This window comes from Lissotriton vulgaris, chromosome 2_1 (genome assembly GCF_964263255.1).
Source record: "Lissotriton vulgaris chromosome 2_1, aLisVul1.2, whole genome shotgun sequence".
Lineage (NCBI taxonomy): Eukaryota > Metazoa > Chordata > Amphibia > Caudata > Salamandridae > Lissotriton > Lissotriton vulgaris.
In genome coordinates, this window is record NC_141687.1 from 779,168,463 (window position 1) to 779,456,820 (window position 288,358).

Consider the following 288,358-nt stretch of genomic DNA (forward strand, 5'->3'; position numbering starts at 1 on the left):
TCGAGTGCTGCTGCGTCGGTATCCGGATTGGACCCAACAAGACTTGGCAACAGCAACCCACGCAAGATGACAAGATTGGCTTTGGAGCAGACCAGCAAGGTCTGAGGGACTCACCCTTTGGAAGGGAGTCAGGGCAAGTATAAAGCAACCAGGGAAGCCCAAGAAACAAAGGATTAACCTTTGTGGGGACCCACCAGTCAACGGACTAGGGATTGCGATGGAGCCTCGAGCGAAGATTTTGAAAGCGGGCCCACGGAACACTCGTGGAGTGTAGGCCCACAATCTTCGATGCAAAAGGTGCTCTGGGTTTGGACTACAAGTAGCCCAATGCACAACTTCGGGAAAGCTTGGGAAGTTGATGCACTAGCAAATGTGCAGGATGTCTAGGAGTTCAGGTCCCACGTCTCTTGTGATAGCTACAGGTCTCGGCTTTGCTGGGGACTCGTGTCAGCCTCGGAGATGTCTGGAAGTCCATTTCCTGTGTTGCAGATTCTTCGGGATCAGGCTGGAGCCTCGAAAATGCAGACCCGCAAGATGCTTCTTTAGTGCCTGTTTAAACAGGAGAGTCACTCCTTGACCCCAAGGGAGATTTCTTCCGTCTTCCAGTCGATATGGAATGTCGAAGGTCCAAGATTTGTTTCAGAGTTTCATCCAGGGTAATCTAAAGTCCTAGGGACTGAGTTCCTATACTTATACTAAGTTTAGGGGTTGGACTAACTCTAGGGTCCCACCTATGGGAGGACCTGGGGAGGCGGTGGTTACACCCCTTCCCCTTTGTCCAGTTTCGCGTCAGAGCTGGGGCTGAGTGCCCCAGCAGTTGGTTTGAACTGGGAAATGCATGGGGACACCTTGTGTGCCCCAGGCGCTGTCTGGAAAGCATTCATTGAATGCAACCCACCCTGCCCCAATACACTAATGCTAGCACCTCCCTGGGCAGGAAACCTATTGTCTTCTCCCTCTAGAAGGGTGGAATTCTACCCCCGCCGCCAGAAGTGGCGGGAGGGGTAGGATTCCAAAGTGTTTGACACCAAACACGACATGTTTTGATGCCGCCATTCCAAAGTTAGTATTTACTGCAAGGTTATAATGCACTTAAGAGTATATGGTATGGCTGTATCATTGAACAGCTATAAGGAAGGGATTCTGAAAGCTGCAGAGGGTCCAGCTCCTGCTTGGGCACCCTCTCACACAAAACCAAGCACTCTGCTATCAGGATTGTCAAGGCCTGCCATAGGAGTAACTTATAGGTTTATATGTGTCTATATATATATAGGTAGATATAGGTATACTATATATAAGTAAGTGGTACAAGTACCACCTAACCCAGGTTGCAGTAGCAGACCTGTGGTGCCATTTTGGAAGGCTTCCCAGGGGTGGCATATACTAGGAACTCACAAGGGTAACCCAGTAACCAATTTGGAGTGTACCTAATGTACATGCAATCAATTTAGAGAGAGAAACAGATAGGCTGGTACCCTGTATAGCAGAATCTAAGCCAAACTAAGTCAAAAACCATCAAAACACCAGGCAAAAAGTGGGGGTAACCATGCAATCGGATTCCACCTTCCTACAAACACTTCTCCAGCTGCTCTTGAAATGGTGCACCGGGTGACACCCGCCAATGGGCGCACAGATGTAGTCACTGACATCCTGACTAGTGTACATTTCTTCACAGAGAAAGAAGCAATATTACGAGCATCTAGAGACAAAGCTGAACTCCAGTTATGAGGACATGTGGTACAACTTTACCAGAATCTCTCCCCCATAACCTTGAGAAAGCTGCGTGGTTTCAAGCCTGTCACAGACCAGCTACGTGCCCTGGAGATACGCTATCAATGGGGACACCCCTTTGCCCTTCTGTTCACACGGGAAGGTAAACGTCACTCACTAATTGTCCTTAATGGAAGCAAAGCATTTGTTTGGACTCACAGATGACTCTCTGAAGAATGATGTCTCCCCATCCCAAATGGACCATGTTGAAACCACAACGGCCCGATAAACGACTTGCAGAGGCGTCCTCACAAGAGGCTAAGCATGATAGTATCCATCACCTTTGCAGCATTGGCGGGGGTGACTTCCCTGCTCGACCACAGGCTACCTTTGAGCAGATGCATAGGTTGACTTTGCGTGGCCCCTTCCCCTTCCTGCTGCTTGTGGTGCTGAGCCTCGGGCCTAGGATCACCCTACTGTCAGGATAGGAAGGCTTTTGATCAGTTAGAAACGGGTGCACAGCCCGTATGTACGCACATCAGTGTAGAATTATTGGCTATTCAGGTGCAAGACGGCGAGTGGAAAAACCTTGAACCACTCAATTGAGTAGAAAAAAGAACTACCCCTATATGAACAGAATAGGTTGCCGTTGCACTCAAGACAGTGTGTATAATGTTAAGTAACACAATAAACCAAGCATATGACAAAATGACAGAATTATCAAAACAAAAGAACTCTCAATAAGTAGATCTTGGAGTCTTTAATGTTGTAAACAGCCAGCCGACACGTGTTTCATCGCACTCGCGATTCCTCAGGGCTGAAATGAACAAAGGTTGACAATGGAGCATGTCTCTCACAAAGATACATTATACCATAAGACCTGGTTACATGGTCTTGCATGCACAGTAGTTGCTACTACCAGTGTACAGCAATGCATCTGCTATTCCTGAGTGCCACCCCAACACATCCGTGTCGTAAGTGTAAGGTTTATCACTATTATCTCTAACCGTGCAGTTTAATAGTGATTTTGTGAAAACACACGTGGGTGTGACAGAAATACTCTTATTTGGAGACAGAGTTTTTGATTCAGAAGTGAACTATTTGTGGGCGATACAGTCATACTGCATGCTATAGTGAATATGTGAGTAGTCTCAAAACTCTGAACCTCAGAATGTATCTGTCACATACCTAAATGGCTGTAATCCAGTCAGAAGGTCTATATATCAGCACAAAAGAAAACATGACAACAGGAAAAATCTCATCACTACTTGTCAAAAATCCATTGTACAGGCAAGAAGAATACAGTAATGAGAATGTGAGGTAAATAAGTATATAGACGCTCACCGCTCAGCTGGTGATATTTCCAACCCAGCTGGGCCCTTGACCATAGATACTCCGGTCGAGTATCCGATATGAGAACAGTTCTGCAATCAGATTAGTAGTCTGAATTACTAAACATGCGTCTGCATTTCATTAGTTTAAGAATGCAGTCAAATAGAAGACATGTAGTATATAACAGTCTGTGATTGTGAGTACGAAATCACCGACTCGATATCAGAAAAGACAGCGCACCCTGGCCTGCCACATAAATGATGTGGAAAATAAACAAAACATCAGGTACACCCATGACCTCCCCTTGGCTGAAGGTTATTTTAAAAACACTAGTTATTCAACGGTTCTATAGTAAGTAACTCCCAGTACACTTACATTATTCGATGTATGTCAGAGAGTATCCGCTTGACGATTCCAAAATTGTATGGTTTTCTATTTAGTTTGCCCACGGCGAGTAGGATAATACTCTGAAAAATATTTTGGGCAATATCGATAATTGGTTCTGTTAGAGACTGCAGACTTAAGTTATCTCTGTATGGCGCGTTATAGATAAAGTCTTACCCAATGGTATAAGGTATGCTTTAATGCCGTGGTGTCTATCGATGTGTCTTGCGCTCCCAGCTGTAAAGACACCAAAATACGGGGGGAGTTATGCTCCTGGAATAGTTCTACGTTTTTAGGTTTACTCGGCTAGAAGTTAGGGCTTTTGCCAACATGTTACCGGTAGCTTACCTCAGTCAAGCGGAGAAGCGGCTTGTAATGCGTCCGGATCCGACGGTCGTGTTCCTGTTTGGACACGTGACCGGCGTTCTGACTTCATTAAGTAGCGTCTCGGCATCGCGTGTCGAAAGACTAGACCGTATGCATCGTGTACTAGTCCTCCATGTTGGGTTATCATGGAAACCCTAAGACGCTACCCACCTCATGTGGATTGTTCTATGTAGATATTTATCCGAATTGTTATGAGTCATTGTTACCTCAGTATTAAAGGCACCATTTAACAAAAGGGGGGGTTTATACTTTTTATATTTGATTAATGCGGTCGGCCCGGCGCGAAGTACAGATTCATGTGAATAATTGACTGACGCACGTATTCCTGGTCGGTCAATGTGATTCTAAATTAGATATTTGGACAAGTGATGTATTCTGGTGAACTAAGGTTGTGAACACCGTGCTGGGAAATCTACAGACTGACGGTGCCCATTCCATTCACACGTGGGTATCTAAATATACATACCATTCGCAGTATATACACATTATACTATTGCATGTAAATTGATAGGATCATATTCAATATCATTTGTAAAACAAACATCATGTCAAGAGAAAGTACAGGGGAGTTATTGTGACATAAAGGAAATACACAATCATAGTGTCATCGTATGTTATAACAGTAATTGTTATGTATATAGACACGTAGCAGTATTATACACCCCTACCATATATCAGTTACCCAGGAAATATTGCATTTCATGGTCATAATTGAGTCCCTGTTCCACCGATCTCAGACGCATAATCCAAGTGGCCTCTGTGCGCCTCAATCGCAATTCCCGGTTGCCCCCCCTGACATCCTGGGGGACTGTGTCTATGCCAAAGAATTTGACCACTTTGTTGGTCCTGTCACTTTGGCAGGAGGCCACATGTAGGGCCACCGGATACTTAGGATCACCATTTAATATTGCCCTTACATGTTCCATTATTCTCTTTTTTAATTGTCTGATAGTGCTCGCTACGTAAAACTTTCCACAAACACATTCTATCACATAGATCACAAATTTAGTGGTACAGTTGATGTTATATTTTACCGTGTAGACAACACCATCCGGGCCCATGAATTCGGTAGTGCCATGTTTTGCCCATTTACATATACTACAAAAACCACATTTATAAAAGCCGAGACTGTGTTGTGTCATCCAAGTTGTTGTAGTAGTGTCTCTAGGTACAGTGGGACTCAATTTGTTTCTAAGAGTATTACCTCTTCTAAAAGTTATTTGAGGTCTATCTGAAATACAGTTGGTAAGAGCTCTTTCTGACTTTAATAGACCCCAATGTTTGGTAAGACTCTTGCGTAAGGCGTCATTATCATACTAGCGGTTGAAGCCCTCGTTTTCCCAGTCGCGATACTGATATGGTGAAAGGCATACCCTTTGGTGGCCAGACACACAAGATAAGCCTGTTTGCGATTATCTCCTCCTCACACTCTCCCAACCTGAGGTGTCTAAACAAGCATTGTGGCATTCTTGCAGGCCTATGATGCTTTCTCTGGCTTTAAGGTCATCTGTCCTTAATCTAACCATCCCTGCCCATTGCCTACTAGCTCTGCAGCTTCTAGCACATTTTCAATGGTCCCAGGACACCATCAAACACTTAGGCATCAATATCATACCCATGCTTACGTCCTGGTCTCAAGCCAACTGACCTCCTTCTTGTTGCTCCATCGTGGCAGATTTTCTGAGGTGGAAGCCCCAACATACCTCCTGATTGGGGTATGTAAATGTCATATAAATGAATGTACTCCCAAGGGTTCTCTACCTGTTTCAGACGCTGCCTACGGCGATCCGGCAGGATTATATCCTGCATGTGCAATGTGACATTTGACCATTGATATGGAATGGGAGACAACCCGAGTAGCCAATTTCTTGCTGAAGTTGCAGCGAGATAGGGGCAGCCAACCATATCCCAATCTCCTGGAGTACTAATGTGTGGCCCATCTGCGGTATGTTTCTGAGTGAGTGGTTCGGAAAAGCGAGAAGCACTGGGTCCATATGGACCATGCTGTGGCGTGTAGTCCCTTGTGGTAAATTATCTGGCTGCCCAAGCATGCTCAACTGTGCAGTGCATATATTGCCACCCCTATGACGACAGTGTTAAAGATCTGGAACAAGGTGGCCATTAAGGAGGACAAACTACTTTCCCTTCCCCCCCACACACCTATCACCCGCAACCCAGACTTTCTCCCGGGCCTTGCGCCCCTTGCCTTCCGCTGTTGGAGCAAAGGGGGCTGTCAGACGGTTCAAGGCCTCCTTACGGGGGATGCCATGAAGACTTTTGATGATTGTAGGGTGGGACTCCAACTCCCAGACCCTACATGACTCCAATATTATCAGCTATGACATTGGGCACTGCATCCTTTGGTATACCCGGTGATTATCCGTCCCTATACCTTTTTTGAAAAGCTAGTGCGGGCCTATGACTGTTCAAGAGGATCAATATCTAACACATATCATGTGCTGCAACACTCTATGCCGTACAAAAGGGGGTGGTGATGGACGGAGCATTTGACTCAATCAAACACTTACACCCAGTCAAAAGATCTGGGTTTAATCCATTACCGTTCTTCAGCCCACTCCGCCACCCCAGTTCAGACATGGCCACATGCAAATCAGTCTGACCCTGTGCCTCATGGGAACAGTCCAGCCCGAACTGCCAAGCCATGTCTTCCCCGGACCGGAAACAAGCCTCCGAGGACCGGTTTCTGGCATCCCAGCCGTCTCCAGCCCGGCCCGTCTGAATCCAGTGGCAAAGTGAGCAAGGGACTCACGTCTGAGCACACCCCGCCACACTCATGGCGGCCAAAAGCGGTACAAGGTCCAGGGAAGACATGGCGTGGCAGTTTGGGCTGGACTGTTCCCATGAGGCACAGGTTCAGACTGATTTGCATGTAGCCATGTCTGAACTGGGGTGGCAGAGTGGGCTAAAGAATGGTGATGGATTAAACCCAGATCTTTTGACTGGGTGTGAGCGTTTGATTGATTCAGATGCTCCGTCCATCACCACCCCCTTTTATACCGCAACACTCTATGCCAGCACACACTCATACATATCAATCCACATGGCATAACACTTAAACAATGGGAAACACTGTGGCGGGATATACCCAAAATCTACTGCAGTCTCTGCCTTCTAGAGGCCGCATATAAATGGATGTTCCAATGGTACTATACAGCAGCCCATCTTTCCCCCATCTATTTGGATGTTTCCCCTGTTGGTTGGCGTTGTGGCGAGGCTTTGGGGGACTTTTGCCATATTTGGTTGTCCTGTAGATTACCACATACTGGAAGGAAATACCAGGCCATATTAAAGACATCGTAGGTTATCTGTCTCCCTTCTCCTATCCTACGATTGTCGTAGGCATTCAACCCCACAATCTAGCCGAAATGACCCATGCAGACTGGATACTCATCAGTTACTTACCTTTAGCAGTGCAACAACTCATAGCAATCATGTGGAAACAGGTAGCACCACCCGCCATCACGCAATAGTTCACCCGCGTGTGGCAGCTTCTAGCAATGGAACATATATCCCCTAATGTAGCTAACATGGAGACCAAATTCAAGCATTTATGGACGCCCCATATCCACTACCTAATGTGTGTAGAGTTCACCTGCTTTAGCCCCACAAAACTCCAGACACTTTAGCTTTTTGAATGATGCAGCCTTCAATACCATGCGGTAATGTAGAGAAACCTGTTAGGTCGACAGAATCCCTACCCTCTTTCCTGCGAAGAGATGTTGCCGCCCCTACCCAGACCCGCCCTTCTACAGATTAAGACCTGTACTTGTTATGTTTGTTTTTGTTCCTTAGATTTCTATACAGCTGTCTTTCTCTGAATCTGTGTATCACGCCAAGAGAAGTCGTCAGGCAATAAGATTCATATGTCTTAGCCATAGTTATGTTGTTGTATCACTTTGATTTTGGATACTTACACCGCTGCTTTGATGTCTTGTCAGGACCCGCTCTTGTCTCTAAGTGTAATTGCTGACATTGTCATGTACATGTTTTGTCATTTTGAGGAAGAATAAAAATAATTTTTGTTAAAAAAAAAGTGTTTGACATTTAAAAGGAATTCGGTGTAATTAGCCCTTTGAAGTTAACAAAGGGTCTATTATAAATGCACTTAACTTGGGCAATTGTAATGTACAACACCATGCTATACAATTGTCTCACAGGTTCTATATAACTATTTTTGAGTTGACAAGGAGATCTTGGCATTTACTGCCCAATATGGAACTTTATGTTTTTCATGTGGGGAATTCTGTTCTTATTGAGGACAGATCAAAACCCCTTACTATTTGCATTTTCATCAAACTTGTGAGGAAGACACCGCTCCCTGATTTCCATACTGGTTACTGGAACTGGAAGAGTGCAATATCAAAATGAAATCTAGGTTAATTATAGAGAGATCTGAGCAGTTGGAAGACCATTTAGAAGAGGTAGTGCTCTCGAGTTATACAGAGGGGCTTAACAAGAAAGAATGGGATAGAAGCTTGGAACAAGATGCTGAACTGAAACTAGTTTAGGATGGATAAGAAAGGATTGGCCTAATAAATGCATTGGCTTATCTGAGAGTATTAGCAGTGTTTGGGAGGTGAGCAACACGTTGAGTTGGTTAAGGGCTAAGTGTTGAGAAATAGTAAAACTGTTCCACCTAGTACATTACAGGTTAGGATCATTGAACTGGTCCTTGAAGGCCACCTAGAAAGGAGTTTGACCAAGAGCAAGGTGCACTCCCACTACAGGTGACACAGGGGCGAATGCTGCATTGAACAGTTGGTCAGAGACTGCATGCCATGTGCTGCCAGATACAAAACTAAGCATGCTAGATATGCACCTTTGTCACCCGCAGAAGTACTGGATAGCCCCTGTTCTAGCTGGCGGGGAACACTATAGGCCCAGATTGAAGGGTAAGTACATTATTGTACTAATGACTATTAATGTAGGTGGATTGTGACAAAATGAGTCCATAGCAAAATGACAATCGAGACATCAAGACCCTGGAATTGGGACTTGAAATCTTATTTACTGACAACAGGGTGCAATTCATCCCTGAATGTATTAGAATGTTTCTCAGTGAACTGTCTATTGTTCTTCACAAAATTGCCCCAGAATGCCTAGCCTTGTATACAGGGTATACTCTTATGATTAAAGACTGCTTAGAAGCAGCAAGCATATCAGTAGTTCAGGTTGAAAGAGCCATCTAAGACAGTTTTACAGGTGTGGCACCTATTGAGTCTCTTAAGAGTAGATATCCAGGCCCTAAACTTCAGTCTGGCTTCTAAGAATGTGACAATATGTGATGTGGAATGTGAAACTATCCTTACCAAAGTTGCTATTGACCAGTAAAAGTACAGGAAACATTATGATTAATTGCATAGTATAAAAGCACAGAGCTGACCCGTGGGTGAATGTGTGCAAATTAAAAAACCTACTCTTGAGGGTTCTTCATTTGCCCAACCCTTCACAATTGTAGAAGTAAAACACAATGTGGTCAAGTTATGGATTGGGCAAATCTGGAGTATGGACTAATTGATCAAGGGTGCTACATCAGTACAACATCGAAATATTGTGACTGGAAATGCAACCATATCTGATTCCCCCACCATAAGCCAGAGACTCCTCTGATTCAAGTGTGCCCCTTAAAGGGTGAGGCCTACAGCAGCTGTTATTAGGAAAAGGAATACTTTGAAGGGGCACATATTCTTGTCTCTGTGCCTGATCTCTGTGATGTAGGATCATAAATAGAAGAGTGGAGCCTGCTCTCAACTCTATGTACTTCTGTGTGTGGACACTCCACATGGAAACTGTCCTGCTGGGCAGAGCATCCTTGCAGACTGAGGCCAGGCCAGGAGAAATGAAATGGGAACCAACGCAAACCGGTTCCAAAGAACCATACCTGGAATTCACATCCTCTGTCTACATCCCATTGAAGGGGGTACTACACAAAGTACTCTGGAATTACTATGCAGCCAAGGATTGGTGTTGATTTCATGGCCAACTCCCTAGAAGTGAGAGAACATCGCCTGGAGTCTGATCTGAATGAGGAATTACTAGACGGTCCTCGGTGCCAAGATATCCTGAAGGGAGGGTGGCACCGTTCCTGCAGAAGGAGCTACTCATGGAAGGGACAGCCATAATTGACCCTGGCTTAGAGGCCGTATGAAAGAGGCTCACTAAGACGTGTGCTGAAAGACTCATGGGAATGCCGGATTGGAAAGTGGAAACCTCTGCAGCTATCCCTACTGGAGGCACCAGACACCTGGAGTGGTGTGCTTGTGTAGTAAGCCCAAATAAGTTCCTGCAGGTGGCCTGTGTGCCCCACAAGTGGATGGCATGAATGCAGCACTGCCAATTGTGTCGTTGGATCGGTACGAGTACAGAAGATTAAGTGACCCTAGAGTTGCCTTAGGTCACCTCGTTAAGATTCAAGCTCATCGCCTCAAGGCATTGTTTGCCAAAAATAGCACCTGGCTTCCACTGGGCCAAAGTATCATCATCTATGAGCATGTGACCTTTGCTCTCAAAAATAAGCACCAAGTTCTCACTGGAGTATTGGAGTGAACTGCACCACGAATCAAGGACCCACCTGAGTACAGGAGTGTGCTACGACATGCAGCCCGCCACACTGGGGAGGGCCCCTGACAGAACCCTCCGATCCTGCTGCAGCACATTGAGTGATGCACTGCATGGCTGGCTGCAACTCAGCCCCTGGAAAGACTACCACATGCCCCCTGAGGGCTTCCTTCTGCTGGTAAGATCCAGCTGCCACCGGAGCACCGAAGGCAGTCCAGCACTGCTTCTGTGAACTTTGTGCTAAAAAAAACCATGGAGAGCATGAGCTGCATTCACATACCTACCTCAAGCTCTGCACCTGCAAAGGGAGAACCCAGTGGGAAGGGTGAGGGCCACTATAGACAGGTGAAGCCCTAGGAGGAAGAGGCTCCTAGAGCACAAAAACTCATACCTATGAACAGTGTATTCGTGCATTGAGTGTGTAGTGGAATTCTATGTTTTCTGTGTACTAAAGTACTTGTCTTTTCTTCAAAGAGAAGCACTGAGTTGTACATTGATCTTATTGTGCTACTGGTGGGATGAGATTGATTATTGAGCATGAGTAACCCCCACACTAACCTCCCTAAGAAGTCTGTGACTGCTCGCTCTCACTACTACTGAGAGTCAAGAGAGGTGTATTGTATATACTGGTTACCATACGATAAAGCAATCATGAGACACAGGTTAGGATGCAATGCTTCCTTTATTATTCTGTCGTGCAGCTCATTACAGGCATGTCGTCCTGCTTCCTGTCCTGGTCATCTGTGTGTCCTTCCTGTCCCTAACCGGATGTGGTGTCCAGTGACCTGGTCACTGCCCTCATGACCCTCAGGGTCCTAATGCCGTCCTGTCAGGTCGCCCTATCTGTCGTGTCACTACATCTCCCCCCTTGTTGCAAACAAATGTTCATGGTACATTTCCAATAGTTGTTGTCGCCCCCTCATTGACAGTACTTATTGATAGTTGGAGAAAGAGAGAGAGAGAGAGAGAGAGAGAGAGAGAGAGAGTGAGAGAGAGATCTTGTCACTCTACATCTCTTCAATTAGTCTTTGTGGTTTTCTGCATGTTCTTCTTGGTCTTTCGTCTCCGACAACTCTTGGTTCTTTATCTTCCACCTCCCATGGCAGCTCTGTTATTGCTGATTCTTCTTCCTTCTTTATCTCCTTGAAGTGAGAACTGTTCCTCGTTATTCTTTGTTGGTCAGAAACTGCTGTTATCATTGATCCTTTTACTTTTGTCACCATTAGTGGATCTTTGGAGAATGGGCTGTCCGACTTCCGTTGTTGTTTCTGTCTCACCACCACTAGGTCTCCTTCATTTAATTTCGATTCGGATGCGTGTCTCCCCTGATCCGCATACTCTTTCATTTTCCTTTTGGCTTCTTGATCCCTTTCCACAATGTCGCTCCGATCTGCGCTCATCTTTGCTTCCATTTGTGGCAGTCTCGTTTTGCTCGATCGTCCCAGTACTAGCTCAGCTGGGCATCGACCTGTGGAACTGTGAGGGGTGTTTCTGTAGTCCCTCAACACCTGGCACAGTGCCTGTCCAATCGATATTTGTGTCAGTTTTGCTCTCTGGATGGCTTTCTTTATAGTCCCCATAAATCGTTCTGCCATCCCATTAGCCTGCGGCCACAGCGGAGTTATTTTACGATGCTTTATCCCCAGGTAGTCCATGAAACGGCGGAATTCTTCTCCTGAGAATGGAGGGCCGTTGTCCGTTTTTAATGTTTGTGGAGAGCCCCATGCTGCGAAGATATCATCTAGCACAGGTAGCATGGCACTTGCTGATGTCGACGATATCTGCCTTACAATCAGGAACCTTGAGAATTTGTCAATGACAACCAACAGGTAATTTCCAGTCTCCAACGGTCCATAAAAATCTGCCGCTAGTTCTGTCCATACAGCTTTGGGCAGTTCTGACATTTGTAGCGGTGCTGGTTTTGATGGCGGTCCGTCACTTGACAGACATGGCAGCGTGTTACCGCTTCTTCCACCATGCCATCCGGTCCTGGGAACCACACCTGTTCCCTCAGCATTTTCTTTGTAGCGAAAATACCTCGATGAGACTCATGGGCCAGTTCAACTGTTCTCTTCCTCAGCCTGTATGGGATTACTATTCGTGATCCTCTCATTAGAATGCCGTTTTCCGTTTCTGACAGTTCTTCACTTATTTTCTTGAAGGCCAGCATTTCTTCTTTTATTACCCCTTCTTCCGTGGGGCTGTTATTATTGATGTGTCTCCATCTCTGTTGTCGCACCACTTTTCCGATGCCTGCATGGTGGGATCTCTCCTTGTTTCTTGCTCCAGTTCGGCAATTGTTATTGACGTCGGAGTGTTTTGCTTGAGGATGAAGTTTAGGTATTCTTCTGCCATGGTAGTGCCATCTTCTCTGTGGGGCAGCGGGTGTTGTGACATGTAGTCAGCGGGATTTTGTTCTTTCCCGGGTTTATTAACTATTTTGAAGTTGTAGTCTATCAACCTTATTCCCCATCGGTCTATCCTTGGTGGTATCTTAGCGTTTGGGTTGCCATAGATGGTTACTAATGCCTGGTGGTTTGTTACAATCGTGAAAGGCTTCCCATAAATGAACAGGTGGTAGTGCTCACATGCTCACACCACAGCCAGACTCTCTTTTTCGGGTTGAGAGTATGCTCTCGCAACGTCTGACAGACTTTTGCACCCATAAGCCATGACCCATCGTGGCGAGTCCTTTCCATGCTTGTGCTGTGCCAGTATTGCGCCCAGGCCCACTGGGCTGGCATCCACAGTGATTTCGGTGCATACGTTTGGATCGAAGTATTCCAGGTGGTCTACTGCCGTCACTGACGCCCTTATCTCTTCGAACGCTTTGCTGCATTCTGTTGTCCATTCAAACGTTTGTCCCTGCTTTGTTAGCTCTCGCAGTGGTGTGCTCACTGTCGCAAAGTCCTTGATATAACGGGCACAATAGCTGGCAAGACCGAGGAATGACCGTACTTCAGCTGTGTCTTTTGTTTGTTTTACCTTCTCTAGGGTGTCTACCTTGCTGCAATCCGGCCTCATTCCTTTTTCCGAGAAGATGTGCCCGAAAAACACCAGTTCTTCTCTTCCTAAATAACATTTCTTTTCATTTACTGTTAAACCAACTTCTTCTAGTTGTGAACATACTTCTCTCAGTGCTCTGTCATGTTCCTCATCTGACTTGCCGAACTATAGGATGTCGACTCGTCACTATAGTTGAGACTGTTCTTGATTGGTCTTATTATCTGTCTGATTGTTTCTTGGAAAATCTCAGCAGCTGATGAGATCCCAAAGCTCAACCTCTTGTAGCAAAACAGAACTAGATGTGTCGAGAACGTCGTTATGTGCCTCGATTGTTGGTCTATTTCTAATTGATGGTATCCCTTGCATAAGTCCAGTTTTGAAAATCGTCGCGCTCCTGTCAGACAGCTGATCATGTCATCCAGGTGCGGACCTGGATGTCTTTCTCTTTCGATGGTGGTGTTTGAGATTCTCATATCCACACATATTCTGATCTGTGCATTGTCCTTCTTTGGTACTGCTACTATGGGAGATACCCATGGTGTTGGTCCTTCAGCTGGCTCAATGATGTCCTGATCCAGCAGTGACTTTATCTCTTCTTCCACTTGCGGCTGTAGATGTATCGGTACGCGTCTGTGATGCTGAGCGACAGGCCAGACTGCTTCGTTGATGTGCAACGTGATCTGTCGCCCTTTTAGTTTTCCAAGCCCCTGTGTTAGCTTCGGTTACTCTCCTAGGATGCCTACTTTGGCAGACATGTGATAGGTCATTTTTAGCAGACCCATTACTTGCGCAGTGACGTTGCTTAATAAGCATGGTGCTGGAATGTCTCCTCTTAGTACATGAACCTCCTCTGTGACTGTTTTGTCTTTATATGCCAAGGTATCCGTGAACTTTCCCAAATTCGTTACGGGTCTCTTTGCACCCCAGGTGAATACTTGTACTCTTGACGGTTGTAGGTGCGGTTTTCTCTTCATTTTCTCATATTCTGTGGCGCACATGATGTTGCACGTGGCGCCACTGTCTAGTACAAATTTTGCTTGGTGAGGCCCTACGTCGATGGTCACCGATTCTGTTGTCTGTATTGACTGCTTGTCTACCAGTCTGATGCTTTCTTCACTGTGTCCTTCATCCGTGGACATGAGGTATAGGTGATCTACTTTTTCTTCTGCTTCTTGTTCTCCTCCTGACTCTAGCGAGGAGCTCCTTGTTGTCATTTCCATGTGTCGCACATGCCGGTTTGTCGTCATTCGTGGTCTCCCTGGTCTACCTCTTTCATTTTTTAATTGCATGCCTTGGCACATGGTGCAAAATGATTACTTCTATTGCACTTTCGGCATGTCTGACCAAAAGCTGGGCACGCACCTCGGTGTGGAAACTCCAAACCACATCTGTAGCACTGTGAGCCTTGTTGTTTCTTTGCTGGTTGTTCACCTGACCCTTTTTTCCAGAGACCCGATCTATTATTTTCCGTCATTCTGTGGGCTTGTTCAACTCGTCTGTCCATTGGTCTCGAATGAGCCATCGCTCTTGCTTCTGCTCTTGCCAGTTCCAAAATCTGTTCTAGGGTGGTTGGCTCCTTTAATATTCTCGTGCGGAAGTCAGTGTCTCGACATCCTTCTATTATTCTTAGGCGGATGGCCTGCTCATTGTCATACTTCTCGAATTCACAGTGGGACACTAGTTTTCTTAGCCTTGTTGCGAAATCATCTAGTGACTCGTCGGGTTGTTGAAATGCGATGTTAAAACTGTATCCTTCAAAATCAATATTTCTCTGAGTGTCAAATTTGCTTGTTAGACTCTTGATCAGTCCTGTGTACGTCTTTATCTCACTTGCTGGTAGAGTTACTAACATGTCATCTACCTCATCTCCTACTAGGTTTAGTTTTTTTGGCGTCTACCACGTCAGTGGCGTCCATGTATCTTTCAAATTTAGTTATCCACTTCTCCCATCTTATTCCCACTTGTGGCTCTTATACGCTAAATGGTAGTGGCCTACGATATTGTGCGCTTTGTTTGGTCTCAGCCATGTTTCTTTCCTTTATTTATTCTCTTTTATTTATTCCTTCCCTTTTTGAATCCTTTGTCCCTTTTATTTCTTCTTTTTCTTCCTCTGTTTGACTTTATTTAGCCTCTTCTGGGCTTTCTTAGTCCTTTTCCCCTTTATTCTGGTCCTTTTCCTTGTATTTTTACTTCTTTGCTTTCTTGCCTGGCCTTAATATGGCCGCCCTGTTGGTTCCTATGGTATTTCTTTGTTATGTCCTTTTCTCAAAATGGCCGGCGCTCTTCTCGCGAGATTTTGCGATCGAAATCTCGCTCGCCTGACTTAAAAATGGCCGCTTCCAAGATCTCGCTTCTGATTGTCCCAGACGCCTGACCTTAAACTGGCCGCCAAGACTCTCGCGAGAGCTTGCGCCTCTATTTCGAGAGCACGCTTCCCTTCGCGCTTACCGCAGTTTGCTGGCAATTCCTTCAGAAGCGGTCAGGTGGGCTCCAATTTCGCTCGTTTCTTCTTTTTCCTGCACATCCAGAGTGGGCACCTGGTTATTCCTGATGGCGCCATCGATCGATACGCGTCGATTTACGCGTCGGCTCGTTTCCCTTCGTCGCCAGTTGTAGTGTATACACTGGTTATCATGCGATACAGCAATCATGAGACACAGGTTAGGATGCAATGCTTCCTTAATTATTCTGTTGTGCAGCTCGTTACAGGCATGTCTGTCCTGCTTCCTGTCCTGGTCATCTGTGTGTCCTTCCTGTCCCTAACCGGATGTGGTGTCCAGTGACCTGGTCACTGCCCTCATGACCCACAGGGTCCTAATGCCGTCCTGTTGGGTCGCGCCATCTGTCGTGTCACTACAAGAGGGAAGTATTGTACATGGCCCAGTTTGCAGAGCCTTAGTAGGCTTGCCCTGGTACAGCAGTGATAAAAGGTCTCAACCCTCATTATTGTGGTCTAAGAACCCCTGAATGCCCTGTGGGTTCCTCAGCGGGGTCTGACAGACTCCTTCTCTTCCCTGGAAGATTCCTCTGTTTCCCTTTCCTCTTCTCGATTAGGGGTATCTTCCTCTTCAACACCTGGCACTTTTGGTTTGGAAATTGAGTGGGCTGTCATCTCAACAGAGGGCTACCTGATCATCTAGTAGTAGCAGTTCAGCAGTCCAGGTGTCCTACTCTGAAGGCTTATTCTAGACACTAGAAGAATTTTTAGGGATGGTACTCTGAGAGGGAGATTTATTCCGTAGAGTGTGATATTACTTTGCTCCTTCAATGCTTGTATAATGGGTTAAACAAAGGTTTGTAGAGCTAAATGAGCAGCTCTACAAGTTTTCTGCAACCTTGATATATGCTCCTGATAATAAAATTTAGGGTTTAGAATTCTTAGAAGTTTTTCTATTTTTAGACCAGCTCTCTGTCTTTTCTTTATTCCCTGGTGATTTACCTTTGGTTGTTAAAGCTGTAAAGGAGTTTGCATTTATAACAATTTCATCAGTGGTGTTGAAGTGGCTAATAGGGATAAAAGTTGTCTTTTACAGAGAAATTGCTTCAGCTAGATGAACTGGAGACTTAGGATCTTACTATGTAAACTCCCCCCCAACCCCACAATGGGAAATAGAGTTTATAATGCTGTTAAAGCAACGCAATGCTATTACAACGCGATCATTAAAACAACTGCGTTGTTACTAGGCAATACCTTTACATAGCAAGTCATTATAATGACTTTCTGTAGGGGGCGCTAAGGTATTGGATATGAAATCCAATCCCTTCCCTGCTGTTGCGCAAACTGAAGTAGGAATAGAAATAATACTATTCCCAAGTCCAGCACGCCCCCTACAGCAAGTCGATGTAATGACTTGCGATGTAAAAGTATTGCGTACTAACAACACGGTCGTTGTAAAAGTATGCAATGGAATAGCATGCGTTGTAACGTACTATATTAGTTTTGGATCATCAATTCAATGCTTGTTTTTCACTAGTAAACAACTGATACAAGCATAAAAGTGATGTTGTTTATATAATTTCTCCCGCCAGCAAAGCTTTGGTATTCCTCATATACAATGAATTGGATGTGAATGTAGGGCTTAGAGATAATGCAATGGTTAATCTTCATTATCCTTAATGTTAATCTCCATGAAAAGCCATTACGAGCTCAGGAAGGTCCTGAACACCTCCATCACCGCGGCCTGCTACCCCGAGGACTAGAAACATGCTGAAGTGCGGCCCCTTCTGAAGAAATCCTCAGCCAACCCAGATGAACTAATGAACTACTGGCCCATCTCCTTGCTCCCCTTTCCAGCTAAAGTCCTCAAGAAAGCGATAAACCAGCACCTTACCCAACACCTAGAAAATCACAACCTCCTGGAACCCTCTCAATCAGGATTCAGAGCTAACCACAGAGACAGCCCTGATCACAGCCACTGATGACATCAGAACCCTCCTGGACAGCAGGGAAACAGCAGCCCTCATCCTAATGGCCCTGTCTGCCGCATTTGACACCGTCTCTCACCACATCCTGATCAACAGACTCCATCACATCAGGATCCAAGGAAATACCCTCAGATGGATAACCTTGTACCTCATCGGCAGAACCCAAAGGATACACCTCCCATCGTTCACCTCAGAGCCCAATAGGATCATCTGCGGAGTCTCCCAAGGTTCATCCCTCAGCCCGACCCTCTTCAACACCTACATGTCGACCCTGGCACACACCATCAGATCACATGGATTCAGCATCATCTCCAATGCCGATGAGACACAGCTCATCCTTTAACTGCCTAAGGACCCCTACACCACAAAAGCCAACTTCCATAGCTGCATGATGGACGTTGCAGACTGGATGAAGGACAACTGTCTCAAGCTCAACACTGAGAAGACGGAAGTCCTCATCTTTGGGAACAACTAATCACCTTGGAATGCCACATGATGGCCAGCCGTACTCGGCACCCCCTGCCCTAACAGACCATGCGTGCAACTTCAACATCATCCTGGATATCAAGCTATCCATGGAGAAACAAGTCAACGCAGTATCATCTGCCTGCTTCCACACCCTCCGCATGCTCTGGAAAATCCCGACCAGCACCAGAAGGACCATCACTCAAGCCCTCTTCACCAGCAGACTGGACTACGGAAACACACTCTACATAGGAATCATGGCATGCCTCCTAAAAAGACTTTGCAGAACGCATCAGCACGACTCATACTCCACCTTCCCAAAAGGACCCACATCACACCCCATCTCAGGAACCTCCCAATTCAGAAGAGATACCAGTTCAAGTTGTTGACCCATGCTTACAAGGCCCTGCACAACGAAGGACCAGCATACATCAACAAACGCCTGACCTTCCAGCAACCGACTCAACACCTTCGATCAGCATCCCTTTCCCTCGCAGACACCCCATGTATCTGCCGAGCCAACAGCGAAGGACACTCCTTCTCACACCTGGAAGCCACGGCCTGGAACAACCTCCACCACCACCTTAGGACTGCTCCATCGCAGTAGCAATTCAGAAGAGAGCTAAAGACCTGGATGTTCGAATAATCGAACCCTCACGCAGTAACCATCATATCCAGTACCTCAAGCCCCTCACAGATGATTTGCTGCATTCTATAAATGTTTGATTGATTGATTGACTGATTACAGCCCATCCTCCTTCAAACTGATGCCTTCAGTATGGCTTGGTAGTTCAAGAAGGATTATGTGTGGACTATGACACTGGTTGCATGGGTCACTGCAACATCCACTGCTACTTCCTGTTTTTAGTCTTGTCATACACCTCCCACGTAGTGACTGAGACGAGGAGGTTAAGGACTAAGTATAATAAAGTTTACCAGTATCTAACAGGGGCAATATTGAATCTTCTGTTGCTAATTTTTTATACTTATCTGACCAAAGTGCTATATTCTAAATGCTGCTGATGCTATTTATGCATATTTTAACTATGATCAGTGGCAGCTCCTCTGCTAAGGCGGAGGAGTGTCGACACAATGCCTCAAAGCAGAAAAATAAAGGAAATATTAAAATGATAACTAGTGATATTATCATTTTATTATGTCCTCCTACTGCGGCAGCGTGCGTGAGGGGGTGATGGGGCTGATGAGCAGGGGAGAAGTACTGGGTACAACCCTCCTAAGTGCGCAATGACAGTTTGGTCAGCCTTCTCGGGGCACCGAAAACAGTCTTTCGCACTTTCCCTGTTCTCCATACAGGCTGCATTACAGCCTGTAGGGAGAACATGCCCACCCCTACAGCCCCTGGCTGAGCTCCGTGTCACGATGCTCAGACAAATCACAACGCTGTATTGCAGCATTGTGATTGGCTGCGGGGAGTGTGGGAGCCCTGGAGCTTTCTGTTGCTCACAAGAAAAGAACGCAGGAGAGCCCTGGGTTACACCTCTCTCGGTGGACTGCTGCCACACCCATGGCTCCTGGGCCCCCGTCGCCCCCTTGCCACCTGGAGGCCACCACTTTCCACCTGGATGAATGCGGTAATTTGGGCCCACAGTCATGTCCCTGGATGAAAAATGTTTCAATGTGTTTTGAAGCTCCTGGTACGGAGAACGGTAAGCTCTTAGATTCCGTATTAATGACGCATGCAGCACCTGGTATCAGGGACGTTTATTCTGAAGATTTGCAGGCCAAGGTCACAGCGATCGATCCTGGTTTAAAGAACTGTCTCATGACGTATCATACGCCCCCAAAATATGTGGACTGTGAGTGTTATAGTATACAGTGCAGGCATCAGCACCTGGGTGGGTGGGAACACTAAGAGACTCATCTCCTACCATGCGCCTGGAAGCGCCCACCAAGCAATGATCTTGACAAATACGATGCTGAGAAGCCGCTGAAATCTTGGGTCTTTACAGGACTTGACCTGTCGCAGGCCAGAACATGGAAAGGGCAAGGGCTGCACACAGCACTGGATATCCTTTAGGGGTCACTGCACCTCGTGGGGAGGGAAATGTGTAAGAAGCGCTGTGCTACATTCAAAACAAGGATGCCACTAGCGCCAAAAATCACAAACCACCGACTGCGGGTATCTAGTCACGCAGGATCAGGCAAAGTCACAAATTCAGGTCGATCACAATGGGGGGCGGGCTGGATTCAGGTACCCAGTTAGGCCCACGGAAGAGAGTACATGATATCCTGGTTTGCGGAGCTTTGCTAGGATCTGGGTCGAAGATGCATTCCACAGCCGAAGCAATGCGTTGGTTCCGAGATGCAAAGCGGCTGTGATGCAAGGGCCTGCATCATCCTCGAGGATTCTGTCAATAAGGTTTGCAGTGCAAAGCCCAGCATCAATGATGCTGTGCGCATTCGGGGCGATGCATCGGTTTCGAGGAGTTGAGAGGCTGTGAGGTGGAGTCTGTTGTCATCGTCAAGGCTTCCGTCGATGAAGAATGTGAGAGCCTGCGCCAGGGATGCATCATGCAGCGATGGAGTCAAAGGCATGCTGCGAAGGCAATGCGAGTGTTCGCGAAGAGTCCAAGCCACACAGCAGTGGAGATGCTTCGGTTCTGCTTGGGGTTGCACCGTGCAGCAGAGGAGATTCGTTAGTTCTGCTCCATCTAGGGAGGCTAGCAGAGCACCATAAGCCTACTTCCAAGGGTCCAGGTCTGGGGTGGTACCACTTGAGCAGGGTAGACCGTGACCCAGGCCCTCATCCCCAGCTGCCTCAACTACGGCTATGCACTCTATCCTGGAACCACCAAACATATACTCAGCCTCCTTCAGAAAATCCAGAAGTCCACTGCAAGACTCGTCCTAACCTACCCAGGAGAACCAGCACCTCTCCCCTCCTAAGAACCCTACACTGGTTCCCCGTACACAAACAATGCCTTTTCAAACTCCTTACCCTCACCTTCAAGGCCCTCCACAACATCGGCCCTGCATGCATCAACATCCGCCTGACGTTCCATCGTCCCACCAGAGAGCTCTGCTCTCACTCCCTTATCCTGACCCAGGCATCGCGCATCCGCTGAAGCCGCTGTGGTGGTCGTTCCTTCTCCTACATTGCCGCTATGCCCTGGAACGATCTCCACCGGTGCACCTGCCCGTCTCTCCCAGAGTGCAGAAAAAAACTCAAGACATAGTTTTTCGACCAAGGATGCCATAATCTAGCACCTGAAGACGCCCCAGAGTGATTTCTCATGCTCCATAAAAGACGCATGATTGATTGATTGACTCACATATGAGTCCAGGTGCAAAGGTTGTTGAAAGCCTGTTATGTCCCTGAGGCTTTAGATCAGGAGGCCAGTCAGCTAGCAACAAAAGATGTAGGCCCAGTCCTCCTTACCCAAGCAAGGGGGAGCAGGTCAGCGCAGCAGGGCAGCAATCCAGCAGTGTGGTAGTCCTTCTAGCAGCACAACAGTCCTTCCTGGAAGAGTATCCCCAGGCCCAGAAGTGTACTGAGGAGTTGGTGTCTGAGGTTCTGTATTTATACACAGTTGTGTTTTTCAAGAGGAAGAAGCTTCTAGATGCATACCTTTTTTGTGTTTAAAGAGCTTTATTGAATAAACAGAAAGGTATACAAGAAGAAATACCAGCTACAAAATAAATTATTGCAGTACAGCGATAACAAGAAATATGGCTAGTATAATAAAGGAAATAAAAGCTATTTTAAGGTTTTATGTATTAAGGAATAGGAAAAGGAGACGGGAAGGGAGAAAGGGGAGGGAAAAATTAGTAACACATTGGTATGAAAAAAAGAATGCATAATACATTGCAAAAACAATGAAATGTGAGCAAGCTACCAATCATGTAACAATGAATAACAGCATATACAGAATGATATGAAAAGAGAACAGAGAAAGGAAATTCAGGGAGATTTAAAAGTTTCGGAATTCAGGGAGGAATTGCGCTCAAATACAATTTAATCTAAATAAGTTGTTAGAGGTAACCAGATAAGTTCTCTATAAAGTATTGGTTTACAGGAGGAGGCGAAGGCAACGTCAAGTCTCTGAAAGTGGCAAAGACTATTCCACCAATGCTGTATAGAAAGGTTTTGGAGAGATTTCCAATTTAGACTGATGTGCTGAAAGGCAAGAAAAAGCATAAGGTCAAAAAGGCCATGATTGCAAGAGGATATAGATAAAGAGTCAGAGGCTTCCAGTAAATAAAAGGGGTATTGAATAAGAGAAAGGTAGGTGAATACGAGCAATATAAGACCAGACAGAACTTCAGAAGTTGGAGACTGAGGGACAGAGGAAAATAAGATGCATAAGGTTAGCATCAGTAGAACCGCAGGTCCAACAGTTAGAATTTGAGTCAGAAGAAAAGCAGGCAATAGAGGCGAGGGGGAAATATAGTCTATGATAGAGAAAAAAACATCGATTGAGTGAGTCACAGCGAGAAATTGTTAAGGATCTAGACCATAGTTTGTCCCAAAAGGAGATAGTCAATTCACTTCCCAGATCAGGCTCCCAAGAGAGTTCCAATTTAGATTTTGCACAATATGGATCGGGGGCTAAATAATATTTATATATAAGAAAGGCTTTGGGTAAGGAGAGGAGAAGTTTAAGAAGCGAATTCTGGGCAGGAGGAGAAGGTGGGAGGGAGAGAGTAATACACATCTGAAATAATTGCCATAAGAGTGGTAAACTTCAGCAGGAAAGAGCGAGGACAGTGAAATAAGGTTTGAAACTCTGGAAAAGAGCATGGCGAAAGGCCATTGAAAAGGTGTTTAACCTAAATGATGTTCTTTGCTATCCACGCCTTCCAGAAGATGGGACTGTTATTAAGAAGAATAAGAGAATTGTGCCAAATAGGAGAGTGCAAGAAATCATCACAAGAAAGGGGATTAGGTAAGACTATCGGTTTCAAAAGGGAATAGGTGTGTCTGAAGAGGGGGGAGGATGTATAATAAATTTTAGCGGAAAAGGCCATACTTCCTGGAGAGTGAATGGCAGTAATAAGGTTTGTTCAATGGACATACAATACAATAGGGAGCCAAGAGGGAAATAAGGGTACTTAAGGGACAGCCCTCCACTCACTAAGCATCAATACCAAAAAATCCCTGTACCCTGGACTAGGATTAGTGTTCATCTAATAAGGCATATCGTTATGCTGGAAGTTATACACTTTATTTCCTAAGCATCCGCCCACTAGAAGCATCAGTCTAGGCGTTTGTCTTCAAAAATGCCAGTCCATCCAAAACAAATCATTGTTTCTTTGAACATAAAAACTATGGGGCAGAATCCAGAAGTGTTTTTCAACTCAACATGACCACCAGTGACTGATCAACTGAGACAGTACGCAATCCACACTTATAGTGAAATAAACATAGAAAAAATGTGTGGTGAGGAGGAAGGCACCTCACTGGAGAACACCTTTGGGGCCTTTAGGTAGGTAAGTACCCAATTCTTGACCCTTTCTCATCATCGGTCACCTTACCTCCTCAAAGAAAAAGTGTTCAAAACCAAAACCATGCGTGTTGTGTGCATACAGACAGGTGCAAGACAAGACCATCCAAGGAATCACTCCTTGATATGAAACAGAAAAGGTGATTAAAATCATCAGACACACCAGAGTTACAGTTTTATTATTAGTTATGGTGTGTACCGGTGAATTAAAAAGGTTGGTAGCTTAACCTCGCATACCAATACCCACAGCCAACATGTTTCACTGCCCTACAAACTTATTGGCAGATTCATCAGGGCTCACCACTTGGTCACTGCACCAGCATTGGACATTCTCATAGTGGAAACTGTTGAGTTGAAAAACAAGGCCATAATTAAAAACCATCTCATGGGAGAACTCTCAAAATCTCAAATGTGTTTGCCACCAATACATCATCTGATTACCCTTGTCCAGCCAAATCCTCTCATACCAGCTGGAAGAGGACGGGACTTCTCTGTTGATTGTCACATCAATCTGTAAAACATATATATGTCCGTTGTTACCAGACATTAAAAACCCAAAAGACGAATGTGTCCCTGATTTTATCCAGCCTAGCCAGAAAAAACGAGATTCGTTCCATTTCATGCACAGCCATTAATGATATGTAAGATCGAGTCACAGCGATGTTGTACATGCACAGCCATCCATGATATGTAAGATCGAGTCACAGCGATGTTGTACACTTGGACCCAGCAATTAGCCATAACCACCTGAGGTTAGTCCCAATACATGCATGCAAAAAATGGGTTGATATCACAGCACTGCCTATTACCAAGCGTGTGGTATCGCGGTATTCAGGCATAGTAGAACTTCAACATCACTCATACAGGACTTCAGTCTAAAAATATATATGACTTCAGTCTAAAAATATATCCTGATCACCACCCCCGACTCCTCACCGTACACTCGGGCACCAGGACCGGAACTCATCCCAGGAACGCTGGGTAGTGCGTTCGGACAGTTTTTCAAGGAAGGATCACGCAGCACAATCCTGGTCACATGCTAATTCACGTGACCCAAAAGGGGAGAGGAGTGTGGGCGCCATCTTGTAATGGTATTTACAGGCTACTTATCCTTTGTATATTACCTAGTAGATATTTCCCATCTGGCCAAAGGATCCCGAGCCGTCTATATTCTAAATTATAGTGCAAGACTTACTAAGGTTCGTACCTTAATATTTTAACCTTATCTTTTGGCAAAAAATTCATTCGGGGATAGGCTACATTCTCCTAAATACCACCCCAGTTACTCACCATACACATGGGCAACGGGATCGGAAATGTTCCCGGGAACATTGCATAACCCATTCGAGCGATTTTTAATATAAGGATAATGCAACACCGTCCTGGTCACATGGTGGCTCGCGTGACCAAAGGGGAAGGAGAGAGAAATATGGGCGCCATCTTGTAATGGTGTTCTCGGGCCACTGATCCTTCATATCCTGCCTAATAAATGTTTCCCAATTAGCCAAATGTATTCTTAATTATTACGCTAGGGTTCTTCTGGGTAGCACCTCTTATTTACAGTGATTTCTCGGCCAGCCATCACAATTTAGTGTCTATATAATTCCCCTGAACGTATTAAGGGAAATCACACCACTTTATTTGCTTAGATGTCATCACTTTATTGAGAGCACCTTTATTGATGTCATAACTTCATTGTATATCGGGCCTAGGGTGTAGGGAAAAAGGATATCAGTCCCACACTTCCAAACGCTGTTATTTATATGTTCTCTATAGTAAGCCCAATATTAAACCATGGTCAATCACTCTCTTATAATAGCAGGCTTCATTCCTGAGTCCATTGAGTCACTACTAGTGGACATTAGGAGGTAAATCACAGAGAATCCGGGGCAGAGTTCTTGGTGTAAGTCATCTAACTCTGTTCCATTCAATAATTTCGTTCAGCCCCCGAGTGTCACTTCCTTCCCTGTAAATCCACCTCGCCTCTTTGGCCAACAACACTGCTTCAACATTACAGGGGCTGCCTTTAACTTTTTCAAGTACCGTCCACGTGAATCCATGCTTCTCCACAAAACAGTGTTGGACCAACTTAGTTGTGAGTTTACCTGCCTTTATCGTGCTCAGGTGTTCCTGAATACGGACCTTGATTTTTCGTGAGGTGAGGCCAATATATTGGAGCCCACAACTGCACAGTAGTCTGTAGACAACATTGGTAGTGTGGCAGTCATTGAAGTGGTTTAAAAACCACTCCTTGCCTGAAGCCAAAGTTACACTGTTACACTTCCTCGTGAGCGGACATACAGAGCACGACCCGCATGGGTAGTACCCATTAGGAACAGTTGTAAACTCATTTCTCAATGCTGTTCGTTCACGAGTATGGACCAACCTATCCTTAAGATTGCTAGATCGTTTAAAAGCAAATCTGGGTGGTGGCATAGAGAAGGTCGAGTTGGACAAAATGTTCCAATGTTTCCTGATGGATTGTCTGATTTTGGTTGCCATGGGGTCAAAAGTCATTACAACTGGTAAGCAGTCCTCTCTAGCTTTGCTAGTTTGTTCCAATAGAGCACTGCGCGGTGTATTGAGAGCTCTTTTCCAAGCACTTTTAACCACCTTGCGGGGATAATTTCGATGTTCGAGTTTCTCAGTTAGAGCCAATGACTGTTCAAGGAAGACATCAGTGGCAGAGCAGTTCCTTCGATACCTCAAAAATTGGCCCACCGGAAGATTGTCACGGAGGGCCCTAGGGTGGTATGAGTTGTATAGAAGTAACGAGTTCCTGTCAGTCAATTTTTGATGTACTCGGGTGCACAGGTCGCCACTGGATCCTGCAGAGATTTCCAGATCCATGTAGGTTGCTTTGGTATGGCTATATGTCCAGGTAAATTTAAGACATTGATCCTGCTGGTTCAACCAAGAAAGGAACTCAAGCAGGGAATCCTCCGACCCTGTCCAGATGCAGAGCACATCGTCAATATATCTCTTCCAGAGGTTGGTATTCCTCTGGAAGGGATTGATGTTAACCAGATAGACGACGTGCTCCTAAAATTGCCCCACATATATGCATGCCAGGCTGGGGGCCATAGTGGCCCCCATGGAAGTACCAGAGGTCTGCAAATAGAGCTGGTCCTTATAGCAGAAATAGTTTCTGGTCAAAGCCAATTCCACACACTCCATGACAAATGATTGTGGAGTGTCATAGAACCATTCGAGGTCCCCCAGGGCGCGCGCTGCTGCCACCAGCGCCGCGTCCTGGGGTATGCTCGTATACAAAGATTCGATATCAATTGTGACCAAAAGTTGTTTTTCTGGGTCAAAAGGGGTGGACTCCAATACATTTAACACATCGGTGGTGTCCTTCACAAAGGAGCGCTGATTCACCACAGATTCACGGAGAAAATAATCTGCATACTGGGAAAGGGGTTCAAGAACCGATTGGATCCCAGAAACGATAGGCCTACCAGGAGGTGGACAGGTAGGCTTATGAATCTTTGGCAAGATGTAAAAAGCAGGTGTCCTGGGGGTTTCATTGACCAAAAACTCTGCTTCTTTGATGGAAATCCATTTGTTCGTCTTCGCCCTACTCACCATCTCACGGATGGTTTGTAGGAGATCTTGCACGGGGTCCCTGCTCAGAGGTCTATAGTTGGTGCGTACATTCAGTAAATGCTGTACCTCTAGTGTGTTGAGAATCACCACCGCACCACCTTTGTCGGCCGGCTTGATGGTGAGAGACACATTCTCATCCAATCCTTTAATTGCATCCCAATCATCTCTAGTCATATTGGTATGCTGAAACTGTTCCTGGGACTTTTCAAAAGCTATGATGTCCTGGAGGACTTTCTACTCAAATACAGCCACCTCAGGGCCAACTGACATAGCTGGTGGACAAAAGGTGGTCGGCTTTTTCAGGTTAGTGCCACGGAAATTATCTGTATTCTCTTCCTTGTTGGCAAAGAAATTTTTAAGTTTGATCTTCCGCACTGTTTCGTGGAATTCAACACGACACTTGAAAGAGTCGTCTTTAGGCGTGGGGACAAACCCCAGGCTTTTGTTAAGGACTCTTTCCTCACTCAGTGTTAAGATGTGGTCGGACAGATTGACCACAATACTTTCCCTCAATTCGGTGTGCGTCCCCGACTGTGGGTCACCCTGGGCTAGTGGGTCTGCCATTGGGGTGGGGGGTTTTGGGGGTTGCCTCTCCCTCTGCCTCTTGTTGAAATCCCTCTTCCCCTGTTGTGGTTTGTTCTCTGACCCTGCCATAAAAAAGAGAGTAAAAGGGCAGCTAGATCTTCGTTCTGGTGGTCCTGCTGGTTGAACCTCACCCTATTGCCCTGTTGGGGTTCCTCCTCTTCCTCGCTTGATGTATTCTCAAACGTCCAATTCTTGGGTGTGCGCCTATTCTGTTGTCTACCACCCCTCCCTCTCTGACGTGATCCTGCCCCCTGTTGCTCTGGACCTTGTTGGTAGTACTCTTCTTTTACGTATGGAAACGCCCACTCTTGTGAGTACTTTTCCAAATTACGGGTCAGTCCCTTGATTTTTTGATTGACCATATAATTTTTATAATCTGTCAGGTCTTCCTGAATCCGCTGCAACTGGTCCTTGGTGTCCAACGGGGTCGTGTCCTTTGCTATACTCTCTTCCAATTCAAGGATCTCTTTTAGGAGGTCCTCACTCAAGCGTTGAGCTGTACTGATTATTAAGATTAACCAATCTCTGGTACATTTGTTAGCAATAAAGCTCCAGTCGAGTCTAAACTTGCTATCGTCGAGAAATATACGTGGTTCAATTCTAACAAGTAAGCTCGCTGGTGCCACACCTGCTGTGTAATATTCAGTCATCAATGCGCCGTGTAAGGCAACCCTCACTTGTTTCTTTTTCAATGTGGTTAATTTCTCCCATTCTTCCCTTGCAGTAGTGGTACCCCGTAAAGGGGCAGCAGGGAATAATGATGGACCTGACAATATTGCCGCTATTTGTTCATCTGTAAATGCAAGGCAATTCTTGTCCATTTGTAAAAAAAAATGTATATAATCTACCAAGAATCGGATAGTATTCAATATCGACCTACTTTAATTAAATAGGGAAATCATTCACACATACCATGGTCGAGCTATCAGTCTATATAGTGTAGAATTACTCACTATTAGAGAGTTCCCTTGGTTTTAGGCCTTCGATAAAACGGAGACTGCCAAATTTCTTAAAAAACAAGCTCTCACGGCTGAGCCGCCGTCCAACACATGCAATACAATAGGGAGCCAAGAGGGAAATAAGGGTACTTAAGGGACAGCCCTCCACTCACTAAGCATCAATACCAAAAAATCCCTGTACCCTGGACTAGGATTAGTGTTCATCTAATAAGGCATATCGTTATGCTGGAAGTTATAAACTTTCATTCCTAAGCATCCGCCCACTAGAAGCATCAGTCTAGGCGTTTGTATTCAAAAATGCCAGTCCATCCAAAACAAATCATTGTTTCTTTGAACATAAAAACTACGGGGGAGAATCCAGAAGTGTTTTTCAACTCAACATGACCACCAGTGACTGATCAACTGAGACAGTACGCAATCCACACTTATAGTGAAATAAACATAGAAAAAATGTGTGGTGAGGAGGAAGACACCTCACGGTAGAACACCTTCGGGGCCTTTAGGCAGGTAAGTACCCAATTCTTGCCCCTTTCTCATCATCGGTCGCCTTACCTCCTCAAAGAAAAAGTGTCTAAAACTAAAACCATACGTGTCGTGTGCATACAGACAGGTGCAAGACAAGACCATCCAAGGAATCACTCCTTGATATGAAACAGAAAAAGTGATTAAAATCATCAGACACACCAGAGTTACAGTTTTATTATTAGTTATGGTGTAAACCAGTGAATTAAAAAGGTTGGTAGCTTAACCTCGCATACCAATAACCCACAGCCAACATGTTTCACTGCCCTACAAACTTATTGGCAGATTCATCAGGGCTCACCACTTGGTCACTGCACCAGTATTGGACATTCTCATAGTGGAAACTGTTGAGTTGAAAAACAAGGCCATAATTAAAAAACATCTCATGGGAGAACTCTCAAAATCTCAAATGTGTTTGCCACCAATACATCATCTGATTACCCTTATCCAGCCAAATCCTCTCATACCAGCTGGAAGAGGACGGGACTTCTGTGTCGATTGTCACATCAATCTGTAAAACATATATATGTCCGTTGTTACCAGACATTAAAAACCCAAAAGACGAATGTGTCCCTGATTTTATCCAGCCTAGCCAGAAAAAACGAGATTTGTTCCATTTCATGCACAGCCATCAATGATATGTAAGATCGAGTCACAGCGATGTTGTACATGCACAGCCATCCATGATATGTAAGATCGAGTCACAGCGATGTTGTACACTTGGACCCAGCAATTAGCCATAACCACCTGCGGTTAGTCCCAATACATGCATGCAAAAAATGGGTTGATATCACAGCACTGCCTATTACCATGCGTGTGGTATCGCGGTATTCAGGCATAGTAGAACTTCAACATCACTCATACAGGACTTCAGTCTAAAAATATATATGACTTCAGTCTAAAAATATATCCTGATCACCACCCCGACTCCTCACCGTACACTCGGGCACCAGGACCAGAACTCATCCCAGGAACGCTGGGTAGTGCGTTCGGACAGTTTTTCAAGGAAGGATCACGCAGCACAATCCCGGTCACATGCTAATTCACATGACCCAAAAGGGGAGAGGAGTGTGGGCGCCATCTTGTAATGGTATTTACGGGCTACTTATCCTTCGTATATTCCCTAGTAGATATTTCCCATCTGGCCAAAGGATCCAGAGCAGTCTATATTCTAAATTATTGCGCAAGACTTACTAAGGTTCGTACCTTAATATTTTAACCTTATCTTATGGCAAAAAATGTATTCGGGGATAGGCTACAGTCTCCTAAATACCACCCCAGTTCCTCACCATACACATGGGCAACGGGATCGGAAATGTTCCCGGGAACGTTGCATAACCCATTCGAGCGATTTTTAATATAAGGATAATGCAACACCGTCCTGGTCACATGGTGGATCGCGTGACCAAAGGGGAAGGAGAGAGAAATATGGGCGCCATCTTGTAATGGTGTTCTCGGGCCACTGATCCTTCATATCTTGCCTAATAAATGTTTCCCAATTAGCCAAATGTATTCTTAATTATTACGCTAGGGATCTTCTGGGTAGCACCTCTCATTTACGGTGATTTCTCGGCCAGCCATCACAATTTAGTGTCTATATACTGCCCCTGAACGTATTAAGGGATATCACACCACTTTATTTGCTTAGATGTCATCACTTTATTGAGAACACCTTTATTGATGTCATAACTTCATTGTATATCGGGCCTAGGGTGTAGGGAAAAAGCATATCAGTCCCACACCTTCCAAACGCTGTTATTTATATGTTCTCTATGGTAAGCCCAATATTAAACCATGGTCAATCACTCTCTTATAAAAACAGGCTTCATTCCTGAGTCCATTGAGTCACTACTGATGGAGCTGGGATTCGCGTGCAAGCGCCCTACTCTCATGCAAAACCCTTGTCTAAATTGCATAATCGTATTAACACTGTTGTTCGTCATTTATAAAGTGTTTTTCCCAACACGCGGGTGTCCCCAGGATGCTTGCCTGTATGTCTTTTCTCATACTAACGAAGCTTGCACTAAAAGCGGCTGCTTCGCTGAAATTCAGTCTGCGCATGCGTCGGTCATACCCATGTGATGTGACGCACTCGCATTCTGGAGGGAGTTTTGTGCTCATGCGCACTGTTGCAAATATGGCTGCTTGACTCTCACCATGCTCTCCGCTTATTGCTGCTGCTTTTGCTTATCTGTCTTTTCGCACTAGACAATAACGCTATAGTCATTATAGAGTAAGGGTTGGTTAATATCTCATCATGGTATACAGTGTGATCATTTTGTATATGATTTTAATTTGTTCTCGCTTATTTTTCATGTACCGCGTCTTTGTGGGCTGGGGCATACGTGAGCAACGCCATCTTGAGGCTCCTCTGAACCCTGTCAGCTGACCAGGGAAAATCCTAACTGCGCAGAAGCTAAAACTAGCCAGCTGGCTCCTGAAGCTCGATGCGCCTGGGAACCCATCCCGAAGATGCAAGATTATACCTTGAACTGTCATACACTGTTGCTATATACTGAACTCGTGTATTGTATTCTGTATTCCTATGCCTGGGAACGTGAACCCGGGGGGCGGGTATGCAAACCTGAATATTAAATATGGGAAAGCTGAATTTTAGGAGGTGGTAATGATCGCACCACCTCTTTTGACCAATCATAATATGAGAAGCTGTCACTTGCAACATTAGTGGGTGGTCTGAGGGTCCCCAAAACTGTATAATTGCCCTAGTTTAGCTTAGGAAAATTGTCCGACTTGTCCGAGTAGCAGACCTGTCACTGACCCTACGAACTCTATAGGTGCTCAATCTGAAGTGCTGCGGAGCACTCTGTCCATACTTTCCACAAACTCCTAAGGGGTGGAAAATCCTAAGTGCTGGCGAAGCACTTTGCTGGGGAATTCGAAACCCAAATCGGGGTTATTGGCGGATTACTTGCAGAGAGGGGTAACGCAGGCGTTGCTGTCCGAAGCTGTGGGTGTTGGTCGTACCCTGGGAGGCCCAGTCCTTTTAACCCGAACCTGAGGGGTATCCTGTCCTGATCTGTCCGCGAGCTGTACCTGCTTGCATTCTGGCATTCCTTCCTGAGGGTCCTTGTCCCCGTCTTCCCATCCGACCCGTGGCCAGGGTTGGACTTCAATCTGAACTTAGGTAATTATTAGACCGAGGGTTTGCATCTCTCTCTCTTCTTTCTCTCTCTCTCCTTTTCTCTCTCTCAAGATTCTTTCAGTAAAGCATTACTTGCCAATGATATTACTCTATTCTCTTTTTGCGAACTATACGTGATTGTTTAATAGGTTTGTTCCATTTCTCTCCCCACCCTTAGAAAATTGTCAAATCCGTTTTTTCAATAGTATGTTCCCGTTTTTCCCTTACCTTTAGTTGGTTGCAGTGATTTTAGTAAGAATAGTTTGAGGATAAGTACATGTTTTAGGTCCCAACCTTAAACTCGTGTCCTAGTATAAAGTTACAGTGATTAGTTCTGTTCTAAAAATTCCTACCCCTAGTCTTCCCATATATTCTAATGGTTCTAATTCTAATACAAAGTTACATATTGGTGTTGATGTTGATGTTTGATATATTATTCTGCATATCGCTTATTGTCTTGGCATCTTCTCTTTGAATCTTTATATAAAGTTTAAAACTTCATCAGGTGTCTGTGGTCATTTTACAGAAATTGTGGATAAGTATGATACTAATGTTAGAGAGTATTTGATCTAGTCCTGTCTGCTCTTTTCCCTGCTAAGCTCCAGATCTGTCGTAGGAATTGTGCCTGTGGTAAGTCAGGTACATGGTAAGCAGAGGTGAAACCAACCTTAATTACTCATAAGAGCGTGTAGCAGAAGCCAAATCACCCAGTTCACCCCGAAAGTCAATGGTGTATTAAATCTATGTGCACGCCGTGGGCCCAGTGCGTGTAAGAAATAGGTGAACTCGGTGACCCGGGTGAACTGCGCGCTCTATCAGTAATTTTCTGGCAGCCAGAGGATGGTTTGGACTAGTTAGATTAGGTAGACAGGATAAGTCATAAACAAACAGTAAAAATAAAATGTGCTGCTGATTTGCTACTGTATTAGGTTCAAATATTTTTGAAATGTTTTAAGGATTTATATGTAAATGTACATGATTTTTTTTCATTGCTGCTATAAATGTTATATTAACCCGAAAATTGTTTGTGAATGTTCAGTGTAGTCCGAATCCCCGGGGAAGTATTTTAGCTAACGGTGAGCAGAATCCGGTTAGCTGTTGAAGTCACTAGGGTTTGAATCATTAGTGCAGGGTTAGGATAACTGGAAGCACTAATTAGGACCTTTGTTTTCTAGAGTGAATGATAGCTACGAGTCCTTTATAAAACTTTCATTGCGATATCACCTAGTAAGGGTCGCATACGGGAGGAGTAGTTGGGTCTCCGAGGCTTGTCTGGTAAGTAAGATAGTTCGCTGGTGAAATCCTGGCTCAGTACATATCCCCGACTGAGGTGGATGAGTCAGAAGAATAACGGGTTCTATGTTACTAGTGTGAAGGGACAGGCAAAGAAGTCTATCCAGAGTGAATGAGAAGTAGACAGAAGTGGTTTACTTGTACCGAGAGAAAGTTTTTCTATCTTTTTAGAACACTCAGACATAGTGGCAAACGTTGCGTGTTGGTAAATAAACTCTGTATTCGCACTTTAGGGAAAGTAAAAAGTTTCCGTTACCTTGTGAAGGAGGGAGTCAGTCGGAGAGCTGCTCTGACGTCACTCCGTGCCGCGCTGGTATTGGTCAAAACAGCGGGTGTGTAGCGGAGCTGAAATTGTGAAGGAGGGGTGAGTGCCGAAGAGTGAGACTCTGTCTTGCGAAAAGGCCGCGCACCCATTGGACAAGGGAATTTGTAATCACTGACCTGATTGGGTATTGTGAAATAAAAGTCGCGCTAGCATTGGAAGCACAAAGGTAAACAAAATTAATCAAGCCGAGTTAGAAGAGAGTCTGGAAAATTATATGTGGTATCCAGATTTTATACCGAATCCAAAGCACCTAGGATTTTACAAGGATCAGCTTATACGAGGTAGACCGCACATGATGTATGGAGTAAAGAGGAAATTGTCATTTACTGACAAAGTAAAGAATTTTTTCAAAACCGACAAGCCCATTAGGACGAGGGAAGGTGTGCTTATTCCCCCGCCGAATACCCCTGCTTCTTTTATGTTGTTTGATAAAGGGTATCACACTTGTGTCTGGTTAGAAAATTGGGCAAAGTATACTGTAGATGACGGAGTCCTAGCATTCCCTGTTGAAGGTACATTTAATGGTCGGATCCTGTTTAACCTAAGGACCCGCATGAATGAATTACACCCCAGACCTAGGCTGACCCAGTACGAAGCTCTGGAGGAATGGGAGATTGAGGCTGCAGAGCGAGATAAACCCAGGATGGATAAGGGAGTGAGTAAATGGTATCCCAGGCTTCCTACTCCAACTAAAGAGCAGAAAATGAAACAGTGGAGGCAATCTATGTTGACGGAAGGATTGTTTCCCATGATGGGGGTAGTAGAAGAAAAGGGAGGTAAATGTAAAGAAAAGACCCATCACCTAATGACTGTAGGGGACTCAGAAGATGAGCACCTGGAAGATTTGTTAATGAAAAATCCACCTCCCTATGTTGCAGAGTCAGAACCTGTGCATTCCCCAAATCCCTTTTCAAAGTATCCTAGATGTAGGAGGGATAGTGATACAGATGGAACGGGTACAGACAGTAAAACCAGTGACGGGGATGGATTTTGCAGACCTAAATCCACGGTCCCAAACTATCAGCCGTTCGGAGAAGGTCCACCTCGAGTGGTCACTCCGACTGCCCCGAGTATTTATCCGTCCTTAGTACCACAGGTATTGCATGACAATTCTGTCGAAAAAGCATTACGGGAAAAAGAGAAAGAAGCCCTGGCTAGACAGCGGGAAGATTTAGTTCGAACCATTGCCCAGATACATCCCCATCCTGATTCTCTGACTATTCCAGTAACTATTGGCCCAGCTATTCCACTGTATAGAAATGACCTGACTAGTCCCCATCCTCCTGTTGTTCCCCCCATACCGCCTACTCCATGTGTCCCTTCCTCGAAGAAAGAAGTATTCATAGATGAGGACCAGGAAAGTGAATGTGAGTCTGTGGTGCTGATGGATTTGCCCATTAGAGAACCTAGGACTAGTACAATAGGGACAAGAAGTCAGCCTAGAATAAGAGAAGTGTCGATTGAAGGCGCGACTGGGATTAGGAGTGCTACTGTAGTAACCCCAGAAGAATTAGACAGATGGTCAAAGGAGCTGGAGAAGGAGACTACCCCCCAACCCAAAGCATTAGAAATATATAAATTGAGAATAGAAATAGAAGAAATGATGGCTGGAAATGTAGGAGTTGAACGCCTAAGCTCGTACAATGAAGAAGAGTTACTGTTCATCAGCAAAAATCTTACCCGGAGTGCTAGATTGCTCCATGAAAGGATAATGGATACAGCCACAGAAATGGGAATTGATGTCAGTCGTTCCAAAATTCTTCAGAAACCCTTCAGAGTAGACTTTTCCGACAAGGATCTAGAAAGCCTGAATGTGATGGGGAAACAGATCCAAGTAAAAGAGTTGTTGAAGCTCCTGCAAAAGTGGGGAGAGGTGGGGAAATGGAGAACCCGGTGGGCAAAGAAAAGGGAAGACAGCAGGGCGAAGTCACAGGCTTCAGAATTTATGTTAAAAGAAGTAACACCAACAGAGAAATTGTGCCCCATGAGAGAGGTCCCGGGAGGGAAATATGTCCATGTCCCTTGGTCCCGACAGGATATTGTGTCATTTACAAATGACTTCCCGAAATTACGAGAAAAGCCAGTTGACTGGTACAGGCAGGTAGAACGCTTCATAAAGGTTCAGAAATGCCTCTTGAAAGACCTGGATGGGTTTTTCGATATTGTTGTCCCTGTAGACCTATGGACTGAATGTAAAATAGAAATTGATTGGCCTAATGATGAATATCCCAGAGATGAGAAAACGGGAGCCCCTTCACCTGATGTAATGAGGAAATATGACCAGGTCATACAGTACCTTAAGAAAAAAGTGCCAGCAAAGGAGACAGATTGGACCCGAATAGATAGAACCACACAGGAACGTGATGAAACGGTACATTCATTTTATGAAAGGCTGTTGCAGGTATTTAAAACTTACAGTGGTATTGATAACGTAGACATGAAAGACATGACTCACTTTAGCTACAGATTCGTGCTAGGATTGAGACCTGAAATCTCACAATGGATTCGAGATAACAAAATCAGTTGGCAGGGAAAGCCCATAGATGATGTCCTGAAATATGCTAAGTACTGCGAAGATGAAATCGAAAACAAAAAGAAGGCCCTCAAGGAAAAGGTCATGTGGGCACAGGTAAAATTAGCTGAACAACAAGAAAAACAGTTAAGTCAGTTGACCACTGGTAACAATGCTCAAAATGCCACTGCTGGGGGAGGAGGGAAACCCCGCACTAAAATGAGTAGGGAAGAGGCCATGAAGAAATTTCCGTGCCATGGGTGCGGCCAGATGGGGCATTGGCGAGACGAGTGTCCACACCTGCAGGCCGGTAATGCCCCTGTAAATGGTTTAAATCCACAGGTGCCGAAAGAGGGGACGAGAAAGAACCAGCAACAGGTAAAGCTACCTCCAGTACCTCGCGCTCCCAGACAGAATTTTAAGAATCAGGGTCAGCAGAATGAGAGGGCGGAAGTATGGGAAGTCGAGAGTGAAAGAAACGCAGTCATTCCACAGTATTTGTTAAATGATACCTTCCTCTGTGAAGATCAAGATTGACGGGGCCTGAGGGGGGAGGATGAGGAGTGCGTGCTTGGCGCCTCCTTACCGGTAGACCAGACTGGACCATACATTGAAGGAAAGGTTGAAGGAAAAGATGTCACCTTTCTGTTGGACACTGGCGCTACCAGATCTACTGTAAGAACAGTGGATGTTCCTAACCTACCCCTCTCGGGAGAAGAGATCCAAGTAGTGGGCGTCTCAAATCAGATAATAAGTACTCCAGTAACTGAACCAATGGAAATTTCTATAGGAAATTTCAAAGAAATGCACAGATTTGTGGTCTGTGATTCCAGTCCTGTAAACCTGTTAGGACGTGATTTGTTGTGCAAGATGCGTTGTACCATTTTCTGCACACCAAATGGCGTCGAAATTCAGACCCCTGATGAAGATGGCCTGTACAAACTGATGTTAGTCAGACAAGATTCTGATATTAAGCCTTTGACAATTGAGGATTTACCTGAAGAGCTCCAAGTAAGAGTAGTTCCAGAAGTATGGGATTTCACAGGAAAAGATGTAGGCTTAATGGCAAATGTGGACCCAGTTAAAATAGCAATAAAAGCAAATGCTATATACCCGAAAACCAGACAGTACAAAATGAGTGCAGAAGTAAAAGCTGGAGTGGCGACTGAAATCACCAGGCTACTCGAAGCAGAAATAATAGAGGAAGTGATGAGCAGTCCCTGTAATTCACCAATCATTGGGATCAAAAAGCCTAGTGGAAAGTACAGGGTAGTGCAAGATCTGCGCAAGGTGAACCAAATTGTTGTGCCTTGCTGTCCTGTTGTGCCCAACCCTGCAGTGATTCTATATCAGATTCCCTGGAATGCAGAATGGTTCACTGTCATCGACCTGTGCCATGCGTTCTTTTCCATCCCATTGCATCCAGAAAGCAAATTCCTTTTCAGTTTTGAATTTGACAGCCATGTCTATGTCTGGAATTGTGTCCCCCAGGGGTACACCGAAAGTCCATTGATTTTCAATCAGATACTAAAAAAGTGCCTTGAGTCCCTAGTGCTGCCAAGAGAGTCTGTCTTAGTGCAGTACATAGATGACCTGTTGGTGGCGTCTAAAACCCAGACTGACTGTGTCACTGACACAATTGGAAAACAAATAGAGAGAGCAAGGGATAATGTCACTTGGGAAGTGACAAGAGATATCTCCTATTCCCCTGGTAGGAATATTTATGCAAACAAAAAGAAGGAGTATCCCCAGCGTCAGGTTTTTTGAAGGAAAAAACTTTCGGAGGGTGAGTTGTTTGGCACAAGAAAAGGAAAAAGTCAACCTTTTTGATAGGAAACCCCTCACTCACCACCTAGTGGTGACTTGCTTCATCATCGGGGTCCACCCTGGTGACCTAGCGTCACCAGGATGTGCTTCGACACCTGGATTACAGTGGAGCAGGTGTGACTGTTTGTGCAAAAAGAGGTGTTAAAAATTGTCCTGGTAATCTTAAAAACAATCTTTATTACAAAGTAATCAGAACAATGTTTAAAAATTATTGGCGAGATGTACCTTGGTGAGTTACGGCCAAGGTATCTCTATATGTGTGTGGATGGCTTGGTCAACATGTTTCTACCTTTAGGGCAGTAGCCCGGTATTCTTCAGGACCAAAAACAGGTGGATGGGGGGTGTGTGCCCCCTAAAAGGCACACCCTCACCTATCCCCTGTGTACCAACTGGAAAAATTACCAGCGGTTGATGAGCTCTTTAGAATTAAGAGCAATATCTGGTTACAAAAAAGACCTGTGGGGGGAAGTAAAAAAGTACCGGATTCAGTAGAAATTCTATACTTTCCTGTTACGTCGTGCAGTGTCTCTTGTGTAATGGATAATCATGCCATGGGACGTGCCCTCCGAGTGATCAAGTATAGTGTTCAATACGGGTGGTTGGCAGGGAAGTATTATCCGAGTGTGCACTCTTATCATAAGGTGCCTAGGTTTGTCATGCAATACGTAATTAATGCCTTCATGGAAGTATATACAACCACGCATTTCATTTCAAATGCATACATACTTAATTTAACATTCGTCTCATTCAACCATCTATCGTGCCCAGTGAATTTCTATGGGCGTCTATAGGTGGGCGTGGCAGGTAGTGGCATGTCCTGGTGTATCCAATGATGCTAGGTAGTGCCCAGAATTATACTAGATTGTGCCACGATTTATATATTTATATACAGACAAGACACACAAACAAAAAACATGTAGGAGTGCTCATAGGTTTCATGGTTAGAACATGGGGCTTACTTGTTTTAAGTCCTTTGATTACTTCAACGGGCAGGGGGTAGGGTTTTATAATCACCGCACCTAGTTCTGAAAAGGCGCGAAAGGAATGAGTAACAAGAGCGCAGGGTCCGTTAGGGATCGCACTCTTTGTCGGTTTTGGGTTCCATCTCATTAAAGAGCTACGCGGTGCATTCTACTTACAGTTGGCGGGAAATAAAGCGGCCATTCACCTACTCCTCTCCTCCTCTGCTCGGCTAGTAATGCCGTGTGGAGGTCCTTCCGTTAAATGTGAAAATCTCTTCCTGGAAGGGCGTGGTGCCGTGCGCCGGAGGGGGAGGGGTTACAGGGCGATGCCTGATGACGCGGCGAACGCGTATGTTTGTAAACAAAGCGCGTCCCGAGTAATAACACTACAAAGGGAGGAGCGCGGATAATAGATATTTACAGATAACGGATGTTAGTATATATAATTAGATTACAGAATCTGGCAACGCGGAAGCACGCCGTTGTTAGTAAACATAAGGCGTGTTCCGCAGTGAAATAGTGGGAGTAGAATTAAGCGCATGCAGAGATCGCCCACAGTAGCAGTTGCAGCTAGAAGATGCTCATTAATATGAGTGTCATTACCTAAGTTTAATATCAGAATCTGATAACGTTGAAGCACGTAGATGTTAGTAGACATAACGCGTGTATCAGAGTAGGGTGTTTTGAAAAGCATTACGCGCATGGAAAAGGGACATTAGCAGTTGGTGCAGCTAGATAAGGAAGGTAGTAGTGCAGCTACCCATCGTGGGATATATGAGCTCATTTGAGCACACTGGCCCATGGGATATTGTCATTAAGTCCAACTTTGTGCGTGGAAAGTCTATAAATCCACCTCTGCTCTTTCTCATATAGGCGTGACTGTATGTTGGGACCCTGCTGTATTTGCTCAATGATAGTCCACCACATGTCGTTTGGGGTATGACCCATTGTTAAGAAGTGGTCCGTGAGTCTTGTGTTGTTTTTCTTGCACCTGATAGTGCTACGATGTTCAGATATCCGTTGTTTTGCTTTCCGAGTGGTCATTCCAATGTATGGTATATCACAGGAGCATTTGATCAGGTATACAACATTTTGGCTATTGCAATTTGTGTGTGCCCTCTGTTCCCAAGTTTTGCCTTCCTCAAGGTTCAGTGTTTTTGTGTTAGTGGTCAAATGGCAAACACTGCAATCCCCACATCTTGAATGTCCTGTGACACGTGGGAGCCCCCATATTTCTGTGATTGTTGGATTGGTAATGGCCAAGGTGGGTTTGGGTCTGGTGTTCACCAAAGTATCTTTTAGACTGCGTGCTTTTTTGTAAGAAAATAGTGGTTTTTCCCATTTGTAGTTTCCTGTATGGAGTATGGACCAATGTTTCTTTATGCTTTTGCTCACCTGATTGGATACAGCATTGTATGTCGTTACGCAGGCTAGTGGGACCTCTTCCTCGTTTTTAGTTGTGTCTTCCAATAGAGCTTGACGTGGCTGGTTACGAGCTCTTTTCTGACATTTGCTGGTAATGTTCTTGGGATAGCCACGTGAGTGAAGTTTTTTTGTTAGATCCTCTGCCTGGCTCTTGTAATCCGTCAGTTTGCTGCAATTCCTTCTGAGGCGAAGATACTGCCCATAGGGAAGGTTTTCCCGGAGGGGACGAGGATGGAAACTCTCGTATCTAAGCAGGTTGTTCTTCGCCGTCGGTTTAAAATGAGTTTTGGTTATTAGATTCTCATTTTCTCTTTGTATCTCAATGTCCAGAAAGACCATCTTGTTCCTGTCTATGCAGTGGGTGAATCGTAGATTCCTGTCACGGGTGTTCAGCCATGTTATGAATTCCATAAGGGTTTCTTCTGAGCCTTGCCATATGGAGAAGACGTCATCTATGTATCGTCGCCAAAATTTTATATGGCGGCCAAATGGATTATCCTCTGTCAGGATGTATTTCAGTTCGAAGTCATATACGTAGAGCCCCGCCACACTAGGGGCAAAAACACTGCCCATAGATGTACCCCCTACTTGTAGGTACAGGGTACCCTCATACTCAAAGTAGTTCCTTTTTAAGGCCAGGGTGGCACATTGTATGACGAACTGTTTTGGTGTGTGGTAGTTCCAGGTGGTGTTTTCCAGGGTTCTTTCCAGCACATTGATGGTAGCGTCTTGTGGGATGTTCGTGTAAAGGCTTTCGATGTCAAAGCTGAGGAGAATGAAGTCTTGTTCCATTTTGATGTCTTCCAACATTCTCAATAAGCTTTTGGTGTCACGTAAGTACGTGGATGTTCCCTGTACAATCGGTTTCAGAAAGAAGTCACTGAATCTTGATAATGGTTCAAGTAGTGAGCCGATCCCTGAGACAATGGGTCTGCCTGGTGGTGGGATCTTGCCCTTGTGCATTTTAGGCACTACATAGAAGTAGGGAATCTTATTGTCGGTTTTACACAGATAGTCTGCTTCTTGTTTTGAGATGTTGCCACGGGCTTCTGCTGTTTCCACCAAATTGGTGATCTCAATTCTCAGGTCTTCAGTTGGGTCTCTGGGTAGTATTTTATAGTTTTTTGTGTCGCCTAGTAGGCGTCTGCATTCTGCATCATAGTCGTCCTTATTCATCACAACTAATCCTCCGCCTTTATCCGCTGGTTTTATGATTATGGTTTCATCATTTCTCAGGTCGGATATGGCCTTGTTTTCAGCTCTGGTGTTGTTATGGAACTGGCCTTTTGCTTCCAATTTTTCCACATCATTGAATACTGCCTGTTCAAAAGTGTTAATCTCGACAGGGACCGAGTGTGGTGGAGGTATGAAGGTTGATCGTAATCTCAGACCTGTTTCATTGGGGGAGTCTGTCAGGCCATTGTTGACGTTATCAATGGTAGGGTTCTTTTCGAAGAAGGCTTTCAATTTGAGTTTACGAAAAAAGGAAGCCAACTCACAATGTAACTTGAATTTATCTAGGGATGCAGTTGGTACGAACCCTAGTCCCTTATTAAGCACGTTTGTTTCCGTGATAGTTAGTGTACGTGTTGATAAATTCGTGACTAACTCCTCGCATTGCTGGGGCCGGCCTTGTTCGCTCCTGATTTGCTCCTCAGTGGACGTTGTTGCCTCTTCTGTTGCGTCCCCTTCCGCGCCTGCCTCTGTTGTGAAAAGGAGGACGGAATTGGTCTTGTTGGAAAGGGAATTGCTGGAAGGGCGGTTGCCATCCATACATTTGGAAATGTGGAGGTATTTGGTATGGGTTTGGTGGAGGTTGTTGGTAGGGGTTCTGGGGGGGATAATTGTATTGGGGCCACTTGTTGTTCCCTCTAAATCCACCTCTCTGTCCCCTTCTCGGGGTCCCATTACTGGATCCGGTGCTGCTGTTTGAACTGCGTGGTGCGTTGGTGACTAACAGGCCTTTTGGAGCTATATTGTTGGTGACATACTCCTTCATGATGGTACCATGTAGTATGGTTCTGATTCGGTTCCGCTTCATTTCTGTAAGTTTTTCCCACTCAGATGTTTGAGAGATGGTGTTACTGATGTTAGCATCCGCAAAAACATTCAAGTCACTCATGATTGAGTCTATTTCTTCCGCGTTGCCAGATTCTGTAATCTAATTATATATACTAACATCCGTTATCTGTAAATATCTATTATCCGCGCTCCTCCCTTTGTAGTGTTATTACTCGGGACGCGCTTTGTTTACAAACATACGCGTTCGCCGCGTCATCAGGCATCGCCCTGTAACCCCTCCCCCTCCGGCGCACGGCACCACGCCCTTCCAGGAAGAGATTTTCACATTTAAAACAAGTAAGCCCCATGTTCTAACCATGAAACCTATGAGCACTCCTACATGTTTTTTGTTTGTGTGTCTTGTCTGTATATAAATATATAAATCGTGGCACAATCTAGTATAATTCTGGGCACTACCTAGCATCATTGGATACACCAGGACATGCCACTACCTGCCACGCCCACCTATAGACGCCCATAGAAATTCACTGGGCACGATAGATGGTTGAATGAGACGAATGTTAAATTAAGTATGTATGCATTTGAAATGAAATGCGTGGTTGTATATACTTCCATGAAGGCATTAATTACGTATTGCATGACAAACCTAGGCACCTTATGATAAGAGTGCACACTCGGATAATACTTCCCTGCCAACCACCCGTATTGAACACTATACTTGATCACTCGGAGGGCACGTCCCATGGCATGATTATCCATTACACAAGAGACACTGCACGACGTAACAGGAAAGTATAGAATTTCTACTGAATCCGGTACTTTTTTACTTCCCCCCACAGGTCTTTTTTGTAACCAGATATTGCTCTTAATTCTAAAGAGCTCATCAACCGCTGGTAATTTTTCCAGTTGGTACACAGGGGATAGGTGAGGGTGTGCCTTTTAGGGGGCACACACCCCCCATCCACCTGTTTTTGGTCCTGAAGAATACCGGGCTACTGCCCTAAAGGTAGAAACATGTTGACCAAGCCATCCACACACATATAGAGATACCTTGGCCGTAACTCACCAAGGTACATCTCGCCAATAATTTTTAAACATTGTTCTGATTACTTTGTAATAAAGATTGTTTTTAAGATTACCAGGACAATTTTTAACACCTCTTTTTGCACAAACAGTCACACCTGCTCCACTGTAATCCAGGTGTCGAAGCACATCCTGGTGACGCTAGGTCACCAGGGTGGACCCCGATGATGAAGCAAGTCACCACTAGGTGGTGAGTGAGGGGTTTCCTATCAAAAAGGTTGACTTTTTCCTTTTCTTGTGCCAAACAACTCACCCTCCGAAAGTTTTTTCCTTCAAAAAACTTGACGCTGGGGATACTCCTTCTTTTTGTTTGCATAAATATCACTGACACAATTGCCTTGCTGAATCACTTAGGAAAGGGAGGACATAAAGTGTCGCCTGACACGTTACAATTCTGTAAAAACTCAGTAAAATATCTGGGGCACCAGATAGAAAAAGGAATCAGGAAAGTCACTTCTGAAAGGATTAAAATAATTAAAGCAATGGAACTACCCAGAACTCAGAAAGAAGTGAGAATGTTCTTGGGAGTCGTGGGTTACTGCAGACAATGGATTGTAGGATTTGCGGCTCTAGCAAGACCCCTGATAAAAATGACAAAGAAAGGAGTAGAGGACCCCGTCGGCTGGGACAATGAAAGCATGAATGCTTGGGTAACTTTGAGAAACTGTCTATGTACCGCTCCTGCATTGGGTATGCCTGATTATACCAAGCCTTTTGAACTATTCTGTGACACAAGGGAGAATTGCGCTCTTTCAGTCCTGACCCAGGAGCATGGGCTGGTTAGAAGGCCAGTGGCCTATTTCTCAGCTACTCTAGATCCAGTGGCTGCTGGATTGCCTGGGTGCTTGAAGGCAGTGGCTGCTACTTGCGTCAGTCTGGAACAGAGTGAGAACATTGTCATGGGACATCACGTCACTGTATATGTTCCTCATTCCGTTGTAATCCTACTGACCAGAACTAAGACCCAGTACCTCACGCCTAGTCGACTGACTAAGTATGAGAGAATTTTAATTGGCGCCGAAAATATAACTATTTCTCGGTGCAACGTCCTGAACCCTGCAACCCTGTTACCGGTCCCTCTGGATGTAGAAAATGAAGAGGGGGGGGAACATAATTGCATCGATTTTACTGAGTACAGTACAAAGCCCCGTCCGGATATCCGTGAAGTAGCATTACTTGATGGGGATAAGACAATGTTCGTGGATGGCTCGTGTTTAAGACATGAGAGTGGGAGTCTGAGTGCTGCCTATGCTGTGGTTACATTGACAGAAACGATAGAAGCATCTTACCTGAGCGAGGTGAAATCTGCACAAGTGGCAGAGCTCATCGCGTTAACTCGAGCATGTAAGAGGGGAAAGAACAAAAGAATTACTGTTTACACAGACAGTCAGTACTGTTTCGGGGTTGTTCATGACTTCGGCCAATTGTGGCTGCAAAGAGAATTCATGACTTCCTCAGGCACTCCTATCAGAAACGGAAAGGTGGTGCATAACCTACTGGAAGCTATTCAATTGACCCAAAGAATTGGCTGTGGTCAAGTGTGCGGCTCACAGATCTGGAAATGATGATGTGACTGCCGGTAATAGGTACGCTGACCAAATTGCACAATTTTGTGCCCGACACCATATGTCACTCCAAATTGCCTTGTGGAGTGGAACCAGCTGCCAACTTATGTTGTTTGAGAATGTGTCAACGTGGGAAGAATTGAAAGAGTTGCAACAGGCTACAGACAGACAGGAGAAGGGAAAATGGGCAGCAGAAGGATGCAAATTGAGGGATGATGGTGTGGTGGTAAACCCGACTGGTGTGCCCGTACTGCCTGATAGCTTGATTGACCCCATGATCAGAATGATACATGAACCCACACATATGGGAAGAGACGCAATGTGCAGAGTGTTTGACAAGGTGTTCTGTAACTCAAAGTTCAGGAACCAGGCGGAAAGGCTGTGCCAGAGGTGCCTAGTGTGTCAGCAATTCAATGCAGGAAAGAGGACTGTAGTAGAGCAAAGTACTGTTGGAAAGGCAGTAGGTCCCTTTGTTAGAATGCAGGCAGACTTTGTAACCATGCCCAAATGCAAGGGATATAGATATATCCTAGTCATAGTTTGCCTGTTCTCCAGGTGGGTGGAGGCTTACCCAGCAAAGAAAAATGATGCCCTAACTACAGCCAAGCTATTGCTCAGGGAGTTGATACCTAGGTACGGAATCCCAGAGACTATCGAAACGGACCAAGGTGGGCATTTTGCCAACGATGTCCTAGAAGAACTCTGTAAAGCATTCAAAATGAAGCAAAGACTGCATTGTGCCTACCGTCCAGAGGCTTCTGGGGTAGTGGAACAAATAAATGGCACCCTGAAATCCAGATTGGGAAAAATGTGTGACTCCACAAAGATGAACTGGATAGAGGCTTTACCCCTTGTGCTGATGAGTCTGAGGAGTATCCCGAACAGAAAAACTGGCCTAAGTCCCCATGAAGTGTTGATGGGAAGAGTGATGCGACAGGCATGGGTACCCAGACACAAACTGCTAAGCATTTCTGATGATATGGTATTAGAATACTGCAAGCAGCTGGGTGACCAAGTGCGTTCTCTCTCTCAGCAGATTGGAGAGACAGAAGACGAGTGGCCAGAGACTCCAGCGCACAAACTGCGACCAGGAGATTGGGTGGCGTTAAAGAAACACACCCGGAGCAGTTGCCTGAAGCCAAGGTGGGGAAAGCCACGACAAGTGATCCTCGTCACTACTACTGCTGTAAAGTGTGCTGGTGTACCGAAGTGGATCCACGCCAGCCACACGAAGCGGGTATCTGGAGAAAACGCGACTGGAGCTGAAGGCAGCGCAGCTGAAGACGCTTCTGAGGAAGAGAGTCCGGATCTAGCTGACATTGAACTGCCGAGCACAAGTCGAGACGTTGAATGGTATCCCGCCGACGAACAGGTTCATGATCCAATACGAACCAGGAAATATTCCTACTTAGACAGTGAGTGGGATAGTCCAGGTGAGCTAGAACTAGAGGAAGAAGGTCAGGTCAACGAGAATCACATCACACCTGATCAGGAAGTAGGCCAAGTAGGGTCAGATCGAGACCTCGAGAATTCTCCTGAGACTCCAGAAAGTGAAGAGGGACAATTAGAAATTAGAGCTGACGTTCATGCAGAAGAAAGCGAAGAGATCGAAGGGCATGAACAGGAACAGATAGAACTAGATCAAAGTGCTCAGACAACGGAAACAACAGTAACCAAAAATAAAAAGAAAGTGCGATTTGAATCTGAGCAGGGTCAGAATAGGGACCAGGCAGAAGAAGTAGATGAAAGACCTGGAACTAGTCAGACAGGCAGGAAAACAGAGGTGCCACAACAAAAAGTGAAAAGAGTGCGCGAAGAAGGCCAAGTCTCCTCAACCACTGGGAGGCACGGAGGGAGAAGTGCACCCCGATACGTAAAGAGACTAAGGCTCAGACTAAAGACAGTCGAAGAAAACGATAAAGACCGAAAAAGGGCTCAAAGTGAAAGAAGGGCAGCCCAAGGAAAATCGCGGAGAAAAAGCGACAGACTAAAGAAACAGAACCGACGGTATCGAAGCCCTGAGTGGACTTACTTTGTGTTGGAAGAAATAGACGAACCACACCACAGTGGCAACAGTGAAGAAGAGTCCATTGCTGATCGGAGCTCTGACGAAGACCCTCCTTGAAAAAGCCCAGAAGTGAGCCTTTGGTGCAAAGAAACGAAGAGGGGTAGCGAAAGCCACCTGTAAGCTAAAAATGTCTGATCCGAGTGTCTCTGGGAGATCCCGGTGTGGGTGTCTCAAAACCTGTTGTAAGATATGCTTGTGTAGTATAGCCATGCTAATAGTAATGTGGATAGGACTAACAGTTTTTCTACCTTTTATGATAAGTAAAAATCCTAACTTGTCCCCCACTGAACCCGAAGCAGTAGACGTAGGAGATGTACAGACTGCAGAAACACCACGAAGCTTAGAAAGACGTGACAACCAAATCAGACTGACACACACACGACCTAATTTAGAAGCATCAGATGAGGATGGACTACATTTTCACAAAATGAAAAACAGGACGCATCTAAATGTTTTTGCTAACTTATTAGTGCATTACGTAGAAGCTATGGAAATAGAGGACTGTTATGTCTGCATGAAGCTGCCAACTTCAGTGGCTGAAGGCGTGACATACCACCATCTACCTTTGACCTATGGAATCTCCTGTAGTATATTAGCTAGCTTGTTCTATAGAAGCACCTTGCAATACTATTATTCAAATGATGACGTAGTATTTTCTGAACTGCCTATTAGAGGACACTTGAACCGTGTACATACTACAAGTGACGTGACCCGTTATATGGGAGAATATTTTCTGACTATAGGTAACATAGATTTAAATGAAGCTAGAGAATCTAATTTGACCTGTTCTCTGCAAGAGCAGGAAAAGATGTTCATTAAGATGGCAGACAGAAGGAGAGAAAAGTTTCAAAAGAAAGCAAATGACGAAAAGGATAGAGTCCCTAGGTTGGCTGAGCACATGGATAACACCTCGCAAGGCGAAGCTAATCCTGCCTTGTTGCTGGATTTTGAACGAAAAGGGAAACTTTGTATCCATAGGGAAAAGACAGAGTACTATAACAATGTATTCATCGGTTCCAGCGAATGTGAACATAATTACAAGGTAATTGGAGGTTGGGGTTTCAAAAATGGGTCAGAACCTGTGTTTCCCGGAATATATTATATATGTGGGAACAAGGCTTATTTTAAATTGCCGGATCACTGGTATGGAAGCTGCTACTTTGGCATTGTTTTCCCGAAAATATACCATGTGAATAATGCAGCTGGAAGCGATGAAGATACTAATGGCTTAGTGCGTAGTAGACGTGAAAGTGTAGGTGAAATTATAGGTGATATTTTTAGTGCACTGATACCTGGAATGGGGGTAGTTCTGAACACCCATAGAATCTGCAAATTGTCTACAGTAGTGGACCGGTTATCAACGGACACTGCTGCAGGATTCCTGATGGTCAATACCGAAATGGTTGCGATCAGATCAATGGTTTTACAAAACCGTCTTGCCCTTGACACCCTATTAGCAAAAGAGGGCGGAGTCTGTAGAATGCTGAAAGCGCAACATTGTTGCACTTACATTCCAGATAAAAGTATCGAATTAAAACAATATGTGAAGAACATAACTAATTTGGAAAAAGAACTCAAACCATTGGAGGTTGACAGTGCCTGGACGAGACTGACTGGAGGTCTCTCCTCTATAGGTAGTTGGTTTGCTAACCTAGGTAGAAATATTGTGTGGAAAATACTGATGCCAATAGTTGTAATAGGTATAATTATATTGATCATTTTTATCTGCTGCAAATGTCAGAAGTGTAAAAAGAAATATACAGTAAATAAGAGGGGGGTGAAAAGAAATATTGATGATTTAGAATTGGAATAATTAAAGAGTGAAATTTACAAAAAGGTGAAAAATCACCACTCTCATAGAGAAGCTGCAAGGAAACTCAACGATAAGTTTGTTGAGATCCCGATGAGTGATATGGATGAGTGAGAAAAGTTGGCATCTGTTTCCTTCTGTATGGTGATGATAGTAAATATCATCAAAGAGGGGATTGATGGAGCTGGGATTCGCGTGCAAGCGCCCTACTCTCATGCAAAACCCTTGTCTAAATTGCATAATTGTATTAACACTGTTGTTCGTCATTTATAAAGTGTTTTTCCCAACACGCGGGTGTCCCCAGGATGCTTGCCTGTATGTCTTTTCTCATACTAACGAAGCTTGCACTAAAAGCGGCTGCTTCGCTGAAATTCAGTCTGCGCATGCGTCGGTCATACCCATGTGATGTGACGCACTCGCATTCTGGAGGGAGTTTTGTGCTCATGCGCACTGTTGCAAATATGGCTGCTTGACTCTCACCATGCTCTCCGCTTATTGCTGCTGCTTTTGCTTATCTGTCTTTTCGCACTAGACAATAACGCTATAGTCATTATAGAGTAAGGGTTGGTTAATATCTCATCATGGTATACAGTGTGATCATTTTGTATATGATTTTAATTTGTTCTCGCTTATTTTTCATGTACCGCGTCTTTGTGGGCTGGGGCATACGTGAGCAACGCCATCTTGAGGCTCCTCTGAACCCTGTCAGCTGACCAGGGAAAATCCTAACTGCGCAGAAGCTAAAACTAGCCAGCTGGCTCCTGAAGCTCGATGCGCCTGGGAACCCATCCCGAAGATGCAAGATTATACCTTGAACTGTCATACACTGTTGCTATATACTGAACTCGTGTATTGTATTCTGTATTCCTATGCCTGGGAACGTGAACCCGGGGGGCGGGTATGCACACCTGAATATTAAATATGGGAAAGCTGAATTTTAGGAGGTGGTAATGATCGCACCACCTCTTTTGACCAATCATAATATGAGAAGCTGTCACTTGCAACATTAGTGGGTGGTCTGAGGGTCCCCAAAACTGTATAATTGCCCTAGTTTAGCTTAGGAAAATTGTCCGACTTGTCCGAGTAGCAGACCTGTCACTGACCCTACGAACTCTATAGGTGCTCAATCTGAAGTGCTGCGGAGCACTCTGTCCATACTTTCCACAAACTCCTAAGGGGTGGAAAATCCTAAGTGCTGGCGAAGCACTTTGCTGGGGAATTCGAAACCCAAATCGGGGTTATTGGCGGATTACTTGCAGAGAGGGGTAACGCAGGCGTTGCTGTCCGAAGCTGTGGGTGTTGGTCGTACCCTGGGAGGCCCAGTCCTTTTAACCCGAACCTGAGGGGTATCCTGTCCTGATCTGTCCGCGAGCTGTACCTGCTTGCATTCTGGCATTCCTTCCTGAGGGTCCTTGTCCCCGTCTTCCCATCCGACCCGTGGCCAGGGTTGGACTTCAATCTGAACTTAGGTAATTATTAGACCGAGGGTTTGCATCTCTCTCTCTTCTTTCTCTCTCTCTCCTTTTCTCTCTCTCAAGATTCTTTCAGTAAAGCATTACTTGCCAATGATATTACTCTATTCTCTTTTTGCGAACTATACGTGATTGTTTAATAGGTTTGTTCCATTTCTCTCCCCACCCTTAGAAAATTGTCAAATCCGTTTTTTCAATAGTATGTTCCCGTTTTTCCCTTACCTTTAGTTGGTTGCAGTGATTTTAGTAAGAATAGTTTGAGGATAAGTACATGTTTTAGGTCCCAACCTTAAACTCGTGTCCTAGTATAAAGTTACAGTGATTAGTTCTGTTCTAAAAATTCCTACCCCTAGTCTTCCCATATATTCTAATGGTTCTAATTCTAATACAAAGTTACATATTGGTGTTGATGTTGATGTTTGATATATTATTCTGCATATCGCTTATTGTCTTGGCATCTTCTCTTTGAATCTTTATATAAAGTTTAAAACTTCATCAGGTGTCTGTGGTCATTTTACAGAAATTGTGGATAAGTATGATACTAATGTTAGAGAGTATTTGATCTAGTCCTGTCTGCTCTTTTCCCTGCTAAGCTCCAGATCTGTCGTAGGAATTGTGCCTGTGGTAAGTCAGGTACATGGTAAGCAGAGGTGAAACCAACCTTAATTACTCATAAGAGCGTGTAGCAGAAGCCAAATCACCCAGTTCACCCCGAAAGTCAATGGTGTATTAAATCTATGTGCACGCCGTGGGCCCAGTGCGTGTAAGAAATAGGTGAACTCGGTGACCCGGGTGAACTGCGCGCTCTATCACTACTAGTGGACATTAGGAGCTAAATCACAGAGAATCCAGGGCAGAGTTCTAGGTGTAACTCATCTAACTCTGTTCCATTCAATAATTTTGTTCAGCCCCCAAGTGTCACTTCCTTCCGTGTAAATCCACCTCGCCTCTTTGGCCAACAACACTGCCTCAACATTACAGGGGCTGTCTTTAACTTTTTCAAGTACCGTCCACATGAATCCATGCTTCTCCACAAAACAGTGTTGGACCAACTTAGTTGTGAGTTTACCTGCCTTTATCGTGCTCAGGTGTTCCTGAATACGGACCTTGATCTTTCGTGAGGTGAGGCCAATATATTGGAGCCCACAACTGCACAGTAGTCTGCAGACAACATTGGTAGTGTTGCAGTGACTGAAGTGGTTTAAAAACCACTCCTTGCCTGAAGCCAAAGTTACACTGTTACACTTCCTCGTGAGCGGACATACAGAGCATGACCCGCATGGGTAGTGCCCATTAGGAACAGTTGAAAACTCATTTCTCAATGCTGTTCGTTCACGAGTATGGACCAACCTATCCTTAAGATTGCTAGATCGTTTAAAAGCAAATCTGGGTGGTAGTATAGAGAAGGTCGAGTTGGACAGAATGTTCCAATGTTTCCTGATGGATTGTCTGATTTTGGTTGCCATGGGGTCAAAAGTCAATTGACAACTAAAGAGGAGTAAAAGGAGAGTGTTCAGATACAAGCCATTTTGAAGCTTGACGAAGAGAGAAGGATTTATGGTAAAGGCGAAAATCTGGAAAATTAATGCCACCATCAGTTTTGGACTTACGAAGCGAAGAAAGGGAAAATCTAGCTTTTATATTCTTCCAGAGAAATTTAGAAAGACAAGAATCAATACGTTTCATATAAATGGCGGGAATATGGACAGGAAGCATAGAGAGAATGTAAATTAAAATAGGTGCAATCATTATTCTGATTGAGTCTAAACGACCCCACCAAGAAAGAAAAAGGGGATTCCAGGAAGAAAGTAATTTATCGATACGAGACAGAACAGCAGTTATTCGAAGAGGAAATAGAATTGGAAAACCAAATACCTAAATATTTAATTTTGGAATCATTCCAAGTGAAACCAGTGGATGAAAAAGAATGAGGAAGACAGAATTTAGTAAGGGCAATAATTTCTGTTTTGTCTGAATTGATCTTGTAACCAGAGACCTTAGAAAAGGAGTCAAATTCATGAAGCAAAGGAGAGATGGAGGTGTCCGGGTCAAAAATAAACAAAAGAATATCATCCGCATATGCAGAAAGTTTAAGTTGCTGGTCTCCAAAAGAAAAACCAGAAATAGAATTATTATTACGTATAGAAGACACAAACGGCTCAAGGGTTAGGATGAAAAGAAGAGGGGATAATTGGCATCCTTGACGGACTCCACGTTCAAGAGGGAAATAGGATGAAATAGAACCATTAACTAAAACTGAGGCCTGAGTGGCAGAATATAAAAGAGAGATAAGTTAAATGAATTTGGGACCAAATCCATGCCATTGTAATGAGGCAAATAAGAGGAACCAATCCACCCTATCGAAAGCTTTTTCAGCGTGAACAGATATAGCTGCTAGAGAAGTAGCGATAGAGGGAAGTTTGTTTAGGACTCTAAGAAAAAGCCGAGAGTTATCAGAAGTGTGCCTACCCTTTGCAAATCCACACTGCTCCTTCCCAATAAGGTGGGGCAAAAGAGGATCTAAGCGGTGAGCAAGGAGTTTAGCAAACAACTTATAATCAACATTTACCAAATATATTGGACGATAATTCTTACAGTATTTAGGATCGCAACACTCATTAGGAATTAGTCAAATTGTTGCTTCTTGAAGGGTACGGTCCGTCTTTCCAACTGAAAAAAAGGATTCGAAGAGAACAAAAAGTTTTGGCAGTAAAAGGTCTGAGAAGTGTATATAAAATTCAACAGGAAAGCCATCTGGGCCGGGGGTCTTCCCTTTAGTAAGAGAATTCAGGGCATTGGATAATTCTGCAGGGGACAAATCAGATTTAAGAGCATGAAAATTAAGGTGGGATGAGGGGAGGGGGGAATTTTCGCAAGATATTCCTGAATACTAGAAGAAGAAGAAGGTGGTTCAGGGGTATAAAGATCCTGATAGAAGAGTTTGAACTCATTAAGTATTTCTTGGTCTTTATGTAAAAGAGAATCATTAGAAGAAAACATAGCATCTATGAGGGTGCGCTCCTTACGTGTTTTGAGATAATTTGCCAAAAGCTTCCCTGCTTTGTTAATACAACCATAGTAATAAGCACTACTACATAAGAGTACAGAGGATGCATTGTCAGTAGTGGTTTTATTGAAAGACAGTTTAGCTTGTATAAGTTCTGGAAGAACAGTATGTTTCGGGGAAGTGTAATATCTGTGTTCTAGAAGTTTGATATGTGCCAAAGTGGTCTTTCGCTGTTGAAGAAAGCGTTAATTCTTTTTTGAGACAAGATCCATGATAAAGCCTCTTGCAGTCGCTTTAAAAGAGTCCCATATAATATGTGGGGATGAGTTGGGTGTGCAATTAAGATCAAAGAATTTGGAGGCAAATGAGCGAAAGGAAGAGGAAAAGACAGGATCTGAGAGAACAGAGCTATTAAATCGCCAACAAGATGATTTGGGATGAGAAGGGAGCAAATCTAAATCAGTAACTATTGGGGCATGGTCAGAAATAACAATGGGTTCTATAGAGGAGGAAAGGAGATTTTGCAATAGAGAGTGAGAGAGAAAGATATAGTCCAAGCGGAGAGAGAAGCATGTGGAGGAGAGGAAAAAAGAAAAATCCAAAGAATCGGGGTTGGAGAGTCTCCAAGAGTCAATGAGGTGTGCTTGAGAGATAGTGTCGAGAAAGTGTTTGTGGGTCTTGGTGGGAAGAAAACAAACTTGAGATTTACGATCAAGAAATGGGTCGATAACTTGGTTGCAATTGCCTCCTAATATGAAAAAATCACCTAGAAATTGAACACATTTTTGTGTCAAAATAGGCCAAACGGAACAATCAGGATGTGTAGGACCATAAACATTAAAAACAGTTAAAGGAACATTGATAATTAACAAATTAACTAGTAACCATCTACCTTCATCATCAATTTCTTGAGATAAAACCTTACATTTCAACTTCTCTTGAACTAAAGTGATGACGCCATTTTTTTATTAGTCGAAGGAGAAAAGAGCACTGTACCCACCCAGCCTCTTTTTAATTTTAACGTCTCAGATTCAGTGAGGTGGGTTTCCTGCAAAAGAACTAAATCAGGGTTATAAGTGGCAAGGTGTGAAAGAATTCTCTGTCTCTTAATAGGATTGTTAAAACATTTCACATTCCAGGAAATAACTCTAAATGTGAAAACAATAACGCATTATGGATAACTAAATATGCATTAATAGAAAAATGAGAAAGGAGTATGGTACTAGACAGGAAATGAGGGGTAGGAAAGAGAGGATAGAATGTAGGGAATAGAGGAGAAATACAAGGAGAGACAGTACATATCCAGGAAGGATGACTGAAAAGACATACCCGTGGGGATCGAAAACAGGATAAGACTGTGGCAATGGCGACGAACGGAAGATGAGACGTCCGAAAAGGGAATCTAAGTCACCCCGGGACAAATAGAGAAGTGTAGACAGACCAATAACTTTAAGCTGTAACTTTAAACATAACAGATGGAACCTGAATAAATATAAAAGGAGTTAAACAAACAATTGAAAATGAGTGAAACATGGATGGAACACAAATGTCCGAGAGAATATTAGGACGTACAGAAAAACAAATATAGACAACGCAAAAATTCTTTAATATAAAAATGAAACATAAGTAAAGAAGATAACAGAAAAAGAAAAGAAGTAAGAAAAGTGGAACAATAATGGAGCATAGAAATAACAGGTAAACCAGAACAGAAAGAGTGAACAAGTAAGAAATAACAAGGGAAACGGTTCAAAAATAAGCGTAGAATGGACAAAAAAAGGCTTAAATGGATATTCCTCATTCAATAACTACAGAACTTTAGAAAAGAAAAAAAAACAGGAATATAGCAAAACTAATTTAGGACATATACTACTATGTGAACAGTTTATACAACCAAGAAGAAGATGAAGTCAAATGTTAAATGTCAGGCATTGGGAGGACCAGCAGAAGTATCCATATTGGCTGAAGAATGGGAGTGAATACATTTTCTGAGCTCCGTTGGCTCCTCAAAAGAAAGAGTGCGATTTTGGAAAGTCACCTTGAAGATACAAGGGTGAAAAAGACCATAGCGGGCACCCAAGGTATGGTGAGGTGGACGTAGACTGAGAAATTCCTTGCGTTAGGCAGCCGTAGCATTAGAGACATCTTGAGATAGGAAACTCCCCTGACCAAGCCAAGAGAGTTGTCGCTTTGTACGAGCAGCTGCTAGGACCGAGAGTAAGTCGGCGTATTTAAGGAAGACGATGATGACACCACGGGGTCGCACTGAAGTTGAAGTTGAAGCTGAAGTTGAGGAAAGCGGAGGACGAGGTCCAAGTCTGTGAGCTCTTTAGATATTAAGAGATGTTGACGGAGGCATATCTAGCAATTTTGGGAGAAAAGAAGTGAATAAGGCAACAGGGTCATCACCATCCAAAGCTTCAGGTTGACCATAAATACAAAGATTGTTCGGTCTGTTACGATTCTCCAAATCCTCAAAATGTTGATGCGGCATACGGACCTCCTGCTCCAACGAAGTAAGTCTTTGAGAGTCAGCTTGCGCTACCGAAAGTTGTTGTTCCATTGCAGATACTCCACCCTCCATTGAGGACCAGTTTTTCCTCCACAAATTGCATAGTAGCAATTCCAAGGAGACAGTCAGAGGCGATTTATCTGGAGGGGCAGAGTCATGTTTCAAGCGTTTAGGTGTTAATGTAGGCGGAGAGTTTTTATGCTTCACTGCCTGCAAAGGTTGGTTACGGTTAGAGGACACACCAGCCATGTCTGTTTGCAATGATGGAGTGTTGTTAAGAACTGGTGTGAGAGGTGAAGGAATCACCACGGTGGCAGGTTTAGGATTGAAGATGAATAGTGGTTTACGTATTCTGCCCGTATACGAAGATCACAATTGTAAATTCCAATACAAGGTGTAGCAAAATTAGTGTAATCAAAAAGTATTTTAAAAGCTGTGATAACTGCAAAAGTTCAGCCCAAAAAAAAATTAAAGAGGTGTGCTGAGATGATAAGTGGTCCAGGTAGGTCACAAAACACCTTCACAGAATCGGCGACAAAGAGAAAAATATAACTCAGTCCCCTTTAAGAGAACTCATGGTAAACAGCAGTAAAAAGGACCATTCCGGGTTAATTAGAGGACAAAATGGCGGTGAGATGTGAGAAATGTTTGCTATAAAACATCAGAAACCTATTACAAAAAGCGGCTCACCATGATCTGCAGGTGATATACCGCCAGCAACTGCCAGAAATTCAGGGTATTGAATGAGGAGCTTGAAGAATAAAGATAAATTCACTCAGTGCACAGAACTCAAAATTATGGTCGCTCTGTGATGATGCAGTGGCGCATGAGCAGAACAGCGATTTGCTAACACTTCAGAATACCCTCATTGAGCGCACGTCAAAACACATAAAGCCTTTTCAGGGTCGGTGGTTGAAATAAAAGTAGAGCTCAGTGTCCATTATCAGAAGTCGAGGTAAAGAGCAGTGAGGAGCATAGAAATAACAGGTAAACCAGAACAGAAAGAGTGAATAAGTAAGAAATAACAAGGGAAACATTTCAAAAATAAGCGAAGAATGGACGAGAAAAAGGCTTAAATGGATATTCCTCATTCAATATCTACAGAACTTGACAAAAGAAAAAGCCTGTGTGTGCAGTTTAAAACTGCACACACAGGCTGCCATGACAGACCTGCCACATGTTTAAAGTGATACTTAATTGATTAGCACAATTAGTGCTACAGGCCCACTAGTAGCATTTAATTTACAGACACTGGACATAGGTAGTGCCTTTCACTAGGGTTTTATGGGTAAAATAAGTATGCCATTTAGGTATAAGCCAATCTTGCCATGTTTTAAGAAGAAAGCACAAGTACTTTAGCACTGGTTAGCAGTTATAAAGTGTGCAGGTTCCTAAGGCCACCAAAAACAAAACTGGCAAAAGAGAAGGTCTGCGGGCAAAATGTTAGGGTAAAACAACGCCAAGGATGCCAGGTCTAACGCAGGTCATCTGCCACTGTATATCACTCATCATCTATGTATAATTTATCTGTGTTGTAACCCCCTTTTGTATTGTTACAGTGTGTTCTGCTATGTAACAATTCATGTTATAAAACCCAGTAGGCAAAGGTTTGCGCTCAAAAAGACAACCTAGAAATCAAAATAAATACAACTCTTGAGCAGTGTCTAGGGCTTTAAGCGGGCCTGCTCCCTTCGGGTCTCAGACCCAGCAATAATTTAAAACAAACATTGGAATGGGTTCCCGTCGAGTTCTCTATTCCTGCCCTTAACCTTTTATTTTTTTATTTGTTTATTTTATTTAAACAGGTCAAATATAATATATAATGTCCATGGTATACAAACAGTTGCTGACGTACAGTAGTGCGGAGATCGCAGCATATACGTAGGTCACAGGATTTCTCCACCTAATCATCACATTCATAACCGTAATAAACACAGCATAGTCATAGGCTTACAATTTAGCTTTGTAATTTACATTTACAACCAATAGAATGCAGTATCATCAACTTACTGTCCAGTAAAAGGGCCAATATAGTATTATTAATAGTCAGTTTGCATAGTCCTTATGTATTGCACTAGTGGGTCCCAAAAATCTTTTGTCGGAAGGCCTCTGGGATTTCTTCTGCGTACGTTTCTAAGCTCTCCTTGCACTAGGTCATATCGGAGATCCAATGCTCGCTCTTAGGTGCTTGTTTACGCCCCCATTTCATAGCTATTCTTCTCTTAGCTAGAAGTAATGCCACAGCTAGAGGTTGACGTCTGCAGACTTGTCTAATCTTATAGATCCCCTGTAGACAGACCTGTGGTAGATTTGGAATGTGCTAGCAGAAACAGAACTGAAGTCCTGGCTCGTTTTATGCGTGTTAAAACAACAGTTGATTGACAGAATACAGAACAATGTCTTACATTTGCCCCAGTACAGAGATCTAGGCCTAAATCCATCATTTTTTGCTCACCATGCCATTCCAATTTGAACCTAGCCATATGCAAATCAGTCTTGACCCTGTACCCATTGGGAACAGTCCAGCCCGAACTGCCTAGCCAGGTCCTCCCAGGACTGGAAACAAGCATCCAAGGACCGGTTTAGGGCTTTCAGCCCTCATCAGCCGGGATAACTTGATTCCAGTGGCAAGGAGAGCACAGGACTCACGTCTGAGCATGCCCGTCACACTCGGGGTGACAAATGCAAAAACAACAGTTGATGGGCAGAATGCAGAACAATGTCATACATTCACCTCGGTACAGAGATCTGGACATAAACCCATAGTTTTTTTTGCTCAACATGCCATTCCAGTTTGAACCTAGCCATATGCAAATCAGTCTTGAGCCGGTGCCCATTGGGAACAGTCCAGCCCGAACTGCCGAGCCAGGTCCTCCTTGGACTGGAAACAAGCATCCAAGGACCGGTTTAGGGCTTTCAACCCTCATCATCCAGGATAGCTTGATTCCAGTGGCATGGAGAGCATGGTACTCACATTTGAGCATACCCGTCCCACTCAGGGTGACAAATGCAAAAACAACAGTTGATGGACAGAATGCAGAACAATGTCATACATTCCCCTAGTACAGAGATCTGGGCCTAAATCCGTAGTTTTTTTGCTCACCATGCCATTCCAGTTTGAACCTAGCCATACGCGTGTGTCAGTAGTTGTGGTATATATTTCATAGCTGCCAACTGTCCTTTTTTGCAGGGACCGTCCCAGCAAGTTAGAGACTATCTCGGTAATATTGTTGCAGGAACTGTTTATCTTTATTACACATAGGTACACAAACAAGAACTTTCTACCTGCAGCAGCCCTGAGCTGCAAAGTGTCCCTGGATATTTTTTAAAATGTTGGCAACTATGATAGCTGGATCTAATAACCTAAAGCTCAAGAGAGGGACCAAAATAAGGTTGAGTAGCATGCTATGTGAAGCAGTAATTTTAGTTAACATGTTTAAGATAGACTATTTTCATAGGTCAAGCCTCCTGCAAAGAATTCCTAGTTACACCTTTTGAGCCACGCCCCTTTTTAAGAAGCATTTGCGGTGTAATTGTAATGTTCTATAGTGTCATGAGTAGACTTTTCTGTCGTATCAACATCTTTATGTGGGTAAGGTTTATTTTCGCCTGGGAATATGTTAATGTGCCGCTACAGACAACCCCTCATTGACTGGAGGAGGGGCGAGCGGTGTCCACTGCAGAACGCCTGTACTCTTCTGACACCGTGATTGGTTGGCGGCGGTGCCCGTCTCTTAGCAGCACCGTGCGTGCAGCCTGTAGGTCAGCTGTCTCTTTCAGCTTGCTCCCCTCGGTGCTTCAGTACAGTGACCGGACACAGCCACGGACTGGCCGGGGACGTCTGTGCGGTCCAAGCTCGCACCCCCGGGAGCCTCTGACCGAACCTGCGAGGATGCGGCTGCCGCGGACGCTGATGAGCAGCGCCGCCAGGGCCGTCAGTATTCCCCAGCAAGTGGATCATTACTGCAAGTTCTCGCCCTCTCCTCTCTCTATGAAACAGTTCATCGATTTCGGTGAGTGCGAGTCACTGGTAGGGGTGGGAGCGGTGTCCTAAACGCCCTTGCCTTCGTTATCCTTTCTGATTGGGGGCGGGGGTTCATACCCACACAATGTTCTGCATGAGATCACAGCAGCATCCCGAAGGAGAGGGAGCATCTGCTGTCCCCAAAGCAGGACACCTGCAGTGCATCCTCTGCCAAGGTGGGTGCAACCCTCTTTTGCCAGGCCAAGCGGGCACCAGCTCTGCCATGGCAGACGAAGAGTGTAGTGGTCACACCTCCTACAATTGCTGGGCGCAGACAACCGTAAAGTTTGTTCTTGTGTTTGAGTGTCCTGCATTTATTGCAGTATTATACCTCTACTTGTACTTTGTACGCTTTTGTAACCTGCACACTTCACTTTTTCCTCCTGTAATGCACCGTTTGCTACCTCTTGTATTTTGTTTGCTCACGATTGTCACTTTTGCCTCATGTAATGTAAGTTTTGCTTTTGTAATTTGTTCACTTGTAATGTTCTCATGTATCAGTTCTGTTCCTATTGTTAAGCACTCTGACACCCTCGGGTAAAGTCCGCACTATATAAAAACACATAAATAAATCTGTAAATTGGAGGACAGTGTCTGCAACACCCCTTTTAAGACGGAAATGATTTAGAACAAACTTAGCCCACCTTCCAATCTCTGGGGGCGGCCTGGCAGTAACAGTTGAATGGCACCTCCGAGCTGAGGGTCATTCTGCCTACACATAGTCGGTCTGGGTTTGGCCGGGCATTATGCATACCAGTGTGTACAGCTTTGTTTCATTTTGTATATCAGTACATTTAAGAATAAATAAAACAAACTGCTAGCATAGTCCTGCAGCATGGCATGAGTTTATGTAAACACAGCTTCACTGGCTTCAATAAAATCCACCACAATCAATGATAATGCCAATAGGTCTGACATTCTCCAATATGAACAGGCGTTACTGTTCTAAGCCTGAACACGTCCTTTAAATGACCCGTTACTTTTAGGTACTGTGCACCTGCACTTTTTTGATTAGGAGAGTGCCAACACTTCTCAGCTGGGTTACTTTTAATGGGTGAGTCCCTGAACACTCAAGTAGCAGGGCTTCCATTTTCTCCTGCATGGATGTCTGTTTTGTTTTTAGATTTGGAAGGTTATGTTATGGGGAGGAGTACTGCATTTGAAACTGGTTTTTATTTGTTTCCAAGGAGTGCACTTGTATGAATATGATACTTGGTGATTTTTTTACAGTGGTTATCATGTATTGTACATTAATGTAAAGAGACTGCCAAGTGAAGCTTTTAAATACCTATTTTTGTGGTTTTCTTTCTTAAACAAGATTCCTGAGGGAGCCACGCTTGTGGTGGTAGGAGATCTTAACTCCCACTTTGAACCACTTGAGGGGTTACTGGATAGTGTAAATCAGGAGGAGGATGATGCCTGGAAAATTCCTCAAGTGGCAGGTCCCTCGGCAAGGTCATGGGCTCCCCTGGCTGTTCAAATTACGTCCCTGACATTGACCCATTCTATCAGGGCATGTAATGGCTGTACAAAGTCTGACAACCCGCCCATGTCCACCTTTAACAAACCAGGGAGGGAGGCACGACTTGATTATATTTTTGTTGAGTGCAGTGCTTGGAATAGAGTACTCGATTTTATGGTTCTACCCAGGGGAGAGAGTGATCACAATCCCTTGATTTTGGACTTCGCCTTGCCGGGCATCCATAAGGACAGCTAATTTTTACAATCCGGCACACCTAATAGGGCCATCCTGTCAAGTAATAGACGTAGGGTAAGATGGGACAGGCTGGTAAATACTCCAGATGGAGTAGGCGAATTGTATGCACAGGTTTTCCCAGTATTAGTTGACGTAGCTGCTCTTATTGAACAGCATTTTACCCATGATTTTTATGAAAGGCTAGAAGAACTTAATAAGGTATTACTTATCAGCCTTTCAGATATCTTAAATCCCCCGGGTCCAAATGGGAGAAGGGTCAGAAGGAAGCTAACCTGGTATAACAGGGCTTCCAGATTGGCGAAAAGAGAACTCCTGGGCGCATTGAAACAGAATAGCAACAGGGAACTTATAAAGCGTAGGAGACAAGAATACCGGCACCTAATCCATCATGCTAAGATCGAGTGGGGGAATGACAATTGGGCGAAGTTAACATCAGCCCTAGCGGTTAAAGATGCACGGAAGTTCTGGCAGATTGTGAGCACTGATTCGGTTGTACCAGAGCTGGCAGTAGGGCCGAACATTGCAGCAAAGATATGGGAAGAACACTTTAGTACCCTCTATAAGGGGGACAATTCCCATATGGAGTTCCTTCCAGGTGGCATATTGAACAGCTCTGTCCCTGGCTCACCCGAGATTAGGTTCACTCTAGGAGAGGTCCGGGCTGCTATTTCTAAGCTCCCTGCGGGTAAAGCCCCCAGGCTGGATAAGGTTCCGGGTGATCTTTATAAACACGAATCCGGGATCTGGGCTCCCTATTTGCTAACGATTTTCAATGCAATCCGTGGAGGTATGGCGGTCCCAAGTACTTGGCTGGGAGCAGAGTTAGTCCCTATATTCAAGAAGGGGTCGCCTCTGCTCCCAGCCAACTACAGGCCAATCAGCCTAATAGATGTAACTCAGAAACTCTTTGCAAGGCTGATTTTGGACCGCCTTTTGGACTGGATAGAGGACTCTGAAATTCTAAGCCCGTGTCAGGCGGGCTTTAGAAAGAACGTATCCACCATAGACCAGATTTTCAGACTAACTATGCTCTTCCGGAAAACGGTCAAGGTAGAGGGCGGTTCATTATATACTGTTTTCGTAGACCTTCGTGCGGCCTTAGATCTGGTCCCACGTCGGAAACTCTGGAGCGTCTTAGGGGAATTAGGCATCCCGGTCCCCCTTTTAAACATCACTAGCAGCCCGCCCCGGCATTGCCCGGGGGCAGAAGGGGGCTGGGGGCTGCATTTTGAGGATTTCTTTAGTCCCGGCCGGGCCTCCCGCACTCCCTCACGCCTTACATCAGCAAAACTCCGGACTTAGCCCCCACTCCCGGGCCCCCGCTCGCCCCGACATTGCCTTGCCCGGACCGCGGACCGCCTCCCGCCTCGCCTAACCTGAGCCGCCGCGCCACTCGTCACTCCTCGCCGCACTTCGGCCCTCGTCCCCGCTCCTCCCCGCGCGTCATCACGCAGGTGTAGGTCGCGGTCAGCGCTACGTCGCGGCCGGCGCTTGTTTTTGGGGACTACTATTTTTAAAAACTTTATTTTTTTAATTTACGTTTATTTTTTATTTTTTGCAGCCTATGTCCATCTACACACCCTGTGGTTTACAACAATGTATTGGGTGTGTGGATTGGCGCTGTGGTTCCCGAGTTTACCTTGCCAAAAGGTGCAAGTTCTCTCTTTATAATAGTAGTATAGATAATACGACTTCATACTCAGAATTTCGCGAGGGTCAGGTGTGGGAGAGAAGGCAATTTGTCATTTAGCTTCTCTGTTGGCGGGGGGTAAGGCCGGGTTGCGTCTTGGCGCCTACCCTGTTTTGCATCTACGTCATCGGAGTAATCCCCCATCTGAACCCGGTCCCTAATAGAGATGCCCCAAGGCTCCCTGGGTCGGGGATCTCTGTGATTATGTTCGCAGATGATACCCTGTTACTCTCTAAGACTCCGATGGGTATACAGCGAGTCTTGGATGGATTTGTCACCTTTTGCCATGACCGGGGCCTGGAAATAAATACATCTAAAACGAAATTCATGATTTTTAATCCCCCGAAAACATCACCCCCAAATCCTGCTATAGGAGGTGCCCGGGTTGAAAGAGTGCAGACATTTGAGTATCTGGGTCTGACTCTCAAAGTAAACATGACCTGGGTTCAACATCAGAATAAATCTCAATTAAAGCTCTCCCAAAAGGCGGGGGCATTCTTAAATTACTAAATAAATCCATGCTAAAACCTATTGGCCCACCTCTTGAAATGTATAACATGCAGGCCAGTGGGGCGGTAATCTATGGTGGCGAGCTGTGGGATCACCAGTGTGCCCCTGCAATTACCACCACGGAAAATAAGTTCCTTAGGCAGTTGGTATTTTTGCCTATAAGTACACCCCTGCTCCCCCTAAGGCTGGATCTGGGACTGAGACCATTAAAAGAGGAACTGGGCCTTAAGCCTTTAACTTCCTTGAGGCGACTCTGGGTAACCCCAGAACTCGCCACTTATAGGCAAGAACTGGCAGAGCTGTTAAATCTCCCGAATGCAGGGAAACTTCCCTGGCTAAAATATATAAGGCAGAAATTTTAGAGGCTAGGCTGTCCCCTACTGTGGATGAACCCGGAATAAGCCTGTAGAAGCATATCCCGTAAAGAGCTGGTTAACTTGTATTATGATCATAATCTGTCTGCCTGCTTATCGAATGCCCAAGCGGGGACACTGTCGAGTACATTCTTAGCAAGGAAAGATTACTACAAAATGGAGACCGTTCTTGATGATATCAGTCCTACTGGTCTTAGGAAGTTGTATCTCCAATTGAGACACAACTCTCTCCCAATTAGAGCCTTTACTAGCCGATGGTGTCCACCTACTTCTAAAAATTGTCCAGCCTGCACATTGTCACTCGGTGATTTCGAGGGGGTGGGTTTAGATCCCCTCAAATTACTCTGGATAAACTAAATCACTTACTCTCTACCCTGGTCCTCCAATGGTTATTTCATGTGTTGCACTTAGGAGAAAGAGAGTTAGCATCACTCGTCCAATCAATGTTCAATTTATATTAACAGTGCAACTGATGTGGCTACACAATGAAGACCAGGAATAGGCAGCCAAGTTCAAGGGTGCTTATTACAAATTAATAATCAGATTAAAATATATCACTCTCAAAACTATGCTATATAAGTATAAGATTGCAACAGGGAGGCCAAGCCTCCTTAAGAAGTTAAGGGGAACTAGAATTACACATACCAGAAATTATATTGCTGCAATACAAAACAGTAACATTAGACTCCGATGCTCGGTAACCAATATTATTTTGCCTTTTCTGTACATTAGCAATCTAATTCTCCCAAGTACAGACCAAAGCACATAAACAGTCATAGTCCAGGAATCAAATAGCTCTTCAGAAAATGATAGGGAGAAGACACTAGAGTTTTAGCAACACCAGTACCATTGCAGAAGCTCGGTCAGGAGACGATAAGTTGTAAATAAGTGCCACTCTAAACCACGCTTATGGGAAACCTTGGGAAATAAGGCAATGTCTTAAAAAGTCAGTACAAAGACAATGGGGATATAGAACATATTTCAGGTAGGAGTCCAAGGAAAGGTCTACATGGGACATGCAGAAAATGGGGTCAGCAAGGAAAGTCTGAATTCATCTGCAGTATTCAGGGCAAGTCTAAAGAGGCACTAGCCCCAAGAGAAAAAGTATGAGAGATTCTTCTCGTCCAACAATGTGATTGATATATTACAGTCCTCAAGTTCATGTGTATCATCAATAGAAGTTCGTTGTCCGTAGTAGCTGTATGCAGGCTGCAACAGTAGAGAAAAAATCCCTCACTGGACATGGGAACACAGTCTTGGTCACAAACTCCAACTAGAGCACAATAGTCTTTTGTTCAGCCAGAGGTTTCTCAATTGCACATCGTTGGATTCCTTTCTCAGACATGCATCTATTGCTGTTACAAGAAATGTATCTATTCAAACTAGCGATACATGAGAACACTTGTGAAAGAAGTAAGTCAGTAAAATGCAGGGGCACAGTGAATTATACACTGCAGAACAGGACTTTGAGAATAATGCTAACTTAAGACATTAATCAATGATGCACATTTAATATGTGTGTGCACAATGAAACATATATGAATATATTTCTTTAGTACTTTTAGTTCATGTAGCAATGGTCACACAATAAGCAATCAAACTTCACAATAGCACGTATGCCGAAGAACTACACTAAAAATACAAGTTAATGCATACATTGAATAATGATTATCGTTTGACCTGTACTAATATCCTACAGATATAAGGATCATTTAAAGATAAAAACAACATACCTAACATTTACACTGACAGTATAGCACACATTTATGAATTGTGTGTAAGGTTGTAGCAATGAAGTAAAGTGAATGGTATTTGGAACAATTACACATTACAGGTTTTCATCTTTGCGTGGTAGTATACGTTAAATTGTAAATCCATTTAGGTCAAATGTAGCATGTTCTTTTTATTATTGCATGTCAGTCACTGTACTTATCAACATCGAGGATTACATCATTTTATTAAATCCGACTCTCACTTAGTAAAGACAATTCCTAAGTAAAACATTCAAAAGTATTTATTTTCTGATATTAATAAACATTCTATATAACGATTATTTGCATAATTCATTATGACACGTAGGACCCGAGAGCAAGGTGCACATTCATTTTGTGTGTCAGGTATCATTTGCATTTAGGTTTTAGTGACTTGTAAAGAGTGGGCAGTTTTGCACTGCACCAAACTTATCTTAACAACACATCTTACATAGTTAGGGCCACCTCACAACTCCCATTGCCACACACAGTTTGACAAAGACGTATTGTAGCTCTTAATTTTCAACCTCTATTTAGAAACTCTGAACAATACATTTGGAGCCAAGGTACAAAGAAACATTAGAACATGTATGGCGCTAACTTATTCTAAAAAACCTCACCATTACACTAAACGTAGCCCACCCAAAAAAACGAATTCCTCCTTGCCTCCCCAACACCACAAACACTCAAAAGCCAAAAAACTACATCAGAAATCTGTCTACTTGGAGTCTTACATCACTTTGTTGACAATCAAAATGGAAAGGTTTTACCACACTCTTGTAAATACTCACATAGACATCACAGCTTAAAAGAAATACTGGCAACTTTCACTTCAGAAAATTGATGATTAAGGCCTGAACAAGGCCTCCAAACACTATTTATGTCACTTGTTGCATTTTGACTCGATTACAGGATTGCTAAGCATACCAGCATCTCAATATGCAGTATGGCTGTCTTCTGGCTGCAGTCCAAAATTCAGCGGAACAACAACACATTGTCAGTACAACGAGATCAACCACATCATACCTGTTCTCGGATGGCTGAGTTGCCGTCTGATGGTTTGGCTGGAAAACTGCTGTTAACAAAGAACCTCTTTTAAGCTTAAAGCATTTCTTCAAAAACTCCTAAATATTTAGCCTAGAAATTAAAGGTATTGAGAGTGCAAAGGGACTCAATAAATAAACTCAGAAATGTAGAAATTCTAAAATCTGAGTCATTCTTTGGTTCACCAACTATAATTTGGAATTACATCTCACCAGAACTTTAAAAAACATATCCTATAGAGCCTTTCAAAAGGGTGTGAAACGATCGATTCCTGGTAAGAAACCACTTGGGTTTCAAGGCAAAAGACAGAACCACACACGTAGCCAAATTTAGAAGATCTAAATCTTAGCAATGTATCTGCTTCAAATAATCACTCAACCTTGGATAGTAACTGTGTCACCGGTCAGCATGCCCTGATATATACCAATGATCTTTGTTACATTTATGCTTATGTATTGTAAACTTTGCAAAGATAAACTTGCTATTTCTTTATGTCTGAAAGCAATGCAAGTAACATATACCTTAACTCAATGATAATCTTGTAAATATGAAATCGATATTCCCCTTAACGTAAGCATCACTTTCGACAGTGACCTCTCATTCCATTCCCAATAACGTCAGTGGCACCTTGCTGCTTTGCTTTTCTCAAAAGACTTGGCAAATATCTAGCAATCATCCCTTCCTCAGCATGCAAGACAGCGGTGCATGCCCTTATTTGTTCAAGACTTGACTATGCCAATGCTTTAAGTGCCAGCCTTTCTAAGCGTAAGCAGTCCAGAATGCTGCAACAAGACTGATTCTGAACGTAACACAAGGCAGCCCCATTTCTTTCTACCTAAAAAAGTTCCACAGGCTACCAGGTACCAAGAAAGTCAAAGCCCTCATGTTGTCCTTTCACAGACAAGTCGCTTCATACCTCAAATCTCATTACCCCTTATAACCTGCCATGCTCCCTCATATCCTCCAATGCTTTTGCATCCTTCCTCCAAGGTTCCTTCGAGCTTGCAGTTTTGGATGCTCTTTTACTATCCTTGCAGCCGAATATTGAAAAGAGTCGCCACCAGAAATCAGGAAACCCCCTTCCATGGCAGTCTTTGTGAAAAAAAGAAAAACATGGTTCTTCTCACTCAAATACTTTCAATCAGGCCTGTTGCTGTTTTTTTTTTTTTTAGTGCCTGGAGGTCACTTCTTGTGTAAGGAAATGCCCCTTTTTGCCTGATCACCCCCAAAGATTTGGACTGATGCTTCTGGTTTTTCAACTCTCAATTCACTGAGGCCTCTAACCAGACCTCAGTTCCAGGGTTCTAACCCTACAAAGTGATGTTGAATTGTCTACTCCAATTGGCATAAGCTGACTTACTTATAAGTCCCTAGTGGATGGTACCAAGGGTATCTATGGCATGTACATCAGAGTGTCCCCTCAGGGCTGAAGCATTGATTGTGCGACCCTGCCTGGGACCGAGTACAAAAAGGCTCCCAGCCTGCCACTACATCCCGGAAGACCAGTTTTAAACTGCTAGTTTGACTTTGCCATTTTAACCAATGGCAAAGCCCCAACTTCCCTTAACTTTATACGTAAGTCTCCCCTAAAAAATGCCTTCGTTTTATTTATTTATTTCGTTACTTACCTGTAATGGTCCATATCCCGCATTTTACAACCCCCCCACCCTGCCCCTCCCCCGCCTGACGTCACCGCCCGGTATAACGCCCTGCACGGACCGGGCCTGCATGGTATTAAACACAACTTGATGCCAACATAAAGTTTTATGTAACTTATATTGAAAAGCAACTTTTAGAAAGTAGCCCAGTTTGTCCAGTGAACTCACACAGTTGCTGGCCACCAGACAGCTTTCTGCTCACCTAGATAGTAGTGTGAACGACTCCCGGGATTAGGAACAATAGTAGCTTGCAACAGAGGGAGGTTTTACCTCCCTCTTGCTGGAAGCCACTCATGGTATTGGCCCAAAGGGCGAGCTTCAAAGGCGAAGCCGCCTTTGATGGGAAAATGGTGATCACATTGCAGAGAGGTTGCCCCTTTGTTCATGTAGAAAGGCTGGCTGTGAGAACTAAGAGGGGAAACCAGTGCCCAAATTGGTTTTCCTGTGAGTGCATAGCCCCCAAGTAGCCACACCTCTAGGGTGGGCTACCTAACTCCTATCTTCCAAGGAAGGGTTCAGACATCTTGGGATTGGGCATAATAGTGCAGCCTCGGATTGCTAGATGCAACACATAGCCGGAAGTCATCATAGGTGGGAGGGATCCTTGAAACTTATTGACTAGTGACCGCATCTCCCCCCATGGCACTTTCTGGGCATAAATATTGCACCCCTGGCACCCTGAACCTCAGATCATGGATTAACAGAAGAAGGCCAGAAGAAGGACTGCCCTGCTGAGCCTTGGACAAGGCAAGGAGAGACTGCTCTGTCTGCTGGGCTGCACTTGTCACACCTTGGGATAGCTAAAAGAAGAATGTGCCTGTGGCTACTGGTTTGAGGCAAAGTCGCTCCCAAGCCCCAGATGAAAGAAGTCACTTCTGGAGAATGGCCGCTGTCCACCCCGAGTGCCCCAAGAGACCGATCCTCAATGGCCAAAAGTTGCACCGAGCTTGTCGGACCCAAGCGTGTTGCCTGTGTCCAGATTGGTCACCCAAGGGGGACACTAGCCTCATCCAAAGGATATCGCTCAAGCCACTGTGTACAGAGACCGGTAGCCCAGCCTTAGCTGACCTTTACAGGCTCAAAGAGGGTTTTGAGGGGCCCGAACTCTGTGGCTAAAGTTGCCCCACCTCATCCCTTGACTGAGAAAGAACTGCAAGGACACCCCTGTCGAACTCACAGCACCCAGAGCATCCTCTATCTTCTGCATCCTCAGCATTTGGACCACTCCATTCAAATCTATGGCTGCCATGCTGTAAAGTTCAGAACTGGCTACATTCACTGCATGGCATGTGGGAAAAAAGATTGATGAGAGGCAACACATAGGAGCAACAAATTGTAGTTCATACAAAGCAAAATTAGTTCCACAGGCGTAGTAAGTTTAGTAGTAAGACTTTATTTTCCAGAAAGTTCTTAGTACACAAACGGAAAACACGTTTCACCCTTCACAAGGGCTTCTTTAGGGTTAAGGTAAGATGACATGGTTCATGTCACAGTTAAACAGAGTTTAGCAATAAGTAATATTGACAAATGTCAATGACGTATAACACTGTCTCCTTCCATGAGGAGTAAGTATTCAAAATTCCTTAGTCCAAATGGAATGTCTGTCATCAAAAGGAAAGAAGAGCTACGTCTTGTGGCATAAGTGAGCCTCCAGTGTGGAGGGGTAAAGTGCTTATGAGTATCGGCGTGTGTTCGCAAAAAACCCTGTCCGGCAGCAGCAACTGTATGGCATGTTCTTACTCTCACATTATGGCGTAGGTAAACATGCATGATTGATTGATAGGTCACTGGACTCTGCTACTATATGGAAACAACTGGATGGAGATATGTTGAAGACTGTGTACACCTACTCAGTTGTTGTTTAAAATTTAATAAATAAAGTTTTAAAAAAACGTTCAGGACTGGAGAATGCTTTGGTGGCCAAGTATCTGTCCAAATACTCCCTAGTGGCCCCCCTGATCTTCTCACTGCCAAATCGGGTCACCCCAATCATGCCGGAGTAGTGAAACACTACTTCTTTCAAGATTTTCAAAAGTTTACAAACTTTACATTTACCATTGATTGTTTACAGTTTAACTGAGACTTATGTATTCTTTAAAAAACAATCTCTGGAAACCTCTGGTGAATTTTACTCATCTTGGTCTCTAAAAACTCATAAAAATATAATCTATTCTTATAAATTGGTGTCGGATTTCTTTCATGTTGCAAGAGTTTCTTATTTAGTTGCTTGGTGCTTCTAAATGCTTTACACTAGTTCCTTTGTTTAAGCCTTGATGCTGGAAGCCACAGCTACCCACGGTTGAGTTCAAGTTTTGCATATGAGCCTGACTGGACACAAGACAGTATTTGCGATTGAATTACATGGTAAGGTTGCACGACCACACCATGTAATACACCCAAATCGTCACATCTTGGATATCAGTACTGCTCTAAGAATACTACATTCATTCATTCAACTAAAATAATGTGAAGCAATTGCCAAACTTTATATTGATGTGGACACAGATTTGTCTCAGGAAAATTAAAATATGTAAGGTTCTGTGCAGTTATTGACACTTTCATAAATTGTGGCCTGATTGTGAAGTGATCTGACTTCGACAATGACTTGGCTCGAGCTACATAAAGCTCAAGTAGACTTATTTGATTATAGCTAATCGGGAATTTAAGAACCACACTTAGATCGACGTTGCACGTGCCAATTAATGCGTGGTCAACTGAATAACCTAGTCCAGTAGTGAAAGCAGACCGTGAATAGATGCCCAGGTTTGTTTTCAATTGTATAGAAACAGTTCCTTAAAATATCAAGTATTCAGTTCACTTGTGATAACACCAAAAATTTAATTCCATCATTGATACAATAGTTAATGTTCTTGAATGGCCTCTTAAAATGTGCAGAATAATCGGGTGATCTGCTTTATTATTTAATGCAAGTAATTTTTTTTCTACCTACAATTTATTTTTTCCAATAGGATCTGAAAATGCCTGCGAAAAAACATCCTATATGTTTTTACGTCAAGAGCTGCCTGTGAGGTTGCCCAACATAATGAAGGAAATTAATTTACTGCCTGACAATCTTCTTAAAACGCCGTCTGTTCAGCTGGTGAATAGCTGGTAAGCCTTGCTATATAGGTTAAGTTTAACCTGTTATTGAGCAAATGTATTCTGCATGTGAATGAATTTGGTGTGAAATCCTCCGTAGACTTGGTTTGTATCCACTTGAGCAACACAGCTTGAACTCCTTAATCTAAGAGTATTTGGATTAATTTATGTATTTATTAGAAGGGTTATATAGCATTGGCAAGCTCAAAGGGTTGCAGAGAACTTTACAACCCACAACAAATTATGATAATACATAATTGTATAACATAGTAGAATATATATTATAAGAACATGAAAGATTTTCATAGTTTGAATTGATAATGCAGGGTGAACAGCATACAGCAATGACTATCATTGTTAGATAGAAAACCAGTTAGACATGTACAGAAAAGAAAGTCAGGCCTTTCACCGTGGGAAATGGTACAGAATTAAGAATTTTTATGATTTTCAGCTCTGTTTTTGATTGAGCCATAGTACAGTATTGTCCTAACATGCGGGAATATGAAGTGCGTGATCTAGCGCAACACCTAATCAGGGATCTATACTTGATAACATGACATACAAATGGCCCATACACATTCACCCAAATCCCTATTGCGCTGGGGGTCAAGTTTTAATGTTTCCTTTACAGGTTTGTGTCTAACATTTCTAAATGCATAACTAAACCTGTATATCCAGTCTCTTTCATCTGGTCGATGGACCAATTAGTTGAGTAGTTGATGGTAATATTAGTACTATCTATCTATCTAGTTAAGTAAATAATCACAGACTCTTGGTAAGATTAATAAGGTTTATCTCAAGTAAATGTGAATAATTAATGCTCATCGCATACAGGTTACAAATGCAAACAATGAAATTCACAAGAGGAAGAGAAAAACATCAGCAAAATTGCAAATAGTGTCATACCGATCATCAAATGAACGATATGCACACGAAGGAGTGGATAGATGAAGAAACATAAGTTTCAGAGACAAAAATACATTTGTAAATGATAATGCAAAGTACGAGTCAGAAGGATAATACTAAACCAAGGATCAGTGAAATACCAGCCCCCTGGCCAAGGAGGTAGTAGTCCCCTGAAATATAGCCAGGGAACAAAGAGTTCAGAACTCAAGAACGGGACAGGGATAGGAATAGAAACAGGAACAGCTAGGCATCTCTGCAAACCGATGGACAGCGATGCACCACCCCATCTCTCCTGCTGCCTCCTTCTGCTAAACCACACCCAAATGGCACCCGAGTTATACTTTAAAACCTACATGTCCAACCCACATTGGTTGAAGCAATTCATAGAACACAATTCTTCATTGGATGGTCCGAGGGGTGGCTCATCATACCACCATGACCACACTCATGATTCTGTAGCCTCTAATTAATTCCAACATTCCCATCACGTAATCCATGACTAGTGAATGCAAATACATTTGTTCCTTTTATATGTAACATTTTCATAGTTCTCATGAGTCCCCTTTCTGGTGTCTACGGAAAAAGTATATATGCTGACTTTCGGTCCCACGGGCCGGGCAGTCTTGTTTCTTGACAGGCAAACAATGTCTTTCTCAGCTGATCGACCTCGGACCTTTGCACCTCTTCTGCCGTGCTCAGTCTTTTCTATTTTCTTTATTATTTCATGTTTTTATCTCCAGCTCAACTATCATGCCAACTTTAGGCATTTCAGGCCTGTCATCTCACTATTACGAACAAAACACAGGCATTTATTAATTACATGAAATGCACTTTTCACTGTTTGCCACCCACCTTTGCACTATCCCATATTAGGGTTTTCTTTTAGCAAAGAGGCTTTTTTTTATTATTTTTAAAGCAAGGTGCAAAATGCAAAATGCGGCCTAGTCATGCATTATTTCTTGTTTCTTTCAAAGCGCAATGTAAAATGCGCCTTAGTTCTGCCATGTATTATTTCACATTAGTGCACGCATGTGCGAAGTGGTTTTCCCGTGTGTTTCAGGTGGCTTGGATGTTAGTTTCCATTGCAGACTGTTAGTATGTATTATTGGGGCGTGAATCCGAGAAGGTTTCTTTTTGCGAAAACCCTGCTCCATCAATCTCTCCTCAGATGGCTTTCTGGAGCCATCATGAAAAATCCACCATACCAAGTGCCATCTTCATTTATCTAAAATTCAGTGCTCTTTTCTCTTTTCATTCTATTTTGATCTACATTTTTCATCTGTACAAAATCTCCTTTCATCTCTTCTAGTTCTATTTTATCTCTTTTCTTCCACATTTACACTTACAACATTTATATATTGTTAATATTATTAAGGCTACTATAGCTACTGTAATGATTGGCATTAATAATTTCCCTAATACGCTACTTCCAAAGGTAGAAAACCATTTACCTACAGAAGAGAAACTCTTACCAAGTCTCCCCCAGACACCGTCAACCTCCAGTTGGGTCAAATCTTCAAGTAATTTTGTAATATTCTTAATATATCCCTCAATACCTTTACTTTTGTCAGGGATATAAGTGCAGCAGTGTTGGATTTTTAACATGCCACAGAATCCACCCTCTTTTACCAATAAGATATCAAGGGCAAGTTGATTTTACAAAACCATTGATCTGATTGCAACCATTTCTGTGTCAATCATCAAGAACCCACCAGCAGTATCTGTTGATAAACGATCAACCACTGTGGACAACTTTCGAATTTTATGTGAATTCAGAACTACTCCAACTGATGGTATCAGTGCACCTGAAATGTCACCTATTATTTCAGAGAAACACGCTCACTTGTTACGTGTTAGCCACTGTTTTATTTAATTGATTCTGTTATTGTTTTTGTCTACATGGTAGACCTTTGGGAAAACAATTGCAAAATAACAACTACCATACCAATGTGCAGGCAACCTGTAATAGGCTTTCTTACCACACGCATAACAGACTCCTGGGAAAACAGGATCAGTTCCACCCTTCAACCCCCATCCTAAGCAAACAGATTTTTCCTTTCTGATACCAATCCAGGAACATTGCAGCGTTTCTTTAGCCTTTCTCATAATTTCCCTCCCTGAAAGCCGATGGTGGTAACTGTGACTTCTCTTCAGCAGCTTTTCTTTGGAAACTTTCTCTTCTATTTTCTACCATATCTATGAACACTTTTTCTTCAACCTGTAAACTACATGTTAGATTATTTTTTATAAGCATATTCTATATCTAGTGTCTTGGTAATATGGAAGAATTCTCCCATATAATGTACATTTTTACAACTTAAAACCTTGTTCAGCTCCTTTATAATAGGTATTTCTGAAAATACTAAATCTATATTGTAATAATGATACTCCAGCTTCTCCGTCACGTAGAAGGGGCTGGTTAAGACACTACAAGACACACTATATAGTAAAGATAGGTGATGATAGGTCATCCCCTCTGAAACAGACAAAGGTAATTGCATGCACACATAACAATCATTCAGATTCATTGTATTAACGTACTCGTACAACAATTTAGTAAAAACATTTAACGAGAAATCATTAATTGATTTATCATGATGAAAGATTCTTCCATCTATTTGTTCTACGTTAGTATTAGGGGTTTCTTTAGTAACATCACTCACTCCTTCCCTTGTTACATCATTAGTATTGTTTCTGGTATTAGGTATTGTTAGAATATGTAGAATATGTACAATGATGGTTAATAATATCCACATGAATGTTAATAAAAAGACACTACATAAACAAGCTTTAATACATCTTCGTTTTCATCAACTTGCTCAGTGTCAGTACTGTATTTTTCTTCACTTGTATCTGAGATTTCAATTTCTATTTCTTATAAGATTATATACGTCCATTCTGGTGCTGTGTATTTCTCGCTTGGAATTCTTACTCTCTTTGTTTTTTGTACTAATTCTTCTCCTGACTCTTCTGGTTCTGTTTGACTTGAGACCCATTCATTTGATCTGGTCTTCTCTTTGACTTTCTCCTCACAAGAGTGTATTTCAGTCTTTTCGCTCCACTTGACCAATTATCACCCTTTCTTGCTCTCTTAGATTGAACAACTCCTTCACCTTCTTCTTTTGGTTCACAGGTTCTTTTACTTGGCCCTTCTCTTATTGGTTCTTTTTCCTGACATTCAGTATCTTCCCTTTCTTCTGGTTCAACAGCAGTCTCTTGAGACCCAGTAGCTGGTGCCCACTCGATTTGACTTGTGCTTGGCTGTCTATCATCTGTTTGCTCTTCAGAATTTGTCACTTTAGATTCTTCAGCTTCACACACTTCAGCCTCTGGTCTTTGACTTTAGTTTACCAGTTGCTGCTCTTCTTGTCTTTCAAGCGGACTTGGAACTCCAATTTGGCAAACCAAAACACTTCACTGCTGTCGTCGTTACCAGAATCACTTAGTAGGGTCCATTCCATCTGGGTTCTACAAACAATTTCCTCACGTGTTTCTTTACGAGAACCCACTGTCCAGGACTCCGATCATGAGCTTGATTCGGCTGTGCTGTACTGGCATTCCCTCCAACCTCGTGAGACACAGAACGTACCAGATCAGCCAGTCCTCTGCAATAATCAAGCACTAGCTCATCAGACATATTCGTCAGTTTGTTCACTGGTACATATATGCTTGTTTCATTGCTATCCCCATTAGGTCTTCATGAGGACTCAATCCCATCTTTTTGTCAGGAATGCTTCTAAGACTCATCAATACAAGGGGTAAAGCGTCAGGCCATTTCAGTGTTGTGGATGCACACACTTTTCCTAACCTTGATTTTATAGTGCCATTAATGTGCTCGACCACTTCAGATAGCTCAGGTCGATAGGCAAAATGCAGCTTCTGCTCAGTTTGTAATGCTGCACAAATCTTCCGAATTATATCTCATTATTATAATGGGTTCCTCTGTCTGTAAAGTGACTGGAAATCCAAATCTTGGGATCGGCTCTCTTAGTAGCAGCTTTGCGACAGTGAGACTATCATTCCTTCTCGTTGGATTGGCTTCCACTCAGCGAGAGAACAAGCAAACGACAACCAACACATATTTCAACCCATTGCATGGGGGGAGCTCAATGAAATCCAATTGCAGATGGGTAAATGGTCCAGCTGCTTTTCCAATTCGTCCCCAGTTAACAACTGCCTTCCTGCCTGAATTTTGCTGGCACAGACTCTCTGCAATTACCCTGAATTTTGGGATATACCATGACTGCTTGAAGAGCCGGATCATTGCGTCTCTTTCAACATGTGCAATTCCATGGTATACCCTTGCCATTTGAAACAGTAAAATATCTGGCATGACTGGTCTTTCGTCTATATAGACCCATACTTCGTCCTCTGCTCTCTTTCTGCAGCCTGAATTTTTCCAAATTTCCTTTCTCTCATTACTTGCTTCTTCCTGCAACTGTCTAACCTCATCCCAAGTTTCAAATGAAGATGAGAACATAAGATGGCAATTGGTATTTTCTTTTTCTATCCCTCTGTTTAAGGCTATTAAATTTCGTGCAATGAAACGTGCTACCTGATCGGCGTATCTGTTGCCCCTCGTCACATAATCATCTCCTGGCCTATGTGCGGAACATTTAACCACTGCAATCTTTTTGGGCAATTATAAAGCATCCAATAAATATTTTACAGTTTTGCTGTTTGTTATTGGGAACCTGAAGAATTCAGAACTCCCCTTTGCATCCATAGCTGACCGAAGTCATGGAGCACCCAGAAACCATATTGACTATTAGTAAATATGGTTACTCTCAAGCTTTTGGCCAATTTTGCACGCTCTAATCAGAGCGATGAATTCAGCCATTTGGGCAAAGTTTACCGCTTTTAGACAGGATGCTTCTAAAACTCCTGCTATGGTGCAAACAGCACAGGCAGTGCATAATTCACCCATCTCATTCCTCAAACATGATCCATCAACAAACATCTCACAGTCTGATTCTTCCAATGGGACGTCCTGAATATCAAGCCTGGGTTTTGTGCACAATTCTGTCACATCCAAACCATCGTGATCCGCCTCCTCTCTTACTTCCTCACAACATGAATTCGGCAACAGAGTTGCCGGATTTATGGTTTTGCACCTCACCACAGTCACATTTTCACTTTTCCGTACCTAGTCAGCCGACTATATGTCATATACTGCGTCCTCGTTTGTGTCAAAAGGATCTCAACCGAATATGGCACATATATCTTGACTGGATGTCCCATCACAATTGCTTCACTTTGTTCCAGACTCACACAAGTAGCAGCTACTGCTTTCAAACAGCCTGGCAATGCTGCAGCCACTGAATCCTAAGTAGCAGGAAAATATGCTACTGGACGTCGTGCCATTCCATGTTTCTGAGTTAAGACGGAAAGTGCAGTACCACGCAAAATCCTTTGCATAATCTGGCATTCCTAATGCAGGTGCTCGACAAAGACTGTCTCGTAATTTAGTAAAGGCTTCCATACTTTCATCATCCAGTAAAATCAGATCTTTCACATCTTTTCGTGTTAACCTCGTAGAGGTTTTGCAATCAGTTAGAAACCACTGATCCACTGTCTACAGTATCCAACCATTCCAAAAACATTTGAACTTTCTGAGTTTTAGGTGGGCTCATTTGTTTAATCACATAAATTATTTCAGGTGTCACCTTTCTGACTCCTTTTTTTCTATTTTGTGTCCTATGTACTGGACTTCCTGTTTACAAAATTGCAATTTTACTGGTGACACTTTGTGTCCTCTTTCTGCCAAATGGTTCAGTAAGGCAATTGTATCTGTCACACACGCCTCTTGTGTCTTTGTTGCCACTAACAGGTCATCAATGCACTGAACCAAAACTGAATTTCCTGGCATGATTAAAATCTCCAAACATCTTTTCAGAATCTGATAAAAAATTAAGGACTCTTTGAGTACCCTTGAGGAACTCGGCACCATGCCAAAACACGGTCTCCGAACCGGAATGCAAACAAATACTGGCTTTTCGGATGTAAAAGAATCGAGAAAAATGCTTCGCACAAATCAATCACTGTGTACCATTTAGCATCGCACGGAACTTGTTAAAGGATTACTGCTGGATTTGGCACTACTGGACAAGAAGTTACTACAATTTTTTCTTAAATCCTGCACTATTCTGTATTTTCCACTGGGCTTCTTAATTCCTCTAATAGGCGAATTATAAGGACTACTCAATATTTCTTTCAGAATTCCCTGTTCGATCATTTGGTCAAGCACAGGAGTGACTCCTGCAATTACTTCCGGACTGATTTTGTACTGAGGTGTGTTTGGATATATGGCACCCTCTTTCACCATAATCTGAATCGGATCTACATTTGTCATTAGGCCAATTTCTTTTCCTGTAAAATCCCATGCATCCGACCTTACTGCCCTTTGTAATTCTTCGGGCAAATTCTCTTCTGTGAGAAGTGAAAACCACTCATCCACTTCTGTCCCTTGCTTTGCTAGCATCATCTTAAATGCAACATCCTCCTCAGGTGTCTAAAACCCAGTACAATTAATTTTACACAATGAATCTCTTACCAAAAGATTTACTGGACTCGAGTCACATGCCACGAAACAGTGCATCTCTCTGAAACTCCAAATATGAACTTCTATTGGATTTGTGACTGGTGTTCGAGACTCCTACAACTTGGATAGTTTCTCCCAAGAGGGGTAGTTTCGGAATTTCTGCTGCACTCACAGTAGAACGGGTAGCACCAGTATCCACTAAGAATGTAATATCATTACCTTCCACCTTTCCATCAACAAATGGGCCTGACTGATCCACCACCAAAGATGCACCAAGTATGCACTTTTTCTCCCTCCTCAGGAACCGTCATTGAGATGTACCTGAATCATTCTCATTGCACTGCAACCAGTATTGCAGAACCATTTGCACATTTTGATTCTTACCAACTTGATCACCTCTGTGAAATCCAGTGTTCGCACTGCACCTCTTCACTTGAGCATTCACATTATTTGGCATAGGAGCTTGTGGTACCTGTAACTGTGGAGCAACTACCTGCTGCTGCTGCTGTTGATTCACAACCACCTCATTCTGCATCTGTGGGTTTAAATTTTGATTTACCCCATTATTCTTTTGAGCAGATCTACACTCGTTCTTCCAATGTCCATATTTTCCGCACGCATGACAAGGAAATTTCTTCTTAGCCTCTTCTTTACTCATTTTACCTCTACCTCTACCTCCACTGGGTACTTGTCCAATTTGATTCTGACCATTCATCTGGTAACCTGTCTGAGAACCATTGTTTACTTCTTGCTGCTCTGCTACCTCCACTTGTGCCCACATCATTTTCTCTTATAACTTTTTATGTCTCTATTCAATATCATCATTACGATATTCATATACCGTAAAATTTTGTCAATTATTTTGCTCTGCCAGTAGATCAAATGTTGCTAAATCATGTTTCTAATTTCTGGTTTCAATTCAAACACAAAACGAAACACAAAAGGTCCCATATCTTTGTCTCCAATATTCTCAAATCCACTGTACTGTTTGAATACCTGCAACAACCTTTCATAGTAGCTGTCTACTGACTCCTTTGGTTCTTGGTTTGTCCTATCAATCGTAACCCAATCTGTTTCTTTTGGGGAAATGTTCCCTTTCAAAAAGGTGATTACCTGATTATATTTTTTATCACCTCATCAGATGGTGCACCTGTTTTAGGATCTCTAGGACATTCTTCTTTTGGCCAATCGACAGGGATCTTACACTCTGTCCACAAATCTGCTGGAATGACAATCTCAAACAAACCATCTAGATCCTTTAACAAAACCTTTGAAACTTTCAAACACCTCTCTACCTCTTTGTACCACTTAACTGGTTTCTCCCTTAGCCTGGTAAAATAATTTGTGACGGCTAATATATCCTTTCTCGTCCAAGGAACGTGAACATATCCACCACCTGGAACTTCTCTCATCAGACACGCCCTTTCAACTTATTCTGTCTCTCTCAACGGAAACAAAGACGCTCCTTTACCAGCTGCCTCTTCTTTTTGTTTTTTTCATCCATCTACCTTTCCACTGTTCTACATCTCCCCATTTCTTTAAAATATTCATCAACTCCTTTATCTGCAACCTTTTTCCAGGCGCATTCAAACTCTCTTGAATTCTTTCCAGTAAAGGCCAATCTGTATGATTTCTACAACACCTTTGACTTCTCTATGTCTATTCCATACTCTCTAGCAGCCTCTGCTATTTTCTCATGAAGATTTCTCGCTCTCCAAGTAATATTTTTACACAAAAACAACAGCTTTTTATCTCGGTGAGTCCCTAATCTGTCTGGACTTATTGTACCAATAATCATCTCTTCCAAATCTACTTTCAATTGGCTCACAAGTATACTCTGTGGTTGATGTTTCTACTTTACCATTTCCTTGATCTAATACTTTAATTCCTCTGGTGAAGGACCTGCTGAACTCCCTGTCATTGGAGTGATGCTCAGCCCTATTCTCCTTGGGTCTATTTGTATACTTCTTTTAGGGGTTTCTGTTATCATTTCAACAAACCAGATGATCAAAAAATGTAGTATTCTTCTCTGCTTGTCCATCCTCCTTCGCTACCATCACCGTTCCACTCCTGTCACTAATTCTCGGAACTGCCAACGTATGCATTTTTGATAGATTCTGTTTTTCTCCATACAATGGAACTACGGGACTAATTGTTACCGATACAGTCAATGCTTCCACATTCAGACTTAACTGATTTATTTTCTGGACCTGCTCTATTCTTGCCTTACTCAACAAGTTCATTTCATTTTCTCGTACTATTATAGCTATTTCTGTGCCTTGTGGAGTTAATGGGGTTACCATTTGAGGTGCACTTGGAGTTACCTCCCCTGAATTTTCTTCATATGGTGGAGGCCTTCTGGTCATAATGTCCTCTAACAACTCACCATCAGAATCGTTCAGATCATATCCTAAACTCGAAGTTTCTATAATTGTCTTTTTCGCTTTACATTTGCCTCCTTGTGGAAGTCAATTATTAATAATCCATTGGTGCTGGGTCACCACTTTGTCCATGGGTTCTTAACAAGTAAGTAGGAATAAACAGTGGAGCAAAGTATGAACCATAGGTCATTTATTTATCATTCATGAATGGGGCTCCGTCCGACAAGTACCATAGAGATACTCGAGGAGAGAGCCCACTGAACAATGGATTTACATGGGTTTTTATCGAAAGAGATCACAAACAAGGGACACCTAGAGGTAAATAGAGCTTTTGGGACAAACACACAAATGAGGTAAGGCAAGAAACAACAGCCTCAGTGTTTTGTGCAATTGCTACATCCTAAGACTGAATCGCAAGATATGCTATCTGTGGAGACTTTAATGAGGAGTAACCATTGCCTGAAAACCCACAAGCAGATTGCCAGCTGTTCTTTTGTGCTGACTTGCATGTTTCTGCAGGTGCCTTGTCAAGAAGAGAGCGAGAGAGAGAGCCAGGCTGAAAGCAGGGCAGAGTTGAAAAATGGATGACGCACAGCTTAATTAAAAAACGAGAGGATTCAGTTTTTACAATCAGGTATTCTTCTTGTTATCCACTGATTATATGGCAAAGGGAGTGGCGCTTGCTTTCTCCACATTACTGGCATGGACCCAGTGTCTGTGCCCTGTGCACTTAACAGCAGTCTGAGTGGTGAAGAGAACTTGCACTGGCCTCTGAAACTGTTGGATAAAGACGCAGTCTCTAGGCCTCAGCTTGTGACCTGGACCTTTAAGACTGGGAGAGAGACTAGCCTTCACCTGTGAATGGATCAAATGCAAATCTTTTTCAGCACTGTAATCACCAAGAAAGGTAAATTCAATGTCCGATTGTCCTTCGATTTTTGTCCACCAAATACATTTGCTGGCCTTCCCATAACCACCTCAACTGGTTGCAAGACCTCGAAGGGCAGATCTGCGGATGCAAAATATCCTGTTGAAACAGGGTACCTTTTCCTGTGTTATAAGTATGGCACATCATGCACTTCTTGACATAGAACTCTGCCACCCTGGGATTCAGATAATTGAACCATACATGATCGGACGTGGCCTCTATTCCTTTAGCATTGATGATGTGGACTGAACTTTGGGCCATGGTAACAATAGCATTCACATAACAATTTCGAAGCATTCATCTTTGCTTTCCTGAAAGATCTATCCAGCATCCTGTCGCATCCTGACACCCATATCTTTTACACTGTTCCTTCTCTTCCTCTGTAGCTTCTTCCTGTACTTCCCGAATGTAATGTAGAGTCTGATTAAACATAGGCACTTCTGGTGTCCATCTAACTGTCCCTACATATACATTAAACTATACTCTAAATAGGCTGTTTGTTTAGCTGTATGATTGGCAAAAGTATTTCCTTGTATAACCTCATCAATATTTTCTTGTGGACAAAACATTTAACAATAGCAACTCTTTTTGGTAACATCAAGGTATCCAATATTCATAAGTTCGTAAATTTCAGTTTGCATCATTTAATATCTTTACTATTGATTCCCCATACTGTATCTTATCACCAAGCAAAGTCAACCCCCCCTTTTTAGGGCTCGCAAGCGAAAAGCCCTTTTAGTGTGGTTTCAAAAATGGACCTGGAAATTCCACACAGTGTGTTATTTCCAAGGTCCATTTTGATTGGGCTTTGCGTGCGTGCTGTTTTTTTTTAACCGAACACGCAATAGGCCATAGCTGTACAAAACTAAACCAAGTGCAATGCTTGAAAGTGGGCGGGTTAGAAGAGTAACCTGATGCTGAAATATAAATTAAAACTAAAACAGGCAAAGATGCCATTGGGCTGTGCAGCAAAAAAATATTCACTATTTTAAGACTCTTTGAATTTACAAACTCAGATGTAAACTATTCAGAAGACGGATCGTCGCTACCTCTGGTGTATGTTCTCTTAGTATAATGTTGTGAAATTGCTCAAATTAGACTTCGCGCAAAATGTTCTGCAGGTCGAGGACCTTTCCAGGAAGAGTCACTAGTACTACCCTCAATATGTTCTCCCTCCCGGATTCTAGGGGCCTCATTTACGAAAAGTGACGCATCGCTGCGTGAAAACAGCAATGCGTCACTTTTCACTGTGCACTCCTTGCGACACCAATGATGCGTCTTATTTAATGTATGGCGCATCATGTCGCAAGGACTTACAGATACGTCAGTATTTCTGACGCATCTATAAGCGCAAAAGTGACGCATTGCTGGAGTGTGTCACAAAAGTGACGCAACTCCAGCAATGTGTCCTTTCACATGGGGAAAGCCCCATGTGAAAGGGCTTGCGTCCGTCTTACGCCTGCTGTGAGGCAGGCGCAAGATTTTGACGCAACAGCATCCTAAAAGTGACGCAGTGAAATCTCATAGATTTCACTGCGTCACTATTACGAGGCTTTTGCGGGGGAACGCCCCCTCTGCATACATTATACCTGATGCAGATATAATGTGGCGCAGGGGTTTAAAAAGTGACGCATCTACCTAGATGCGTCACTTTTTAAATATGGCGCAACAAGGCGCATTTTGTACGCCGCTGGTGCGTCACAAAAAGTGACGCACCGGCGGCGCAAAACTGACGCAAGGCCTCATAAATAAGGGCCCAGGAGAGCTGCTCTAAGCCTTTTATTTTTTGTATTGCTTTTGTTAGAAAGAACAGTTACACGTCAATGTTTGAAAGCTCATTACACCCTGGGATCTTAGCTATCAGCTTGCCTTGGATCGAGAGCTTTTGTAAGTTTGAAGACTTCAATATAGTTTCAATTTTAAAAAGAACATCTGTATTCTCTATGCTCATACAAATAATTTGTTAACTCTCACCACAAATCCTCGAAAAGGATTTGTTAATCACCTATTCGCCGAAGACCGGATATACAAGGTTATTCTTTCTTGATTTTTTTTTTTTTGGTAGAAATATCATGGCTCTTAGATCAGCTGCATAGCTAATACTTTGTACATATAGGCCCTAATTATCACGAGAAAGGAAAATTACAGGTTTCAACGTGCCTACTGCTATTGGACTGGTTGAAAGTGAGCTTTGTGTCCCGGCAGCAAGTAAGCATTACTACTGGAGTTGTTTAGGTTTCTACAGAGCCTATGAAAATATGATTTAGGGCCAGATGTATCAAAGGGTTTTACCCATTCTGTGTCTATGGGAAAATGTGTTCATACATGAGACCCTAAGTGTGGCAGCAACCGTTCAAGCCTTAAGAGGGCTTTGTGTCACGTCGTCAAAAGAAATCTTCAACAATAAACTGCAGTGGCCTTCCATGAACATACGTTGCAGATATTCTTCTGTAAGTATTTAGTTTTAGCTGGTATTGTTTGTACGCTGGCCGCCTGATTCGCGACACACTGCATCACTGTACACTTTTGTTGCAACTCTAACTGACCCCTAGTACCTAGTTTGCACAATAAATTCTATAACTTCTAGTGTATACCTGTAACCGCTGTACGTTTCCGCCTCCATTGTACAGCGCTCTGAAGCCTGTCTCTGGGTGGAGTTTGTGCTATATAAGGAAATACATAAATACATGATAAATGTCATTCCTGCGCTCCCTTCTCTTTGGCCTCTCGGTATTTTGTGATCTTTTGACTCTAACGACCTCCCTCCATTCAATCAACGCACCGCTCTCAGGTTACTGGGCAGCCAAAAAGAACAGAGGAGCAAGCAGCAACCTTGTCACCGATGACAATACCACAATTAGGGAAAGTATACGTTGGTTAACTGTTGTTTGAATGCAGTTGCCTGTTTTTAGTCAGGTATAATAAACAAGACAAGAAAGAGCGATGATTGGCTGAAATGTCATGAAATGACATGTCAAAACACCTTTAACCTTCCTATTATCAGATGGTGATTTCCTTCCTGGTCAGCGTGCACTCATTCCTACCAGTTGATGGCTAAGGCGAAGAGTAGGGGTGGGGGCTGTTAAGTGGTAAACTGTGGGTTGTTGCCATCTGAGTGCATTGTCCATTAATGCTATGTTCATACATCACTTGGCACTTCATGCATCTTTGCAAACATAAACCCTAGTCAATCACAAAACGTGTGAAGCATTAATAATTGGCTTCCAGCCCAACAGTTTGCATATGGCCTCAGCTCTTCCTAAAACTGTGCTCTGTTTGTTAACGAAAAGCATGCGCACTTTGCCGCTTCAAAAACAGTGTACAGCCGCCCGCGCTGCTCAGATAAGTCTGTTTCTGTTGGAGGGCAGAGTCTTCATACAGTCAGGCCTGCAGCCACTCGGGCAGTAGTAGTTGTTGATTCAAATTAGGACCTAGTCAGAGCCAGAGATCCCTTGGATGCTGTCGGAGCTCCATCCTTCCTCCCACGGTGGTCCTGGCAGGCTAGCACCAGGACACAGACCCCAGCCTTCCAAGCATTATCACCATCCCACAGCACCCGCTCTCAACATTTCACAGCGTGCCCACTCAGTTCAGGCAAACATGTCGTGCCGACAGACAACACTTTTTAGTTTCAAAAGTGTTTTTATTGAAAATTTCAACAGGCATATAGTAAGACATCTCAGCAAGAAAAGTAAGCTCAGAGCATATATAGCGGGCGGGACGGACAAGCATGTCTTCCCTAGTACGCCAGAACAAGCAATGAAAATATGCCCAATAGGTGGTTCGACATCGTGCGTGGAAGGGCAAAAGAATGACATGAGAAAAACAACAAGAACTAGAAACCCCCTCCCCCTCCCCATGAGATCCCCCCCCACCCCCCACCCCGACCAGTGTGCCCATGAAAGTCAGTGTTATCAGCATTGTGTTGCAGAGGTGCGACGGGACCAAAAGTAAAGTCACCGAGAGTCATCGGTGGTGCTGGTGAGACGCAGAACCCTAAGGTATTTGGGGCAGGTAATTTCATTGAACTCCTTGGACAGGAGAGTCAGCAAAGGAAGCCACGTTTTACGGAAGGCGTCTGTGGAGTTAGTGAGAGTGGCGTGGATGCGCTCCATCCCAAGGGTGAACCACAGTTTGTGGAGCCATCCCGTATGTGTAGGTTTAGTCGTGGAGCCCCAAAGCGATAATATATGTTGCGTGGTTGCCTGCATGGCAATGCCCATCTGTCCACCACGCAGTGATTTTAGGGGGAACATTAATGCATTGGGTAGGCCTAACACAGTGTATGCAGGGAATCTCTGGATTCAGTTTCGAAGGTGGAGTCGATCTTATCCAGGACCTGTTTCCAAAAGTCTCCCAGTTCCGGACAGTCCCAGAGGATGTGAGTTAGGGTACCCTTTTCCCCACACCCTCTCCAGCATAGGCCGCTGCGCTTCGGGTTCCCATGGTGAAGTCAGGCTGGAGTAAGGTGCCAGTATATGGCGAGTTTTACTGCTGTCTCTCTTGCCTTAGTGTTGCGTGTAATGTGTGAAGCTCTATAGTATATGTACCCCCATTCTTTGGGTGACAAGGCCCTCCCCAGTTCAGCCTCCCAACGTCTTTGGCTAGGTTATTTAGCCAAGGCGGGTAAAGGTGTGAGCATTTTATAGAGTTCGGAGATGAGGTGTCTGTAGTTTTAGTAAGCAGCCCTTTCTCAAAGTCCGTCATGGGGCGGCTCACTAGGGTGATGATGTCAGGATTAGTGAGCCAGTGTCGGAGTTGAAGGTATTGGAAGAGATGAGGATGTTCTATCTCATATCCTTGTTTAATGTCCTCGAGGGGAAGAAATCCGTTCAAGTCAAAAAGGTCACCCGCAGCTCCACATGCCGAGCCTCGCCACTGAGAGAATGCGCCTGTGCCCTCACCTGGGGGGAAGTCAGGGTTGTCTAGTATGGGAGTGAAAGGGGAAGGGAAAGTAGTCAACCCCTGTTTAAGTGCCACCCGATTCCACACCTGTAGAGTTGTGCGGGTGATGAGGGATCGTGACATGTATCTCGGTCTGTGGTGGTTAGCTAGAAATGGAATTCTCCACAGCGGCGTTCGCGCCATAGCCCTATCCTGGAAGAGCCATCTCTTCTCTGATTCGGGCCAGTACCACTCCACCAGGTATCGGAGCTGGGACGCCTGGAAATATCGCACTAGGTCTGAGACTCCGAGACCGCCCTCATCCATGCTCCTATACGTAAGCAATTTGTGAAGTCGTGCTCTCTTCCCTTCCCAGATAAAGCCAGACAGCAAGTCTTGCAGAGTTTTCAATGTGCCTTTTGGTGGCATAATTGGGATCATTTGGAACAAATATAAAATCCGCGGCAGGATTGACATTTTCACAGCTGCCACCCTCCCCAGCAGAAAAAGAGGTTGTTTGGACCATCTCGCCAGGTTCGATCGGATCTGGGTGGTGAGAGCGGTGTAATTAGTGGAAACCGTGAGATCTGTTGAGGGAGTCAAGGTAATTCCCAGATACGGTATTTGGGCGGCTAACTGAAGGCCGCTATCGTGTCCTATTGCCGGGGCCCGTGGGCGCGCGTGTTTGGGGATTTGGCGATGTTAATGCGGAAGCCCGAGACCGCCCCAAACGAGTCAAGTTCCTCCATGAAGGCAGGTATAGAAGAATCAGGACGGTTCAAGGTGGCTATGACATCATCTGCATATAGACTGATAGGATGGGGTTCGCGTCCGAAGTCGATGCCCTCTATCCTTGGGTTGTCCCGGACCCTCTGTGCTAGCGGCTCGATATACATCGCGAATAGGAGGGGGGAAAGGGGGCACCCCTGCCTGGTGCCTCGCTGGACCTCGAACGGGAGCGAGTGCAGGCTCCCTAAGCGGACCGTGGCCTGCGGGCGATGGTAACAGCTCGCTATGCGTGAGCAAAAACGGTCGCTGAGACCAAACCGGCGGAGTACATGCTGTAAGTAGTTCCAGTTTACGCGATCGAACGCCTTTTCTGCGTCGATGGCGAGTAACGCAGAGTCCGAAGCCTGAAAATGTGTCTTATCAATAAGGTGGAGCACCCGTTTAGTGTTGTCGCTACATTGGCGGCCAGGAACAAAGCCAGATTGATCTGGTTCCAAAAGACCGGGAGGCACGGGCCAAGGCGTGCGGCAAGGATACCTGTAAAAAGTTTTAGGTCCAGGTTTAACAATGAGATAGGGCGGAATGCGGAGCAGTGCGTGGGCTTTTTCCCCGGTTTAGGAAGCACCACCACTTCAGCGGCTAACATGTCCGGAGGTATGGCTCCCACCCCCTCAAAGGAATTGAAAAGGCGGGCAAGCACCGGGGCCAATTGCCGGTTGAAAAGCTTGTAAAAGCCAGCTGAGAAGCCGTCCGGCCCCGGGGATTTGAGTTGGCGCAATTGAGATATGGCAGTTAGGACTTCTTCTTGGCTTATGGGGGCGTCGAGAGCCTCCGCAGTAGACTCGGGGATTGCGGTGATGGCCGCCGTCGCTAGGTATGCCTCAATATCCCTGGATGAGGTCTCCTCCTCCCTGTACAGGGAAGCGTAGTAGGAACGAAATGCCTCGGCTACCTGGGCGTCGTCCGCGAGCACCTCACCGTTGTCACCTACCAAAGTATTGATTTTGACCCGTTGGGTCTTAATTTTTAGAGCGCTAGCCAGTAGACGACCTGATTTGTTTCCTCCGACATAATAAGTATGTCGTAGGCGGAGAGCTGCGAATTCCGCCCGGTCTATATCCAGACTAGCGAGTTGGGCCCGAGCCGCTTTCAGCTGTTTCCACACGCGAGGGGCGCAGGTGCGGCTGTGTACTCGTTCCAGTTCCGCTACCTGCGCCGCAAGGTCCTCCCGTTTGCTCTTGCGGTCTTTAGCTTCCGCTGCAGCAATAGCTATGAGTTCGCCCCGCATGACCGATTTCAGAGCTCCCCAAAGAGCCGTCACCGAGATGCCGGGTGTGTCGTTGGTGGACAGGTAAGCATCAATGCAGTCACCAATACGTTTAGTGACAGCAGGTCGCTGTAGCAAGGTTTCGCGGAGGGCCACGGGCCCCGGGGGCGGTGGAGTGTGCGGAAAGTGAGGGAGAGTTCCACTGCGTCGTGGTCAGAGAGGGCCGCAGGTATTATGGCAATCTCCTCAAGGATTTTAAGGAGGTCCGAGGAACCCAGGAAGTGGCTGGTCAAGCCTGGCGTAGGTGCGGTGTACATGTGAGTAGAATGTGAATTGTGAGGCAGTCGGATGTCGGGCTCTCCAGAGGTCTACCAGGTCCCTATCTGACAGCCATTCACGACCGGCGGACGACAAGGCCCCAGTATCCCCGTGGCGGTGTCCAGATCGATCGGCGTGTGTATCCATAACGACATTAATGTCCCCACCCAGGAGTAGGGTTGTATGTGGGGTTTGAAGAGCTTCGAAAATGGCGCCTTTTAAGAAAGTCTCTTGACCTGTGTTTGGGGCATAAAGGGAGCCAATTGTAAGTGTTGTGTCGCCTAAATAAAAAGTGTGTACCAGGAGACGGCCTTTGATCTCCCCCACCTTGTTACCCACCCTCCCCCTGAAAGATCTAAAGATCAGGATCGCAACCCCGGCAGTCTTCGTTGGAAGGGAGGAAAAAAGTTGGTGTGGGAAGGCTCGTAAGCGCATCCTGTGCCAGTCCCTCTGCAGGAGATGCGTCTCCTGTAGCAGGCAAATATCGGCTTCAGAGTTTTCCAGGTAGGAGAGAACAGCTCTCCTCTTAATCGGGTTGTTTAGCCCTTTTACATTGAGCGTTATGACCTTAAGAGTGGTGTTTGTCATCGCGCAGGGGACAAGTGATACAGCGCAGAGTGGGCTATAGTCGCGCTATGGGAGCATGCGGTGGTGTGTGGCAGGTTGTGTATGACTCGGTGTCCCAGTGTAGCTGGACGCAGACAATGTGCGTGGATGTGCGACCCATTTCGGTCCCCGCACCCCAGTGAAGTATCTCTCGGCGTATGAGCAGAACTAGCTTGGCACACTGGTCCCCACCCTGGATCCCTCCCTAACCCAACAACCCCCCCGAACTAACCCAGAGCCACCACAGTACGCAAGGCAGTACACATAGAGAAGAATGGCAGTAGGCGGTGGCTCTGTAACAAGGTCCCCTCCCCCCATCTCCCCCACCCAGTCCCAACATCCCTGAAACTTGTAGTCCCAATCCTGTCAAAGCGCACAGGATCGTGGTAAAGAACATTGAAGGGGTCATCTCCGATGGCGGCTTCTCCGGACCCCCACCCGACCCACCCGCCGTTAGAGCAAAGCATGTGCGATGTGCAGTCTCCCTAGTAGCAGCAGTTGTCACTCTGGGGAGGAGGTCTCCTTGATCACCTCCGCCACCGCAGTCTCACGCTCTCAGGAAATGATAGAGGCGTCTGGTTTGAGGCGCCGGTATGGGGAGCGCTTGTGGTGCACAGTCTGCCAGCCCCCCCCCCCCCCCCCCCCCCCCCCCTGGAAGAGCCCTGTGAACTTCTGAATACCGGTTTAGTGTCAACTTGGTCCAAACCCAGGAGGTCATATGTGTCTTTGAGAGACCGCAGCTGTTGCAGTCGTCCGTTCCATTTAAAGATTATCCGGAAGGGATGTCCCCAGGAGTATGGAACCTCTTTCTGCCGCAAAAAGTCAGTAACCGGCTTGAATTCTTTCCTTTTCTGGAGAGTAATGGAAGAAAGATCCTGGTAGAGGGCGATGGGGTGGCCGTGAAACTGAATGGGCTGGGCTCGCCGGGCCTCCCGAAGGATCCTTTCCTTCAACGGGAAGTCCGTAAAAAAAGCTAGGATGTCTGGTGGCGGGGCCGGTGCTCTACGGGGCAACCCTACCCGATGTGCCCTGTCAATGCGGATGGGAAAGTCTTCCGCCTCACCCAAGATGTGCCTGAAGAGGGTCTGCAAGTATGCGGCGACATCAGCCCCCTCGTCTTTCTGAGGGACCCCCCGGACCCGTATGTTGTTTCGACGGGAGCGGTTTTCTAGGGCCTCGGCGTGGGCCTGGAGGTCCAGTTGCTGGTCAGTGAGCCGTATGACTTCTTGTTGGAGTTGTTCAATTTCGGCACTCCTAGCCTGGTCAGCCTCCTCGACTGCGACCACCCGTTCACCCAGGTCCTCTACGTCGTGTCGGAGTTCCTTAACTTCTCCTGCAACCTCCTGTTTCAGAGATTTGAAGAGTTGAATAACGTCTCCAAAAAGGATTTGGTGATGGGCACTTGGTCATCCATGGCCGTAGGCGGTGTCTTCCCCGTCCCGGGGGATGGAGGGTCTTTGGTAGATCTGGGCTGTGATTTAGCTAACAGTTCGGGGAGAGTTTGCGATCCCTTCCTACTTCTTTGCGCCGCCATGGCGCGGGAGGGCGTGAGGTCCCGACAGGCAAACGTGCAGGTGGGAACAGTGAAGTGATGGATGGGGGGGCAGAGGGTATGAAGGTGCCCAGGCGGTCACTCCGGTTGATGTGCGGGCAAGGTCTGGCGTCGGCAATCAGTCCCCCGTCAACTAGGGGGCAGAGAAATGGCGCCCGCCCGGGTCGGCAGGCACCCCGCACAGCGAGAGACCCAGGCGTAAGGAGTTTGGCCACACCACGATGCGAGGGAGGCACTCCCAGGGTGACCTCCAGTATCAGGCAGTGTGAGCCCACACAGATATCCCTCCACCGGGGGCTCGATTGTGCCCCCCGAGTTCTCCCCACTCCCCTTCTCACTCTCCTCACCTGTGAAGCCTGGCTTGTCTGGGATTCACCGCTGGTCCGCCGTCAGGAGAGTAGCTCATCGGTGCTGCAGGGCCACAGAGCCAATTCCAGACTGGTGGTGGCCACTAGGAAGTGTGGGGGAGCGGTAGCTGGAGCACGCTGTATGCGGGTCCTTTCTGGTGGTCAGGCCGGCCCCTCCGCAGGGAGCCCGAGCTGGGCGGAATATAGGCCCAAAGCCGGGGCCTCAATTTCACCACTGTCGGCCGGGTCCCCCTGGCAACCACTGAGTCGCTCGAGTGGCGACTGCCACTCCTCCCAGTGGTTGTGGCGGCAGGGGAGGGCGCACAGCTCGCTCCGTGGTGCGGGGGACAGTCCGACCCGCAGCTGGTTGCGCCGGCTGGCCGTTGGGAAAGGCGCCGATGTTCCGCGATTAGGCCTGAAGCCGGGGCCTCGCGTGGCAGTGCTGCCGGTCGGGAGTGGTCACCGACCCGGGCGAAGCGCCGGTGAGGCGGGCAGTGTCCGGGATCCCTGTAAGTTTATCGGCAGCGGCGGGAGGCAGCAGGGCGCCGTTTGGTGCGCTGGATCACTCACACCCTGGGAGGGAGCTACAGGTCGCCGGGAAGCGCCAAAGGGACCCTCACTCGTTGGTGCGGCCACCGCCGCAAGGCGCCAAAGTTGATTTTTCGGCGATTCCGCCGCGGCAGCTACTGGGGATCGCGGTATTATGGCGGGGGCACAACAGCAGGCAGTATCTCCTCGCCCCCAAGTGCATGTCGGGGGGAGACTGTGGCAATATTCGGCGAAACGGCGGGATCGGGCAGGGAGCTCCGGAGACCTGCGTCCGATCACGCCGCCATCTTAGACACGCCCCCAGACAACACTTTTTAATATTAACCAAATGTGGTATATTACGTAACTAGTTAAAAAAAATTAAGTAAAGAGAATTTAGTAGGATCATGTGTAAGATCTTACGGGGTGGCCCTTGGCATTGACTAATTTGTGCGGTGAATTATGCGGTACATGGGATGCCGAGGAGCGCATCTGGGACTCAACATCTATTTTTGCAAGTTCCCTGGAATCGCTCTTTAAAAGGTGTATAACTGTGCCCTTGGTGTCTGTCTCTGTGTCTCACCCTGTGTCTCACTCTGTGTGTCTGTCTGTGTGTCTGTCTGTGTGTCTCTGCCTATGTGTCTCTGCCTATGTGTCTCTCCCTGTGTGTCTCTGCCTGTGTGTCTCTGCCTATGTGTCTCTCCCTGTGTGTCTCTGCCTATGTGTCTCTGCCTATGTGTCTCTGCCTATGTGTCTCTCCCTGTGTGTCTCTGTCTGTGTGTCTCTGTCTGTCTCTGTGTCTGTGTGTCTCTGACAGTGTGTCTCTGTGTGTGTCTCTGTGTCTCTATGTCTCTGTGTGTTTTTGTCTGCGTGTCTATGTCTGTCTGTGTGTCTCTATGTTTCTGTCTGTGTGTATCTGTGTCTGTCTATGTGTCTCTGTCTGTGTGCCTCTGTCTGTGTGTCTCTGTCAGCACCCCGTTAGGCGCATGGGTACTCGCAAACTTTCTCTCGAGGGGGGGTGGGGGGTGAGGGGGGGGGGGAATATACAGGGTGGTTTGTGGCCAACGGTGGCACCGGTGGAGGCGGGGTCAAAGGGGGGCGAGGCTAGAGCAAAAGAAAAACTGTGACCAAGAGGTTGAACACAGGCCCCTGCAGTGGAGCATCAGTCCACTGAGCCACCAGACCCAGCATACACATGTCTGTCTGTCTGTCTGTGTGTCTCTGTCTGTCTGTGTGTCTCTGTCTGTGTGTCTCTGTCTGTGTGTCTCTGTATGTGTGTCTTTGTATGTGTTCCTCTGTATGTGTCACTGTATTTGTCTCTGTATCTCTGTGTCTGTCTGTGTGTCTCTGTGTACCTCTGTCTGTCTGTGTGTCTCTGCCTATGTGTCTCCGTCTGTGTGCCTCTGTGTTTGTCTGTGTCTCTGTCCGTTTGCCTGTCTGTTTGTCTCTGTCTGTGTGTGTCTGTCTGTGTGTCTGTGTTTCTCACTCTGTGTGTGTCTCTGTCTGTGTGTCTCTGTCTGTGTCTGTCCATGTGTCTATATCTGTGTGTCTCTGACCGCGTGTTTCTGTCTGTGTCTCTGTGTGTGTCTGTCTGTGTGTGTGTGTGTCTCTGTCTGTGTGTCTCTGTCTTTGTGTCTGTCTCTGAGCTGTTGGTCCTGCATTATTTAGCATTGCCAATAGCTCAAACTTTAATAATGCGAGACCTATTGCATTGTAAATGCTTCTTTTTTTTTAGAGTCGTTCGAATGAGTGGGCAACTTCAAAGGCATATATATTGATATTTGCAGTCAAATCTTTACTTAATTCACAGGCTCTAGTCAAAGCTGTCAGCTCCACAGATTACTAAGACATTTGTTGTATTTTACATAACTCATCCACAGATTTCAAGGGGGTAACTGTATAGGCCGCTTTACTAGAGCCATCAGGCATTTGTAACATGCACCATCCACAAACAATTCCTCTAGTGGGTCAGATATAGGGGTATCTGTCAGGTCTACCCGTTGCTTAGTCTTCTCAGTAATAAATATGCGATCATGCTTCTCATCTTGTTGGGACTAAGAAAGGGGCAGTACAGTGGCTGGATTCAAAATGTTGCAGCATTTCAAAATGATGTTTGGAGCAAAAAGTGTCAACTCATACCCTGTTAACATAGCACTGGTCAGATGCTGGGTCTGAATTTTCTTTTTAGATATCCTCTAAATGTGGTACCATAACTGTCAAATTGTGACCTTCAATATGCATTTCAGATTGCTTTATCGCAGTGGGGTCCAATGTGGAGGACAAATATGCGCATGATCTATTCCTTCCTACATGGGACTGTGCCAAGTTGAAATCATCTTTTGCATGCACAAATTTGTAATAATCAGGTTTCAACTAAAGCAGGAGCATTACAGAAAGCATTTTTCAATTACAAAAAGACAGATTCACACTGATTAGCCCAAGCAAGCGGCATGCATACATGCTTTAATGTTAAAGTAATGAGGGGTTTGCAATTAGTGAAAAATTTGGTAATAAACGCACATATATTAGTTTGAGTCAGTGGTTTCTGCAAGTTCTGCACCAATTATATCCTATGTTGTTGTAGCGTCTTACCCCCCTTCGAAAAGAGGAGACCTAAATAGAAAAGGAAAAGAGATACTTTGTCCCAAGGAGGCTAAGTGATGCAATAATTTCACTGTAGTCTGTTCGCAACCTTCTGCTGCATTGATATGTCTCAAATGAGTGGCTCGTGAGCTACCAGTAGATCACCAGGTACCTGTGAGTAGCTCTCCTGTGTGCAGTCCAACCTGTATTTTAAAAATAAAACTCACGTATTCAAGACAACATTTCTTTTGTATTTTCACAACTCATAAACTGATGTTTACAGAAAAATAGTTGACATTTTGAAAATGTACTTACAGCTATTATTTCAGTTGGAGACATTAATTACTCATAATTATATCTTGGTGCAAGGGAGTATTGCAGCTATTGTTTGTATCTAGTGGCCATGTAATATTTCATCTCAAATTGTCAAATCCCCTTTTTTTTCATTACTGCTGAAAATCCTGGCTAATGCAATAATGTGATCACTACTGACATTCTTGGATGGGGTGGTCACTTTTTCATCTCTAGTGACTTTTGTTACAGAAAAATGTTGGAGACCCTTGTACCAACATTCAGTTGTTGTGAAATAGGGCTTTGAACAGAGATGCCAGAAAATCCCACAGGTGTATTAACTTTACCTGAGAAACAACAAGCTATTGAGGGACTACTATCTTGTTACTTTCTCTCAAATCAATCACAAAACGATAAACTTTTATCCTGTATTTCATCCCCTCTTTTAAGGACAGGAAGAATAGGGCTATTACATACATTAGAGGTAACTTCCTCAAAGTGAGTAAAAAAATCAGGGACTGGCTCGCCCTGTCTTTGCTTACAAGCAATAAGGAGCATCCAATATATCTTCTGTGCCAGAATTATCCTCTTTATATAAGATAGTATGTTGCAAGGAAGGTCCAGTATGAGCTGACTAGTTTTCTGACCAGGTTTCCTATCCCTATCAGCTACTACTATGGCAGTCCAATCTCCTCCTAACTCAAGAACATGATCCTGTTTCCAGGTGAGTCGCCACATATCTGGTGTCGGGATCATACCAAAAAACATATCAATATCTGCTAAAGTCATGATACAGGAATCAATGGCTGCCTGTACATCATCATAAAATCCTCTAGGGTTTTTTCCGTATGTCAGGCAAGAAGACTTTTAAAGTGAGTACATCCATCCTTTTCCAGGGTGTATATATCCAATTATACAAAAAATGGGCTCTAGCATTGGGATTATAAGGGTCATGATTGTCTGCATTCCCTCTTCCAGGAATGAACTGTGGTGCAGCTTCCCTCGTAGGTCTTATTCAAGGAGAGGAAGAAAGCTCATTACGATATTCAATTATCATTGCTACGGCATTATTAACTCTACTTACAGGGAAGGCCCTTACCTGGCACTGTCGATTAATAGCTCTAACTTCATCGTTGCCATTCTGTCCTGTAGTCATCTTCCATTGGACTATAAGTTGATGAGAAAGCTTATTTATTAGACAAAGAAGTTCGCCCTCTGAAAAATCCTGTATCTGATCTATCATTTCTTCTACTTCTATTTCTAAATCACTTAACCACTTTATTACTATCAACCGTATTGCGTCCTGATGAAACTAAGGTACAGTCCTCCTAGGGGACCTCAACTTCCACCTGGAGAACAACAAGGACCGCAACACCGTCACCCTGCTGGATAACCTCGCCAACCTCGGACTCAAGCAACTGGTCAACACCCCCACCCACTACGCCGGCCACACGCTTGACCCCGTCTTTTCATCCAGCAAGCACATCGCCTTCAGCCACTCCACCGGACTTCACTGGACCGACCACAGCTGCGTCCACTTCAGCTTCAGAAAAACCACCACCCACCACCACCACCGCAACAGTTCCTCACAGGAGCTGGAGCAAGATCACCGCCGACCAGCTCACCGCCTCCCTCAGCCAGAACCCACCTACCAGCACACCGGACCCCAACGAAGCAGCCCGCAACTTCACGCAATGGCTGACCGCCTGCGCCGATGACCTCGCACCACTGAAGAACCCCCCCAGCAAACCCAGAAGCAAGAAGGCCCCCTGGTTCACCGACTAACTCAAGGACTCCAAGAAGACCTGCCGCACCCTCGAGAAAGCCTGGCTCCTCGACCAGACCACTGACAACATGACCGCCCTCAAACACGCAACCCGCAAGCACCACCAGCTCATCCGCACCACCAGCTCATCCGCACCACTAAGAAGAAATCACTGAAAGATCGACTGGACAACAACGCCCACGACAGCAAGGAACTCTTCAGCATCGTCAAGGAGTTCTCCAACCCCAGAACCAGCAACAACGACATCACCCCTTCACAAGATCTCTGCGACTCCCTCGCCTCGTTCTTCCACCGCAAGATTGCCAACATCCACAACAGCTTCGGCACACCATCCTCGCACCCAACCGTCGAACCAACGCACCCCACTGCCACCCTCCGCACCTAGACCGCAGTGACCACCGAAGACACAGCCCGCACGATGAACACCATCCACTCCGGAACTCCGACTGACCCCTGCCCCCACCACATCTTCAACAAGGCTGACTCCACAATCGTACCCCAACTCCGAGACATCATCAACACCTCCTTCGACACCGCCATCTTCCCGGAGAGCTGAAGCATGCCAAGCTCAGCGCCCTACTGAAGAAACCAACAGCGGACCCCACCGACCTCAAGAACTTTCGCCCCATCTCGCTCCTCCCTTTTCCTGCCAAAGTCATCGAGAAGATCGTCAACAGACAGCTTGCCGCCTTCCTCGAGACGAACGGATCCCTCGACCCCTCGCAGTCCGGTTTCAGAGCCAACCACAGCACCGAGACCGCCCTCATCGCAGCCACCGACGACATCCGAGCCCTTCTCGACAACGGGGAAACAGAGGCACTCATCCTCCTGGACCTCTCCGCCGCGTTCGACACTGTCTGTCACCGCACCCTAGTCCAGCGCCTCAGCAACACCGGCATCCAAGAGAAGGCACTGAAGTGGATCATCTCGTTCCTAGCTGGAAGAACACAGAGAGTCCGCCTCCCCCTGTTTCGTTCCGAGGCCACCGAAGTCATCTGCGGCGTCCCGCAAGGATCATCACTCAGCCCCACCCTCTTTAACGTCTACATGAGACCCCTCGCAGCCATCGCACGCCGACACAACCTCAACATCATCTCCTACGCCGACGATACCCAGCTGATCCTCTCCCTCACCAGAGACCCCAACACCGCCAGAACCAGCCTCCACAAAAGGATGAAAGACGTCGCCGAGTGGATGAAGAACAGCCGCTTGAAACTGAACTCAGACAAGACGGAAGTCCTCATCCTTGGACCATCCCCTTCCGCCTGGGACGACTCCAGGTGGCCCCCTGCCCAGGGCACCGCCCCCAAGCTGACAGACCACGCTCGCAACCTGGGCTTCATCCTGGACTCCTCCCTCTCCATGACCAGACAAGTCAACGCCGTCTCCTCTTCATGCTTTCACACCCTCCGCATGCTCTGCAAGATCTTCCAATGGATCCCGATCGAAACCAGGAAGACGGTCACCCAGGCCCTCATCACCAGCGGCTAGACTACGGAAACACCCGCTACGCCGGAACCACAGCCAAGCTACAGACAAGACTACAACGCATCCAGAACGCCTCCGCCCGACTCATCCTAGACATCCCTCGACGCAGCCACATCTCCGGCCACCTGAGGAACCTGCACTGGCTCCCCGTCAACAAGAGGATCAAGTTTCAAGTTTAGTTTATTATGATATTGGAACTCATTACGAGGTCCACATAAAAGACATAAAATATACATACAGAGGAAGCATTAAACATAAAATGTCAAACAGGTACATAGCAGCAAAATACACAACAATCTAAAAATTACCAACTTAATACAGATCCAAAAAACATTTGAAAAATTTGTACAGTTTAAAACAAAACATTTCATTTGGAGGGTTAATCATAGCCGCACTGAAAGCAGTGGCAGACAAAATGTTCAGTTGAAGGCAGATTGGTCTTAACCATCTTCGCCTGAGAGACATCAGGGCTGGACAAACGAAAATGACATGAGACAAATCTTGCTCGTACATCTGACAGAAATCACAGACCGCTGAATGGCCATACCATCTGGAATAAAGAGATTTCAACGGGAGCAAATCCTGTCTTACCAAAAACAATAGGCGTCTAACGCCATGAGGAATGTTCCATTGAGTATATGGTTGAGCTTCCCTCAATAAGCAGGAATCAATAACAGGAGTGCAACCTTTTTTCAACATCCGGAAATCTCTATCCAGTCTTAACCCTAATTCCCACGTGGAGGACTTCAAAAGGGTTTTTAATTGATAAGATGATAAGGAAAATAAAAACATCTTTATCCAGTTGTAATTGACCCACAGCATATCTGAAATTTTTTACGATCAATGAATAGTCATTAAAGTTTCCCAACAACTCATTTTTTATAAGATGTCTTAGGGTATTGGGCTCACTCCTTGCAAGGCTAACAACCCAGCGTACGATTCCTTTAAGGCCTTGGACCCAGCTACTACGTAAGCCGAGTTCCTGTCTTAGGGCAGCAGTTGAATTAGCTGAGCTGACGGATAATAGACTACGTAAAATGTTTCCTTCAGAGGAATTTAAAAAGCTCCAATTTTTTAGATCGATTAACTCTATTCCGTAGAGTAGGGAGGCTGGAACTTTTGCTCTAAATACATCCAGTAGTATAGAAAAATGCCTTCTACCTGTAGCCTTATACAAGGATACCAAACTCTTTCCCTGTGAAATGGCTTTCCGGAAATTGTTGGCCATATGAGCTTTCTCACTTAAATTACTCACAACAATTTTACCAAGGAAGGCATAAGATTTCACGGTTTCCAATTTTTGACCCCCTACTGCCCATGGAAAGTTAGAAAATTTAGGTTTCTTCCTTCCGGACATGCACATCACTTTGCTTTTTGCAGTATTTATCAACAAATAGTGGTTTCCAGCATATTCATATATAGAGCCTGCAGGCGATTATTCAGGCCCTTGGGAGTGAGATCGAGAATCAAAATATCATCAGCATACATGAGGCATACAATCTGAGCGCCCCCCAGAGTCGGGGCAATACCTGAACATGCTGAGAGAGCCAGAGGTAAATCAACTGTATAAAGCGAAAAAAGTAACGGAGCCAATAGGCAGCCTTGCTTTAACCCGCTGGATGTGGGTATTATTCTAGATAAACCTCTTTCACCGCCAAGCAGCACTCTGCACCAGGTGTCTGAATAGAGGGCACGGATTAATTTAATAAGGAAGGGGGGCATCCCTAAATCAAATAGCTTTCTCCACAGCAATGTTCTGTCCACTTTATCGAATGCTGTTCAGAAATCGATAAATGCACCATAGACATGCCCTCCACGGACTTTCACATATTTTTCCGTAATAACCTGAAGTGCAGTCAAGTTATCTAACGTTCCATGCTTTTGCCTGAAACCAGTTTGTTCAAAAGGCAAAATTTTAAACTCAGTAACCCAATCGTTAATTAAGGTGAGAATACATTTTGCAAAAACCTTGCCGATGGCGTCAAGCAAAGCAATTTGACGATAATTTTGAGGAAGGTCTCTTGCCCCTTTTTTATATAAAGGAACAAGGATACTCCCTTTCCAGGATGGAGGGACTATTCCGCTAGCAAAGCAGGATTTAAACACAGGAAAAAGAATTTTGCTCCAAAGCTCACTCTGTTGTTTTAGCACAGAGATGGGAACCTCGTCGGGACCCATCACACCGGAGGAGCGCATGCTCTTAATAGCAAATTCAATTTCCTTTTCAGATGGGGAATCGTACACACAAGAGTCAACGTAAGTTACATCATTATTTAGTTGTAGGTTATTATTACTGTACAAATTCTCAATATACTGAACCCAGATCTGCTCATCGATGGCAATTGGCGTAGGACTGACTCTAGTACCGCAGCCTTTACCAATTAATGACCAAAATGTCTTAGCTTGGCCATTATATGAGGCTTCCCTGAGTTGAATCCATACGGAATCCTCCTTATTTCTTTTTAAACTGGCCTTAAGCCTTGCTCTCCTTCTTTTTAGTAATGCTAATTTCTGGTGGGCTTCCTGACTAAATGATAAATATTGCCCCCTTATTACTTTGTTTATTTCTATGTTTAATAACCGAAGCGATTGGGGGACTACTAAGGATTTTTTAACGCAGGGGCTCTTCTTGGCTATTGAAGTTACTAATTCTAAAAAATCTGCAAATCCTGATAGTTCCCTCCCATCCCAGCGGAATAAATTCTCCACAGTAGAGATTAAAAGAGACAGCAAGCACTCAAAAGAACGGTGATTCCAAAAACATTTCCCCGAACTGGCGCCAAAATTCACCATGTCCGTGTCGATGTTCCAGGAATCCGCCATAGGTGGGCTCAGGGAAACTGTAAGCGACAACGCATTATGGTCACTGAGATTAGTATCTATAACCGAAAGATCTTTCAAAAAAGAGAAAAAGGAACAATCTGCAATTACATAATCAATAATAGAATTTCCATTTTTTGAGTTGTGAGTAAAAGCTGCCGGGATGTCAGAAGGAAGTCTCCCGTTTACTATTAGACAATCCACTTTATAAAGACCTTCCAGAACTAATTTACCTCTTTTATTGGATTTAATATTTGATGGAAACAAGGCCTGAGGTATAATAAGAGATTCTTCCCTAAGTTTATTTCTAAACAAATAAAGCCCACAATTAGATATGTTACAGTTCAGGTCCCCGAATAATAATATATAAGAGGAGGGGGCAGTGTCCATAATTTTAGTTATGAAGGAGAAAAGTATTTTTAAACCACCATTGAAACAGCAGTTTGGGGGAATATAAGTATTTATCAAAACAAGCAATCTATTGGGGCAATCCTTAAATACGTTTTTTAAAGTTATTGCCTGAAACAATTTATCCGGATCAAGATAGTGAGAATAGTTCCAATTAATTCTATTAGATAATAAGCATGCTATTCTACCCTTCGCATGACCTCTCCTAGAATGGATTGCACTACCTTCTAAGACAAAGTACTCTTTTTCTAGAATTAATTTACCTTCCACCCACGTTTCCTGTATGCAAATTATGTCCGCTTCTAGGGAACGTAGGAAACAAAGTTTTTCCTTATGATCTTTAAAACCCGCAGTATTCCATGAAATAAACTTCAAATCTCTGTTAAAAATTTGAATGCGGATCACGTTCAGGCTCCTCACCCACGAACACAAGTCTCTCCACAACCTGGGCCCCAAGTACCTCAACGACCGCCTGACCTTCCACAGGCCCACCCGCCAGCTACGATCCGCTAGCCTCGCCCTCGCCGCCGTACAACGCATCCGAAGAGCCACCGCCGGAGGCAGATCCTTCTCCTACCTGGCGGCCAAGACATGGAACTCCCTCCCCACCCACCTTCGGCTGACCCAGGACCACCTCGCCTTCAGGAGACAACTTAAGACCTGGCTGTTCGAGCAGTAGCGGCCCTCTTCCCCCAAGCGCCTTGAGACCCTTCCGGGTGAGTAGCGCACTATACAAGTGATATGATTGATTGATTGATAGAACAAAGAATTTGAGGGGTGGAGACAGATACAGGAAATACGGGATCATCAGTCATTTCAGGTGCAGTGGCATGGGATGGGGGTGCAGTGGCCTGAGATGGGGGGGTAAGGGATGTGCCGGTACTGGTTGGAAAATAGGGAGCTGGGCGACCGCGGACAAGGGAGGTGGAGCCGGAGGTACAAGGGGAGCGACATTTTGTGGTCCAGGGGAAGGGGAGTCAAAGGCACAAATGGGGGCGAGGATGTTCGATCAATAATCCATCAATATCTGAATCCACATCTTCTTGGTGGACCTGAACTGCTACTGTTGGTCTAAATATATATTCCTTAGATATTAATAATCTATGCTCTCTATCTAAACATTGCTTTTTCTCCTGAACCTCCTTATCCTTAAATTCCTTATACTTCTGATACTGTCTTCCTTTCCTGTTTCCTTTGTACCTTCTCTGCCTTGAGCTGCCGCTCCTTCACTTCTTTCCTTCACATACGCAAACTGTCAAACAGAGCCGGCGTAACTTTTTTTAAAAATAATCATTTCTTAGATACTTAAGTTTGTGAGGGTCCATGGCTCCCTCTAATGGCCATTGCAACTGGGGATCTCCTTTTGTATATTTGTTCCACAATGCATTATACATGATGGGACAAATACCATATTTGATGTACATCTCAAAATTCGGCGTACCTTCTGGTGGCGCCGGCTAACTTCCAAAATGCTCTGCATATCGCAGCAGCAACAACAAAACTTCCAAGGCGTACTAAGTACAGGCATGTTATATAAGATATAAAAAACTTATAAACAGAGAGAAATAAAAATATTCTCACATTACCTGTAAGGAAAAAATGTTTAGTCAAAACAAATAACAAGCCTCAAAACAGATTCCAAATATCAAATCAAAAACTGATTCCAAATACCAAGTCAAAAATAGATTCCAAATACCAAGACAACTTCTAACCAAATGAACCAGTTCAATACAGATTTACCTTATGTGTAGTCTTCAACACCCACCTGTCCATCCTCCCTGATCTAAAAAAAAATCACTGTCCGAAGGCTCCAGTAAAGGCCAGCAGCCGCCAGGAAGATCAGAGTCGGAGAGCTGGAAAATCACCTTGGACCACGAGAAATACTAGTCTATTCAGGTGGTGCGCACCTCAGGGAAGTTCATCTTGCCAACACGATCTCCTCCCCTGGGCCGACTGCAAGCTTTTGATGGGGTCCACGTTCTGGCCCCAATTTGTGGAAGTGAATATTTAATATTCTACCTGTGCAGGGTCACCACTTTGTCCACGTGTTCTTAACAAGTCAGGAGGAATCAACAGTGGAGCGAAGTACAAACCATAGGTCATTTATTCATCATGCATGAATGAAGCTCTGTCCGACAAGCACCATAGAGAGACTCAAGGAGAGAGCACACTGAACGATGGGCTTACATGGGTTTTTATAGCAAGAGATCACAAACAAGGGACGCCCAGAGGTAAAGAGAGCTTTTGGGGGAAAACACACAAATGAGGTAAGGCAAGAATCGACAGCCTCTGTGTCTTGTGCAATTGCTACGTCCTAAGACTCAATAACTAGATATGCTATCTCAGTAGACTTTACTTGAGGATTAACCATTGCCTGAAAACCCTCGAGCAGTTTGCCAGCTGTTCTTTTGTGCTGACTTTGCATGTTTACGCAGGTGTGGTGTCGAAGAGAGAGAGAGAGAGACAGACAGGCTGAAAGCAGGGCAGAGGTAAAAAATGGAAGTAGGACAGCGTAGTTAAAAAACTAGAGAATTCAGATTTTACATTTCAAAATCCTGTCTGGTCTTCTGCAACTAAGACTGGGTAAAAACCTTCCGTTATCACAGCTCTCCTCCATCTTTTCATCTTATCTTCCCTCATCTCAAAAGGATATCCAAACATCATATTTCTGTATCTTCTGTTGCCTCTAAATGTATCTCTTTCGAAGGCCTCAACTGTTAGCAATGAGGCTTCGTTCCCTTTCTATGACCATGTTCTGCCTTGTCATGTGACTTACCTTGATCCAGTGGCGGCTTCAAAAGCACTGTAGTCCTTTTTCTCGTTGCTTGGTTTCTTTTCCATGTCAGGATTTCATGAGTCAGTTCCGGTTCCTGTGTGTTCTCCTTGTGTCGGAGTCAAGCCGGGTACCCTGCGTTAGTGTTTACGGGCTCGTGAGCACTTATAGGTGGACTTAGTTGTTTGGCCTTCGTTCCCTCCCCTATCCTCCACCTCCTTTTCATTCCCCTTGGGTCCCTTTCCTTCTGTTGTGTTACCCTGTGGCATTTCGCCGTTCATTGGGACTTTGCCGGCATCGGACTGAAGCTGTCCCTCTTCGTTTTTCGTTTCCTTTCCATTGGATGCCGACAGTGTGACGGAACACGCGGCTGCGTGTTCGATTGGCTGTCAGCTTTAGTTCCTGGATTCCGTGCATTATCCACATCGTTATGTGGTTTCAGGCGCCTTGAATTCCCGCTTTTCCGATCCGGATCTAGTGTTTGTACCAGAGGAGTGGTGTTTGCTCCTTAGAGTTATTATGGACTAACAGGGGGTTTTTATGTCAGGATTATGACTTTTTCCCCCAATTGAGAAGGGTGAGGATTATTTTTTCGTTTTTTAACACTGCCTGGAACAACGGGAAAATACGCTGAGTCAAGACAGAGTCCCTCACTAGAAACCCGCACCGCCTGTAAGCAAGCCGGTAAGGAGGTCAATTGTTGACTATTGATTGGGGCATGGTCATGAGAAAGGGATTGGGGATAACTTAAGAAAGGGGATCCCAGATAACAATTACTGATCCCAGATAACAATTACTGATGACGTGTTTGCCTTGTGTTTATGTGCAGCAGTGAGGTGGGTCGGTGATCCCAGGAGGTTCCGAAGCATCCTTCAAGGCTCCAGCGGTGTTGTCTTCAATTTTTTCCTTTCTCTCCCGCCCTCTCTCTGTGCCCTTTTGTTTGCACATTGTGTTCTTTACGGTGTGCGGCATTTGGGTACGGGTAGGGGACTTGGCCATTCCTCGTTCCTGCAGTGTAGCGGGCTCCGTGGAGACGAAAACCCAACAGAAAACCAAGCCCATGATATATCACACACTGCTCGCACGAGGATGGATGAGAATGTGAATCCCACGAGTGGGGCCACCAGTATTCCCACAATGCAGGATCTAATGGGAGCTATTTCTGCTTTGCAGAATCAAGTACAAGAACTCAGACAAGAAAATATGGGGTTAAAACAGGAGTTGAGCTCAGTGAAGGCTCGGGATCAAGCCCAAATACGGGGACAGCAGGGATCCCTTGTTCAGCCTGCGACTTTTCAATACAGGAGAGAGGCGGGTCAGGGAGCAAGTGGAGGGCCCCCATAGCTGTTGCAGTCAATACCCCTGTTCCTGTCCCGTTGGTGCCCCCAGAAAGGTTCTCAGGGGATAGTGACAAATTTAGCACTTTTATGAACCAGTGCTATTTGCATTTTATCTGTCGACCTAACGCCTTCCCCGATGATTCCGCAAAGGTTGCCTTCATCATTTCGTATTTGGCTGGCACGGCGACGTTATGGGCTATCCCCCTTGTAGACAATGATGATGGGGTATTGTGTAATTATCCTACCTTTAAGGAGATGATGAGGGGATTGTTTGCGAAGCATGCGTTTATGCAGGCAAGCGATGCAGAACTGCTGAAGTTGCGGCAGGGCAGGCAGGATCTCTTAACTTACATCTCCACATTTAATCGGCTTGTGTTGGAAACTCAGTGGCCTATGGCTAAGAGGACTACTTTGTTCTACCAGGGTCTGTGTGAGGATCTGAAAGATATAGTATCCCAGGTGGTGGATCCCCCTGATGACTGTGCAGCATTTATTGACTTGGTTGTTCAATTGAATCACAGGTTATCTGAGAGACGTGGTGAACGTAGTCATTTCCAGTCCTCTCGGGGAGGGTTTGTTAAACCAGTGATCAGGCAGCAAGTAGAGAACAAAGCAGTGCCTGAACTGATGGAGATCGGGGGAGTAAGAGGACCATTAACTGCTGAGGAAAAGAAAAGGAGGAGAGAGGGAAATTTATGTTTGTACTGCGGCCAGGGTGGTTATTTTTCAAGAGAGTGTCCAGTGAAGCCATCAACCTTTCCTCCTTGTAAGAGGGTGGCCTGTGTGCACCAAGAGTGCGTGTCCCTTCTTCCCGACAGTCCTAGTTCCTCGTATGAGGTGATGGGAGCAGTGGAGAGGATTCCGAGGCATTTCATCATCTCTGCCTGTCTGGTAATTTCCAACAGTAATAGAGTGGAGGTTTCTGTTTTACTTAATTCAGGAGCCACAGGTAATTTTATCGACATCTCGTTGGCAGACAAGTTGATGATTCCATGTGTGAGCAAGGAACAGCCTGAGCCTGTACAGGCGATTGATGGGACCGAATTGACATCAGGATCCATTACTCGACAAACAGAACCTGTGTGTTTGCTATGTGAGAATGGGCATTCGGAAACCATTTGTTTCGATCTGATTGATGCTCCTTCTTTTGGGGTAGTGTTAGGGGTGCCATGGTTGCAGACACACAACCCCAAGATAGATTGGGTGAGACGTACAGTAACCCTGGATTCAGCTTATTGTCTCAAGTGTTGTTATCAGGAGGCTACAGATTGGGTGTCACCCTTGACCTGTGCAGTGGGAAATGTTGAGTCCATACCTTCGCCGTATTCTGCTTTTGGGGATATCTTTGATGAGGGTAAGGCCAGGGGGATCCCTCCTCATCGATCCTATGACTGCAGAATCGACCTTGTGCCTGGTGCCATATTGCCGTGTAGCCGTGTTTATGCCCTCTCTGAGCCTGAGGAATTGTACTTGAAGGAGTATTTGGACGATATGTTGCTGAAAGAATTTATACGTCCCTCCTTATCACCTGTGTCTTCGGCTATCTTCTTCATTCCGAAGAAGGAGGGATCCTTGCGGGCATGTGTAGATTATAGGGCCCTTAACAAGGTCACGGTTAAGAATAAATATCCCCTCCCGCTATTCTCGGTATTGTTGGACCAATTAAAAAAGGCTACTGTGTTCACAAAACTGGATTTGCGGGGGGCTTACCAACTGATCCGCATTCGCTCTGGGGACGAATGGAAGACTGCTTTTAAAACGAAGTTTGGGCTGTTCAAGTATTGCGTAATGCCATTCGGCTTATGCAATGCGCCGGCAGCCTTCCACTTTTTTATTAATGAAGTCCTACGAGAATATTTGGATATAAGCGTTATTGTTTATATTGACGATATCTTGATCTTTTCAGAGCATTGTGAAGAACACGAGACTCATGTGACTCAGGTATTGCGGAGATTACAGGAGAACCAGTTGTTTGTTAAGCTGGAGAAGTGTCAATTTCATGCCTCAAAGGTAGATTTCTTGGGCTTCATTGTTTCCGCAGGGGGGATCCAGATGGACAAAAAAAAGATCGAGTCTATCATCACTTGGACTATACCAACCGCTGTGAAGGACATACAGGTGCTCCTGGGATTTGCCAACCTTTATAGGCGTTTCATTTCGCATTTTTCTGATGTGGTTACGCCTATGACCAGGTTATTGAAAAAGGGGTCCCTTTCGTCTGGTCATCTGAAGCACAGGCTGTGTTCCAGCAATTGATTGGGAGGTTTACAACCGCACCTGTGTTGGTGCATCCTGACCGTGCCCTGCCGTTCTTCGTGGAGACAGATGCTTCGCTATGTGCTGTGGGAGGGGTATTGTCACAGAGACATCGAGACTGGTTTCATGCATCCAATAGCGTTCTTTTCAAAGACCTTGTTGCCGGCTGAATGCAACTACACGGTAGCAGAAAGGGAGCTATTGGCCATCAAACTGTCTTTCGAGGAATGAAGGCATTATTTGTGGGGGGCTCGGCACCCAATAACTATTGATACAGATCACAAGAATCTGGAATTCTTTCGTTCTGCCAGAGATTTGACACCGCAGCAGATGAGGTGGGTCCTCTTTTTTCAACGAATATGATTTCGTTATTACCTATAGACCCGCGGCTCAACAGGTCAAATCAGATGCTCTCTCACGCATTCATGTAGATCCTCGGAAGGTAGGGCCTGTGAAAGATATAGGGCCTATGATTGATGGTGAACGGATCATAGGAGTAGCTTCTGTAGATGAGTTTATGTCCTTGATCAAGGATAGATTGCGAGGGATTGATATGGTTCCTTGTCTAGCGTTACCACAGTATCTGGTTAAGGATGGGTTATTGTACCATGATGGCCGTATGTTTATTCCCCCTGAGTTGAGAGAATTAGTCTTGCAATGGTGTCATTCATCGGCATTGGTGGCACATCCTGGTATACAAAAGACGAAGGACCTGGCTTTGCGATGGTTTTGGTGGGACGCAGTGACACGCGATATACAGGGGTTTGTAGCTTCTTGCCCTGTTTGTGCCATTAGTAAACCCTCACATTGTAAACCTTCCAGATTATTGCGACCCTTGGTAGTTCCTCCGGCTAATTGGCATACGATAAGCATGGACTTTGTGACTGACCTTCCGTCTGTTTCTGGTTTCACAACTATCTTGGTGGTGGTGGATCTATTTACCAAGATGGCACATTTTATCCCGTTGTCTAAGATACCTACAGCACGGGACATGGCGACAGTGTTTCTGTCTTCGGTGGTGAAATTGCATGGGTTGCCCTCTGCGGTTGTATCAGACAGGGGTGCTCAGTTTGTGTCTCACTTTTGGACGGAACTATGTTCATTGCTAAAGATGGAAATAAGAATTTCTTCCACTTACCATCCTCAGTCTGATAGTCAGACTGAGCGTACCAATCAGACCATAGAGCAATACCTTAGGCGTCTTGTGTCTTCTCTTTCTTGTGACTGGGTAACTGCTCTTCCTTTTGCGGAATTTGCGTATAATAATAGCTCGCACTCCGCTTTGGGTATGATGCCCTTTTTCTGTTCCATGGGATATCACCCAAGGGCTTTAGCTATCCAGCCTACGGGACACGTGCCAGCCATAGACGAGATGTGCACCACATTGAGGGGTATATGGGACACTGCACAGGGATGGTTACAGGAGGCTAAGGATGCCATGAAAGCACAGGCGGATAAACATAGGATGCCAGCCCCTTCCTATATGGTGGGTGATCAGGTATGGTTGGCCACTCGTAATCTTAGAATACAGGGTTCCCGGAAATTGCAGCCTCGGTTTGTGGGTCCTTTATCTATCATCAAGGTTATCAACCCTGTGGCAATGAAGTTGGAGTTACCCGAGGACTATAAGGTGCATCCTGTGTTTCATACTTCTTTATTGAAGCCCTATGTTAGATCGACACAGGTGGTGCCACCACCCCCGCCTTTGATGGTTTATGGTCAGGAAGAATTTGAGGTTCAGGCCATATTGGACTCGAGACGTAGGAGGGGCAGGTTGTATTATCTTATAGATTGGAAGGGGTATGCCTCGGAGGATCGAACCTGGGAGCCATGTGCGACATCCTATCAAGCCCCGTCCTGTGGGGAGGGCCTTTGGGGGGAGGTACTGTTAGGAACCAGGCTCAGTTCCCTTTCTATGACCATGTTCTGCCTTGTCATGTGACTTACCATGATCCAGTGGCAGCTTCAAAAGCACTGTAGTCCTTTTTCTCGTTGCTTGGTTTCTTTTCCATGTCGGGATTTCGTGAGTCAGTTCCGGTTCCTGTGTGTTCTCCTTGTGTCGGAGTCAAGCCAGGTACCCTGCGTTAGTGTTTACGGGCTCGTGAGCACTTATAGGTGGACTTAGTTGTTTGGCCTTCGTTCCCTCCCCTATCCTCCACCTCTTTTTCATTCCCCTTGGGTCCCTTTCCTTCCGTTGTGTTACCCTGTGGGATTTCGCCATTCATTGGGACTTTGCCGGTATCGGACTGAAGCTGTCCCTTTTCGTTTTTGATTTCCTTTCCATTGGATGCTGACAGTGTGATGGAACACGCGGCGCTCCTGCCGCAACCACTAGCACACTGACTGCTACATCACAACTCTGTCCTTGACTGGATCTCATGAATCTCACAGTTCACGTATTTTACAGGTAAAGTCTCTCAGACGAGTGCTCGACTGCGTGTTCTCCCTCAGAGCATACTTGGATGGGCCCGGGCGGGGGCTGGATGCAGGGACCGGGGTGCAGGGTGCCAAAGGCGATTCCGGGGCCTCTGGGGTTGCCTCCAGACCTGTCCCAGATGATGGTCCTCTGCCTCTCGGGGTTCTTCTTGGCTGGCACTGGGTTCTTCAGGGTTGCCAGCGATGTCTGCGTGAGAGGTGGGGTTGTCTACCTGTTTGAACCTTGAAATGTTGCGGGTCACAGTTTCTCCTTCTTTCTACACTGTCACCATGGTCCCCTTCATGTCGACTACTGTCAAGTAACCGTGCTCATATCGAGTCTGGAATTTCCCCCCGGGCCTCCTGTCTTTCATGATGACAGTGTCTCCTCGCCGTAGCTGACGGGACACTGCTCTTCGGGCCTGGCTGGCGGTTTTTTCTCCATCTGAGGACGCCCTACTCGTCGAATGGAGTGGGGTACCTCCCCAGTGCATTGGGAAGGCCATCCCGGCGTTTGCGGTTGAACATTAATGCCCAGGGTGCTTGGCACTTTGAGATGTGAGGGGTGCTCTGATATTCCTGCAGGAACTTCTGCAGTTGCTGTTCTGGGTCACTTTGCTCCACTACTGCGATGTGAAGAGTCTTGTTGATTGTTCTCATAAAACGTTCAATCTCCCCATTGGCTTGGGGCCCTTGCGGGGTGATGCTACTGTGCCGGATGATGTGATGTTATAGGAACTCATGGAATTTGTGCCCCTGGAACGGGTGTCCCTGTATTTTCGGAGTTCATCCGGACATCCGAACATGGCAAATATCTTTTTTAGAGTGGGGCCAACATGCAGCAAGGCTGTTGAGTTCACAACTTCCACTACAGGGTATTTTGAATAGCTATTGATTAGGGCTAGTGTAACTCGGCCATCAGGGAAGATCCCAAAGTCCACGCTCAACTTCTCCCAGGGGCTTTGCCCGTGTTCCTCCGTGTGAATAGGTGCAGGCCTCTAGGGTCCACTCGTCACTTGACAGGATGGACATCTCCGGACTGTCTCTTACACACAGGCATCCATGCCTTGGAACCAGACCTTCTCCCACATGTGGGTCTTCATCTTCTCCACTCCTTGGTGCCCTCCTTGGGCGAGTTGTGTTGCCCGTAGTTGAAGGGATGCAGGGATGACGATGCGTGGTCCTCTGAGGAGGATGTCTCCTTCGGTAAGGCTCAGCTCATTTCTGACTCTCCACATATGCATCAGGCTTTCCTTTTCTGGCCTTGACCATGAGTTCGCAGAGTGTAGGAATTGACGCCACTGCCCTCCTTGGACAGCATCCCGGACCTTGGTTATGACTGGGTCCTTTTCGGCTGCTGTAGCCACGTCTTCTAGGGTCAATGCTCGAGGGCACGTCAGGGCCGAAATCATGTCCAGGTGGGCTTCGGTGGCATCTGCGCTTGGTTCCTCACCTTCCACCCCTATTGTGTCTGGGTGTCTCGACAGGATAGGGGCAGGGTTCTTGGCACTGGGCCGGTAGGCTAAGTCCATTTCGTAGTGCTGGAGCCCGATGGCCCACCGTTCGATGCGTGGTGGTGGGTGTGGTGCTGATTCCTTGAACAGCGGCACCAGGGGTTGGTGATCCTTGATGACGGTAAATAGATGTCCACATATGTATAAGTGGAAATGTCTTCAGGCCCAGCGGATTGCTAGGGCTTCCCTTTCAATTTGAGCGTATCGCTTCTCGGTTGGGATAGTTCTTTGCTGGCATATGCTAGAGAGGCCCATCGTCCGGGCTCTTGTCCCTGAGTGAGGACAGCTCCTAAGCCTATGGGGCTGGCGTCCACAAGTATTTCTGTCCGTCTGGCGGGGTTTAAGTACATCAGCGTTGTGTGGTCAATGAGAGCGTTCTTGATTGCTTGAAACTCCGTCTCTTCGGCGGGACCCCATTGTCCACATGGCGTCTGCTCGGGTGAGGTTTCGGTAGTGGATCTGCGATGGGGGCTTGATCTGGAATTAAACGACCACAGTACGTAGTCTTCCCCAAGAAACTGCAGACTTCGGATACAGTGAGAGGGGCTGATGCTTTCTTGATGGCTTGGGATTTCCAAAGGTCTACCTGTATGCCCTCCTGTGTGAACGTGTAGCCAAAGAACTCTATTTTTTGTTGGAACAGCAGGCACTTCTCCTTGTGCAGGGTTACCCCGTGGTCCAGGAGTCTTTTCAGCATGGCTCTCACGTGCCGGTAGCGTTCTTCAGCCATCTGCGAGTGGATGAGGATATCATCACTCACGTTCAATACACCAGGTAGCCCGACTGCGTTTTGGAAAATTTCAGCAGCCTGGGATGTGCCGAAATTAAGCCATTTATATCTTCGGAGTCCTAGGTGGGTGCTGAATGTGGTTTTGTAGCTTTGGCATGGACTAATTGATGATAATCTGCATTCAGGTCCAGCTTTGAAAACCATCTGGATCCGTTCAAGTTGGCCACAATATCATCCATGGTTGGCGTTATGCGGCGTTTGTGTCGAATGGCCTTGTTGGGGAGGCGCATGTCAGTGCAGAGTATGATAGGTTTCTCAGCGCTCACCATGGGTGACACCCATGATGTGGCCCGTGACACCCTTGATGTGGGCCCGGACCTTTTATCTATGGCCCCTTGATTTTCGAGCTTCTGCAACTCTTCTTCCGCTAGCTGTCAGAGGCGAAAAGGGATCCTCCTGTGTTTTAGTGCTGAGTCTATGTGTAATTTGATGGGGGCCCTCTTTATTCATCCTAGTCCCTTAAACAGGTTCTTCAAACTGGCTGAGCAGTTCTTTTGTCTGGTCAGCTTGTACGCTCCTTGCTGAATGCCACCTGTCCCAGGTCTTCTGTTGCAGGACTGCTCAGCAGTGTGTCTGCCTCCTGGTCGATTATAGGGATATCGATTGGGATTTCGTTTTTTTCTGACCGCACAGGCACCGTCATTTTGCCTCGGAGGGGTAGTGATGAGCTGCCTCTGTATGCAACGATTTTCTTCTTTGACGGTCTGAGCTCAGGTTTGGGCCTCAACTTGTTGTTTTGCTGGATCCCCATGACTGTCACTGATGCTCCGTTATCAAATACCGCATTGACTTCTGACCCTGCAATTTGTATCGTGCATCGGGGTCGTCTCCGACTTTTCAGGGCTTGGGTGAACGAGACTAGGTGCGTCTATTCTTAATCTTCTGATGTAGAGTCGTTCCCCTGGTAAACTGTTTGCTCTTTCCTCTTCTCTCCTGGCGGGGATGCTAATGAAACACACGACAGCTGGTGGACTATCCGCTTCATCTGTTTGGGCTGGTTCCCTTCCTTATGCTGTGTTTTCTTTCTGTTTTCTTTCTGCATACTGAGGCAAAGTGGTTTGCGATGCCACAGTTAGTGCATGTTTTCCCTTGCGCCGGGCAGGACTGAGGTGGGTGTTCCTCATATCTGCAATACCGCATGAATATTTGGGGTTTTTGGTTGGCGATCCCGTGGTCAGTGGGCCTTGTCCCTCGTTCTGACTGCGTCAGCCTATTCAGTCTTGACGACGGCGTCTTTCTCTGCGCCGCGCACCTGCGCAAGGTCCATCTCCTCTCCCTGTGCCGCTGAAAGGTCATGTGAACGTGCCAGCACGAGGATGTCGTTCATGGGTATGTTCGGCTGCCTGGTTATGAGGCCTCACAGGATTATGCTACGTATTCTATTAATCAGTTTCAAGAATCAGTTGAGCTCTGATCTCCTCTGCGGCTCTGTCCCCTACGAGGTGAGTACTGGCTAGTTCTCTTAGCCGCTCATGAAAAGCGTCTACTGATTCACCTTCTCTTTGCTTGGCTTATCTCAGCTAGAAATGCTCAAAGTCTGGGTTCAGCTGGGGGTCAAAATGTGCATTTAGGGCAGCGACTGCCGCTGCGTAGTCCACGGGGAGACCTGTGTCAGGAAGGTGCTTGAAAAGCACGTAGATCTCATCCCCCGCTTAATGGAGAAGTAGTGAGCGTTTTACCACACTGTCCTTCTCCCTTGTGGCAATGAAATAATTTTCCAGACGCCGAGCCAGGTCTGCCACCTTGGTGCTGCCGTGGCAGTGTCCGTTGACTCACTGAACAGAGGCAGGACTCCCATGGGAGGGTGGTGCGTAGTCGCTGGTACTGGGGCCTGTGCGTTATCCTGGTCTCCCATAGTGGCAGTAGTGAGTGCTACTGGGCTTCACAGCGAGGGTGTGTTGCCCTGGTGATCGGCCTTGATGTTCTAGGTGGGCCTTGCGTGGTCTGCTTATGGGCACGGCCTTGTAGCACGTGAGCCAGCCTTGGTTGAGGTGTGCTTGTGTGGCCCTCCTTTCCGGCGTGCGTGACTCACTGGAGGTGGTGCGGGCACTGGTCACCCTGATGAGTTGATGCTGGGGCAGGAAGGACTGCTTTGTTCTGCTTTCCTTGGCACTGCCCACGCAGCTGGTGAGCCTTGGTTTGCGGACACGCTGCAGCGCCACCCAGCAGGGAGCACAGATGCGCGTTCGTTGCACCAGCCTCGTCGCCAGTGTTACATTCACGGGGGCCACCCACACGTGCGGGATGTGCGCAACAGGGCCCTGCGGGCGCGGCAATAAATACTCACACACCTTGTCTCAGTTAGGCACGGACTGCCATGCGCAGCTCCGCCCACATTTATTTATATACGCACTCACGCTGTCCAGCGTGAACGCAGGTGCTGGGACTTAACGGCACGCGCCGGCCCTAACCACTAGCACACAGACGCCTACACAAGGCAAAAAGAAATCAGACACTAACCGATGAATTGATGTTTCAGTAAAGAAGTCTCTGAAAGAATCTTTTAGAGACTTCTTTAACCTGATTTGTTTCCTAAAAAGAGGATAACGTGCTGTTTGCATAACGTAATTTTACTAACATCACCTTGCCCAATAAATAGAGCCTTAATGCAAACCACTTTAAATAGAGCACCTGATAGAAAAAAATCGTCCTTTTCCCAACACCTTCTTAAATACCCAGATTTCACATTGTATATGCTTCCTAGTGTAATGTTTGTGATAATTAAGTTAGTTTCTGTACGCTATAAATTAGACGGAAAAGTAAAGCAATAAAATAAGAAACTTTCCTTATGCATAATGTCTTTGTTTAGAGGTTACAACGCATTCCGACTTTTGATTTCAGTATTATAAATACTTTCGAATCGAAGGTCGTTGCAGGTATTCAGTAGTGCGTGAATGAAACAACCGCCCTTTAATATGCGCAGCCCAACAGCACGTGTTATCTGGGTATTATTAAGCATGATGAACCGGATAACCAATCGGGTGCTGCTCTCCGCCACCGGTTTATCTTGACCTGACTGAGGACGAGCGCCGTATTGTGGCTGCACGGAGAGAATCAACGAAAAACAGTTTCAAATGCTTGGTGACTAACGTTCTGCAGCAGCAGAACACGATGGACACCGTTTTCTCTGTTTTTACAGCCGTGCTGCTGTAGAGCTTGCCTACAAAACATTGAAAAAGCCGGTAGCTCTCATAGGCGAGACCTATTGGCTTTACCAATGCTTCTTCTGTACCGAAAGCCACTAACCCCTTTTACACCCTCTGAGTCTTGCACCAAAAGTATACTTCACAAATGAGTGCCTTCGTTTGCCTCTTGAGTGATGCTCCCTTTCTATTCTCCACAACCATTTTGACCGTTGTAATGGCAGGAGGTATTAAAATAAATAATGATGTAGTATCTTGTGTAGAAATCTGGGCATGAGCAGCTGTTCAGGCCATTATAATGTGCTATGTCATTTAACGGTAGACTGTGTACTAGCCAGTCTCCTTTGCTCATCCCCTTGTCTGACCATGTGTTACTTCCTAAACATCTCCTCTTCATATCGCTTGGGAGGAATTAAAATGAGTCCATTTAGACGCTAAGGTGTATATCCAGTTAAGGGGTAGACGATTCCTTGGTCCCAGTCACCCTCTAGAATGGTTTTTAGGCTCTTCTGTTTATGTTGAGCATGCCTCAATTCCATGTGGTCTCTAACCCGCAGTTGGATCTTGTTAAACTGTTGTGGAAATCTCTTCAGATTCTACTGGGCCCAGGTTTGAAGTGGCGTCAAACTTCCCCTAAAAGCAACAAAAGCTGCTCCTTTGCTTGGCGAGTTGCTGGCAATAGCTATCTTTACCTTGGGTGGCAGAACTTCTTTACTACTGTCTTCTCTGTGCTATCATCCGTTAAGATCTTAAATGTATTTTTGGGGCAGGCGAGGTGCATATTGGTTATTTTCTAGATTTGTAAGGTTCAGTATCTGGAAGGATACTCAGGAACCTGGTGAAAAGTCTTGTTGCTGCTAAAAGCCAGACTGAAAATCCTGAGCTAACCGTTTCCTGAACCCTAATGTGCTAGGCGTTCTCAATTTCTTCCCTGTTTCAAAGGTAAGTGTTTGTGTTCAAGGTGGATAGCCCCATGGCTAAGCACTACACTCCCAAACAAGTCATTCATGGTTCTGGTCCATGTTAGGGGATCAGCTGTCTGATAGTGATCTAGATCTGAAAAGCAAGGCTTTTTGTGTGCCCACAGCCAGGGTAGAATACACATGCTGGGAATTAGAGTTATATTTGACCCTAAATGCGCGCTCCCCGCAGCAGCAAAGGCAAGCAGATCGGGCTGCTGAAAAGTCATGCTACAAAAGGACCAAGTGCTCACCCCGTGGAGAAGTGTGGCTCACTGGTTAGAGCAGGCAGACCCTGAAGCAGAGGTCAGACCCGGGACCAGGGTTCGATTCCCGACGCGGCAGGGTGCTGAGCTCAAATGTCCACGGACTCGATAATTCTCGCTTCGGTGCCTGACCTAATCATGGGTTCACACTCTGGGCATTAAGCTTGCTTAATCTCCACAACACCCCCCCCCCCCGCGGCGGGATGCCTGGCTTTCACCTTGGGGATGCCCTGTAGGGGCTATCTCACAGGGAAAAACCAGGACGGGTTCCCAAGGCTAGCGCGGAGATACCCCTTCGGGGGTCGATTCTGGCGCTATATAAGAAATGTAATAACAATAAATACAATTACGGCCAGGAAGATTATGCTAAGCAAAGACATATGTGGCGTGTACAATCATTCCTGAGTCAGTCACAAGCAATGGAAAACAAAATGACGTTTATGTACAGTAGTCATTACAAATCTACATGGTGTTGCATTGTATTCCTTTGTTGAAGATGGCTGAAACGAAATAAAGTGTTGACATTTATTGCAATATAAGTGTTAAACCCAAGGTGATTGGTTAGTGTCCAGGTGGTGGCGCCAATACATGTAATTTGCAAACCCCATCATGCTGTTGATTTGGAGAAAATAAATGTGGAACGTGACCACAATGTAGATGTAAGTTTCTTATGTGGGTGTTTTTGGTTGCGTGGTGCAAGGTTTTTGGAAATTTCAGAGAATTATGGACCAGATGTATATTGCTGTAGCTCATAATGGGAGGGAGAAATGAGAGACCTCTGCTTCCTGTGTCCTACAAGAACGGAGCACAGTGGATGCTCGATTGTGTAACTTTTAGAACTAGGAGTAGGACATCTGGATCTGCCAGGCATTCCTCTAAACACCACTCACCCCTACTGTTTTTAATTTTCAATAGCGAATGTGTCGTAGTGTGAGCGAACACTACACGCCTCATGTCATCACATAATTCAGTAAAAGGCTGCAACACAAGACAACACCTGTACTGCATTGTTTTGTTGGTTATAATGCATTTGACTAACCACATTTTTCCAGAGTGGTCCACATGATGTACTGAAGACTTTGTAAAATATTTTCTCAATTGATAGATTAAATTGTTTATTTGTACATAACTAAACTGCATGTTTTTGGCACAGTTATCCCTATGTTTAATTACTCCTCAAGTATATATTTGCCAAGTATGAACTCGGTTTCGTTTCATTTCAACCAGCCTGGCAATAAAAAATATATCTTGAGGTTGTACATTGTTTTCCAGTGCATGTTTCAGGTGAATGCAAAATACATTTTACATTCTTTTCCTTTTTCTGTCTTCAGTGATGACATTGAATATGTAATTTTACCACTTAATGTATATGCCTGATCCTGAGTAAACATGAAAAGTTGGATTGTGCCAAAGTGGTCACGACTATGGAAAATTCCATTTTGAAAAATGTGCTGTGCTTGTACTGCTGTAAGAGTTTGAACGTTGTTTCCTCTGAAATAATATCTTCCACATAGATAACCACTAGCCATATCAGAAGCACATTCTAAAAGCATTTTAAAAATATATTTTCAGATATAGCTGTTGGTGCTCCTTATGATGAAAATGCTGGCAAAGTTTATATATATATCACGGGGCAAAGAATGGAATAAATGGTAACGAATGAGGCATTCATTACATTACTTTTAAAACAACTACTATGCGCATACAAATCGGAAACTATTACAGAATTTTCCAATCTCTCAGACCTAAGTAGATCATTTTTAACATGTGATGTACGTTTTATATTTTTCTTTGATATCAGCATACCTTTCTAATAGTGAAATTGTTTTAACCAGCGGTTGAGTTATTAAGTGTATTAAAGAGTTGTTTCCATACAATCTTCGAATATACTTTAGTTTTTTGTTGAGCTGTCTAGCCTGCTCTTTCAGAGAGTTATTGAAGCCTTACCCCCAGTGGTATTGTGGATAAACAATATACTCCTTCCTCCTCAGTATAAATACTCTTTTTGTAGGTCAGACTCCTCTACAGTTACTGATTTGTTGAACTCCTATGAAGTCGGGGCTAGAAATGTCTTAAAAATAAACATCTTTGACAGACAACATAAAATTGTACTAAACTAAGTGTTTTTGTAAAAGTTTTTATTTGATTGTTTTGTACAGTGCATTCTTACTCCATGGGGTTGGGCCTGTGATTAAATGTGTATACAGACCTAAAATAACTTTGAGTTGTCACTTTAACTAGACCTAACAAGTGTCCTTTGTTGAATACAAATTGTGTTCCTTGAGGCCCAGCATAGTTGAACTTTGTTGATTCTTAGTAAATTAATGATATTCTTAATAATTACGTTGATTTGATTATGCCGGAACAGTGTTATTGAACTTGAAACAATCTGAAGTAGTATCCTGACTTCTGTCACATTGGCTCTTTCCGTTCACAAACCTGTGCACCAATTGATGAAATAGCTCTCACTTGTACATTTAATTTGGTGTCCTAGTCTTTGACTAGTTTTAAATGACAAGGAAGGCAGTTGTGATATTGCTTTGCAAGCTGTAGATCCTGAGAGACTGAAGAGTTTTATTGTTTGCAAACTGATTTTCAAATCACTTCAGTAACTGAAAACACCCAGGTATACAGCAACGCTGCATGGTAATCGCTGGCTATTTAGTATGCACTAAATTGATATACTTGTGTACAAAATATAACCTAAATCAATTATGGTGTTATGAATGTTACAGCTTCCTTTCCACAGTTGAACAGCGTATCTATGAAACTTTTTTAATGTTAACACTTTTTGAAGGGAACCGTGAGGGCCTATGATTATCTCATTTTGTTAAAATAGACGATGCATGTGGTTTTAGGGGATCTTCATTTTTGTGAGGAAAAGGGGTTATTATGTGATTTTATTTAATTAGTGCTTGTGTTAAGTGTTCCTGTTATAAACAGTGCAGATTTTTTAAAGTACATTTTGGTGGGTTTTCTAGGTTTTGTCTCTGCCTGTTTTTTCGTTTAGTCTTCTACGGTTTCACTAAGTGCAAGGCAAAGCAAGAGGTCTTCTTCGCAAATTGCAGGGCTAAGTACATCTGATTGAGTGCTGTTCAAGACTGTCTCATAAATACCTGCCCTATATAAAAATAAGCAATCTGCAGTTCTATTTGACTGGTTGGACTTCTCTGCTCTCCAGCAGCCAAGATTCATAAACACAGAGTATTCATCATCCACCATAGTGGCAAGAAAATCACCTCAACTCACATGCATGTGCAACATTCTGCATTAATTTAAACAGAACATTGTGGTATCTACATTGCCTTAACATATGTTACCAAGACAATTCTGGTGCACTATATCCTGTGCAGCAAGCTGCCCAACTCTGTCTTTAAAACAAGATCGATCTTCTAGTAGGATGTGTCTAATAGGAAGTTTTGTTTGGTTTGATTTTCATTTTTTTTGTCAACTAGGAGGCAAGCATGGGGCGTGGCTTGGACGCGAGGCGGAATGGCTGCTTAGACCCGCAGCTCCGCCGACCGAGCTAATAAATCCGGCATATATCCTTTTCAATGGACGGCAATCCCGGACCTCTCCCGCTCAGAAGCCTTGTGTAGTGTCGGGGGTTGCTCGCTGGAGGTCCGAATATAGAAGCGGGAAGATCGACCGCTCGGAACTGCCGCGGGCGGCCCGCGAGTGGAGTGGCGGCCTGGGACCAATTAAAAGCCGGGACCTCGCGTGAGTCGCGATCCGGAGGAGGGCAGTGGGGAGCCCGGCGCTGCGTGGCCTGCACACCGGGGGCCGGAAGGGGCACCCAACAACTCCGCGCTGAGCTGCAGAGGTACCTGACAAGATCGATCGCCTCCTCCTCAGCTCCGGAGTAACGTAACGGACTGGTTTGGCCCGAATCGGGGGCGCGCTGTGAGGCGGCGAGCTCTGAAGACTGTGCTACCGTCCTGCTTTGGGGCTGACCCGGTAAGGAGAATAGCAGGGGAGGCTGCCGACGGACCAAGAACAAGTGGGGTGCGAGGGTGCAATAATTGGCCTGCAGGCCCCCCGCGAGGCCAATCTGTGTAGAGGGGCAGGCAGAGGTGCCTGCTGAGAACATTACTTTGGTGGCACCCCCCCCCCTGGGGTCGATTAACGCTTGTGGTGGCACGCTGCGTTTGAACTCCAGGAGCTGGGCACGGCTGCTGGAACCCTGAACTTTTGGCGCGAGGCGCCATTTTGCACCGCCTGAGAGGGTTGCTCGGCTGCTGAAACTGACAAGCGGAGGGCTTCCTGGCTACGAACTGCCTGCTAAACAAGCGTGCACAGCTCCAACTGCCTGCGAGGGTGCTGGAGAAGCCTCGGCCACGTAAGACACCTCAAGCTGCAGAACTTGCTAGACGGAGCCAGCGCACGACTAGGTTCTCTGCGCTCCCTCCGTTGAATTCGCCGGGCAGGATGGGGAAACCAGATACGCGACAGCCGAAGATCACCTTTGATAAGGCCAAGCAGAAGACGACAGGCCAGGAGCCATGCGAGGAAGGGGCGGCCCAAAATGATAATGGGGGCGCGCACACTTCTGAAATTAAATCCATGTTTCAGGACCTCAAAACGAGTCTCCAAGGGATAGATAAAAAGATGGACGACTTGGCGGCGCGTATGGATGGCCTGACCAGACGCATGGACAAGCAGGATGGCAGGATGGACGTGATGGAAACGCGTGTGACGGAAACGGAGGAGAGTCATACTGCTATAGACCGGAAAATACGAGGCATGGACAAGGTCTTGACGCTAATCCAACAGAAGAATGAAGACTTGGAAGCCCGCTCAAGACGCAACAACGTCCGCGTAACGGGTGTGGCCGAAACGACCAACATTGCAAAAATGGAGGTGTACGTGGAGACCATGATGTCAGAACTATTCGGGTCAGGCCTCTCCCAAATGTTCCTGGTTGAAAGGGCGCACAGGACACTGGGGCCCCAGCCTCAACCGGGGGCTCCGCCGAGAGCAATTATAGCGCGCATACTGAACTACAGGGACCGTGACACCATTTTGCGCATGGCCAGAGATGTACAAGACCTCCAATATCAGGGAAACCACATCTCGATCTTCCCGGATTTCACCATGCAGGTTCAGGCGGCTAGGAGGGAATTCGTCCCGGCCAAGAAGATCTTCCAGCAGATTGGGACCAAATACTCGCTGATATACCCCGCCAAGCTGAGGGTGCAAGGCCCAGGCAAACCTTCCTTTTTTGTGGACGCCAAGGCAGCATTGAAATATGCAAAGCAACTTTCGCGAGATCAAAAGAATCAGCCGGCATCTGAGGAACCTGAAGAAAGAGCTGTTCTTAGTGACATAGAGTGACGGAGGGATGAACACTGAACCATCCTTGCGGACGCTCTGCGATGCAAGGGTCGGAAAGGCTTGCTGAGGGCCTCGGACACTGCAGATCCTTCATATTCAGATAAGTGTGCCACTACTGATACACGTGTGGTGGAGGGGGGAGGTCCACGCGGGAGCGCTGTCAGACTGGCGCTCGGTCGCCCTGGCATGAGAACAGGGTTAGTGTGCGAAAGACCCGCGTTCCCCGAGGGATGACTCCCATTGTAACTGAACTATTGAATTGCATTACAGGGTGTTTGATGTTTGGGTGGGGGGGGAGGGATAGCATTGCACGACCTGATTGGGGGGTTGGAGCGGGTGGGGGTTGGCGGGGTTTGGGATTGAAGAGCACTGTTGCTAATTGTTTTGTTGAGAGGCAGATGTCACAGGACACGAATACCTATACAGATGCACGTGGTAGGCCCCAGAGCACTTTGGACGCCAGATATTGCGTGATGGCTGAGCGTGGTCGATTGTGTTGTACCCTAGTGCATATACTGCGGAAGGGAATGACGCTGCATTCTCACAAATCTGACTATGGCTCACATTAAATTGTTAACCTGGAATGTGCGCGGCTTGAATGATAGGCGTAAGGCCCGGTTGGTTCAAGCCTACTTGCTGCGAAGGAATATTGACATATGTTTTTTGCAGGAGACCCACCTAACTACCAATGCCGCTGCGATGCTCCGTAGTACTAGATGGGGGGTAACACTGCATGCACCCTACTCCAACTACTCCCGGGGGGTAGCGATACTCATTAGGCGGGGTCTTCAATGGACAACATCAGAGGTACAGTTGGACACAGAGGGGAGGTACATCATAGTGGTGGGAACTCTGTGTGGTATGAGGATGGTTTTGGTGAATGTGTATGGCCCTAATGATGACAACCCTGAGTTCTACAACGATCTTTGGTACAAAGTGCAGACTAAAGGGCAGGCAGCGATTATGTGGGGAGGAGATTACAACGTGGTGCTCTCAGACACGATGGATAGACAGGGTACTGCGAGAGAACACCACCCCAAGGCGGCGGCTACACTGTGGGATATCATCTCGGAGGCCCGCCTGATAGACTCCTGGAGGGCACTTCACCCGGGAGCCCGGGAAGGTACTTGTCTAACAATGCACAGAGCCACGTGGTCCAGACTCGACTACTGGCTGCTCTCTGGAGAAGTCCATACACTTGTGACAGATGCAGCACACCTACCACGCTCACTGTCCGATCATGCGCCAGTATGTCTGGCCCTAGCCACCCCAACACCCTACATCCAACCTTTTAGCTGGAGGTTCCCCTCCAGGGCACTTAGAGACCAGGTATTTAGCCAAGAGCTGAGGGTACAACTGGAGGAATACTTCGAACTGAACGAGGGGTCGGTAGACTCCCCGGGCACGCTATGGGAGGCCTGTAAGGTGGTGATAAGGGGGTGCTGCATGTCACTGAAGACAGGTGTACTCCGCTCAATCAGAAACACCTTGCAAACATTGGAAACTGAACTGGCAGAGATCGAGGCTAGACTTCAAGACACACCTACAGACAGAGCGAGGGCTGAGTTTCGTACGAAGCTCACGCAATACCAGGAAGAGGCAGACAGAGAGGTCTCCTTTCTAACGAAAGATGCGCAGGCACGACGATACGGGGAGGGCGACAGGGCAGGCAGGACGCTGGCTAATATGATCCGGGCTCCCAGGGGTGCGGACTATGTGCTAGAGATTAGAGATGAGGGAGGAGACATAGTGAGGGAGCCAAAGGCCATCCTCGGAGTCATGAAGAAATACTACAGCACACTCTACACATCGAAAATTGCGCCTGACGACCAAACTATCACAGACTATCTAGACACCATAGCCCTGGCCTGGTTTAACGACGGGGCCAGACAGTATATGGACCTACCGTTCTCGCAAGAGGACATACGGGCTATAATAATGAGCATGCCACCTGGTAAAGCACCTGGCCCTGATGGCTTAACGTTAGAGTTTTACAAGGAGTATGTCGATATTCTGGTACCCAAACTACACAGGGCCTTTGAGGAAGCGGTCGAATCAGGGATACTCCCGCAATCCATGCGCGAAGCACTGCTCATCACCCTACTCAAGCCCGGCAAGGACCCTCTTGAGCCGGACTCGTACCGTCCCCTCTCGCTCATCAATGTGGACGCCAAGATTTATGCGAAACTACTGGCTGACCGGCTAAAATATATGCTACCGCAGATTGCGCTATCAGATCAGTCGGGTTTCGTCTTGGAGAGATCCACTTCACACAACCTGAGAGTTCTGTTTGGGTTGCTCCACTATTTGGACCCCAAATCGAAGGCCGCCGCTGCGCTACTTGATGCGACAAAAGCGTTCGACTCCCTGGAGTGGAAGTTCCTGTACGCACTCTTTACTAGAATGGGGTTCAGCCCGCTGTTTGCCAGACGTATCGGCGTGCTATACAATCACCCGACTGCAAGGGTGCGAGTGAATGGGCAAATCTCTGACTCTATTCAGATCACGAGAGGGACGAGACAGGGGTGCCCGCTCTCTCCCCTACTTTTTGCCGTAGCTACGGAGCCGCTGGCGGCACGGATGCGGCAACACCACACCCAGAGGAGCATAGGCTTCACATCGCGCGGTCTGCTTATCTCCCTATATGCAGACGACATCACCATCTACATGATGGACCCTGAGGCGAATTTTGATCCGCTGATGAGAGAGGTGATTAGATATAGTGGCCTCACTGGGATCAATATAAATTGGTCGAAGTCAACCATGCTGCCACTAACAGATAGCACGGTAAGGTGCCACACCGAATTTCAGATTGACTGGGCCGAGGGGGAAGTAAAATACTTGGGCATTAAAGTGAGCCGCACCGTTCATGACATCTGGCTCTCGAACTTTGGAGTGGCAATGGACTGGCTGGAAGGCAAAGTAGTCTCTTCCGCTTTCATTGATGGGTCGCATAGCTCTTGCCAAAATGGTGGTGGTCCCCAAATTCTTGTATCTATTTATAAACATACCCCTGCCGTTAACAATGGCATTTTTTGCCAGGCTCCGGTCTGCGGTCATTGAGTTGGTATGGGCGGGTCGGCAACCTATGGCCTGGAACCTCCTAACTCTCCCGTTCCGGCAGGGTGGTTTAGCTGCGCCAGATTTGAGCTGTATGCGTACAGTGCACAAGCTCAGTTCCTGTACTACTGGCATCATCCGATCCCGTACCAACCTCACGTAGCTATCGAGATAGACGTTGCGTCTCCATGCCCCATTAAGACGGCGGTATACAAGAACTTTAAGAGGCCGCATGAGGACATAGACACGGTGGAGATGGTGCGATGGGCGATGGGCGTGGGCAGGCATAGCAAAACGAGCGGGCGTGAGCGACATGTACGCCCCCAGCATGCCACTAGATGGCAACCCCCTGCTGGAACCACTCACGGATGCAGCAGTGGTCCGTAGAGCGAGCGAGAGGGGCCTGAGGGTGGCAGCAGACCTGTACCCAGATGACCACTTTATAGAGATACAGGCCATGACTGACTCTACGACCCCGACGGCCACGGAACTTTTGTTGTATTATCAACTACGGTCTGCGTGCAAACGTAGATACCCGGGCTTCCCGGAGGCACCGCCGACGCTGGCGGCACTGGAGGACGTTCTTTCAAATGCGTCCTCCCGTAGATTGATAACAAGGATCTATAGGGCCACACAGAACGCGACACCAGTCCCACACACTGACTCGAGGATGGCCTGGGTGAGGGAGGCGGATATACAGATATCAGAAAAACAATGGACGTTCTGTTGCACGCAACTAGAACACTTATCCCCAAACTACAGGCTCAGGCTCATTCACTTCAATTACTTACACAGAACGTACCGTACGCCTTTGCAACTGGTGAGAATGGGTCTGTCGACTGATGCCTCCTGCTGGAGATGTGGTGAGAGAGAGGCTACCTTTTATCATTTGTCTTGGACGTGTGGCCCGATAGGGGCGTACTGGGAGAATGTGTTCCGCACCATGAGTCTGATGATGCATATACCCTTAGGTCCCGACCCATTGCTAGGCCTCCTGGGCTTTGTATTGCCGGTACCGAGTGCGTCCAGAAAGCTGGTGGCAATGTTACTCCTGCTTGCCAAGCGGCAGATAGCGCTCAAATGGAAACAGAAATCCCCACCAACGATATCAGGCTGGCTGACATCTGCCTTGTACTGCAAAAACCAGTTGGCGGCGTATTGGGAACTGATGCCACTCCGCTCTAGGCCTGTGGACATTTGGCAGCCATTGGTGGACTGGCTGGCCCACTCGGAGGGGGCGGACAGTGACTGAGGGTGGTACAGAGAATCATGTAGAGCGGGGGTAGGAGAGGTGGGGGAATGGCTCCATGCTGATAGTCAGGACCTTCTGTCGGCGTGCCTTGTGATCACTTGATGGACACTGATTGGGTAGACCTGTGACAATCTCTCACATATGTTTATGTTTAATGTTATAGGTTTATACTATATTGACTGTATGCGAACTGTGCACGTATTGCAACCTTGCTATATGAAAATTGGACGTATGCTGCCTGCCCCCGGGTTGTTGGCTAAATAGCGGTGTACAGATTCAGAACACTAATAAAGGTTTTTTGGAAAAAAAAAAAAAAAAAAAAAAAAACTAGGAGGCAAGCATAAATTCTTTCTTCATAATGTAGATAGTGATCATCTACACAATTGTTATGTGTATATTCAGTCAATTCACACACTAACAATAATAATATTGCTATTTACTATCCTATTTGGTATTGATACACAGCCTTTAGAAAGTTTGTTTTCCACAGGGATCTGTACAATTGCTTGTTTTCTTCACACAGTAGAACCATATTACTTGCAGATTTGTTTTCAACTGAAATGCAAGCTAAATGTTTGAATTTCCCACAACATTTACTCACTGAGATAAAAAACATACCTTTCTAATAGTGAAATTGTTTTGACCGGCAGTTGAGAAGTGTATTAAAGAGTTGCTTCTATACAATTTTCTAAGACACTTTAGTTTTTTTTTGTTGAGCTGTTTAGCCTGTTCTGTCACAGAGAGATTGAAACCGTACCCCCAGTGGTATTGTGCATAAACAGTATACTCCTTTCTCCTCAGTACAAAGACTCTTATTGTAGGTCAGTCTCTTCTTTTTGCAGTCTGCTGCTCCTATCCCACGTAGCTAGTGTACTCTTCAGCCATTCTCAGGCACCTTCTGCTGGCTGTTCCAGTCTTTGGAGTTTGGCCATCATTCCCAACATGGGGTAAACAGCAGCAAATTAGTCAATCGCATGTCCTCTTAGTCAGCTCGCCTGGTACCTTCGTAAGTTCAGTAGAGTTCTCTTCTTCCGCACTTCTTATGAGGTCTGCACCAGAGCTCTGTTCCATTTCCAGGGTCTATGTTAAAGTGTCAGCTGATTGGGCTGTGCATATAAGGAGCTATGGTTGCTGGGACCTGGATTTAAAAGAATTAAGAGAGGATACCTGATCCTGAATAAGAATGCACATTTCCCAGATTGTTTTCAATGAGTATTAGCCAATTTAAGCAGAAAGTGTAGATTCCTAGGAGATTAAAAAAATAGCTGTCTCCCTTACTTACCCTCACAACCATGTCCCCCTATTATATTTTGAATCACAACTGATTCTCTTGGGTCATTTTTTAGCAATCACTGTGTACATAACCTGTGATGTGTAGTAGTAGCTTTCATGACCGCTAAGCCTTGTAATATTGGTCCACGTAGAATACTTAGGACTTTGATAATGTTGAGCATCTTGAAACAAGTTTTAGACTCTTAAAATTATTTCTTTTTCAGATTCTTAGCGATGCAGATCACAAAGTTAGGTTCTTTGGGTTATTCCGTCGCTGGAAATATGGATCTAGACCTAAATTCATATCCTGATGTTGCTGTTGGGTCTCTTTCAGACACTGTAACTATTTTCAGGTATGTCTAGATTTGTCTCGTTTAGATTGTTTGGTTTCCCCCTTTACACTAGTTCATCTTTCTAGACCAATGGGGACTGTGGTTGATGTGTCTAACTGCATGGATATATGTGACTAATCGAACTTTCACATGAATTAATATTCAGGTGACTAGTGTTTATTTACTTGAGCCACCAAATAAGGAGGGAAAAGTAGTGGTTTGCATTAAAAACGCTGTTTAATAAGCTTATGCCTTTTATCTCTATATTAGCTGTAGAAGGGTGTGACCTTCCATTTAAACTGATCTTTTAATAAAATTCCTAAAAAATATGTGCTTGAGCATGTACCATATTGTTGACGAACATTGAACTTTATATGGACCTATCAGTGTTTCGGACTGTATGCTAAAGTTCATATAATAACTGAACATCTCCTATTTCATAAAATATCAGGTTCACACATGAGTACATAGTCTACCATACTTTGCACGCTTTATTGTTGTATCATCCCATTATGCATTTAGTTGCTCAAACTCCTTTCCAGGGTCAAAAGATTAGTTCACCCTAAAAAAATTGCCAAATACCTCATCAAAGTACTTTATACCAAGAAAATGAGCATTGGTTCATGGTTGTATGATCACAGAAAAGCAATACAGCGGAAGTGGCTGTACCAACAGCATTATAAAGGATAACCAGTGGTTAATTTGTAAAAAAGAATTAAGTGCCCGGCCTCCCGTCTGGAGGCAGCTTGCACCAGCCCATTTCTCCTGTTGGCACCTCCGAAAACAGAACCAACTACGAACCGTGAAGGCGGGGAGAGGTTGTGGTGTAATGTCCAGAGCTGCCAACTTCAGAGCTGTGGAAACCAGGTTTGAGTCTTGGCGTCGGCTCCACATCCTGTGATTCTGGGCAAACCATTTAATCTCCCCGAGCCTACCATAAATGAATGTGTCCTTAACTGGTGCTCTTGAAAAGAGCTGGTGTTAAGTGCCTGTGCTGAGCAGCGAAACCAGCTGCTCAAATCAAGCACTGAGGATAACCTGGCCATGATAATCCTGTTTTCATTCATGTAGTTTGGAGGGGCAAAAAGAGAAAGTGCTTTTCACAATAACTACCCCGTTTGGTTTGAGCATAAAGTGTAAGACCTATTTTATGGACACTCTTTAGGCTGACATTGAGAGTGACCAAGATAAAGGCTGGATCATATCATAGCTGACTGTATAATTTATTGAAAGCATTGTTCCACTTTCCCTTTGCTGTCCAAGAAACCATTAAAGATGGCTTACATGACAAAACAGAAATCCTAACTTTAATGGAAAAAGCCAGACTTACTTTAGCAGAAATAATTAACAGTATTTCTATTTAGATCTAAATTTAATTTTGCCTCTATAATGACAGAGATGTAGAAATAAGGACTACAAAGGATTTAGGAAGAGTCAAGCACCCTACAAAAGTGGTTACTGGCTACACAGAGAATCACAATACCTAGTTTATACCACTTGAGAAAACTCACTTATGGCTACATTATTAGTTATTGTGATCTGCATTAAAAGAAAATGAGACTTCGAAATACAGGAGACTAGATCAGATAGTTATGTGGGTTGATCTAAATTTCATCAGAGTAAAACGTTCACAGTAGTTGTCAGTTGTGTGACAAAGATTTAGGATAATTCCACATGTGCAGGTTTGCTCTGCCACCTAGCAACATTTGTAGATCCAAATCGTGTCAAAGATATTTAAATTACATTGACTTTAGTGCTGGAGAAAATGGCTAAATCCCTAACCAGTTCACCTTTAAAGTATGAGTATTGTGGCACTATTTTATCAGTTCATGGGCTTTAATTCAGCAAAATATGAAGGAAGCAGTATTCTAAACTGTTTTACTCCTTTAACAAGCATGCATTGTTCAAGAATCTATTTAGCATGACTTCCAACTTGCCTGGAGAATATGCAGTAGGAAATGCAGATGTTGAAGTAACAAAGGTCTGGTAATTAATGCTTAACCAATTAGTTCATTTATTTGTATATTCTTGTAATGTAAATATTGCATGTATGCTTCTTAATTTCCTATCATCTTCTCCATAGAGCACGGTTTGTTATCAACATTAAAAAACGTATTCGGGATACCCCAAGCAGGATTGATCTAAACAAGAAGTCCTGCACTGGAACTGAGCCTAGTGGACTTTGGTAACTTCTTAAGACATAGCAGATTATTTCTCCTGTAAAAGCTGTACCGCAAAACGTAGACTTGCCATCAAACTGTTCTGAGAACACTATTTCAAAGTTATAGAACACAATTACTGCTTTAGTTTTGGTGCGTAAATTATTTATTTCAATGAGGTGAAGACCATTTGAAGCAATCCATCTGTGTTTAATATCTATATGCATATTCTGCCGCACTCAACTGTCATAGACAACCATACTATAGTATATACTAGTCTTCTAAAAAATAAAAAATAAAGTACTGCCAGAATGCACAGTGTACAAAGTCAGGCAGGCAAAATGTGCCTGCATTATTATGCTCAAGGCATATTAGAGCAAATGTCAAGTTGATTTCTAACTCTGTCCATCAACTGTGTTCCGGTAAGAAAACTCCAATGCTCCTCAGCTCATTTGCTGTAATAATGTTCCTTTAAGAGACTGAAATATGGTGAAATATCTTTAGGATACAAGGGAGCAACATTTGAGTAGCCTTAGCACTCAACTTCAAAGAGACTTTTACCTTCAGTTCAGGAAACTGAAAACCAAAGCGTTCAAACAGGTTTTCAGTTAAGTCCAGCATTGTCCTGAGAGCATTAGAAGAAGGCCTGATTAGACTGCCTTTTACTTTCAGAACTTTCTGTGTCTGACTTTTCTTACAGTGTCCATGCTCTGAAATGGATTTGGTGACCTTTAGCTCTTTACAGAAATCCTAATTAATAAATAAATGATCACACTTTAACTTATGAACAAAAAATAGCTCAATTTGCAATCTGCACAACTTACTATGATAAACAATAATCTAAGTGTCTGTTGATCCTGTTAGTGAGAGATAATTAGTCCTACTTAAAAATTCCTAATTCTCTGTAAGTGCTTTGCCTGGTAAAGTACGGAACGTCATGGTTCTGCTGATGCCTGGCATCATCCTAGTGTGATTTTGTGAGATCTTTAGAAACTGGTGTATTATTGTACAAGGTTAATCACCACTGTGAATTGATATTTAAATCTCTAAAATCAGTTGACATTGTGAATGTTCTCAAAATGTCTCTTAAATAAAATATTTTTCTGTTTATTATTTTACAGTATGAGTGTCGAAGCCTGTTTTGCGTATACTGCTAATCCAAAGGACTTCAGCCCTACAATATGTAAGTGTTGTGTCCAGAGAGGTTGTGCTTAAATGACATGCAAATAATTTTGTGAGAACATAGAAAAAATTAGACCATTAGCTGCTAGGGGAAGTGGTTGTTTTACTTAACAATATGTGGATTTTGTTGGAGATTTTCAGGTGTTTTCCAAATAGCCATACCCACGACATGAAAATAATCTCTACTCTCACTTTCCCAAACTAGTGGACTACTAGAAGATGGCTTTAAAGTCTGCTATGTGTGCCTGCCTTGAATTTCATCTAAAGGGTGTCATTAAATATTGATAGGAAGATCCCTTGAGCTACAAACACTGTCTGTCTTTGTGTCTGACTGTCTGTCTGTCTCCGGGGTAGCAAATGGATTTAGTTTTTACACTAGAAGAAATAGCTGGACGATCATAAGGATGTTGAGCAGCTCTGAGGGCAGGTTTTATATACAATGGGAGTTCCCCTGCCACCACAATGTGATTGGGATTTGACATTATTTACATGTACTTTGGCCTTTGTAGCCTTTTGTTTATTGTGACCCTCACTGGCTTCCATGTAAATTATATACAGCATCAGAAATGCCCGGAGAATGTTTAGCATCATTTAAACTTAGGTCTTTCAACCATCTGAGTTATTCAGCCACGATTTGGATACATTCAATGGATGATTCTACTTGATGTACTAAGCAATACTACAAAAATTCTGATAAGCAAACTATAACTTGGTTCAACAGAAGCATCCGGAAAATGAGTAGTGAAATAATCTGTGGTCTCCGTTCAGATAACACCTTTTTTTGTCAGCCCTCCTAAGCTCCATGGTGCTCTGTAAATGCGTCATCCAACAATATGTAACTTGAGTTTATAAACTATACATACACTCCCCAGACTCCACAACCAAATTGAAGTTGTCTGCCAGTTCATACAGAATACCTCCCTTGATCATTTTCAAAATTCTGTTGGATATTCAGTTACCCTACCACTGCTTGCGAAACCCATTTCAGGTTGTGGCGTGGTGGCACCACAAGGAAGAAACATATTGCATTGGCATTAGAGTGAGCCTTAGGGAGGAAGTCACACGACGATTCCAATATCCTTTCTTTGCCAAAGAGTTCTTCCATTGTAGTGCATCAGCTATGTTGAATGTCCCCCCTGCCACTTATACCTCACTGTGGCACCGCCCCCCCAATCATTGGACCTAGTGCCTCCCCTGGCCTTGACCCTGTGTTTATTAGACTGTTCACAAGGTCTGCTACTGCTACAGTGTCTATTCCTCACCTCCCCAATACCCACCCAATCCTTGGGAGAGACCCATTTCTTTGCCCCCTCACAGTGCCCAGTTTAAGTAGTCCACCTCAGTACCTCCCCCTACCTTGTTCAGAGAGTGCTTGGCCTCCTGCCTCTCAGACATGTTCTTCTTTCCATTGATGCTGGTGTACAGCATTAGTTGTTCCTGCTCTGTCAATTTCCATGTAGCCTCATGCGCTTGGCTCTGCTGATGTTTTAATATTAATCTGCTCTTTCTCCTCCTCTAGCTTCTTTTTCAAACTTCAAACTTTCTTCTGAGCTCACAGAAAAAAAGCATCGATGCTCATAAAAAAACACATTTATGCAGCAGCAAAATAACCACTGGTGTTAAGGCACATAATGACCACCACTCAGACAGGAGCACACAGTGCCCAATGCACACACGAAGATGCAAAGCCACGGCTACACAGACAGCATGCATGCAGGCACATATACAGCAAGACAACACACACTTATCCAGCTGAATTATTGAATGCGAAAGTTGATGGAGATGGATTTATGAATGGATGGATCAGGTGAATGGGAGGGATTTGTGAATGAATGGATGGAATTAATGGATAGATGAATGTGAATGGGATAAATTCGTTTTCAGATGTGAGTGGGAAGCATTTTATTTCACAATTGAGTTCGAATTTGATCACGTTGGTATTTATTTTGACCTTAGTTCGTGCTCCTCCCACTTTGAATTGCGTCTTAGTTTTTTTGCCACTTCTTTCAATATGGCCTTGTTTCATGGGTTTTAGAGAAATATTTAATTGTCTGCAAGCAGGTTTAGTCTAAGACCTTATGGTTTGTATCTATTGCAACAACTGCGATTAATAGGTACCACAAGGTGCTTACAACTGGTCTGTAGCCACAAGTGTTTGTTATTGAAACTGAATCATGACTTCAGCTATCACAAACTGTAGTCTTGGTGTTGATTTTATTCTAGAAATTGTTGTTGCTGTGCTTTTACAAGACACCTGCGCCCCAGAACATCAGGTGGCCTAGACTTCTAATAGTAATCTACTGCTCCTAGTAAAATGCCAGCCAATCACACTAGCACATTCTGGTCAAAGCACACCAACATATGATCGCAATACTTCACGTTCTATGCCTAAACTCTCCATGACTCCATGGTTATTCTTTATTTGTCAGAAAATACAAAAAATACCCTGCGGTCAACACATAAAAGAACAAAGAATAACTGACAACTGCCTGGACTTATCAAAGAAATACGTAAAATGTGTACGGATTCCCATCACTCACTGGTCCTGGTGACATGCTTCATCATCTGGGTCTCCTTTATGGGGGTTTTTATTTTTTGTATTTTTTATATATTTTTTTTATTTTTTTATTTTCTGATTAGTTAGTATTGGTGCTGTATATCCTGCAGAGTCGGTAAACCTTGGCCTCTGACCCTACTCCAATTTTGATGTGTCTATTCTTTATTTGTACCTGCCCCTAGTGCAGCTGCATGAAATTCACTGAGGCTAACTAGCTGTATATGATAGCATTAATTGAAACCCGGCTAGATGATTCATCTTTTGCTACCATATCGTTGACCATAACGGCTAACCTCGTCATCGTAATGCTACACCAGCCTGGGGTAGAGGAGGAGTGGTTGTGGTCATCATCAGATCTTCTCAGTTCATTCACATTGACTTCACAATGATTTTTATGTCACTTGAAGCCTTTACCGTTGGCATTGCACCCTATGGTAAGCATTAGCCTTCTAGAGATATATTACCCTCCAAACCATCTGAACACCTTTGAACAGTGCCTGCTTGATTTACTACTCCCTCTGGCATCTCTATGGGAGTATTAGCAACGTGTTTGAAGATTGCAGCCTCTGGTACAGCGACCCAACAGTTAATGTGGTTAATAGACAACGGGCTGCCACTCAAGAACTACATTTCTGTGCAGTCTAAATCAACAAATGAGGTACTATTCTGTGTGTCCTCATGCCTTGCAATGAAATACAACACAAACTGATTATCAATTGTTGTACAGGGCTGTGTAGGAATGGTGGAAGAATGATTGCTTGGTGTTGTGATGTATCTGTGATGCCTAGGCTGACTGTGCGTGCTGTAGAATGGTGACTGAAGAGCAGTGCGAAGGTGAAGATATGTTTAATGTCTGGCTTGGTGTGTTGGGTGAAGTCTGCCAGTTAATTAAAGGAGGCGGCTGATGGAAATGGCATTATTGGACTGTGTCTGTAACTGAGGGCCTAACGGCAAATAATGAACATACACCTGAGAGGCTCCAGACTCTTGAGTGAAGACCCTGTAATCCAACTACAACAGTGCCACAGGCATTAAAGCACATTTGCCTGTGGCACTCTGCCTTACTCAACAAAAGAATCCATTTAATGTTCTTGGGCTTATATTTGTTTTTATTCCAACGCGTCTTTCTAATATTTCAATGGTTCATTGTAGTTAAACAGCATTAAACAGTCTCATTAAAAAGTAGCATGCTTTAAATGTATTTAACAACATTGTTATAAAGAAATAATGACAAATGTATTACATGTGTTTGTAAGTGTGAAGGTGAGGATTTGAGTGTGGTTGAGTTAGGGTTATGTTTCTGGAGCAAGGAATGAGGTTACATTGGGATTCAGGGTTGATTCGGTTTAGGAATCTTGGAGAAGAGGACTCCAGGTCCTAAACCGAATCAACCAATGATGTTTGTAATTTATTCTTGAACTGTCTCTAGTAACCGATTAATTCCAGTTTACAGCTATACATACTCCAAAAAAGGCACATTCTAGTAGTGTAAAGGTAAAGTATACACTAACACTGTTAAACTTCGTTTGACACCAATTGCTGTTGTCAAGTTGCAATTAATGATACAAATACTTTTTGTGTAGCGTTTCATACCACCTATCTTTCATTTCTAAGAGCTATACACCACACTCCACTTGTTTTCCTAGTTGACTGATATTTCCTGCAATTTTACCACATCAGTTTAGCTCAATAAATAATTCCACAGCCCAAATGGCAGCAAGGGGTTCAAGTAAATATCATTGGCATATATCAACTAGAATTTGGTCCCACTGGATATTTCAAATTAATAGATAAAAATGTAATTGCAGCATCAACTTTATTAACTAACAGTCTCTTTGCATTTTATTTAATAGCAATTGTTTATACGTTTGAAGCAGATACAGAAAGGAGGAGCCTTGGATTACCATCCCGAGTTCTATTTACTGATCGCCCCACTGAAGCAAAATTGACTGAAACCCTTTCTCTGGCTGGGCAGAACACAGAGAAATGTGCGACTGCCCGTCTTCATCTGCAGGTGGGGGGAGAGCTTCAGAAAGGTTTTATCTGGACTGTAGTAATGTGAAATTGTCTGTCTCTCTCTAGTACATTTCTTGTAAAGTAAGTATAAACTTGCTGGCTGTTCGCATATTTTCTTGCTAGAGCTGATTCTGATGTCAGAACCTCACGAGGCAAGGTAATGCTGCAGTCTGTGGACGTTATTGGGTGGGAGCGCCATCCAAAATGCTAGTAGAAACCCCTCAATTAGTGAATAGAGAAATGGCAAATTTTTGTTTTGATTCAACTTCTGATCAGTCCTTGTACCAGTCCAGATAATATGGAAAGAAAGTCATTAGTCACTTACAATCATTTTTCTACTGTTACAGATGATATCCTAATCTATTGACACACATTTTCCACAGCCCCTGCCTTTTGTCACAAACTGAAAGTAAGAGGACAAGCTGGTGACCCTCTCCAGATGATCCTTTTTCTTTGACTGGTCTATGGGCACTCTCAGCATTATGCATGTAACTTTATTTAATCTTTGTCTCACATGAGGGAACCTCCACTGCATAACTACTCATGATCATAAGAAAACTGCTCCGCATTTTTCACCGCAGGGACTCTCCTTCCATAAGACACCTGTTTCTTACATATAATAGAAGAATCTGCCTGAAAGTGCTCCCCCTATGGCTAGTGTCTATGCAAACAAGATTGGTTACACCTTTCCACCCACAAAACCTATCCTGTTTTTTAATTTCTAGAAAGGTATCTCTGTAGAAACATTTGCCTATAACCATCAATAACAGCCGTTCTACTGTAGTGTTGTCTTGGAAAATACTATAGTTCATGTTTCTAATTAATATAAGAAGTACATCCTATTGACTCCTTAAAGATGTACCTGTGGAGGTTAAAATATTTTAATGTAATTGTACCATGGTTGATGGATCCTGGATAATGGGTAATAAAGGAGTACCAAGTGTAAGTGATAGGAACAGTGTAAGTAAGCTCAAAATGTATGGCCTATGTAGGAAACTGGGTTTTTGTTGTGGTACCCTCCACACACACACCCTTTTAGCCTGGTATTTGATACCATTTTGACAGAAGTGTACTAGTTTCATACTAACCAGGTCCCCAGTACCAGTGTTCTGTCCCTAAAACTGTACAATTGTTTCCCCCAATTAGCAAGACCTTTGGCACCCTCTGTAAGTCCTTAGTAAATGGTACCCCTGGTACCTGTGGCCTGAGGTACTGAAGAGGGTCCCTAAGGTCAGCAGCACAAACTAGGCCACCCTAGGGGCCCACTCCCCAAGCACATGCAAGGCTGCCATTGCTGGCTGCATGTCTTGGTGCAGACAAATGTGAAAACACAACATGTCACACATGTCCCCTAACACTGCATGTAATATTTGTAAGTCACCCTTACAACAAGCCTGACAGCCCTAAGGCAGGGTGCTCAGTATTGCATGTGAGGGCATACCTGCATGAGCAGATATGCTCCTGGGCTGGTCAGTTCCATTACTGCCAGTACAAGTGATCAGGGAAGCTATTTTAAAACATGTGCTGGACACTGGTGAAAACGAGTTACCCTGCTACATGAAAGCTTCACGGAAGATTGGGATGTATGGTATCAAACCTCTCATATTGATAAACCAACACTAATTCCGGTGATGGATTTACCAATGCATGCACCCAGATGGCACCTTAGAAGTGCACCCTGAATACATACCAGGCTCTGGTGTGCTCCCTTACTGGTTTCTGCCAGCCTGCCACCTGAAACACTGTTCTGACCTCCTAGGGTGAGCGTCTCTGGTCTCAGGAGGCCCAGAACAAAAGTATGTCCTGGGACGATGACCTGAAGATTAGCTTCTCCAGGCCGGCAAGCTTCAAAGACCTGCTGCCTTTGGAATGTGAGTCTGGCTCCTCTCACATGAGAGCAAGCCATACCCCTTTTTCCAGGGCCCTCTTGGCACCTGGACGGGTGGGAAAATTAGCTAGTCAGGTAAGCGTGCCACCTCCAGGCTTGTACCACTCCTAAGGTGGGCTACACTGAGGTGGGCATGATTATTCAGAAGTAGCCATCTTTGTGACGGCATACTTGGGAATTCTGGGTCAGGGTTATGCCCACTTCACACAGGAATTGGTCATATAGGGGGCGTAGTGACCCCAAGGGTCAGCTCATTGGCTACTACCCAACTCTCCACTAATACCCATAAATTCAGTATTTCGGGCAGTCCCTGGCACCAGAGAAGCAGATCCTGATGACCTAAGAAGAGAAAGGACACCGAAGAGCTGCAAAAGCAGAAAGTATAGAAGTAGCAGCTGATCTGGTACCAACCCTGCCGGCCTGTCTGCACCCCTTGTCGAAAACTGCACCAAATTAGGCTATTCCTGCAGCTGTTGACCCCAGAAACCCGGGAAGACAGCCTGCCTTCAATAAAATCCCAAGACCTCCAGTGAACAGCTGACCTGTTCTCCTGCATCCTGCAAGAACTCCAAAGCAAAGACCCTGAACCGCCAATACCACACACTTGAAGCAATCACTGCACCTGACGCCCCTGGCCCAAGTTAAAGTGGGGCCATGGTGTTAACAAGGTCCCCAAGCACTCCAGAGCTCGAGGCCATTGTGGTTTGACCCCTCATGGACTCCTTGACGCCACCAGCAGCCTCTGCACGCAGGCCTCCTAAACTGCTCCTGGTTAGAAACCGATACCTAAAATCACCTATGTGTCTGTCGTCCCCGGAGAAGAGGACTCCAGGTGTCTCTACATTCCCGAGCATCACAAGACTTGAACTCCCCCTGTTGGTTCATCAAGACTGGCCTTCCAGACAGATCCTGCAACCTCTAATTGCTGTGACCGCTCTCCATAGAATCCTATTGGGCTCCCGGTGCTGTTTTTCACCTTGCCCCTGGCCACCCTTGTGCCGCTGGTGGTGTACTGCTGGTGCTGCCTTGCACCTTGCCAACCACTCACCTTAACTCCTGGAGATTAGTCCCATAATTTGCTGTATTGTACCTGTTTGCAGAACCGTTTTGTCCTTCCGTAGGATAACATTGCAGAACTTAAAAATGCACTTTTTTAACTGAAATATATAAAAATACTTGCTATTTTGATAAATTGGTGTGAATCGCCTTCTTGAGTCGTGCATGTCATTTATTGATCATTGTGTCTATTTGCAGATGTCTTGGTCTCCTCAGTGTTAAGCCTAAAGGTGCTCGACCACACTATCCCTAATAGAGTGCCTTGGGGTTGCTATAGCAAGCCCCTGTCCACTTATAAGGGAACCCCTGTACTCTTTACACGGTATGTCAGATTTATATATCGTATAAAGAGCTAGATTCCTACATCCTAATAAAGGCATGTGGGTTACATCCTCTTGCTGGTATATGATCTTGAAGCGTCTTAGGACTTGAAATGTCTTTGCCTACCTTTATAGATATTACACATCATAAGAACAGTTTAAATTCTTCAGTTTAATAGTATTGAATTTCAACAGAGCTTTGATTACTAAGCAGTATCAGTAAAATCTACATGAAAACCTGGTCTTAACATGGCAAAACGGGGAGAAATGCTTATTTCTCCTAGTTTTTGCTGTTTCTATGTGTGCTGCATTGTGCAGCGCACATAAACAGCAAAACGCCATGAATGATTGTTCATGTCCAGGAAGGTGTGCCATCCTGCACATGAAGAATCATTTAAAAAAAATGACTATTTGCAACTTCTATGTGTGCCGCACAATGCAGCACACATATTAGTAACACATCACCCTTCTGGATTGTTTATGTGCAGGAAGAGACACCTTCCTGCACATAAACAGTAATTCCTTCACCGCAGGCACCCTTGTACTATGGTGCTAGGCATCTGATTTTATCACCAGTGCAGGGAGAAATGCAGGGATGAGCCGTATAAATGTAAATATGGTGCATCTCTACATTTGTAAAGTGACAGAGCGCGGCTTTAGCAATTTTTGAGCTAACCCACGCTCCGCCGCTTGCTTGTAAATATAACCCACCATGTCTGGTTTCTCATAGCAGCTGTTTATCCTCTCTGGAAAGCAGGGCCGGACAGGCCGTAGCGGGCACCGGGAATGGGGTTTGGGGCCCCTGGGGGCCGGTTTTGTTACAGGGCCGTTTTTGCAGCTTAGCTGCAAAATTGGCCCTGTAACAAAATCGGCCGAAAACCAGCCCTGGCAAGGAGCTCGGCAGTACCCACAACCCTCCAGGGGTGGGGGGGGGGGCGGTCGAGCACTTTACCAGGGCCGGTTTTGGTTCCAATTCCGGCCCTGCTGGAAAGTCAACTTCTCAACCTTCGCTCTATGTTTAGGCTGGACCAGGAGCAAAATGTGTTGTACTCCGTTCTGAAGAGATGTATTGATCTACTAATTTAAATAGAGATGTGCTACATTTATCTTGTAAATGAATCCCATGAAATGCTCACTTTTTCTGATTCTCTGTTATCCATGTTAATTATGTGCAAACTTATGTCGTTTTTAGGAAAATATTAAGGATAAACTACGACCCATTCCTGTATCTGTTTCTGTGGAAATCCAAAAGTCTGCCCGTCGGGGTAAGAGACAATCAAGTACACTACCAAATCTCACTCCAGTTCTCAATTCCAATGAACCAAACACCATCAATTCCGAGGTAGGTCACTATGGGTTTCAAACTTTAAGTTCTTTTTTTTTTTCTTTTTTGTGGGTGTTGTTTTACGGAACCATCAAGCTGGATAACACTCAGTTCCAATCCTCCAATTCATGCATCTCAGCTGGGCCTGTCCTGAATTTTGATCTGTTGCCCGGAGGTCTGCCTTTACTAATAATGTTAATAGACGCCTGTCTCTCGCACCGCTAAAGGAGGTGCACTCTCCTTTCCGAGATGTAAAATTTGGCCATGCCATAAACATTTTCTTCTCTTCACCAGAATTTCTTCCCGATGCCTTTCAATAAAGACTTCGACATTTTCCAGTGGTACTGCTCCTGTACTTAAGTGCAAAGAAGCGATCATTTTAACGTTAAAAGCGCATTGTTATTTAATTTTAAACGTTTCTCTGTGTGTGTTTGTGTGTGTGTGTGTGTGTGTATGTATGTGTGTATATATATATATATATAATAAAATGAGTGTTTATAGTATGTAATGTAAATTTCTAAACTTTTAAGATTCACAAGACAGGGGCAATCAAGGCAGTAGCTTTTGAACTTTTATAAACACAAGATGCCTTATGTTCAAATAAAAAGAACACTGACTGCCTTCAACTGGCCACGGTATTGGCCAAGACAGTCCGTATATATGAGTTCATTTGGCAGATCTGGTAAAGTCTGAGGCAAGCAGAAGTGAAATGGTAGCTTTTGCACGATATCTTGAAAGAAAAGATATTTTCTGCAGACATTTTTGACCTGTCATGACAAGTGAGGTGCACCTGCTAGCCCTTTCCACATTCCTTACAAAATTAGGAAATGGATGAGTAGATGCCCAAATAATATACAAGAAAAAAAGGAACATGATCAGACCAAAATGCAGGTTGCACAAATCTTCATCATAAAAGTATCATCTTATTCAACAATTGAACATTAATTAGAACTAATATCATAAAAAAACATAGAAATGACTAGATGGATAGTTATAAGATATGATCATAATCACAGATGCTAAGATAGTTATATATACTTAAAATAGGTACACAATGCAATACCTTAATCTCTGATTATACACAAAGCATAATTAAAGAATTTCAAAACTCTTTTGATAACATCCACTTGAGTATTTATTTGGTCAGTTACCTTTCCTTTTGCTGAATAAATATCCCAATTTGCTGATTACCCTCTGGACAGGTTGTTTTGGTATTTCATTTCCATGTGTAAATCATTTTTTTTCTTGTTTCCGCAAGTGCTGGGTATAGCCATTTCACAGAAGCTTTGATGCATTTTGTTCCATGGTGACTAGAACCAGAACTGCTACCTGTTGAAAGTAACCCAAAAATAATATCCGTTCTGCACAATGTAGTCGACAACCACTCCTGCACCCTTCCACAGCTCCACTTAAACTGGCTCAAAGTAACAAGGTCCCTAAAACCAGTAAATCATTTAATAATGAACCTCATTTACGAAGTGTGACATGTAACCAGTGAACTCTAAAAATCTTTTCTTTGCTCTTAGGGTAAAATTAAAGTCTACGCTGATATCATCACTTCCTTTACAAATATTTTTCAGTTAGGCTTCAGTGTTGCAGACTCATCCTAAAGATCTTTGTTTTTTCAGTCAATGAAACATTAAGGCAAGTTGTGAAAGTCTGAGGGATCTATGGCACATATGAACTGTCTACTAACAGTAGTTCTGGAAGTCTTTGTGAGCCTGTGTTACTCACATTTTTAATCATATATGCATGTGTAAATGTGGCAAGAGCTCTTTGTGGATGCTTAAAGTGCCACATTTCCATCTGTTTTATACACCTAAACTAAAATAGGTTTCTCTGTGAAGAAACTCCTTCTGCTCCATCAATTTCAAATGTACTCCCCCACTTTACCACCTTTCTACTCTGATTACCGGCATACATTCATCTGAAAAGTTGAAGGTTTATGGATGCTAACAATCTAGCAGGTTTCTGAATGGCCACCTCTTTTGCTAGGCCTCTATTTTGAAACCCCTGCACACCACCTCAGTGAAGATTTACTCCCACTTAAAATTACTCCTGTATGGTATACTTTTATCTGTGAGTAAAGTTGCATGGTGCAAAATCTCTTTTTGTTAATCACAACAATGGATTTTTACTCATTAATGATCCTTTTTATGCATCAAAGTAAAACTTTGGTGCATGTATAGCTTTGTGAGTCTGTCCTTCAAATTCTTTGTCCTGATTACCAATAACAAATGTTCATAGTGTATGAGACAATCCCACCTTATGTTAACCATCCACTATGTGAACATTTTCATTGTGTGAGCAAATGATGTAGGATTCATGTTCAACCTTAATTTCTAGTACTTAGAGCAAATCATTCCAAGGTAAAAGGTGCAAACAGACTCTCGGATCTACACAGACACGACACTTGTGTTATATTATAACAGATAACCAGTAACTCAAGATTGTAAAGGATAAGGCTTGATATGTTCAAAACAAGAAATCTGTACCACCTTTTCTTACATCCCTCCTCATGGCCCTGGTGATGTTAGTCTTTTTCGTGAATTTACACAAGAAGGAATTCATGCATTTTAAATCAATAATATATTTGCATTACTCACTGACGGGTATAAGATCCCAACAATATATAACACTTTTACCAAAATGTTGAACATTGTTATTGCATAATCAAAATTCTAAGTTAAGTATCAAATGATCAACCCTTTTCTTCCATGTTCTGACTCCTTTAAGTTATGTTTCTAAATAGGGTCAATACTGGATGTTATGGAATAGTGATCACAATGGGCAGGTTGTTTTCCACTGTTTCCCTTTCAGGCAACAGTACTCTCAATGTGGATCTGACAGAGTTTCACACCAACCTACACCTGGGAGAGTTCAAATAGATTACTGTGACACATTATGTATTACCTTCCATCGCATACCCACATTTGTATTTCCCTCTATTGGCCTATTTGAAAGTCATCTTTGCCTAGCAGGACTAACATGAGCAATGAGCAATTGAGCCTAGGAATGTATATGTCCTTCTGTATGCAATAGCTAGGGAATCTAACCCCTGCGAAAGAGCCCTAGTAACTATAAAGGAAAATGGCACTATATAAATTGTGGTTATGTGTTGAATTGAATTTAAAGTTCAGGTTAACTGTAGGCCTTCTGTTATAGTACAAGAAAGTGACTTAGCCAAGGTGCAGCATGCTTTCTGCATACTGATCATTACAATAGCCATTGCTACTCTTGAACTCTACTGGACGGTTTGGGTGATCTAATATAAGCCAAACCTCGATTTGTGTGTTGGTAAGTAAAAACAAAAAGGAGAACTGGGAGCTTTCTTATGAACCCAGTTTAGATGCATTGAAGTATTATGAAGTAGTAAGGTAGATAATGTGCAGTGTGAGGCTGAAGGAGGAGAATGTTAGAAGCAATGTAACTCCATGTTTCATTAATGTATTTAAAGTAATACTGGAACTAAGCTTGCTTTAGACGTATATCTTTCCCAAACATTTAAAAATTAATTTTTTTCCTTGTGCGTCTGTTAATGGGAGAGCAAAAGAATGACTAAATACAAGTATGCATCTCTAAAAAATGCAGTGCCTGTCTATTAATACCCAAACACATTTAAATCCAACTTTGCCCCAAAACATGCTTTTGGTAGAAACAGTTGTAACAGGGAGTTCATTGGTTTACCTTTAATTTACTTTGTACCCAGAGAATCTACAAATTACGGGAATGAGATTGAAAAACTCCACAATCAACTCATCCCAGCCTGGGATCTTAACAATATATCGGTGTACTGAAAACACTTAGGGCCTTATGTAGAGTTCAGCAGACAGGCTATTTAAAGTTGGGAAGACCATCCTTTTTTCGCTGGTGATACTCCTGCTGGCTCTGCCGGGAGAAACCTTAGCTCGACGGCGGAATCAACTTTGAGACATCAGTCTGAGTACCTCAGACCATCCACCCTATTTAGTACGGACATTGTAGCATAGCATAGTTTTTTTCCTGTTCGGGACCACCATAACAGAAAAAATAAAGACCACCTTCCTGTGTGTCCAGGACATAATTCTTTTGTTTTTTTCCGAAGCAAACCCTTTTGTGTGAGTTAATTTTTAAAACCCTGTTTGACAGCATGAACCATGACAGTCACCCAGCAAACTTTGTGCCTTCAGAGGAGCAACCATGGTTGTAGCTTCTCTGAAGGCATAGGATCTTAGTCTGCCCTGCACCAGGCAGGTGAAGATGTCTTTGCCTTTGGAGGCTGTCGGGTATTCTGCCAAGGTAGCAGGTGGTATGAGCAGTTCAACAGGTCGCCTGCCAGAACTCTAAATAAGGTCTTTAGATTTGTATTTACTAAACTGATTACCTTTTACTGTGTCAGATTGCTCAATGGGTGCAATTCAAAGGTTCCCAAGAAGGTAAAAAATGCAAAAACACAAGGACTGAGTTACTTTTTAAAAGCAAAATCCATACAACATGCCTTACTTTTTCATTAGTAGAATGTTTGTCGAAGAATCTGAATAAAGTGCTTTATATGTCAACAAACTAGTTTCTAAACCTTCTCAACACATATACATGTATAAGTAGTTTTATTAATTTTATTTAATAAACAGTCGATTGCAAGAAAATGTTGTGTTTCAACTAGGCACATCAATCACTTCATGTATAGTATGTCAAAACTACCTTTGTTTGATGAACCCTGGTGAGAAATATTTAAAGAATGTTTACCAAGAATTACTCTTTGAGGTTTGTGGTTAAACAATGTGATACCTGCATTCAGGAACAAAATAGTTGAGCAATTAGCCCACTCCGTGTAATTCTCTAGAGGTTTTAGTACCCTGGCATGACATAGCTTGCTGCATAGTTCATGGAAACTGACCTTATGATTAGGCCTAATTGAAGACACTACATAATTTATTATGTATTTAAATAACATTTTGCCTGAAAACGCAGTTGCAGTGCAAGCTTAACTGCATGTTCCTATAAATCCTTGGAAATAAAACCCCCCTAGCAAGGAAAACTCTGAGGGAATAAAAACAGTATAATTTTCAGAGGGTAAATGCACCACTCATTGTGTTATCAGGTGCATCCATTAGCTGGGTCCAAAAAGACATAACAAAAATTACTTTCTTTGGTAGGTGTTCGTGGTAAGATTATGCTGAAAATCAATGTCTCTTGCATTACAGGTGCAATTCTTAAAAGAGGGCTGTGGTGATGACAACATATGTCGCAGCAACCTGAAATTGGACTACAAATTCTGTATCCAGCAAGGAGATCAGGAAAAATTTTCTTATTTACAACTGTAAGTTCAGCATCTTCTGTAAAAGGACATTTGTTCTCATCATGGAGCTTTTAGAATATGGTTAGGCTTTCTTGTTTTCAGTTTCTATTTTTAGTAAATCCTGGTGTGGTTTTTTCAGTGTTTTCATTACCTTAAAAAAACTCTGGTTATCATTGGTTGCACATTTTCACACCATTAAAAACAACAGAAACAGTGTTTTTCTGGTGTTTATGGAATGTCTTGTTTTATTGTTGCTTGCTTTCTGAACTGGTAGTGCTTGTGTATAGACAGCGTGTGTACATGGTATGTGAGGTCCAAATACATTTTTACAAATCAAACTTATTGTAGTACACTATACAATAATTCTTTAGTGAGTGTTTGGCCAGGCACGCTCACTCTTTCCTTCTCATGAAACGCTTATCTGTGAAAAGGTCCTCTCAACATTGGCACTTGAGACGGACAATGCCAAAACTGCAAGTACACAATTTGCTAAGTCAGGCCACTAACCTAGTTTTCCATGCCAATACTGGTGCACCTAAAGATTGTGATTCTCTGGGACAGGTTCTGAAATATGTGTTGAATTGGGTGCATATGCCCTCAATTACTGAAGCGTTCATAAACAAAGCAGTACTTTTCAAAGTCTGAAGAAAATATGGAAGGGATCTAGAACTTGCACAGAGTACCTCAGTGAGGCTTCATTAACTTCAAATGCCATGGTTAGTTAAGGGACATTTCTATGCATCATTGCAAGCCATTCCCATACACTATAAAGTAAAATTTCCTGAATTGCTCTACAACATTCCTTTGCTTACCAAGTGGCAGGAATTCTAACATAGAGCATGTTGCAGTGCCAAAATCACTAAAAGTGTCACCCAGCCTATTCTCAAGGAGATGTTTCACATCTACACCAATTACACTGAACACTTTGTAGACAGGGTGTTTTTAGACTCCAGTTTTTAATGTCCTCTAGAGCAGTCATGTTTTCCTATAAAAACTTAAGAATGGGGTAGATTGTACTTTTTTCATGTCACTATCAATATTACAGAATAGCCTCACATTTCTTGGCTTTGGCATCATCACAATGCAAATATTTTTTAAATGGTCGCCACATGGATAATATAGCATTCACAGCCTCTAGGACTGAGACTCACCGGCTAAATGACAAAGTTAGGATGACTCTTTCTTTGATGCCACATAAAGCACAAAGGAAGAAATATTTTCATTTCAGCTCCTGGGCATCACAAAACAGTGTACCAGAATGGACTACAAAGTCAATAGCCTGCTTCATTAACTCTGAAGATTGTAGAGATGCTTCCAGCATACTATCTAGCAAGTGGCAAGGATCTCTTACAGGGAAGCACTTCAGCTCAGCTATCGATATTGACAGGTCATCGTACAACTTTTTCAAATGCGTAGCTAAATTACTGCAAATACAAACAATATTATTCCAATCTTTGTTGAACTCGGTAAGAACATTTTGCAGCAGCATTCCAAGTGACACTGCGTTCCATGTTTTCCAAACCTCTGGTGTCATGTTTCCACCACTATCTCAGATGCTTGGTGACCACACTCTTTTCACATATACCTGTTATTGAATGTTTAAGGCCTGGGGTGTTTGGCAATTCACCTACTATCAATAATGACTCTCTAGAAAAGGGGGCTGATTTATCAAAGGGTTTCATCCATTCTCTCTCTCTGGATAAATGTGAGGGTAAATATTGGGAAAGATTCTTATGAAACCCGCCATTTTACCTATCACTGAAATCAAATGGAGCCAAAATATCAAATATGATTTTGATATTTCTTAATTCTCTAGTTTATAAAATAATTAAATAAGACCTAAAACATGCTTCTAAACCCTGCATCTTTAACCCCTTCCATGCTCCCGTCGGCCGTCCCAAGCACTACCTGGCTGGTGCCGCGCCAACTACTTAGAACACCCGCACTGCGCCGAAATAACGGCTGCGGTAAACGGGTTAAACCAAAGATCACAAAACTGAAAAAATTAAGAAGAAACAATATTTTAGTGACATCCCTAAACAACAAAACTCAAGCAGAATAATTTTAGCCTAGTCTTTCTTGTTGCTGCCATGTATAACCAAGTTACATTGTATTGGCCCCTTCAGGAAGAAATCAAACTGACTTTCACTAATATATTCCTTTCTTTGAATAGCATTTAGTTTGTGGTTGGAAGGTGTTTTTGGAGGGTTTATATGTTTACACTGCTGATGGCTGTTTTCCTTTTGGTGGGGTTTTATCAGTTATTATAGGTTTAAACCTAAAACCAGATAGCCTAAATATGGTATATGAAATATTAAAAGTTTTGTTGAAAAGCATATTGGTGAACAGAGCTGTAAAATATATATTTTATTTTGTAGGGTCTGAACTTTGCAGATTGTGTTGCCTTTCATTTAATTGTAATGAACATCTTTCTTTTGTAAACATCAACCATTGTAATTAATCAAATGTTAAGATTTACTAAAGTAGCCTCCTCATTTCTTATAGTAGGTTCAGGTCATTACACAGTAAACTATGTGGTTTGCTGCTCTTTTTTTTGTTAGTCCAGTAAAAGCTCTGTTTATTATCAGCAAATTCCTTAGACATCCCTAAAGCCTTTTATTCTTTGAGTATTCATGTGTATGTCCATTATCAAATATGCAGGAATACACAATAGCCTTGTATTCCAGACAGTTTTTTAAATACTTCAGTCCATGTTAGCAGACAAAACAAACTTGAAAATTGCATAAAAATCAAGTGCAGATGACAAATAATGTCATCCTACCACACCACAATGCTCCCTATAAGCACTCGTTTGGACTTTTGGGCAGTGAACAACTGCACCATTCCAAGCATGATTTTTTCTTCTCCTTGTATGTCCACAAATGTTTTTTTCTGGAGTATTTCCATGCTCCCTTCAATCATGATTACAAGATATTGTGTGTATGATGAATCTAGTGAAGTGAATGGATAATGGAAAAGGATAGGACGGACTCACTATTTACAAATGTTTAGTAAGTGTGTATTTGTTATTTGTAGAGCACAAACCTAGCTTGAGAGCAGAGCAACATAGTATGGAGGAATGGCCCCCAGGAGGATACAGTCATGTTATCCACAATGATAGATAGTCTGGCCAGTTGAGGTGTATGTTCAGCTTTTTTCTGAATTTGGGAGAGGCTTTGATGTCAATGGGGATGCCATTCCAGATTGGCAAAATATTTATGGAGAAGGCATGCATTCTATTTTTCCCTTCTTGCAGTGCTTTGTCTCCAGTCTGGTGATGTCCAAGCGTCTGCGCTGGCAGTGTACTTACGGGTAGTTTGTTAGCCAGAAAAGCTGGTTTAAGGTCCTTGTAAGAGATGCAGGTGGTCTTGAAGATGATCAGACAAGTCAATGGAACTAATGTAGGTCTTAACATGTGCGTGATGTATTTGAACCTCTCCGAGCCTTCGATCAGCAATGCTACTGTTTTATGGGTGCTAGGGTGGTATTTAGAGGAACCACTGAGTAGGGCAGTGCTTCCATCTACGTGAAAGCACTAAGACTTGTACTGTTGTTCTGAAGTCCGCTTCCGGGAGTAACAGTTTCACTTAGTCAGAAGCAGTCTTGCCCTTCCTAGTGATGGTTTTCTTGACGGGGAGTTTGGTGTCGAGAATGAATCCCAGAGATACTGCATGGTCTATCAGCTAGGAGCAAAGTCTGGCATGCTCAAATTGGAGAGCCAGGCAGTGAGTGTTCGTGTTGGCACACAGAAGGAATTCAGTCTTTGTGGGGTTCGGCTTCAGGAAGTTGTCATCAAAGACTAAGTTTGAGGCAGAATCTGAGCCTCTTCATGTCCCTGGATGTGAATCATTTTAGCATAGTCCCTGAGATTCCCATTCATGTTCTCAGGGTGTTGATCAGAGTTAGATGGTCGGCTGTGCTGAAGGCTACAGGCCAAGAGTCAAGTTGGAACAAAAGGCAAGGATTGTTTCTGACGTTAAGGAGGAGGATGTCATCAACAAATTGCAGTGTGTCCATCTCAGTCCTGCAACATGGTTAGCAGCTTGATAGGTAGTCCTGTGTTACATTATTCTTGCAGATTGGCATCTGTTGGTAAGTTGCAACTGGTTACTTTCCCTATGAACAGCAAGTGGGGGATGGAGCAAAAATTGGTGAGGTTCGCAGAGTCGCATAAGGTTTCTTTAGATGGGTAAGGATTTGGTTTGTCTTGATAGCATCTGGGAATGTTCCTTAGTTTAGGAAGGCATTTGATTATGTGATCAAGTGGTATAAGGGTTTCTCCTTGTAGTAATGTGATGAGGGTAAAAGGAAGGGTATCACATCACCTTCATACGAGATTGTATTGAGAGAGTTAAAGATATTAGGTAGATCCATGTGTGAGTTTGATGGTGGTAAGGTTATAGCGGATGGCAGGATGTGAGGCGACCAAGGAAGTGTTGATGCTAGATCTGATGATTTTTGCCTATCTTCTTGGTGAAAAAGATCTGACTGTGTTGGATTTTCATCTGATTATTTCTGGGAGAAATGTTTGAAGTCCTTGGTGTTGGTTTCCTCAGTGATGTTGTTAAAACCTTTACTGTGATAATGAAGAATCGCCGGGCCTGGACAGTCTATGAATGACTAAGTCTTGCTCCCAATTTGAGTGTGCTGTCTGTGTTGGATTCTATAACCAGTGGGGCTGTGAACATTCAAGATGTCTGTATGATGGAAGTAAGAACCAGATTTCTCGGAAGAGCCTATTTAGGTTGTATGTAGTGGTGTCTGGAGCATGTATGACTGCAAAGTGTGATTTCAGCTGGATGTATTGTGTTATAGAAGGGATGTGTACCTGTGAGTGGTATGTGAATGGCATAAGAGTCATTAGATGTGAGAGTGGGTTGAATGTTTATGTGATCTGGGTGTAAGTGTTAGAAGGGTGTGCATTGTGTAGTTTGTGAGGCACATGGTGAAGATTTACCAGGAACAGGGGTTTTGGCACCAGGTCATACCACACCGGTCCAAAGATGACACTCTTGACTGTCGCTTTTAACTTGGCACACCAAGTGAAAGACACCCTGAGGGACAGGATTGTGTAATCTCTTTGCAGACAGGAAAACAAAGATACTTGCTGGTTGGGGGATGCTGCTGGAAGTCCACTTGACCTTCCGGCATTGCCAGACAGGGCTTTTTGTCACTGGTATTGATGAATGTGTAGACCTTCACAGGTCTGAAAATATAGCAGCTTGCTCGTTGACGGGATGCCATTCAAAGGTCATGTGGCGCTCCAACATTGCCAGCTAGGGTACGTTTGGTACCTCTTCAGAAAGAGCTTTGCTCCCAATAAAACATTTTTAAAAAATCCTTTCAAAATAAGACCTGCTACATCTAGGTTGGTAGTAAATGGCTCATGCTACAAGGATTCAATTTCTTTAATTATTTTTAAGGAACAATGACCTTGTTGAGTTTTAGAAATCTCCACCGACAACAACCTCCAGAAGCCTGCTCACAACAATTGTAAACAACCTATCTCTTCACAGTCCCTGTGGTTCTTTAAAAAAATGCTAGCCATGTTTGGATTTTCCTAGTGTACTAGGTGTGAATAATGAGTATTCACTAACCTAATTATCCATTTACTGTTAGCTGTTCTTTCCCTCTTTTACTCAAGGCCATAGGAACAACTAACTGGGTTAATGCTCTGATTACTTACCAGCAGGCTTCATTACTCAGAGTCATTGCCTTCCTCCTAACTTGGTGACAAGTATTGGCCTCTTGCTCACAGATTTCCCATTTACAAAAGAAAAAAAACTCTTCACCCCTTCTAATATGGTCAACACTAATGCTTCCTGTGTTTCTCAGTACTTTAAAAGAAGCAAAGGAGAAGAACTTCCTGTAATCATAAAACCAGATTATTATCAAACCAAAAAGTAATTTTATATCCCAGGAAGGTGGGCAGCAGTAATGATGTGAGCAGGAAGACAATGACTCAGAGTAATGCAGCTTACTGGTAAGTAATCTCAGCATTACCTTCTCAGCACTCTTCTTCCTTGCAGTCCTAATGTGATGAGCTTATACCAACCCTGGATAAAATTGCACCATGTATCAGAAAGATCCCATCCCGGAAATGATCCTCACCTCGCTGCCGATGATACATATACGGCATAGGGGTCCCGCTTCCACATCGTCGGGGTCCAGTAGAGGGTGATGCAGGTACACTGAGGGTGCCGAGCGTCGAGGGCGTAAGTAGTACCTACGATCCAACGGTCAGTTCACCATGAAGCTAAGTACCGATTGTAATGCCAATGACTCACTCTATGTTTTCCTCCCCTTTTTCTGATAAACGCGCAGGGTGTGCCAATTACGTTCCCACCCCCCTCCTGTGACCCATGGTGTTCCTCCGAAACACCAACAAAGTGAGACATTTTAACTATGTTTTTATTGACGGGATCTGCTTGTACCATTAATTTGATCGCAAATCGGAACCTCCCGGTTTTTAACCTACCTACACACCGAGCTCGTACCACAAAATAGCACGCAGCACTTCCCTCTGATTAGTAGCTAAGGTGGTGATAACGATATGGCTATGTCGCACCACTATTGTCTCTGAACCACATTTAGAGCACCATTGACTTACAGTTACCATCAGAACAAATACTAAATATATGTCTTGTTCTACATGTATGTCTTTGTCCTTTTATTTTCAGGTGCAGAAACCGCAAAGTTGAAGCCTCCAAAACCTGGAGTGACTTAGGAGACTTACCTGTCTTCCTAAAATGTTTGCACTTTTTCACTGTTTTTCATTATTTTCACTTTCACGTCCCTAGGTAAGGGTGGGCCTTAGCGCGTCCATACCGCCAGGGTTTAAATACACCTTTCTAGTCCTGAAGAATTAACCGGTAAATTTACACCGTTTCGTGGCAAGAAACATGTCGACTGATATTTAGGAAACTACCACTCAACTAAATATGGACTGCTTCCATACACATTGATTTTATAGTACTGTCTTTAGTGAGCATAGAATAAAGTTCCTCTTGATACACTACAGACTACTTTTAATTCCCTCACCACTCATTAGCTTATTTTTGCACAAAACACGCCCTAATTCTCACCAACCTGCTCCGCAGTAGATCTGGCATTGTAGCACACCAAAGAGACATTCGGTCTCTTTGGTGGAGCCCAATGATGAAGCATGTCATCACCAGGTGGTGAGTGAGGGCTTTCTTTAAACATCCTAAAGCAGGCCGTTTAAAACCCTTCTCTTTTTGCTCCCTATTTGTGGTTAAATGTAACCCTAGGACACTCTTTACCTGTTTATTGATCAGAAAGAAAACGAACAAGATCCAGCTTGAACTGCTATTCCCAATGTATTTATTTGCAATACAGAAATTAAGTAATTGTAGACGGCACCACTCCACCAAAAGAAAAAAACAATCTCCTGTGCTCAGCTTTTAGCAACAAAATGTATTGGGCAAGACTCGTGAGGCTGCTTCACACGTCTTTTAAAGATACTCCCTTAAAGGCCGGTTGAAGACTTACTTTTTGTGGATCTACCCGATACTGAAGGAAGAGGGACCCTAGCTTTTGAATAGGACAGGAAGATAGCGGCTTTCACCCATTTACTAAAGAAAGATCTTGTTGGTTTATGCCCCCTTCCTGTCAGACCAGAGGTAACACAAAGAGCATCTATTTGCCTAAAATAAGATGTTCTGTCCAGATAAATAGACAAAGACCTGTGCCAATCTAAAGTATACCTTAAACTCTCCTGATCTGCATATGTATTATTTAAAAACACAGGAAGCACCAAATTCTGAGAATGGTGAAAAGATGAGAAAACCTTGGGTTGAAAGGCAGGATCCGGTCTAAGGACAACCTTTTATCAAAGACTCTTATGAAAGGGTTATGAGAAAGCAGAACCCCAGTGTCGCGCAATAGTCTACCAGAAGTGTTGGCTACTTGGAAAAAAACCCTTATAGGTCAGAAATTCTAGACCTACTTGTTAAAGAGGTTCAAAAGGGCTCTCCCTCAAATTGAGAACCAACAGAAGACCGAAAGCTGTATGGGAGAGTGACGTACTGGCATTCTTAGGGCAAAACTACTTCAGAAACAATGAGCTAAATTGTCTATAAGAAACCAGTCTACACCCCTTATGGCTTTTATGGCAGACAACTGGCTCCATATGGTGGCGACTGCTAACCCCCAAAAAAGCGATCCTTAAAAAATGCCAATACTGAATTTCCATCACAAGATGAGGCTACTGGATTCCTCCAGAGACACCAGAAGTTAAAATTCCTCTCATAAAGTTTGAGAGTTGCAGGCCTTCTGGAATTCTGGATTGAAACTGCAGCATTGTGAGATCATCATGGGGCTGTTGACATCTCCCTTTCAATCTCCAAGTTTCCAATGCCACACTGCTGCTCTTTCTCGCTGAAAGAATTGGGCGGCTCAGAGGAGCTGGAGAGGGTGGAAAAATTAGAGAAGGCACGATCTACCGCTGAAGGAGGGGATACCTAGATCTGTGAGTCCAGTTTGGGGCCACGTCCATTTCTTCTGCTTGATCTGATATGATTTTCCGCATCATGCATACCTAATGGAATGCTTCTGAAGCCTTAGAGAATGAGGAACCACAAATTATCCAATTGTTTAGGTAGGGGAAATCCAAGATGCCCAAGGCATGACGATTAATCATCAGGGGACCTAAGGTCTGTGTGAAGATTCTTTGGGCTGAAGAAAGGCAGAAGGACAAGATACAAAATTGCTAGTAATCTCCTGCGACTGCAAATCTTGGGAATCCTGAAGCACAACAATGCGTTGATAGGCATCTAATAAACTAAGGAAGCCAGATACACCCTCTGTGAACAAGGGGAATAATAGGACTGAAACCATCTGGAACTTTATATACTGCACATAGTACTTCACCTTTTTCAGATCCAGAACCGGGCAAAGTCTCCAAAGGGTTTCTGGACAAAAAAAACATCCAGGTGTAACCACCCTGTCTTTTCTCTTCATGGGGAATCAGTCCAATTACCCCTTTGAGACAAGGGCCAGTTCTCCCTCAGTAGAGCTTGATGTCGTCAAGTCAGATAGAACAAACATTGTAAACTGGAAGAAAAGTCTATTTTGTATTATTCTGATATAATTTGAAGAAATAACTAGTCCATTATTGATGCTTTCCATGCATGGTAGTATAAAAAGATGTTTCCTCCAACCCTCCTGGTGTAGTCATGACTTCTGGGAGGAGGGTGTGGTAGTGCTGAATGTAGGTTGGGTCCAGAATTTGCCCTGGCCATGACATCTACCTCAAAAGCGCAGGTTTCCTCCTCTTGAGTTACAAAAGGCACAATAAAAACCTACACTCCGTTTCTTGTAATAAGGTTGTGAGGGAGCCACCAGTTTCTTGTCTTCAGCTGACTTCTTCACAGCATCTTTCAACAGTAGACCAAGTGGCTTACTCCCAGTGAAAAGAATATGTGATACCACATTTCCAGTTTCTGAGCCACAGGTGTCCTCTGGCAGAAACTGAAGTTCTTGAGGCAGAGGCTGATGCACACAACTTTTCAAAAGAGGACTGTGAAGAACCTTACTACGTAATCCATCATGGATTGCCCTTCCATACCGTCTCCACCCTGCCCTAGTTCTTCAACCAAATCCCTGAAATTCAAATCATGTAGCAGGGATTGGCCTGCATATTTTGCATAAGCACGAGTTCGAATGGCGAAGTTCGAAGTGGCATAGGCTGGTCTGATTGCTCCATCCACTTTTTAGGTTTCGCCTGGGGCCGGAGCTCCTAGCTCCGCCCAGGAGAAATCTTATGTCCCTACAGTGTGGGGCTTAGTCCCGCCTCTTCTTCCATTAGCTAGCTCCATAAATGGAGGCTAGCCATTGGAAGCCGGATCTGTCCGTCAAGGCCAGACCAGATTCGTGGGCGTTCCCGAGATTTTTTCCCTCTCCACCCTTTTTGCATCGTCATCGGGCGGTGGGCGGAGTTTCGTTTTTTTTTTAGGTGTTTGTTTTCGTCATTCCATGCCGACCACGGCCGCCGCAAGAATTCCAGGTGAGTGCCCGTTCCCGCCCCCCCCTCCCGCTGACCGTGTGCTATTCCCGCCCCCCCCCCTGTCCGTGTCCGCCCCCCTCCCGCTGTCCGTCCCCCCTCCCGCTGTCCGTGTGCCCGTAGGTGCTTGTTTTTATTTCATTTCGCCACTGCCAATGCTTGTTTCCAGAGCTGCCCACGCTGAAGCCCGGCCCTGCCCTTCCCACACGTTTCCCTTTAAGTACTCGCTGTTCCCGCCCCCCCTGTCCGTGTCCGCCCCCCTCCCGCTGTCCGTGTCTGCCCCCCCTCCCGCTGTCCGTCCCCCCTCCCGCTGTCCGTGTGCCCGTAGGTGCTTGTTTTATCAGCTGTAAGGGACGAGATAGAATTCAGGCAAAGCCGACTCATGGTTTTGTTCTTCCAAAGCAGGAAATTAGGTACCTTTATATCACGTTATAGTAATCCATGTCATTTACAGCGCTGAGGAACGGCACAAGTGGAGTATTAGGTGCTTTATAAAAACAAGTAGTATTTGCATCGGTTATGTGGGCAATTTCGGTGACCATGCTGTGGTTTTCGGCTGCCCTTTGCACAGCGCACACAGCGTTATTAGCAAACTCCCTTCGACGACCTTCAATGTAAAGAACGGAGCCTGCCGACCTCCGTCTCACCCCTGAACCTTTGCAGAAATTGGAAATGTGTTTCCGCGCGCAGACGGCAGCCTTCAGATTCCGCAATAACCTGTTTTGTGTAAATGTGTCAAAGCCTTTTATCTCGCTACGGGTTCCCCCCCCCCCGCCCCAGATACCATCGGCCTACCTCGGAGTTTATGACAAAGTTAAAAATTATTCATCAAACTGACCTGCCGTATATCCAGCAACTGGAAAATTGCCTGGCACTTCTATGTGGTTTGTAGATGGGATCAGGAGTACATTTTTAACTTAATTAATTGGCCGTTTCTGTTGACAAGAAATTTATGTGGTAATAATTTGTTCGGAATAGATGGCGACGGTTGGGAAGGGGAGATCCATCACGGGCCTGCGTTCCAGCAGCTGCACAGCAGCCATTATGAGAGTATTCCAGGCCGCGCCGACCCCGTGTTTGTGCAGGCCGGATTATATACCCAGGATCCATGGCCTGTCGTGGAGGCTCTCATGGAGGCCTATGATAACAAAGGCCCGGTGATTTATGGCTTGCTGTGAAAGCAGGCCATGATGAGATTACAGCACAAGTGTTTCTCAAGACCTGATTTGTGGTCGGAGCCGATGGTAAATCACTATATATCTGAAAGCATGCTCCACAGAGGAGTGCAATTACAGTTTAAGACAGCCACTTTTTATTTCATTTTTATCCGGGGTTTTTGTCTTTTATGTTCTCCCTCTCTTTTCCCTCTGCCTCCGCCTAAGGCTTCAAAAGCCTTTCACCTTCACAAGTCCTCTCCTGGTTAGCTGCTCTGGGAGGGCGCAGACTGGGAGGTTCCAAGTCTTGGAGGGACGGGGGGGGGCAAACAGAATGGGTAGTGGCCAAGCCATTAACATCGGCGGCTTCTTTGTGCTTTTTTAAAAATGTATTTTTATTTGAGTATGGAACGTACCACATCCTTACTACAGCAAACTTGAGGCATGACGTGACGATGGTAGTGGCAAATTATCCTATTTATGTAGGAAGAGTTAAATCTGACAGAATTCCCTCCACTATAGAGAGAACGCGGTGGGAGAACAACTTCTTGTATGCCAGTCTGGATATAGTATTTCCATCAAAATTGCACAATTTTGCCTCACTAAGTGACTCTATGTCACTAACTTATGGCATCCATGCTTTCTTAGCCACCTAGTGCATTCTGGTAGTCGCAGTCCTGATTCACATTAATAAAAACAGCTGGAATAAACTGCAAGCTTCAATTTGCAACAAATTGCTAAAGGAAAGCCAAGGTCTCGATCGCTTTGTGATTGGTAACATTTTGGCCCATTCATTAAACACTGTTTTGCTTGTCTGATATAATTGCAGGGGTTGTGCAGGCAAATGTAAACACTTTGCTGTTTGTAATGCCTATTCTGGTAAATGGTTCTGCAGACAGTGTTTTCCATTGAAATATGGGTTTTAGGTCTCGCGTGGCGTACTGCGCACATGCGCACATGCGCAGTCGAGCTCTCGAGATTTTATGTTTTAAGGAGAGTTTCACTAGCGAGGGTTAAGCCCTGCCCCTCTTCTCCATTGGCTGGCCTACTAAACGGTGGCCAGCCATTGGAGAAGAGGTCCTACTGACGTTAAGTTTTCTTATCTTCTTTATGGTTACAGATGGCCCCATAAAGAAGATAAGGAACCATTTACCCCAGCAGGAAGTCGGGGCGCCCAGTCAGAAAAGGACAGGCTAAAAGAGAAAACTTGCGTTATGCCTGCCGCGGCCAAAGACGCAATGCCAGTAAAAGCCTCCCCCCCCCCCCCCCCCCCCAGCTGTGGCCGCCGGTGCCCGCGATGCTGCCTCCATAGTTTCTGAGTTGCACGTCATTTCTGACATTGAAGATCAGTGATAGCTTTTCATTCAAGGTCACTTTACATTCTGGAACTTACTTTTTTAATTTTACCATTGCCGTTTTGAGCTTCAAATGCCCAAACTATTGTTATCGAAAACAAAACTGACGGACCACTCGACTGCTGGGGTTTTGCTGTACAGACGAAACGCCAAGAAAAGCCTCCCCCCCCAGCTGTGGCCACCTGCCTCCTGTTTCCCCGACCGAGCCCGCCCTGGGTGGGGAGCGTTAGGGCGCCGCTGCCTGCTTCCCTTGCACGCAGCAGCAGCATCCCAGGTGGAGGCTGAGGCCGTGGGGGTGCCTGCCGTCAGAGAATGTGCGGCTGAGAAGGGAGGAGCCCCCTCTCCCGTCCGTCTCCGGCTCTGCCCATGACTGTGCCCGGCTCCTAGCCGGCGCGGGCGGCCGGACCCGACACCCCAGCCCCGCTCCTCTCTGGGTGCCAGCAGGGGGAGAGCGACCCCCACTACTTGTGCCAGCAGCAGCCAAGGAGCAGCAAAGCCTTCAAAGTGGATGCGGGCGGGGAGTTCGAGGGGAGGCACCATGGGAACACCGCGTCCTGCTGCGTGTCGTCCAGCCCCAAGCTGCGCAGAAATGCCCATTCCAGGCTGGAGTCCTACCAGCCTGAGACAGACCTGAGCCGGGAGGACACGGTCTGCAACGTGCAGCACATCAGCGACCGGGAGAACATGGATGGTAAGAGGAAGCACCACACTCATATTAAATATTCCATCATATTTTCTCCTGGAGAGAGACCTGTGAAGCCCATCTTGCATGTAATCCCCAAACTTATTTTACCTTCCGCGTTCTGCTTTTATTTTAGACGATTTTGGTGCAGCGAGCACACAACACAAATTTTAGATTTGATTTGTTGCCATACTGCCTAAAAGAATCACTTCGTCATTTAACAGGAAGCAGTTTATTTTCTTTAAAGAACTGTGTTAGGGAGGGGCAAGGGAGGCTGGCACCCTAACCCGGTAGTAGGCAGTAATCTATAGGTGCACAAAGCAGAGCGAGAAACCTGCCTCAAGCCAGACCACGCCTTCTCTCACTTCCCCACCTGTACCTTCTGCAAGGGTGCAGTTTGCAGCCCCAGGAAATCTGGACACTGATTTATGAGGGCTCGTTTTGGTTGGCCTTCAGTTCAAGGCGAGGTGGAAAGGGTTGTAGGACAAAGCACAGACTGGAAGTGAACTTTAGCAACGCATACTAATCCGCTACATCTGCACTTAGTTAATATCCGAAGGTGATACAAATGCATAGAAAAAGTAAAAGCTGCCTAATTCTGTCTGCACTGTCAAATATTTGAAAACACTATAACTGCTGACAATAGGTAGTTGGTGTTTTTTTCCTGTGTCGGGGGAGGGCCACTGTGTGTGTGGCTCTGTGTGTGTGTGACTCTGTGTGTGTGTGTGTGTGTGTGTGACTGTGTGTGTGTGTGGCTCTGTGTGTGTGTGGCTCTGTGTGTGTATGTGTGGCTCTGTGTGTGTGTGTGGCTCTGTGTGTGTGGCTCTGTGTGTGTGTAGCTCTGTGTGTGGCTCTGTGTGTGTGTTGCTCTGTGTGTGTGTTTGGCTCTGTGTGTTTGTGTGTGGCTCTGTGTGTGTGAGGGCTCTGTGTGTGTGTGTGTGTGTGTGGCTCTGTGTGTGGCTCTGTGTGTGGCTCTGAGTGTGTGTGGGTGCAAATGAAATAGGTCTCGCATTTGCGAGAGATTAAGCTATTGGCATTGTAAATGACAATGCCATTTATTTATCTGTTTTCAAAACCAACACAAAAATAATTTTTTTGTCATTTACAATGCCAATAGCTCTAACTTTTCCAAAGGCGAGACCGTTGCATTGTAAATGCTTGTTTTAAATTATCTGAAGCATCCAAGAGAGAGGCATCTTATTACCAGAAGACAGGGGCAGCATTTAGAGCATCGACCTTCACTTGTGTCCATAACTTATTTTGAAAACCATCCAGAATGTTCTTCTTAGCCAAAAACTTGGGGGATGTGGACTTCTCTAAAACCTCCCAATCTCTTGAAAGCAGATTCCCTGTTGCGTTGTGGTTGGGAAGAGAATCGGTGTCCCTGTGCCCATATTGAAATGAAAAGTAATCTTTATTAGCCCTGGATGATGAAGCCAACCGAGTTAAATTCGACCTAAATACGATATAACCTCTGACAGGTCAGATTCTTGCACATAGCCTCTCTGTTCACTTCTTCCTCAAACATCTGTGTCAGGATCCTGAGGGGTAGAATAATGTTTCCTTTTGAGAGCAGAAGGACTCACCATGACTAAATGCCTCTTCCACAACCTTGTTGATCAGCATACATAGAATATCCAATTGCTGGGGATTACACACCTCAGCAGAAGTAAATGATGCAGCAGCATGTTGAGGCGATTCCTCCCCAGAGAAAATATTGGCATGCCTCATCTCCCCAGCTCTTTTGCCCTCCATGCTTAACCCACTTGTCAACCAAAGCGGCAGGCAGAAGGGACTACTTCCTGGTTATATATGGCTGCCATCTGTTGGGGGGATGAGAAAGGGGAGAGAAAGCAAACACACATTTTGACACACACACTTTTCTGCAGATAATACTTAGCTTCACTTTCACTTAAACAGTCACCCTTGCAATGACATGACTATGGGTAGGTTCTTCAAGATGATCGGGTGTGGAAGGACAGGTATTGGCGGGAACTGAAGTCACTCATAATGGAAGTTCTGCTAGCGGGAGAAAATTCTGACTATTTGCAATAAACTCTCTGGCTGTAAAAGCTTATTCCTTCCCCTGATCGTTCTGTGATCAGCAGTGCTATTTACTTGGACTTTCCAACTTAGAAGCATTCATTGTATTGAAACACCTTAAATCTGCCAAAAGGAATGATCTGTAGTTAACGATGGTCAGTTCTCGATTAGACTACTGCAATTCTTACAAATCTTGCAAAATCCAGCAACCCACTTAATTTGGCTGCTCCTCAAGTAGTGGTAAGCCATTCTTTAATGCCTTATATTGGCTCCTTATTTCTCATATATATTTTATTCCAAATCATGTGCTTAGTACATAAATCATTCTGCACTACTGTTCCAAATATGCCTGGAAACACATTGGCAATATATACTCCTCATTACGTCATCTATCTAAAATCTAAACTGCTTCACTTGGAAATTCCTTAATTCTGGAGAGCGAGACCAGAAGGCCGTAGTTTTTCTGTTATCACTTTTTCTATGGGCAACCCTGGCCCTCCACCTTTTATTTCTGGTATATTGCCTCGCTTGATGTTTAGGAAAAGATTAGAAATGTTTCTATTTTAAAGCAATTAATTACATCTGCCCTTCCAATCTTGATCTGTTAGTGCCTTTTAGTTGATCGGCTAAAATGACTGTTGATCTCTACAAAATGACTTTAGTTTAACGTATCCTGGAGCCATGAGCAGACTGGAGTACAGTACATTTCTGCAAACTAGACTTCTATAAGGGCAGTCCAATTAAATGTTTTTTTGTGTAGTTTTCAAGGTCCATGGAACCTTGTGTTTAGCTCTTAAAGGTTGAGGAATCTAATTGGGAGGCCATGTATGCTCCCTAAAGAGTGCCAGAAGCACTGCATGCATTTGTAGTCTCAGGTGTGCAGTAATCAGTTTTCACTTAGGTGCAGGAGCTCACAGGAACTTCTACTACTGGATCTACCTATGGAAGGAGCAGGCTACATCATGGTGGTAGCAACTCCGAGGGAGTGAATGAATGTGAAGGCAAAAGGGTTTAGTACCATTCCTAATCTGGTAAGGCTCAGCAGAATGCGAGCAGAAGTCTTAGAATTAGGGAGGCGAGCCAGAGGCAATGGGAACATCCTGAAAGTACTCCCAATGGTGACCAAAGGACAGACTTTCTTTAATGAAGTGTGATGAAGGGTAGTGCCTGCAGCTGGACCCATTTACTGCAATCTTACATGCCCTGATTGCTTAACAGTGCTATGGGTGTAGCCTCGCAGCATATACACCCTTTTTGTTTAATAGTGACTTCATGGATTGGGTTTCTACTACTTCTCTGTATACTCCATGTAAACTGCTCCTTTGTGAACTCCACCTCTCCGCATTGTGTACACTCTGATTGTCTCGACTTTAAGCTCCTGACCACTATTAAAATTGTATGTACGCACAGGTGCATCCATTGTCACTCTCTGCAGTACCTTATGATTATGTGCAGGGACATTCAATGCTCCATGTTTATAACACTTATTTCAATCTCTAACACCACATGCAACACTTCCCAGTTAGACTCAAATACGTCCAATACCATATTAACTGGGAACTCCTTAAGGGTGCCGGAAACCTGATGCAACTTGGAATCCTTCTTATCCTCATCAGGGGTATGAAGCTCTTAGTAAATGCAATACAAGTAAATGTAGACTTCTGCTGCCTCTTGTCCTTCCACCCTACCCCTACCCAGCCTATTGATCCTATTACCTATTGACCCTTTTATGTGTGAACAGGCAATTTTGTACACTTCCACTCCCTTGAAATGGAAATGACCAACATTTGAAATTATACAAATTTTAAACTGAAAAGGATTACTGCTTGAAATAGTTTTTACCATTTACTGTATGATTAAATCTTGAATCTTTTTTTAAATAGTGAACATGGAGTTCCAGTGCTTGTGCTCAAAGACCGGGAAAATATTGCTCTGGAAATCAGTCACCAATGACGGCGATGATGCTCATGAAGCTAACCTGGTTGTAGCTTTACCAGAGACACTGTTTTATTCTTCTTACAAAGAACTTAATGGATTTCCTGTAAGTAGAATACACACCTTGCGTTACTACAGCTCTCTATTTTTTTTGTGGGGGTGGGGTGGAGGAATGGGAAGGGTGGATTGTACATACTTTAAAAAAGTGAATTTCGAATGCAAGAGGGATCTAGTGAAAGCTATGAATGAAAAAAGTCTGATTTCCATTGTTGTTTTTTCAATCACATTGAAACTATTGCTACTGGTCAGGAATATATTTAATTCTCCCTCCAACCTTCTTTGTTTGACGGCTGGAAAATCCCTCTCATCAGCTTTGTATCCTGTCTGACCACCCACACATCATGCAGTTTCGCAGGCGAAATGCTGCTCTTCAGAGTTTTACCTCCTGAAGTGCAGCAGTTTGTGCTCCTTAAATATTTAATAGCTGATGGGTCACTGTTTTATAATCCGTATTTTAACATTGACTATATATGGGTTTGTTTTAGCGATACCATAAATGGAGGTAGTTAGCTGGCAGAAATCATTAAAAAAAACAGGCTTTCATTGGAAAGGACAAGGCAAAAAAATAGTTTCTCTGTGTAGCATATGTTTTATCCCTCCTTGATATACCATTTACATTTTTGTTTCCACAGGAAAATCAGCTAAAGTGCACTGCCAATCAGAATGGATCTCTTGTAGACTGTGAACTGGGAAATCCTTTCAAAAGAGGTTCAAGTGTAAGTGATGGGGAATCATGTAGGCTATTATATTCGCTTTTCTGATTACATTTTTAACAGATAATTTTTTGTCACCTTCAGGTTACCTTTAGGTTAGTTATGAGTACAAATCAAGTGTCTATGAACACAGCCGAGCTTGCCATTGCTCTGGACTTAAAAACGTAAGTTTTTTTGATTATTCTTCAAGTGAAAACATTTTGCATTACTAAAAACATTATTAAGGACAATTTGCAATTATGAATAGAATTGCTTTATCTATTTTATTGGTTTCCTTAGAACAAGCAGCCAGGATAATCTGGAACAAGTAGTTGCCCAAGCTCAAGTATTTGTTGAACTTCTTCTCTCAGTTTCTGGGTAAGTGGCTCTATCCTGGCCTAGTACCTTTTGTTTAATATTGAGTGTAAGGTAATTTAATCCATAGTTTTGATTATGTCTCAACAGTATTGCCAAGCCACCTCAGGTGTATTTTGGAGGCAAAGTCCTCGGAGAAAGCGCTATGAAGGTGGAGGATGATATTGGAAGCTTAGTAGAGTTTGAGTTCAAGGTGAGCTATTTGGAATGCACGAACATCTAATTTAATTCACGATTACCTGTTTCCATATTTTACATATGTCCTAAGAAGATTTAACAGCTTCTTGCATTTAAAGTGCACCCTAGAACAGGCCACTCTGTATTTGTTTTTAAATGCGTCTGACCCATCTGGTAGGCACATACAACTGCAAACTGTGCTGAAGATTTTCTGTATTGTAGAGAGAATGCAGAAATGAGTCTTTTGCAGCATGATTAAATTAATATGGATATTGACAATAATTTCTTAACACTAATTATATCCAGGTTCAGGATATTTGACGGCGGGCGGTGGAATTTCGAATTTTCTCTGGGTACATTGGTTTCCTAGAGGCAGGAGCCATAGCACATATACAGGATAACTACTGACTGCATAAAGGATGTAGATTCAGTTTACCTGCATGTAAATGTATTGCATTAGAATATTTTCAAAATCTGGAATGGATCAGCCCTCAAAAGCAACAAATGTTTGGGCATCCCTGTTCTGTTTGACAGCGCACAATTCCTTCTTGTGAATAAAGATTGGTTTTAACAGAATTCTAGCTTCAGCATTCTGCTGCTCCCTAACTAGGTTTGCACTATGCAAATACCTCTACCTACATACATGCATGCATGTTTATTTAACATCGCTGTTTCCGTGTGACCTTAAATCAAGCAACACAACTGTCATTCCCTTACTATCTATACCATTATATATGTCTTTTTTAAAATTAGTTTTGCAAGACTATACAGCCTTCTCCACAATTGAACCAGATGAACTACCTGCTTTTTACTTTCAATTAAACATCGAAGCATTGCACTATTTGTGTTAACGCCCTTTCAAGCAACACAATTGTATTTCAGTAATAAAAAACCTCTTTTATCCACAAGAGCTCAATCTATCATGAATAGTACCGCCAACTCTGTGAGGTGGACTGACCTCCTTCCATTTTACAAAATCACTTGGCTGACAGGAATCAGGGGAATGTAGGAGAACTGCATCAATTCTTTGGTATTTCACTTGATACATGAAAGCTGGTGACGTATGAAACTCACTAGTTTTGGGCATCTGGAGCTTTGCTACTTTGGACGGTGGTGGTAGTATTCCTTATGCTGTAGCATTAGACTCTTCAGATTTACTACATTGTTTAAAACTAAATCTGAGTCAATAGTTCAGCGGTGTTGGACAAAAAAGAATTAAAATCTTATTGTTGCTCATGTCTGGCCTCCACTCTGGGTTCAGCACCTACAGCTGAAGCTCAGTTTGTAAACTTGCAGTGGAAAAATAGTAAAAAGCCACAGCACCCACTATGATATTCCCTGGAGGTACCCTTTTAGGAGACCGTATCTCAATGGTCTATCGTATTCCAGATTTTCTGGTGGTGGGGTTTTTCGTGAAATTAGGAGCACCCACTTGACACCAATGTTTCAGCATTTCCCTGTGAGCTGGACATTAGAGTCCAAGACCAACCGAGGCAAAATTACGACATTCCCAGAACCATTTGGGCCAGTGAGTTGGTTTAAACAATTCCAAAATCAGGATTTCCATGGGTCAAGACCACATCCTAGGGGTGTGAAGAGTCGGAACCTCCATGTCCTTCTGGATTCTGGAAAGGGCGTTCCTTAATAGTATGGGGTCGTTGAGAGATGTTGAATGTTCTCCAGGGCTGGCGATACATCAGGACTGCATTTTCAAAATTCTGCAGTCTATATAATGTTGGAAACCAGGCAAAGCCCAGATTATAGGTGGGTTTCAAATATTGCATGGCTCCTAAGTGGTCTTGGTTGAGAGTCTGCATCTAAACAGATCTTCAGTCAAATTGATCTACTATAGATCTTTAATCAGCAAGGGAAACTCCTCTTCTTGCAGGGAATTCCAGCTCTTCCTCTTCCACAGGTCACAGATAGAATGGCCTCCAAAAATTCCTACTTGACAACAATTTGGCTTGAAGATAGCAGCTCAGTAGAGGTTCTCAAACTGGTAATTTGCTCTGTTTTGATAAGCAGTCTCCACAGAGGATGTGCAGATGATGTACAAGTGACTGGCTTCAGGCAGTTAGTACATATACACCTGTAGGGTCCACAGCAAGAGCCCTGAGCCAACCAAAGATCGGCTTTGAAATTTCAATGTGTTCTCATTTTCAGGGTGAATTTGCATCTTCCTACTTTGTGCCTCATTTTCATTGGCTTCTAAAGCCAAGCGTCCTAAGTTACACCAATTGTGAGTGCTCAACGCATGAATTAATCCCAGGCAGGGTTAAAAAGTAAGCCAGTGAATGTAGGTGTAGGCCAGTTGCACAGGACAAGGGAGAATTGCGAATATAAATGAGGTAGGAATAAAGTTGCATTGAATAATGAATGGGATAACTGCCTCTTTGCAACAGATTTCAGGCTGTCTAGGGGAAAGTTGTCCAGATGACCCTGACTAGCAGCCTGTAATAGACCAGCATCTTCTTCACACATGAACTCAGAGTCCCAAATGGACACGCTCCATTTATTGACAATAAAGGATTGATATTCTGTGGTGTTGCATTTGACATGGTTGCCTTTAATCATTGTATCTTACTAATAGCCTTCAGTACAACACTTGTAGGTCACATGAATTTTTGCCTGCATTTGTTTGAATTCCACTCACCCCAATTCAGCTCCTGAGATGTGTTAGGAAATAAAAGCTAGAAGGTGAGAGGGAGCATGTGGGTTAGAGGGAAGGGAATTTTAAGGGAGCTGAGGAGAAGCAGGTAGGAGAGAAAGAAAAACAGATGTTGAGGGAAGTAAAAGAGATGGATGGGTTACATGAAAGGTGGGGCGGATGTGTGGCACAGCTGTAGAGGATACTGGTGAAAAGAAAGCAATGAGGGAGGAGGCAGGACCTAAGGAAGATGGCAAGGGATGAAGGGGTGATGGACATGATGAGGAGATGAGGGGTGCAGGAGAGGGTGAAATTACGGCATGTGAGGGGGTAGGCAGTAAAGATGAGGAGTGGGGGTGTGGAGATGCCTTGGGTGTAGAGGGCAGAGACAAGAGAGATGGTCTAGGAGGAGGTGAGGATGAAAGACGGTAATAGCGGTACAATTTAAGGAAGCCACATGCTAATACCATGCAGATTGTATGGTCAAATTCCTGACTGCTCCCTTGCAGCACTTCATTTGCTCTTTTTCTGATATAAGGTTATTCTCAAAACTCTCTTGTTGCATTTTGAAAATTGAGGCAAATGGCACACAAATGGTCAGAAAAGGTTTGTCAGTTGATTGGGGAGGTCATCCACTCCATGCAAGAGGGACACACCTTCTTTCTTTACCGAAATTTAATGCTGCAAATATTTTTGGTCAAGTCTAGCTTCAGGCCTCCATTACGTTGTAATGTGAAAGCACTTTTGCAAAAGTGGCTCAGATTTTTCAGTTATAATGGACATTTATAATTTTATTTTATTGTATTCAGGGTTATATTTCTTTATAATTTGCCAAACACCTTTTTATTTTGTGTGTCATAGATCATAAACCTTGGTAGACCACTTAAAACACTTGGAACTGCTTTCTTGGATATTCAGTGGCCAAAAGAAATACGCAATGGAAAATGGTTGCTGTATCTGATGAAGATTCATTCTAAGGAATTGGAACAAGTAACGTGCAACCCTACTGATGAAATTAACAGATTAAGACTACAGGTATGTAATTTTGTAATTCAATTATCTGTAAGTGGGCACTGAAAACAAGAAAACACTGAAGTATTAACTATGACCTTGCTTTGTTTGACCAAGGACATTAAAATGATCACCAAGCACAAAGTATTCATAATCCAAGTATTAACAGCCCTTTTGTCAATGTAATGTTTCATCTTAATGGCCAATTGAAAATATGTAGTGATGGCTTTAACCAATCTCAGTTCATAGCTCAACGAACATCCTATCAGTCTATTCTCCCATCTAATGCTTATCTCTCTTGACTGAAACCACAATGCTCATTCCAAGTACCAGCCCCAAATCAGCCTCAGGAATTCATAATGAAATGTAAGTCTGGCTCGCCATGTGTTCCTTGGTGTATTCAAATTCTGCAAAAGAACATCTCTGAAGGTAAGCTCCTTCTTGAAATCTATCACCCTCTGTCTCACATCAGGATTTTGTAGAAGAGGAACTTAAGCCAGATATTGTTAAGTCCCTTTTAAATAAGCCTACCCTTGACCCTGCCATGGCTGTTATTGATATGTTAACTTACTTCCGGCTATAACAACATTTTGGAATCCAAATTCTCGATCTTCATGAAAGAACATGGTATTTGGACAATGCGATCCCCTGCATTGAGTCTGATTTATTAACACTGTTAGAAGATCTGAAATTAGCAACAGGTAAAAATGATATGACTGCCTTTATCATGCTATACCTCTTATCCGTCATTGACACCATAAACCACAGTATCCTAGTTGCCACACTGGAACTCTACAATGTCAAAGGAAGAAAAAAGGAAACGCCCTAAAATGGTACACATCTCTTTTTAATGGTAGATCACAAAATCTGTTGCTCAATGACCTGTTTTTTTCAACCACCCCTCGGTTTCTGTGTCCCACAGAGCTCCTCCCTGTCTATAGAACCAGCATTTTTGTTGTGCTGATAACTTTACTGCCATTAGACGAATTTTCATTGTACGTTCCCCCCAAAAAATGGTTCATCCACCTCCGCTCTTTCTTGGGAAGTTTTGAGGTGTTCCATGAAGAAGAGGCAGAGAAGAAGGAAGTGTCACAAAACACAATTTCATATGGGAATTTTTAACAGCACTACAGCTAAAACAGCTGAACAGTATTACACTAAAGTAGGCAGAAAACTAGTTCTTTACTCAGTAAGCGCGCTTTTTGTGATTTGGTGAAATTCTGTTCAGTAGTTTTTGAGAAATTAGTGTTGAAAAATAGGGATAGTGACTGTTGGGCTTGAATTAAAAAACCAAATGTTCTGATTGCCTGAGGGAGCTTTTTGTAATGATGGCCCGATTGGCTGGTTACAACATAAACAGAAATGCTGCAATTGCCATTACAGGGCTCGGGGTCTTGTTCTCCATTCCCTGTCAATATTCTTTAAAGAAAGGACACAAGGAGGCTGGGTAGGGCTAACCTGATTGCCTAGATTTTGTGGCGCGGATCCCCCTTGAGCAAAAATGTAAAGACAAAAGTGTGCATGATAATTATGCGGGACCAGCAATTTTTTTTAAAGTATTTTTTTTTAAAACGCCCCATGACTGTTCCAGGGACTGGGGGTTGGTGCATCTTTAATTTTTTATTTAAATTGTTCTGGGGAGGAGGCAAGCTTGTGGCCCCCATCTGGGACAGAGAGGAAAAGAAAGTGCCCAGAGCTAGGCATGTGGAGTGCCCTCTGGGTGGGCAGGCGCAATGCGGTCTAAACCTCCTTCCCACGGGCAGCAGGCACATTAGATCAACCAAGGTTTGGAGCACAGAAGATACCGGCTTCTCTGTGGCACCATGCTATGGTACGGTTCCGGCAAGGAGCTGGTTGGGTCCATGGTGGCATTGGAGCCCCCCACCCCCCTATGAGCCACCAATGATTCCTGAAGCTGCGGGCACCCCATGTGTGACTAGGGCACCCACCAAAATAAATACTGCTCAGCATAAAAGATACTGTCTCCCCCACGCAGGAGCTAGCTGCGGCTGCAGGAGCCTTGGGGATCTCAAAGACCCCTAAAGCTGTGGGAGGCTCCTACCAGAATAAAAAAAAAGCAGATGCATGTCGAGGACACAGTCAATAGGTGTGAGTGGCCAGAGCCACTCCTATAATATTCATTGCCTAGGCCTCGAGCAACCCATAGTGCCTCGTAAGGGAATGTCCTGGTTCATTTATGTTCCTGTGATGTCCAAAGGAGGTGTAGGGGCACCACTAAAGCAAATTTGAAGTATTTGTCGGGGTTGCAGGAAGTACAGCAGCAGTAAGGAGATAATTGAGGAATTATAACTTGTAATAAGATTTTACTTTACGTTTGAAATCTTAGAAATTCAATGAAAAAAAACAAACGTTAAAGCAACATTATATTAAGACATAGAAAAAATATATTAACTTACATTAAAATAAATTCAGAAATACACTGAATAAAACGGAGACAATACAATTAGGTGAAAACATCAGTTAAACCCCAACATTTTAACCCCTTCGCTGCTGATGACGAGCTCAGCTCGTCATCAGCCACGGTGGTCGTGTTCGGATGACGAGCTGAGCTCGTCATCTAACGCAGCTTTTCGAAAAAAGCCGCACAGCGGAAAAATAACCGGCGCAGCGATGCGGTTAAACAACAAAAAAAAATGAAATTCATCAGTTATAGTTGAAGTAACTATAACTTGCATCCTCATCATGCCATTGCCCTGCTATTGACCTCACATATTGCATCACTCATGACATGGTCTGGGTAATCATTTATAATTTCATCTGAAATCACGTCATTGATTATATCATTGTGCCGGGAGGGGGAAAAGGTTATAGTTATGTCAGTAAACTATAATGGGAATTTCAGTGTTTTTTGGGTTTAAAATGTTACGTTTAAATTGAACTTTTCCCCCCGAAAATCCCTTTAACATTTTGGTTTTTACAGTGAATATTAAAAAAGGGATGGATCAAAACTGGTTAAAGAAAAATACTGATAAAATTAAAGTTCTAATAGTTGGTAACAGTCCTCAGTTTTGATCTCCTTCCATCTGGTCTAACTCTCTATGCACCATGGTCCCATGCTTGATAGGTTCAAGTTGCCCCAGTATTGGAACTTTCATAGATTCCCATGCTTTATATCATTCACCCGTCATCAGAATGGGAGCCTCGGTAAATAGAAAATACCATAGCAGTAGGTACAAAAGAGAAACCTAGGCCTAGGCCTCATCTCATTTTGTAGCCTATCCGCCTCTTTTTGTAAAAGAGACCAAAAAAGTTGCAACAACCAATCAGAATAGCCTCACCCCATAGAACCCTCCTGAGAGAGCCTCAGATTTTTCTACCGCACGTTGAGCTAGGGAATCTCCACTGATCTCTGCTTAGTTTTTTCTCTTCAACTTGGATTCTTTTACATTTTCTTCAAATTTACAATGTCTGACAAGGAGAAGAAGGCATTATTTAGAGCTTGTGCTACTTGTTCTAAAAAGAGACTGCTTGTGGAGGGCAAACATGATGACTGTATCTACTGCTTGTAGCCGTACCACAAGGCCACACATTGTAAGATCTGTAGGACTTTCTCTACAAAGACCTTGAGAGACAGGGAGGGCCGCCTGCTAACTTGGCTGCAGAAGATGAAATATGTAAGGAAGTTATTTCATCTGACGATGAGGACTCTTCATCAGCTGCGTCCTCCAGAAGATCCAGAAAGAGGAGTAGGTCATCCCCTTCTACTTCTACTGAGCCCCCTGTCAAAGCCTTACAAAAGACCTCTGATAGGCCCGAAAGGGCTAGTCCCATGAAATCTCTTCACCGAGGTGAAAAGGAGACACTGGGACAGGCTGCGGAGACAGACACAGCCAAGAAAGTGAAAAAATATGTTTTTGTTACATCTCCACCATCTCAAAAGGAGAAAGAAGGCAAAAAATCTTCTACTGTTCCTCAGGAAGGAAAGCCTGACAAGAAACAGCGTCTGTCGCCGGCGAAATCAGCAGGTACGTCGACGACAACTTCAAAGTTGACGGTGGCTTCGTCGACGACTGCAGCCTTGAAAGCTTCGTCAACGTTTAAAGTGCCTGTTTCCTGCTCGTCGACGATGGTGTCTACATTCTCGACGTCGATGTTTATGACCACAAAGGTAGTGTCGAGGACGACGTCGACGACGGCGGCTATATTGGTGATGACGACGAGCTCGTGGACTACACCGTCGACTATCAATCCACCGTCGACGACAAAAACTCCGTAGACGAGATCCATTTCTCTGTCAACTGTCCCGTCGACGGTTCTATCGACGACGATTATGCCGACGTTTCCGTCGAAGAAATCGGCGACGATCCAAAAAGTCAGCATTTCCATACGAAGACAACAAATAAACCCTGAGATAACCTCTCCTAGGCGGGTTACACCTTTGCCTCCCACTCTGCTATTCGATGAGGAGTCTGACGACGAGGATGATGATGGTCCTTATGGGGATGCCTACAGCCCATCGGACTTACAAGTAAAGTGTCAGGAAACAGATTCTGAGGAATATTACTATCAAGGGCGCCAAAATGTCCAACAAGACAGGCCTCCACAGAACTTACATCAGGATATGGTGGAAATGCCATCTTCTTTAATTTCGGATTTGCAGTTAATGTTGCAGGATTATAGGAAGAGGTTTCCATCGCAAACTGCAGTGCAACAGGAGCGTCCTCCTTCTCCATCTATTCCTACTACTCCTGCGATGGCAGTGACACCTATGGTTTCACGAGTTGCGGAACCGGAACCCAGAGAGAGTTACCAAGAGGTTGTGACCGTTTCAGAATGACGATGTCTCCTCTGATGAAAATCTTCAGGAAGATCCTCCTCATGATCCAGATATAGGTTATGATGATGATGACCTTCAGGATCCGGATGCACCAGTGCCGGATACTGCTACCTCCCCTCCTGCTGACATTGGAGGTTTCCATAACCTTATGGAGAGGGCGTCTAAGAGATTTGGCCTGACTATTACTACTGTTCAGACAGACTGCTTCCTTTATGACTTTAAGGAACCTTACAGAAAGTTCATTCGATCAATCCCAATATTAGAACATGTATGGTCAGAAGGTATTAAAGTCATGCAAAATCCTGCAACATTAATCCCTGTTATTCCCCGGCTGGAGAAGAAGTATAAAGCGCCAGAGGGCAGTCCAGCTTGCCTAATTGGACAAGCAAAACCGGATTCCGTCATTTCCCAAGCAGCACAAAGCAAGTCTAAAAATCCATCGACACCACTTACAACACCGCCAGACAAAGAAGGGAGACGTCTGGACAATGTGGGCAAAAGGTACTCTACTATGGCCAGCCTCCTAGTTCGAGCTTCTAATGCTCTTGCCATCTTGGGCAAGTATGATCGCCAGATGTGGTGCGATTTATCCCCGTTTGTGGATCAGCTTCCAGAGGCAGTGAAAGATAATGCCAGGAAGGTTCTGATGGAAGGAGAGCATTCCTCTTCGGAGGGTATAGATTGTGCTATGGACATAGCAACTACTGCTTTTCATGGCCTGGCGGGTTCAGCTGTGTTAAGGCGCCAGGGCTGGCTGTGGGCAACCTGGTTTCGGCAGGAGGTCCAGAACAAGATCTTAGATTTGCCATACGATGGAGAAATGCTTTTCGGAAAGCATGTGGATGAAGCCCATCAAGGCATCAAAAAGAACACGGACAAGTCCTTGGGGTCTTTGAACTACTGCAAAGTTCCATTCAAAGGTGCGAAAGGGAGAGGTTTTTCCTCATACAGAGGTGGTAACCAACAGCGGTACTCTTCATACTCGCAATCCTCCCAATCTTACAAACCCCAATACTCCAATCAAAGCCAAGGCCAGTCGGCGTCTTTCTCTCGCCAATCAGAGAGAGGGCATCAAGGTTGTCAAGGACGGGGTAACTCCAAACGACAATAGCAGCCTCACAGCTCTTTCTACTGTTCCTACCCCTCCGATGACATCAGTGGGGGGCAGGATTTCTCATTGTCTAAGCAGTTGGAAGGTTTATCACATCAGACCAGTGGGTCCTGAATATCATTCACCCGTTGGAATTTCAACATCTTCCTCCAAACAGAGCTCCAGGCGCCAACGAGTCGAAACATCTGGAACTGCTACTTCTCGAAGCCCACCAACTTTTCATCAAGGGGGCAATAGAACCTGTACCTCTCTCACAAAGGAGAAAGGGTTTTATTCCAGGTTCTTCCTGGTTCGCAAAACAACAGAAAAATGGTGCCCCATATTAGATCTATGGGAGCTCAACACCTATCTCTTCAAGCTATCCTTCAGGATGGTCACTCTCCAGGATATTCTTCGTCTGCTAAATCCAGGAGAATACATGGCAACTCTGGATTTAGAGGATGCTTATTTCCATGTGCCGATCCCTCCAGCTCACAGAAAATACTTGTGCTTCACAGTAGGCAAGAGCCATTTTCAGTTCAAAGTACTTCCTTTTGGTCTCCGGTCTGCACCAAGGATATTTACAAAGGTGTTGGCTCCGGCGCAGCATTCCTCAGGAAACAATCTCTGGAAGTTTTTCCCTACCTGGACGACTGGCTGGTCAAGGCTCCATCTTTCCAGGGAACTTGCAAGGCCATTACGACCTGCATCCAACTGTTCAACCACCTGGGCCTTCAGCTCAACAAGGACAAATCGGTTCTTCAACCATCCAGGTCAGCAAGATTTCTGTGATCCATTCTGGACACGAAACGCTGCAAGGCGTACCCAACAGAGGAACATCAAAAGAAATTGATGCTATCGGCTCGCCTCTTGCTAAAGAGGAAATCCCTGTCAGTACGGCTCTACAAGTCCCTACTCGGATCGATCTCATCTTGCATACCATTGATTCCACATTGCAGGCTGCGAATGCGTCCACTGCAAGAGCAGCTCGACAAGCAATGGTATCGGGCGAAGGGCTCTTTCGACGACAGGATTACAGTAACACCAGCAATCAAGAGATCATGCGGCTGGTGGTTGGTGAAAGACAACATTGCAAAGGGATTAACATTCACACTTCCTCCGTCTCCCATGGTTCTCACCACGGACGCCTTGTTAGAAGGCTGGGGAGTGGTGCTCCAGGAGCTGCACGTGAGCGGTCATTGGGATCCATTTCAACGCAAGTGCCACATCAACCTGTTAGAACTCAAAGCCATTTGATTAGCCTTGCAGGCTTTTCTGCCACAAATTCAGAATCGTTCAGTGCTAGTCCGTACGGACAACACAACGGCCATGCACTACATCAACAAGCAGGGCGGGACAAGATCCCAGATTCTCTCCAAAGAAGCTCAACTGATTTGGGATTGGGAAACTCTTCACAATATTGCCCTGACAGCAGAACACCTCGCAGGTTCGCTCAATATAACAGCGGATGCGCTCAGTCGTCAGAAATCGACCAGTCACGAATGGGAGTTAGACCAAACCATTCTGGAGGATGTGTTCTCGGTCTGGGGAACCCGGGCCATAGACCTGTTTGCAACTCCGGAGAACACGAAATGCTGATTCTATGCAAGCAGGCATCACCATTCGGGGTCCTTGGGGAACGCGCTTTTGATTACCTGGTACGGCGCATTCTTTTACGCTTTTCCTCCGATACCCCTAATCCCGAGGTTGATCAGGAAAATCAAGGCGGGGCCGTGCAGAATGATCTTGATTGCACCGGCGTGACCCCGACAGTTCTGGTACACGGAACTCCTCCTGCTTTCTCAGGACCATTCAATTCGCCTGCAACCGGTTCCTTCTCTGTTGACGAGGTCTCAGGGTCAAGTGCTCCACCCGGACCCGAGCTCGCTTCACTTGACAGCGTGGCTCCTGAGTACAGGGAATTCCAGAATCTGAACCTCACCAAGGAGTGTAGGGACATCTTGTCTAAAGCTCGAGCTCCAAGTACGAACAGAACTTATAGGGCAAAATGGAAAAGGTTCTGCCTCTGGTGTCAGAAACAAGATCTTCACCCTTACACTTCAGCTCCGCATCAGATTTTGCCATATATCCTGTCGCTGGTTAAATCTGGGTTGGCCAATTCTTCTGTTAAAGTTCATCTGGCAGCCATCTCAAGATTCAGACGTACGTCTTCAGGTCCTTTGCTTTGGTCCGCTAGGATTGTCAAGCAGTTCTTGAAAGGCCTGTTCAGGGTTTTTCCTCCAGTCCGTCCTCCACCACCTGTCTGGCAACTTAATTTGGTCTTGGCTCAGCTAATGGGAGCACTGTTTGAACCCATTAACAAAATGGACCTTAAATTCCTATCTTGGAAGCTAGCTCTTCTGTTGGCATTGACATCGGCCAGAAGGATTAGCGAGCTCCAGGCACTGACAATCGTGGAGCCTTTCCTACAATTCATACAGGATGTCCTAAACCTACGGACGAATCCAAAGTTCATCCCGAAGGTTCCGTCTGAATTCCATCTGAATGAGCCATTGATTTTTAAGTCTTTTTTTCCGCGACCTACTACTCCAGCAGAGAGGTCCTTACATTCTTTGGACGTTCAGAGGTGTCTAAAGTTCTATTTGGAGCGAACGAAACCTTTTAGGAAATCCTCACAACTGTTCGTCTCCTACAGTGCCCTGCAAAAGGGATTTCCGCTGTCCAAACACAGCATTTCTTGCTGGATCTCCAGTGCTATTCAGTTCTGCCATCAAGAAGCGGGCAAACCACTCGAAAGAAGAGTCCATGCACATTCCACAAGATCAGTGGCATCGTCAGTGGCTCTATTTTCAGGAGTCCCTATCAAGGACATCTGCAGGGCAGCGACTTGGAGCAGTACTCATACCTTCACGAAGCACTACTGCCTGGATTTGTCTATGAAGAAAGACGCAGCTGTTGGACAGGCAGTCCTGTGGATTCATTTTCAATGAGAGGTGAGCTTTCCCTACAATCCCTCCTTCCTGTGTTGCACATTTTGTATCACTTGTGATAGTCCTTGCTAAGGTAACAAGTATATATATATTTGGTTTTCCAATGTGAGTATCTATGTGGCAAGGTGATGATATTCTTATAACAAAATGTGCTGTTATTGCTTACTGCTAGCTACTCTTATACAAAGCATGGGAATCTATGAAAATTCCATTACTGGGGCAAGAAAACAAGTTACTTACCTGTAACTTTGGTTCCCCAGTATTGGTAACTTTCATAAATTCCCATGCGCCCACCCTCCTCCCCTGGGAAAAGCTCAGCCTTTTACAGATGTAGTTACTGTTACACAACGGCTACGAAAATCTGAGGCGTCTGAGGCTCTCTCTGGAGGGTTCTATGGGGTGAGGCTATTCTGATTGGTTGTTGCAACTTTTTTGGTCTCTTTTGCAAAAAGAGGCGGATAGGCTACAAAATGAGATGAGGCCTAGGCCTAGGTTTCTCTTTTGTACCTACTGCTATGGTATTTTCTATTTACCGAGGCTCCCATTCCTATGACGGGGGAATGATACAAAGCATGGGAATCTATGAAAGTTACCAATACTGGGGAACCAAAGTTACCGGTAAGCAACTTGTTTTCATTGATTATGCTAGCTTCCTCTATCTTGAGATCACCAAGTGTCAACTCAGGAGGCTGCAAGTTATTCAAAACAAGACTGCAAGAATGGACACTCAAACCTGCCACTTTTCACCTTTTAAACCTGCACTCCGCCAGCTGGATTGGCTTCTAATCCACAACAGAATTAAATGTAAGTCCTTTTGTATGGTTACAAAGGTATTGGTGAACTCACCTCTCGTTTACTAAGCTCCCAATGTTGGATCCATGCGCTTTTCCAATGCCAGTTCTCAAAGTTCTGTGCTTTATGAAGTCCAAACATGGAGACAAATATTTCGCAGTGTTAACTTTCTGCCTGTGGAACAGTCTTCAATTTCAGTTACGAGGCAGACTCATGCCTTTAAGAAAAGTATTAAAACGCACCTTGCCATTTCATAAAGTCAGATCCTAACTTCTTTCTCCTAGTGCCTATAGACCTACAGGTGGTAGTTGCACTTTTTAAAGCTCATTAACATTTTAGACTATCATCCAAGGACCAAATATATGAGCTAATTTAATAATGGGGAACACTGTTCTCTGTATCACAAAACCTATCTTCATTTAGCAAGCAATCTTGATCTTTTTCCCACTCCCAGAAAAAGTATTACTATAGTAACATTTCAATTTTCATTGTACCCGTGACATTTTTCTAGTTGAAGTGGACTAAGTACGTACACTCATCACTCATATATGTTAACTATAGGACACACTGGTGGTCACTGCTGCCTACATTTTACAGTATGTCCTACAATCCTATCATTCCTTAACTAGAGTTGAGATTCCAGGTAAGGGCCCAGCTGGACTGAGTGCTCACAGACTATGAATGATTGGAGAGCCAGTAGACAATATATATATCATTCCATATGGCTCCCTTTCTTTCCCGGTAGGCGCTGCTAGGTGTGGCCGCGTTACTCCGGCGGTTGAGCCCAACCGCTAATATATCCAAGCAACGATTCCTCCCACAAGAGGATATCTTGGAGTCGCAAATAACCCAATCTTAATCCACAGGTTAAGTTGGTTTCAATTCTTTTATTTTCTCAATCCATGGGGTGTCAAAAAACAAGGCAACAACCAACGCGTTTCGACAGCCTCCTCTGTCTTGGTCACGGTTAGTTTGAAAAATCTCCCATCTGGTGATGTACTTCGAGATGTGCAGTGGGATTCTAATCACCCAATCTAGATACACCTACGTAACCCCTCACCTTGCAAAGACTAACGCCACACACCTTACAGTCATTCTTCGCCCAGTTCATAGAACATGATGAAGGGCAAGGACCCCAGTAATGGAGCACTGAACAAGATTTACAGGTAAAAAGGCCTGTACCTGTGTCACCGCTCTCACATTCGGTGTTACCCAAACATCGGAACCCAGCTCTGACGCCAACAGAAATAGTAAAAGGAGAACCTGCATTGGTCTCGGAGGTTTGTCAAGATCACTGGGTACAAAACGCTGGGGTTGACAAGAAATGTTTGGAGAAAAAATGGCACAGGTTCATAAAGCCTTGAAATGAACTTCATTGTGGCATTGACAGACTAAAGAAAAAGCTACACTACCTCTCATCATATGAAGCTTCGTCTCCCAGCTGCCAACTACTCTGTTACATAGCTTTTGCATATGTTGAAACTGCCCAGGTTCTGCACATGTACCATTTGCCCAGGTAGGTTCCTTCCATCTAGTGGAGGTTTAGCATTACATCCTCTAATTCAGATGTTGATGAAGAAACATCGTTTGCATAAGAATCAACATACAGTAGCACCACAATGTTGGTGATTAATGCACATCAGTATCTACAGAGGCGACACTCATCCCAGTGCAGCATACATGCCACTATTTAATGTGCTCATGGTGATGCAAGACTAAGTGCCAGATGTACAACCCTTCCAATTTGCAAGTCGCAAAATGCATTGTTTTCTGACTCGCAAATTGTAATATACAACAGTGTCTCAGACACTGTTTGCGATTCCTATTGAGGCCGCAAATTGCCTGCCTCATTAATATTCATGAGGCAGGGGCAATTTGCAGCCACATTCGGAATTGCTAGAACTCCCAGGGATGGTGGCCTGCTGGTGTCAGCAGACCACAGTGTCTGTGACTGCTTTTTAAATAAAGCAGTTATTTTTTTTTAAATGCGGTCCAAGGAACACGGGATGCATTTAAAAAGAAATATGAACGTTACTGTTTTCATTTTTTAGGAGCCGGACGGTAATCTTTGGGACCACTGCCTATTCTTAAAAAATATTTTCAATGCCAGTCACAAAGGGCAAGGGGTGTCCTTGGGACCTCTTCTCGTTTGCGAATGGCTTACTACCCATTTGAAATGGGTGGTAAACTGTGAGTGTTTTGCGGCCGCAAAACAATCTCACATTGAAGTGCGAGTCGCTATTAGGAAGGGATGCCATTGGCACGCCCCTTTCTAATAGTGCTTTGCAAACCCTTTTTTGCGAGTCAGTAATATGTTTAGGAACTCACAAAGTTGGGTTTGTAAATAGGGCAGACCTATTTTGCAGTCGCAAACGGGCAGTTTGTGATCACAAAAAACTATCATACATATGACCCTAAGAGACAATAGAGAAGGGAATCGCAGCAAATCACAACATGGGTCTGGGTGCAGAAAGTGAGCCTCATTGGCACATAGTTGAACACACAAAAGATCCATGCATGTGTGGTTCCCAGTATTATAAAAGTTGAAACTTTTTGTGCATGAGAGTTTTGGCATTGAGTTCCCAATGTTAGCTGGTTGTCAGTTGGAAACCAACCATTTTTAATCATAGGCTGGGAATTGCGGAATTGGGGTACTTGTAGGTTTCTTCTGGACAGGCCTTCAGAGTAGGGTTTTCCTTGCTCTAGCTAATCACTCCTGCCCACCAATAGCTAACAAATACCCTCCCCACTTTTGGCCGGTTTTTCAAGTCTTTGATGATATTCCACATTACAAGAATGGCAAAAACGTTTTGTGGCTCTACCTGTTCATGTAGTCACATAGATACACTGACTGTAGATCCTTCAACCCATATTGAAATATTCAGTAATAGGAAGTAGCAGAGGGTTGGCTTATGATTGGAACTTGTAACAGAGAGAAAGTGGACAGTTTGGAACATTATTGACTTGGTCTTTCCCATGCCTCAACGTTTCCACCAGACACCTTGATTGTGCCCTGGAATGATAATTGTCCAGTGTTGTATATTATAGGTAACTAACTGCAAAGTCAGCTTGCTATGTTTAATGTCAAGTGGCACACGCTCTCATTTGTTTGCTCATCCCACTCTTATACTTTTTGCATTGCAGTTATGTTAAGTATACTATGCTCGCTATAAACCTGTTCATATTGTAGTGTATGTTTTACTAATAAGAGAAAATAGACAAGTCCAAAACACTTGAGAGTTTCATCAGCTGCATTTACTGCCTGACTGACCCACTGTGACAAAAAATGTAGCTACTGTTTACCATGGTGGTTGCATAGAAGCAATTGATCGGTATGTTGGTAATGTTTCTTAGTTTGGTCTGGGCTGTGACAGTAGAGCTGTCAAACTGACCTATTTCTAATAATCTACACAGAGTGGGCTTGCATCTACCGCTTTCATCCATTGACTTTCTTCAACTTGAGACTTTGGGTCTGATCTAGAATTTAGCTGAAGGGTTACTCTGACACAAACATGTCGGCTATTCCATATGCCTTATTACATGTGCCACAGAATATGAGGCACTTGTAACAAGGAGGACGGGATGACCCCCACCTTTGTCACGTAGTAAACCATCCACCACACTCTAAATCAGGATTTTTGTCAATCATGTCTTGAGTCAGCATAGCAGTGTTCATCTCTCACTAAAGGCTTCTTGCTATGTAGGTGTGTCCGTCCGCCTCCAGTTGAGTGCTTGCACTGAACTGCATAAGGGATTACTTTACAATTATAGCATACTATTTTTGCTCCTGGTGGCTCCCTTCCATATGTCTTGCTCTAATTTCCTAACGTTGCATGCATTAGCACATTATACCAGACCTATTGGCTTTGGCCATGCGCATTGTTATTGTACAAAGTTTTTAGCTAAACGACTGCTTCACCTCCCCACTTTTTAGTTTCTTGATCATGCTTCGTGGTGTAGAGACAAGTGATCGGTCTGTTAACCTTTTATTTTATTTTGTAAAGATTTTTATTAACCAAACAAATAAATGCAATTCATTATTTTATTGTAATGTTCAGTTTTTCGACATCATGGAAGGTAGTGATTTTATCCAATGCACTTCATGGTTTAGCTTTAGATTTTTTTGTCCTGTCTCCTGTAACTTGGATTCTAAGCCATAATGTTTTCAGAAATCATTAGTTCATTTTGGAGGTGCTATGTTGGGCTAGCTATGTGCATTTTTCTTACTTCAACATGGACTGAAATCTTATATTGCAGGCATCCCCTGGCTCCAGAAGTAAACGAGAACTTGGAGAAAAGAAATCACACACTGCAGACAAATCATTCCTCTTGTCAGAGAAAAGGAAATATTTGAAGCTGGTAATTTTTTTGTGTGCTTTCCATGTTATTTGTCTTAGCGTAAGCAGCCTATGCTCTACATTTAAAGAATTCAGATTTTATTGACTGGTGCCTATATTTGTTTCCTTTTCATAGAATGAGAAACCTATTGCCCTTCCAAATTTAGATTTTAATTGAAGACCGTGTGTCTATGTAAACAAGAATGTGATGATGGACCATGTCAGTTACAACAAAATGCCTGTGTGATTCATTAATGGCCAAAGTGAAGGCTAGACTGGTTTCGATATTTGAGCATGCACCATCAAAGCGGTTGTTGCATGAGTCTCTAGGGGCAAGAGGTTAAAGATTTTGTTAAAAACGGAGGATACTATAGAAAGGTTTAAACAGTACTTTGCTTTGGAAAAACTCCACCAAGCCAGACCCTTAATAGGAAGACCCTACAATTCACAACATAAGTCTCTAGTTTATTAAGATTTTCTTTGGCAGCCATTCTGCCCCAGGTGCATGTCAGTTCTGAAGATGACACTTATTTGTCTGAAGTAGGATAGCTCTAGACCACTGGCATTGTTCTTATGTAAACCTCTACTGAGGTGTGTTACTTCTGTTTACATTTTCCCAACTCAGCGCTTGGACGCCTACGGGCAGCAATCGCGCTCAATAAATACCGTTACAATTACAATTACAATTACAAATACAATTGTTTGGGTAATTTCAACTTCATAGGCACTTAAACTCTGCACACAACATGATAAGTATTTCAACATACACCCATCCCTTATTTTTGTATTATTGTTAATTCCATTATTGAATCTAATATTATGCTTTATATCACATTACCATATAATTTATGCTTCATCTATTAGCGAAAAATAAATTTTATCCCCTACCACAATGCCGAGTGTTCTGTTGATCTCTGTGCTTTCATGAAGGACCGTAAAGAGATAAAAGGCATGCAAACAGAAACTATTTTTGCAATGCTGTCTTACTAAAGATATTCTGGACCCTTTCCTTCATAATGCTGATTAGTATGAGTAAAATTTGGTGTAAGCTTTTTGAAAATTGGTTGATTCCTAACAATGTAAGAGGAAAAGCAAATGAAGAAGTTCAATTAGTATTGGTTGAGTGTGGTGTTTGGGAATCTGCTGGATAGTATTGCAGTGTGTGTAATCTGAGACACCTAGTTTGTACTTGGACATTTGTTAACCTATTGTGCCATGACTCTAGTTTCAGCCACTGAACCAAAACCTCCAGCGCTGCACTAATTACAAAGCAGGTTTAAAAAAAACATTAAGGCAGATAATTATGGTGCTAGTATTAATCAAATATCAATTTTCCAACACGTTTTAAGCTCAGTGTTTTCTTTTTTGCCACAGGAATGCAATGGCCTTGCAAAATGTGTAAACATAAGGTGTCCCCTGCAAGGGCTCGACATCAACGCTGTTCTAGTAGCACGTGCAAGGTTGTGGAATAGCACCTTCCTCGAGGTATGTTAATCCATTGCAGTAATTGCCCTTGACTGTCGTCACCTGTTTCTCAATGCAGTCTACTTTAACATATTGTGAAAATACATTTAAAACAGGAATATGCGGAGTTAAGTTACCTGGACATTCTTGTAAATGCTACCATCAATGTTGATTCATCTGCTACAAACATTAAGATTCCCAATGCGGGCACTCAAGTAAGTGATTTAAATATATATCCCAATGTTTTCACCACATTTATGATAATAGTAGAAATAAAGCTTCTTTATAGTTCTCTATTCTTTCGCACCATAGTATTCTTTGGTCTCTCCTTTGAAGCATAACTAAATGAAGTTCACAAACAATGGACTTCTTTCCCTTTTGGCAACTCCTGTCTTGTTATGCACGGGTTCCCTCTAATAGTATGGCGGGTACCATCAAACTTCTTTCACAGGATTGATTGGGACTGAGTAAATGTAACTATATTGTTTGTTTAATAATATTTTTATAGTGCCAGCCTAGCCACTTGGCTAGCTGAGTGCTTTATATAAACAAAGTAACACAGTCCATACCAGAACATTTCTTTCAGTCAAATAGTTTAGATTTTTCCAAATAAAAATTCATCAACAACTGTCCTGTGACTGACCAATGAGAGATAAAATACATATATTAAACTGAACCTAATACAATTTATATAGGAGTCTCCCTGAGTCTGTTCCTACATTCATGTATGTGGTAATATCTTCAACCTACATTAGTGCGGGTGATACACTCTTCAACCAGTGTCCATTTTCCATCATACCTGTAAGACTCTGCCTGGTTCTGGATGCCTTAGAAAAAGTAAAAATTATAACTAAAAGCCACCATTGATGGATTTGTATGCAAATTAAAGAAAAATATTGTACCTTTAAATTACAGTTTAGTTTGTCATAAATTCTTAGCATTTCGTATGTAGTGTACTTTTTAACATTTCACCTAAACTGGATTTCAATTGTCATAATTTATTGCATCCAAATCCTCTTCCTAGGTTGAGTCTTTATTATTCTATTCCCACTTGCCATATTTCACCTACTTTTTGTGTATTCTCTTCTATTGATGCATTCTTGACTGGTGTCCCGTCCTTCATTCCCCTCTGCTTAGTAATGGCTGTCAGATGTTGAGCTCTCTCATCCATCATGCTTTTGCTTTCAATGTTCCTGTTGGTCACCTGAAGTTTGTGCGTGGCTTGGGTGCTGGCAGGAAGCTGGGCGCAGGGCCAGGCCTTACACCCAACCCCACATTGTGCATGGCCAAAGGTAGTGTGCGGTTGTGGGGTGGGTGCCCATGGTGGGTTTGATGCAACATAGCTGCAGGCCAAGAACTACACACATCCCCACACCATGCACAGCCTCAGGGTTAAATGCCCAACCCCACGCTGCACAAGGTGATGGGTGTCTTACTTTACGTAAAAAACATTGAAATTTGCTGAAAAAAACATAAAGATTAAAGTGACGTTATCCAGTATTAGGGTATCTTTCATAGATTCACATGCCTGAATCATTCCCCGTCGTCGGAATGGGAGTCCCCGGTACATAAATAAAGTAATGTCCCATTAGACATACAGAGTAATAGGCCAAAGGCCTCACATTACTAACATATCCAGGTCCTTTTCTAATAAGGACCAAACTCTAGAGAGCAACCAATCAGCTGCCACCACCCTCTGGAACCTTCCTGGAAGGAGCTCTAGTCCCTTAGATTTTCTACCCCACTTTGTGCTAATGGAGTCTCCACTGAGCTCTGCTCAGGTTCTTGCAATAGCTTTGGATTTGAGGTATTTTCTTTGGATTTTTCTCTATCTGAGTGAAGTCTACACTGTCTTCATGTTGGATACTCCTAAAAAAAGGCCTGTGAGACTTGCAAAAGAAGAGATTGCCCGTCGATGACAGCACAAAGACTGCCTATACTGTCTTTATCCAGACCAATCTCCAAAAGACTGCAAGGTATGTCAGACTTTTTCTACAAAAACGTTAAAAGATCGTGAAGGAAGGCTTTGAATTGGTTGTAAAGACTTAAGGACAAAGAAGACCCCTTGTCCTCTGAGGGGAGTGAAACATCATCAACATCTTCTTCAAAATCTCTTAAGAAAAGGCCCAGAGAAGTTTCTCCAGGACCTTCCATGCCCATGCAGCAACCTCAAAAGAAGACGCAAAAACAGTCCTCAGAGGTTCCAAAGCTTAAGGATTTGCCTGAAAAAGAGTATTTTTCCCTTCGAGGGTCAAAGAAGCCAGCTCCAGACCCTCTAATTCCACCACCGAGGGTAAAGAACACCTTCAAAAAGCATTCTACAGCCCCGTCGACTACCACCTCGTCGACGATGGCACTGACAACGACGAAATCTCCACAGATTGCCGTTGGAGTGACTTCGTCGACAACGACGAGTTCAACATTATCAGTCTCGTCTGCGTTTCTTTCGTCAACGACGTCTTCGTCGATGGCACGTACCCCTTTGTCGTCGACGATCAAGATCAAGAAGTCAGCGATGGCAGCGTCGACGACAGCGTCGACGACGAGTGCATCATCGTCGACGAAGAGTGTACCGTCGACAACCATCCGTCATTGAGGCAGCATCTGTTACAATCATCGATTATTCCTCGTCAATGACGTCTATACCGACGGCGGCCTCGTCGACGACACCTACATCAGGACTCAAAATTTCATATTTCCATCATAAAATTATGCGGAGGCTGTCTCCTTCTTACATCGCCCAGTAGGGTTTAACCTTTGCCACCCTCCCACCTTTTGGATGAAGAGGAAGATTCAGATGGAGATAGCATGTTTAGGGCTGCAAAAAGTCCCTCCTAACTTAATGTTAAGTATCAGGAGGATTCTGATTATGACGATCAGGACATGGTGGAGCACACATCAGCAACAACAACAGATGGTTTGTCTTCCTTCAGCCTTGGTCTCTGATCTGCAGGTTATGATCTCGGACTACAGAAAAAGGTTTCCTACCTCTGCGCCATCTCCTGTTCTGGTGTTATCACCACCACAGAGAGTGCACGTACCGCCTCCACCACTTCCACCACCTATTCCTATTGAGGTTCCGGTGTCACTCCTTCCATCTATGGACGATGAAGATAAAGGACAGGAAGAGGGGGAGCTTCAGGATACGCAGTCCCATCATGATGAATGGGACAACTAAGTTATCCTTCTTCCTGCATCACCTTTGCCTCCTCAGGCGGACTCATCTCCTGAGGATATAGGAGGTTTTTAGGTCTCGCACCTGGTGACACAGCGTGAAGCACTGTCGCCAGCGAGATCTATTGTTGCTGACTTGCCTCAGAAGGGGGACAGGAGATGGGCACGCGCAGGGGCGATTGGAGCTTGTGAACACGCACGTACAGACACGTGGTGTGCACATCTCCTGTCCCCCTTCCGTCCACTCAAGCCATCTGCATGCAGTAACTGCGCCAACAAACGAACACGCACTCACCAGCCGCCCAAGGCAGTGCACGCGTACTCATCTCCCTCAACAACAAACACACACACATGTACCAGATGCCGCCAGCCACTGCACGCGTACTCGTCTCCCTCAATGCGCATATGGCGTGCTTTCTCTTTCCCTCCCTCCGGCGTTTCAGCCCACACTCCGCCTTCTCTATGTTTTCTCTCCTACCAGCCCTGCAGCGCTGGTACCGGTAGAATGATGCCCAAGATGTGTGTGCTGTGGCTCCTCTGGGCCTTGTGGGCCCCCGGCTGGGCCGGCATGCACTCCCAGGAAGACCCGTTGGTCATCTTGGACTCCGACTCAGCCCACTCCCAACTGCTGAACTCCAGCAGCGCCTGCTTCACCAAGTTCTACTTATCCTGTTTTTTTGTTGCTTTGGCGGCCCCCTCCCTGGTTCTCACGAGCCGCGCAGCACTATACAAAAGTATGGTGAAGTCTGCAGGCGCCGCCACTGGCCATGAGCCGCGGGCCACGCCGATGTGCACACTCACGGTGTGCCTACAACGCGCGCATGGAGCTCTTTCATTTTTCCTTGTTCTGTATTGTAAAAAGGGGGAGGCTCATTCAGCTGTCCGCGATGCACATAACCAGAAGGTAGGACTTCAGATGTTACCCAAGCGATAAATTGCGTTTTAAACGCACAATTTTTAATTTATAGGGTGCCATGGTTTGACGTGACAAGCTTTTTATTTTTACACCAACTTTGTTTGAAAAATGTAGAACAGGTTTCTTTTTACGTGCTGCATGAAGTTTTTTTTTTAGCTGTTTAACCAATGGTTGTGTGATATGCATTGATAAGAACAGATTTACTGGAGTTAATTATTTTATTGAACTATGCAAATCTGCCTGCTTCCAGAGTCCTAATGTACAAGGTATGCAAATACATCTTGCTCAAATCGGCACCGTTGTGACACTCAATTTCGTAACCGTTGTTGTGCTCTTGCAATCTTCTTGATGCTTTGGCGCAACCAGGACTATTTTGATGACTGTATTGCACAACAACATAATATTCTGGAGTGTGTTGTATTTCTAACCTACTTGGCAGAGAATAGCTGCTACTGCCTCAAGCCATCATTTAAAAACCTAGAGCTTTTGTTGACACGTTCTCAATTATAAGATTAGAGGCATAATGCAGTCACTGCGGCCAAGGTGGGGCCCCAAATCCTTCAAGGGTTTGATGGGGCATAATCCTTCACGGGCTCTCATTCAGCCCAACGCTAGTGAATATCTGTGAGAAATGGGAGACTCACAGGCACTCATTACAGCTGGAGGGTTCCTTTTGTGTTACTGCACTGTATTCAAATAGCCTCCAGTTTTATTATGAAAGCAAAACTTGCGAAATTTGCGAATGTTTAGGTGCCGCAGGAGAGTGCGTAGCTTTTTGCGGAGCTGCGATAATATTTCACTGGACATATTGTTTATTTATTTTTGTTAGTGCTGTTGGGGGACACGGTAACCCGAGACCGGACCCGACCATACCGGCCGTGGCTGATCATGTTTTTTTTATTTATCCAAAAGTCTTGTTTAGGCAGTGTTTGCAGCTGTTGCTATAACGCACCATGCACTCTGGCAGTTCAGTGCCTTGCTGTATTTTCACATGGTAACAGTGTTTATATTTGCATCACGCTTTCACTTTACAATAGCCGCCACACCACACAGCACTTGAGGGGTGGGGCGGCAGGTATTGTAAAGTGAAAGTGCGATGCAAATATAAACAAGCGGCTGCCTTTAAGTTACTCACTCACTCACTCACTCGCCCAGGGGCTTTACCTGTTCACGCACTTCTTCGAGAATGAATCGCTTGGAAGTGGCCCGCACTTCTTTTTGAACCAAGCACTTTGAAGTGGTTCATTTCTTAAAGGACGCTACTCCAGTTCCTCACTCGCACACTCACCCAGGGGCTTTGCCTGCCCCTTCACTTCCTCGAGCAAGAAACGCTTGGAAGCGGTTCGCTTCCCAGTACGGTGCTACGCTCCCATCCTTACCTGTGCCGGCGGGCAGCACGGTGCCCGTTCTGCAGCTGTAAGACGCCAATTATTGATTACTGGTGATGCAGGATTGAGTAAATGGCTCTTAAGTCAGTTACGACACAATGATGTCAAGGTCTGGCATACGTCATAGAGGCACACCCTGACCTCACTGGTACTAGTATTTTAGAACTGATGACGAGGTCCAGTAATGAATGATTTCACAATATGATCTATTTCCCTAACAGATCTCATCAATTAAAGTGACAGGCCCGACGTTTTCTAAACAATGAGTGGGTTAATAGAACCATGTTGTTTCACTAGACTGTCCCACCAAATGATGTATCTAGCGAATGACGTAAGGGCAGGCATGTGTTAACACTGAGTAGACGTCATCAAAGAATAAAGACTAAGTGAAAAAACATTTTGATTGATCTTTGCTGGCTCTGGATTGGGTTAGGAAACTGTTTTTCATTCTTGCCACTAGAGACACAGTTTAATGAAGGCATCTAGTGAATGACGTCACAGCTAGGCTTAAAACGTAGCCAGACTCCACTGAGAAAAGGGCTTGATTTTTTCATGCTTTCTGAGGGCGGCGCCAAGATTGGGTTTAAAGGCTGTTTTGTTTTTCGTTTTCACTGACAGACACATTAAAGGCTCAATCTAGTGAATACTTCCACAGCTGGACTGAACTATGCGGTGTCCTCGAGAGGAGGTTAAATGGCGTGTACAAGTTATGCAGGCAATTAATATTTTCTGGAAGAGAGGCTTTGTAACGACCCTGTGTCACCAAAGCGATCCCCGCCAGTACCTCTTCGAGACCCTCAAAAGTCCCCCATTCCAACTTATGAAGTGTGCAGAGGCCCGCCCCGTCACTCCTCCAGACTTTCTGCACAATCTCACGCCCCAGCTGTTGAATATTCACTGCTGTACCCAATGTCACTGTATCACTCGAGTGTGCATGTGTGCACCCCTGGCAGTCAGTGGCTGCCCCTCTAAGAAGGTGGCACTCCCCCACCCCTGCCCCTTCTCTGTTCCCATCTCACATTTGCTTTTCATTAAATGCAAAGGGAAAGTTTACAGGAGATAAAATGTGAAAAGAGATTTGTTCTGGAAGACTCTTCCCCCCCCCCCCCCTAAAAACAAGCATTTGCAATGCAATAGGTCTTGCATTTAGCCAAGTTTAAGCTATTGACATTGTAAATGACACTGCCTTTTATTTATGTTTAAAAAGCAAAAACAAAAATAAAAGGCATTGTCATTTGCAATGTCAATCGTTCAAACCCGCGTAAATGCGAAACCTATTGCATTGCAAATGCTTGTTATAATCACCTGGAGAGAGCGGCCCAAAGATTCAAACTATCTATGCCCTCTCACCAACAGGACTGTTTCCTTTACGATTTCAAGGAATCTTATAAAAAGTCTGTTAGATTGATGCCCATCATTGACTATATTTGGGGTCAAGGCATCAAGATCATGCAAAATCCCTCTACAGTCATTCCAGTTCTGCAAGGTTGGACAAGAAATACAGGGCCCCAGACGACGCTCCAGCCTGACTCTTTGGTTATCCAAAGCCTGATTCTGTGATCACTCAGGCAGCTCAACGTAGATCGAAAAACCCTTCTGTCAATCTTTCAGCTCCCCCGGATAAGGAGGGCAAGCACCTGGACAATATCGGGAAACGGTTTTCCTCTATGTCAGCACTAACAGTACGAGTGTCTAACTCTCTGGCACTATTGGGACGCTACAACAGACAAATGTGGTCAGATATTGCACCATATTTGGAGTCCTTGCTGCAGGAATCTAAAGACAAAGCAATAAAGGTGCTTCTGGAAGGCAAAAGGCCGGCTTCTGAAATCATAGATTGCGCTATGGACATCGCTTCAACTGGGTTCCACCAACTGGCTGGTGCGGCAGTTCTGCAGCGCCAAGGGTGGCTTAAGGCAACAACATTCCGACCTGAAATACAAACCCAGATCCTGGATAAGCATTATGACGGACAACTCCTTTTTGGTACCCACATTGATAAAAAAAAGACACAGATACGGCCAGAGCCCTGGGTACTCTTCAATAAAAAAACACCACTTTTTGTGGCTCAAGGGGTAGATGACAATACTCTAATAGAGGGAGCTACCAACAATATAGGTCCTCGTATTACTCCTCTAACCAGTACAAGCCGCAGTTTCAGCAAAGACGGCAAGCGCAGACTTCATAGAACAAGTCTTCTTTTCGCGGGAAAGCGTACAGCAGAAGGATTCTGCCCGACGACAATGACTTCTCTCTACCGCCAATCTGTTTCTTTTAAAACCTTCCACAGTCGGTGGAAGAATTTCCCACTATCTTCACAATTAGAGTCAAATACCACCAGATTGTTGGGTTATTCAACTGGTGCAGTTCGGACATTCCCTAGAATTTGTCCAAACCCAACCACCAACGCCCCCTCAACATATGAATCACAAGCATCTGCACATCTTACTTATGGAAATATCAGCGATGCTCCAGAAGGGTGCTAAAAAACAAGTACCTATCCCTCAAAAAGGACAAGGTTTTTACTCCTGGTTCTTCTTGGTACGAAAGAAGGAAACAAAATGAAGACCAATCCTAGATTTGAGAAGTCTAAATAAATATCTGAAAAAACAATAATTTCGCATGGTCACTATCCAGGAAGTCCTACAGCTTCTCAATGCGAATGACTACATGGCATGCTTGGACCTCCAGGATGCCTACTTTCATATTCCAATCCACAAAAAGCACAGAAAGTTTCTAAGGTTTCCTGTACCGGGCAGGCATTACCAATTCCGAGTCATGCCTTTCGAGCTCAAGTCAGCCCCACGCATTTTCACAAAATGCCTTGCGCCAGTGGCTACATTTCTCGGGCAACAGCATCACCAAATCTTTCCATATCTTGACGACTGGCTCGCCAATGTACCCTTTTTCGACAGCGCAAGAGGATCTTCCAAAGCCTGTCTGCGGCTTTTCAGAAGATTAGGTCTTACCCTCAACCCGGACAAGTCAGTTTTACAGCCTTCTCAGCGGATAACATTATTGGGAGCTGTCCTAGATACGGTCCTGAAAAAAGCTTATCCATCGCAGGAGTGGCAACAAAAACTCCTACGATTGGGAGAACACGTGTGCATAAGAAAGCCTCTTTCAGTGCGCCTCTTCAAATCTCTCCCCAGAATGATGTCTTTCTGCATCCTGCTGGTTCCATACTGTTGTCTCCGCATGCGCCCTCTTCAAGAGGCTCTCTCTGCGCAATGGATTCAAGTCAGCGGATCCTTCGACAACATCATGCAGGTGACTCCTCAGATGGTTGCCGTTATCAACTGGTGGATTCAGCCACACAATCTGTCTCGAGGCCTATCCTTCCTGACTTAAGCATCTCCTCAGGTTATAACCACAGATGCATCTCTGGACGATTAGGGAGCCTTCATCCAGGAGCTTCAAATCAGCAGCAAGTGGTTACCTCTTGAGCGAAAACTACTCATAAACCCCCTAGAACTCAGAGCTGTCTACCTGGCCCTCCTGGCATTCCTTCCCAGAATAAAAGGTTTGCAAGTGCTTGTCAGGACGGACAATACTACAACAATGCACTACCTGAACAAGCAGGGAGGGACTCGTTCAATCTCACTCTCTCAAGAATCACAAAAAATCTGAAACTGGTTTCTTTGGTACAAAGTTTCTCTACAAGCAGAGTACGTTCCGGGAAAAGACGATGCGTTGGCAGACTCACTGAGCAGAATGCAGACCACCTGCCATGAGTAGGAGTTAAACCAACACACTCTCGACAGCATTGTCTCTCTGTGGGGCGAAACGCCGTTGGATCTTTTCGCACGACTGAATGCCAAATGCCAACACTTCACAAGCTGGCATCCCCAACAGGGATCTCTGGGGAATGCATTTTCAATAGCATGGTTCAGCATATTCGCCTACGCCTTTCCACCGATTCCACTGATCCCCAGAATCCTCAGGAAGATGAAGGTAGAACCTTGCACGCTGATTCTAATAACCCCATCATGGCCTCGCCATTATTGGTTCACAGAGCTTCATCTCCTCTCTCTGCAAACACCAATTCCATTGCCACTGTTTCCATCTCTCCTCACAATGAACCAAGGACAAGTCCAGCACCCGGACCCAGCTTCTCTCAAATTATCGGCCTGGCTCCTGAGTTCCTTGAGTTTCAAGATTTGAACATTCCTCCGGAATGCAGAGCTGTCCTATCCCGAGCCCGAGCCGATAGCACAAACAGGACTTATTCCTTTAAATGGAAAAGATTCTGTATCTTGTGCAGGTCCGCTAAAGTGCATCCTTTCACATCCTCTCAAGAAGAGATATTACCATACCTCCTTCATTTGGCTACTTGGGGCCTCGCCCACGCTTCCATCAAAGTCCACCTGGCAGCAAAATCCTGTTTCAGGAGATCTTATACTGGACCTTCTCTTTGGTCGAACAGATTAATAAAACAGTTTCTCAAAGGTCTGTTTCGGACTTTCCCTCCTGTAAAGTCTCCACCTCCAACATGGCAACTAAAGACAGTACTTGCTCAGCTGATGAAGCATCTTTTTGAGCCGATACACAGAGCTGACCTCAAATTCCTATCGTGGAAGACTGCGCTCCATTTAGCCTTTGCATCTGCAAGGCGAGTTAGTGACCTTCACACTTTCACGATTCAAGATCCTTTTCTACAATTTAAAAGGGACAGGGTAATTCCTTGCACTAACCCAAAATGTATTCCAAAAGTACCATCGGACTTCCACTTAAATGAGCCTATTGTCTTAAAGACTTTCTTTCCAAATCCTCAAACGGCAGCGGAGGGAGTTCTCCATTCTCTGGATTTAAAGCACTTCCTTAAATTTTACCTTGACCGGACAAAAACGTTCCGCAAATCCAACCAACTTTTTGTGGCTTACAGCTTACCCAGAAACGGTTTCCCACTCACAAAGCAAAGCATTTCCAGATGGATCTCTGGTGCCATTGTCTTCTGTCACCAGCAGGCTGGTCAGCCTTTACAATCACGGATACGTGCCCATTCCTCTAGGACAGTCTCTACTTCTACGGCACTGTTTGCAGGTGTGCCAATCACGAAGATTTGCAGAGCGACAACATGGAAGACGAAGGATGCTGCAGTGGGACAGGCGGTGGTGCGTCATCTATTTTGATAGAGGTGAGCCTTCCTTCCCTATCACTTTTATACCTTTTGCCAAACTTTCAACTTATTGCTTTTGCATTTTAATGTTGTGATATATGCATATGTATATATGTATTTGTTAACTAATGCTTCATATTCTTTATACAAAAGGAAATGTGCTTATCATTGCTTTCTACTCTGATTCAGGCATGTGAATCTATGAAAGATACCCTAATACTGGATAAGAAATGCGTTACTTACCTGTTACTGCAGTTATCCAGTATTGGTAACTTTCATAGATTCACATGCAACCCACCCGCCTCCCTTGGAAGTGCTCACCTACTACTCTCAGTTGTTCCTCTATATAGCACTGTGCTTACGAAAATCTGAGGGAATAGAGCTCCTTCCAGGAAGGTTCCAGAGGGTGGTGGCAGCTGATTGGTTGCTCTCTAGAGTTTGGTCCTTATTACAAAAGGACCTGGATATGTTACTAATGCGAGGCCTTTGCCCTATTACTCTGTATGTCTAATGGGACATTACTTTATTTATGTACCGGGGACTCCCATCCCGATGACGGGGAATGATTCAGGCATGTGAATCTATGAAAGATACCAATACTGGATAACTGCAGTTACAGGTAAGTAACGCATTTCTTATAATTGGGAATTTTAATAATATCTTACTTTACATTAAAAAAACTTAGAAATTCACTGGGAAAAAAACAAAAGTTAAAGGAACATTATAGTTACGTGAAAATGTCAGTTAAAACATACTGTGTGAAACTAACAAAACCGCTGAAATGTATCCATTATAGTTATCTCAAGTAACTATAAATAGTGCCCTAAAGTATCTGTAAATCCACATCAGTGCAACATCTGAAAAGACATCATTGATGACTGGACCGTAAATGGCGAAGGTGCAAGTTATAGTTCCTTGAGATAACTATAACTGGTGAATTTCAGTGGTTTTTGTTAGTTTAAACTGTATGTTTTAACTGACATTTTCACCCAACTATAGCATCCCTTTAATCTTTGATTTTTTCAGTGTGTGTGTATATATATGGGTGTGTACGGGGGGGGGGGTGTGTGTGTGTGTATATATATTTATATACATCTGTGTATATATTACTGTGGTTTGTGGATAGATCTATTGGACACATAGGTAAGGGGAACAAGGACTTTCTTTTCTGCTGTATTTCTTCCCTGACAAAATGGCCTTTTAATTAGTTTCATCATTGTCTCTCTTCAGATTCGTGTTACTGTGTTCCCAGAGAAGACAGTAGCTTTATATACAGGAGTGCCATGGTGGGTTATTTTCGTTGCTATACTTGCTGGAATTCTGCTGCTTGCACTCGTGGTATTTTTACTGTGGAAGGTAAGTTGTTTTTAAACTGAGTCTTTTTATTCTACTGCAAGAAAACTTCCAATGCTCTAAAGTCACATGCTTTTAATACCTTGTATTTCGCGTCTTTTATTACTATGCAGTTGGCATAGCCTTTTAAACTCTTATGTCCTTAGTGTTCAAAGATTTGTTCTTTTGTTTTTAAAAGACTTAAAACCTTGTTAACCTTTAATTTATTTAGTGATCTGCAGTTAGGATGTCCTTAACAGCACACAGAACACTGTGATCCCACCCTCCCCTATCATTTTGCAGTTTGTTACCATAGGCACCCACAGTGTGACAATGTGGCTGATGTGGGTTCCGTGCTCACTGTACCAGAGGATTCATGCTAAACTTCCTTGACGAGACCTAGATAAACCAAAACTGGTCTGGGGTTGCTTTTGTTCCTGTCTATATGGGACCTGGCCTGTCACTTTGTACTGGACTATTGCTATTGGAGCAGGATCAAGACTGATTTGCATATGGCTGGTTTTTGTGTGGAATCGCAGAGTGGGTGACGAAAGCGTGACTGAAAGTGGCCCGAGTGATTGCCAGTTGCTTAGATTAATTCAAGCATTTCTTCTATGAGCCAGTTGTTTGTCACAGACAATTTTGGCATTGACTTGCTATTGAATAGTTTGGATAACTGAGTGCAGGAATGTCATGAGTCCTCTTTGTCTTTAATGATGTATGCAAGTTGCAATGTTTGTAGAGATAATAAGCGTTCTGTAACTTAAAGGTTCTGAACACTGTCAGTTTAGAGGGCCGTAATAAAGAAGGTATAATTTGGGTGCAGATCTGCTGATTGTCTGAATACATATCTTGTTTTATTGTTTTTTTTTTTACTCTGACAAACCAATAATATTGACTCAATACCTTGCTTCCTTGTAGTGCGGTTTCTTCAAGACAACTAAGAAAGAGCAGTATGATACTGCATATCATAAGGCTGAGATCCATGCTCAGCCATCTGATAAAGAAAGACTAACTTCTGATGCATAGTATTGATCTTCATTCAGTTATTGGTAATTGATCAATCATTTTTGATTGCTAGCTTTGGGACATGGTATGGGTGTGGTGGCTGCGTAATCTAACTTTCTGCAAGAGCTTTGTGCACCCATTTCCCTTTAACCATTGGCTAAATTGCTGTATGTGTTTGCTTTCTTTGCATTATTAATCTCAAATGTGTCTACTTATGATTACAATCCCTTAATGTCGCAAAAAAAATATTTATATGAGCACTCTTGCAGAAACAATTGTTTATGTTCTTCAACAAAGTAACATTTAAATCTTCAGAATTTGCTGAAGTGCCGGGTCCTGCACAGTGCATTTTAAAACCACAAAATGTTCATACGTGTTGTTTGCCTAAATGTGTCCTTATTCACAGAGGAAAAGAATTGTTTTTTTCTACCCACTGAAGTCACACTTAACTTCTTCTGGTATCACAGTAGTGAAGCCCATTCCCTGTGAACACTCTTAACATACTTCCATCTGCTACTAGCCCCATTCACCACATTGTCACGTGCTGATTAGATGATCTCTTTTTTTAATGAGAGAACCAAAGGTGCCAAAGTCGAAGTCTCTGTGGACTTTAACATATTAAAACTGGGCAATTTATGGGAAAGTAAAAAAAATGCATTTGCAAAAACTGTCGTTCACACAACATCCTGTAACCATCCATCTATTTCACTAATGAATCTGGGGATGCTGGAAGGGAAGACCCTAGATTCTTATATAGCCCCCACCAAAGAGGTGATTTATGCCCTTGAGGTCCTCCTAATATGACCAGCACTTTTTAGTAGATGCACAAATTCTTTCTGTGCATTCAAACGTGCCTTCAAATTTTTAAATACTGTCTTCGCCTTATGTTCTCCACTCTTCCATCTCCTCTTGAAAAATAGAACACATCAGAAGATGTAACTTTGCATGAGAGGATGCCTCTTTATGATTGAAGACTGGTCAAGAGAGCCATCCTATACATGAAACACGTCGATGAATTTTTTAGTAAAATATTCTTAAAGTTAACCGGTTGATGAGTCAGGTTATAGTTATCATTTTACTACTTACAATATTACTTTGTGGGAGTCTCAAATTTTTACACCAGGTATGTATGAAGGATACCTTTCCCAGGACAAAGCCAATTCATCTTCAATGCAATCTGGGGTTACAATATTTCCGGAACTCAACAATGAATTGATCAGTGTATTTATATACTGCTTATCAATGATGGGAAAACTGTAAATGTATTGAGGGTTGTGCAAGGGCAGATAGCTTCCTGGCTACTCGGTATGAGATCCCCACATTGAGAGAGCCGTGCATTTGCATATCTGCAGAATTATGCCATCTCTCAGTTGTACTCCAGGTAAATAAAAAGAAAAGGTAGGTGAACAATCCTAAGTATCTCAGTGCATTTTGTTTTGACAGGAGAAAAATGGAAAAACACAAGTGCTTGTGCATCTCTCCACTTTCAACATTAGAATCTTATGAGAGGTATTTATTCTTACCATTGATTAAAAGCAGGATTTCACTGGCTGATCATTCTTTTCCTTCTGATTCCAAGAGAAACACTAATTCCAGACCACAGATGAGCGTAATCTAACTTGTCCTGTTCCTGACAATAACCTATAGCATATCTACCTGATAGGCTGAACAATTGTCAAAATGCTTAATTACTTCTCTAATGGAGACATGCTAATTGCTACAACCAAACCAGATGCACAGGCATGTTACTTGTGTAATGCTCTGCAGAGAAGTGCCTCAGGTAGTGTTTCTATGTGTTCTGTATTCAAAACATACTAATTTACATAGTCAGTACCTCACGCACATTTACTGCATCATAGTTCCCCTCTTCTACCACATTACATAATCATTTACTTTACAGCAGAACAAATTGCTTTTAAATGATCTCTTCCACACCTTAACCTTTCTTTTCAAAGTCTATGATTAGTGGTGGAATATTTTAATTTCACTACTGCCACTTAAATGACTGCTTAGCAAAACCCAATATTTTTAATGCAGTTATTGAAACAACACATTTGGCAAGTCCTTCATTTTTAGGACAGGGCATGTGTTGCCATTTGCGAGATATGTTAACTAAACTTAAAAGGACTTTGAGCCCACCCATTATTTACTACTGGTTGGCTTCATCGGCACTCCTTTCTTTTCGTTGGTCTTATAATAATGATCTAGGCGTAATTAATGCTAGAGGAAGTGTGTTACTGCTGATATGCTGCATTCAGCAAACTCAAGAACTATAAGCCACTTCAGACATTTGAGGAATAACCACATTTCTCTTCTGCTCAAAGAGGTTGAGTTGCTCCTGAGAGAGAGAGCAATGTAAACTTTTTATTAATTTAAAGAAATCTGGGTGTTTACACTGCTTCTCCTGAGGCAGTTAAAACAGTAGCTATGCACATCAAATTCAAGATGCCAACTATGCACAAAGAAGGTAATTTCTTAAGGACGAGCAGCTGGGAAAATATCTAATTTCATATTCTGCTGCAGTACAAGAACAACCTGTTGCTTCTGTGGGACTGTTAGGATTTAGTGGTGGCATCTCAGACTGTCACCAAGAGCCAATTGGGGGTAGACTCCATGACATTTATTTGTAGAGGGATTCTTTTAAGATATCTCCCTCAATGTGACCATCTTAATAGGTGTTTCACATATGGTATGGGGAGTGCCTTTGGTGGAATAGGGAGCCTTGATGGTCAGAACAGCAAACCACGGCAGCCATTTTTTAAAATATAATTATTTTTATTTGCAGTTTCATCGAAAACAGAGATACAGAATACAAATGTACATATCTTCTGATATACCAGTTTACAATTTAAAGGTTTTGATAGTGATAGAGCGCAGGCTCACCTGCCTAACATACTCTCCTGGGACCATATACCTATGTTTAATTTAAATAGATAAACCTACACTCAATCAATTCGGGATTTTACCCTTCGAGACCTTCACCATTAAACTTACCAGTCCAAGTCACCGATACCTAAAGTCCTAAAGGATCAAGGGAGTTAGCAAGAAAATAGGTAGTATAATAACATTTAGCATTTTATAAATAACCACAAATTCAGGAAAGTTTACGTTCTTTTATCTAAGCAAAACTTTAAATGTTTGGAACCATAATAAATCAGTAATTTCGTGTTCTATTAAATTGATGAAGATTTGAAATGACATGTGCAATAATTTGGAAAGAAAATATCATTAAGCATTTAGACAAAGGGTGGGTAGAGAATGGGAAAACAGTACAATGACAAACCCACACTTTATAGTTACCTAAATGGTGATATGACCAACCCTGGCCAAGGGCTGCGTCAAAGGATAAGAATCCCAAAATGCAGGTGCCAGCAGGAAAGAACAGGTGCTGACCAGAATCAGGACAGGTTACGGACCAAATTGGATCAGGACACGACCACCACAGGCTAAGACCGGCACCCACAGCTAAAGCGCAATGCCAGCGTCACACCCCTCTCTGCAGCTAACAGCAGAACCCCGATTGGGTCATTTAACTTCATTCCAGAACCCCGATTGGTTTATAGAATCTTCTGACAGAGTGCTCCGCCAGCACTTTTGCTCTCGATCATCTATTGAGTGCGTTGGGTCAGTGACAGGTCAGCTATTCGGACAAGTCGGACAACCTAACTAGCTAAGCCTACCCTAGTTATACTATTTTCCAGGTCAGTGTACCACCTCCCCAATGTTGCAAATGTTTGAATCTCACAATTTTATTGGACAAAAGACGAGGAGTAGTCATCACACCATATTAATATGAGGTAACTTGTCAATCATGTATTTAAATGTTTCCTCCCATAACTTTATCTTCCCATGTACTTTTTATTCCGTCCGGTAGTGAATGTCGCAATAAGACATTTAAACAATTTATTCAATTCAGCTTCCTCTGGCAGGGTGAGGAGTTCACTCTTCTCAGAATTCTTTCCAATCCATGTCAGATTTGGCACTGTTTCAATGCCACAGCTTCAATGGCTTGGGGTTTTACTTTGCACAGGCACAGTCTTTCCAAAGATGGAGTTCAGAGGTACATTTAGGCCCAAATACGATACATGCAAGAATAGAAGAGAAACAGTTTTAACAACACAGAATAAATGAATGCACTGTATACCACTTATCTCTACTCTATTCCCATTATTTTATTTAAACTATTGCATTAAAGGTTTAAGCAAAACAAACAGCTTAGCAAAGCAGCGGTGCAAGTTTCTTGCACATTAGGACACAGAACAACCATCTTAGTTTTAGTGCGCAGAAGCAAAATGTTTCCCACCAAGCGAGATAACACGTCATGTCACATGAGTGTGACAAACACATGGGCAGTAGAAAATCCCACGTAGCAGCAGCCATTTTAATGCAAGCGGATTATAGTTTGTAAAAGCACTTTGTTGAGCTTCCCCTGGATACCTAACAAAACATGTTAGTTAGTACATTAATATACATTTCGAGAGGGTTGAATACAAGCAAGTTGCTTTACGTGTGCAACCTTGCTCCATCAATAGTAAATGATTGTTCTACATTGAATTTATTCTTCTTGTTTACTTTAATCTTCTTGAGTTGCAGCAAATTGGTTTCTTTTTAGGTGCCGATACAGAAGAACACCTGTGTGATGTTTTATTTGATAATAGGGAATATAGGAGGAAATCTCCAATCCTCTTGAAACAAGCAAACATATTTTGCTTTGTGCTCAGGAAGAATGAACACTTTGTAGCACAACATACACTGAGAGACTCACAAGTGGGAGGTAGATCCAGCGATTCTACAATGGATATTCACAAACTGAAATCTATGGGTAATATTTTTCTTTAAAGTCTAACAAAACCTCCGCTCTGCGCCTCCACATAGCCATAGCTGGTATTGAACAATGCCCTTTAGGTACATTGATGTAGGACCATTGGAAGGGATTTTCCCGAAGAGCACTCCCACCAAATGGTCACATACTCCCACAGCGTGCTAATTCTGATTGACAGTTGTGCTAGTGACACCTGAGGAACATATGTCACACATGGCAGCCCAAACTTTTGCCAGACTGCCACATCTTTAGAACATACACAAGGACTAGGTTATAATTAGTTTTGCTAAAGTTGGTGCCTTGACTTCTGAAGCCTTATGAAATCATATACTTGCATCTTCCCCACGTCGTATTGACACCATCAGTAATGCCAGACAGCTGGCAATGCATTGTTGCTATGCAGCCAAATGTTTTTCTCCTTTGTTTTCCCAAAGTCAAATGCCACCATTTTCGGACTCTACATCAGATAGTTTTAGTTGTTTTCTTCGGTTCTTAGATGCACACGAGTTATCCATCCATCGGTGGGCATTTGGTCGCACTGTTCATTTACTTTCAAAGATACTCCTTCATTGTTTTTAGTTCTGGTGATATGGTAATGTATGCTTTTCTGAAGTGGAACTTTAATATGATGCCTACAAATTGGGTGGAACCAATTTTGAACCAGTATAAACCTTTTAACTTAAGCATCTTACCACAAAGATTGTTTTTTTTAATTGACATGTGACTCAGTCAACAGCACTTCAGAGAAGCTATTCAAGCTTTGTTCATATACAGAGCAAGAGCAGCTTTAGCAGCAGCAGGGCAACGCTATGGTTGCTGGGGAGTACAAATGTTGATGATGCAGCAGTATGTGTACTCCGACACAAGTTGAAACCTAATGCCATTCTCTTATCAAATGCTCAGACTTCTTTTGCAGGTCACCTAAAAAAAACAGATGACGGAGTTTGGTCAAGTTACAATACCAAAAACACTTAAAAAAAATATCCATAAATCCAAAAAAATATCCATAAATCCCCAATTTCTAATGCATTTAATAGTTTAATGTAGGTAACTGAATCGATTAATGCATTTGCATTACTGTATATATAAAGGTTGTCTGCTTCTAGGTTCACGTTATACACTCTACTACAAAAACATTGGTTGCTAAAACACTTTCACTTTAAAACATTGTTTATCTTAAATTGATTTCGAGATTTAGTTTGTCTTCAAAGCTAGCGGAGTTATGTTTGTGAATTGGTGCTTCCCATCAATTTCCTCTCCGTTGCTATCACTGTTTGTATATGCTTGGCTGTTCTATCAAGGAAACACACATTTTTGTTTTATATAACAGTGGGCTTAGCTTGATGGCAACATTTCCTGGTGCATAGTTTTCTCTTTCTGGTACTTAAAAAGCCGAAACCTCTTTTTCTGACTGCACTTTCTGCATGAAATTGCTTATTGTTTCTTGTCTATCGTTTGGCTGCACCTTTTACCCTGTTATATTTTGCACAAATAACATGGTTGCAGGCACCTATTTACAGAAAGGCTCCCTTCTTTTACTGTATCCTAAATTAATTATAAACTCGGTTTCTTTCCACAGTGTGGATTCTTTAAACGTGCGAGGTACGATGACAGCGTTCCACGATACCATGCTGTGCGAATTCGCAAAGAAGAGCGGCAGTTCAAAGATGGAAAAGTGAAAAACAAAAATGATAAAAAACAGTGGGTCACGAATTGGAGTGAAAATGAAAGCTATTCTTAGGCAGCACATTGAGTCCTTTGCTGCAGAACAGACTTTACAATGTAAAATGGTTACATTCAAGGAATAATGGTTGCCGGCCTACCTGTGAGCCTAGAGTTTTTTGTTTGTGTGGATACTTTTTTACATGAACAAAGTTTTGGTTTTGCACAACTCTAATATTTCGGGATACTAATTTCCCTATCTGGGCTTATAATGATGCCATGTTGGTGTCTTGCCATGCAAGAATGATGCTGGTAGTGCACTGGGTGCAACTGAGCATGTTCTATTTGCTGCAATCAACCCAACTACTTACTGCTCTCCCTGGGCCATCTGCAGAGGGTGTCTCTGCCATCAAACAAACTACTGCCGTTCATGGTCCAGATATACAGGATGTCTGTAAAATGTGTTGACCTGGAGGTCTTTTACTTCAGAATGTCTTTATGTAATGTGTGTGTTTGTGTTTGCTTGTCTAAATCTTGAAAATGGCTTTTAAGAAGTGGTGACAAATTGGAAAATTAATGTATTACACTCTCTCCACACCCACAATATAATTTCCTTTTGTACATTTTTAAATGCACTCTTGTTAAAAGTGCAGTATAAAATGCTTCCTTGCCCTAAATCAAGATACTTAAGTGCTGAATTAACTAAAACGTGTTCTTGAAGTAAATGTGCAATAGAAGTTATCCTCACCAGAAAGCCCCAAAACTTCATTTGTTTAAATTCCGGGATGACCAAATTTCTCTTAAGGCAGACTTAAATATCATATACTTATTTTGGATGTAATAATTAGACATCAAGGTATTTATTTTCCACGTCCTTTGGTTACAAATTCCATTTAGGCTCACTCACGCATTTCAGTAACATTTGAAAGTGTTGAACGTTAGCAACATAAATTCACAATTAAGATTTTTCTTTTTTTTAAATATGCAAGTTTTATAAAATTAAATCGGGAAGAGACTAACTTTGAAGTGTCTCAGATTGTGTCTTCAAATTAGAAAACTGAACTTGGAACAGGAGGCCTAACTAAATTGGCTAACACAATTGTAATGTATTCTGTGTAAGCCAACCATTACAGGTGCGTTGTATATAGTGAGCACAAAACAAAAAGGACATATCTAGTCAGGGTGTGTCTTGTCGAACTGTATGATTTCATTTTTCGTGGTCCTGAACCTTGGAGGATAAAAACTGAGCAAGCTTATTGCCTTTTTCTTCAAAATGACCAGGATGGAAGTAAATGTATAGTATTTATTCATTTGCCTTCTCTATGCGAGTAGTCCTATCAGGGGAGAATGAACTTAAACTAAGTCTATGACTTATAAATAATTTACCAGGTCAGTGGCTCTTATAAAAAAACAAGATTGAATATCGATGAAAGCCCCAAACACTAATTTTCAGTGCAGGTCTCCACTCTTTCTTCAACTCACTTGACATTTCAGTGGGTGCTGCAGTGCAGCAACAACATGTTGAATCTGTGGCTGGATTTTTTTTTCACATGAGACTTGCAAGACTGAATCTTCAAAATTACTGTGATTATTAGAAATGCTATAGGTTAACATTATTCAATTAGTTCAGTTTAATTTGTGTTGTGTGATTAGTGTATCCACTAACCTACTAAAGAAAAGCACATCAAGAAAGGTATATGCTTTAAGCTGCACATGTATGGAACTAAAAGGAAAATCCCAACTTTCTCATTGAATCTTTGTTGCTAGAATAGAGGTGTGCAGCAGTGCTTAAGAGGTGCGTATTTACTACTCAACTAGTTCACTGGTGGCTTTGCTTGTTTTCTTCAGTCCATCATCCCCTTTGGTTTTGCTTTGTTCGCCCTAAGTTGGGAGGGTATGTCCAGACGTGGGTCCCTTGCTCACTTTGCCACAGGATTCAAGCTAGCCTGGCTGATGATGGCTGATTAGCCAGAAACCGGTCCCAGGATGCTTGTTTCCGGTCCAGGGAAGACATGGATTGGCAGTTCGGGCTGGACTGTTCCCATGAGGCACAGGGTCTTACTGATTTGCATATGACCAAGTCTGAACTGGGGTGGCGGAGTAACCTAAAGAATGATGATGGATTAAACCCAGATCAGTTGACTGGGGGTGAGTGCTTGCAATGTTCAACACTCCGTCCATCATCCTCTTTGGTTTTGCTTTGTTTTCTTCGGAGTATCACTGGTGCTACATTCATATTTTTGCAAAATATTTTTGTTTTAAGTATGTTCAGATAATAATTTCTGGATTTGTCAAAATTATTGCTGCCCTGCTGGTCAAAGAAATAATTTTATCTTCTAAATATGGTGGTTTAAAGCTGGTGTTCCACAGGTCTCAAAGTTCTTCCACTTTTGTCAGGTAAAGGAATTCTGGCAGAGGGAGGAAGTCATTTGCTGTTCTGAACCCAGGTCAGAATATTTGTCACTGTGGACTACATTCTCCTCTATCAGTCTGGAATATTGAATGTGTTTCTTGTAATATTTTGTAGGTCTGCCATATGCGGTCTTTACTTTTAGACAGATTGAGGAACAAGTGCTGTGATGAGTCTTGATGCCACATTTATTTTGTTATACAGAAGATGATTATGTTTAGACTCTATTGGATGAGTACATAGTTGTCAAACATGTTTGGACTTTGTTTCTAAGATAGTTTGAATATGTAGCTCTGTGTTATACCAGTCACACAAAGGACACTTTCCCTTGATTGGGTCTCGTCCTTCATTAAGTTTTTCAAACCTCTGCGTAGTTCAAGAGCTAAGTGTTTGCTAAGAAAAAACGCTAAGATATTTTGAATTAAAGCAGACATTTTTAAATAAGGCTGAGAAAATGTATGTCTTACCACCATCACATATTTCAAATTACTGTGCACCCCTCAGCTCATCACACATACTGATTATGTTGTGTGTTCATCTTGAGGATGTTTTAGGCCAAACGGCAAAATGAAGTGCACACAATGACTTGCTCTTGTCTAAGTACTTTTAATAGTTTCTCCTTTTACACTGGGTTTGCAATTACAAGTCAGTTTGAGTGTACTGCTGCCAGTCATTACAATGTGCAGAAAAGGCTGCTTTCCCTGATAAATTTCGGCATATCATTCCTGTTGAAATTTACTGGTGTGTGAAAAGGTCCCACAAAAGTATAAAGAAATGTAGTATGCCTCATTTTTAGGGCTAAACTCGTAATAGGTGCTATTTATCTCATCAGTTCAATTTCAGACCCCTCTGTATGAGTTTTTAATGGGCTCAACAAATATTGCCTACTCTTTGAAGGCACTCATAACCGATGCCTAATCCTAATCTTTCCTATACATTTGTTGCCAGCTAACTAACTTCCATTCTATTGGTAAAATCTAGGGTGTCTTCCACAAGGCAATTCCATGCAATGTTGAATGGTTCCTAAAGGGACTGCCTTTCTGTCAAAACAGCAATACAGGAATCTTTCTTTTAACTATTTTACTTTATTTGACTTTTGGTTGCAGCATGATCAGTAAAGTGAAGCAATTCATTTCAACCAAATAAAAACGCAAAAAAAACATAAATGTCAAATCATCTTTTGAATGTTGCAAAATTTCAATATTTTGGAACATCAAACCACTGACAGCTGATGAACCAAAAATGCAGGTACATTTTTACTAGCTTTCCAAACTGGAAATGGATGAGAAATGGAAATGGGTGAGAACAGGTCTAAGGCCACTGGGGAGGTGGGTGCATACAGTAACCGCAGACCCAGGAAAGGATGAATATGTTCTTTCATTTAAACTTGTAGATTCCTATCTGGAAACATTATGGCTATGAAAGTCCCTTAAACCCGCGTTAGTTTGCCAGCAGCATAACTAGGAGATGAGAATTGTAAGACTGTGTGTGCCAGAGCATAATGCACCATTGGCTACTTACCATTGAAGGATACGACAATGCCATTGTGATGGTGGCCGTTTAATTCCCTGAGCTATAAAACTCTGTAGAATGTTAAAGACTAAGTTATTCTCAAAGTCTTCTGTGAATTCATTTGATCATGCATCAGACTACTGAAAAGTATTGTTCACGTGTAAATAACCATTGTGTTAGAATGGTGTCACCCAGTGCTTCTCCACAACTCCACTAATAAGGTTTGTGTTTTGCAGTATTACACGTTAGTGTATTTTGCCAATATTTAACTACTGGGATTTGGAAATATTGTAAATATGGGTATGCAAGTTCTCCCTACAGTTTTAAGAAGTTGATGAGGTTTTTTAATAACTAATTTAATAACTAATTTCTGTCTACACCATTGTTTATATTCTAGTTATATTTCCCTCACAATCCGCCTATTGTCTATGCAGTTAAAGGTAATGTGTACTGATTAGGGAGACCATCAAGAAAATAGGTTGTTGCAGAACGGGGACACTTTTTAGCAATTTAATTCAAGTGCACTTGGGTATAAGTTTGTATATTTATGCAGGGACACATTTTAGATGTTTTTAATTGTAGATGTTTTGAGGAGGGAGGTTATAAAATGTTGTAAAGGAATGTCTTGCTTTTGAGTTTTTAAATTAATTTATATTCAGATATAGTTCCCTGGTCTTTTTTAACATCTGGAATACCATATTACAGATCTTGTGCATTTGAGGTGTAAAGCAAACTAACCTATGCAATGTTATATGGGTATGTGAATCATCTCAAGTCTTATCACTGTTATAAAAAGTTTTGATTAAAACCAATTCATGCTAGATAGTAGTGTGCAATCATTCCGTAAATGTAATTTACCTGTGGATATTTGTAAAGAAAAATTCTCAAAAAGAAATTATGTGAAATAATTTTTTTTTTTACAAAATGCATTGGGTGCCCTTCTTTATTTCTGATTCTGATTTTTCTGATGATGCTACCAAAATATGGGTACATATAAAAAACTTGTTGACGTAAGTATGATGCAGTAAATACCATTTCATCAGAAGCTGTGTTGACTTTGGATTTGTTTGATAAAAAGTAAGGCTTCTGTTTCATCTAATAATCATAAGATACTGTATAATGTACTAAGATGCAAACCTGCATAGTTGAACATTATTGGGATTTAAAGCATTTAGAAACGTCACTTCAATTTATTGACTATTAAAGCATGAAATTACATTCCTCGCTGCATAGCAGGATTATGTCACAGGAGTTCCGTTTATAGAGCATACAAATTGTTTTTTTTGATAGTCAATGTTATTGATTTTGCAAAGAGACAGTGGTAAAAATATAAGTACAAACAGTATATATATATATAAAAATCTTTATTCGGCTTATTCACAATGGAAAAACCATAAAAGAGCAGAAAATATCATACAATGCAAAAATACATGTGTTACGTAAAATTTCATATAAAATTCATTTCACAGTAAAAAAAGTTAATCAAAATGTGCAAGGAGCCGCTCATAGTAAATCTGACGAGGATTTTTAAAGGTTCTTTCTATGTTTCATAATGCATTTTAGGAAACTACTAACAAAATAACAGACATTTTCCGTTTCCAGCATTTGCAGTCTTAAGAGAGCGGGTCTGCATTGTCTCAGCCCCCAAGTTCTTAATATCGGTAAAAGCCAGATCTTTCTGTGGGCTTGATGATATTTACAGAGCAGGATCACATGCAGGTTAGACTGCGTTGATAAACCATCACATGGACAAGGCGGGAGTATGGCATTCCAGCAGTTTTGTGACGGAAAGGTGACCATTCTAAAGAAGGTATTTAGCCTGAATCTTGTAATTAGCATTCTCTCGTAGGTTGATGTTTGGAGTGCCAGGTACGGGTGAATGTCATAGGCTACTTGAATCATGTTTGCATGGATGACTGCCGTTTTTGAGGAATTGGATGCAAGTCTTAAGGATTCCAGATGTCTTAATGCTTTCTGTTTAAGATCTTTTTTCGAGATGTCTGTTATAGATACCGGGTCCAAATAGTAGTTCTCAAAGCCTAGATCAGGGGTCTCCAACCTTTTGTGTAGTGAGAGCTACTTCTGGTCAGTGAATATCGTCGTGAGCTACTGAACCCCAAGCAACTCACGTTTTTTTCCGAGAGAACCCCCACGCCCAGTTTCTTTGACTTTAAGCCTAATTTCTTCAGAGCCCATACTGTGGTTTGAACAAAATACTTAACCACTCTAGCTCAGATGCATTTAATTAGTTTTATAGCACCGATCCTACCAATGACACTTTACATCACACAAAGACAATCAATCAGTGAAATGTTACATAAGGCAGAGGACAAGAAAGTATATGAGTCTGAGGTCATCCATACTGGTAGGCAAGATAGTTTAAGAGTGCTTGGACAAGAGAGGCAGAAACATAGAATTTAAAACCTAACACCATGGTTGGGGGATTCTCTTTAATAATAAGAATTGATTTCTACCCAAATGAACCTATTTTGCTACATTAGGATAATGAAATACTGGGGGAAATCATAACGGTCTAGTCAGCCCTATGCCTTGCAGTTTTCATGCAGCTCTTTGATAACAGTTACTTGCTCACTGTTCTACATTAGGATTTTAACTCATAAAGAGCTAGCAACAATATGGTATCTCTGACAAAAGTAGTAAGTAAACCCACGGACCAATTTACATTACGTTATATATGCACTTTGTGATCTGAGACTTCTTTGCAGCAGGCTTATTAACCCTATGTGCTACCTTACGATGAGTAAAAACTTCCTTCACACTTACAGATTATTACACAAACCTCGGATCTCTCTCTCTCTCTTTCCAGGAAGTAAATGTATCACCCTGTTCATTTGCTATTTTCATTGTTGGCTGAAATATGCCGGATGCCAGGGATGCAGCAGAAGGTGCTTTTCCATAATATTGTCGCCCCCACTCGAATTCAGCACCAGGTGGCACCGGTTGCGCCGCCCTAAAGGCCCTGGCGGTAGCAGCGCAGAACAAAGAAAAAAAAAACACAACTCTCCTCTGCTGAAGGCTTCTGACTGGTTACCAGTCACAAGAAGTTTTCATCCAAGCTATTATGCATCACTCACGTAGTAAAAAATCATTGCAGACAATACTTCTCAAATACTTCCAACCTAGAAACTTACATTGCAGGCTAGCACAGGGTATTATAATAATTCCTGCATACAACCAATACTTTCTCCATACAGGCCTTCGAATGATTGGGAAATGCATTCCAGGCAAAAGTACGAGGCATTCAGACTCATTTAGAAATCAGAAGAATGGCAAAGACGAGAGGCGGTGCAAATACCGGCGCAACTCTATTGCTGGACAAACATCTTGCCTGAAGTCTTTTTTGAACAGAACATAATTAATAGAAAGGCCAACACGCCTACAAAGATAGTAGACTCCTTAATCTCCACCTGCTCAAACCCTATGCAAGGGCTTTTCATTTGAATGTCGGCTACCACTGTGCTTTACTACTGTTAAGGCAGATGTAAAGCGCGTGGCAGCTGATGTTTAAATCAAAGGTCCTCGCGTGCTCAGAACAGCTTTCACAGTCATGTAAAGGCAAATATATAGCGCGCTGTAGTAATCAGTGAAAGGCTTTCACTATTACTACACAGCGCTATATATTTGCCTTTACATGACTATGAAAGCTGTTCAGTGCAGGCAAACACATAGGATGTAACATTGCCTGGCACCGTGGTAACCGTCTGGGCCTGCAAGGAACTTTGATTTTAACTTCGGTTGCCGTGCGCTTTATTCCTTAAATTTAAAGCGCAGTGGCAGCCAAGGTTAAAATGAAAGGGCTAATGCTCAGTCAGGGGCCCATTTACCTCACAGCTGCTCCGGGAGGCCTAAACGGAGAGTAAATGAGAAGCGAGGCGCCAGCCTGGAGAAGACAGGTGGCGCAGACTAAAAGGAAGAACGTCACATTCTTCAGCCAACCCCAACCCAGCTAAGCTCACTTCAGCCAATCAGAGCAGCTGGTTTGTGTGAGGGCGGGCAAGGGCTGATAGCTTTCAAAGAGAATGATGGGTTACAAAATAAAATGCCTAAATGACGTCTCAATAATAAGATAGCAGTGCGAGCTACTCCTAAAGGGTCGGCGAGCTACTTGTAGCTCGCGATCGACTGGTTGGAGACCCCTGGCCTAGATCATTAAAAAAGTTTCTAACATATAGGAGCCACTTTATTTTTGTGGAATTGTCCAAGTTCATTGAGTCTACAATGATGGCTTGTGTCAGGGCATTTCTGTCTGACTTCCAAATGCGGCGCCACAGCATCAGCGGTTCTATTTTAATTAGGTCCTCTATGTAAGGTATGGCTAATTCTAGGTGCATTGCATAGGTTGAGGTACCTTTGGGGGTGGCTAACAGGAATCTTAAAAAGGCGTTTTCTGCCTTCTGGATGGGACTAATATCAGTGTAACCCCAGACTCCCGCACCATATGTTGCGATTGCCTGGCATTTGGCGTTGTAGATCTTGAGGAGCTCTACTGGAGGTCTTTTGCCTAGTCTCTGAGAAAAAGTTGTTAGGGCGGCAATTGACCTCTTGAATAAGTGTGCTCTTGTGTTCACTGCTGGCTTCCAGCTAAGCTGGTCGTCTATCATAACCCCCAAATAGGGATACTGGGGGGTAGCTTCAAGCTTTTGATTATTGAGCAGTATGGGATTTATTCTTTTTTGGCCTCTACCAACTGTCATTATGAATGTTTTCTTCACGTTCACCTTTAAGTCAAGATTGCCCATGAAGGACGTGTACCTAGTCACTGCTTTCTGAAGTTCTCGGGGGGTTCGTGCGAGGATAACAGCGTCATCCGCGTAGAGCAGGGCTGGGATCAGGCGGCGGTTTATGCGTGGGAGATCCTGGGCCCCCCTCAACATCTCCCCCTCCAAACCGTTGGTGTAGAGTGAGAAGAGGAAGGGGGCCAGGACGCATCCCTGCCTGACCCCACGCCCTACGCTAAACGGTGACGTCAGCTCTCCGTTTACGCCAAAGCGCACCCTGGCTGTTGCCCCGGTGTAGAGCTCTCTTAGGAAGTCTAAAAGGGGTGGATCTACTCCCAATTGAGCTAGGACCTTCCACAGCTTTGCGTGCGAAACGCAGTCAAAAGCTGCGGATAGGTCGACAAAGACCATATAGATCTTAGTTGGGATGGCCTGGGTGTATTTGCCCATTATTAGGGTGAGATTAAGGGCCTGCTCTAGGGTGCCAAAGCCCTCGCGGAAGCCGAATTGAATATCGGAGATTATGCCCCGGTCCTCACTCCACTGCTGAAGACACTCTAGAATCACTCTCCCCACTACTTTCCCGAGCGAATCCAGCAGTGATATGGGCCGGTAGCATTTTGCATCTTGGCGGTCCCCCTTTTTGAAAATGGGGACCATTATTGATTTAGTCCAGGAGGTTAGGATTCCCTCATTCGCTGCCGCTGTGCAGACTCTAGTTAGGATGGGGGCCCAGAGGTCTAGGTTGCTTTTAAAAAAGTCCACTGGGACCCCATCAGGTCCTGGTGCCTTGCCTGGTTTGCTATTCTGCAGTGCGTCCGTGAGATCTGGGATATCAAAAGAAACCAAAATGGGATAATGGGCCTTTGGAGGTGGTGATTCTGTTGGTGAAGTGGTTTGGAAAATCTCTTTGAAGTGGGAAACCCATGTATTTTCGTCGATGGCGACTTCTATTTTTGGGGTACCCTTTTCAGTGAGATATGGCGTTCTGACTGTGCGCCAGAAAAGCTCACTGTTTTTTGAGACTGCGCCTTTATGAAGATCATCCCATAGTTTTTGCTTGAGTTGGGCAGTTCTCAGCTTTCTTTCCCCTGTGTATTGACGCCTTAAAAGTTGGATCTGGGCTGCATCTCGCGGTTTGTTTTGGAGTGCAGATTTTAATTTTGTTAGAGCAGCTGTGCAATTATGGTTAAATCACTTTGGTTTTGTGGAACGGTTTGGGTTGGGTTTTGAGGTAAGTAGGTCCTTTATAGAGTCTAAAATTGAATTAAAGTTTATCAGGACTTCCTTGTGACTTGATGCGAGGTCCAGGCATTTCACAATATTTGGGTAGGTCCGAGTTATTAGTTTTTTCATTATATCAGATGGATTAATTTTTGCCCATTTGATTGTGAACCCGTTGTGTTTACCGACCTGAATCTTGTTCTGTGTGAGGGTGGTCGCCATCTCCAATTTATGGGAGGAGTTGGATGGCATAGATATCTTGATTGTTAAGGCTGAGTGATCACTGAAGGGATTGACAATGACCCCAAAATCTTTGACTTTGCTCATAAGACTTGGAGAGAGGAGTATAAAGTCTACTGTGGTTTGATGACCTCTGCCCACAAAGGTTGGAGTAAATTTGTTTGGGTCTGCTTCCAGATGGTTAACAATGTGCAGATCCAAGTCCGATAGGATGGTGTTAATGGTATTTCCCAGTTTATTATGAGCAAAGTGCGCTATTGGGATATTGAATTCGTCCACTATCCCACAGCACATTGGGTTGGGCGCTGTGCAGGGGTGGAGATTGAAGTCTCCTCCCCAGATTAGGTGGGTTGCCTTGTTTGCGGATCTCCAGTGGTGAACTTGTTTTAGTTTGTCGCATAGGGTGGTAAGAAGAATTGTAAAGTTTTCTTCCGATAAGTTGTTATATATATTGGTCAGGATGATTATTTCTTTATTTGCCAGGGATAGTGAGAGGATTTGGTGGTTAGCGTCCTGGGAGAGTGTAACCACTTTGTTAAGTGGTAGGGTGTTTGAAATATAAATTGTTAACCCGCCTTTTGGTCTGCCCATTGGGCTGGTTAATGCTGGAACAAAATGGGTTTTATAGCCTTGTAGGTGTAATTCTTCTACAGACCATGTCTCCTGGAGACAAATTATTTGATATGAACTTAGGAACTTCTGCGCAGATCCGTCCTCGATTTTATTTCGGAGGCCTGCGGTGTTCCAATATAATACTGTAATTAATGAAGAGTCATCATTAGATTCTTCTATTGGGGTTATGAATTCCTTGTTTCTGGGAACTGGGGAGGTGGTGAGGAGCTGTGGAGGGGGGATAGATAAAGCTCATTTGAGGAGATTTCTGTTAATGGTCAGTCGACCATTTCTAGGCCACTGTACCTATTGTGTAGCGGGATGTTATGCCATGGGTCCCACCGGGATTGATCTCTGTATTGGGGCCATTGAGTGTAGGGTCTTCTATCGTCCCATCGTCCACCCTGATGGCGTTGTCTTACTGTGTGCCAGGAATAATCTGGCTCATATAAGTTAGGGGGACCATGGTATCTAGGATTTGATAGGTCATCCTGCCTGGGGAATGGAACGGACCAGGGAGGCTCCTGCTCCTGTATGAAGCCGTCCACTTGCCTAAAAGGATAGAAGAAGGAGAGTGACTTGATCTTAATTCCTCCATTTGGGGTGATATCTTCCCATGCGCAGACATAGTCCGCTATTCGTGGGTCCTCGAAAGTAATTGTTATGCAATCCCCGGGAATGGTTTTTCTAGTGCTGCCCACCCACGGCACCCTGGCTACAGATCTAATTCTTCCGCGCCAAGAAGATGGAATCGGGCGGTTGGTCTGGAGCCAATGCTGGGCCTTATTTTTTAGGGACCAGACCGGTTCTGAAGTGAGATCTGTTAATTCGGGTACACCGGCCATAACCACCACGTACGGTGAGGCCTCAGGAGGGAAATCTGCTGGGAGTCTTGGGGGGCCAGGATTCCTCGCAGTGTTTCTCTTGGGCCTATCCGAAGGGGTTTTTGGTGGTGGGGGTAGAGGGAGTGAAGTTTTTGTTGTTGGTTTATTTGCGTTTTTGCCAGGAGTTTTATTAGCGGAGCTGCTAGGTGCAACCGGGGTGGCGGCAGTTATAGGTGCTGCGCCTGGGGAGGTTAGAGTGATTATCTGTTGCGAGTTATTTGTAGTACTCGGGGCTGCTACAGTTTTTACTATTTTGGTCGAATTTGAAGTGTTTTTATTAGCGGGCACGTTTGGTGTGGTTATCCGGAGAGTCTTTTGTTGTGGATTGGGCAAAGATAGATTAGCGTTGGCTGTATTAGTAATGGTTGGTTTTTTAGTGTTATTTCCTCCTGTTTTTTGGGGGCATGATGGGAGAGTTAACTGTTGGATTTTTAGGAGTTTGGAGATTTGTGACTCTAGAGTTACTAATCGGTGTTCTAAGGGTTGTAATGCCTGTTTAACTATGCTAGCTATGCTGGTGAGAGTTAGTTCCTGAGCCTCCGTGACATTCAAGTCCACTTGGGCTTGTTTGCTGGAGTGAGGGTCCAAGACTTTCGGAGAGGATGGTTCCTTCTCTGCTTGATGAACTGACGCTAGGATCTCTATTTGTACCAACCTATCATCTTGGTTTTGTGGGATGCTAGGTGGTAGCGCCAGGGTTCTTGGTGTGATGGAATTTCTGGGCGCCCTTTTCTTACTAATTGCTCCCTCCCTCCTACCCCTTTCTATTCTTTTGTCTGTGGAGGAAATTTGTGAAGGTGTTGTTGGAAGCAGTTCTGGAGTTTTTTCTAAATCAAAGCTGAGCTGAGAGTCTGCAAGCTGGGATACTGACAGGTCTACTGTGTTTGGCAAACTGCGTCTCTCTCGAGTTGGCACTATCTCAGCGTTTGGGGCTCCTAGTGCTGGGGATCTGGCTTCCGCCAGGATACCTAATGAGGATCTTTTGGCGAATGCCAGATCTAAGGAGACCCTTTCTTCCATCATTGAAATACTTTGATCTATGAATGTGTTAGCCTTCGTTAGGAAGTCATCCATAGGGCCAAGCAATTTACCCACAGAGCTGGGGGCTTTGGTTTTGGTTTTAGATCCCCTCGTAAGAACCATTATTGTTCTTGTTGGGTTGTGGGTCTGAGGAGGTTCGTGGAATGAGAGAATGGGGGAAGTCCAGATATAGATATCAGAGGGGTGGCCCAGTCCAGTCTCTACCAGCCTCTAACGGCCTTAAACGGCCCGCTCTTTGCCCGGTCTTCGCCCCGGGCTGCGACCCGCGCGCGACCCGCGGCGCGTTAGAGGCTGGCTGATTATTAGGGAAGTAATGAGGGCGTGGCCGCCGGGGGAAGAGGCGCCGGCTGCAAAGAGCGGTGGTTTCTGGGCCTCGCAGTCCCCCGGTAGGCTTTTCCAGGACACAGCCTATGCACTACAACCTGGGCGGGTCGCGCTGAGAGCGAGGTGGATTACCGCCGATTGCAGTAACGCTCCCACCAGCCGACCTCTGCCACAGGGAATGCGATGTGTTGCGTGGACAAGAGAGCAGTTCCTCGGGTCAAACAGATGAGCAGGTCAGTGAGCGGCACCCGCGCAGCGGGTGTCGCGAAAGGTTAAGTAGAAGCAGATCAGATCAATGGGCGTGGCCGCCGGGGGAAGAGGCGCCGGCTGCAAAGAGCGGTGGTTTCTGGGCCTCGCAGTCCCCCGGTAGGCTTTTCCAGGACACAGCCTATGCACTACAACCTGGGCGGGTCGCGCTGAGAGCGAGGTGGATTACCGCCGATTGCAGTAACGCTCCCACCAGCCGACCTCTGCCACAGGGAATGCGATGTGTTGCGTGGACAAGAGAGCAGTTCCTCGGGTCAAACAGATGAGCAGGTCAGTGAGCGGCACCCGCGCAGCGGGTGTCGCGAAAGGTTAAGTAGAAGCAGATCAGATCAATGGGCGTGGCCGCCGGGGGAAGAGGCGCCGGCTGCAAAGAGCGGTGGTTTCTGGGCCTCGCAGTCCCCCGGTAGGCTTTTCCAGGACACAGCCTATGCACTACAACCTGGGCGGGTCGCGCTGAGAGCGAGGTGGATTACCGCCGATTGCAGTAACGCTCCCACCAGCCGACCTCTGCCACAGGGAATGCGATGTGTTGCGTGGACAAGAGAGCAGTTCCTCGGGTCAAACAGATGAGCAGGTCAGTGAGCGGCAGTACAGTACAGCATGGGCAGTAACACCACAACATGTGACAATTCAGCGGGAAATATAGGATGAGGCCTGGGAATACAAGGAAGAACATTCGAATTGTTAAGATTTATTTTATGCAATTAGACCACTGGTTCATCCACAAAAAATGAACTTGACAGATGTTTCTGTTGTATGAAGCAAATGGCATTGGTAGCGGTGTATTGTTTATTAGGGCTATTGTTTGTACATTGCAGCATGCCTCGGAGTTCCCCTACATTTTGGAGTCTATCTGACCAAATAAGAACTGAGTGGCCAGAGTGTGCTACCTATGGAGCTGTTGGATTGTATTGCCAAATAGAAAAAACAAGCATTGTCAAAGCCAATGCTGTCTTTGTCAATGGTTTATGTGGAGAAAAAAAAGGCACAATGATCCAACCACTGCTGGTGGCATGCATGGACATGCATCACCACACATGCGAGCACCTTTTCTATTTTTTTCATTCACCGATCAAAGGTGGCAGATAGTAGATAAAAGAAATAATTGTATTGCCAAACAATTGCTTTTTGGAGTGCAGTTAAGCCTAATACCAAATTTCAAAGGACTGCGAGTATCAGGCAGCAGTAGAGGGTGAGAATTGAAGCAAGTGTGGGGGCGCAACAAAGGCTGGCAAACTTGCTTTTTGGACTGCTGCGCAGTCTGGAAGGAAATGGCAGCTGACTGGCCCTCCACAAAATGAAAACATTTTTTCTTTAGGGACTGGGGAGCAACGGAGGAGAAAGTAAAGGGGAAGCTTGGGGAAGGGTACTTGTGGGGTGGGAAGCAGCATACGAGAGAGATCATGGAAATATTTCATGAAGTTCTTAATGAACAAGACCTGCAATAGCATGGAGGGATGGGAAGGGAGCACACAATAACACAGATATTGCACTAAACAGCACGGAGAGGCAGGGGGGCAACACGCAACATTCATGTTTGTTTGTTAATAAACTGTAATAAGAGTAATTTATAAAGTTGCATCAGTAAAAGTCAGGTTAACCAGTACATAGTGCCACTGTTCGGATCTCGGAGTTACTCGTCCAAAATCATTAAAATAAAAGCACGCTTTGAAGAATTTTTATATTTTTTTAGTTTACAGATCTGGAATGTCAATGCTAAAGACTGGAACTCACTTTTAATACGCCCGTTTGGCAGGTAAACGCACAGGCACTCTGAAGCACTACACTGACAGTGCAGAGCTTTGTGAGGGACCACAATGCATGCAGTCTCTGACAATTCTGTTTCAGGACCAGAGATACTGCAAAACACAGCAGCCAATGAAAAACGTTTTAACACAATACAAACTACCTTTCCCATGATACCCTGCTCAAAACCACCAATCATGTTCCAGCAGTCCACAAAAGAATAGCCATCGCCATTTTAGGAGCCTTTTTCTTTGCTGACAAAACTGCCCCCACTCGTAGCATGAAAAACTCCAAAAACTCCAGGAAATCCACCCCTTGGTACACCCCAGAACTCCAGGCAATGAAATCCGCGTGTAAAAAACTAGAACGCGAATGGCGTATCAATTTCTGCCCTGATATCAAACGACAATACAAAAAAGCGCATAAGGAATATAATAAGAAAATCCGCACTTCCAAAGCCTTGCATTACAAAACACGCATTGGGGAGGCAGAGAACTCCTCCAAAGAGCTTTTTAAAATTTTTAAAGAAATTTCAGTGCTCACCAATGATAGTGTGTCTTGCAATAACTCGGTGGAAACCTGTAATAAAATTGCACATTACTTCTCGGGGAAAATCACCAACATCTATGCCAGTTTTTCTGGCAACGTGACCTCTGGCCATGATTTTGTGGAAAGTGTAGATGTTAGTTTTACCGAGCCTCGTCTACAGTGCTCTTCGGTTCCCCCTCCTGAAATGCTTATAAACATCTGTAAGAGCGTCAAATCAGGTTCCCCTCGGGACCCGGCCCCCCAAAAGTACTCAGAGAAAGTCTACAAGTACTAGAACCTTATTTTAGGCACATCATCCAATTATCCTTTTCCTCAGCCTGCCTACCGCTAGATTGGAAAAGGGCAATTGTACTACCAATTAAAAAGAAACCTAATGTAAGTCAGGACATCCTGGAAAACCTGAGACCTATCTCTCTTTTGCCATACCTTGCGAAAGTGACCGAAAAAATTGCCAATAAACAACTCATGGCTCACTTAGAAGCCAATAACTCCCTGCACAGTTCTCAGTCTGGTTTCCGGACAAACTACTCCACTGAGACAGCCCTCTTGAGAGCGACTGAAACTCTTCGGGCAGGAGCTGACGAGGGTCATACGATGGCACTTATTATGTTGGACCTCAGTGCTGCGTTTGACATTGTGGCACATTCCATCTTGCTACAGTGTCTAAACCAGGCTGGGGTCACCAAGGCTGCACTGGGTTGGCTTAAAGCTTTCCTCATAGACCGCAGCTTCCAGGTTCAGAGAGGCAACCTCCTCTCTGATAGCATTGCCTTAGAACAGGGGGTACCTCAGGGCTCCGCCCTGAGCCCCACCCTGTTTAATCTTTATATGGCCCCGCTGGCGGATGTGGTCCAATCGTACGGCGTAAAATTAGTATCTTACGCCGACGATACCCAACTCCTCATCTCCCTATCCCAGGCACCCACTTTAGCAGCCGCGAACTTTAAAACATGTATGCAGGAACTTGCAGGCTGGATGAACCAACACTGCCTGAAGCTCAACGGCTCAAAAACAGAGGTTCTTGTGATAGGGGGAAGCACGGCTAGTTGGACTCAGGACTGGTGGCCTCCCTGCTTAGGTCCCCTACCTACTCCTTGCAAGGAAGCAAAGAACCTGGGTGTCTGGGTTGATACCACGCTGTCTTTTGACAGCCATGTCCATAAAGTAGTAGGGAAATGTTTTGGGGTGCTGAAGACCTTAAACCGCACTCTGGACCTTCTCCCTTTAGAGGCTAGACGCACTATGACTCAAGCTCTAGTCACCTCCCGTATTGATTACGGTAATGTGCTAATGTTAGGGACTACCGAGAGGAACCTCAGGAGACTGCAGGTTCTACAAAACACAGCAGCGCGACTAGTCCTCAGGTTACCCAAAAGAGCAGCCTCAAAGCCAACCTTGGCTGCTCTTCACTGGCTTCCTATAAAAAAGAGGATCCTGTTCAAAGCGCTACTACTATGCTACAGGATAACCTCTCAGAAAGCCCCTGATTACCTGAAGGATCTTGCCATCCCCTACGTACCCAACAGAGCACTTCGTTCTATGGGCACTGGTCTTCTTAAAATCCCTCGGATAAATAAGGCCAGAATGGGAGGATGCTCCTTTCGTGTGTTGGCGGCCAAAAATTGGAACGCTCTCCCTCTGAACATCAGATTAGCAGAGACTGAGCCTATCTTCAGGAAACTTTTAAAAACCCACCTTTATACCTTATAGGTCTTCCACTGTTTTCTTTTTCTTCTCTGCTGCTCTCTCCACAGCGCGGGGACACGCCGGGATGGCGTCACCATGCGCTCTATAAACCCCTTTATTATTATTATTATTAAGATACGTGGCTCTTAATCACTTCTATGGTTCTTGCTTATATCTGTCTCATTATTGGTTATATACGATGCTGTAGTAATGCCTTGAGCTCCTTTGCCGTGATGCGGGATAACAAGCTGCATTTGTTGTGCATGTCCAGCTTCGGGAGTGTCTCCTAAATGCCCTTGATCATGCTCTTTGAGCGAAACGCATCACACTCTTTTCCATGTTGTATGGTGTTGTCTCGTTTTCGGGACTATCTCTAAATTGCCCACGATCTCACTGTTTGAGAAGGACGCATCGCAGTCACTTCCGCGAGGTAAATGGTATCGGCGCCATCACAAGGCTGATCACTTCTTCTTAGAGCCATTTGGGCACACATAGCCCAATTTGGCTACTTTTATGGGCTCTCTAGGCTATGCGTTGTCCCCCTTTGATCTCTACCGTAGCGTTCTTTTGTATCGCTTCAACTTTGCAGCATGGAGGTTGACTACTGCTGTAAGAATCTGGCTACCTTCTGAGCGCCTGCAAGCTCATCATATTGATTGGCTCTTGATGTCCTGGTTCCCTGGAGCTGAAATAATACAGTTTTTTTTGAGGAGCTAAGTGTTTTTGCTGTTCTCTGGTGCAAGTGGGGCTAGCTCCCCCTGTGTGATCCTTAGGGTTAGACTTGGCAGGTCTTTATAAGTCCACGAAAATAAGTCAATAATAATGGAAAAGTGGGCCCTCTTTGAGGAGTTATATACAAGTCCTATAATGAGGAACAACAGGGCCCTTTTTGGAGTGTGAGTGAGGGGCTTAGGATAAATGAAGTCACTTCTTGGACTACCCAGCCTGTTTTAACCTATTTTTCACTATACCACATCTACACTTCCCTAGGCCCCTCACCCACACTTCACCTAACGGCAAGGAACAAAAGATCTCAGTTAAAGAGCCCCTCTATGGGTGCCCATCAGGTATTGCAGCGCCGACCCAATGAGAAATGTGGGTGAGGGGCCTAGGGAAGTGTAGATGTGGCATAGTGACAAATAGGTTAAAACAGGTTGAAGAGTCCAAGAAGTGACTTTATTCAAGTTCAATTTAAGGACATTACTTCATGATTGTCCCCAACGCCTCCCGGCTACTGTTGAGGCATTATTCCTAATAGTATTTAGGTCATCCTCGACAACTGGGGGTAGTCGACCCACAGTATAACCCGTGGTAGGTAGGTTACTCACCTTACCCACTGTGTAGATAGTTTTGCATTAGGTCCTGAAAAATTGCCGCAGATCGTCCTGACTAAAAACGGCAAGAAACATTTTGACCCACTCAGAGTAGAGCGCTTTTATCTTGTATCACCACTAAAGATAGTCGCCACTCTTGCATTTTAATCGAGGTAGAGAGCCATCTTGAATAAAGTCACGTCTTGGACTCCCCGACCTGTTTTAACCTATTTTCACTACACCACATCTACACTTCCCTAGGCCCCTCACTCACACTTCACCTAACGGCAAGGAACTAAATATCTCCATTAAAGAGCCCATCTATGGGTGCCCGTTGGTTATTGCAGCACTGACCCAATGAGGAGCAGACCAATATGATGAAGCATTACACCTAACTGGTTAGGTGCGTGAGGGTCTTGGTTCCGATAGGAGCAATTCCTCTCCTACGAATTATTGGATGTTCTTTAGTGACAACATCATAGTCTCTGTGTCTCTCTTCACCTCTCTATGTACTTTTATGGAACTGCATCTGGTGATCCCGACATCCCTCATGCTTCAAGACTATGCCTGCAGCCTCAGCCTGAAGACTCCCCCGGACCCCGACCAGAGCTGGTAAGAAAACCCGACAACTGAAGATATACCTACTCCCGAAGCCCCACGGCCTTGGGTGTCCCAACCGACTGTGTCCTTGGATCCCCAAAGAACCCAACTTACCTCTCTAGCTGGTGGTCACCTTCAGGAAGTCTCCCTGGCCGAGTCTGCAGCAACTTTGCCAAAATTAATATCTCCATTGAGAATCGCAGAGTCCCCGATGTCTTCTTGGCACCCTGCATCCGGCTGCCCCAGTGTCGCTGGTGATGCAGCTCTTGTGCTGATTGTTGGCTCCTGCAGTGCTCACCTTAACCCCAGGAGCTTTGCTTCAACTACCTGTGTGGCCTGCTTGTAAGCAGTCCCTGACCGAAGGACCCCTGAGCCCCATTGGCTAACATTTGGCCCCTGCACTCTTCACCAAGCCACCCCAGTGCCGCTGGTGGTGCAACCTGAGTGCCTACCTAGACCTTGGGGAAACTTGATCCTAACCCCCAAAACTCCCACTCGTGAGTAGTTTACTTATCTGTGAAACTGTTAACCATTTTTAGGTTTCGCTGGGGGGCGGAGCCGTTAGGCTCCTCCTCCAGCGAAATCTGTAGTTTCTAGTATGGGTGACTTTAACCCGCCTCTCTGCTTCATTGGCTAGCTCCATAAATGGAGGCTAGCCATTGGAACAGAGAGGCGTCCGTCAATGCCGGACCAGACACAGGGGCGTTCCCGAGATTCTTTGGCTTTTGCCGACGTCACGCGACGCCGGGAACGCCCCCGTGTCTGGTCCGGCCGGCCGTGCTTGCTGCTGTCCTGCCTTGTGTCCCTCCTCCCGCCGTCCCCACGTTTCCCGCCTCCCTCCCGCCGTCAGTTCCTCTCGTGTCCTTTCCCGCCCCCCTCCCGCCCCCTGGGTCCTCTCCCGCCCCCTCCCGCCGTCCGTTCCTCTCGTGTCCTTTCCCGCCCCCCTCCCGCCCCCTGTGTCCTCTCCCGCCCCCTCCCGCCGTCCGTTCCTCTCCCGCCCCCCACTGTCCTCGTAGGTGCTTGTGTAACTTTGAATTTTAACTGTAGCCATCGGGTCACGAATTTAAGGGGAGACTGGAAGCGCGTCTTAGCACCACGCGGCGGCGGAGGCGCGATCCCGGACCTCGTGGCGGCGATGAAGTGGCAGCGTACTCCGGGGGTGAGCCAGCTTGACAGGTAAGGTGTCGGGGGTCCCGGGGAGCTGTGGGCAGCCGTGGGAGCGGTGGGGGCTGTTTTGGAGAGGCTTATCCTGTGCCCGCGGCTGCCTGCAGTGTCGGCGTCTCCGTTGGTGCGCATCGGACTCCGGCACCTTCACTTCCGTCCTGGGGCACACTCTTGATTACTTCACTGTGTGTTAAAGGCATATTTTGTCTTTGGGGCAATGTTACTATATCTGCAAGATTGGGGTCAGTTCAGGGAGACATCCTAAGCATGTGGGTAAGGTCGGGTGACTGTCTTGACATTAAAGTTCACCGCGCCACCTGTTACGATTTTAGTGACAAAGTATTTTAAATATTACAGGCAGCAGGACTGGCGGCAATCAGGCACATGAGATGGCCCGCCGACCACATATTATGCGAGCGGATGTAGTCTAAGATGGATGTGCAGGGATAACTGGATGAGTAGGTGTCCTCCTCATTGCTTGAACTCAAGAAAGCATGTAGGACTTTTGTGACAATCAGGCTACTTTTGTACAAAGGGGTGCTAGCGAAACATCGATTTATAAAGTACAAGAAAAGAGCATGGTTTAATGGACTCAGAAATTTAGCTCTTTGCACCCGGTTTACTCTTGCTTCGTGGCAGTCATGAAGTTGCTGCGCGGTGTTCACTCTCCTTCAGTTCCTCCGGGACACATATTGTCTCCTTGCCTCTGTGGCATAACGCGTTTGAATTTAGCTTTAGATCAGGCATCGAACACATTAATAAGAATGTATATGTGCATTATGGTCAAATGAATCTATTCTTTGTACGCTTGTCTCTGATCTAGTGTTTTCTAAAAGGGTTCGTTATTTACGCATCAGCGGTGTGCATTCACTTGTCCTTGGTTCGTACTCTTTGAATGTCAAACATTAACCCTTTCTGGATACACACTACATGCTGCTACTACAAATGGAGGCTTTCAAGCTACTCGAATCCTCTGTTATGTTTCGTTTACTGCTAAGTTTTTGCCTTAACAGACAACGTGGATGCATTCGTCAGTATTGGGTGACCCTGTGAACGGCTCCCCCGGCGCCCCTCAGGCTGGTAGATGCCCCCCAGAGCCCTGGACCACTCTCTCTCCTCAGTGTTCGAAACCGTCCGGTTTATTTATGTGCAATGTCCGCAGAACCCCTGAGCACAGACTAGAGGCCTGGTGAGGATAAACGGGGGTCCCGGCCCTGCGAAGCCCACCGGGAGCACAGACAGAGGGCGCACCCCGAGGCCAGCGAGGGGCCTCTCTGGCCGGCCTGCACCCGCGCGGTCCAGGGGCTCCCGGCTGCGGCTGTGAGTGAAGCAGCCCCCTGGGACACAAACATTGATGGATCAATAGAGCAGCCGGCGACGGACCCGCTGAGCAGTGTTCCCATTGGTATTGCTGTTCTCCAGTTGTGTTTTTTTTTGTCCTCGGTGTTGTGATGTTCTAGTCTTGAAGGCGATTTATTTGTGTGCACTTCCATCTTAAAATGTGGAGTTTAATTAATATTTGATGGTGTAAACGTTGTAAATGTTCAATAAACCACTGTGTGTTTTTACAGAGGGTGTTTTGCTTATGTGCTTGGAAAGAGTTGTAGATAACCTGGAGGAGGGCTGCAGGATAGCGCCCGGCAGGCTCTCACACACTGCTCCCACGGCCCAGATGTTTGGTGTCAAACAGGGCTTCATTTCACAAGTAGCCTTGTCGAAATGTAGCCACCTGGGTTCCGAAAATCCATGTGGTTGCTGTTGGCCTGTAAAGTAGGTTATTATAGCGCAAACATTCTTGGCTTTGAGGGCTGTCATTTTTTTTAAAAATTGGAAAATCCAAGATTATATAAATTGTATAGCTGGACGCTTAGCCATGGAGAGTACACATGTCTGATGGTGCTGAGTGGCTGTATTTTGTGTCCATTAATAAACCGCGCATACTAGTTTGTGGAAAGGTGACCCCAGTTTTCAAGCCCCGGACTTGAACTCTGCTTTACCCCTGCAGTTCTTGGCCTCCTCGACGCCTGCTCGTGTCCAGCATTACCTCAGATGTCCGAGGCGGGAGAGGCGCGCGGATCAGCTGTGCATTGTTTTGCTAATGAGACCTTCACTTAGGTACATGGGGTCAGGGCTCCAGTCTTTGTTGAGGCTCCTTGCAAACAGGGTTATTAATGCTTCTGTGACGCAGAACCCTAAATCACTTGGCCCCTGAAGTCATACTTGCAGCCCGGGGCCTTCCCTTAGCAAAGTGTTACACCGGCAAGATGGTGGGCAGGAAGCTGCCATGCAGGCCGACAGACACGTAGATAATGCGAGAGGCAACCGGCAGAGGGGCAAAGAAAGAGACAGAAAGACTGTGGCCAGTCTGAGTGCATAGATTGGGGGCACATGGGCAGATCGAATACCCTGCGACACAGCATGTATACTGACAGTGAGTTGTGCTCTGTGTGTATCGAAATGTGGGGTTGTGTGCACTGTGAGTATGCATAGTGTGGGGTTGTGTGCACAATGTGTATACGGGGTGTGGGGGTTCAGTGCACTGTGAGTATGCAGGGTGTGGGGTTGTGTGCACTGTGTGTATGCAGAGTGTGGGGTTATGTACACTGTGTGTATGCAGAGTGTGGGGTTATGTGCACTGTGTGTTTGCAGGGTGTGGGGTTCAGTGCACTGTGAGTATGCGGGGTGTGGGATTCTGTGCACTGTGTATGCGGAGTGTGGGGTTGTGTGGCGTTTGTGTGCACAGTGTGTATGCGGGTGGTGGGGTTCAGTGCACCGTGAGTATGCAGGGTGTGGGGTTGTGTGCACTGTGTGTATGTGGGGTGTGGCGTTCGTGTGCACTGTGAGTATGCGGGATATTGGTGTGGGCGATGTACTCTTTCAAATAACTTCGCCAGCACTGTGGCTGTATTTTGTGCGACGTTTGCATTGTTTTTGAGCATAGAGTGTTGTGACTGCACATTGTTTTGTATTTCTAAATTTTAAATGAATGATTACAGGGAAGAGAAAATGAAATGCAAATAATATATAACAGACGTAACCTGTATTCATACCCATCGGCACTGAAGTACAATGAGTCAAAATCACCACACACCTAAGAAGGGCCCCATATATTATCAAACCGAAGTAAATTGTCATTTAGTTTATATGACATTTTCTCAAAATGAGCCACATCATACAAATCTGCAAGCCAGGAATTAAGCGCTGGTATAACATTAGTTCTCCAAAAACATAAAATATTGATTTTAGCTGGACCTAGTGCGTTGGAGAGCCATTTGAAGGTATTAATAAAGATATGTGGTATTTCAGAAGTATTGTGTAAGCGCGAGCTTTGTTTTGTGAGAGAGAAATTAAGAAAAGAATGTACCTTCAAATAGTCTTCAATCTAGATTCAAAATGTACGAATACTAGGACACGTCGGAGTTGGTTAAAAACCAAGTTTAAGGAATATGGAATACGCACCTGCCAGTGCCTATACTAGCTCATGGTGGCATCTTCTGGTCTTGCATGCACAACGAAGAGAGTAGTGCAGACACGCCTAAAGGCGCACCAGAGGTACCATTACTGAGGGCTGCTCTATCGTCTGCAGCATCCCCTAGTATGTGTAGGTAACACGTATCGGGTTTGCATCTAGAGATTAGGGGAAATCCTAGACACTTCATGAACATGGCAACCACGTGTACCCTCCAGCACAATTCTGAAATAAACCGGGTGTATCCAAAAGTCCCAGAGCCAATGAGCCAACGTCAAATCAAAACTACGGAAGATCGAACTCAGCATGGCAATGTCCAGGTGCAGCTTCTCCAACAGCTCCTCGCACAGCCTGTGGGGTGAGAGACACAAACTTCTAGTGCTCTGCTCTGTTCCCTCCTTACACAAGCCACCATCCTTCTCTGAGGCATCGGCTCCACACCTTTCTGACCACTCTCTGATCCCAGAAGGAGCAAAGCTGAATCCAGGCCGAGCAGTGCAGGCCTGGCAGTTATGGCTGGACTGTTCCCATTGGGGGCAGGGTCAAGACTGATTTGCATATGGCTGGGTCCAAACTGGAATGGCATGGTGAGCAAAGAAAAGATGGATTTAGGCCCAGATCTCTGTACTGGGGTGAATGCATGACATTGTTCTGCATTCTGTCCATCAGTAGTTCATTTTGCATTTGTCACCCCGAGTATGGGCTGCGAGAGCTGTGTGGGCTGCGAGAGCTGTGTGGGCTGCGAGAGCTGTGTGGGCTGCGAGAGCTGTTGGCAATGTAAATAACAATGTTGTTTGTTTATAAGTAAAAAAAAAAAGAAATGTCATGAGCAATGCCAATAGCTCTAACTTTTCCAAAGGCGAAACCATTGCATTGTAAATGCTTGTTCTCATAGGAACCCATGTTATGAGATTTTGGGCCTCAAAATGTTCTGTGTTGAACTGATGTTTGTATGTAGAAAAGATAACTATACTGCAAAGTCTAAAGTCTTACTAACCTTGTATGGTGAGATCCCTCGGTGTGGTATCTAGGCATACCACTCCAAATAGTCAGTGTAATCTGAAAGTTATCAAAAAGTATTCTAAAAGTAATTACTTTGTAATTTAAACTTCTTTTTGAAGTCCTAACAACCTGTAACAATGGCAAATCCAGTCCCAATTGCATTTCTGTGTAAAGGTTTACAATTGAAAGTACATTTTACCTACCTGTACAGAGTCCTGCTTGGTTCAAGAAAAAAAATAAAAAGTGTACCTTTTTTATACTTACCCAATTGGTCTGGATTCTGTCTCGGAGTGTGTGTCATCAGTCTTTGAGTGAGTGAATACAATAAATGCTTAACACACACTCTGGATAAGCCCAACTGCTCACCCACACAACCACAAAGATAGCTGTTAGTACTCAGCTAATTTAGTCTCTTCCATACCTTTGGGGACTCTGTGCACACTATACCTTACTTTGGTTTAGTGTAAACCGAGCCAATTTCCTACAATGGTGGATCAGCCGTGGCATATAAAGCCTTACGTTTATTGGACTAACTCAGTTAACCTCTGATCACATGACAAGAATCCAAACATTGACTTCAGTTCAACTCATTTTTTGAATGAACTATTTTTCCAAATTTATAAGAGTCTTGTTAGGGCCTTGTGTTTAGTCCATGTAACCTTTTTGTAGTCAAATTCAAATTCAAATTCAATTTAGCTTTATTTGGTTTGTAAAAAACAGAATCATAAAAGCATTCATTTAAAAAGACATGATAAGAAATACCAATACATGTCAGATAAAATGCATTAACAAGATGACTTAATGTAATACAGTACAATACATATGAGGCTAAAAAATTGACAAAGGCACTCCACTCAATACAAGTTTGTATATTAGAAATTAAGAGAATAAAGCTATGTACATTATTGTTAAAAAAGCAATGGTTGCAGTTTCTTGCGAGACTATGTACAAGTTATTCAAGAATTAATCAAAGCAATTAAATACAGATACTTCATTTCTAACATCAAATTCCTAAGCCTTACAACAAGTTTTAAGTAGGAAGATACGGCTTTGATGACCTATGCGTCTTTTAATATTTTCAGTTTGTTATAGGCCACTCTGCAGGTTCGTAGGCCCCAAGCTTTTAGTAGGGGTTTCAAAACCCTTTCCCTCGGGAACAGATAAAACCTGCAGAATAGTGTGCAATGAATATTGGACTGATGTGAGATGTTGTCACACGGGCAGATTGCTCTATCCCCTGTCCAGTCATTGCATTGCGGAAAAGTGATTAATCTGAAAAAACTATCCGTACGAAAACGGGTCAACAGCATGCGTGTAAAGGGGGATGGTTCTAAAAGTAAAACCTGCTGAACCCCGCCTTCAATGGTGGTCAATTGATTCGCTATGACTGTGCTTTTGCCCTTTTCTGCGAGCCATCTTTTGCTGTCTAAGTGCTCGAGGACCAGCTTTTTTAGGGTAATTCTGGGCACAGCCTCCATGCTTGCGGGGTTTAAAAAGTATTCCGGGTGCCCAATATCAAAGCATGTCTCTTACGTATTTAAACCATTTGATATTAGCAGCACTGTCTAAGCTGAGACAATCTTTAATGACAACTCTGTTCAGGCTTGTCTCAGGTTTTACCCAGACATTATGCCACAATAAGATGGGTGAAGATTTTATAATGTCCGAGATATATGGGAGGCCTAATTCATTATGGACAACATATGTAGCTGTGCCCTTGGGAGTTGCTAATAAGTAGCGAAGAAAAACATTCTCAGAACGTTTGATATGTTCTGCATGCTCAATCCCCCAGAGGCCAGCTCCATATGTGCCGGTAGATAGGCATTTGGCTTTATAAATCTGTAGAAGTGGTCCTACCGGTCTCCCTCCCAGTTTTTTGGCTAAATTAGTCAATGCACCCATAGCCCTAGTAAACGCTAGACGCCTTGCTGTTGCAGCTGCCTGCCATGTGCCCCTTCTATCAAAATTAATGTCAAGGTAAGAGAACCTACCTGTGCTCTCGACTTTTCTCCCATCCAGGAAGATTGTGCATGGAGTACTTCTTGTCCCGGATCCACAGGACATAGTATAAGTTTGGAGACGTTTACTCATAGACCTTTCATTTTCATAAAATCAGTACATTTTCCTACTGCCCTTTGCAATCCTATCCTTGTCCGAGACATTATTGCGGCATTGTCGGCATACAGGAGTATAGGTATTGGGGTCCCGTTTATTGTAGGATAGTCAAGGAATGATTCAGTAAGATGTTGACCGACTGCATTGATATTTAGGGTAAAAAGCAGTGGTGCTAAAATGCACCCCTGCCTTACCCTTCTGCGCATCTCGAACTTATCGGAACACTTGCCCCTCCTCCCATATCTTACTCGGGCGCCATCCCATATATAAGTTCTTTAATAAACTGAAGGATTTGTTTGTCTAGGACAATCTCAGAGAGTATCACCCAGAGCATCTCATGGTCCACAAAGTCAAATGCGGAGCTTAAGTCCACGAACGTCACAAAAAGATTTCCTTTTTTGGCCTAGGTATATTTGGCTATTATTAACGCCAGTTTAAGGCCTTGTTCTATGGTGCCTTTACCTGCTCTAAAACCGTATTGTAAGTTTGAAATAACATCGTGCTCCTCTGTCCAATCCTGGATCCTATTTAAGATGATCCTCCCGGCAACTTTCATCAGGGCATCGAGTAATGAGATCGGGCGGTAACAGGCGGGGTCGTTCCTGTCCCCTTTCTTAAAGATCGGTACCACAATAGCCTCTAGCCAGATTGAGATGAATCCGGAAATATTTAAAGAATTGAGCACGTTAGTGAGCAGGGGCGCCCATAGATCAATTCCAGATTTATATACATCTATAGGGACGCAATCTGGGAAGGGTGCCTTCCCTGAAGGGCTTTTTTTCAATGCCCTGATGACTTCCTCGCATTCAAACGTAATACCCAAAGGGAAAGCACTTGGTAGATTGTGCCCCAGAGATGCACCGAGGTCGTCTCCCTGTGGAGATCTAGATTCAACAGCCTCTGTTTTATCGTATAGGCCTTTAAAATATGTGACCCAAGTTTCGCCTGGAATTGCTAGATCTATTTGGGCCAACTGCTTGTTTTGCAGAAAAAGGGGCATTTACTGCCTTGCAAAAGGCTATGTTATCCCTCCTCTCGGATGCTTCCTGGAGTGCCAGCCATGCATCCTTTTTTAGTTGTTTTTTTCTGCTTGTTATGGCGGCACAGTAGATGTGCCTGGCTCTCGGGATTTTAGCCTGGGATCTCGGGGTGGTGTATAAGGTTTTCTTTAAGGCAGTAAGTGTCTTGGTACAATTCTCGTCAAAACAACCTTGACTATTTTTCGGGGCGTGGCGAGGCACCCTAGTTAAAAGTCTTTTTATTTCCACTAAAATTTTACTGAAGGAATCTATAACTATCTGAGGCTCATGCTTAATGGAGAGACATATTTGAATATCCTCATAAGTATTTTTAACTAGGCTTTGAAAGAAATCAACAGGCTCCACCTTGTCCCATTTAAATGCAGTACCCGTTGGTCCTGGCTAACCTTAATGGTGGTTTGTATAAAGGGTTATTCACAGGGTTTTGCACATTACCATTAGATTTGATGGTGATGGCAATGGGATAATGATCGCTAAGGATGATATCGAGTGTGTCCCAATTAAGTATTGACTCTGAATATCTTAGAGATAGAAGGGCAAAATCGATGGTTGAGTTACGTCCTCTCCCGTTAAAGGTGGGCCGGAAGGGTTTGGTGGGAGAACATAATTCATTGACGAATGACAAGGTGAAATGAGAAGTCAGAGTATTCAGAAGGTCCCCCAGCTTGGAATGATTAAAGTGAGTGGGGGTGTCTTCCTTGCTATCGCCCAGGCCGCAAATACCCGCCTCACCCCGAGGTCATAGGGTACATTTAAAATCACTTACCCATAGCAGGCCCATATCTCCATCCATTTGTTCCTCTATGTTTAGTAGATTGGGCATAAGGTTGTTTACAACAGTTTCCATCAGTAGTGTTGGAATATTGTTATAAAAATTAACCAGTGTCATGTTTTTAGATCACCCCAGGGGGTTACCATGATTTGGTAAAACTGTTGATAAAAACTTAACAACTGTGGATCTAAGAGGGAAGAACTGTTAGTGTAGGTCTTCTAAAAATAACCCCAATTTAGAAACATAATGTAAAGCTAGACAAATAAGAACAGGGTCTAACCCTCCCAGAACAGAACTCCTAGAGCTTCTGGCAAGGTATGAGAAGGACCACCCCTCTCCTGATGAGGAAGACTCCCAGGGAGATGGGGAAGGTAGGTGGATGAGGTCTTTAACCCTCTACTTCACCTACTTAGGGAGAGAGGGAACTTTGAGCTCCCCACCTCTAAGCCAGGGAGCAGATGGATTAGACCCCCCAGAGGGAAATTAGACTCCATGCAAGTCAGTGAAGACAACTTCACTGACAATGACAACCTTTTAGCAAGGTTGACCCTAAGCTAGAGCTAGATACTAGGCTCCTAGCTCTAGAAAAAGAGAGCGCAGATCTTGGCCTAGGTCCTATCAGTGGTGGCAGCAATAATAACCAAAGAAGAGAAGGATCCTATAATTCCAAAATCACCAAAGTGATTGCCCCTACAATTGAGGATGGTGGTGACATCACCAAGTGTTTCATATCCTTTGAGAGGGCTTGTGAAGCCAGAAAAGTGAGGAGGTCTCACTAGGGGCACACCTTTGGGAACTGTTCTCTGATAAGTGCAGAGACAGACTTCTGATCCTCACTGGAATATAAGCAGAGTTTATGAACTCATGAAGGGCACCCAGATTGAGGGATTTGGACTCACTACTGAGGAGTACAGAATAAAATTCACGGGGGCTCAGAATTCCCAGAGTCAGTCCTGGGTGAAATTTGTAGACAACTCAATAAATACACCAGGTGGCTGGTTAACTGGAAGTAAAGTGCAGAACTATGAAGAATTAATAATTTGTTTATGAAGGAACACATTTTAAGTAACTGCATCAACGAAAAGTTGCATCAGTATCTGGTATACCTAGATCCAATTTCTCCCCAAGAATTGGTCAAGAAAGCAGACCACTGGGACAAGACCAAGGAAACTAAGACAACCACTGGGGTGACCAAAAGAAAGGGGCCACAAAGCCTCCCCAGGAGAAAGAGGGCGAGAAACCCAAAGATAAAATACAAGAATCTTCTGTAGGCCCCCAAAATTCTGGTCGGTGGGGGGGCCCAATAACTCTCCCCAGCCTGCTACTAGGTAAAAGGGGAACAATTTTGATCTTGTCTAAAAAGGGGGTCTGTACACAGAAGCATAGATGAAGCAGAACAGAGAATTAGTGACTTAGAAGACAAATCCAATACTGCATCCACTTCCATACAGCAACTCCAGGGATCAACGGACCAACTCAGACGCCAGGTGGCGGAATTGGAGGACAGAAACAGAAGTGGCAACGTGCGCATTTTTGGAATCCCAGAAAATGCAGAGAAAGATGCGAATTCCTGTGTAGACTTTCTAGAAGCTTGGATTCCGAAGATAACAGGGATTTCCTTCCACCATGAGTTTGAACTCGACAAAGCCCACAGAGTTCCCAGCTACATCCCTCACGGATACAGAGGCCCGCGTCCACTGATATGCAAACCACTGAGGTACCAACATACGGAAGCTATACTTCAATTCGCAAGACGCAATCACAAAATTACCTGGGAAGGCCATAGTATAACTTTCACCCAGGACTACTCGAAAGACACACTCGAAGTCCGGAAAGGCTTCCTGGCCCTGAGAGAAAAACTTAGATCGAAAGGCATTCAGTACTCCTTTGTTGGCCCGGCGAAATTCAGAATCACCATACAGGGCAAACCGAAATTCTTCACGGACCCCAATGCACTGGCACAATTCATCGGAGACTCTCCACCGCAGAACATGGACTTGTCCAATGGCTCTTCAAACAAACGGAAGACCAACTCGCAAGAAAATATAAACTCGGGTTCTGATCATGGATGACTCTAACAGAACAATTTCAAGCCTCTAATTTGAAGTGCATAATGTTCTCATTGTTCAGTATCGTCTACAGTAAATAGTTAGTTGAAATAATCTTCACCCTTGAGCAGCCGAACATTCTGCTGTCTTTTCCGTTTCAGTTTCTGTTGATGCTTTGATTCTGATTGACTTCGTCAGGTAAGAACGCTCAGTGTTCATACCGTGGTCACCTGTACATCCACTAATATCCTTATCAAGTGTTTTAGAATGGATCTCGCTTGATGCTCTCTAATCCGAAATCGGGGCATATGCTCTGTTCCATCACTTTTAACACCATGATCATACCAGGGACTCAGTTGTTTCTCAGAGACTATATATGTACCTGTAGAAAGTCCCCTCATGTCATCTTGTCTTCTGATTGCGCATACCTTTTGTTTACGCATGTCTTACACGTATGAATGTACACGGTATGCGTGGCTAAATGGTTATATTCAGATACCTTTCCCTTATTACTCTTATTGAATATGTTCTTAAACTTTACTGCTTAGTTAAGTTTTATGTTTACATGATTTATCAGTGTATCAAACACTACTATATACTGCTTACTACTTACAGCTATTGAATATTGTTAGTTACCTGTCCCCTATTACATCCATCAGTCTAACTCCTTCCTGCGCCGCAGATGGATGGCAATGCCGTCGCAGTTCCCAAGTTCTGTTGAGAGGGGAGGGGGGAGGGGGGAGGGAAGGAGAGGGAGGGAGGGAGGAGGGAGGGGGAAGGGGGGAAGGGGGAAGGGGGGAAAAATCCGGTTTGTTTCAGCATGCTTTTTCTATTTGAGGTTAATGCTCTTTCTCAACTATATGTCAGCAAAAGGACTGCTTTCCGATATTTCATGGGGGCTCTCGCAGAACACACGCAGTGACCTACCCTATCGTGCTACTAGCCTATCCACAGTAATAGCCTCCAGTACCATGTTCGCTACAAACCCGAAATGCGTCTGCTCAATCAACACCATTGTAACAGCATTACACGCGAGACAGTACAGATCCAATGAAGCAGCTTACTCATTCATACTCATCACACACCCACCACCCTCTAACATACTCTTCAACAATATAACGCCTGAACAAGAGCGACACCATAGTAACCAATGACTCGTAATACATCTATCTCGGAGGGCCTTAACATTGTTTCCCTCAATGTCAAAGGTCTCAACCATCCGGTCAAGAGGAGAAAAGTTCTGGAATATCTGGCCAAATCCAAGGGTGACATCCTACTCCTGCAGGAGACTAAACTGTCAAAAGATGTCGCTGTCTTTATAAACCAACATTGGATATCTCACGACCTTTGCTCTCCAGCAGTTAGCAAAAAAAGGGGGGTTCTCACACTAATAGCTAAGAAATCCAACATCTCCGTAGTTTCACACACTCACGATGATAACGGCCGCTTCATCATGGCACACCTTCAGAGAAACGAAGATCATATCCATGTCTTGAACGTATATGGCCCCAACAATGACGATCCAGAGTTTTGGGATTCACTAGCCCCGACCCTAGATTGTATTCCCCAGGGAGAACTACTAATTATGGGGGGCGATTTCAACCTGTCACTAGACCCAATCACCGATCGCCACTCGAATTGCGCCTACCACCCCACACGCTCACATACTAGTTTACACCGCCTATGCTCCAGATTCAACTTACACGACTCATGGAGACTCCAACACCCTGACGGCCGTGATTACACCTTCTACTCGCCTCCTCACAATTCCTACTCGAGGATAGATTATATCCTCATTAATAGCCCCTTCACCCACCTCATCGAAGAAACCAGTATTGCCCCTAAATTGATTTCCGACCACTCAAGCATACAGACCATTCCAGTTCCATTCTCCCCCCTAAAAGATGGAGATTCAATGACGAAATATTTTCTGAGCGAGATAACAAACGAAAGATCGAGGAGGCCATCCTTGACTACCTCAAACATAATGACACCCCCGACTCAGACATAGCGAATGTTTGGGAGACACTCAAAGCCACTTTGAGAGGAGTAATAATAGGCATCCGAGCTCAAACTAACAAAAAATTAAACAAAGACTTGTCCACTCTGGAAGACAACATCAAAAAGCTGGAAACCGCCCATATAGCAGATCTCCAAAACTCGAAGATTTTAAACGACCTCACCAAACTCAAATATGAATACAACTCGATACTCAGCAGAAGGGCAGGGGTCTGGGTCAATAAGTTTAAGGCTCTAAGAACGTGTGAGGGCAACAAAGCTGGGAAGATCTTAGCGTCATATCTAAAACATAAAAATAAGCAATTCAACATTGCCTCAGTTAAAGATAGCAACAATGCCATCCAAACAAAGCAGAATCTAATTCTTAATACATTTAAATCATTTTACCAAGACTTGTACAAAAATAACCTAGACTTTGACTCGGAAGAGTGTAACAGGTACCTAACCTCACTGGGTCTTCCTAAACTAAACGGTACTGACAAGGACACACTGAAATCTCTGATTACCCTACAGGAAGTATCAGCGTCCATTAAAACGCTTAAATGTAAGAAAGCACCGGGTCCTGACGGATTCTCAGCCAGCTTCTATAAAGAACTCACAAACTCCCTGAGCCCAACTCTCCTAAAACTATTCCAATCCTTTAGCGTAACAAAAGGTATTACCAATTCAATGAGTGAAGCTACCATCATAGTCATACCCAAAGAAGGTAAGGACCCTCTGCTAACCAAAAATTACAAGCCAATCTCCCTAATTAACTTAGATTGCAAAATTTATGCAAAGATCCTCGCCACACGTCTAAATTTACAACTCCCAAAGCTAATCAGTACATCACAAGTAGGCTTCATGAAACCGCGCATGTCTAACGATAATACGAGGATCCTCTGTCACGTCATTGAAAAAGCCAGAATGCTCGCAGCCCCGGCTGTAGCCATTACCCTCGGCGCAGAGAAGGCGTTTGATAGAGTCTCCTGGTTTTTCCTCAAGAGCTGCATGTCCGCCTTTAACCTGGGAGAAACTTTCACTGATTTGGTTATGGCCCTATACCGTTCACCTTCCGCACACATTGCTATAAATGGTTCATTGTCGGACCCCTTTCCCTTAGAACAAGGGACAAGACAGGGCCGCCCCCTCTCCCCTTCACTTTTCCTCCTGGCAATGGAGCCCCTAATTGCACATATAAAATAAATTAAAACATCAAAGGTGTGACATTCGGAGATAAGTGCGTCAAACGTGCCGCCTATGCGGACGATATCCTGATTGAAACGGAATCACCAGAATCTTCCATCACTGCACTAATGACCACCATAGATAGTTACTCTTCCCATTCAGGATACAAACTCAACCGGGATAAATCTGAGGTCAAACCACCCAATATTTTAACCACCAAAGAGGTGCTGGGAGACTCAGGGCTATGTTGGCAACCAGAGTTTGTGAAATACCTAGGTATCGAGTTTGGTGACTCCCTCATGGAGACCCTCCATCGAAATGAAAAAATCACTTTAAATAAAATCAAGACACAACTAGAGGGGTGGTCCCCCCGTTTCATTACTTGGTGGGGCAGGGTGGAAACCATCAAGATGATGATTTCACCTCTAGTTAATTACCTCATATCTATGCTCCCACTAACCCTCACACCAGACTTCTATCACAAATTACACATGGCCATCTCTAATTTCCTATGGAAAGGGAAAAGGGCAAGAATCAGCATAAAAAAACTTCGCTTAGACAAATCTGCGGGAGGGGTCAATTTTCCAGACTTTAAAAGATATGAGGCCGCTTTCCTAGCCAAACAAGGAGCCCACTGGCTCGCTCCCTCACCTGAATACACCCCAGTATGGCTAGAAATTGAGGAGGAAATTCTTGACGGTATCTCCCCTAGCGCGGCCCTCTCATCTAACCTGAACAAGCTGACCCACTCTAAATCAATATTTCATAACACAAAATCTGCTCTCCTAAAGTTTGATAGAATCCTAGAAAACAACATCCGGGGCTCACGATGGGAATCCCTTTGGGACAACCGTAACATTCTGTACAAGGGCAAGCCCATGCACAACGAGACATGGATCAAAAAAGGCACACTGTTCCCACACCAGCTGTACGCCAGGGCATACCCTATTCCCTTCAGCGACCTACAAATCAAATACGATCTTGCACCAATTGAATTCTATAACTTCCTAAACGTAAAAACGGCTTTGTCCAAAATCAAACTCTCCCCGACACCACCCTCACTCCCGCCATACCTTGCCAGACTAAACAGACTAGGACACCAGGTTTTCTTTCTCTATAAACTCAGCCGTCCCCAACAATCTGGCCTTACTGCCCCAATTACACAATTCTGGAATAACCTTTCATCTAGGCCAATCACAGACTCAGATTGGACCAACACATGGATATCCTGCACGAGACACAAAATCAGCCCTACACTATCACATACAAAATACTGGCTCTTACACAAAGCCTTCTGGACCCCTGCGCGATTATTTGCACACAACCTCTCCCCAGATGCCTTTTGCTGGAATTGCAAACGCGTGGAGGGTGACTTGTCACACATCATCCTAGAATGCGACTGCGTGGCGCAATTCTGGGAGAAGATATTCGACTTGATCTCAAAGCTATTCCACATCTCACCGGTAAAAGAGCTCCCTTACCTAGTTTTCGGGTACACCCAGGACCCATCCCTTGATGCAGATGATAGGGCATTACTTGACCTCCTGCTCTCGGCTGCAGTTAAGACAGTCCTCAGCAACTGGAAGGATACCAGCAAGGCCAACTACGCAGGGTGGCTGAATTGGATAATCAGCTTACGTGGAGCAGACAATATTACACTCCTTCAGACACCGTGGCGCCCTCCCACGAGAAAACTATGGTCGACTCTTGATAACTACTTCACGACACGTAAGCCACCTTAGATTGGCCCACACACCCTCCACGACCCACCAACATATGCTCCCCGACTGCCTTCATTGCACTCCTAGCCACCGTAGATAATTGTCCTTAATGAATGAGTAAAACGCTGTTGAAATACAATGTCTGTTACTGAATTGTTGTTGAGTATGTGATACGTGCTCTACTGTTCTAGGCTAGATGCCAGCCATGTACTTTTGTACTGACATTTACTATGATGTATTTTAGCGTACAGTAATTTTGATTCGTAAATTTATGACTCTTATTACGCTAATGGATTTGCTTTTTATATGTCTATGCTGAAACAACCAATAAAAAACTTTTGAAATTAAAAAGGGGGTTGCACTGAGGAACCTAACTATAATGAATTGGACCACAGTGTGAGTTTTTAGTCGGAGAATTCTTTCTCCATGGACGCGGGGGCGGTGTCTCCCTATGAAATAATCTTCATGTGAAGGGGCGCCGCATCGTAGCACCTACTCTCATCCCGCTGGACCGACTAAAAAGTATACAACGTGACATTAGGAACGTATGTATCATCAACGCATGCTTTATTAGTAGCAGCGTTCACTTTATTCACTATTTAGCTTTACTTCATCATTGTTAATTTCCTATTTAGGAACGTTAGGAGTGGCAAACACAGGGCTGGTCCCTGTGTGGTCCTGAGGAAGAGCTTGGGGTAGCTCGAAACATGTTGATCTCACACTGTGGTCCAACTCATTATAGTTAGGTTCCTCAGTGCAACCCCCTTTTTAGACATACCAACCTAGGAGCTAGAATAAAATTTGTTACGGCCCACTAGCAAGGTATTTTAATCACTTTCCACCCACTCCCCCACAATTTGCACTACACATAGTCTAACTACAAGTGCTCCTATGTAACTCCGCAAGTCGCAGCACGCCCCAGTTCGTAGAGGACTGGGATGGCCCCTATGATGAAGCAGGTCACCGTGGGGAAACCCTGGTGAGTGAGGGGACTCAAGAAAAAAAAGTATTTTCTTTCTTCAAGGCTTTTCCATTGACTACACGAGTCACGAGCCATCAGTCTTTAAGCTAGGTCTCTAAACCCAACACTCATAATCTGAAGCACATGTCTGATAACGTAAACAAACGGGCACTCATTACCTGAATCAAACGTGTGTAGGTGTCATGTTCAGCGGCACATACACCTTTACAGTTCTGACAATGACAGACCAATCACACTGTATCACTACTCAAGTGCACACATTCAAATGTACCCATGTGACTATGAAGCCAGGCCTACACAAGATGACTACACATCTACACTGCTGTTCACACATCAAGATAGATCCCACAAATATGACGGACCATGTCCACCCCGCATATTATACTGTGGATAGAATTCACTTCAGTTTTGGTACTGCATCCAAATATAACGTGTGTACAAAATTGAAGACCTTTCATTAGAATGATTAGAATAAGAGTAGATCATCACAGATAACCATCAATGCACCCTCAAGCCTCAAAGTCAAGAAGCCCAAAAGTGCCTGTAACCTCTGGCAACCTCTGAAAAAGAACATCAAGTAATTGCCAATGTGAATGCGGCATACAGAGCATGTGTCACATGAACATATACACATACATTGCACTTTTGTCATTAGCAAGAGCAGCGACAAAGAGTCTTTATTACATAATCTCCAGATAGACATCAAAAGTGCATTACATCAAGGCCATTGGCCAGTCCAAATTTCTAGTCCACACATGTGTGCATGAGAACTTGTACATCAAATGGGTAACACAGTCTACTGCCATGGGAGTCACCACAGGTCAGGGGCTTCAAATGGGCAATCCAGGCACCGCTGTGGGGAAAATGGTGTGGTGAGTGGGACTTGGCTTCAACTTTGACTTTAAGTTGAACTGGGAGGGAGATGATTGTTGGGGCCAGTTGGAGGACTGGACCTGTGAGGGAGAGAACTGGCTGAGGTAGAGGGATCCATGGGTGTGGGAACCGGAGGGCTGCTTGGACCAGGTGGAGTAGTGGCACGGGAGGTTAAGACATGCTGTGTGGAGGCACAGTGGCTGAGGGTGAATGTTGAGGGTTGGGTCTCATCTGTTTGGGGATCTGATATCCCACAAGTGTCTTGGCCAGAGTGAGAAGTGAGGTGGGCACAACAGCCTCACTTTCCCCAAAGGTGTAGCAGGTGCAATTGGCTCTCCCCGTGTGGTGGTACACTAGGGTTGGCCTTGCCTCTTTCCCTGCATCCCCTGTTGTCAAGGTACACCCCCCACTTTGCTCTCTGGTCCCTGCTTCAAAGCGGTGTGGGTGGGAGTCGATGTTTTGGGTGAATCGGCATTTGGAACGTATTAGTTGTGGCAGGCCGCAGGTTCACAGCTGACAGGGCACGTGTTTGTGGGTCTTTGGGATCAAATATGGGGATGGGAGTACCATTGGATGGTGTTGATTTGGAGGAATGTAATGTGGATGCCTGCTTTTTTTCCTGATGCCCCTGAGTTTCCTGTGATGCCCTTTTTGTCTTGCTGTCATGTGTGCTTGTTTTGTGTTGTGGTGATTGTGTCTGGGGTTCTGGTATGCTTAAAGTGCTGCTGTTATGTGCTGTGTGTGGATGACTGGGTGCCTGAGGGCCCTGGCGTCTGTGTACTCTCGTCAGGTGGTGCCACTGGCAGGGTGGTTTCTGAAGGGACAGGAGTTGGACTAGTAGCTTGGGATTGCTGAATGGCTGCTGTCACTGTAGAGGACAAAGACTGTACAGTTTGGTGTAGGCCACCCACATCAGAATGAATGCCCCCCATGAACACAACAACCTGTGCCAACTTGTTGCCATGATCCTGAAGGGCATTCAGGAGAGCAGTCTGACCCACACACAGCTGGCGCAAAATGTCTACTGCCTCCACACAGAGGGTATACAGGGGCAGCGGTGCCTGGGGGAACGAGACTCTACCCTTAGGGCTGCATGCACGGACAGCACTTGGGGGACCGTCCGGGAAGGTGAGCACTGGACGAGGTGTGGCAGAAGAAGATGCAGATCTTGAACTTCCTGATCCCTGCCGACACCGAGGAGTTAGCGCTGGAGTTGGAAGATGTGGAGGTTGGTGTTTCCGGGCGGGAATCATCCAGGGCACTCCTGTCCCCCTCCGAGGCTCTGGTACCCTCAGTGTCACTGAACTCCTTTGTGGCAGTCGTGACAGTAGCTTCCCCACGGTGTTGGGATCCTGTCCTTTCCTGCCCTCAGAAGATGCTGCAAGAGACAGAGCCATAGGTTTAGTATAGTGCCATACTCACAAACATCATATGCAATCAAAACACCAAACTTTAAAATGCGACACCCATGTTGAACTACACCATGTACTTTCAGCATATGCCACATTTATCATCAGATGGAGTCTATTTAATGAAACACCACAGATACAAAGTCCAATATGTCCTGTCGCAAGGGCAACCAGCTCCTGATATCCACCATGTTGTGCTTTGAAGCACAGCTACAGTTGTCCATTGGTGTCAGCTGTGTATATATTAGAATGTATTTGTTGTGCACAGCACACATCTATGAATGCACACTAGCATGATACTCAATGCTGTTCACTGCCAGCTGATGTCTCTGATACTCACACTGCAGCATATGTCACAAGGCCACATCTTATTTGTCAATGAAGTGCCAATGAGCACCATTGAACAATGTACTCACAAACAAAAATCACAATAGCATGAGAATGGGAAGTTAATGCAAGGCATTCATAGGTTGTGACATGTCACATACCAACATATCCTCAAGTCCCTGAAAGTCCCTCATTGACCCAAGGCAGGATTGTGTCTTCTGTTGATGATGAAGTTGGTGGACCTTATTAGGACAGCTAATGTGTGACAATGCCTAGGGTCTAGCATATGACATCTCTACGTTGTGCTGACTGATGACATTGAAGACACATCAATTTGCCAATAAGTCACACACTGATTAAAAGCATTAGCTACGATTTCACCATTCACTGATGCACAAGGACATCCCTCCACAATGCACCCCAGCCCTCTCTTCTAACGCTAACGAAGCCGCCGCCAACCTCACCCTATGGTTATCCAACACCGCCGACACCTTAGCTCCACTGAAAAAACGTCAAAGCAAACCTGGCAGCAAGAAAGCCTCATGGTTCAACGACGATCTCAAGAAGTCCAAGAAACTCTGCCGCTCTCTTGAAAAGGCCTGGAAAAAAGACCCAACCACCAGCACCAAGGACGCCTTCAAAAGCGCCACCCGCACTCACCACCAACTAATCCGAAAAGCCAAGAAAACAGCATTCAAGGATCGACTTGACAACAACGCTCACAACAGCAAGGAACTTTTCAACATCGTCAAAGAATTTTCCAAGGAATTTTCCAATCCCTCGGCCAATTCCAACGACATCACCCCTTCTCAAACCCTCTGCGACTCCCTAGCGTCTTTTTTCCACAACAAGATTGCAGACATCCACAACAGCTTTGACAACCAACCCGGAAACCAACCCACCCTACCATTTGCTGATCATCTTCCCCCCGTGAACACCCTTAACGACTGGAACCCAATCTCCACTGAGGACACCATCCGCCTGATGAATTCCATCCACTCAGGATCCCCCACAGATCCATGCCCTCACCACATCTTCAACAAAGCAGACTCCGTCATAGCACCGCACCTCCGAGACGTCATCAACTGCTCCTTCAACTCCGCCACCTTCCCGGAAGACTGGAAACACGCTGAACTCACCGCCCTTCTTAAAAAACCAACAGCGGACCCCTCCGAACTCAAAAATTACCGACCCATCTCGCTTCTTCCATTCCCGGCCAAAGTCATCGAGAAAGCTGTCAACATCCAGCTCGCCGCCTTCCTCGAAGCCAACAAATCCCTCGACCCCTCACAATCTGGCTTCCGAGCAAAACACAGCACTGAGACCGCCCTCATCGCAGCAACAGACGACATTCGAACTCTACTGGACAATGGAGACACAGTCGCCCTCATCCTCCTCGACCTCTCCGCTGCCTTCGACACAGTCTGCCACAGCACCCTTCTACAACGCCTCAACAACATCGGAATCCAAGGAAAAGCACTTGAATGGATCACCTCGTTCCTCACCGGAAGAACCCAGAGAGTCCGCCTTCCTCCATTCAAGTCCGAGGCCTCCGAAGTCATCTGCGGCGTACCACAAGGATCCTCACTTAGCCCCACCCTCTTCAACGTATACATGAGCCCCCTTGCAGCTATCGCACGCCAACACAACCTCAACATCATCTCTTACGCGGACGACACTCAACTGATCCTTTCTCTCACCAATGACCCCAACACCGCCAAAACTAACCTACACGAAGGAATGAAAGAAGTTGCCGAATGGATGAAACAAAGCCGTCTGAAACTGAACTCAGACAAAACAGAAGTCCTCATCTTAGGTACATCCCCCTCTGCATGGGACGACTCCTGGTGGCCGGAAGCCCTTGGAAAAGCACCCATCCCGACAGACCACGCACGGAACCTAGGCGTCATCCTGGATTCTTCACTTTCAATGAATAGACAAGTCAGCGCCGTATCCTCATCCTGCTTCAACATTCTTCGCATGCTCAGAAAAACATTTCGCTGGATCCCCACCGAAACAAGGAAAACAGTCACCAACGCTCTGGTCACGAGCCGACTGGACTACGGAAACACCCTCTACGCGGGTACTACCGCAAAACTCCAGAAGAAACTCCAACGTATCCAAAACGCCTCAGCCAGGCTCATATTAGACATCCCACGCAACGAACACATCTCTGGTCACCTTAAAGACCTCCACTGGCTACCCGTCAATAAGAGGATCACTTTCCGAATGCTTACCCACGCACCCAAATCACTCTACGACATCGGACCAGATTGCCTCAACTCACGACTGTCCTTCTACACCCCCTCCCGCCAACTACGTTCTTCCAACCAAGCCCTCGCCACTGTACCTCGCATCAACAAGACCACCATGGGAGGCAGATCCTTTTCCTACCTGGCTGCTAAAACATGGAACTCACTCCCCGCTTACCTTCGCCTCACCCAGAACCACCTAGCGTTCAGCAAGCAACTTAAAACATGGATATTTGACAAGTAATCCTCCCCCCCCTCCTAAGCGCCTTGAAACCCTCTGGGTATGTAGTGCGCTATACAAATTATATGACTTGACTTGACATACTGAGGACTAACCATTGCTCATTATCATCCTTCAAATTATTGAAAAACACCTCAGTCACATCACAATTTGCCATACCCAATGATCACATCCAACCATGTTAAGTCATAGTGCCGAAACAATTTTGCAATAGCCAGGTTCAGCTACATTGCATTTAAATCACAGAATCTAACCATCCCAGTCATTTTGCCATGTGCCCAAATGGCAAAGGTAAATTAGTAAATGCACCACTGTAGTCATCACCATCTACCCTATCAGCACCTGTGTGCACTTGCTGTCACTATGGCAGGTAATTACATCATGTCATGCCATGCAGCTGATATTGGGCTCATATACTTTTAAATGGTGCTGTCCTCTCTATCCTTGTTAAAAAAAGGGACCCACGGGACAGGTGTGACCCTTACCAACTCACTGCTCCCTGAGTCCACATCTGTGCATGTCGGTAGCCACAAACACATCATCACATGAGCACCCTATTGAGCTAGTCACACAGTGCACACAAGCACGACAAGTGTACTGGGCGACCCACTTCACACAATGAATTATCCGTGTAGGGAGGTCTCAGTTCATACAACATTCATACAATGTGAGTTAAAAAAATGTTAAGATGATTTAATGTGCAAGGTTCAAGGGTTTTAACACATGAGAAACAAACTGTCGTACGAATGCAGAACAGCTGCACTCAACACAGAGGCCACTTAGAAGCCATTGCATCACACTAGAGACATCACAGAGCTCCACACTGACTCAGGGTTGGGATTCATGTAGTCACTCACAAGCAAAGTCACACTTTGCACAATATTCACCTTCAAGAGTCCTTCCAGCTCTGGCTGTGTCACTGCCAAGATGCGGGCCATAAGTGGTGTCATGCTCCTGCGCGCCAACCTACCACTTCGAGGGAACACCCACAGTGTCATCTCTGGCACGTTTTTGCTCACGCCAGATGTCATCCCACCTCTTGTGGCAGTGTGTATGCTGTCAGTTGGAGACACCCAGAGACCGCACCCTCCATATGGCCTTACGCTAATGGACCTTAAGCTGCAGGCATGGGAGAGAAGAAGAAGACATTTCTGTGACACTGTGTTGTGTACCACTGTGTGAATGTACAGGAGCATGAACATACATAGCACACTAATATATCAATGGAGAGCAGAGCCCATACAGCATGTCACACAGTACACTTGGAACAAACCATATCATAGCAATGTATACATATATGATGATGGACACACTACATGCCCATCTCATACACATGCAGAGTGCCAGCACAGAAACAAATATAAAAAAGGCCCTCAGCTGTGATGCACTATGTGAGTGAGCATGACATCCAATACACTGGAAATGATGTGTAGTGGTCAGACTCACTGTGTCCTGCTACACACCCCTTAATGGCCTTGGCCATTGCATAGCTACATGTGTCATGGTTGTCACATTTAGGGCCTTGATCTTACATCCCTACACTCTTCTCACAAGATGGAGTCCTGTCTTGTGCAATCCTCAGGCCTTTGATAGCTGATTGAGAAATAGGGTGGTGGACAACACATGTTTCACTCAGTCCTTTTAGTGATGGGTCCTTGTAACATTGGGCAGTTTCTGTGCAGGCCAGACGGCCTCACACTGAGGATAAACGTGGGCCTTCACAGAAATCACATGCATGTACAATATGGATAGAGAAACAGTGCCTACACATGTGCGACTCAACGCATCATGGAATCAGTGGAAGGATGACATGTCTACCTCACACTTATCTAATGTGTCATAGGAAATTACCACCCAAAGTGTTAGACTCTGGCTTTGTTTTTTTTTTTTTTTTAAACACCTTTATTAATGCGGTTCGAGATATACACAGCACACCGCCTACAACCCCCACGGGCCGGCATTGCGATAGTAATAGAAGCATGCAATAAACAGGCAATCGGTAATATACAGCCATATACCGTCAACCCTGAGGTACGGCGGCTCAAAGGGACTTCAGGGAAAGCTTTCAAATCACTATAGTCTGTAGGTGCCATGACAGTGCCTATGTAATGCCCCCATGCACATTGGAGTCGGTCTGTGTAGGCTGTCTTCTGCAGAGTCCGAAATGTAGGTGTATTTTATATGATAAAATGCTATCCTCCCTCCCAAACGTTAACTCCCTAGTCCCCCCCACCCTAAAACTCCCGGGAACACCCCCCCCGCACCCCCCGGCTCAACTACCAGTTCGCTAACCTACTCACTATAAGAAATGCCATGTTGTCTCATGTGCCACTGTTCACATTCCCCGCTCCGAGTGTGAACCCTTCCGAATGTCTTGTATGTATCCCATACCCTCCCAGTCTAATGACCCAAGTGTGCCTCTACCTGCCTCGCACCACTGGACAATAAGGTGTCAGCTCTCCCCCCAGCCATCGTTACTTCACTCTGGTCACCAACGAGCCCTCCGCATTGGCTTCAGCAACCGTCTGCCGTCTATGTACAAGTTATGACACCCCCTCCGGCTCTTCCCGCTGTGTGTCCGCCATGGCATCCCTAGTGTGTCTAAAAGTGTTATATAGGCTCCAAAAATTTTTTGGCCTGCTGGTGGGAAGAAGCAGCTCGCTGTAGTGCTCCGCCTGAGTGCAGCAGTACACCATATCTCTAGCCCACCGTTTCTTGGTCGGTGTCGGCCCTCTCATCCAACACTGTGCCACTGTGCGTCTTGCCAGCAATAGTCCCATAGCAGTTAGTCGTCTATATGCCACAGGGAGTGGCCTCGAATAGCCCAATAGTGCCAAGGCTTGGTCGACCGGAAGTTCATGATCCAAAATCTCGCTTAGTTCCGAGATGACCGCCACCCAGAACTCGTGTATCCTACGGCAACCCCATGCCACATGTAAGAAGTCCGCCTGAGGCGCATGGCAGCGCTCGCACTCAGAAGACTGCCGCAGGCCGTACCGATGTAGGCGCTCTGGGGTGTAGTACACCCTCTGTAAGAATTTAAAATGTATCAACCTGTGCCGCCCATTCAGTGATAACTTTCTGGTATTGACACAACAGTACTTCCACATAGAGTCGTCTATCTCTATCTCCAGATCGCTCTGCCAGGCCAAACGGGCCTTGGAAGGTTCCTGCGCTCTGTAGGAGACAATGCTCTTGTATAGGTGCGCTGTCAGATGTCGCGGAGACTCCGTAGCAATTACATATGAGAGCTCCGGGATATCCGGCGGCTCTGCCAGGTCTACGCCCAAGGTATCTTTCATGGCGCACCGGACTCGGTGGAATTGGAATCGCTGCAACTGCGTTGGGCTATCCGCTCCCTGGGCTATCTGGTCCCACGTTTTAGCTTTCCCTTCCGTAAACATCTCTCCCGCAGTCCTGAGCCCCAGCCCGTGCAAGGCTCTGATCACGTTCCCGTCCCCGATGGAGGGCAGCCACTGCAGCCATTCCACCGCCATAAAGGGGGAGTAGAGCAACTCTCCCTCTCTGGCCTTCAATAACGCGTTCCAGGCATGTTTTGTAGCCGTTATCGAGTCAAGTACTCCGACTCTATGATCTACAGGGGTGCAAACCGTAGCTGGGAGCGGAAGGGGGTCCGCAAAGAGCTGCTTCATCCACACATTTGGGATGTTCCTATCGCCGTGAATCCACGTGTGCAAGTGAGTGGCCTGCGCCACCCTATAGTATCTTTCCAGGTCTGGCGCACCAAGCCCGCCCAGCTCGTACGGGAGCATGAGTGTGCTCCACTTAGCCCGCGGCTGCCCACCACCCCAGGCCAATCGAATCATAAGTTTCTGTAGGTTCGCGAAGAATGCTTTCGAGAGAATGATAGGTAGCGTGTTGAACAGAAAGAGAAATCTCGGCAGAATCACCATCTTCATGATAGCTATGCGGCCCATTAGGGAGAGTGGGAGCTTACACCATTTTTCCACGTCATCCTCACATTTACTGAAGGCCACCCCATTGTTCTCACTGACTAGCACCTCTGGATCCGTGTGTATCATTATGCCAAGGTACCGCACCGGTTCCGATGACCAGTGTAGGGGATATTCCATCTCAAAGCGATCTGTCACCGGGGTCAGCAGAAACACCACTGACTTCTCCCAATTAACCTTTAGGCCCGAGAGAGCGCCAAAGCGCACCACCTCACGAAACACGGGGGACAAATTCCTTCCCGGCTCACGCACGTAGAGTAATGTGTCGTCCGCGTATGTCGAAAGGACGATTTTATACGTCAGGAAACTAACCCCCCGGTGCCAGTGGTATTTTCTCAAAGCGCACGCCAGTGGCTCATCAACAAGGGCATACAGCAAAGGGGATAGAGGGCAACCCTGTCTTGTGCCTCTGCTGATGTTGAATGGATCCGATACGCGATTCCCCAGTCGCACCCTGGCCACAGGTCTCCAATACAGCGCTCCAACCATTTGTAAAAACTGCTCTCCTAGCCCCATACGACGCAAGACTCTCAGCATGAACGGCCACTCCACTGAATCAAACGCCTTTTCCATATCTAAGAAAATTGCAACCGCCTTCGCATCCTGTCGCACATGTTGCATAGTGCCCAGCACAGTGCGAATGTTGTAGGTCAGGTTTCTTCCCGGCACAAAGCCAGACTGTTCCGGGGCTACAACCTCCGGCGCAATAAGGGACAGCCGGGTGGCCAGCACCTTGGCATAGATTTTGGCGTCTATGTTCAGTAGGGATAGCGGCCTGTACGAGCTGCAGACATTGGAGGGTTTGCCCGGCTTCAATATGGTAACCAGAAGGGCCTCTCTCATCGTTCGAGGCATGCTGCCATCCTCACATATCTCATCAAACAGAGACTGCAGGTGAGGAACAAGTTTATCCTTAAACGCCTTGTAGAACCCCACTGTCAGGCCGTCTATCCTGGGGGCGCTGTGTGCGTGCATGCTCGCTAACGCATCAGAGATCTCGTCCGCCTGTATAGGTGACATGAGGAACTCCCTATCTGACTGAGCCAAGAATGGTAGCTGTATGTGTTCCAGATAGTCGCCCATGTCGGACTCTAGGTCTACTGTTTTAGAAGAGTACAAGTTTGAGTAGTAGTCACGGAATTCCGTGATAATCTCCTCATCAGTCGTGACCGTGCCACCCTCAGAGGTAACAAGTCCTGTCACTGTGGGTGTTCTCCTAGTATTGCGCAATATTCTAGCTAATAGCGAGCTAGGTCGCTCGCTCTCCCCATAGGTTCTCGCCGAGGCATACTTTCCCATGTAACATACCTCCCTATCCGCCTCCTCATTGAATTCGGAAACAAGGGATCGTAGTCTAGCCGCAGTGGTGGGGTCCGAGTCAGTCAGCAGTTGATTCTCCAGGTCAGCTAGTTGGGATTCCAGTGCGCCCAGCCGATGCCGTATGGCTTTCAAGACACTGGAGTGTTTGGACATGGCTATCCCGCGAATGAAGACCTTGAACGCCTCCCAGACCGTGTGGAAGTTATCCACGGATCCTAAATTCTTCTCAAAGAAGAGGTCAATTTCCTCCGCTAGTTCCCCTCTAAAGACGTCATCCAACAGGGCATATGGGGGCAATCGCCAGGTGAAGGGGGGGATCCTGCGTGTCAGTGTCTCCAGGACCAGTAGGATCGGTGAGTGGTCAGATAGCGTGCGCGCAAGTACAGTGCATGCCAAAACTCGGCCAGTGATGGAGTGAGAGGCCAACCAATAGTCAATCCTGGTGTGTATATCGTGAAAGGAAGAGTAGCGAGTGTACCCGCCCCTGCCCGCATTTCTACTTCTCCACACATCAACCAGATCTAGTGTCAGCAGCTCTGCCTGGAGAGTCACCGCCGCTGCAGCTGGATTCCGCGCGGGCCCGGAGGACCTGTCCAACTCTGGGTCGAGGACTAGGTTAAAATCACCTCCCCAGATCATATGTGCCGAGGCGTATGTTCTACAGCTCAGGGCTAACTGGGCGTAAAAGTCAGGGGAGTCATAGTTCGGGCCGTATATATTAACTACCACCAAGCCATGACCTTTCCCCACACATCTCGAAATTAGATAGCGGCCCTCAGGGTCAGCTTTAATCAGCCGCAGATCTAGATTGGAACGAGGATTTGCCCAAGTCAAAACTCCCCTAGAGTGTGTAGTGAAACCCGCCACTGTGGAGATCCCCAATAGGCCTCTGTGCTGTAGCATCTTACTCATGAGTGGTAAATGTGTTTCCTGTAGAAGAGCCAAATCTATATGGTGTCTCTGTAGGTAATGTAGCACCTTCCTCAGCTTCCTAGGATCATTCAGACCTCTGACATTCCAGGTCAACACTCGTAAGGTAGCAACAGGATTTACCGAATTCGTCACAGGGGCACTAGACATTGGCGGTAGCATAAAGCAACACTATAGTATACGTCTACAGTTACACGATCCATTCCCATGTCATTTGAATTGGTCAGTGAACATTCAGCGGACTGCCCCCCACCCCCTCCGGCCCCCAACTTGTCTACTGTCCACAAAAACATTAACTCCCATAGTACCATTCTCCATCCCCCCTCCCACAGCAGACCCACCCCAACCCAGTCCGGCAGTGATCTACCCTCCCCACTCCCCAACAATCCCACCCCAACTGTGTTCAACCACAACAACAGTGTGCTTAATGCGCAGGGGCCTAGGTAGCCAAGTATCATAGTCTCCGCCTATGTCTCTCGAACGCTTGTGTATCCCTCTACCTGCTCCCGCCATGCACAGTACCCTCAAGCGGTGCAACGTTCCATTTTTGTGTATATTGTCTGTTTTATGCCTCCCCAGTACAATACGCACTTAAGACCATGTCCAGTAACTGTTCCCGGGTCCAGGCCATTCGCCACTGAATGTTAACTTAGGGGCCTCATGTGAAATAGCCCAATGCGCGCAGAGGCCAAATATACACTGTAATATTACCAATGAAGCCTTCCTTGCCGTGAACCATCCCCCTCCCAGACCCACTTATCTGTACATCTTGCAATCTTCAGAAGGAGCGCCAAGTGTCCCATCACTTCTCCAGGTGAAAGTCAGACCCATCAGCTCCAGAACCTCGCTGTGAAGACGCAGGGCTATCAAGCAGGCGAAGGGAGAAATCAGTCCTGAGCGTCCAACTGACTGTCGCTCTCAGCCTCCTCGGGGTTCTTGTCCGAGCTCGTTGTCCGTTCCTTCGACCAACGCTTCATCGCTTGCTGCAGCGCCTTGGGATCCGTGAAAAAATGGGAATGTCCTCCCTTGTTTACGCAAAGCTTGGCCGGGTACAGCAAGGCATAGTCCAGGCCCATTTCCCTGAGACGCTTCTTGTGCGGGGTGAACTGTTTCCGCTCCTCTTGCACCTTCGCTGTGAAATCTGGGTACAGCGAAATGTTGGACCCCTCGTATTGTAGTTTTTGTTTGGTCCTCGCCAGACGGAGCGCGGTGTCCCTGTCCCTATAGTTGAGTAATTTCGCTATTATAGGGCGCGGAGGCGCTCCAGGCTGCGGACGAGGGGCCAGCGACCTATGCGCCCGTTCCACTGTGAACATGGCTGAAAACACTCCGTCTCCCAGAAGTTTCGCTAGTAGCTGCTCCACAAAGCACTCCATAGGGCCCGTAGATGTAGTCTCCGGTAGGCGAGCGCGCCTCCAAATCTTCAGTCTTATCCTGCAGGGTCTGCATCATCCGCTCCATCTTTTTTTGCGCCGTGTCTAAGTCCGTTTGGGCCTCTTCTACTTCTGTCATCCTCCTCTCTGCCATGTCATGTCTCTCGGCGTGCTTATCTAGTCTTTCCGCCATCCGATCCATTCTGTATGACATAGCGTCTATCTTGGATCCCAGGGCCGAGATACTGGTCTGTATGCCCTGCTCCATGGAGAGCAGCATGGACTTTATGTCCGAGTCGGTGCCCTGTGCATCCTCCGAGCGCGTCATAGGGCCATCTTCCGTACTCGGGCATTGTTGCAGCAACCGCTTCTGCGAAAAGGGCAATTTACTTTGTGTTCGGTCTCCTTTGCCCATCTCGCCTCGATGTTCGCCTGTAGTCTGCTTGGAGGCGCAGGACTCGCGGGGATAGACCGCAGATCACGAAGTCGCAGGCCCACGCAGCTCGTGGTAGTCGCAACACCCTAGGCCGCCCCAACGATATGAGCTACGGATGGGAAACGTCTAATCTTATGTCTTCATCGCCTTGTCTCGGTGGCTAAGTGCGTCTTCTGGGCAGGGTCCACAGGGCGCGCGCCGCAACAGCTGTGCAGAGCGGCCGCGGCTCCGAAGGAAGGGCCGGCTAGGAGGTGGAAGGGTGTGGAGGGCCCAAGACACAACACCACTGCCTGAGGATCCAGCCACGCGTCCACCCAGGGCGCTCCTCACACCCGGCGCGATGTATATGCGGCCTGAGAAAGCCGCGCTCCGCCGTCTCATTAAGCGCTAGCCAAGAAAATGGCGCGAAGCTCTTCCGGGGCGCAGTCCGCCTTACCCCTCAAGTTGGCCAGTGTAGAGGCTTCCAGCTCTGCCCCTGGCGTGGTTCAATCCACTTCAAGTCCTCTGAGCTAGGCAACACTGGGTTCCCAACCCCTAATCACTCCGGGGGGGGGGGGGGGGCGTGGCCTCCCTCCGCTCTGCTGATAGAGGTTCGTGGGTGCCGGGGCCGACCCCTCGCGTCCCGCGCCGATGGGCAGTGTCCCGCGGGCTGTCGCAGACCTTCAGGGTCCTTTCAGTGGGTCCCCTGCTCCCAGGCAGGGGGGGGAGCGACGGACGGGCACCGAGCGCGGTCCGCGGCCGCACGTCACTTTGCGCGGCACGGGCGCCGCAGTTACTGTCGCCCGCGGCTTCCCGGCCCAGCTTCCCGGGGAACACAGCCTCAGCTCCGCTCGGCCGCGGCTCCTCTCCTCCGCCGTCGCCGGGACGTCCGTCTGCTCCCCATGCGCTGGGCAGCTTATGGAGCCCGGCGCCGTCTCTCTACCGTTGCCTATGTAGGATGGTTCTGGATTTTATTGTCCGTGCATGGCGGAGCTGCGGTATCAGGCCGCCATTCCGCTTTCCGGCTAGCTCCGCCCCCATAGACTCTGGCTTTGTACTCCTGTGCAGAATGGATACAGCTCTATAGGGTCAATTTGAAAACTGTGCACACATTATTCAGTACCCTCCGGCCAAACTACATTTATAATGTCACAAATGAGCACAAGAACAATTATTGGACTATGATATCACATAGCATAGGGAAAGTGTGTTCAGACTTCGAGTGTCTGAAACCAGCAGTGCAACTGTATAACTGCCAAACCACAGTATGTCATTCCCATCCTTCAATGCAGTCAGGAATCTGTGAAAATAAGGCTACACACCCCATTGATATGAAGTTAGCGTGCAGTGTCTCACACATTTACATTACCCAGTCTCAGAACATGTGTTTATTTTGGCTTAAAACTAGCTGTACAAGTGTCCATGTTGCCATCTTCCCCACATACTCAAATGCAATTTGTAATAGGCCATATATGGAGCATGCTATTGTCAAAATATTGATGCATGCAGATTGGCTTGCACTCACAGGCACATACTACTGCACAGTAACATCATGTGAACATTCTGAGCACTCTCAAACTTTTATTCAGACACTTACCAGTACATCTGGAGCACCATATAGCTCCTATTCTGTGCAAGGATCTTATCCACCAGGACATCCAGCTCCTCTCTGGTGAAGGGACAGGCCCTGATGTTCTCTATTTTCACCGGACTACAGATACAGCAGCAGTTGGTGGTGATGAACGGCAGGCAGCAGTGTCTGAATGCAAGTGACATGTGGCTTTGTCACAGACATTTATAGGCCCCTGGGATTGTTTCAGTGGTTCTCTGCTGATGCAGTTGGTCTGCCTGGTTTGCATGTTTCAATTGTATCCAATAACACCGGACTCCTGAGGCGTGAGCCAGGAGTGCACATAGCGATTTCCTCGCACTGTATGCTTTTTAAATAATTTCCTCAAACATCCTATTGCGTCATTTTTAAATGTACCTGTTGCTTTTGTATTATTGGAAATTGCGGGAGGCTTTAAACTTCATTGGGTGGTGGGCTAGGCACCTGGCTGCAGCTCTCTCGGGGCGGCTGGAGCGTTTTCGCCATCTTTGGAGGAACGCAAGGTTAGCGGTCAGTTGTTGCAGCCCTGATTGCCCAGACTGCATAAAAGCAGACATAGCAGCGACCGTGTTGACACCGGACTCTTGAAACGTGAGCCGGGAGTGCACATAGCGAATTACTCGCACTGTATGCTTTTTAAACATCCTATTGCTTCGTTTTTAAACTTACCTGTTGCTTTTGTATTATTGGGAATTGCGGGAAGCTTTGAACTTCATCAGGTGGTGGGCTAGGCACCTGGCTGCAGCTCTCCCGAGGCGGCTAGAACGTTCCTGCCAACTTGGGAGGAACGCAAGATTAGCGGGACAGTTGTTGCAGCCCTGATTGCCCGGACTGCATAAATGCAGACACAGCCGTAACCGTGCAACGGACGTGTGCAGCGGACACCTGAAGCGGGCGTGCAGCTGGCGGGCCAGTCGCCAGGACACCTGCATCTTTTGCTGCAGATTCTTTCAGGTACTCGCGGGAAGAGCTCCTGGTTTTGGTATCTAACTGCCCTTCTCTACCCTGGGCGTTTCAGGAGCAATCCTACCATTGTGAATTTTGTGCATTAAAGCTGGCCCCAGTGGAGCGGATCCCCTGTCCTACAGGCCTCACGGAGTATAAGTTCCTTAGATTGAACTACCGCTCGCTGGCGAAACACGATGCCAAGGTGTTTGACCTCCTAGCTGATTAGTCCCCGTATGCTTTATTCCTAACGGAGACTTGGCTTACCAAAAACTCAGTGGCAGAGCCTTGGTTGGCTCTTCCTCAAGGCTATGTGTTAGAGACCATCAATAGAGAGGGGGAGATGGGGCGGTATCGCAGTTGTTGTTAGGGAAGCTTATACTTTTAGTTTGTGCCTGGCCAGCCAAGCATAGGCCTCAGCTACCTCCAGATGTGGATGGGGCAAATTTGTGTTTCCGAGATTGGCTGACGGCCGGCCTGGAGAGCTGTATCCCGGCCAAACGGGGAGTAAAGGGGCGAGGGCCAATCCGTGGTTCAACGATTCGCTAACTTTAGTAAGAAGGGCTGCAAGCAGTTAGAGCTCGCCTGGCGATGCTCTTGCGATGCTTCTGTAAAGTTAGAATATCGGGCGGCTGTTAAGCAGTATCATAAGCTTATTTGAGAGCACCAGAAAAGGGGGTGGTGATGAACAGAGTGTCTGAATTAAGCAGACCACTCTTACCCAGTCCAAAGATCAGGGCTTTTTCCATCACCGTTTTTTAGCTCACTGCACCATCCCAGCTCAGAACTTGGCTATATGCAAATTCGTCTGACCCTGGCCCAGTGCATCATGGGAACAGGGCAGACCAAACTACCAAGCCAATTCTTATACTGGGAAGGAAACAAGCTACCGGGGACCGGTTTCTGGCATTTCAGCCGTCTTCTGCCCGGCTTGCTTGAATCCTGATGGTGCAATGAGCTAGGGACTCACATCTGAGTATACCCTTCCACGCTTATGGTGGACAAAAATGATTCAGAAAAGGGGGTGGTGATGAACAGAGTGTCTGAATTAAGCAGACCACACTTACCCAGTCCAAAGATCAGGGCTTGTCTCCTTTCTGGTGAAGAATTGGCTTGGTAGTTTAGTCTGCCCTGTTCCCATGATGCACTGGGCCAGGGTCAGACTGATTTGCATATAGCCAGGTTCTGAGCTGGGATGGTGCAGTGAGATAAATAATGGTGATGGATCAAGCCCTGATCTTTGGACTGGGTAAGAGTGGTCTGCTTAATTCAGACACTCTGTTCATCACCACCCCCTTTTCTGAATCGTTTTTGGCCACTATCGGTGTGGCAGGGTATACTCAGACATGAGTCCCTTTCTCACTGCACCATCAGGATTCAAGCAAGCCGGGCCGAAGACGGCTGAAATGCCAGAAACCGGTCCCCGGTAGCTTGACTCCTTTCTGGTGAAGAATTGGCTTGGTAGTTTAGTCTGCCCTGTTCCCATGATGCACTGGGCCAGGGACAGACTGATTTGCATATAGCCAGGTTCTGAGCTGGGATGGTGCAGTGAGATAAATAGTGGTGATGGATCAAGCCCTGATCTTTGGACTGGGTAAGAGTGGTCTGCTTAATTCAGACTGTTCATCACCACCCCCTTTTCTGAATCGTTTTTGGCCACTATAGGTGTGGCAGGGTATACTCAGACATGAGTCCCTTTCTCACTGCACCATCAGGATTCAAGCAAGCCGGGCCGAAGACGGCTGAAATGCCAGAAACCGGTCCCCGGTAGCTTGTCTCCTTTCTGGTGAAGAATTGGCTTGGTAGTTTAGTCTGCCCTGTTCCCATGATGCACTGGGCCAGGGACAGACTGATTTGCATATAGCCAGGTTCTGAGCTGGGATGGTGCAGTGAGATAAATAATGGTGATGGATCAAGCCCTGATCTTTGGACTGGGTAAGAGTGGTCTGATTAATTCAGACACTCTGTTCATCGCCACCCCCTTTTCTGAATCGCTTTTGGCCACTATAGGTGTGGCAGGGTATACTCAGACATGAGTCCCTTTCTCACTGCACCATCAGGATTCAAGCAAGCCGGGCCGAAGACGGCTGAAATGCCAGAAACCGGTCCCCGTTAGCTTGTCTCCTTTCTGGTGAAGAATTGGCTTGGTAGTTTAGTCTGCCCTGTTCCCATGATGCACTGGGCCAGGGACAGACTGATTTGCATATAGCCAGGTTCTGAGCTGGGATGGTGCAGTGAGATAAATAATGGTGATGGATCAAGCCCTGATCTTGGACTGGGTAAGAGTGGTCTGCTTAATTCAGACACTTTGTTCATCACCACCCCCTTTTCTGAATCGTTTTTGGCCACTATAGGTGTGGCAGGGTATACTCAGACATGTGTCCCTTTCTCACTGCACCATCAGGATTCAAGCAAGCCGGGCCGAAGACGGCTGAAATGCCAGAAACCTGTCCCCGGTAGCTTGTCTCCTTTCTGGTGAAGAATTGGCTTGGTAGTTTAGTCTGCCCTAGTCCCATGATGCACTGGGCCAGGGACAGACTGATTTGCATATAGCCAGGTTCTGAGCTGGGATGGTGCAGTGAGATAAATAATGGTGATGGATCAAGCCCTGATCTTTGGACTGGGTAAGAGTGGTCTGCTTAATTCAGACACTCTGTTCATCACCACCCCCTTTTCTGAATCGTTTTTGGCCACTATAGGTGTGGCAGGGTATACTCAGACATGAGTCTCTTTCTCACTGCACCATCAGGATTCAAGCAAGCCGGGTCGAAGACGGCTGAAATTCCAGAAACCGGTCCCCGGTAGCTTGTCTCCTTTCTGGTGAAGAATTGGCTTGGTAGTTTAGTCTGCCCTGTTCCCATGATGCACTGGGCCAGGGACAGACTAATTTGCATATAGCCAGGTTCTGAGCTGGGATGGTGCAGTGAGATAAATAATGGTGATGGATCAAGCCCTGATCTTTGGACTGGGTAAGAGTGGTCTGCTTAATTCAGACACTCTGTTCATCACCACCCCCTTTTCTGAATCGTTTTTGGCCACTATAGGTGTGGCAAGGTATACTCAGACATGAGTCCCTTTCTCACTGCACCATCAGGATTCAAGCAAGCCGGGCCGAAGATGGCTGAAATGCCAGAAACCGGTCCCCGGTAGCTTGTCTCCTTTCTGGTGAAGAATTGGCTTGGTAGTTTAGTCTGCCCTGTTCCCATGATGCACCGGGCCAGGGACAGACTGATTTGCATATAGCTAGGTTCTGAGCTGGGATGGTGCAGTGAGATAAATAATGGTGATGGATCAAGCCCTGATCTTTGGACTGGGTAAGAGTGATCTGCTTAATTCAGACACTCTGTTCATCACCACCCCCTTTTCTGAATTATTTGAGAGCACCAGCGGATTTTGTGGTCAACAAAATTCTGGCCAGCACAAATCCCGCAAAGACTATCTTCTTCCTGCTCAAAGGCATGAAGAGCGCGGGTGCTACTAGGGTTTCTCCCATTGCTTCTACCTACCAGTGCGACGAACTAGCGCAGAACTTTGTTAATAAAGTTGAGTTGATTTATCTGGGTTTACCTAAGGCGGCCCCCCTATGGAGGGGGTGGCGCAAGGAGTGGGGGATACCATGGGGGATAACTGCTTGTCATCATTCCCTCCCTTGACACCTCCGGAATTTGAGGCCTTGTGCCAAAAAATCAAATCTGGTTCCCCAGCTGACCCCCTGTCACCTGCCCATTACCGCCAGTTTCACTCACTGATTTCCCCTGTGAGTTTAGATTTGGCCAACTAGTCTCTGAGGTCAGCATCCGTACCCCGGGCGTTGAAACACGCCAAAGTTATCCCTTTGATAAAAAGCCTTCCCTGGATCCGGAAGAACCCGGCAACTATTGGCCCATCTCCCAGCTGCCTTTTTTGGCCAAGCTGGTGGAAGCGCATGTGAATTCTATTCTGTCCAAATTAATTGAGCAGAATGCTATTTTTGATCCTTCAAGCATGGTATCCGACCCTAGCATAGTACAGAGTCCGCGCAATTGGTAGTGTCGGAAGCCATTCGGGGCAGTCTGGATGTAGGAGACTCAGCAGCCTTGGTCCTTCTGGACCTAAGTGCCGCATTCGATACTGTGTCCCATGAGATACTTCTTAAACGCCTTCAGGAAGTTGGGATCAGGGATCTGGCCTTGGACTGTATCCGGTCTTTCTTAGAGGAACGGTCCTTCCAGGTTTCAGTACCACCTTTCTACTCTCAGGAGTTGGCTCTGCACCAGGGGGTGCTGCAGGGCTCCATTTTAAGCCTACTTTCGTTCAATCTATATGTTAGACCCCTAGCGGAGGTGGCAAAGGGCAGGGGGCTGTCCTTGGTGTCGTACGCAGACGACACCCAATTGGTAATTGCCTTTTCAAAGAAATGCAATACCAATTTGGGCAAGTTCAAGGAGGATCTCCTGCCCGTCTCCGATTGGATGGCAGCAAACTGTTTACAGTTAAATGCCAGTAAGTCTGAGATTTTGCAGTTCGGGAAGGATCGGGAGTTATGGTCCGAGCTGTGCTGGCCGTACCGCATCAAACCCGCCCCTCTTCCTAAGGAGGCTGTGAAGAACTTGGGCGTGATGTTTGATAATGGATTGACTTTCGAGAAACAAACGAAAACCGTTGCAGTGGTCTGTTTCGGGCTTTTGCGAGGCCTGAAGTCTTTGCTTGCTTTTTTCCCTCCCAAAGTGCACCAGACCTTTTTCCAGGCGTCCATTTTGTCCAGACTAGACCAGGGCAATTCCCTCTACCTGAGCGCTAATAAGGCAAGCATTAAGCGCCTGCAGAGGGTTGAGAACGCGGCGGTGCGGCTTTTGGTTGCACTGCCCAGATCCTGCTCGGTGGTGCATGTGCTCCCCAAACTCCCCTGGCTGCCAGTCGAAAAGCGCATTCAGTTTAAGGCGCTGTGTATTTCACATAAGATCTTGACACACCAGGCTCCATTAGGGTTACTCCATTTATTGGAGCCCTTTGTGCCTGGGTGCTCGCTGAGATCTGCTGATCTTGCACTCGTCTGCGCACCTCGAGTCTGGAGAGCGAGGGCTGGGGGACGTTCTTTCCGCATTTTGGCGGCGAAACTCTGGAACTCGCTCCTGGCTCCCATTAGAGCCACTCCGAACCATCTGGCATTTCGAAAGGCCTTAAAGACCTGGCTTTTCCCCACTCCTGCTCTTTAATCTCTAGGTTGTACTCTCAGGCTCTTGTCTTTAGTCTCTGGTTGCGCTGAGATGCCTAGTTGCTGAGGCAGCCATGCGTGTTATAAATCCGAAATAAATAACTGGGGCGCGGTGGCCGAGCACGCCTACCGCGAGTTTCAAAAATTGGACTGCACTACCACGATGGCGGTTCCCATTAGCTGCAATGGCATTGGCATATGCGTTGTTACACCATGCAGGGCCAGGTGGTCTCTTTTGCACTCCTGCATCTTTCAATTGTATCCAATGACCGGGACGGTGGTGGCGGAGCACGCCTACTGCGAGTTTCAAAACTGTATTGCACTCCCGCGATGATGGTTCCCATTGGCTGCAATGGTATTGGCATAGGTGGTATCACACTGCGGGGGCAATGTGGTCTCTTCCGCACTGCTGCATCTTTCAATTGTATCAAATGACTGGGACCGCGGTGGCGGAGCACGCCGTCTGTGAGTTTCAAAACTGTATTGCAGTACCACAATGGCGGTTCCCATTGGCTGCAAAGGCATTGGAATAGGCGGTATCACACCGCGGGGCCGGGTGGTCTCTACCGTAATCCTGCATCTTTCAAGTGCATCCAATAAACGGGACCGCAGTGGCAGAGCACGCCTACCGCGAGTTTCAAAACTGAATTGCACTACCGCAATGGTGGTTCCCATTGGCTGCAATGGCATTGGCATAGGCAGTGTCACACCGCGGGGGCCAGTTGGTCTTTTCCACACTCCTGCATCTTTCAATTGTATCCAATGACCTGGACCGTGGTGGTGGAGCACGCCTAACATGATTTTCAAAACTGTATTGCACTACCGCGATGGCGGTTCCCATTGGCTGCATTGGCATAGTCTGTGTCACACCGCGGGAGCCAGGTGGTCTCTACCGCAATCCTACATCTTTCAATTGTATCCAATGACCGGGACCACGATGGCAGAGCACTTCTACCACACCCAAGGGCACATTGTGCCATTGCATTGCCACTTGACAAATTCCACCACTGATCACTATGCATTTGCACTATAATGTTGCACCTGGTTATTAAATGAAATGAGAGTATGACATTTGACTTGATGCCCACATGTCATGTCAGTACACATGAGTACATGCATTTGCATGTACTTCCTCACTTATCTATTATGATATCTGTGTGCACGGACACAGATTTGATGTGTAATGGAGTTGCATATGTGTGAACATGTCGATGTGTAAAATTGCTACTCAACCCACAGCAATGATGAACTGACCACATTATGTGCCTATATCACTGTGTACAGTGCTGTATTTGTCTTGATAGTTGACCAGCTTACACACACTGTGCTCATTGTGTCAAAATGTTGTACATAGTGAGACTATAACAAGGAGGTTTTGCAGGTACAGCAGCTACGTAGAAGTAAGCAGTGTTGCTGTGTGCCACAAGTGCTGTGTCACCTACACTCAGGGCTGGTGACAGGAGTGTACTATTTATCATTCACATAGTCTGTATCTGATTTGGAAGAAGTTAGTGTGTACATACTGACCACATGTATGACTACATGAGATCAAGGTGTATGTGCATGTGACTTGTGCATTAAGCTGTTGTTACAATCCTGTCAATGTTGGTGCTGTGTTAGTCATTATGTAAGATGGTTGCCACATCTCATCTGTGAATTGGATTTAAATGTGTCGTCTTTCATTATATGTAGGAGATGACCAAATGTGCATCAGCCTCTCCCAGTGCTGGCAAACATGGAAGATGAGGACATCATAAGGAAATTCCGTCTGAATCGCCTTACCCTTTAAGAGCTATGTGCTCAGTTGGAGCCCCATCTGAGAACTCGAAGAAGCTATCTGACAGCTTTGACGCCAACAGTTAAGGTGAAGGCCGCAGTGAATTTCTTTGCCCCTCGTTCATTTCAGTACATGGTGGTCATTGACAGTGGGATGTCTCAAGCTATGTTCAGCATGGTGCTGCGTGATGTTGTATCCGCCATGTTGACCTACAAGGACCACTACTTCCACTTTCCAAGGAGACATGAATTGGCAGATGTGAAGGGTGATTTTTATGACCTTGGACACATACCTAATGTTGTTGGAGTCATTGACTGCACACACGTTGGCCTAGTTCCACCACAGGCACGTGAGCACATCTACCGTAACAGGAAGCATTATCATTCCATTAATGTACAAGTGGTATGCCAAGCAGATATGATTATCTCCCATGTCTGTGCAACATTTCCAGGTTCAGCACATGACTCCTACAAACTGTGTAACAGCATCATCCCACAATTGATAAACAATCTGCGTCTGGAGCGTGCGTGGCTTGTTGGTGAGTACACTGAGTAAAGTAGTGTGCTGTATGTGTGACATGCTGTTCTTGTCAACTGTTTATATTATAAGATTAGTATGTGTGTCTCACACCTAGTTGACTCTGCGTATCCCAACCGGCCTTGGGTGCTGAGGAATTCAAGGGCCCAGGGGAAGTCCCCTACAATGATGCACATGGGAGGACACTTCGTGTAGTGAAGCGTGCTTTTGGGCTTCTGAAGGCTAGATTTCGGTGTCTGGACATGAGCGGTGATGCACTACTCTACTCTCCCAAAAGGTGTGTCAGATCATAGTTGCATGCTGCATGCTCCAGAACCTGGCCTTGTGCAAAGAGATCCCCCTGCTCCTGGAGGATGAAGAGCTGCAGATGCCACCCACTGCAAATCCACACATGCCCAGTGACGATGATAGTGGAGAAGAGGAAGGTGTGGACCTGCGTCAACAGCTCATCAACAACTACTTCCCTTGACTGTAAGTAACGTTGTACAAGAGTGGCATTGCCTGTTGGCTTTGATGGTAGTGGCAAGGCAGAGATGAGGTTTTTGGCTTCTGGCTGTTGTTGGCTGCTAATGGCTGATGTGTGTTGCACAGTGTATTGTTTTCCACATACCTCATGTATATGTTGATGGTGTTGGTCATTGTTATGTGTGATGGGTAATGTACGGTGTTGACTAGTGGTGTGTTATTGTTGTCCTGGCATCACCTGACCACTAAATGTCTTTCTCTTGTGTCTTTCTAGGTTATGTCACCCTATCAATGCCTTGTCACAATCAGAGCTTGTGGTACATTGGAATCTGAGTTGACAATGTACATACTGTGATAAACATGGACCTGACACAAAGGCATAGGTGTGTAAAGGGTGTTCATTTTCAATAAGGTTTTGTTAAAGAAAAGTGATTGTAAAATTGTGCAAAGTGAGCGTATGAGTTGTCAGTGATGGTAAATGAGACAAATAGAGTAGTCACCACATTGATGTAATAACACAGTCCAACAAACTATTGTCCATCAACATGACAATGTGGGTTAGGATAATTAAAAAAGTCAATGTCAAGGGCAACACAAGTGCCATCATGGCTGGCTCAGTGACTTGGCTTTGGTTGGTGCTTTGCCATGTGATCCTCCTGTGGTGTTTCTTGGACATCCCCTCCTGTGTTTGGCAAGAGGGGGCCTCTCCTGCAGACTCAGTGGTGTCTGAAGAGTCATTGTCCTGCAGCTCACCCCTCTCTGTGGCCGCAGCTGAGGTGGCGGGAGTGTCAGCAGGCTGCCCAGTGGAGGGGGCTTGAGCCGTCATTTGAGCCGCATGTCTGTCCCTCAGAACACCCACAACCTGGCCCATGAGATCCACAAGTTGGCCAATACGTGTGTCCATAGACCACAGCAGCATGCGGAGCTAACGCACTTCTTCGACAACCAGGCCCATTTGTCCCTAGTTCTGTTGGTATGCACCAAAGAGTCTTGCAACAGTGAGTCCTTCTGTCTCAGTGTCCTCCTGTGAGTGTCCCCCAGTTGACCTCCCACCTACCCTGCTGGCACGGACCTGTGGCGTTGGGACTCAATGTACCTACCCACTCTCTCTGGCATCCTTGGATTGTGTGGTGTTTTTGGTAACCACTGAGGTAGGGAGAGTGTTGCAGGCAGCAGTGGTGATGGTGGTGGTGGCTGCCGCACAGGTCGTTGTAGCAGGGGTCAGCGCTGTGGTTGTCACTGTGGTGGTGGTGATGGTGATGGGGACAATGAGACCCTGAGAGGAAGTGCGCCCTGGCAGTCCTGAGGGGCCAGGTTGTTGCTCCTCATCCGAGAAACATAGAGAATCTGCATCATAGAGTTCACGTTCTGTGAGTTCGTGTCCCTCCTGAGACGGAAGCCGGGAGGTCTGATGCGCTGTTATTTTGCTTTTAAAAATCCTACCTGCCACTTTGCTTGACTACTAAGCTTTTAATCCTTCTCACACCTCTCCCCTTCGCCTCGCTGCCCGGGCCACCCTCAGCCGACCATTATCGCTGATCGGTCCCGGTTTGGCGATCTCACTACAGCGGCCATATTGGGTGTGTAGTAGCGCTGTGACGCGCTCTAGCTGTGCATATAAGGGGCATTCCTTGAGCCCTGCGCTCGATCCTATCGTGAGTTCGTGTCCCTCCTGAGGTGGAAGCCGGGAGGTCTGTTGTGCTGTTATTTTGCTTTTAAAAATCCTACCTGACACTTTGCTTGACTACTAAGCTTTTAATCCTTCTCACACCTCTCCCCTTTGCCTCGCTTCCCGGGCCACTCTCAGCCGACCATTATCACTGATCGGTCCCGGTTTGGCGATCTCACTACAGCGGCCATATTGGGTGTGTAGTGGCGCTGTGACGCGCTCTAGCTGTGCATATAAGGGGACGGATATGTCTCCGTGCAGCGGACGCGTTCAGCCGACCCACCAGGCCTGCACCGAAGTCGTGCCAGAGTCCTGCCCGTCTGCGCCCGTCAGTGCCAAGGAGGTGCCAGGGGCCAGGGAGATTGATGGCTCGCGCTCTCCTCCCTTGACAAACTCCGTGTACCCCCTTAGCTCCCTTAGAGCACTCAGGCCACCCTGGCAAAGCTGTCATCATAAGATTGTACCAGAGAAACTGCAAGATGGTTTTGAGTGCTGGTGCCTCAGAGACTTGAGTAACACATCCCCACCCACACCCCTGAGCGCCCCGACTGTGATTGAGACACAGTCCCCTTTTCCATTTCCTGGGGAAGCGGGCTTTCTTATAAATGCTCGCTCCCTAGTAAAGAACAATATTGCTTTTAGAGATTTCTTCTCAGAGAGGAAGCCTTCGTGGGCCTTTGTTACCGAAACCTGGGGCTCAGAATCAGCTGGTCCTGACCTGGTTGACGCCATCCCCGATGGTTACGCCTTTGTAAGACTGGACGGAGAGGGCCGAAAAGGAGGGGAATTGGCATTCTACATAAGATCTCACCAACATGCCGTATTGAGTGCCTTCCTTCCCCTCAGAACTCCTTCCAGGCTGCTCATTTCTCCATTAGCCCCTCCCCCACGGTGTCCTTTATGGGCATTCTCATATACAGACCCCCTGGCCCTAGGTCTGCTTTTACCGCGGAACTCCTAGAAATTCTTGAATCTTTCATTGATAAGCCAAATTTCACCATCCTTGGTGATTTCAATTTTCATTTGGAAAATTCTAAATCGCCTGACACCATATCTTTGGTAGATTCACTGGCCTCTTATGGTCTTTTACAAAGAGTGGGTAGTTCTACACACTCCGCGGCCACACACTGGACGGGGTCATTACCAACGATCCTCGACTGGAAGTAGGCCTTCCCCTCCCCCTCTCCTGGTCTGATCATAAGGCAATCCCTATCGAGTTCATATCTGGACTGCAGGACCTGCCCGCAAAGGACAATAACAACTGGGCTTTGAAAAGGAACTATAGGGGACTGAACAACGAGTCCCTTGGCCCTATCATCGCCAATATTAAGTTTTCTCCCAAAATTGATATGGATACTGCTGCTCGGGAGCTTGTCAATACTATCTCGGAGGCAGTTAACATCCTTGCCCCTCCCAAACTACACTACTGCGCTAGGAAACGCCTGTCGGCCCCGTGGTACTCTGATTCCCTCAGACTCCTTAGGCAGGAGTGTAGGAGGCAAGAAAGGTTCTGGAGAGCCCACCCTGACCAGATGAAAGAACTAAACACAAAAACCTTATAAAAGGATATAAGGCTGCAATCCTGGCAGCCAAACAGTCATATTTTTCCAATCTGATAACCTCCACCAGTTCCCCTAGAGACCTTTTCAAAATTGTGGACTCCCTTTCTCTTGTTCAGCTCCTGATCCCATTGTCACATCTCAAAATCTATGCGATCAGATCTCCTCATTCTTTCACACCAATATCGCGGACATCTATTCCGCACTGGAAGCCCTCAATCCTATCCAGGAGCCCATCTCGCCACCTGTCTCTCCCCATTGGCCGAGTCCGCCTTTGGCTCCCCGAGGTATCCTGTCCAATTTTCCCCTGCTGACCACTGATGTTTTAAATGAGCATCTCAACAAACTCAAATCGGGATCCCCTCTGGACCCCTGCCCTCTTAAAATTCTGAAGAACTGCAGAGAGGTCCTGCTCCCCCACCCTTCTAGATTTAATGATTCTGGCCATTTCGAATGGTATTTTTCCTGCGACTTGGAAGTTGGCTATTGTCAAGCCTCTTCTGAAAAAGCCAACCTTGGATCCCGGGATCCTAAAAAACTTCCGCCCCATATCCCTTCTTCCTGCCCCCGCCAAGATGCTCGAGGCCCACCTCAATCACCATCTTAGCGCCTTCCTGGACAAAGCTAACCTGCTAGACCCCTCTCAGCATGGTTTTCGGAAGGCGCACAGCACAGAGTCAGCCCTTACAATGGTGGTCAACAACATCCGCGCCAAGGTCGACAGTGGTCAGACTACCCTTCTGATCCTGCTCGACATTACGGCCGCCTTTGACACCCTGTCCCCCTCGATTCTGGCCACTCGTCTTAGTGAGATGGGAGTGGAAGGACTGGCTCTGGGTCTCCTGACATCCTTCCTCAACCATCGTGCACAAAGAGTCAAACTGGGTGACTTCCTTTCATCCGCCAAGCCTTTGCAATGTGGGGTCCCACAGGGCTCATCCTTGAGCCCCACACTCTTCAACATATATGTGACCCCACTAGCAAGACTTGTAAGATCCTTCGGACTGGAAGTTTTGTCATACGCTGACGACACCCAGATAATGGTCTCCCTATCTCATTCGGTTGAGACCACGGCTGTAAAATTTAGAAACTGCATGGAAGCCATGGCAGGCTGGATAACCTCAAATTTCCTCAAGCTAAATGGGGAAAAGACCGAGGTCCTCATCTTTGGCGGCAAACAAGATGTCTGGTCGGCTGATTGGTGACCGCCTGCCCTCGGAACATGCCCCAAGCCATCCCTAGTTGCCCGCAACCTGGGTGTTATCATCGACACCACACTTGATTTTGATAAACAAATCAATAGGACTGTTTCCACCTGTTGTGGTGTCTTAAGGATCCTTAGGAAACTTGCACACTATCTCTCCCCGAATGCCAGGAAACAGATTGCGGTGGCCCTCATTTCTCCACGACTGGACTATTGTAATGCCCTCTACCTAGGTATAAACAAAAACTCATCCATTGTCTACAAGTTGTCCAGAAGGCAACAGCTAGGTTTGTAGTCGATGCCCCCAGATGTTCCTCTGGATCCGGGATCAGAAAAAACCTTCACTGGCTGCCCGTACAGGCCAGAGTAAACTTTAAGGTACTAGTCCTTACCTACCGTGCTCTACACAGATTGGGTTCTGAGGACATTGGGTCTCTCGTGTCCTTCTACACTCCGGGCAGGACCCTGCGATCGGCTAACAAAAACCTTTTGTCTATCCCTCGAACTTTCAAGGCTAGGTGGGGAGGTCGGGCCTTCTTCTCCCTTGCCCCTAAACTGTGGAACATGCTTCCAGCCGACCTTAAGGGCCAGCGGTCCCTCGCCCTTTTCCGTATAGGTCTAAAAACCTGGCTTTTCACAGAAGCCTACCTGTAACTTCCCTCATCTGGTGACATCCACCTCTCAGCTGTTTCCATCAGATGCGCCTTGATGCCTCCGGGTTAAGTCGTGCAATACAAATTCCTAATTCATTCATTCATTTATTCATTCATTCATACGTGGGGGAGGCAGGCTCTGCCGGTTGTTGGTGTTTTCAGCAGCATTTGTTTGTGGATCTCCTGTTGAACAGAGGTTAGATTGTCAGTTAAGTGCACTACACAAGCTTGGTGTCAGACTTTTGGATGTTACATTTGATACACCCAACATTTTACATTGCAATCACGTGGTATAGCTGAAAGATAATGTGCATCATGACATGATGTTGAGGTACATACATTACTTGTCATTAGTGTGACTTGTAAATTGCAACCATATGCCACGTACAGATGGTGTGTTTACAAGGACATGTCATCATCTACCAGCCTGGTGTACATCAACTTTTGATAATGCTTAATTTTGTCTACTCTTCATTGAATCTGTTTCAGCCATGCAAAAACTAGCCATTGTAATATTTTGAATGCTCTTTCATATCATGAACTTTGATTTATTTGACAGATTGACGGTGCATGTTTTGGGTTCATATGGGCCTTCATGCTCTGACACCATGGCACTTACACATTGCATTCTGTACTGTGCATGATTGGGACCTGAATTTACTTCACATGTGACTTGGAAAGTCAAAGTGTAATTTCTGTCACAGTTACATGCACTTAGCTGGCTGCACACTGGATGTAAATTTTGAATCTATGCCACTTGGCTGGGATGTGAGGGATGGTGTGGTCATATGGCTCCATGCATTTTGGATGACAGGGTGCATGCACTGACTACCTACCTGTTAGGTAACACATTGGAGGGAAATGGATGCCGCATGGTTCTGGATGGGGGGAGTATTCCATCCGGCTCAGCTGTGGGACAAGGGTGCCTGGTGGGAGTTGTAGTGCTGGCTGCCTATACACACAAACCCCTCCCTTTTGAGAAGGCTACCTCCCTGGAAAGTGGAGCAGAGGAAGGTAATAGGTTACACATGGCTCTTGGGTGGGGGGAGTGTTCCATCCTGCTCAGGGTTGAGACAATAGATTGAGAAGGGTACCTACCTGTAAGTTTGAGGTGAGCAATGAAGTGGCTGCCACATGGTTCTGGGTGTGGGGAGTGCTCCATCTTGATCAGCTGTGGGACAAGGGGGCCTGGTGGGAGGGGGCGTGGCTTGGCTGGCAATGAAGCCGGATGTGTAGCCTCAGAGCTCCGTCTGTGGCTCCCCTTCCTGGCCGTAATACTGGATCAGTGACTGAGCCGTGGAGGCCGCTGCCAGCTGGAGCTTCCCCTGAAGTGCCACCAACGCCCTGCTGAGCGCATTCTTTGGCAGAAGCGGCAAAACACTGCGCCGAACCCCCGGCTCTCCTCACGACTGTGAGCGGCTCTAGGGCGCTGGGCTGGCAAAGGTGCATGGGGCCCGGGACTGGCCCTCCCCCTAGGCCCTGATCAATGCCGCAGTCCTGCAATGTTCCCCGGACCTCCCACTGCCCCGGCGACCCTGGTGTCAACTTGCACGGTACTGTGTGGAGTCGCGGTGTGGCCCCTGCCTGATAGTGGACTGTGACCTGGTAATGCTAGCTCCCCAGGCACGGAGCGCTGCTGCCGGCTAGGCTCCCCTATGAGAGGCCATGGCCTAAGTTCGCCCATCAGGCCTATTACTGTGAAGCGGTGATGCGCCAGAATGGGAGCTGAGTCCTACTGTGCAGGCCCTGAAATCAGAATCCCAGACCTGAGGCGGAAGCCGGGTTCTGGAGGTACGCTAATTATTTTTAAAACTGTGCAATTTGCTTTTTAATTGTGTTGACTGAAAACCTGTAAAAAGCTCACCGATCTCTGCATCCCGCCTTCTTACCACGCAGCCGATTGAGCGCTGCTGTGGTAATTGTTTGGTGTCATCCAGCGGCCGCCATCGCAGGCGTGCTCGCTAGCCACGCCCCCTTGAGGCCACGCCCCTTCCTTTTACTTTATCATGTGCCTGGGCAGGAAGCGCAGCGGGAGCGCCGTTTGCGCGCCGAAGGCGCGCCTAAATCAAGCCCGTCTGCGCCCGTCCGCGCCTGGACGGGCCCAGGTACCAGGCAGAATGAAGAATTCATCAGGTACTCCTCCCTAGAGTTGCATTCTCTGCACAATCCCGCTTCCCAACCCCTCGACCCGACCACTCACGCCCGCCTAGAGGCCAGCAATATCCTTTCTCATCATCACTTACAAGAACCGACCCCTATCCTCTCTCTAAACTCTAAAAATAATAAGCCCCCCCCCCTAAACCCAATCTCCGGACCCTCCGATGTCTCTATCTCAACACCAGATCCCTGGTCAAACACCAACTTGATATATTCCTGCTCCTGAAAACGGATAGCCCTGACATACTTTTCGTCACTGAGACATGGCTCACTACAGACTCCTTGCCAGATATACTCTCGGCTTTACCATCAGATTATTACATCCTGTCTGCAAATAGGAAATCAGGTAAAGCTGGGGGAGGTGTCGCCGCCATTATTCATAAAGACCACACGTTTACCTCCTCACCTCCCCTAGACCTACCAGATACGGATAACCTAGTTATCAAATCTGATACCGAGACAGGCACCATGGTGCTAGCATTGATATACCGCCCACCTACTTCTATGCCTTCCTTCCCTGCCTCCTTATCTGAGCAAATAGCAGGCCTAGTCGTTGACTACGACAAGGTTATGGTCATAGGAGATTTCAATTACTGGTACAACAACGCGGAAGCTGGACCTCACGCCACAGAACTGTTCGAACTCCTCTCCAACTTAAACCTCCACCAACATGTCTCGATCCCCACCCATGAAAAGGGACACATCCTAGACCACATCTGGTCCCAAAACATCTCTACGTCCTGTCCCACGGCCTCACCATGCATATGGTCTGACCATCACTTATTGCAATACTCTATTACCACTCAGGGTCACCAAAAAAACCAAGTGCCCCCGGGAGGATCAGTCAGGAAATGGAGATCTCTAAACCTCCAAGACTTTCTCTCCACCCTGACCAACTCCATCCCTACCCAGGGATCAGACCTCAATCTGATGGACAAAGCGCACACCGAGTGGCTCTTTTCCGCATGCAACAAACATGCCCCCCTTACCAAGTTCTCCCGCGCCCGTCGCATGGACGCCCACAAATGGTTTTCTGCTGACCTAAAAAAGCGGAAACTAGAACTCCGCCAACTAGAAAGGAAGTGGAGACATGGCTACCACGCCACAGACAGAGCACTTTATAAGACAGCCCGCAAAAATAACAAGGACTCTATCTTATCTGCCAAAGCTACTTTCTTCTCAGATAAAATCTCCAACGCCAAAAACAAATCACGGGAAATCTTCAGAGTCGTCAATGACCTATGTAATGATGCCAGAACCTCTCCCTCCTAACCTGCATCACAAATGATGTGCAACCGACTCAACGACTTCTTTAAGGAGAAGATTGACATCATAAAAAACAGCATTCAAACCAACCACCCGGTAGCAGACGATTCGGACATCTGCAGAAATCCCAATACCCTTCAGGACATCCCCCCCATTGACCCACCCAAATTACTGGAACTAATGAACCGAGTAAAATCGGGCTCACCCAACGACCCCTGCCCCCGCACATTCTGAAAGAAGTCTATGCCACACTTCCTGAGGGCATACTCCCCATCCTGAACACCTCCCTATCACGAGGAATAGTACCCGATTCCTTCAAAAATGCCGCCCTGGTCCCTCTTATCAAGAAACCAGGTGCCGATCCCTCCAACCTCTCTAACTATCGCCCCATTTCCCTTCTCCCTTACTGTGCTAAACTGCTGGAAGCTTATGTAACCAGCTGCTTATCCAACTTCATCGAAACGTCAGACTTTCTCGAGCCCAACCAAACGGGATTCCGCCAGGCACACTCCACCGAGGCGGTGATCCTCGCTGTGCAGAACACCCTAAGGACCAACGCCGACAACGGAATCCATCAGGCCCTCGTATTACTCGACCTATCGGCCGCGTTCGACACGGTGGACCATACCATACTATTATACCGTGTCGAACAAGCCGGCTTCAGTGGCGCGGCTCTCTCTTGGATTAAGTCCTTTCTGACGGACAGATCCCAGGCTGTAAAGCTGGAGAATTTCACAGCCCCCACACTCCCAACCACTTGCGGTGTCCCACAGGGCTCCTCACTGTCTCCCCTACTTTTTAATCTTTATCTCAAACCCCTACTGCACTCCCTGAAAAACAGAAATGTCATTTTATTTAACTACGCAGACGATTTGCAGCTGGTATTTCCCCTCAACTCCCCGGACTCTGTCGAGGAATTCCAAAAGGCCATGCTGCATATTCAGAGCTGGATGGATCGGAACCACCTTAAGCTAAACCCAGGAAAGACTGAGTTAGTACTCCCTAGCGACAGCGCACTCAGCTGGGGGCCCCACTTCTGGCCACCCTCAATGGGCACACCCCCATCCCCCTCCCTGTCAGCTAAAAGCCTCGGGGTCACTCTTAGCGCCGATCTCTCTCTGAAAACCCAGGTCGGAACAGTGATCTCCTCCTGCTTCTTTCAGCTAAGAAAGATTTAAAAAATCGCTCATTTGCTGACCCATTCTGCTCTCATCCAGGCAGTACTCGCACTGGTCCTCTCGCGACTAGATTTCTCCAACTCCACCTACGTCGGCCTTCCCCTCACTATCTCTAAACGCCTGCAGATTGTTCAAAATCAAGCAGCTAGATTAATTTTCAAGAGCAATCGCAGGAAGTCAGCCAAACCTCTGCTAGCCTCCCTCCACTGGCTCCCCATCACCCATCGGATCACCTTTAAGACAGGCTGCATAATTTTCAAGGCTCTTCACGGAAAAAGCCCAAGGTTCATCAACCAACTCATTAACAAACACGTACCGACCCGCGAGCTTCGCTCTGCCCATTTGTCCCTTCTCACGGTGCCGACATTTAAAAAGAAACGACTCGGTGGATCTAGCTTCGCATACCTCGCCCCAAAGACCTGGAACTCTCTGCCCTTGTCTATCCGGAGCTGCACCAAGCTGACAGAGTTCAGGCGAGCATTGAAGACCTGGCTATTCAAACAAGCGTATGGCTAGAACACTACACCTTCTGAGCCCTCACTAACCTTCTCTCTTCTGTTTTCCTCAGCGCCATGAAACCCCTGGGTGTCCGCGCGCTTAATAAATTCCGCATAGAAATAGAAATAGAGGGCGTTGAGGTGGAGGAGGTGTGCATCGTCGGAGGAGCGGCTGGAACAAGGGCCTTGCTTTACCCCCCATCCATAGCTGCTGTGCAGGACTCCACAAAGCGGTGGAATTCTTGGTGTGTGCATGTTTGAGGGCTGCCCCACCCTCTGAGCCTGGGTGACAGCATTGGAACTTCCTCTATCCAGGTCCTCTTAGTGCCTGGGGAACATCGTTTTTTTTACCATCTACGTGGGGCTATTGCGTCATTTATCCACTTTGACGCCTGCAAACTGAGCAGTTTGATTGACAGACCTGTGGTTTGCTGGGGCTGATTGGGCCACTTTGTCTCTTAAACGGCCTACGCTACGCAGAGACAGTTCGGAAGCACCTGGGGACGTTGGGTGGGGTGTGCTTCCTCTCTGACTGGCCCGCTTTGAAGGGATCGGAGTGCAGAGTGCCTTGCCAATCGGCATCATACTGAATCAGATTGGCTCACCTGCTGCTGCAGCCCTGCTTTGATGCATAGTGGCACACCGTGGCCAGTCACATTAGCTACGCCTCACCCTTCAGGACACTATCATCGGACCCAGAGGCGGTGTGTCCTGTCTAGCAATCTTCAAGTAACTGGCTAACAGCACAGTCACAAGCAGTACAGGTGAGGTGCGCCTGCCCCTTTGAATTGACTGTGTGCTTTCCTGGAGGTGGTTTTTGGGCGGGACACATGGGCACCGTTCCAGAGGCAGTTGGGGAGTGTTACATCCAGCGCAGTGCTTGCCCCCTGCAGCTTCATGCCGCGGGGAGGACGTACAAAGATGGGCACCGGGGGTGCGGCAGGCCTCAATCCACAGACCTGGGTGCAGGCCGAAAAAATGGCGGAGGCTGAGATGACTCATCTCATGTCGCATAAACTAGATGTTGGCGGCAGTCGGAAAACTCAGAGAGACTATGAATCAAATCCGCACCTCTTTAGAAGGTAAAATAGTTAAGGTGGCAATTGATTTAACATTGCTACACGCAGACCATCGGAAACTCACGGATCGTACCGCTGCTACCGAAGGGGACATTGCGGCGGAACGCTGTTATCTCATATATTTTTACCTGATGCGCCATCACGTTCAAATATCTCTTCTTCAGGAGACACATTTAGTTCAAACAGAAATTGGTAGACTCCATAGGCGATGGAGGGGGCAACTATATGCGACATGCTACTCTGCATATGCATGGGGAGTCTTGGTGTGGGTGGGGCCAGGGACTCCGTTTAAAGTGACAGATGCTCTGATAGACGAGAAAGGCAGATATGTCATAGGTAAAGGGGTCCTCGATGGGAAACCGGTAGTAGTGGCATCACTCTATACACCCAATACTGAGCAGGCCGCCTTCTTAGATCACATATCAAAAAAACTGTCCATATGGCATGATCTGTGATTTTAGGTGGTGACTATACCTGTGTGCTGGACGTCTCCCTCTATCGGTCCTTCCCCCCTTGCCTGGCACAACCACACATGCAGCTGCGACAGCGCCAGGACACTGGGCTTTACAGTGGCATTTCTCCGATGTATGGTGCCACAGATACCCACTGGATAGGGTATATTCCTATTATTCTGGGGTGCACAGGTTACACGTACGATTAGATCGTTTCATGGTATCACGCAATCTCCTGCCTTCAACCAGACGCCATTCTGGATGCACCCTTTCGGGATTTACTGGCCTTCACTATGGCAGAATATTTTGAGGGAAATGCGGGCACAGCTTCTTCCCCGCTGGTGGAGTAGGACGACCTTAAGGTGGTTGTTAGGGGAAACTGTTTGGGGGCACAAGCTGGTATGCGCACACAGCTGGATAGGGAACTCGTTGCTTTGGAGCGCAGGCTGGCTGACGTAGAGCATGCGGGTACAGACGACGCTCAGGGGCGGCTAGATTCTCTTCAGGAGGAGCATGCACGCTTGCTGGAGCGGCTGCGATGCCTCAACTATGCTGCGCACTCGGCGAGGACCCATCATATAGGCGATAAAGCGGGTAAGCTGCTCTCGTGGCTCATTCGTCAGAATGAGTCATCGAGGCCAATAGTGTCGTGAGGAAGGTGTTGGGGGGAAATTGCATATATGCAACAGGGCATCCTTAGTGCGTTTGTGACACACTACCAGGATTTGTATAAATCGTGCATACAAGTCACACCCCTGGAGACACAGACCTACCTGGACGAACTAGATTTGCCGCAGCTGACACGCACACAAAGCGAGGAACTGAATGCCCCTCTCCATTTGGAGGAACTCCGGGACAGTATTTTTTCCCTGTCCAACGGGAAGTCCCCAGGGCCAGACGGACTGCCGACTGAATTTTACAAAGCATATACACATATCTTGTTACCACAACTGTTAAAGGTGTATGAAACATCGCTAGACACCACCCTTACTGTGACGCAAAACGAGGCCCTGTTGGTTTCCCTTCTCAAACCTGACAAGAATCCTGACCTCTTAGGCTTCTATCGCCCGCTAGCGCTCCGTAACACGGATTATAACATTTTTGCCTCTCTCTTTGCTAAACGGCTTTCGCCCCTTGTTAAGACGCTGGTGCACCCAGATTAGAACGGTTTTGTGCCAGCACGCTGTACTTCCCTAAACATACGGAGATTCTTTAGAGTGCAACAGTACACCACACATGCCTGGCCTCAGTCGGGCTGCCTGGTACTAGATCTGTAGAAGGCCTTTGATTCTCTGGAATGGCACTATCTTGCGTCTGTTCTGGGCAAATATGAGTTGGGGGAATACTATTTAAATATGGTTCGCCTTTTGTACCAGAGGCCCTCAGTCTGGGTTTGCACCGGTAAGTTAATCTCGGATTGTATTAGGGTAAGGCGGGGAACCTGTCAGGGCTGTCCACTGTCTCCGTTGCTATTTTCCCTGGCCATGGAGCCTTTAGCGATGCTGCTTCGGAGAGACAGCGATGAGTGGGGTATACAGTTGGGTGATGGGATACATGCTGTTTCCCTGTATGCAGACGATCTGTTGTTGTATTTTCAGGATGTCACTGCAATTCTGGCGTCTGTAGCAGACATACTTAAGTCATTTGAGTAGAAGTCTGGACTCTGGCTGAATTGGGCTAAATCAGGGATTTGCTTGTTCAGTGCCACTGTACCAGAAGTAGCTGTCTCTTTGCATGATGTGCCCCTTACTTGGTACACCACCACATTCAGGTACCTTGGCATTTACATATAATGCTCGCCGGAAGACCTAATGGATGGTAATTTGCTGAGTTAGATGCCAGCCTTACGTGCCCAAATGCAGTTCTGGAAGACACTTCCGTTAACTGTGATGGGCCGCATTGCCTTGCTGAAAATGATAGTCCTCCCTAAACTGCTGTATTATTTTTCAAACCTCCCCCTTTACATTCCACCCATAACATTTTGAGACTTGGAGCGACTATTCCGGGACCTGATTTGGAACAAAGGAAGGCTACTTATAGCGCTTGGAAAATGTAGACTCCCATTAGCCAGGGCAGATTATCTGTCCCTAATATGGAATTGTACTATTTGGCTACCCAGCTGCAATGGGCAACAAAGTGGCTGAATCACAGGTGCCTGGAGGATACAGCTACCATGCACCGACCCTGGACCCATTCTCAAGTTTGACACCTGTTTCACCCCATAGCCAAGCTCCCTCGGCCACTACAGTTACACTTGGGATTGGCCCATAAATGCTACAAACGAAGCTTATATCTCACCCGTTCGACACCTCCTTACGCTCTGACTCTGCCATTGTTGGGGACGCCAAGAGGCAGGTTGGGTACCCCGGAGGCGGCCCTGGCGACCTGGCACGCAGCGGAGCTTGACACATTGAGCGACTTACACAGGGATGGTGCATTAATACCATTCAAGATGCTAGTCGAGGACAATGACTTGCCAGCAGGTCTATTTCTACCACAGACTTCCCTCCTGAAGGCTCTGACAGCTGTTTTGGGAGGACCTGACGATTGAGCCGCCGACGCATTTGTTAGTACAATACCTACACGTAATGGGTGCGGGGTCCCACATGGTACACTGGCTGGCGGATGCGCTCCTTGCACATACTCAGAGGCCGATAAAGCAACTCAAAATGAGATGGGAGGGAGACAGGGGTCAGGCTTGGACGGACAAGGAATGGGATGCCATATTAGCAGGAGCCGGGAATATATCCAGGAACTCGAAGTTCAAACTCATTCAAATGTACATCATACAAAGGGCATATCTCTCACTGGACAAGATAAATAGGTATTTCCACATCGCCACTTCCGCATGTCCACGCTGTCAGCACCATGATGCAGATTTGGTGCACATGCTGTGGACTTGTGCATCTCACCAGAACTACTGGCGAGTAGTTGTCACAACATTAGCCACATGTACAAACACGATGATGCCGCTGTCATGGGAGGTTTGCCTTTTAGGGCTTTACACCAGATCCAAGAAGTCTAAAGTCACCTCCAAGTTCCGAGATCTGGGCTTCATCACGGCTAAACGTCTCATAACTAAAAAATGGAAAAATGCCGCCCCACTGGAGACACTCAGCTGGAAGCGTTCATTCGCAATATGGGCACATGCAGAAAGTAAGGCATTACATAACGAGGAGACAGCAGGACTTCGTAAATTCCCCATTGCACAGAGCTGGGACAATGGTGGCTGCCTTGCAGGATGTCAACCAGATAGCGGTGGACACCACATTATCTGAAAAATCGATGGTGCACCCCTCAGGCCCACATCTCTTGGTCAGGGAGAGGCAACACGGCCCAAACACCATAGACTGGGCAGGTGTTGTTTAACCCAACCTGATCTAGATAGTCACTAGCATCTCACCCGCCTCTAAGCATGGTAGTCCTAGTTGTTGGTAAACTAATATGCCTTGATGTGTGCAATATCTCACTTATTTGGCAGACTTGTGGGGAGGCGGAAATGTAATGATAATAATATTTGTTTCTTTTTTTGGTAATTAAATGATTAGCTAGCATATTATTTGTATTTCATGGATGGCAGATAGGTTTTACAGGTTTTAAGTTTCAGTTTATATAGAATGTTTGTTGAAAATGTGATTTATTGGTGTTAATGGGTGATTATTACCTATGCTTTATCGTCACATACGACCCTTCTCCTATTAAACAGGGAATAGACGATAAGGTCCGATTGTCACAATCTGTAGGTATACAGCGCATATGCGCGAAACCCTGTCAGGACTGCTTCGATGCATTGTGTCTAGTGAACAACGTGAACAACAACAATGCTATTTGATAAAAAGTATGATGCAATCACACTGTGAGCAATGGCATGCAGAGGTATTGGTACATATTCTCTTGTAAGATATAACTGTTTGTACTGATGTACAGCATATTGTGTGGTTTACATATTACTGTGCAATATACTACTACTCTGACCATGCGTTTGCATTTCCGATGTCAGATTCCAAACATATCTGTACGAATTGACGATGACAGTCATGTTAATATAAAATACCAATAAAGGTATTTAAACAAAAAGAGGGGGTCTGGTGGGAGTTGTAGTGCTGGCTTCCTACCCACATACCCCCTCCCTGTTAAGGTGGCTACCTACCTGTAAGTTTGATGAGAGCAACAAAATGGCTGCCACATGGTTCTGGGTGTGGGGAGAGCTCCATCTTGGCTCAGCTGTAGGAAAAGGGGTCCTGGTGGGATTTGTGGTGCTGGCTTTCTAGCCCTTACCTGTTAAGATGGCTACCTACCTGTAAGTCTGATGAGAGCAATGATATGGCTGCCTCATAGTTGTGGGTGTGGGGAGTGCTCAGCTGTAGGGCAAGGGGACCTGGTAGGAATTGTAGTGCTGGCTTCCTACCCAAATACCCCCTCCCTATTAGGATGGCCACTTACCTGTAAGTTTGATGAGAGCAATGACATGGCTGCCACATGGTTGTGGGTGTGGGTAGTGCTCCATCTTGCTCAGCTGTGGGACTAAGGGGCCTGGTGGGAGTTGTAGTGCTGGCTTCCTACCCACATACCCTCTCCCTGTTAAGATGGCTATCTACTTTTAAGTTTGATGAGAGCAATGACATGGCTGCCACATGGTTGTGGGTGTGGGTAGTGCTCCATCGTGCTCAGTTGTGGTACAAGGGTGCCTGGTGACAGTTGTAAATGTAAATGTAAATGTGTTTCGATTTATATAGCGCACTTTAACCCAGGGGCCTCAAGGCGCTTGCTTAGGGAACCCGTCCTGGTATTCCCCTGTGAGATACCCCGGCCGGGTATCCACAAGGTGAAAGCCAGGCATCCCGCCGCGAGGGGCCGTAGTGGAGATTAAGCAAGCTATTGCCCAGAGTCGCAGAGTGTGACCCCGTGAGTCGAGTAGGCACCAGAGCGAGAATTGTCGACTCCATGGAATTTTTGAGCCCGAGACCCGCCGAGGCGGGGAATCGAACCCTGGTCCACGGCCGATCTCAGCTTCTGGGTCTGCCGCCTCTAACCACTGAGCCACGCTTCTCCACTCGACAGTTGTAGTGCTGGCTTCCTACCCACATATCCCCTCCCTGTTAAGATGGCTACCTACCTGTAAGTTTGATGAGAACAATGAAATGGCTGCCACATGGTTGTGAGTGTGAGGCGTGTTCCATCTTGCTCAGCTGTGGGACAAAGGGGCCTGGTGGGAGTTGAAGTGCTGGCTGCCTGTACACATGCCTCCATGGAAATATCGCTAGATACCTGTGGGATGATTCAGAGGAAGGAAATGTTAGATCTGAATCTGTATGGTACTATACCTGAATGTTGGGAGATTGTTGGATCAATGTAATTGGTTCTAGACTGATATGGCATGATTAAATTATCGGACTCTAGTTTTTCATTTCGGATTTAGGGTTATGGTTTTAAAGATGGTGGGGTGTGGAAGTATTTAGAGTACTTCTGGATTACTTTCCAATCAATCACTTTGTTTACACAATGTTGAGATGCGTTTCTTTACTTGTAGCTGAACGGATTTGTAGTGTATTTGGGGTTTACTAGAGGGTGGATAGAATACTCTATTTATGCAACAGCTCATGCAATCGCTCTCTGATTGTTGCACTTTCAGTGGTATTGTTTGAGTGCCTGAAGTTCATTTTGGTGAGATGTATCGACGGGATGATGTGCCATTGAAGATAGACTGTGTGTGTCGTTCCGAAAGGCAACGGTCTAATGTTTTGTGGTCGCACTTATGACATTTTTGGATGCGATGCAAAGGGAATTTGGTTAGGCTTCCGGGTATGGATAAGCAGGTGTTCAGGATAGAGGAGGCGCTTTCCTCAGCATTGGGGAGCGTATTTAAACATTGCCACAAGGTCTATTGGGAGGAAGGACTCCTGTACACTGAGGCCAGAGAGCCCAAACAAGGTGCCACTAGGCGAGTGGTAGTGCTTAGGTTGTTAAGCGGGTTTCTACTCACTCTAGCTCATGATATCCCCCTCGCCAGACCAAACCTTGGGAAAAATTGGTCACCCAATTCTATTGGCCTCAGACAGGAGGTCACCCAAAGGCTTCCTTAATCCCACTACCAGTGTTTGGGGTACCCTTTGAGAGGGAAGAAGTAGATATAGTGGGTCCACTTGAATCTCCCACAGCCTCAGGAAACAAGTTCTAACTAGCAGTAGTGGATCATGCTACTAGGTATCTTGAAGCCATTCCGCTTAGGTCTACTACAACCCCTGTGGTAGCCAAGGCCCTCATTAGTGCCTTCACCAGTGTTGGGTTTCCCAAAGAGGCAGCATCAGACAGAGGATCCAACTTCATGTCTGCATACTTAAAACACATGTGGGATGAGTGTGGAGTGATCTGCAAGTTCACAACACCTACCACCCACCTAACCAATGGCCTTTTTGAAAGATTCAACAAGACATTGAAAGACATGATAATGGCACTCCCTGAAAATCTCAAAATGAAATGGAATGTTCCTGTGCCCTGCCTGCTTTTTGCCTACAGAGAGGTGCCTCAGAAAGGAGTAGGGTTTTCTCCCTTTGAACGTTTGTTTGGACACATTGTAAGGGGACCACACTCGCTTGTGAGAGAAAGATGGGAGAAACCCCATTGTGTACCAAAACAACATGTGGTGGGCTATTTACTAGCTCCACAAGGATGTGAGAGGTACCAGGCAGTTCTTTATTCTCACTTCTATCACACACAACTAAAGTTTTGAAACCTTTCATATGTCATCATATATAATGTTATTGTTTTAGCAGTATAAATTGTTAAAAGCAGAACTAATAATTAAAAAATGGCTCACAAATTCTGGTACTAATCACAGAGTAATCACTTAGAGTATATACAGGCACAATTTATACATCAATGTATACAACTTAAAAACACGTTATATCATCAACATCACTTTTTTTAAAAAGCACATAGATATCAAACATGTAGTTAGCCATATGTACGAATACAACATATCAACGCCATTATATTTATAAAAGCACATATATATCTGACATGTAACTATCCATACATATGAACAAAATAACCATAAAGTTGTTAATGAAGCGTTTCGGTGGATGAAAGCTCAATAATACCACCTTCTTCAGGACTCTAATTTTATGACAACAGTGATCTATTGATAAAAATATAAAACCTAATTACTACCAATAAAAATTACACAATCACATAAAAAAGAGCTTAGTTACTATTTACACATACAGTCTACTTCACGTATACCCATTAATAAACTTTCTAATTCAAACTGATATTATGAGGGCATTTAATAGTTTCTAAACTTTTTTTAAACTACTTTTATAAAAAAAAGAACTGATGGATTCAAACCATATGAGGGGTCATGCCTCCTCCCCCAGGGTGGGCTGTGTCCATGAAGGGGAAACTTCAAAGGCCTACTGCCTTTGGAAGCTGTCCCTGCCTTTTGCTCCCCTCAGCAACTGGCTCCCACACATTCTGCTCCCCACTTTGAGCGGGAGAATCAGCGGGAAAACTAACTTAGGAAGAGAGGTGTGCCCATCTTTGCCAACCCCACCCCTCAGGTGGGGGAAGTGAGGTGAAGCACACATCTGAGGCCACTCAATCTTGGAGATGAGGGGACTCAGCCAACTAGGGAGAGGATCATGGGTGGCATAATAGGGGGTGTACCCTAAGAAAGGGACCCATTGGTCCCAACCTGCACACCCCTTTTAATGCCCCTAAATCTACTATTTAGGGCCCCCCCTGAACCTTACCTCACCAGATTCGAGGAAGAAAGAAGGACCGAATGACCACTGAAGATGAGGACACCAACTGCTTTTGCCCCAACCCTACTGGCCTGTCCCTTCTACGACCTGCCTACAGCAAGAACCCCGATGATTCCAGCAGCCAGTAACCCCCAGAGCCTGAAGGACCTGCCCTGCAACCAGCTTACAGACACTGTTTCCTGTGGGCACCGGATTTGCTCATGCCAAGACTCGCCCACAGAATCCAGATTCCAGCGACTCTGCAATTCTGCACCCAACGTCCCCACTTGAGTTCGAGTGGCCCAACACCACAAGGAGGTATCCCCAGTGATCCTGTCCTGGGATCTGGTGATCCCCGCCCTCCCTCAAGCTTCAAGACGACGCCTGCAGCCTCAGCCTGAAGGGTCCCCTCAACCGTGACCAGAGCGGTTAAGAAAACCAGATGCCCCACGCCCTTGGGTGGCCCAACTGACGGTGTTCAGGCATCCCTCAAGAACCCAACTTATCTCTCCAGCCGGTGGCCACCTTCAGTTAGTCTCTCTGCCCGAGCCTGCAGCAACTTTGCCAAAACAAGGGTCTCCATTAAGAATCGCAGGGTCCCTGATGTCTTTTAGCACTTTACACCCGGCCGCCCCAGTGCTGCTAGTGGTGCAGCTCCTGTGCTGATCGCTGGCCCCTGCATTGCTAACCCTAACGCCAGGAACTTTACTCCCACACCCAAGTGGCCTGCTCGTCAGCAGTCCCTTAAGGAAGGCTTATATGCTAACATTGGGCCTCTGCACTCTGCACCAAGCCGCCCCAGTGCCGCTGGTGGTGCAACCTGAGTGCCTACCTAGACCTTGGGGAACCTAGGTCCTAACCCCCAAAACTCCCACCGGTGAGACATTTACTTACCTGTGAAACTGTTAACCATTTCTCTCACAGGAACCCATGTTTTGAGATTTTGGGCCTCAAAATTAAGCATGGGCGAATTTTGCGAATAGGCAATTCGCGGATTTGCGAATTGGCAATCCGCAAAATTCGCAAATTCGCTGATTTTTTAATTTTTGCGTGTTTGCGGGTGTTCGCGAGGCGCTTTGCGTGTTCGCAGGTTTTTTTTTTTGCCTGCTTAATCACTGCCACCTCTTGTTTTTTATGCCCATCTGCCCTCTGTACCACTTTTTTCTGTGCCCTTCTGCCCTCTGCCCCACTCATTTTTTGTCCCCTTCTGCCCTCTGTCCCACTTTTGTGCCCTTCTGCCCTCAGCCCCACTTAGAATGGCGCCGGCAAGCTGCCAGCGCCATTCTAAAATAGCTAGAAATAGCTTCAACAGGAAGCACTAATAGATAAAGTCAAGCAGGTGCTCCAGTTGAAGGTCAAATTAAGTTACACAATCATTAATCACCCCAAGTTTGGGGTGATTAATGATTGTGTAACTGAATTTGAGCAGCACCTGCTTTACTTTATCTATTAGAGCTTCCTATTGAAGCTGACTTTTGTAACTATTTTAGAATGGCTCTGGCAGCTTGCTGGCGCCATTCTAAAAGAGTTACAAAAGTCAGCTTGAACTTTTGACCCAATCCGTCCGTTTGCGGATTTTCATTAGCGGATTTTGCGGGAAATTCGCGAATCTCGCGGATTTCGAATTTACCGAAAATCTGGGAAATCCGCGAGCGGTACGGATTTTGCGCCCATGCTTACTCAAAATGTTCTTTGTTGAACTGATGTTTGTATGGAGAAAAGATAACTACACTGCAAAGTCTAAACAGTCTTACTAACCTTGTATGGTGAGATCCCTCAGTGTGGTGTCTAGTCATACCATACCGGATAGTCAATGTAATCTGAAAGTAATCAAAAAGTACTCTAAAAGTAATTACTATGGAACTGCTTTTTGAAGTCCTAACAGTACACAGGTTGATGGTAAGCTGGTAGAGAAGCATCCAGTTCTGTGTAAACGTATTAAAGGGTATCTGGATGGCTAATCTTCCAGAGGCAAAGTATTCCTTTTTTGGGGATATATCATTAGTTCTGGGTTTTCATGAAAGGTGCCAGACAATTCTTATTTATCTAAGCTGGGTATGCTTTTATGTTTATTTGCCTGTAGACGTACTTTGGATGAGAGAGTCCGAGATTTAACAGGTAGAGTATTTACTCTGGAAGGAGTTTCCATTACCATTACAGGCAGAACAAAAACCTTTCCCCGCTTTATTGAATATAATGCATTTTCTAATGTTAAATTATGTGTGGTTCAATTTTTGAAATCTTACAAAGAACTTAATCATACTTTGAGACCTGAAGGTTCTACGCAAATATTGATTGCTTGGCAAAAGCAATTTACACCGGTTTCATCTGGCACAATTGCTAGATGGCTGAAATCAATCATGGCTGAAGCTGGTGTTGAAACGCAAGTCTTTGGAGCTCATTCTGTTCGAGGGGCGATGGCATCTAAATCCTTTATTTTGGGTTCTACCATTCAGGATATTATGAAGTTGGCTGACTGGTCATCTGAATCTGCATTTAAACAGTTTTATTATAAACCTGTGGGTTATATTACTTCACAAACAAACAAGAGTATCCCCTTTAGACGAGCCAAACACAGGTAGGTTTAATTCATCGGCACCTTACTCAAGGAACACTTCAGGCACTACAGGTACCAGAAGGCTTTGCCAGTAGCCACTGGGCGGGTACCACGTGTATAAAATAGTGCCCAACATGCTCTGCACTTGTTACATCATTCTGCCTTTGAAGAAGTGAACTTTATCACGAAACGCGTCGGCAGTTGAACTTGTGTGAGATGCCTGCCGCCCATGTTGCAGTTTCCAGATTAAAAACGATGAATTAAACTTACCGGTGTGTGGCTCGTCTAAAGGGGTAACTCTTGTTTGTTTGTGGATTTGAAGACGGCTGACCCAATCGTGGATTGAGCCCCGCTGCATAGCAGTAGTCCGAAGGTGATGCCAGTTGGTGTTAAGCAGGACAGGAGGTCGTGCTGGGAGTTTTAAGGTGCAGCGTGGATGTGCATGATCTTCCGCAAACCCACTGGGGTGTTTTATGATCAATTATGACAGGGGGCGGCACCTTACTCAAGGAACACTTTAGGCACTACAGGTACCAGAAGGGTTTGCTAGTAGACACTGGGCGGGTACCACGTATATAAAATAGTGCCCAACATGCTCTGCGCTTGTTACATCATTCTGCCTTTGAAGAAGTGAACTTTATCACGAAACGCGTTGGGAGTTGAACTTGTGTGAGATGCCTGCCGCCCATGTTGCAGCTTCCAGATTAAAAACGATGAATTAAACCTACCTGTGTGTGGCTCATCTAAAGGGGTAACTCTGGTTTGTTTGTGGATTTGAAGACGGCTGACACAGTCGTGGATCGAGCCCCACCGCATAGCAGTGGTCCGAAGGTGATGCCAGTTGGTGTTAAGCAGGACAGGAGGTCATGCTGGGAGTTTTAAGGTGCAGCGTGGATGTGCACGATCTTCCGCATACCCACTGGGGTGTTTTAAGATCAAAGATGACAGCCCGCTGCACTTTACTCAAGGAACACTTCAGGCACTACAGGTACCAGAAGGCTTTGCCAGTAGGCACTGGGCGGGTACCACGTGTATAAAATAGTGCCCAACATGCTCTGGCTTGTTATATCATTCTGCCTTTGAAGAAGTGAACTTTATCACAAAATGCGTCGGCAGTTGAACTTGTGTGAGATGCCTGCCGCCCATGTGGCAGCTTCCAGATATAAAACGAAAATTTAAACCTACCTGTGTGTGGCTTGTCTAAAGGGGTAACTCTTTTTTTGTTTGTGGATTTGAAGATGGCTGACCCAGTCGTGGATCGAGCCCCGCTGCATAGCAGCGGTCCAAAGGTGATGCCAGTTGGTGTTGAGCAGGACAGGAGTTCGTGCTGGGAGTTTTAAGGTGCAGCGAGGATGTGCACGATCTTCCGCAAACCCACTGGGGTGTTTTATGATCAATGATGACAGCGCTGCACCTTACTCAAGGAACTCGTCAGGTACTACAGGTACCAGAAGGCTTTGCCAGTAGCCACTGGGCAGGTACCACATGTATAAAATAGTGCCCAACATGCTCTGCTCGTGTTGCATCATTCTGCCTTTGAAGAAGTGAACTTTATCACGAAACGCGTCAGCAGTTGAACTTGTGTGAGATGCCTGCCGCCCATGTTGCAGCTTTCAGAATAAACATGATGAATTAAACCTACCTGTGTGTGGCTCGTCTTCTAAAGGGGTAACCGTGTTTGTTTGTGGGTTATATTACTTCTGTGATTTTTCATAAGCTTTAAACTAGCAAAAATCGGAGCCTCTGCTCCTGAAATAGAATTTAATATTTGCTTGAATTCACACCAAGAATTTTCAATTCTATTAAGGACACGGAGGCAAGGATTATCCTACCTAATATGTCAGTTATTATATGATTGTTATGACTTGTTAACCCACCTATGTA

The 288,358-nt window shown here is 45.1% G+C and overlaps 1 protein-coding gene across 1 annotated transcript; it reads left to right on the forward strand.

Moving 5' to 3' along the window:
- The first annotated feature begins 72,192 nt into the window (after positions 1-72,192).
- On the forward strand, positions 72,193-205,166 carry LOC147731152 (integrin alpha-6-like). Its single transcript, XM_086956135.1, is given in 19 exon segments — positions 72,193-72,329; positions 129,279-129,407; positions 131,470-131,571; positions 132,667-132,728; positions 137,138-137,298; positions 141,757-141,906; positions 147,072-147,187; positions 164,308-164,364; positions 164,366-164,465; positions 165,052-165,135; positions 165,217-165,296; positions 165,412-165,489; positions 165,577-165,679; positions 169,172-169,345; positions 183,210-183,311; positions 184,664-184,774; positions 184,870-184,968; positions 196,581-196,706; positions 204,092-205,166. Coding segments are annotated over 18 exon segments (1,986 nt in total). The 5' UTR covers positions 72,193-72,329; positions 129,279-129,288; the 3' UTR covers positions 204,254-205,166.
- The last annotated feature ends 83,192 nt before the right edge of the window (positions 205,167-288,358 follow it).